This window comes from Daphnia pulicaria, chromosome 6 (assembly GCF_021234035.1).
Source record: "Daphnia pulicaria isolate SC F1-1A chromosome 6, SC_F0-13Bv2, whole genome shotgun sequence".
NCBI classification, from domain to species: Eukaryota; Metazoa; Arthropoda; class Branchiopoda; order Diplostraca; family Daphniidae; genus Daphnia; species Daphnia pulicaria.
Window position 1 is genome coordinate 4,656,989 of NC_060918.1, and position 269,369 is coordinate 4,926,357.

At 40.6% G+C, this 269,369-nt stretch overlaps 35 protein-coding genes and 5 long non-coding RNA genes across 72 annotated transcripts in view; 20 read left to right on the top strand and 20 right to left on the bottom strand.

The window, feature by feature from the left end:
* Nucleotides 1-1,206: 1,206 nt before the first annotated feature.
* On the top strand, nucleotides 1,207-17,158 carry LOC124342369. Of its 8 annotated transcripts, none has more exons than XM_046795340.1 (34): nucleotides 1,207-1,796; nucleotides 3,227-3,301; nucleotides 3,373-3,480; nucleotides 3,555-3,695; nucleotides 3,821-4,003; nucleotides 4,102-4,248; nucleotides 4,619-4,933; nucleotides 6,017-6,090; nucleotides 6,163-6,271; nucleotides 6,342-6,473; nucleotides 6,542-6,615; nucleotides 6,684-6,792; nucleotides 6,859-6,990; nucleotides 7,059-7,241; nucleotides 7,325-7,456; nucleotides 7,542-7,730; nucleotides 7,804-7,944; nucleotides 8,013-8,333; nucleotides 8,425-8,610; nucleotides 9,444-9,494; nucleotides 10,303-10,680; nucleotides 10,907-11,038; nucleotides 11,103-11,285; nucleotides 11,348-11,488; nucleotides 11,587-11,916; nucleotides 11,988-12,173; nucleotides 12,252-12,380; nucleotides 12,448-12,630; nucleotides 14,257-14,397; nucleotides 14,478-14,576; nucleotides 14,684-14,758; nucleotides 14,883-14,990; nucleotides 15,484-15,624; nucleotides 15,698-17,158. In XM_046795340.1, the coding sequence occupies exons 1-34, from the start codon at nucleotides 1,592-1,594 to the stop codon at nucleotides 16,048-16,050; spliced, it is 5,586 nt and encodes a 1,861-aa protein (XP_046651296.1). In that variant the 5' UTR covers nucleotides 1,207-1,591; the 3' UTR covers nucleotides 16,051-17,158. The 8 variants fall into 8 exon arrangements, with proteins under 8 accessions (XP_046651296.1, XP_046651297.1, XP_046651300.1 ...); XM_046795341.1 differs by having other exon boundaries at nucleotides 14,481-14,576; XM_046795344.1 differs by lacking the exons at nucleotides 14,257-14,397; nucleotides 14,478-14,576 and adding an exon at nucleotides 13,079-13,219.
* Nucleotides 17,159-21,350: 4,192 nt separating this feature from the next.
* LOC124341807 (monocarboxylate transporter 10-like) lies at nucleotides 21,351-24,123 on the top strand. Its single transcript, XM_046794757.1, has 6 exons — nucleotides 21,351-21,801; nucleotides 21,933-22,084; nucleotides 22,170-22,610; nucleotides 22,688-23,054; nucleotides 23,133-23,396; nucleotides 23,490-24,123. Exons 1-6 carry the CDS (start codon nucleotides 21,543-21,545, stop codon nucleotides 23,708-23,710), a joined length of 1,704 nt encoding a protein of 567 aa, XP_046650713.1. The 5' UTR covers nucleotides 21,351-21,542; the 3' UTR covers nucleotides 23,711-24,123.
* Nucleotides 24,124-26,703: 2,580 nt separating this feature from the next.
* On the top strand, nucleotides 26,704-28,220 carry LOC124341779 (p21-activated protein kinase-interacting protein 1-like). The gene is made up of 5 exons (XM_046794722.1): nucleotides 26,704-26,853; nucleotides 26,915-27,077; nucleotides 27,167-27,561; nucleotides 27,625-27,819; nucleotides 27,882-28,220. Exons 1-5 carry the CDS (start codon nucleotides 26,737-26,739, stop codon nucleotides 28,200-28,202), a joined length of 1,191 nt encoding a protein of 396 aa, XP_046650678.1. The 5' UTR covers nucleotides 26,704-26,736; the 3' UTR covers nucleotides 28,203-28,220.
* Nucleotides 28,184-30,511, bottom strand: LOC124341777 (cytochrome P450 3A24-like). The gene is made up of 10 exons (XM_046794720.1): nucleotides 30,326-30,511; nucleotides 30,150-30,258; nucleotides 30,038-30,090; nucleotides 29,862-29,958; nucleotides 29,696-29,800; nucleotides 29,450-29,617; nucleotides 29,186-29,377; nucleotides 28,789-29,132; nucleotides 28,581-28,721; nucleotides 28,184-28,500 (listed from the first exon to the last, which is right to left on the bottom strand). The coding sequence occupies exons 1-10, from the start codon at nucleotides 30,394-30,396 to the stop codon at nucleotides 28,260-28,262; spliced, it is 1,521 nt and encodes a 506-aa protein (XP_046650676.1). The 5' UTR covers nucleotides 30,397-30,511; the 3' UTR covers nucleotides 28,184-28,259.
* A 5,455-nt stretch (nucleotides 30,512-35,966) lies between these two features.
* LOC124342303 lies at nucleotides 35,967-36,588 on the top strand. The gene is made up of 2 exons (XR_006918764.1): nucleotides 35,967-36,064; nucleotides 36,143-36,588. It is a non-coding gene; the product is annotated as an uncharacterized LOC124342303 (long non-coding RNA).
* A 15-nt stretch (nucleotides 36,589-36,603) lies between these two features.
* LOC124342299 (GPI inositol-deacylase-like) lies at nucleotides 36,604-40,676 on the bottom strand. The gene is made up of 15 exons (XM_046795264.1): nucleotides 40,349-40,676; nucleotides 40,134-40,287; nucleotides 39,846-40,069; nucleotides 39,516-39,785; nucleotides 39,388-39,436; nucleotides 39,204-39,328; nucleotides 38,876-39,141; nucleotides 38,636-38,786; nucleotides 38,192-38,568; nucleotides 37,907-38,122; nucleotides 37,638-37,835; nucleotides 37,413-37,575; nucleotides 37,166-37,326; nucleotides 36,996-37,091; nucleotides 36,604-36,905 (listed from the first exon to the last, which is right to left on the bottom strand). The coding sequence occupies exons 1-15, from the start codon at nucleotides 40,487-40,489 to the stop codon at nucleotides 36,758-36,760; spliced, it is 2,739 nt and encodes a 912-aa protein (XP_046651220.1). The 5' UTR covers nucleotides 40,490-40,676; the 3' UTR covers nucleotides 36,604-36,757.
* A 440-nt stretch (nucleotides 40,677-41,116) lies between these two features.
* Nucleotides 41,117-46,696, top strand: LOC124342298 (splicing factor 3B subunit 1-like). Its single transcript, XM_046795263.1, has 15 exons — nucleotides 41,117-41,208; nucleotides 41,418-41,792; nucleotides 42,335-42,414; nucleotides 42,482-43,153; nucleotides 43,218-43,511; nucleotides 43,574-43,702; nucleotides 43,767-44,147; nucleotides 44,207-44,503; nucleotides 44,568-44,897; nucleotides 44,967-45,230; nucleotides 45,293-45,529; nucleotides 45,590-45,779; nucleotides 45,847-46,120; nucleotides 46,186-46,402; nucleotides 46,464-46,696. Exons 1-15 carry the CDS (start codon nucleotides 41,172-41,174, stop codon nucleotides 46,620-46,622), a joined length of 3,936 nt encoding a protein of 1,311 aa, XP_046651219.1. The 5' UTR covers nucleotides 41,117-41,171; the 3' UTR covers nucleotides 46,623-46,696.
* Nucleotides 46,687-47,765, bottom strand: LOC124342300 (coenzyme Q-binding protein COQ10 homolog B, mitochondrial-like). The gene is made up of 3 exons (XM_046795265.1): nucleotides 47,543-47,765; nucleotides 47,291-47,479; nucleotides 46,687-47,238 (listed from the first exon to the last, which is right to left on the bottom strand). The coding sequence occupies exons 1-3, from the start codon at nucleotides 47,638-47,640 to the stop codon at nucleotides 46,776-46,778; spliced, it is 750 nt and encodes a 249-aa protein (XP_046651221.1). The 5' UTR covers nucleotides 47,641-47,765; the 3' UTR covers nucleotides 46,687-46,775.
* A 289-nt stretch (nucleotides 47,766-48,054) lies between these two features.
* Nucleotides 48,055-50,280, top strand: LOC124342302 (cytidine deaminase-like). 3 transcript variants are annotated; one of them, XM_046795267.1, is made up of 4 exons: nucleotides 48,055-48,200; nucleotides 49,247-49,291; nucleotides 49,363-49,640; nucleotides 50,064-50,280. In XM_046795267.1, exons 2-4 carry the CDS (start codon nucleotides 49,249-49,251, stop codon nucleotides 50,193-50,195), a joined length of 453 nt encoding a protein of 150 aa, XP_046651223.1. In that variant the 5' UTR covers nucleotides 48,055-48,200; nucleotides 49,247-49,248; the 3' UTR covers nucleotides 50,196-50,280. The 3 variants fall into 3 exon arrangements, with proteins under 3 accessions (XP_046651223.1, XP_046651222.1, XP_046651224.1); XM_046795266.1 differs by having other exon boundaries at nucleotides 48,097-48,224; XM_046795268.1 differs by lacking the exon at nucleotides 48,055-48,200 and adding an exon at nucleotides 48,268-48,291.
* Nucleotides 50,281-51,626: 1,346 nt separating this feature from the next.
* On the bottom strand, nucleotides 51,627-58,343 carry LOC124341686. 3 transcript variants are annotated; one of them, XM_046794618.1, is made up of 20 exons: nucleotides 58,193-58,343; nucleotides 57,719-58,026; nucleotides 57,515-57,583; nucleotides 57,083-57,306; nucleotides 56,914-57,011; nucleotides 56,659-56,837; nucleotides 56,171-56,576; nucleotides 55,984-56,103; nucleotides 55,786-55,911; nucleotides 54,941-55,712; nucleotides 54,705-54,853; nucleotides 54,421-54,641; nucleotides 54,208-54,358; nucleotides 53,925-54,134; nucleotides 53,632-53,843; nucleotides 53,326-53,559; nucleotides 52,968-53,243; nucleotides 52,587-52,901; nucleotides 52,224-52,517; nucleotides 51,627-52,151 (listed from the first exon to the last, which is right to left on the bottom strand). In XM_046794618.1, the coding sequence occupies exons 1-20, from the start codon at nucleotides 58,274-58,276 to the stop codon at nucleotides 52,004-52,006; spliced, it is 4,596 nt and encodes a 1,531-aa protein (XP_046650574.1). In that variant the 5' UTR covers nucleotides 58,277-58,343; the 3' UTR covers nucleotides 51,627-52,003. The 3 variants fall into 3 exon arrangements, with proteins under 3 accessions (XP_046650574.1, XP_046650573.1, XP_046650576.1); XM_046794617.1 differs by having other exon boundaries at nucleotides 52,587-52,904; XM_046794620.1 differs by lacking the exon at nucleotides 57,515-57,583 and having other exon boundaries at nucleotides 52,587-52,904.
* A 4,113-nt stretch (nucleotides 58,344-62,456) lies between these two features.
* Nucleotides 62,457-63,834, bottom strand: LOC124344622. Of its 3 annotated transcripts, none has more exons than XM_046798226.1 (5): nucleotides 63,713-63,834; nucleotides 63,443-63,627; nucleotides 63,172-63,377; nucleotides 63,002-63,112; nucleotides 62,457-62,927 (listed from the first exon to the last, which is right to left on the bottom strand). In XM_046798226.1, exons 2-5 carry the CDS (start codon nucleotides 63,523-63,525, stop codon nucleotides 62,878-62,880), a joined length of 450 nt encoding a protein of 149 aa, XP_046654182.1. In that variant the 5' UTR covers nucleotides 63,526-63,627; nucleotides 63,713-63,834; the 3' UTR covers nucleotides 62,457-62,877. The 3 variants fall into 3 exon arrangements, with proteins under 3 accessions (XP_046654182.1, XP_046654180.1, XP_046654181.1); XM_046798224.1 differs by having other exon boundaries at nucleotides 62,457-62,761; nucleotides 62,992-63,112; XM_046798225.1 differs by lacking the exon at nucleotides 63,713-63,834 and having other exon boundaries at nucleotides 62,457-62,761; nucleotides 62,992-63,112; nucleotides 63,443-63,705.
* A 1,911-nt stretch (nucleotides 63,835-65,745) lies between these two features.
* Nucleotides 65,746-94,599, bottom strand: LOC124341683 (Down syndrome cell adhesion molecule-like protein 1 homolog). 2 transcript variants are annotated; one of them, XM_046794614.1, is made up of 8 exons: nucleotides 94,259-94,599; nucleotides 70,663-70,806; nucleotides 70,481-70,560; nucleotides 70,066-70,122; nucleotides 69,915-69,993; nucleotides 68,427-68,560; nucleotides 66,716-66,983; nucleotides 65,746-66,635 (listed from the first exon to the last, which is right to left on the bottom strand). In XM_046794614.1, exons 1-8 carry the CDS (start codon nucleotides 94,362-94,364, stop codon nucleotides 66,544-66,546), a joined length of 960 nt encoding a protein of 319 aa, XP_046650570.1. In that variant the 5' UTR covers nucleotides 94,365-94,599; the 3' UTR covers nucleotides 65,746-66,543. The 2 variants fall into 2 exon arrangements, with proteins under 2 accessions (XP_046650570.1, XP_046650571.1); XM_046794615.1 differs by having other exon boundaries at nucleotides 65,746-66,638; nucleotides 66,728-66,983; nucleotides 94,259-94,596.
* Nucleotides 75,662-76,994, top strand: LOC124341685 (glycine-rich RNA-binding protein 2, mitochondrial-like). Its single transcript, XM_046794616.1, has 5 exons — nucleotides 75,662-75,780; nucleotides 76,240-76,401; nucleotides 76,504-76,559; nucleotides 76,638-76,667; nucleotides 76,743-76,994. The coding sequence occupies exons 1-5, from the start codon at nucleotides 75,679-75,681 to the stop codon at nucleotides 76,777-76,779; spliced, it is 387 nt and encodes a 128-aa protein (XP_046650572.1). The 5' UTR covers nucleotides 75,662-75,678; the 3' UTR covers nucleotides 76,780-76,994.
* Nucleotides 94,600-100,748: 6,149 nt separating the features above from the next.
* LOC124341911 (flocculation protein FLO11-like) lies at nucleotides 100,749-104,191 on the bottom strand. The gene is made up of 6 exons (XM_046794867.1): nucleotides 104,053-104,191; nucleotides 103,900-103,958; nucleotides 102,846-103,004; nucleotides 102,654-102,735; nucleotides 101,104-102,567; nucleotides 100,749-100,951 (listed from the first exon to the last, which is right to left on the bottom strand). Exons 1-6 carry the CDS (start codon nucleotides 104,075-104,077, stop codon nucleotides 100,845-100,847), a joined length of 1,896 nt encoding a protein of 631 aa, XP_046650823.1. The 5' UTR covers nucleotides 104,078-104,191; the 3' UTR covers nucleotides 100,749-100,844.
* A 4,656-nt stretch (nucleotides 104,192-108,847) lies between these two features.
* LOC124341783 (neurotrimin-like) lies at nucleotides 108,848-162,083 on the bottom strand. Its single transcript, XM_046794725.1, has 13 exons — nucleotides 161,639-162,083; nucleotides 112,857-112,994; nucleotides 111,596-111,793; nucleotides 111,298-111,419; nucleotides 111,089-111,176; nucleotides 110,949-111,011; nucleotides 110,742-110,839; nucleotides 110,475-110,649; nucleotides 110,242-110,369; nucleotides 110,049-110,172; nucleotides 109,857-109,946; nucleotides 109,710-109,754; nucleotides 108,848-109,629 (listed from the first exon to the last, which is right to left on the bottom strand). Exons 1-13 carry the CDS (start codon nucleotides 161,700-161,702, stop codon nucleotides 109,502-109,504), a joined length of 1,461 nt encoding a protein of 486 aa, XP_046650681.1. The 5' UTR covers nucleotides 161,703-162,083; the 3' UTR covers nucleotides 108,848-109,501.
* Nucleotides 162,084-165,747: 3,664 nt separating this feature from the next.
* Nucleotides 165,748-173,218, bottom strand: LOC124341829 (adenylyltransferase and sulfurtransferase MOCS3-like). Of its 2 annotated transcripts, none has more exons than XM_046794778.1 (6): nucleotides 172,948-173,218; nucleotides 171,624-171,750; nucleotides 170,399-170,914; nucleotides 170,040-170,326; nucleotides 168,350-168,620; nucleotides 165,748-166,181 (listed from the first exon to the last, which is right to left on the bottom strand). In XM_046794778.1, the coding sequence occupies exons 1-6, from the start codon at nucleotides 173,053-173,055 to the stop codon at nucleotides 166,054-166,056; spliced, it is 1,437 nt and encodes a 478-aa protein (XP_046650734.1). In that variant the 5' UTR covers nucleotides 173,056-173,218; the 3' UTR covers nucleotides 165,748-166,053. The 2 variants fall into 2 exon arrangements, with proteins under 2 accessions (XP_046650734.1, XP_046650733.1); XM_046794777.1 differs by lacking the exon at nucleotides 165,748-166,181 and adding an exon at nucleotides 167,230-167,499.
* Nucleotides 173,219-178,236: 5,018 nt separating this feature from the next.
* On the top strand, nucleotides 178,237-179,021 carry LOC124343966 (adhesive plaque matrix protein-like). Its single transcript, XM_046797355.1, has 3 exons — nucleotides 178,237-178,312; nucleotides 178,412-178,525; nucleotides 178,602-179,021. Exons 1-3 carry the CDS (start codon nucleotides 178,307-178,309, stop codon nucleotides 178,953-178,955), a joined length of 474 nt encoding a protein of 157 aa, XP_046653311.1. The 5' UTR covers nucleotides 178,237-178,306; the 3' UTR covers nucleotides 178,956-179,021.
* A 78-nt stretch (nucleotides 179,022-179,099) lies between these two features.
* On the bottom strand, nucleotides 179,100-182,064 carry LOC124343965 (F-box only protein 21-like). Its single transcript, XM_046797353.1, has 7 exons — nucleotides 181,210-182,064; nucleotides 180,749-181,121; nucleotides 180,548-180,684; nucleotides 180,115-180,478; nucleotides 179,965-180,054; nucleotides 179,727-179,901; nucleotides 179,100-179,657 (listed from the first exon to the last, which is right to left on the bottom strand). The coding sequence occupies exons 1-7, from the start codon at nucleotides 181,509-181,511 to the stop codon at nucleotides 179,503-179,505; spliced, it is 1,596 nt and encodes a 531-aa protein (XP_046653309.1). The 5' UTR covers nucleotides 181,512-182,064; the 3' UTR covers nucleotides 179,100-179,502.
* Nucleotides 182,065-182,193: 129 nt separating this feature from the next.
* On the bottom strand, nucleotides 182,194-186,251 carry LOC124344420 (protein bicaudal D-like). The gene is made up of 10 exons (XM_046797957.1): nucleotides 185,875-186,251; nucleotides 185,515-185,709; nucleotides 185,282-185,452; nucleotides 184,986-185,223; nucleotides 184,553-184,923; nucleotides 184,277-184,483; nucleotides 184,011-184,224; nucleotides 183,644-183,943; nucleotides 183,407-183,576; nucleotides 182,194-183,334 (listed from the first exon to the last, which is right to left on the bottom strand). Exons 1-10 carry the CDS (start codon nucleotides 186,073-186,075, stop codon nucleotides 182,966-182,968), a joined length of 2,436 nt encoding a protein of 811 aa, XP_046653913.1. The 5' UTR covers nucleotides 186,076-186,251; the 3' UTR covers nucleotides 182,194-182,965.
* A 167-nt stretch (nucleotides 186,252-186,418) lies between these two features.
* Nucleotides 186,419-187,108, top strand: LOC124344421. Its single transcript, XR_006919738.1, has 3 exons — nucleotides 186,419-186,524; nucleotides 186,664-186,797; nucleotides 186,858-187,108. It is a non-coding gene; the product is annotated as an uncharacterized LOC124344421 (long non-coding RNA).
* A 250-nt stretch (nucleotides 187,109-187,358) lies between these two features.
* LOC124344063 (guanine nucleotide-binding protein-like 3 homolog) lies at nucleotides 187,359-189,896 on the top strand. The gene is made up of 9 exons (XM_046797459.1): nucleotides 187,359-187,493; nucleotides 187,590-188,156; nucleotides 188,227-188,475; nucleotides 188,539-188,626; nucleotides 188,690-188,870; nucleotides 188,948-189,090; nucleotides 189,160-189,445; nucleotides 189,510-189,687; nucleotides 189,791-189,896. Exons 1-9 carry the CDS (start codon nucleotides 187,478-187,480, stop codon nucleotides 189,853-189,855), a joined length of 1,773 nt encoding a protein of 590 aa, XP_046653415.1. The 5' UTR covers nucleotides 187,359-187,477; the 3' UTR covers nucleotides 189,856-189,896.
* A 513-nt stretch (nucleotides 189,897-190,409) lies between these two features.
* LOC124344064 (microtubule-associated protein RP/EB family member 1-like) lies at nucleotides 190,410-193,786 on the bottom strand. Of its 2 annotated transcripts, none has more exons than XM_046797461.1 (5): nucleotides 193,680-193,786; nucleotides 193,263-193,429; nucleotides 193,014-193,120; nucleotides 191,507-191,753; nucleotides 190,410-191,132 (listed from the first exon to the last, which is right to left on the bottom strand). In XM_046797461.1, the coding sequence occupies exons 2-5, from the start codon at nucleotides 193,420-193,422 to the stop codon at nucleotides 190,783-190,785; spliced, it is 864 nt and encodes a 287-aa protein (XP_046653417.1). In that variant the 5' UTR covers nucleotides 193,423-193,429; nucleotides 193,680-193,786; the 3' UTR covers nucleotides 190,410-190,782. The 2 variants fall into 2 exon arrangements, with proteins under 2 accessions (XP_046653417.1, XP_046653416.1); XM_046797460.1 differs by lacking the exon at nucleotides 191,507-191,753 and adding an exon at nucleotides 192,287-192,545.
* A 170-nt stretch (nucleotides 193,787-193,956) lies between these two features.
* Nucleotides 193,957-194,918, top strand: LOC124343494 (proteasome subunit beta type-2-like). The gene is made up of 3 exons (XM_046796815.1): nucleotides 193,957-194,160; nucleotides 194,286-194,479; nucleotides 194,555-194,918. The coding sequence occupies exons 1-3, from the start codon at nucleotides 194,070-194,072 to the stop codon at nucleotides 194,873-194,875; spliced, it is 606 nt and encodes a 201-aa protein (XP_046652771.1). The 5' UTR covers nucleotides 193,957-194,069; the 3' UTR covers nucleotides 194,876-194,918.
* Nucleotides 194,919-195,235: 317 nt separating this feature from the next.
* On the top strand, nucleotides 195,236-196,016 carry LOC124343495 (cytochrome c oxidase assembly protein COX20, mitochondrial-like). Of its 2 annotated transcripts, none has more exons than XM_046796817.1 (4): nucleotides 195,236-195,346; nucleotides 195,456-195,529; nucleotides 195,593-195,765; nucleotides 195,831-196,016. In XM_046796817.1, exons 2-4 carry the CDS (start codon nucleotides 195,500-195,502, stop codon nucleotides 195,961-195,963), a joined length of 336 nt encoding a protein of 111 aa, XP_046652773.1. In that variant the 5' UTR covers nucleotides 195,236-195,346; nucleotides 195,456-195,499; the 3' UTR covers nucleotides 195,964-196,016. The 2 variants fall into 2 exon arrangements, with proteins under 2 accessions (XP_046652773.1, XP_046652774.1); XM_046796818.1 differs by having other exon boundaries at nucleotides 195,291-195,393.
* A 162-nt stretch (nucleotides 196,017-196,178) lies between these two features.
* Nucleotides 196,179-200,652, bottom strand: LOC124343493 (serine/threonine-protein phosphatase 4 regulatory subunit 3A-like). The gene is made up of 9 exons (XM_046796814.1): nucleotides 200,164-200,652; nucleotides 199,937-200,091; nucleotides 199,730-199,873; nucleotides 199,291-199,668; nucleotides 199,137-199,214; nucleotides 198,307-199,075; nucleotides 197,944-198,232; nucleotides 197,505-197,883; nucleotides 196,179-197,436 (listed from the first exon to the last, which is right to left on the bottom strand). Exons 1-9 carry the CDS (start codon nucleotides 200,303-200,305, stop codon nucleotides 197,245-197,247), a joined length of 2,526 nt encoding a protein of 841 aa, XP_046652770.1. The 5' UTR covers nucleotides 200,306-200,652; the 3' UTR covers nucleotides 196,179-197,244.
* Nucleotides 200,653-202,128: 1,476 nt separating this feature from the next.
* LOC124341727 lies at nucleotides 202,129-206,121 on the top strand. The gene is made up of 16 exons (XM_046794664.1): nucleotides 202,129-202,738; nucleotides 202,810-202,908; nucleotides 202,979-203,158; nucleotides 203,233-203,439; nucleotides 203,507-203,591; nucleotides 203,663-203,771; nucleotides 203,844-204,033; nucleotides 204,097-204,175; nucleotides 204,241-204,306; nucleotides 204,370-204,488; nucleotides 204,546-204,657; nucleotides 204,720-204,893; nucleotides 204,956-205,112; nucleotides 205,175-205,282; nucleotides 205,365-205,517; nucleotides 205,588-206,121. Exons 1-16 carry the CDS (start codon nucleotides 202,241-202,243, stop codon nucleotides 205,640-205,642), a joined length of 2,391 nt encoding a protein of 796 aa, XP_046650620.1. The 5' UTR covers nucleotides 202,129-202,240; the 3' UTR covers nucleotides 205,643-206,121.
* A 717-nt stretch (nucleotides 206,122-206,838) lies between these two features.
* On the top strand, nucleotides 206,839-209,772 carry LOC124343447 (alpha-(1,6)-fucosyltransferase-like). 2 transcript variants are annotated; one of them, XM_046796757.1, is made up of 7 exons: nucleotides 206,839-207,183; nucleotides 207,360-207,940; nucleotides 208,004-208,169; nucleotides 208,230-208,416; nucleotides 208,481-208,718; nucleotides 208,780-208,956; nucleotides 209,036-209,772. In XM_046796757.1, exons 1-7 carry the CDS (start codon nucleotides 207,178-207,180, stop codon nucleotides 209,508-209,510), a joined length of 1,830 nt encoding a protein of 609 aa, XP_046652713.1. In that variant the 5' UTR covers nucleotides 206,839-207,177; the 3' UTR covers nucleotides 209,511-209,772. The 2 variants fall into 2 exon arrangements, with proteins under 2 accessions (XP_046652713.1, XP_046652715.1); XM_046796759.1 differs by having other exon boundaries at nucleotides 206,840-207,165.
* LOC124343446 (ATP-dependent RNA helicase DDX24-like) lies at nucleotides 209,561-212,066 on the bottom strand. The gene is made up of 5 exons (XM_046796756.1): nucleotides 211,941-212,066; nucleotides 211,690-211,878; nucleotides 211,001-211,620; nucleotides 210,338-210,938; nucleotides 209,561-210,273 (listed from the first exon to the last, which is right to left on the bottom strand). Exons 1-5 carry the CDS (start codon nucleotides 211,947-211,949, stop codon nucleotides 209,839-209,841), a joined length of 1,854 nt encoding a protein of 617 aa, XP_046652712.1. The 5' UTR covers nucleotides 211,950-212,066; the 3' UTR covers nucleotides 209,561-209,838.
* A 178-nt stretch (nucleotides 212,067-212,244) lies between these two features.
* LOC124343449 (mitochondrial import receptor subunit TOM22 homolog) lies at nucleotides 212,245-213,185 on the top strand. Its single transcript, XM_046796761.1, has 4 exons — nucleotides 212,245-212,584; nucleotides 212,645-212,756; nucleotides 212,825-212,952; nucleotides 213,020-213,185. The coding sequence occupies exons 1-4, from the start codon at nucleotides 212,381-212,383 to the stop codon at nucleotides 213,098-213,100; spliced, it is 525 nt and encodes a 174-aa protein (XP_046652717.1). The 5' UTR covers nucleotides 212,245-212,380; the 3' UTR covers nucleotides 213,101-213,185.
* A 231-nt stretch (nucleotides 213,186-213,416) lies between these two features.
* On the bottom strand, nucleotides 213,417-214,583 carry LOC124343448 (phosphoserine phosphatase-like). Its single transcript, XM_046796760.1, has 5 exons — nucleotides 214,319-214,583; nucleotides 214,189-214,246; nucleotides 214,045-214,121; nucleotides 213,677-213,984; nucleotides 213,417-213,616 (listed from the first exon to the last, which is right to left on the bottom strand). Exons 1-5 carry the CDS (start codon nucleotides 214,456-214,458, stop codon nucleotides 213,522-213,524), a joined length of 678 nt encoding a protein of 225 aa, XP_046652716.1. The 5' UTR covers nucleotides 214,459-214,583; the 3' UTR covers nucleotides 213,417-213,521.
* A 637-nt stretch (nucleotides 214,584-215,220) lies between these two features.
* On the top strand, nucleotides 215,221-220,014 carry LOC124343507 (leucine--tRNA ligase, cytoplasmic-like). 2 transcript variants are annotated; one of them, XM_046796833.1, is made up of 17 exons: nucleotides 215,221-215,363; nucleotides 215,431-215,717; nucleotides 215,774-215,897; nucleotides 215,968-216,137; nucleotides 216,194-216,438; nucleotides 216,506-216,731; nucleotides 216,797-216,969; nucleotides 217,045-217,217; nucleotides 217,272-217,410; nucleotides 217,477-217,781; nucleotides 217,858-218,098; nucleotides 218,173-218,373; nucleotides 218,437-218,591; nucleotides 218,672-219,105; nucleotides 219,174-219,386; nucleotides 219,468-219,702; nucleotides 219,771-220,014. In XM_046796833.1, exons 2-17 carry the CDS (start codon nucleotides 215,433-215,435, stop codon nucleotides 219,977-219,979), a joined length of 3,528 nt encoding a protein of 1,175 aa, XP_046652789.1. In that variant the 5' UTR covers nucleotides 215,221-215,363; nucleotides 215,431-215,432; the 3' UTR covers nucleotides 219,980-220,014. The 2 variants fall into 2 exon arrangements, with proteins under 2 accessions (XP_046652789.1, XP_046652790.1); XM_046796834.1 differs by having other exon boundaries at nucleotides 215,243-215,377.
* A 689-nt stretch (nucleotides 220,015-220,703) lies between these two features.
* Nucleotides 220,704-222,827, top strand: LOC124343511. Of its 2 annotated transcripts, XR_006919280.1 has the most exons (5): nucleotides 220,704-221,112; nucleotides 221,204-221,291; nucleotides 222,167-222,261; nucleotides 222,385-222,427; nucleotides 222,489-222,827. It is a non-coding gene; the product is annotated as an uncharacterized LOC124343511 (long non-coding RNA). The 2 variants fall into 2 exon arrangements; XR_006919279.1 differs by lacking the exon at nucleotides 222,385-222,427 and having other exon boundaries at nucleotides 222,454-222,827.
* Nucleotides 222,828-224,200: 1,373 nt separating this feature from the next.
* On the bottom strand, nucleotides 224,201-226,113 carry LOC124343508. 7 transcript variants are annotated; one of them, XR_006919274.1, is made up of 10 exons: nucleotides 225,975-226,113; nucleotides 225,774-225,900; nucleotides 225,542-225,622; nucleotides 225,379-225,463; nucleotides 225,163-225,303; nucleotides 224,980-225,069; nucleotides 224,785-224,874; nucleotides 224,660-224,702; nucleotides 224,462-224,598; nucleotides 224,201-224,391 (listed from the first exon to the last, which is right to left on the bottom strand). It is a non-coding gene; the product is annotated as an uncharacterized LOC124343508 (long non-coding RNA). The 7 variants fall into 7 exon arrangements; XR_006919272.1 differs by having other exon boundaries at nucleotides 225,542-225,694; XR_006919273.1 differs by having other exon boundaries at nucleotides 225,542-225,895.
* Nucleotides 226,114-226,304: 191 nt separating this feature from the next.
* Nucleotides 226,305-229,758, bottom strand: LOC124343510. The gene is made up of 3 exons (XR_006919278.1): nucleotides 229,640-229,758; nucleotides 229,196-229,561; nucleotides 226,305-226,550 (listed from the first exon to the last, which is right to left on the bottom strand). It is a non-coding gene; the product is annotated as an uncharacterized LOC124343510 (long non-coding RNA).
* Nucleotides 229,759-230,504: 746 nt separating this feature from the next.
* Nucleotides 230,505-234,335, bottom strand: LOC124341666 (coatomer subunit gamma-2-like). Its single transcript, XM_046794598.1, has 13 exons — nucleotides 234,153-234,335; nucleotides 233,833-233,966; nucleotides 233,543-233,770; nucleotides 233,318-233,484; nucleotides 233,126-233,255; nucleotides 232,793-233,041; nucleotides 232,551-232,739; nucleotides 231,957-232,484; nucleotides 231,520-231,885; nucleotides 231,273-231,447; nucleotides 231,110-231,204; nucleotides 230,810-231,047; nucleotides 230,505-230,741 (listed from the first exon to the last, which is right to left on the bottom strand). The coding sequence occupies exons 1-13, from the start codon at nucleotides 234,190-234,192 to the stop codon at nucleotides 230,605-230,607; spliced, it is 2,676 nt and encodes an 891-aa protein (XP_046650554.1). The 5' UTR covers nucleotides 234,193-234,335; the 3' UTR covers nucleotides 230,505-230,604.
* Nucleotides 234,336-234,975: 640 nt separating this feature from the next.
* LOC124342003 (procathepsin L-like) lies at nucleotides 234,976-236,980 on the bottom strand. The gene is made up of 7 exons (XM_046794961.1): nucleotides 236,843-236,980; nucleotides 236,370-236,495; nucleotides 236,162-236,311; nucleotides 235,913-236,101; nucleotides 235,663-235,854; nucleotides 235,440-235,605; nucleotides 234,976-235,379 (listed from the first exon to the last, which is right to left on the bottom strand). The coding sequence occupies exons 2-7, from the start codon at nucleotides 236,469-236,471 to the stop codon at nucleotides 235,171-235,173; spliced, it is 1,008 nt and encodes a 335-aa protein (XP_046650917.1). The 5' UTR covers nucleotides 236,472-236,495; nucleotides 236,843-236,980; the 3' UTR covers nucleotides 234,976-235,170.
* Nucleotides 236,981-238,751: 1,771 nt separating this feature from the next.
* On the top strand, nucleotides 238,752-241,255 carry LOC124342005. The gene is made up of 5 exons (XM_046794962.1): nucleotides 238,752-238,986; nucleotides 239,813-239,984; nucleotides 240,227-240,369; nucleotides 240,438-240,633; nucleotides 240,722-241,255. Exons 2-5 carry the CDS (start codon nucleotides 239,821-239,823, stop codon nucleotides 240,924-240,926), a joined length of 708 nt encoding a protein of 235 aa, XP_046650918.1. The 5' UTR covers nucleotides 238,752-238,986; nucleotides 239,813-239,820; the 3' UTR covers nucleotides 240,927-241,255.
* Nucleotides 241,256-242,117: 862 nt separating this feature from the next.
* Nucleotides 242,118-258,916, bottom strand: LOC124342001 (neurobeachin-like protein 1). 3 transcript variants are annotated; one of them, XM_046794957.1, is made up of 44 exons: nucleotides 258,786-258,916; nucleotides 258,373-258,564; nucleotides 257,968-258,298; nucleotides 257,810-257,898; nucleotides 257,578-257,727; nucleotides 257,376-257,511; nucleotides 257,210-257,307; nucleotides 257,059-257,142; nucleotides 256,704-256,966; nucleotides 256,452-256,638; nucleotides 256,277-256,379; nucleotides 256,081-256,213; nucleotides 255,841-256,005; nucleotides 255,686-255,773; nucleotides 255,494-255,594; nucleotides 255,322-255,422; nucleotides 255,114-255,257; nucleotides 254,851-255,035; nucleotides 254,621-254,786; nucleotides 254,411-254,544; nucleotides 253,929-254,345; nucleotides 253,704-253,862; nucleotides 253,480-253,639; nucleotides 253,279-253,421; nucleotides 252,968-253,219; nucleotides 252,854-252,899; nucleotides 252,693-252,769; nucleotides 252,413-252,609; nucleotides 252,234-252,344; nucleotides 251,654-252,174; nucleotides 251,435-251,590; nucleotides 251,191-251,369; nucleotides 246,778-246,927; nucleotides 246,119-246,276; nucleotides 245,911-246,035; nucleotides 245,495-245,642; nucleotides 245,051-245,336; nucleotides 244,828-244,980; nucleotides 244,553-244,754; nucleotides 244,365-244,479; nucleotides 244,062-244,302; nucleotides 243,880-243,989; nucleotides 243,366-243,803; nucleotides 242,118-243,295 (listed from the first exon to the last, which is right to left on the bottom strand). In XM_046794957.1, exons 1-44 carry the CDS (start codon nucleotides 258,786-258,788, stop codon nucleotides 242,503-242,505), a joined length of 8,190 nt encoding a protein of 2,729 aa, XP_046650913.1. In that variant the 5' UTR covers nucleotides 258,789-258,916; the 3' UTR covers nucleotides 242,118-242,502. The 3 variants fall into 3 exon arrangements, with proteins under 3 accessions (XP_046650913.1, XP_046650912.1, XP_046650911.1); XM_046794956.1 differs by having other exon boundaries at nucleotides 252,693-252,899; nucleotides 255,114-255,254; XM_046794955.1 differs by having other exon boundaries at nucleotides 252,693-252,899.
* LOC124342002 (repetitive proline-rich cell wall protein 2-like) lies at nucleotides 248,958-251,181 on the top strand. Of its 3 annotated transcripts, none has more exons than XM_046794959.1 (4): nucleotides 248,958-249,081; nucleotides 249,176-250,047; nucleotides 250,093-250,330; nucleotides 250,437-251,181. In XM_046794959.1, exons 1-4 carry the CDS (start codon nucleotides 249,058-249,060, stop codon nucleotides 250,893-250,895), a joined length of 1,593 nt encoding a protein of 530 aa, XP_046650915.1. In that variant the 5' UTR covers nucleotides 248,958-249,057; the 3' UTR covers nucleotides 250,896-251,181. The 3 variants fall into 3 exon arrangements, with proteins under 3 accessions (XP_046650915.1, XP_046650916.1, XP_046650914.1); XM_046794960.1 differs by having other exon boundaries at nucleotides 249,176-249,538; nucleotides 249,698-250,330; XM_046794958.1 differs by having other exon boundaries at nucleotides 249,176-250,330.
* A 201-nt stretch (nucleotides 258,917-259,117) lies between the features above and the next one.
* The window catches only part of LOC124344602 (DENN domain-containing protein 2B-like), a 10,663-nt gene continuing 411 nt past the window's right edge, over nucleotides 259,118-269,369 (top strand). Inside the window, exons 1-9 of one of the 3 annotated variants that reach the window (XM_046798206.1) lie at nucleotides 259,118-259,260; nucleotides 264,763-266,037; nucleotides 267,414-267,508; nucleotides 267,581-267,791; nucleotides 267,863-268,087; nucleotides 268,186-268,475; nucleotides 268,546-268,723; nucleotides 268,801-269,046; nucleotides 269,125-269,353. In XM_046798206.1, the coding sequence (XP_046654162.1) occupies nucleotides 264,829-266,037; nucleotides 267,414-267,508; nucleotides 267,581-267,791; nucleotides 267,863-268,087; nucleotides 268,186-268,475; nucleotides 268,546-268,723; nucleotides 268,801-269,046; nucleotides 269,125-269,353 (2,683 nt within the window). In that variant the 5' untranslated portion in view covers nucleotides 259,118-259,260; nucleotides 264,763-264,828. Of the gene's footprint in view, nucleotides 259,261-263,665; nucleotides 263,808-264,069; nucleotides 264,264-264,762; nucleotides 266,038-267,413; nucleotides 267,509-267,580; nucleotides 267,792-267,862; nucleotides 268,088-268,185; nucleotides 268,476-268,545; nucleotides 268,724-268,800; nucleotides 269,047-269,124; nucleotides 269,354-269,369 lie in introns of those variants that run through there. The other 2 variants (XM_046798205.1, XM_046798207.1) reach the window with 2 other exon arrangements.

A 269,369-nucleotide genomic window follows, 5' to 3' on the forward strand; every position in this document is an offset into this window, starting at 1 on the left:
TATTCAAATTAATTAAATCAGTATAAATCTATGGTTGTTTTTCCTTTTTCTAATTGCTCGTTGCTGATTTTATCGAATATTTCGTTATGCCAAACAAATATGTGAACAGACAACAACCGGATGTAACTAAGGGACGAAATCGTTACACAGTTAAAAGATCCTAACGGTCATCCAACTAATTAGGCAAACAAGGGGGGTTTCGAAACGCTCAACGAACGGCCGGACACCAAAAACAACAGTTGAAAGTTATTATGGGACCAACTGTCTCATCATCATTTCTTGTTATTTTTCTTTTGTTGCAAAGGGGGCGACTGTCTGCTAGGAAAAGGAGCGTTAAATCAAACAATTTGTCAGTAAATTCGCAGAGCACCGTTTTCTCTCTTATATTTAGGTAGTCCACAGTTGGCTCATAAATCCAGCGTTTATCTGCGATGGTTTTTTTTTCTTTCAAAGCATTTCTGGGGTAAAAGACTGACGGCCGATTGACTCCTCACGCAACGACATGGTTCTCACCGCCGCCGAAGAGAAAAACTAACCGAACAAAACAAACAAATAAAAAAAGATGAACATGTTGACGGTTGTCCCGACCAGTCATTTGACGCTCAGCTCTCTGAGTAAGACTAAGACCCGTTCACTATAAATAGGATTTAGCCTACACCTCTCTGTCTCTCTTGTTATGTTCCTTGTTCTCTTGTTGGAATTTTTTTACCCGTCCGAGTCCAATTTCTGGCGCCCGCCTCTCTCTCTCTCGACTATAATCTGTGTATAGAAGCAGAGAACTACACTACACCTTACCAACCAGCCCCTCTGTTCCAAGACAAGTATTGTCTTTGTAGACTATATTTTCCAGCTACCAAAAGGAGAGAGCGCGCCGCTTTCGTTTCTGTTTGATTATGTTTCTCCCTTTTTTTTAACGAATGGCGACCATATACAACCCGGAAGGTCGGCGGTCCGTTGCATCTCGGCGCCTTTCGGATCCTCCCGTTCGTCGCACGCCGTGTCGAGTGGGTGTTTTTGGGTCTGCTATTTTTTCGTTTCCGCCTTTCCCCGATAAATAAATCTCCGCAGAGCCGCCGTTGGTCCTTGGAATGCACCCGATAGTCTTGCCTCAAGATGGCGCTACCCGCCACACATTGAGAGATTTTTTTTAGAAGAATAAAACACGGTAAGAAATTGCCGTGCAGAACTCGGAGACGTCGAGCGCTCGGATTGCCGCAATCTCGTCAGTCTAGTGAGTCTGGCTAGCGGCCGCAGTTGAACTCACCGACTCTTCTTCTTGCTCTACTTCAGTTTAATTCTTTTTCCCTTTTTTTTCCTCCTTTATTTCCCCTCTGTTTGACTTACCGTGTCCGTCCATATCGGCCGCCAGCAAAGGACTATTATACACATCATCCCTCTTTTCCCACCCCTGTTGACTCTAGCCGGAGTAGAACAGGAAGGAGAAGATTTTAAGATTTCCGATTTTTGAATCTTTTAGTCAAGTGTTGTGCGTCACCGATGTGTGGGTGCAATTAGCTCTGGAAGACAAGTCTCGTCGATCGCACAATCACTCCCCCGGTAAAATAAGCGTCCAGGAAACAAGCGGAACGAAATGAAAGTGACGTGGTGTTGGTTAGTGTGCGTGTGTTTAGTGGCGGCCGCCCATCGAGTCTCATCGGCCGCCGATAAGAAGAAAGCAGCCGTCAAACCGGTCGCTGCCGATGACGACGAGAAAGTCGAGGCCGTCATCGAGGATGTCAATGCCAAACAACTGGAAAGGCTACTGGACGAGAAAGACTATGTGGCCGTCTATTGGTGTAAGTGTCTGTCCATCAAATGATTATATTCCCCCGTCGTCTTTGAAATGTTCCAGAATATTTTCTAATTGCCTCTATGCCTCATCTGCAGCAGCGGTATATAGGCCATGAGGAATCTCCATAATCGCGTCTGCATCTTTATTTTATTTTCTCTCTCTCTCTCTCTCGTCTTTCCTCTGATGAAAAGGGAAAAGAGGATATTCCGGATGTATTTTTAGGTTGCGCGCGGCTCCGTACACTATGTGGCGGACGCTATTCTTACTCTCTCCCGCTCTCTCTCCGCTACCACCTATATACCCCGATAAGTTCGGTTGCCTACTTCCCTCTGACGTACATACGGCGGGGGGGTTTGACCATTTGCTATAGTCTAGTATACATACACACTCCCTGTTTTGAGTGTAAAGTTCTCCAGCAGACTTTATCCAACGCTCAAGAGAGCAGAGCGGCGCATTGGCGGCTTTTGCGCCACCCAGCACTCGAGAAACCCCAAAATGGCCCGACAGATTTCCTTTTTGTCGTCTCGCATGTTCCCAAACGCACATACTACTCTCTTGCGCCACCGAATAACTTTGTGCGGAGACGGCGAAACTATGCGGAAGATTGTTGGCAGTATTATAATTCGTCGGCCACGCACCTGAGCAAAAAAAGGATCCAGGAACGCTGTACATACAGGCGGAACTTGACGTCGGCTGGCCTCCGAATGGGCGGCTTGTTGTTGTTTTGCTCGAGCCCACATGTTGCAGTAAGTTGCGATGTTTATAACAAGTTGACGATGACAAACGGATAAACAGTAGAAAAAGTTCTATACACCGCCCATCCAACGACAGCCTGGCTTGTTAAAAAGAGATTTTTCCGTATCCATCGTCGTCGTTTAACCTCGTTTGCCTTTGGAGGCAAGTGCCCCCCAAGGAGGTTAAATCTCTTTTGGAAAAAAAAAGAGTCCGTGAGGTCACGTTAGACACACACAAAAAAATGGACGAATGTCGATTACGTCACAGTGCCTCCCACGATGAGATTCGGGATTTTGAGGTAGACGCGCCGAAAAAGAAAAGAACCCCCAAACAGGAGGGAAATGCTGAGAGTGTGCCGGGCGCAGCGCAAGGAACTTTTAAAAATATCGCTTCTATTCTCGGAGAAACCGATTCCCAAAAAACCTCCACCGCCCTACGCCCACCCAACTCACTCCCATTTTTTCTTCCCCCCCATCCCACTCGACATCCGTGTACACTCTGTAATCCATTCCGTGCGCATCGCCTCGTTTTGTCGTGTACGTACGAAACGAGGTGAAGATGACGGAAAGAAATTATATAAGAAACAATCGCCTTCGCTTATCCTCAAACCCCAAAAGATTCAAAACTATCTCCGCCAATGTATTCAGATTTACTTTAATTGAGATTGATTGCTGGCTCCGTTTTTTGTGTCACACGCAGATGGACGCAACTGCCGGCAGTGCGACAAGGTCTTGCGCGAATTGGAGAACATTGACGACGAGACGGACCACTTTGGTGAGTTTGCAATCATTTAAATTGTTGATTGATTTTTAACGAATAACACGCACACACACACACACACGCAGGAGTCCATTTTGTCAAAATCAACGACAAGAAGCTCTCTAAGCAGTACAATGTGAAAACATATCCGGCCCTGACTTATTTCCGCAATAAGGAACCCATCGCTTACGAAGGTATGTAGTGAAAATCAATCGAACAGAGACGATATATAAATTGACGTAAACCAACGAATTCTCGTGAACTATAGGCGACCTTTTGGATGAGGAGCAAGTTTTGGAATTCTTGACCAGTCTAGAAGCCATGGATTTGCCCGATCAGATCGAAGAAGTCAACGCCAAAATCCTGGAGAAGATCGTTCACGATACGGACTACGTCGCCGTTCTATTCTGTAAATAACCTATACATAGTTATGTACACTGAGTGCAACTGCGGGCCAAATAACCTCAACTTGTTTTTGTTTGTCTGTTGATTTCATTTGTCACTTTTTGTTTCTCTCAATGTTTTTGCTGCCAGATCGGCCGCAGGACAAAAAGAGCGAAAAAGTCCTCCGCGAATTGGAGAACATTGACGACGAGGCCGACCAGCTGGGCATCGCTTTCGTCAAAATCGCAGACGAGGAACTGGCCGAAGAATACAGCCTGAGCACTATGCCCACTTTGGTCTACTACCGCAACAGCATCCCCGTCATTTACGAAGGTAAAAATCAACTTAAACGGCACACACACAAAAGGCTTGGCCTGCTGTCCAGCTTGGAATATACCGTTTGACTAAATCACGGTACAAATATTTTACAGGCGATCTGATGCGCGAGGAAGACGTGCTGGAATGGCTGGTACAGAACAAGAACACTGCCAGCGAGGACGAGGACATGATCGAGGACGTAACGGCCAAAACCCTCGAAACCCTGACCAGCACAGCTCAACACCTGGCCGTCCTTTTCTGTGAGTTTTCTATTTTCATGCTGTTCTAGCGCTTAGGTCTTTTTCTTTTCCTTTCAAACTCGACACGGTGCATCTAGTTCCACGCACTGTAAACTCTTGCATGTCTCTTCAACACAACCGAAATGCAAACGGATGGCGTTGGTTCGCCCAGCACAGTCGACTCCAGCAGCAACAGCATGAGTCACAAACTTGTTTTGACAGTTGTCCTGCTGCGATATACTCGTCCGTGTGCTGTCACCAGCCTCCTCCTGTTTGCTAGCACTCGCCAATCTACACTTTGATGACACATGTATTCACCGTATCTATCTTGTTGCGATTTTCATATCTGATCTGGCCCTGGACTGCTGACTCACGGACGGCAATTCACCAGACGACCACGACGACAAGGAGTCGCAGCGCATCCTGGCCGAGTTGGAGAACATCGACGACGAGTGCGACCAGAAGGGAATCGCCTTCGTCAAGATCGACGACGACCACGTCGCCAGAGAGTACGGCGTCGACAGCCTGCCGACGCTCGTCTACTTTGAGAACAAAATCCCGAGCCTCTACTTTGGCGATTTGGCCAACGAGGAAGAGGTGCTGGCCTGGCTGTTTGAGCAACTGGCCTCCGACACGATTGAAGACATCACCGATGAGATGCTCGATAAACTCATCAAGAAATCGTCCCATCTGGCCGTCCTTTTCTGTAAGTCTGGCACCATCTTGATAGCAAATGGTTGAAATCCTCCGCGCTGCTGGCTGTCGGTCCCAATTTTCCAGCGGTTTATCCAGCGCCCAATACGTCAGAACGAAAAGTTATTTCAAGGAGCCACAGTAATTGATTAATAGGCTTCGAGACGAGACGGTCTAGGAAGCCTAGCTGTACATTTACAGTCTGCGTTTATCGTTCCGCCAGCAGTTTCCGCCCCGTCTCAAACTGACGATGGTTTTTATCCAAAAGGTTTTAAGAATGACTCGTCGTCTAGCTGGACGTCAGAGACTACGACAGAAATAGCTACTCTTTTTTTTCTCTCTCTTTCTCTTGTTCGCGATTCGACGAGAGAGTTTGCGTTCCCAGAAAATACTTTGCTACTCCTATATGAGCTACCTTTTTTTTTTGCTCATCCGGATTGAACTCGTTTGTTTCTTCTGTGAATTGTTTTGATATGTTTACGGACTGATTCCTAAAATTGATAAAAGAAAACAAAAAAAACTAGGACGCGCCTCTTTTCCTTTGTGTAATTCAGACAGAAATTGATATCGGCTGTAGAAGAATGTCCGACATTTTCTTCTGGTTTTCTTTGCTTTTGTTTTTAAAAAACCAGCTCAGCCGATCTGCGAATACCATTCGCCGGGAGGGCCATATGCCGCCACTACTATTCCATGTATTAATAGATTCAACCGTGCGAATATAAGTCTGTAGGAACTAGATACAGGAACTTAAAGGAAAAAGGTGTCAAAGTGGTTTGTCCAGAGACCGGCATTATGCTAGCGTCGTAGCCGCAAGTTCAACGCGACCAATGTCTTTTTTCTTTTGTCATTTTTCTTGAAATACCTTACGTACTAATTCCATTGAGGCTCGAGGAAACCAAAACTAAGAGCGGAAGTATTCAAAGTTCTAACGAGATTACCGTGACCTGGAATTCCGACATTGGTCTGGACGGGTCTGGAAGTTCATAGAGACCGAAGTTGTTATCGCGGAGATAGCGCGCGTAGCCAGTTTGAAGTTGTCATAACTTCTCCTCGCTGTGGACTCCATTTTATTTGATTTTTTTTTATTATTTTCTAGATGATAAAGAAGATAGCCAATCATCTGCAGTCGTTGCCGAATTGGAGAACATCGATGACGAATGCGACCAAAAGGTGAAACGAACCGGATGTTTTACCATCGAGTCATATAAACGACGTTCCATCATTTGAATCTTATTTTCTCAGGGTATTTCTTTCGTCAAGATCGCCAACCCAGAAGAGGCCAAAGAGTACGGAATCGATGACGTGCCCAGCCTCATTTACTTTGAGAATGGCATTCCGTCTATTTACGAAGGTAGCACTTCGCACTTCTAATACATCTCAACTTTTAATAATGTTTATGGTTGTTATTTTTCCATTAACAGGTGACTTGAAAAATGAAGAACAGGTCCTCGAGTGGCTTGTCCATCAGGTAGAGAGTGACGAGATTGAGGATGTCACCGATGAGATGCTGGACATGTTGATCAAGAGATCCAAGCATCTGGCCGTTCTCTTCTGTAATAGAATAAATAATTTTTTTTTTGTTTTCTCTGTGATTTAATTTTACTTTGATTCGATTACATAGACGACAAAGACGAAAAAGCCAGCGTAGATACTCTGGCCGAATTAGAAAACATTGACGATGAATGTGATCAAAAGGTTTGGATTTTAAAAATGTTATTCATTTATATCCCTGCAGGTTTTTAAATCTTCTCAATTGGGTTTAGGGTATTATTTTCGTCAAGATTGATAATGCAGATGAAGCCAAAGAATATGGCATTGATCACTTGCCTAGTTTGGTTTACTTCGAGAACAGCATCCCGAGTCTATTTATCGGTAAGATCATTTTGGATAATTATCTGATTAGTATTTTTAATCAGTCGTCGATCGAATTTTATCTAGGTGATCTGAAGAACGAAGAAAGTGTGCTGGCCTGGCTAACGCACCAAGTGGAGAGCGACGAAATCGAAGACGTCACCGACGAGATGCTGGACATGCTCATCGAAAAGTCACCGAGTTTGGCTGCTTTCTTTTGTTAGTATTTTCTCCTTAAAACAAAAATAATTCAAAATGCAAATTCTCATGGTTTAATGCTATTACAGACGACAAGACTAAGCCCAATCATTTGGCCGTCCTAAAGGAGTTGGAGAACATTGATGACGAGTGCGATAGCAACGAAATTTCTTTTGTCAAGATCAGCAACCTCGACGAGGCTAAAGAATACGGACTTGATGAATTACCGGCACTTGTCTACTTTGAGAACAGGATTCCCAGCGTCTACGAAGGTAAGGTGTATTTTGGGCTTCATCAATAATGTTAGCAACTTGTAACAGAATTTATTTCTATTAAATTATCTTTCTTAAATCAGGAAATTTGAGCGAGGAGGAGCAAGTATTGACCTGGCTCATTGAACAGAAAAATAGCGACACCATTGAAGAGTTGACCGACGAGCTCTTGGAGACCATTATCAAAACAAACGAATACGTCGTCGTCTATTTTAGTTAGTTTCATTTTGGCATTTTACTTCCCAAATAATTTCAATGCATTTATTTATATTTATTTTATCCATCTGCGTTACTCTACAGGCGGGCCGTGTGAGGATGGACAGAAATGCGATTCAATCCTCGACCAGTTGGAGGAAATTGACGACGAAGCCGACGAGCATGGCATTCATCTCGTCACCACTGAGGAGGTTGAATTGGCCAAGCGTTACGGCATCAAAACTTTCCCGACTCTCGCTTTCTTCCGCAATCAAGATCCTCTGATCTACAAAGGTGAGCTGAAAATTAAACATTTAAAACACAATCCGTCTCATATTTGTACGTGTGTTTATTTTTCACGAAACAGGTGAAATTGGTGATGAAAAGAAAGTATTGGCCTGGTTTACCGACCAAGGCAATTTGGAATTGGCGGACCAAATCGAGGAAGTCAACGAGAAGATGCTCAAAAAACTGATTGGTTCATCAGCTCACGTCGTCGCATTCTTTTGTAATCAGTTGTGTTGCCATTTAGAACGTATATTTAGAAATGACCCAAATTTCCCTATTCATTTCTAGATGAAGAGAAAAACAAAGAAGCAGTGGCCATCCTGAAGGAATTGGAAAATATCGACGATGAATGCGACGCTCTTAACGTCGATTTCGTGAAAATCTCCGACCCTGGCGTGGCGCCGGCATTCAAACTCACAACTTTGCCCGCCTTGGTATACTTCCGGCGCTCGGTGCCCATCCGTTTCGAAGGAGATTTAACGGATGAGGAAGGCGTTCTGAGCTGGGTCACGACCACCAAAGAGCAGGACGTGGATGTTATCGAGGAAGTGGATGTTGCCACCTTGGAGAAAATGCTCCACGATCATGTCAATGTCGTCGTTTACTTTTGTACGTTAGACCCGTTACCTTCGACTCGTTTTAATGCTCGCTTCTATATATAAAAACATACTTATGTATTTATATCTTATACCTCAATTAGATCCCAAGGGCTGCGGTAAATCCTGTGAAGTGGCACTCAACCGTCTTGAGAACATTGACGACGACGCTGAGCGCCATGGAATCCAATTTGTCAAATCAACGGCAGTGAAAACGGCAAGCCGGCTCGGCATCGACCCACTGCCCGCACTGGTCTACTTCGAGGATGGCCAGCCGGTCAGATACAACGGTAAAAAAGCCGGCAATCAACGGCCAACCAAAGTCGTCACCCGCCTCCCTAACGTGGCCATGATCTAGAATGATTTTCAGCTGCAGTCTATATTTATATATCTAATTTACGAAAACCCCCCGGAAATTCAATTCCACGTAGTTTGCCCGGCATCCAAAAACACCCCCTTGCTTTTTCGTTCTTCAATTTCTCTTTATTTACATATTCTCTTTTTTTTATTATTATTATTTTTTAATGAACACAAAAAATTCCCTGCATTTGAAACAAAAACAAAAAATCCTAGCAAGAAAGAACAAACGACCGCAATACGGAATAGTTTTGGACGATTGCGAATTTATGGAAACGGTGCTATAATACTATCCCAAACTTTCATTCACTGAGAGATTGGAGCAACGAAATTTTTTTCCACCGACGAGTAAATGTTTTGAGCGATTAAATGACTAGACACGCTCGCGACAAATACGGAAACAACTTTGACCTTAATTAACAATTGTGCCCATTGCATAATTATTTGTTTTCGTGGTTGGTTTTTTTGAAGGTTATGGGGCTGGGACTGAACCAATGTCTAAAAGTTCTATAATACTTACATTACTATTTAATTTTTATGGTTTTCCGTCGCTTGCGATGTTGAAGCTTTTCTTTTTGGCTAATCTTTTTTTGTCGGTTGTCGCCTTCCATTACAAGAAGCAAGTGATTGTTTTTTACGAAGCTTATTTCACGGGGCCGCCGTCAAATCCCTTTCGTCTTCTTGTAACTTATAGCTCACACACAAAAAAACAATCAAGAGCAAAAACAAAACAAGAAAAACAAACAAATTAAATTCCACCCAACAGGTGATCCGAGTGAGGAGGCCGACGCTCTGGATTGGCTGATTTCCCGTCAAAGTAAGTTGTCCAAATCAATCCAACTTCAATTCCATGTCTTTCGACTTATAAAGCAAACAAAAAAAAAAGAAAAAATTTATGCAAAGAATTATTAGAAAAGGAAATTATGAAATCAGTCGATCTTTGTGAAGTCCTCTTCATCTCTCTTCGCGTCTCCCCGTTTCGTTTCGTTTTTTTTTTCGTGGTTTGAAATTAATTTGCCTTGCTTTCGTCTGGCTTTTCCGTGACATGTTACATGTCATCGTAGTCCGCTGCATCCGCTGTATCTACTTTAAAACGCCAATTTTGCTGCTTGTTTTATCTTTATTGTCTGTGTTATTAGTTTTATTTCTGATGAAACCCAAAGTTACCTAACGCCGATTTCACTGGATCTTAACACAAAACAACGCGACAAGTGGATTATTGGATTTGAGTCTGGAACCTATCGAGCCATAATTTCTTCATCTCTTGGGTTATTTTTTAATTCCGTTCAAGGCATAATCTACTAACTATGTATATATGTATAATTCGATTAACTGTACTATACGCCGCACCCGTTTTCTGACATCGACGCATCCCCCGGGTGTAAAATAAATCAAACGACGGAGACCGCAAGAGAGATGTGTGCTTTCAGAAGAAAATTTGAAAATAAAAAAATCTCAAATGAAAAAACCAAAAAAATGAAGACAAAAATGATCGAGAAAATTAAAAACAGCAAAAAGCAAAATCGACAGAAAAGTCAAAAGACAAAAAAAAAAATTACAAAATCTGGAACATTTGTGCATTCGTTTGGTTGCTTCCATCTGCGTGTGTCTGTATGTGTCCATAGGCCGCAAGCAAACCGGAGGGAGGCGGTGCCAAACGGTGGGAATGGAGGACCCCAATCAGCCGGGAAAACTGCGGAAATTCGAATGCTGCCCGGTGAAATCTTCCAATAAGAAGTCGAAGCAGAATCTAGTCAAAGGGGTGGCTTTCATCGGCGATGAAGACGATTACGACTGCGATGACTACGTGCAAAACGACGATTTCCTCGACGACGATGACCAAAACGACGACGACGACGATGACGACGATGACAATGACGACTTACCACCGCACCCATCCCAACCCGATCCCGACCAGCACGACCACTCCGCTAGTACACCATCGCCACAGCACGCTCAGTCATACGATTACGTTTCTGATGATGAGTTTGTCACTGATGCAGGTATTCACACACAGTACATGTGCATCAGATCAAATTTCCCATCCATCACCATATTCCTATACTTCTTAATTTTATTTATTTAGCCTCTTAATGATTAAGTTTCCATCTAGAGCATACGCATAAAACTGTACATTTGGAGGCGCCGTGTTGTTTAATGTTTAAGTCTGTAGTGTTGAAAATTCAATCATTTTTATTGGGCCGTTTACGGTCAAATGTTCAATGACAGAGGAAGTCTTCGAAGAGGACAACGTGCTCGACTGGATTCTGGAGATGCATCACGGCAACACCATGAAGAACGTTTCGCGCCAATCGCTGATGAGCATGGTTGAAAACTATGACTATTTAGCCGTTGTCTTCTGTAGGAACATGATTACATATTTAAAAAATTTTTAAAGTTTTAACCGGTTTTAATTTTTCATTAGATTCCGTCGGCGAAGAGGAAAGCGAAAGAGTCTTGCGTCGTCTGGAACTCATCGACATGGAAGTTCAAGAATACGGAACTTTGCTCGTCAAGTGTGACGACTATCTCATGTCGAAGAAATATGGCCATCGTTCTACTCCGGGTCTAGTCTTTTTCCGGCACGGAAAGATCCTCCATTTCGAAGGTTTGAATCACGCAAAAATTCAATTGTTCAAAAAATTTAAACCATTAAACCAAAAATCTTAGGAGACCTAATGGACGAAGAAGAAGTTCTTGACTGGTTGACCGATCCGGAAAATATGGAGTCGATGGATCGCATCGAACGTGTCAATCGAAAAATGTTTCACCGAATTCTTCAGCGCTCCGACTTTTTGGCGGCCTTTTTCTGTAATTCAGTGAATTCCGAGTTAATTGGAAACAATCGAAATGTTATCCAAAAATATTTCGAATTTTTCTCCGTTTAAAATTTCTAAAAAATTATTCAGATAGCGACGTGGATTGCAAACAATGCGACAAGGTGCTAGAAGAACTGGAACACATTGACGACGAAGCCGATTCGGCCGGCATCGATTTCGTGAAAATCGACGACAAGGATTTCGCCCGACAAATGGGCGTCTTCGCTTTGCCGGCGGTCGTCTTCTTCCGGCACGGTCATTTGGATCCCGTCATTTACGCCGGCGACCTCAAGAACGAAGAACGCCTTTTGGAGTGGCTTCTCATCCAGAAAGATCCGACCAGCGACATGATCGAGGAATACGAAGACGAAGCTTTGGTGGAAGTCATCCGCAAACAGGAGTTTGTCGCCGTTTACTTTTGTAATAATCCCAACTCATCTTTACCGACTATAACATTACTTAAAAGTTTACATTTGATTGATCATTTCCAGATAGCAAGCAAGAATGTGAGCAATGTGCCGTCATTTTGGACGAACTGGAGAATATCGACGATGACACAGATCGCCATGGTATCAGTTTCATCAAGACTCAAGACCTTAACATCGCCACCAACTTTGGAGTGCACACATTTCCGGCGGTGATTTACTTCGAGAACCAAGTGCCCAGCATTTACGAAGGTAAATACAGGCAGTCAACATTATAAAAACAAACTGGACAAACGAACGAAAAATAATTCATTTGTATTTTTCGCGTAGGAGAATTAACTTCGGAAGATGTTCTTCAATGGCTCATCCAGCAAAAGACGGAAGACCGCATCGAAACAGTGACCAGAAGCATGCTCGAAAGCCTCCTAGTCAACGTCCAGTATCTAGCCGTTTATTTCTGTAAGTTAACAACCTCGACATTCTTGGTACGATGGCGTCATGGTTTCACCTTAACTTACTTTCCCAGACAAGCCCAATTGCAAAGCCTGCGACCAGGTCCTCGTGGAACTGGAAAACATTGATGACGAATGTGATCTATTCGGCATTCAAATGGTGAAAATTCAGGACCCGCAGTTGGCTAAGCGCTACGGTATCAAGACCTTCCCGGCTTTGGTTTACTTCCGCAATGGAAATCCACTCCTCTACGACGGTAACAATGGAACTTTTCGTCTTTTTTTCTCTTGAAAGGATTGTGATTACATTAGGATAAGGGAGGTAAACGTTTTCTCAAATTCAGTCAAGTGAAAGGAAGTGAAAGAAGCCATCGACTCTCTCTTTAGAACACGCAATGCATGACCCAGTAGATTTGAATTAGCAAATTTTGATTTATTCAACAAAAACAACTGAAATTGTCTTGCTGAATGTCAACACCGTACATGTCCCACGAGGAAAAGCTTCAGATGGTGTCGTTATCCAAACAATCGGGCGGCATCGTTCTCTCATGTGATGTGACTGGCACCGTATAATATTGACTCTCACGATTCTGAATTGCTTCCGGATCGGTCCCTCACTGAAACTCACGGATATCTCCCCCTCTATTATTCATCTACCACATATCCCCGACCAACCACTATTTCCCATGTCGTCGATCTGCGTAGGCGAATTGCGACGCGGTAAACTGCTTTATGAGTGGCTGACCGACGAGGATAATCGGGAGCTGGTCGACGCAATCGAGCGAGTCAACGGCCACATGCTAGACCAGCTGATTGAAGGCTCCGACTCTCTAGCTGTCCTATTTTGTAAGTACCAGTTTCCTATCATATCTCCAGTCTTGTTTCTCATATAACAACATCTCACTCCAACAGCGGTTGAACTTGACTCCTTATATAATTGTATTATGGCACTGAACCGCAACAAATGAAACGCGCTCTACTCTTTTTTTTTACCGGCTTCAACTAAATGTAAACAGAAATTACAGTAGTTGACTATATAGCAACATCCCCTAGCGATTTTAGATCTAATAACCACTTAGTTTAATTGAAAATGCTTCCTTAGTATATACACAATTACACAACTAGTAAATATAGTATGCTTCGTTAGGCTACTAGGTAATAGACCTGGCTTTAATTAGACGAGGAAGAAACAAACAGAAAAGTCGTTACAATATCCTTGTGAGGCGCCCCCTGACATAAGGTAAGGCGTTTGATTTTAATCTAGAACTGATTTGTTGCGTCCTAATTTGTCCGTCCTGTGAGCTTTTTTTTTAAACAACTTTTTAATTACGTGTGTAGTGGTAGTTTTCTAGTTTTCGTTTTGCTCCACTTCTCAAAGTCAACTAATCAAGTAATCGTCGGGGTTTATTTTTCTAGCGTTTTTATTTTAATTCATTTTTTAAATGAGTCATCATCTAACAAACACATGAATAATCACAGGTCTTTGGCTTCTTTCTAATCAAGTTCTCACTGTTTTTCCTTTTCATTTCTTTCACTTCGTTATTTTTTTGTTGCGAAACCTGAATTTCATGAATAATTCATGATTTCTTATCATTGAGAAATCAACCCTCCAAAATAAAAATAAAATCTGGCGCGCCAAAATGTCCGTCAGTGTTGAATTGTACATAACCAGCCAATTAAAACATGTCAAGTGTTATGCTCGTTTTATGGTAAACAAAAAAAAAAAAAAAAAAAAACTAATCAAAATCAGCAGACATTTTTTCCGTTCACGTCCGGGCGAGTTAAAATTGACCGGCGTTAAATGAACATATAAAAACTGTGTGCTGTCTTTTGTCTAAAAACAAAAACCTAACAGAATCCGGACTTATGTATGTACACAATAGGAGACTTAAAGAACGAGGATTCGGTGTTGGAGTGGCTGTCGGATGACGAGAATCGAGAACTGGCCGACGAAATCGAGGCCGTCAACAGCCGCATGCTGGAACGGCTCCTCGACGAATCGCCTTTTCTAGCCGTCTTCTTTTGTAAGTATTATGCGTGCCGACTCACTCTAGTCGCTATAACAACTCTCAACAACATGTTTCCGTCTCACTCGTATATTAAGCAGGTCATTCATGTTTCCCTTGTTCCAGTGCCTTAAACAACGCGTGCTTAGTCTTAGGTCTCTTAGCGGCTAGAAGTTCCAAGTATAAGAATGAGGAAGGTCGTTTGTAACCGATTGTTATAAGACTTATTTCATACTCGCTTGAGTAACCGGTTTCTTTTTTCAACACATTATTTTGCACACACAAAAAAAAATATTTTCTATAGACGACAATGATTGTTCTGAATGCAATTCCGTCTTGACCGAATTGGAGAACATTGACGACGAAGCAGATAAATTTGGTAAGTCAAGGAAATCAACCACACTAATCGCATGGTAAATTGATTCGTGAGTACATTGTAGTATTTTGCGGTTTCGGTGCTCATGGTGTATTTTGTTGTTTTTTTTTTTCACGGATTAATGTAGGTATTGACTTCGTCAAGATCAACGACGAGGAGACGGCAAAGAAGTTTGGAATTGTCCACACCCCGGCCTTGGTTTATTTCCGCAAGCGGACACCCATGATCTATGACGGTAGGTCATCACTTTTTCATTTGATCCATTTCAGTTTAGATACTCGTTTCAATTCGACATGTAGTTGAGCGGGGGTGGGTTTTTAACAAAGTGGCGCAATATCTCCTTTACTTGTTTATATCTCTTAAAAACAAGCCACCGTGCAGCGGACATTCAGGAAATTGCCTCCAAACGAAACTGTGTGGGGATCGCCAGCGTTGCATTTTCATGGTCTCTTTGCGTCATTATCTCTCACTCCACTAGCCATCCGAATCACATAATACGAAACGCGAATTACCATTCAATGTCAAATTATTTTTATCTTGTCACCGTCATCCATCCATTCCGGCGGGCCACTTCGGAAAGAATGAAAGGAAGTTTATGCCATTATTTATGAGAGAATGATGTCGATAACAAGTGCACACTAAGTCGAATAACACGTGAAGCAATCAAAATGTCGCGCTCCGTTGTTCCAGTTTTTTTTTCACGAAAAAACCATTTCCTCTTTCCCAAGGTGATCTGCTGGACGAGCAGCGTGTCCTGGGTTGGCTAACTTCACAGGACGTTTTCGAGATTAAGGACGAGATTGAAGAGGTCAACCGTAAGATGCTGGATAAATTGCTGGACGAAAATGAATTCGTCTCCGTCTACTTTTGTATGTCATCTGATAAAAATAGCAATCCGTTGGCTTGATGAACTCTTTAATCAGATTAGTCCGATTTCAACAGATGAGAACAATTGCCCAAAGTGCCAGGAGGTGCTGCAAGAGCTGGAGAACATCGATGCCGAGACGGACAACTTGGACATCACTTTCGTCAAGATTCGCGACACCCGCTACGCCCGCAAGTACGGCGTCACCAAGTTCCCCGCCATGGTCTACTTCCGGCGTCGTTTCCCGTCCATCTACCGAGGCGATCTGATGGCCGAGGAGGAGGTGCTCGAGTGGCTTCAAAAGAACCGCTTCAAGCAACCAGAGCTCAATCTATTCATGTACGCCCTTGGCGGCATCACATCGGGATTTGTCTTCTACACCATTTTCCTTCTCTTCTGCTTCAAAGGACCCCATCAAAAGACTGCCTAAACAAATCACTGCCCCGTAACTCCGCGTGCGTTAAATCCATTTCAATTGCCCTTCTAAAAAAACAGGAACACAAAGTCGATGCGTTGGATTATTTACCCGAAGAGAAAAGAGTCGATACGCATGTCCCATATATCCCTTCGTCTCTCTCTCATACTTGCCCCCTGAAAAAAAGAACGACTGAAATTTGATCCCCGTGAATTCAAAATATCACCGCGAAATTCACGAAGTGAAAAAAGATGGAAACAAATACTTTTTGTTCATATTACTAGATAAATGACAAACTCATTGACGTATTCATGTTTTTTTGGGGGTTCTTTTTTTTCTGGCCGCAATTTTTGTTTTTTTCTTCGTTGATAATCTGCTGCTACTGTGTGTTAGCCTTGTGCTGACGGCAGATCAAGGAGAACTGGGGGAAAACACGACGCAGAGTGTGACTAATAATTTGTGTAAGGGTAATTGTTCTCTTGTCTCCTTTTGACTTGAACTGGCTTCTTCCTGCTTCAAAAGTTTTCAAATCCATTATCGAAAAGGATTTGAGACCAGAAAAGATGCCGAACAAGAATCTAAAAATATTCACGACAAAATAATAATAATAAAAAAAAAGAGATAACAACAGGGCTGTACAGTCACGTTTTACCGCAGTGCCAATAACAAGTTTTTGTCTGCTTCCTCTTCTAATTTGAAAAGAAAAAAAAACGCATTCTACAAACTCTTGTGTTAACTTTTACGATTCTTTGTTCCCCCCTCTCAAACATTTTTGACCTTATACTGCCATCGCGTGATTCTTCGTTTTTACTGGCGTCGCACACTAACATGAAATGGATTGGCCCTGATTATTGATTCTTTTTCTGGTTTCCAAACTCTTTTTCTATACTTCCTCTCTCCTGTCGCACTTCCCTTTTGTGTTTGATGGGGCAAATAGTTTTGTGAGTTTTATCATTGTCCTCTTTAACTTCTATGCGCCCGTCTCTCTCCTAGCCCAATCTTATTATCTTTAAACTATACTTCATCTTCTCTCGATTCATTGCCAGTATAAAGTTGTGCCTTTTTTTGCTGTGAGTCAGGTGAGATCAATTACACACGAAATGTCACACGTCCACTCGACTGACCCAGTTTGTATATCCGGCTTGATTTGATTTCGTTTGAGCTGCCCAAGTGTCTATAGCTAAAATTCTGGCACCGGTTTACCTAGTTGCAGGATATGTCACTCGGAGTTGGGTTCTGATAGTGAAAGTCTCATTGTGCCTGTAATTATCTGTATTTTTGTTTTCAAGCTAATGTCTTTATTAGTTTGAAAGGCGTGGGGATTTTTTAATGGTTATATAAATCGCTAAATCTAGGTTGAGCGCCATGTCGCAATACCACTACTTTCAACAACAAAATGAAAAAAAAAAAATAATCGTGTCAAAAAATGAGTCTTTAATTCAAATGTTAAGGTTATCGAACTTATATAAGCGCACATTTTTATCAAATATGTAAGAGTTGCGCTGATCAGGAACGATGACTTGCAACTTTAAAAGTTCGCAAAAAGTGAAAGTCTATTTTCGGTTGACCTTGTTGCGGTTGCCAACAAGAAAGAAAGCTGCCGACACAACTTGATCGTCAAAATCCTGGGTCACCAAATCGATGTGATGACATAATTAAATAGAATCTCTTTTGCGACGCGATCAGAGGGAAAGTATAGCGATGAAAATGCGAGAACATGTAGTGTTAGTATATACTGCGTTTCACTTCTTGCACGTTGCAACACACTAAATTTTGTTTGTTTTCTTTAGTCCGGGTAAGTTTAAAAGGTTACAATATTTTTCCATTAACTGGTTGTGCCATCAGTGTAACGCCGCTAACGCTAAAAGTGGCTAAAAGGTTGTTGTCAGCGTTTAGTGCCGCTATAGGAAACAAATTTTTGATTTATTCACCTTCTTAAAACCACCATTTGTTTCCTACAACGCACTGCAATAAAGATAAATTCACTTGAGTATTCACTGGAGACATTTTCCGATCAATATCAGTCTGTACCGTTCTTTGTTACTCTATTTGACAGTGACTTGCACATGACGATATGTTACTGCGCAGTCTCTTGTTCATTAGTCCTTTATCACCCTAATGTAAGAAATTGCATCAATCTTGATTAATTGGAGTAAATAACGGGTTCGAAATTGCCAGTTGAATGTTCCATCTGCGTTTTATATCCAGTGTGTATATATAGTGATTGGAAAGCCCCCACTTTCGTTATTTCGTCAATTGAAAAAAAAAGAAAAAAAAACTAGTGGTGCACACAAATGAAGCGATTTTTGCGTCTTATATATTTAGACTTCCTCATCATGCAAATGTGTTGAAGAAAAAATCCGAAAAATCCCCTTTTGACATTTTTTTTTAGCCTTCGTGGATAAAGTAGGGATGACCAAGGTTGCTTGACCACATTTTGCGCAATAAGTGCACGTCAAGAATGGAGAAGCGCGCAACCAAACAATCTGTTGAGTCGGGAAACACCTAATATGGTAACTGTGTCCAAATAACCAAAAGAACAGACCCGAACGTTGTGTTAAGGAAACATGTCAAAACAAACTTGTTATTTCAGTTTTGGTATGTGTGAGCCGTTTTGATAAATTAAAAAGCCCAAATTGCGTTGCCGATTGCAAAATGTATAAGTGAAAATCATCTTTCTTAATATTCAGGATTTATTCATTTTAAAATCAGCTTTTTTAAAAAATTTACCAGAAATCAAAAGATAAAATAGATTGTATATTTGTAGTGTAGGAAAGTTATGGAATAATATCTTGTTATTTTTGAAATGATACATACAGTATTTTAGAATATTTTCGTAGTCTCACTTGAATCGGATGATTTTAAACTTAATGAAAATAAGCAAGCGCACAATTTTGTTTTAATTTCACGGACAGATATATGTGACATTGAGTAGTCCATTTATTACGCAAGTTAGTACATAGGCTTGGTATTTATTATATTGTGTTACCACTTGACGGTATATACACGATTCTTCGAATGTGGAACGCCTTGTACCACTAGTTTTGACTACTCTAACAGCCTCGTTATCTATATCGGCTATTCCAAGGTGATGTTTTTTAGTTTAATCGACCGCCGGCCTTCCAACGTTCGATTACCTTTTAATTTAGGTTATATTCCTGCTGAAAAGGCCGTTTTTTTCCGCTTTTATAGACCCTTTATGCGGCCATTATTATTGTATTGCTGTTTAGTTTAACTTGCAGTCCATTTCCTTTAGTGCTTGTAATACATCAATGTTTTTCGTTTTAATTGTCTCTTCGTTTGGGGAACTGAGAACCAACCACAGCCGCTAAAGCGGAATCGCAGCGTCATCAACCTTGCTCCAAATAAACTTTGGAGAGAACACGTGATATATATCCAGTTCAGTGGTTTTCTACATTCAGCTGATTTTTCAAAGATTTTGAGTTAGATGTTTTGTTTTTTGCAATAGTTCGTCGGTTGCTTTGCTGAAGTGAAAAATATAGCTTTCAAAGAACTTGTCAGTTCCTCCCCCTTCTGTGGCGTCGAAACTTAATAAATGCAAAATTGGTTTATTTCGCCTCCCGGGGATGAATCGGGTTTGTTTTATAAATGCACTTCATTTCTTTTGAGTTCTTTGGTTGAAAAATAAATATGGCAGCATAAAGGTTACTAGGTCTTTTAAATTATTTAGAAAATAGTTGGATTTCTTGAGAATGGTGGTCTAGTACACCTTGAAACTGAGCTGTCGACCCTCGAGTTTCCCACCAAACGTCTTGAATAATGGGCGTATAAAATCAACCTCGGCGGCCGCGCTGCTTGCTGTGCACAGCCTCCACTCTAAACGCATTCGACCCTTGCAGAAGGTCGCTCACGACGATGCTGACGGTGGCTGGCGACACGCAACCGTCACACCCAGTCAGCTCGCGCACGCTGTCTCGATTCCAATCACGAATTCTCGTGTATCTTTTTTGACAAAGGAAGACGAGACGAGATTTGAACAGATCACGTCTTGCATCACATCAGACCGTATCGCGCTGTTTGACTTGTTTTCTGCCGCTGGCTGACTCATTATGTCAAGGATAGCTGTGCTGATAACAAGTAGAGTCACGGTCATCCGTTTTATCGTTGCCAAATTCAACTTTAATGAGCTCCTTAGGGAGATCCCATCATATGTATATATATCCGTCGGGTCACACTACTATACAAGCTTCTTCTATTCGCTAATTGATCCACCACTTTGTTTGCAAATATGTCCTTCTGGCGTCACGACTACCTATTAAGCGGATTCCGTGGGTATGAACTATTAATACGAAAATCCTATTTAACAGCATGCGGTCTTTCTTCTCAGATCCCAGATCAGACAGGTTCGATTTATCATGTAGACTATTTCGTATGGTATTAATATAATGCTGGTGCCAGTTTCAATACTGCATTTATTATATTCCGCCGATTTCTTGAGATATTATAGTCTTCAGCACCATTTTCTCTGTGGAGTCGCCTGATTTCAACAGCTGTCTCTTGCACATTTATTCAAGTCCAGAGCCTCCTATACTGTTGCTCTAAAATTTAATGCGAAGGACTTATTGCTGCTTCAAAACACACCGCTAGAAAATGATACATGATGGTGTAGTAAAGAAGAAACGAGCTTGATTTGAATATTTTATTTATTTTATTTTTTTATTTTATTTTAACCGTGATTTAAATAAATGCGACTGCATGATTACGGACCGTATGAGGTCACATTAATAATGTTTATTTTCTACTTCGGGAACTGACACAAATTTCCATTCATTCTCCATCCTTTGTTGGCATTGCCATACTATCATGAATTCAATCACCTAGCCCCTGGAAGTAGGTTCATTCTAATGGATATTCTATAATGAGACAATTAATAAAATTCTAAAAAATAAGTAAACAAATCCTTTTGAAATTATCGAAGCGAAATTAAATAAGCTTCCGCTCTTATTATTTCACGTCTGGCCGGAACTCTGAAAGGAGAAGGAATAAAAAAGAAATGACCAAGAAACGACTCGAGTGCGTAAAATTCTAACAAACAACACAACAAAACGAAAGGAAAACCTTCGCTCTCCACCTGAGCGCAAACCAGAAGGCTGTTTCAAGGCTGGAACCAATTGGCGAGACTTGGCAGCACATACATGTTGAGCACCATTGGATTTGTTCTGTTTTTAAGGTGTTTTCCGCTGGTTTCTTTCACTTACTACCGTTTCAAAGTCTGTTCTTGTTTCCTACCTTTCCTCACTTGGCTGTTTCCTCATCCTCTGCAAGAGGTGGAGCCTAACTAAGTGATGTGATGCTGCTTGCGTCGGTCCATTTCAGTCAGTTCTTGTTCAAGTCCTCTTGAAGCAACAATAAGATCCTTCTCCTGTTTTCGACTTAGTCTTTCGAACCTACAACCTAGTTTTCATCAATTTTTATCGTTTAGACGATATATAGCGAAGGATATTGAAACAGTGGACAAATTTTAATTCGCGCAATAATTGGCCGAGATGACGGAGCCCGTGAAACAAATCAGCAGTGATGTGGAAGCGTCGGCAGCAAACGACAGGAGCCGACGAAAAGTTAGCAGCGAGTTGGAGCATCCGAGCGCGCCGCCCGATGGTGGACTCCACGCCTGGTTCATCGTGTTCGCCAGTTTCCTGACCAACGGCATCATCTTCGGCATCCACAACTGTTACGGAATCATCTACCTTCGTCTCAGGATGGAATTGGAGCGGACGGGAGTCGCTGACGCAGCCTTGAAAGCATGCAAGTCATTCTTACATAAATCCTTCGTTTAAACTTTCATAGCCACCCTTTGTTTTTTGGACCCTGTCCAAATCTTTGTCAATGACGATTGGGTAACGCGTGAACTTGATTTATATATTTCTCCATTGCAGCACTGGTCGGGTCTCTCTCCATTGGAATGACTTTTTTCGTTTCACCCCTCGCCGGAATCTTGATTGACTCGATAGGATTGAGGCGGACGGCCGTTTTGGGTGGTGCAATCGCTACCGTAGGCATGCTGGCCTCTTCATTTGCTTTAGCTCACGTTAGTGCATTCAAACAAATTGATTTGACTGTTGATAATATCATAAGTTTTACTATGTCATTCAAATCTTTTTACGCATCGACAGGTCGAAGCTTTGTACCTTACTTATGGGGTGCTCTTCGGCGCTGGAACATCTTTGGCTTACAATCCTTCACTAGTGATCCTGGGCCATTATTTCCGCAAACGTTTGGGTTTAGTCAGCGGTTTGGTGACAGCTGGCAGTTCGGTTTTCACGTTCACCTTGCCGTTCTTCCTTGAATTCATCCTGGGTCTTGGACTTGAAGCGACGCTCCGAATCCTCGCCGGAATGATGGGACTTCTGATGGTTTGCGCTGTCACTTTCGTGCCCAGATTGCCGCCGACCATCGAAATCAATGGTGCCGGTACAGCAGAAGGAAGTGCAGGTTGCTCAAGGCTGTGGAAGAAGTATATCAACTTCTCCATATGGAAAAACAAGAAGTACGTCATCTGGGCCATTGCCATCCCTATCGCTATGCTCGGCTATTTCGTCCCATACGTCCATTTGGTAAGTTGAATGATGCAAACTTTCAAAGACGTTTTTAATTAAAATGTATAATTTGGAAAACGACTACAATGAAATAGGTTTCCTACGTCAAAGACGTCCTACCAGAGGCCGATGGGAAAGTTCTGGTCCTTTGCATCGGATTGTCTTCCGGCATCGGCCGGCTGATTTTTGGCAAAGTCGGGGACCATCCTAAAGTCAATCGCGTTATCCTTCAGCAGATAGCCTTTTTATCCATTGGAGTTGTCACCATGCTGTTGACCCTGGCCAATTCATTTACTTGGTTTATTATTCTGTGCCTCTTCCTGGGCTTGTTCGATGGCTGTCTGATCGCACTCGTCGGACCCATAGCCTTTGACTTTTGCGGACCAAAGAACGCTTCCCAGGCTATAGGATTTTTACTGGGACTTCACTCGCTACCCATGACTACTGGTCCGACTGTTGCAGGTAATTTTGTTTTTGTTTTTAATTTCAACCTAGTAAAATAAAATTGTAATCAAACATATTATTTCGTCGGATATATAGGTGCGATGTACGGAGCTCTTAAAAGTTACCGAATTCCGTTTTTACTTGCCGGATGTCCGCTCATCATTTGCGCATTCATTATGCTTTTGATCCATCGAGTTAAAGACCAAGACGTTGAATCGGATGAATCTGACGGATCTGTCGGGAGCGCAAATAATTCAATCAAGCGCAAATCCAGTTCGAAACCCGATGTCAACGGGAATCAGAACATTCAACCAGCGACATCTTACGGCGTTCAAGCCATTTCGCCCAATAACTTGAAAGGTTGATTTTTCTGTTCAATTTTGTTTGAATAACAAATGATGATTAATTCGTGCACACTTTTAAAAACATGTAATGTATTTTTTATTTATTAAGGCGAATGCGTGGTTGCAAATAATACTTCCGGACTCGTTCTGGGCCAGACAGAAGTGGTCATTTCCAACCGGAAGCCTGTTATTGCCAACTTGAACAACTGGTCTCCGGCTGTTGGCAGGTACCACATCGTTCCACCGATGGCTTATGGGACCACGGACCAGTGCCCAAATCCAGTTTCCCTTACTAGTTTCCAGCCAAACACATCTTCCATATTATGGTGAATAATAGTCGAGCAGAATGATGTATAAGAGGTTGGAATCTCAATCGCGCAGAAAATCTCATTCTTTAATAATAAAAATGACAGAATAGCTACGATACATTGGATAAGGAACATGGTCGGCTGGTCAGTCCTACCTCTTCCTTTAAAGTATCTTTGTATTGAAACGAATTAATAATAGTTTATACAGAAAAGCAATGGTATACTAAACACACCAACTGCTATCTTTTTGTCAAGATAAAGTATTTTCTCTTCCTCGCCAATTAGCTAACCGCAAATATTTTGAAATTTTTTTACTTCCTATTTTTGCGTACTAGCTGAAACCTGAATATATTGTTCCATTATTATTTTAATTGGGATCTATGTAAATAGGTCACACAAATGAATGAGGTACCGGAATAAAAGTGAAAACTATGACTTCAAATCTATCATTTACGTTAATAGAATGTTTACAGGTTTATTTTGGAATGCAATCAATAATCGCTATTTCATCTCATTTCAACGAGTTTCCAAGTAGTAATTTACTCTCCCTTCAGCTGCTCGTGCTAAGGACGCACCCAGTTAAGACAACCCCTACGGGTGGCAGTAAAATACTTATTTTTAAAAATGAGGACATTGCTTCCATCATCGTTGTTTCGGCGTAACTCTCTCTGGACCGGTATAAATTACGTAACCATGTGCAAACAATCTCAGATCCTTTCACTGCAAAAGCTAAAAGAATGTGGAACTACAATAAAATGTGCAAATATTTGATCAGCAAGGCTCAATTGATTCCGAATGTCAACACTTCACTATTTAAATACAAAGTCAACGTCTGAATATTCAAGAAAAAACTAACATGTTGTTCTTTTTGTAATACATATTTGCGTGTTTTTGGAGGTATGAAAGTATTTCGAAAATCTATTTGTGCAGAATTTCTCTTATAATGCAAAGTGATGACGAAACAAATGATTTTGTTTAAATTAATAAAAACTAAGGGGATAGCTAAAAGTCACATCCTCCCTCTAGTTTATAGGGCTATACTTTCAGCCTGGATTAAAATCATCGTGATTTAACGACTGAGCGAAGAAAAAAATAGACATGATTAAATTATTTCAAAACACTCATTCACATGAAAGATTCTAAGCTCAATATAAGAAAATATAAATTTTTGACAGCGATATTTATTCAGGAAATTAACGTCATATGCACACTAAATATCTTTCAATAAATTATTATCTTGAGTCGAGTACCTCGTATTAATTATGTACAAAACAACTTTAGTATAGGCATAGATAACATGCACAAGTTTTGTGAATTTAGTCAAAATTAAGGATGCAGAATTATTAAGGAATAAGGAAATGAAGACATATGATTTCTCATCATAAAAAGTCTGATCATTGTTTCCATTAATCTACCCCCAGTACGAGTACGGGTAACTGTGGTGGTGATGGTAAACTGGCGGATAATAATAAGGGTATCCATATCCATAATATGAAGGGTAGCCATATCCATAGCCATAGCCAAAATATGGATTGAAATCTTTAATTAAAAAAAAAATAACAATTATTTAGAATTCCGATAAAAGCAAACATCTTTACAAAGTCGTACAGTATTCGCTAGTTTGCATATCTGTTTCCTCCGTTTTTGCGCTGGCGACGGCCGTGTCGGAGGGTTCGTCACTCACGGGCATGCAAGCTACCAGAGAGACCAGCAATGCAACCACGACCTTCGGGAAAGTTAAAAAAAAAAAATAATTGTAATTTCAAATATGGTTTGCAAATTTATAAAACCAGACTCAAGTGAAACTTACTAAAACTTTCATTTTCGATTATTTGTCTTCAAAAGCCGCTATTCTCAGATTTCAGCCTTCCACTTTTGTCGGTGGTTCAGTAAACACTGTTGCGATCACTAAACTGCAAAACGCCGTTTTATACATGTTACTGTAGCCAACTTTAGTCATCAAATAGACCATATTTGGTATCCAACAGGAAAGGAGCTGGAGAAACCATACTTAAAACCAAGGCCAATTTCCTTTTTCTGCAGAGCTAGACAGCTTTTACAGTTCGACTAACTTTCACTTTCTCCTCGTCATGCTATTCGCAGTGAACTTAACTAACAGTGTATAAGAACAAGGTACTAACGTTCTAGAAAAGATATGCGCGAAAAAGATACGCCCGAAGAAAATTCCGGAAAATTCCAGTCAAATTCCACATTCCAGCCTGCTAATATACTTGTTCTATGCAACCGCTATTGAAGTATGCGTGAAACTTATTCACCGTACAATTTTTGTTTACTAATTATCATCTACCGTACTTATGTTGATGAGGATGTTGTATAGAAGCCGAAGAAATTTACGTATATAGTTGCTTTGAAATATTAAATTAAACGCAGATTCCATAGCACACAAATAAAACAATGCGCAATTTGTAAGCATACAAAAAGCAAAATAATTTGAATCGGTTATAGAGAGGGCAAAGTAGTACGAACGGCATGTATCAACAGTGAATGTTGTTAAATTTGGGTATTAGGAATTTCATAGATTTCATGGAGGTGGTTCATGACTCTGAATTTATTCCATTTCTGGTTACCCTTTACTCAGCAATTAAATATTTTTACATCCAGCTAGATAGACGCCTAATTAGTAATTACTTTTACTTGATTCAAAAACGGAAAAAAATTGATTTTTTGGAAATTCTTTTTAAACTAAATGAATGTGCATCGGCCATCGGCAATGAGCCAATGACGGGTTGGATTATTTGACATTTGAAATTTGTATAAACTGTGTTGTGCAGTAATGTAAACTGTTTTAAAATATTAAAACTATTTTTGTTGTTTTTTAAATTGTTCAGGGTTTAAGAAGTTGGGCTTGAGAACGCTTTGGCCAGAGTTATAATAGTTATAAAAGCTCTGCTTTTGCTGTTCCTCCTGTTCGCTGTTGCCTTTTAGTTCTAGATGACTCTGCTTCTGGGGGCTTCTTGGCCTCTGGCTAGTTGGCTGTCAAATAGGTAAATAGCGTAATTTCGACTGACATGGCAACGTTAGTTTAAAATGGCGGTCTCAATTGAAGACACACGTGTTCCGGACGCTCTACCCAACTTGGAAGTTTTAGTAGGTACATATGAAGAATTTAACTTGGGATTCAGATTAACCAAAAATCCTGAAGGTGTAAGTGACCACTACATGTGTTTTTCCTTATTTTTTTATTTATCATTATACCATCTTGCAGGGATTAAGTTTTGTCCCCAGCTTTACCAATCATAGCCACTGTGGAAGTATTCGCTCAGTTGCTACTTGCAAACAGTTCTTGGCTTCTGGAAGTACCGACGAATCCATCCGTTTATTTAATTTAAAAACTCGCTCCGAATATGGCTTTCTTCAACAGCATAATGGTATGTTTCAATATTGTGTGGTTTTCTGAAATCTGAATAGCGCAGTTTATTAATAATGGTGCATGTCATTCACTTTTAATTTGTAATAGGAACAATCACTTGCTTGGATTTTTTCCAGCAAAGCTTTCTGTTTAGTGGAAGTGATGACGGAAATGTCTGTGTCTGGAACACAAGGACATGGAATTGTGAGAAAACACTTAAAGCCCATGAAGGTGGAGTTACTGCCATCTCAATTCACCCTTCTGGAAAATTAGCGCTCACTGTTGGAAAAGACAGAGCTATGAAAACATGGAATTTGATAAAAGGCAGAACAGCTTATGTGACAAACATAAAGGCTGTTGCTGATTCTGTAAAATGGAGTCCCGAAGGAACGGTATGGGCAGTATCCATCAACAATGTAGTCAACATTTATGAAGTCAAGTCTGCAGGAATCAAGCATACCATAGACTTTAAAACAAGAGTCAACTTTGTCTTGTTTTTAAATGTTAGTATTTTTGTGTATTTACCTCTTGAACATGCATTATATTTTTATGCTATCAATTAACAGGAAGACACTTTGCTGATTGGAGGAGAAGGGCCTAATATTGTAACCCATTCCATTAGTCAACGAAAACTTCTCTCTCAGTTCAAAGCACATGAGAGAAGAGTAAAAGCTGCAGCCATTACTAAGTTAAACACACTGGAAGAACCTCATTTGGTTACAGTGTCAAATGATGGATTTATCAAACTTTGGCAAATTCTTGTAAAAATTATATTCATTTCAATGTACTCTACAACACTAACATAATTCAACCTTTTATCTAGGACATCAATGAGGAACCTGTTTTAGTTACTCAAGTGGACTCAACTTGTCGGATCACATGCTTGTCCTTGTGGACTGAGAAAAACTCCAATCCGTCTATGCAAAAGGATGTTAAACCACTTACCATTCAGTCTCATAATTCCTCCGGAGTGTCTGTTGAATTATCCAGCCCGGACAAGAATGATCCCCTAAAACTTAAGTCGTTGCTGAAACGAAAGATTGGTAATAAGGCAGTAATTGTGAAAACTACATCTGGGCCATTCATAGCTGAGCCCATAAAAATTAGAGATGATAAACGACCTCGTTTGACCTTCACTGAATAAATTACAGCTTAAATTGTATCTATTTTAAATTTCTTTACACGATCAGTTATACATTTTCTATCGTTTAACTAGTTTAATCCACACGCCATTTGAAGGGTTCATTATAGTTGTTCTCACCACCGTCGGCAACGGAACAGGATTTTTTTCGCTTGTCTTAATAGTAAAATGGCGTACGAGATTCGCAATTGTGCACTTCATTTCAAGCATTGCGAAGCGAGCTCCTATACAATTGCGAGGGCCGGCGCCGAAAGGTAGGAAAGCTAATGGATGTCGTTTAGTTTTTTCTTCCGGTGAGTGCCTGTGTAGTAGACATATAAATAAATTTAATACCGCCTCACACCGCTCACATATTTATAATAAATTGAATAACTGTTAAACCTCAGTGGGTCGAAAGTCAAAGGTTCCTCCCACAGCTCTGGATCGCGATGAATACTCCATACAGGAACGTCTATAGCACAATCCACAGGAATAGTAATACCATTGATTGTTGTGGTTTCCTTACACTCTCGCGATACGAACCTACCCAAAGAATAGTTAATTTTTAGTGCACTTACATAATATATACATTATATAATGAGCAGCTTACAGTGGCACTGGCGGAAATAAACGTAGAGATTCCAGAATTACTAGTTCCAAATACTGGAGCTTGGAAACGTCATCATAGCTAAGAGCTGAAAGATCAGATCCAATTTTTTCGATGATTTCGTCGAAGACTTTTTCCTGGATGTCGGGATAAAGACTAAGGCAGTACGTAACGTATGCCAATGCAGTGGAAGTAGTTTCGTAGCCGGCCAGAAGAAAAACGCAGGCATTCCAAGCTATTTCGTCGTCATTCAATAATGCTGACGAAAGTTTTCCTGTTTTGATTTCGGAATGCTTTCCTTCAGAAGCTTCCAAAAGCAAGTGCAGAGCGTCAATCAATGCAGGGGCCTACAAAAAATAGTTTGTAATTTTCGTATCAGTGAGATAAGTTCAGTAATTACCTCTTTTGCTTGACGGCGCCGGTCAACTACAAGTCGAACATGGTTGAGGACAAAGGCGATGAGTTTATTAGACGGTGCGAAACGAAAAAGAATCCGAAAAAAAGAACGAAGTCCTGGGAAGCAGACAAGCATGACCACAATCCGACTGAGATCCAGGCGAAAAAACTTTCTGACGGCTTCAAGAATTTCGTCCTATTTTAAACATAAGCTTGGTTTACTGTGGAAAGTATTTATGGTATTTAACCAAAGCCAAGTTAAGCTTACTTGAACATTTCTTTGGCAATCAAGTTGAAGCGCGAGCGCACAACGACTAATCACATCAAGCGTGAGACCTTGAAATGGTTCATAAATTTCCAGCTCAGTTGAAGGATCTGATCTCTCTTTCAGGATATTGATAAAGAGATCGGTGCATTCGTTTATGGTAGGGAACATCTATATAAAAAAAATTGAAAGGGGAAAGTTTGTTTAATATTGTTGTAAAATAGATGAGGCATTAATTCATAGACTTACTGCTTTTAATTTAAGAAGACTGTATGTTGGTGTTAGGACATGTCTAACTTCTTTCCACCTTTCATCTCTCAAAGAAACTAGTGTTGGCATACCTCGTGGGACATCCTAAATATGGAAATAGGGATAGTTTAAAAAATTGCATAACATTTATAACCTTTATACATACTGGTCTATTGGTGAAAATATTGATATCTTTCATAAGAACTTCTTTCAAAATGTCAAGGTCAGCCAACATAATTCTGGGTTTAAGTCCCATGTAATAGCTATTACAAAGATGTGAAAAAAACATAATTAACATATTTATTCTAATAAATTAATTCAAATTCATATATGTTGTCTTACCCCACAACTTTCCCATATTTCGTCAGCCATTCAGTTTGTTTTTCTTGAATACTCTGTCAGAATTAATTAATTATTAAACTGAAATTTGATTTAACTGAGTATACAAGTATACTTTGGTTTTTGACCATCGCAGCTGGTGGAGATTGCCATATATAAAGTGAGCTTTGTTTGGGCAAACAATCCCATACGATTGTAAATAATTTAGTGCTTTCCATCTTTGGCTATATAAAATAAAAATAAATGGATAAAAACAGATATATTTAAGGATTTCGATCGACTCTTACTTACAAAACCCAAATTGAAATAAGTACCCCACTAGCACATATTATAGAAGAAAACCCGCTAATGTTATTTCCCATAGTTTTTCTTTAAACAACAAGGCAAACGTCAGAGAGAGATGATTAGAATGGAGTTTCAGTCAGTTGGACATGTTCGTTGTAATCTTGTGTTTTTGTTTTGGTCCCAGAAATTTGCACCGCGGAATAGCAAACTCCTCCCCTAGAAAAGGGGGAGGAGCCAATTCGCGTGTGAAAAAGCCGCGGGGGGATAAAATTATACCGTTGAATTTAGTATTTACTAAAGTAAGTATAAGTATAATGACATTAACAATGATATCATTTCCAAACAAAGAAACAATGAACAAGTTAGAACGCCATTTGGATATAATGAAACTTGCGTAAATGGTCACGGCCAAGTTATCGGTTTACATCGTTCAGTAATTCCCGGTCGTGATTACAAGTCAATGGACTTTTTAAGGCAATGTAGCTGATATTCTGGGAGTTTTCACCAGTTAAATTAGACAGAACTAAGGAAAAGGTTTGCCACGGGTTTTCTTGATGAAAAACACGAAAACTATCGCCGGCTTGACCGGCGAAAGTTTACAGAAATTTCTTTTACAAGATCGACGCCCACACTACAATATCCTTAGTCAGTGTTAACAAAATAATTTAAATTATTGTTTAAGAAAATTCCTATTGTGATATACGAATTAGTATTCACCCAAAGCGAAATTCGACTGTAGGTCCCTCATAACTCCATTGATGTCAGAATGGGAGACATTCTTCGACGCCCAAATTTCTCAATATTCCAGTTCATTTATAATTATTAGAATTCATAAAACTTTCAAGCTTTCAAGTGAGTCGATGATTGAAACAAATAACTAACACTGGAAGACTAAGTACCTACAAGCAGCCCAGCTCTGCCCAGCAGCTTCTCACTATTGCACCGGTCCCTTTGATCCAACATTCAAGTTGTGACGCTGCTCGGTATTAATATAGACGGTCCGTTGTCCCTCCTTATCACTCACCATTGCGTCATGGCAACGTCGATACAGGTAGTGTACATACACGTATAATGTACACCTTTTGCAAGTTTCACGTTACCCGACAGCTCTCGGGCGGTAGGTCACACACGAGATTTTCGTCAATCGAAAACAATTCATCCGAGAGAGTTCGGTTAATGCTTAATGGAGATCACCTAAATGTTCTGTTTGAATAAACAATAATGTCATTTCCTAACAATGAACAGGATGGAACGCCATTCGGAGATGACGAAAATTGTGAAAATGTTCACGGGTATTTAATTGGATTTCATCGTACGAAGATTGCCGATCGTGCATCCACGTCAACGGACATTTAGAGGCAATACAGTTCATATTCGGGGAGTTTTCCATTGCAAAATAAGACACAGCTTGACAGTTCAATTGCAATGAGCATTCAATGTGGTACGCAGGTAATATCACTTATAATGGAAATACGGAATATTACCTGCTCCAACTTCATATGAATTTCTCCCTGACGCCTTTACAACATCAGATGCTACCATTGACAAAATTGAAATGCCTTATATCGATAACAATATACAATAGTGGAATCGCAATAACACAAAGTGATTTCACGATGTAACTCGCTCATTTCGCCACTGATTTTGAAATAGGCGAAAAACATCGACGCCCAAGTTCCTCATTAAATCAGTTCATTTATAATTATCTTACAACTTTCAAATGAGTCGATAGTTTTTGAAACAAATAACTGAAAATCAAGAATAAACCATAATAATTCATCTATCACCTAGGTGTACAATTCATTATCTCTCCGCCACTCCTGTGACACTCGATCGCAAAAAACTAAAAAAATTTAAAATCCAAACTCGATTCAAATATTTGATTCGATCGATGGTAAATACCGAAAAGGTGGCTAATCGGAAAGGAAAACGGCCGGAAATAAAAATCGACGATCGTTTTTCTTACGTCATAGATTTCCAAACAAGTGCTGCGAGTGTGTGTTGTGTGCGCAAATTCTCAACATCAATTCAACACACAGTCATCAGCTGTGGGGTGTATATATAAGAAAGTTGTCGACGGAATAAGTTGGAAATGTCAACGCCACTTTGACTTGCCAACTTAACATAATGAAGATCGTTATTTAGATGTGTATATTCTAGTCTGTGGACTGTAAGCAAAACGACTTGAACAAGAGGAAGGGCCATTCATTCTCGAAGGCTAACGAAACAAAACAAGCCATTTTTTATACAGTTTGCGTCCCTGACTTGTATAAATGCGGCCAACTTGGCGGTCACTTTATACAGTCGCCATTACTCTTTTGAAGCAAAAGAGAGAACACTCCTCCACGGTTGATAAATAAAAGCCAAAAGTCCACACACGCAGCACAGCACAGGAGCCGACGAGATTGAGTGTATAGAAAACCTTTTGTGTCTTTTATTTTTCTTGTTCCATACAGTTGTTGGACTATTTTTCTTTCTTATATATATTCTTTTGAAACAGTATTCACGGTTGGCTCGGCCGCTGACTGATGAACGCTCCCGCACCGGAACACAGCAGTCAGCGGGATCGAGCGGGCGGAACTTATTCCTTTTTTATTTACACACCTGGAATATTCAATTTATTTTGGCTTTTTTTTTCTTCTTTATTGACGTTAATGTGTAACTTGTAAGCACTTAGCAAGTTACAAACAATATAAACAGAAGCCGCGGCTTTTTTTTTTTTTATTTTAAATCCCGCCGATTAGAGAGAGAGAGGCAATACCGCAGCAACGCTGCTGAAATTGACGCAAAGTCAATTTCTCTCTCAACAGCAGCAGCAGCAGCAACCCCGAAAATCAAATAAGAAAGACGCTTGCTATTATACAATAACAACACGCTTCTCACCTGATCACGTTATCAAATCTCTTTCGGCCTACAATACATCATCATATAAATAACTTGGTGTTATATACCAAATTGTCTTTAATAATTCTGTCGGTTGTTTATAGTATTCCTAACCATTTTTTACCCAGGGTGTGGTAAGACTCTCTTTTTACTCATCCGTTAGGGGAATTTCTCACAATCACCTCCCTGACAAAACATTTCCAGCCATTGAGAAATGCTATGTATATAAAGAAGCCGCAAATAATATAGAACTGCTCCTGTTGGTTCTTCTTCGTTCACAATCGCCTATTGGTTGATAGAACAATTTTTTTTGCTAAAATGGGCGGGAAAAAAAATAAAAGAAACGGAATTCGCTTAAAAAATGTTTGATAGAAAACACTGGAGGACTACGTATAAGTCTGTCAATTGCGCCGGTCCCTTTGTGTTCCAACATTTAAGTAGTTGGCGCTGCGCTCGGTATTCAAGACATATACCCTCCTTATCACTCGCCATTGCGTCATGGCAACGTCAATATAGGTACAGTGTACACGTATTACACACACCTTTTGCAGTTTCGCGTTACCCGCCACGCCTCGAGCGATACGACACACACGATATTTTGATTCATCCGAGAGAGATTGGTCAATAAAGAGACCCAAATCTAAATGTTGTTCTTGAATAATCAATGATGTCATTTTCAATCAATGAGCAAGATAGTAGACTATTTGGAGATGACGAAACTTATAAAAATATGCATGGTCAATTTAGTGGGTTTTGTCGTTCCAAGGTTGCTGGTCATGAATTCAAGTCAACGGACTTTGAGGCATAATACAGTTCATATTCTGGAAGCTTTCACCAGTAAAATTAGATAATGCTGGGAGGAAGGTCCATCGGATCTATCATCAAGACTTTGGTGACGAACTTACCACCGAGTCAAGGTGACGTAAAGTTATCCTGCGACCAACCTCTCAGCCTCAGATAGAAAAGAAATTTTAAATGCGTTGGTATAAGCGTTCCAATTATCTAAAATGTATTAGTAATTACGCCTAAAGAAATAACGCTGTAGTTCGCTCATTTCTGCACTGAATTTTGAATGGGCGACAAGCACCGACACCCAAACTTCTCATTTATACAGTTCATTTATTATTATCTAAAAACTTTCAAATGGGTCGATAGTTGAAACAAATAACTGAAAATCGAGAATTGAACGTCGTATTGCACTAACACCTGGCAGGTGTACAATTCAGTTTCTCTGCGCCACTCCTGCTGGGCCAATCGATGGCAATCAACTCTAATGGCTGCACCTTTCGACCGTTGAGAATAACAAAGTAAAGAAAATTGAAAATTCATCAAAGATTCGATTGGATCGATGGCATGTACCAGAAAAAGCGGCTAATCGGAAAAGGAAAACGGCCGGGAATGAAATCGACGATCGTTTTTACGTTTTATTCTTTCCCACGTCAAATAAGATTTTCAACAAGTGCGCGCGAGAGTTTCTTGCTGTGTGCATAATCTTTCGTGATTTATTTATGCGCGAGATTAATATCCCCCTTTAAAAAAAAGTTAAAAGGAGCGATCACACAGCAGATGCCAAGAGATGAGGAAAAAGTTGCGCGATGGGCCGCAGAAATGAAATATGACCGCGCGGGATGTGTTTGTTGGTTGTTTGGTCGGTCGGTGTTGCGCGCCGGGTGCTTATTAATTACATGAGGCTTTTTAAGCCGATTTTTTTTCTTTTTTAATAATATTTGTTTGTTTTGATTATTCCTTGCGTGTAATATAATATATAGTTTAGGCTTCCCGCTTGTCTTGCCATATACTTGGTTTGTATATTGTGCGATGTGATTGTGCTTGCGTGCGCTCCTCACAGCACACAGGCCAGCAGCACCGGGGCGGCGGCGTTGGCGTGGTGTGCATTTAACAATAAATGACGTGCCGATTGTTTGCTGAGGGGCTTTTCAATATAAAGAGAGAATCTCTTGTGCCAAAAATCGCGTTGGCCCGTTTCTCTCGCTCTTTTCTTATATAATATTACTGTATTGCTGGGCCCCTGCGTCTTATATAGATTCTATCCAGCAGCAGCATCCAGCACAACACAGTTTGCCACCGCCGCCGTCAAAATGCAGCAGCATGGGATCCATTGATACAGCCAAATGGATTTTCTCGTGAAAAAAGTCTTTCAATAAAAGTATTTTAAAAACAGCAAATTAAATAACAAGTTAAAATTCTTCGTCAAAAAGTCTTATTTCCGGGTTAAATAATGGATCGAAAAGTCCAGCGCTTAGTTGCGTGCAATTTCCGTTTGATTGCGCGCATCAGTGTTGGCTGTGCGCTGGATTAAACTGTGAAAGTTTGGGCCTTGCGCGCATTCAGTATGGCTGCGCGTATAAAATGTGCAATTTCCTGTTTGATTGCGCGTATCATTGTTGGCGGCGCGCAGGTTTAAAATGTACAAGTTTGGGTCTTGCGCGCATTTCAGTATGGGTGCGCGCATATTCCCTTCGACCAGCACGCATTTTAGTGTCTGGGCACGCATTTTCCCCCTGCGATGCGCGCATATTAGTGCGTTTCCGCGCAAAAATTCCAGAATTTGGGACGCGCATTTTAGTTTTTTGCGCGCAAGACAAATTCCGCGCATTTTAGTGTCCGCGCAACGCGCACGCGCATTCTAGTAATACTAATACATACACCACCCTACAACAATAGAAAATATAACTAGATATTGCAACGTTTATAATTTTTTTTTACAAAATTAAAGGCGGTAAGGCTATTATGGACCATTAAACCAAAGTCCGATCCTAGTTCCAATTTTTAAAAGTGCAACGTATCAGTAGGCACGTTGGTTAACGTTTCTTCTAACTGTGAAGCTTGCTGTTGAGTAAGGTATGTAAGATTTTGACAGTTTGTTCTAAGATCCTTTTAGTCCCAAAAGGAGTGCTCATTGTTTTTTAAAAAATACAGTTATTTTACTGTCGTGGGAAACGTCGGGAAAAAGAAATCGAAGATGCTAGGATTTGGATACATGCTGTTGGTGATGCTCATCGTGGCAACTATCAGCATTGCCGAAAACTCTCGCACTCACGAAGGCCTTTTGCCAAGTTCGGCATTTCACCATGCTGTGCCAATTGGACAAGAAGCACTGGATTTGATCCCTGAATTTTGAAACTCAGTCAAAATTCAGTTCAATGTCCACCCACATTCTGTATAATAATTTTTCTGTCCTGAATTCCATTGTCAGTTTTTCTTCTTTTGCTTTTATTTTAATTTGATTGACATTTCAATTAATTTTGAAGACATCATTTTACGACACAAATTTATCTTTAAAAAAGAAATGAAACGTGCTAAAATGAATTTTATATGAGAATTATACCTGCCTCTGATGTTCCAATATAGAATCTTAAATCGTACAATGAAGCCATTAATAATCGTGAACCTTTTGTCGTTTTTATTTTTATCACGATAAGAATTATTTTAAAAAAAGGAAACACTAGTTTTGGCGAATTCTACTAGTTAAGAAAAAGATAATACGGCCAAACGGGTTACCAGAAAAACCAACATACATTTACAACTGGAGAATCAAATTATGTACTTGAATGCAGCATACATGGTGATTGCAGCTGTAACGAAGTACTGGATGCGATAGATCGAGACTAAACTGTAGGATACCAATAAAACGGAGAGAACCGCGAACGCGCTACCCAAGTAGCCATAGGAACCATCAGCACTACGATTTTATATAGAAAAAAAAAATTAAATTTCAACTATCAAACGGATTTTGTTATCTGATAAGACAAAAAAAAAAAAAGAGACGCACCTATCATGGACAGATTTAGATTTTTGTAAAATCATCATTCCGCATATACTCCAGACGAAACTAGGGACCAACCAATAATCATTCGGCAAAGTTAAGCTGTAAAAACACAAAAAGGATAAGAGAGTGGTTACTTAATCATATTAACCAAATTTTTAAATTAAAAGTAATACCTTGGGCTTGTGCTCCACACAACAAGAGTTGGAAGACTGAGGATGGCTGTGGAAAACCATAGTAAGGATATTGTTGTATTAATATGAAAGTCATCATCGACTTCTTGGTTTTCTTCGTCACCCAACATAGATTCCAATTCGTCCTCAAAATAATCGAACAACTTGAAATAGAACGTAAAAACTCTTAGTTAGTGTGAAATGGAAAAACAAATGATAAATTAACTATTATATAATGAATGGTTATAACCTTCCAAATATAAACACCAAGGCCAAGAAACAGCGCTAGGGAACCGCAGGTACTGCATCCGATTGCGATGAGAGCCACTGATATGACTAAAGGTATCCGAGACAGGCCAATCGCTACAACCTCGGCAACAATCAATGATATTCCGAAGGAACTCCTCAGATATCTAGAAGAGAAACACTAAATAAACGCAAACATTTTCCAATTAAGAAGATAGAAACTTATTACCGGATTATTATGGTGTGCAAAACATTTCCTCCAATATATATTCCCAGGCAGAAAATAACGGACAGCATGATGGCTAAACTCCAGGCAATGAATCCAAGAATGAAGTACATGAAAGGAAAGCCAAGCCCATGATTCCGGAGAAGAAATTCATCGGACGGCAGAAAAGGCCAAGCCGGCAGATGTAATGAATCGATAATTCTAGAAGTAATAAAAGTTTCAATAATTAAAAAAATATATACTATGGTCTCATTAAATTCAACAAGTAATACCCAAAGCAAATAGAGAAAGCCTCAGGAATAAGGGCCATTTTGATGACTGGCATTTCGACGAGGCAAGATAAAATGGACGGGACTGCATTATTGGATTGTTTCTCTTTAAGTTGCCTTGAAAAACAATACAAAAAAATTGCAAATAGCATCGGCAAAAGAAAAGGCGAATAAAACCGGGCCAGTTGGGCACACATGCCAATCCAGTCAGTAGAAACTCTATTAAGATAATAATAAAAAATTTCATTTATGAAAATGTAAAGAATCTTTTAAAACCGCAATTCATACTCGATTTCGTAAGTGCATTTTGGATTGGGACTGATAAACTGAAGATGCACTGAATCATATTCGCTATCGACAGGAGTTTTAGGAACATGAAGATGAACAGAAAAGCTCTGATTTGACAGGAAGTATTGGCTTTCATGAGACCATGGCACAATTTTTCGTACAATTGCATTTTTTTCCATAGGACAATCGTTTCCGTTGATCTTAAGGAAGATTGACTGCCATGATCTATTGAGGTCTGGTAAAGTTACGTTGAATGAAACGGCGTTACTCGGAACCACTATCTTTCCAGCTGAAGCAAATGGGATGTAACTTGCGAAAGGGAAGCGGATTTCAACGTTTCTATCAATAGAGCGGTGCACATCAAACAAAATAGATCCCTATGGTAAAAGGCACACATGAAAAGTTATTAAATATTAAATTATAGAAAAGGACTTAACGGAGTACCTTTTGATAACTTTTGGGGATTAAAAATACAATATGAGTGAAACCATTCTCTTTGAGTTTGACCAAGTCCAGGTAGACAAACTTCCGCTTAACAAAATCACCGGCATTCGGTAACAGAACAGTTTGATGTGATAAATCGATACCGCGTTCACTACATATTAGAGGTGTTAAAAAACAACAATACATGAAGAAAAACTAAAATTTAAGATTAAATTCATCATAAAAAATGTTGATAATTACCAGAATCTAGTATTTTTGTGCCAAGTCAAAGCAACACAGCCGAAAACCCAATATTTAATGGGTAGTCCAGATGCTACAGCCGCCAAACGATCTCGATAAGCGTTGTCGACTAAGGGAATCATATAATAGCTATTGCTATATTTTTCCTTTTCTTGTTCAATGCTGGCAGTGAAATGTGGCACAACAACTTCTCTCCATCGTCCTTCTGGATCAAAATCGACTTCTCTTACATTCAGGAAATTTTTAAAGCTTTTCCCTTCATTGCGCTTTTGTAAATTGGAAAAAAATGTTGGAAAATATGAAATTTAAATTTTGATTAATTAATAACCTTCATGAGGTGATAGAGGAGAATTTCTTTTCGTAAATCAACCCGTTCAATCCAGTTCTGCGTTGAAGGTTCAACCATATCGAATAGAGATCGAACTACTGTCGAAACTACCTGTTTACACCACACTAAACACTACATTACTACTTACACAAATAAGCGTAATTAGCATGTCATAATACCGTACCTATACACAGATGATCAACAGCAAGCCAAACTGTCGGCATTTCGGTAGTCTGGCAAATAAAAATCGAAACTATACATTTTGACTGAATCTATTTTAACAAATTTATATTTTAATTGATGCTAATTTACCAGAACGTTGATTGTTGGTGAATTAGCAGCAGTAAGCCCAGACCGAACTTGAATATCTCTGTCCGCTCCACCGATTGATGCTAAAGCGACGTGTTTTGTTCGATTTGTCGATTCGTTCCAAAATGTACTGGTTTCTTGATAAAAACTGTCCATGTCCTCATCTAGCACTATAACAGGACTTTTGTGTGGGGTGGCTAGAGTGATAATGGTGGTCACTAGAGCAGAATCAAAATCCATTTCACTAAAAACTGCTTTAGCAACCATTCCCCCCTGAAATATATAAAGAATAATTATAATAAATTTTGGATATTAAATTTGTCAGTACCCAACCATAGAGTGGCCAATTAAAAGCAGTGACTTTTGTTGGTGATGAGTAGATTTGTAGAGATGGAGAATTCTGTTAATACAACTACTAGTAAACATAGTTTGTTGCTTCAGTATACCCCCATACAGAGCTGAAAACTCTTCATGGAAATCAATTGTAAAAAAGTCAAAGTGAAAATGTTTCTTTGAATCCAGAGATTTGCGATAAGCAAAAGAAGCAAGAGACCGAACTGTAATTGCCACACATTAAATTAATTTTTGCTATAACAAGTTCATGACATAGTGAAACTATACCTTGTTTATAAGACCCTGCATTTCCTGGTATAAAAAGAACTGGAATTCCAGTAAATTCACCCTTTTTATATCTTTCAGCTTGCTCTCCTTCTCCGTACACAAATAAGTTGTAATTAGGGAATTCAGTTGATGTTGGTTCATTTAATTTGATTTTCTATAATAACAGAATTTTTAAAAATGGCAATCTTTAATAAGGACAGAAGTAATACTCTTACAATATATTGCGGATATTCAAACATGAAGGTCATTTCGCATTTGTTGTCTTCCAATTCGAAAACAAAACGATGAATCCCTCGAATGAAGGAGAACGTGAGAAGGGAGCCAACTAACAGTTTGAGCAAATTGTTTTTCTTCATTTTCACGTAAAATTTATGTGTCTCCCTTCACGACAATACACTTTTCACCAGTAAATAGTTTTCACAAGCAATATTATACCAAGATAAATATATTTTTTGTAAACTATGAAATTAGCTTAAAAAATCTATGACAACAAAAAGGAAAATATTGTCATTTGACATTTCAAAATATTTACTAAGAATGTCGTCTGCACATCCGAATTGCATGGTTGCCAATATGCTGTAGAAATCATTGAAAAATATTTTACTCATCGATATTCGATAACAACCATGACTAATAAGGATTAGGAAATCATAATATAGTATGGAAAAAGGCATTTCATGACTCTTACTCGATAGAAATTGCCTTCAACTATTCTTTTTCAAGCGTTTTAAGACTCAACTCAAGAGAGGCTGACCAGGCTGACCGGAGCAGCTCAGAGCAGACCGGAGCCGCACGTCCGCACCGGCCATTTTATAAATACAGATTTATTATTCTATAAAAAATATTTAATACAGAAACTGAAAAAAACTTTCGTCTACAAATAGAAACTATAGACACACACAATTTGGTGGAATTCGACGATGAAATGTATAATTTGCATTTCTACGCATTTGAGATTTGATTTGACAGCAGCAACAAATCTTCATGCATGATCTGGCAACAAAGTGCGTTGTAAAGAAGAGTTGAGAAGCTCTAAAAATGGACGCGAATAATAAGGCACCGAATACGTACGACGGTAATATTGTTTTTCTATTTACATCATATTGGCAATTATTTCAAAGATAAGATAATTTACAGCTTTTTTTGCTACCCAAATTTTTATCATTGGATTACTTGGTTAACTTATTTACCTCCAGTTGCACATGTGTATAAGTGTCTCATAACAACTCTGAACATGCCATAATATTAACTGTGTTTAACATGTGGTTTGATATGTCTTTCCAGAAATTGCAGCTCAAGTTCAGGAAATCCAGTCAAGGAGCAAGGTAGATATATCTGAAAAAGATCGCATCGGATTTGGCGAATCAGGCATTTTTGATTCAGAAATCTACGGTGAAGTTCAAAGTCGATTTGATGGATATGTAACTTCAATTGCCACAACTGATGAAGTTGAAGAAGAAGATTATGATGGAGCAGTTGCCACTGGAGGCAGGCAAACTTTCACAGCACCAGCTGCGATTCTAAATGAAGTGGCAGGAGAAGACTTTGACCCATTTGCTGAACATCGGAGACCAACTATTGCTGACAGAGAAGATGAATACAGAGCAAAGCGTCGGAAGTTGATTATTTCCCCAGAACGTGTTGATCCATTTGCTGAAGGTAAATTTAATATTTTTTATTCATTTTAGTATACTTGCTTGTTGTAATGCAAAGTGGAACACATTATTCAATTAAATCTTATTTTAGAATTAAGAACATCTGTGATTGTGAAGTAAACTCTTTTTGTTTATCTATATTCTCATGTCGTGACCCAATGGCAAATTAAAAGAGTGCCATAGCAACCAGTTAAGTTAAGAGCTCTTGGAGGTGAGTAATCTAAGGCTCTCAAAGGGGAATTGTTACAAGAAACTATTAAGGATACTAGAAGCCAATATTAACCTAGAACAAGCTACTTAATTATAGGTGGATTATTCACTTGTGGGCCAGGAGCTGATCTGCTCAAATTCCCCTTCCGTAATCATCACCACGTATGTATTTGTAACTTCTTGTGGGCGAAGAAACCGTTTAAGAGTTTTCTACTTTCCATCGCTCACAGGGAGTTTGGGTCTCGACTGCCAATTTTTCTTTAAATTTCGATTACAAAATCTTCCTTACTTTGAATAATAACCCATTTTCCTTTTTTATATTGCTATTCTGTGCAGGCGGTAAAACCCCAGACGTTGGATCTCGCACTTACGCTCATATTATTCGTGAACAACAGTTGCGCGCAGAAGAGCAAGAGGTAACGATAATGGATAATTTATGGTGTAGTTGAGATTATACATGTAATCATTTGTATTCATTTCTAGGTCCGCCGGAAGCTTGCCGACAAAGCTAAGGATGGTACCTTAAAAGCTGTATCGGTACCATCAAACGGTGAATCAAATGAAGCGCCACGGAAGCGTGCAGCCCGTTGGGATCAAACAGGTGAAGGTGATACAGGCCCTGCTGCAACTCCGGTTGCAGCACCAGCTGTTCCTACGGTAAAGAAGAAAACCTGGGAAGTGGAAACGCCAGCAGTAGCTCGTTGGGATGAAACTCCTTCTCGCTCCAAAGGCTCTGAAACCCCGGCAGCTGGAGGTGTTACCCCTGGAAGTCGTCTGTGGGATGCTACGCCAGGACATGATGACTCGCGCAAACGGAATCGCTGGGACGAAACACCGAAAACTGAAAGAGCCGGCGAATTTACTCCTGGTTTTGGTTCTGGTTGGGCTGAGACACCACGGACAGATCGTGGAGGAGACACAATCCAGGAGACCCCAACTCCTTCGGCATCGAAACGTCGCAGCCGTTGGGATGAAACACCAGCTAATTCCAGTGCGACACCGTCTGGTGGAATGACTCCGCAAACTCCTTCACTATCAGGAGCTATGACTCCAAGAATGACACCGGGTGGAGCTACTCCAATCGGACAAAAAGCTATGGCCATGGCTACCCCAACTCCAGGACACCTTGTTACCATGACTCCTGAACAACTACAAGTAATCAGTGCATTATCCGTTTTGATGTTCAATATGTAACCCACAATGAAATTTATCGAAATAGGCATACCGATGGGAAAGAGAAATCGACGAAAGAAACCGCCCAATTGGAGATGATGAACTAGACGGGATGTTTCCAGAAGGCTACAAGGTCCTGCCTCCTCCAGCTGGATACATTCCTCTACGTACCCCGGCGCGCAAATTAACTGCAACTCCCACTCCATTAGCTGGGGCCAATTCGGGATTCTACATGCAACAAGAAGATAAAACTGCCTCAAAATACATGGACACACAACCCAAAGGCGGTAACTTGCCCTTTTTGAAGCCAGAAGATGCCCAATATTTCGACAAGCTATTGGTAATTATACTTAACTATTTCTTTTAAGTAAATTAAAAAGTTTTTACTCTATTATTTTGCAGATTGATGTCGATGAAGATTCATTGAGCCCAGAAGAGCTTAAGGAACGAAAAATCATGACTCTTTTACTTAAAATCAAGAACGGTACCCCACCTATGCGTAAATCTGCATTAAGACAAATCACGGATAAGGTAAACTGATATATATTATTTTAAAGTAATTGTATCTTCAAACTGCGTTTATGTTTTTCAATAGGCTAGAGAATTCGGAGCTGGTCCACTTTTCAATCAAATCCTTCCTTTATTGATGTCTCCGACCCTAGAAGACCAAGAGCGTCATTTGCTCGTTAAAGTTATCGATCGCATTCTCTACAAATTGGATGATCTAGTGCGTCCCTACGTCCACAAAATCCTTGTCGTTATTGAACCGCTGCTAATTGACGAAGACTATTATGCTCGTGTTGAAGGTCGAGAAATCATCTCTAATTTAGCTAAAGCAGCTGGTTTAGCAACTATGATTTCTACCATGAGACCTGATATCGATAACATTGATGAATATGTTCGTAACACTACTGCAAGAGCTTTTGCTGTGGTAGCTTCTGCACTGGGAATTCCTTCCCTTCTTCCCTTTCTAAAGGTATATAGTTTGTTTCAGTTTTAAGATGGGCTTGTTCTTATCTATTATTTTTATTTTAGGCCGTTTGCAAGAGTAAAAAGTCATGGCAGGCTCGCCATACTGGCATCAAAATCGTCCAACAAATTGCTATTCTTATGGGATGTGCTATTTTACCTCACTTGCGAAATCTGGTTGAGATCATTGAACATGGATTGGTAGATGAGCAACAGAAAGTGCGCACCATTACTGCCTTGTCCATTGCTGCGCTGGCTGAAGCCGCGACTCCGTACGGTATTGAGAGCTTTGACTCTGTTTTAAAACCGTTGTGGAAGGGTATAAGAACTCATCGTGGTAAAGGATTGGCTGCTTTCCTTAAGGTATGTTAATTGAAAGTAAATTTTTATCCTGTAATACTGTAATATTATTTGTTTTAAAAAATAGGCTATTGGCTATTTGATTCCTCTCATGGATGCCGAATACGCTAATTATTACACTCGCGAAGTGATGTTAATTTTAATTCGCGAGTTTCAGTCACCTGACGAAGAAATGAAAAAGATTGTACTTAAAGTGGTGAAACAGTGTTGCGCAACTGACGGTGTGGAACCTCAGTATATTAAAACTGAAATTTTGCCACATTTCTTCAAAAGTTTCTGGAATCATAGAATGGCATTAGATAGACGTAACTATCGCCAGCTAGTTGACACAACAGTTGAAATCGCTAATCGTGTTGGTGCAGCGGAAATTATTGGCCGAGTGGTTGACGATTTAAAGGTTTTATTCATTTTCATTATTTATAATTCAGTGACAGTCAAATAACATGTTGAATATTTTTCCTAACAGGACGAAAATGAACAATACCGGAAAATGGTTATGGAAACGGTCGAAAAGATCATGGGTAATCTTGGTGCCGCTGATATCGACGCTCGCTTGGAAGAGCAGCTCATCGACGGTATTCTCTACGCATTTCAGGAACAAACGACTGAAGATGTTGTGATGCTAAATGGATTCGGTACAATCGTGAACTCACTTTCCAAACGAGTTAAACCTTATTTGCCACAAATTTGTGGTACTATTTTATGGCGTTTGAACAACAAATCAGCAAAAGTAATGTTATAGAACTTTTATTTGTAAACATTCGTTTTAATATAATGATTTTTATTCCATAGGTTCGGCAACAAGCTGCTGATTTGATTAGCCGTATTGCAGCAGTAATGAAAACTTGTCAGGAAGAAAAGCTCATGGGGCATCTGGGAGTTGTTCTCTATGAATATCTTGGCGAAGAGTACCCTGAAGTTCTTGGGTCTATTTTAGCTGCTCTTAAAGCTATTGTTAACGTAATTGGCATGCACAAGATGACACCGCCAATCAAAGATTTACTTCCCCGATTAACACCTATTTTGAAGGTTCGCTTTTTAACATATCAGTAATTTATTTTTCTTATTGTGGTTTTATTATCATTTTAGAATCGGCATGAAAAAGTACAGGAAAATTGCATCGATTTGGTTGGGCGTATTGCCGATCGTGGGCCAGAGTACGTTTCAGCTCGAGAGTGGATGCGCATTTGTTTTGAGCTTTTAGAACTCTTGAAAGCACACAAGAAAGCCATTCGACGAGCTACAGTCAACACTTTTGGTTATATCGCCAAAGCAATTGGTGAGACCGAAATTGTCATGGTTATTATGTACACAATAATTATTTATTTTTCAACAACAAATTTCAGGCCCACACGATGTATTGGCTACACTGCTTAATAATTTGAAGGTACAGGAGCGCCAAAATCGTGTTTGTACAACCGTTGCCATTGCAATTGTGGCTGAAACTTGTTCGCCCTTCACCGTCCTCCCTGGGCTTATGAACGAATATAGAGTCCCGGAACTTAATGTTCAAAATGGTGTTTTGAAGTCAATGTCGTTCTTGTTCGAGTACATTGGCGAGATGGGGAAGGATTACATTTATTCAGTTACATCGCTCTTAGAAGACGCTTTGATGGATCGGTAAGTTTTCTAGTTATTTTGAATTTATGATTAATTAGTTAATGAAGCACATCTGTTTATTTTAGTGACCTGGTCCATCGTCAAACTGCTTGTGCAGCCATCAAGCACATGGCTTTGGGTGTTTTCGGCTTTGGTTGTGAAGATGCCCTCACACACCTGTTGAACTACGTTTGGCCCAATATTTTTGAAACATCCCCTCATTTGGTTCAAGCTTTTATGGATGCTGTGGAGGGTATGAGAGTAGCCCTGGGTCCTATTAAAGTCTTACAATACGCACTACAGGTAATTTAATTATTTGATTGAATAAGAATTTCAGTTTTAAACCATTTTCTTTTCTATGTAGGGTCTGTTTCATCCGGCCCGGAAAGTTCGCGACGTGTATTGGAAGATTTACAACTCACTATACATCGGCGGTCAAGATTCACTGGTGTGTGGGTACCCTCGAGTGTCCAACGAAGGGAAAAACACTTTTAATCGTTATGAACTCGATTATGTATTGTAATTCACTTTCTGTACTACATTTTTACACAAGTTTCATGTACTGATTTCATTAAAAATAAACTCACTTGAGCCGTCGCAATTCGTGTAATGTCATCAAATTTAGATACAATATTATTTAACATTTCAATTTAGCTAGTGATTATTGATTAAGTCATTAGGCGTGTGTAGATAACATCTGTGGCCTTTGACCATTAATTGACGCTGGTCCGTAACGTCTCCTAGCCTCTGTCAAAAATGCAGTAACCATTTGCCTAACAACCTGATCAAAAAAAACATGTGACAGTTGAGAGTGAAGTACAGACCGAAATTCAAAGGAAATGGAAAAATCCAATGTGCAACTTTTAGGATTTCCCTTTAGTCCAGGACTGAATTTCCAAATAGTAAGAAGATGGTTGAATAGCTTCCCTTCTGAACACACAGACTTCACCATGTTTGGTGGGGTAAGCATGACACTGCTTGTATAGCTTTCTACTAACAAAGGAGGAAAGCCAATTGCTAAATCAGCTCTAAGATGACCAGAAGTTCGTGAGGTAACTACAGAGCTTTTGCAATATGGAACAAAATTTTTGTAATTCTCCACCTCGGCCACAACATTGTACATTTGTTCCATTGAATACCTAGAAAGTTCATTTTTAGTTTCTATTACAGAATTAATTTGTTTTATATTACCCCAACAACCTTCTTTCAGAATAGTCTTTTCTTTTGTTTCCGATTCCTAGTCCAGGCAACTGAAAACCACGACTAGGAATAGCTAGGTCAATTGCTCCATAACTTGAGTTACTTGACGAAACTACTCTAGGACAAGCAGAATGGCTTCCAGTATATTGTAATGCACTACATTGAATTACAGTTAACTTCCTGCATAAAAGAGAGGTTACACAATGTAATCCAAACTGTATGAAGAGATTAAAGATTATTTACCTAGATAAGGTAATGAAATTTCTATGCGCATGAAACATCTTGCAGCTACGACGAGCGGGTCTTGCAATGGCAATGAAAGGCAGCGTGAAACTTGACATTTCTAGTATGAGAAATGATTGAAATCAATCCGAATTTTTTACTCCATCATACCGAATTGATTGAATAACATAAAAACATATGAATAGTTGCAGACGACTTCCCAAGAGTTATCTTAGTGAAAGTGATTTCATCAGGCATTGCCGGTTTTCTCTTTTTTCTTAACTCTTAACTGGCGTCGCTGGCGTTAAAAGCGCCCCCCATTCTGAACCATTTATTTGAACTTTTGAGCGTTTTAAAAATGATATTTATTTGTGGTATCAGAGATGAAGTGAGCTTTTAGGATTGACTGCCGAATATTTTTAGGCAACGAGTTTTTAAAAAGTGGAAGAGGTTATCAAAAGCGTATCCGGACTCTTTAAATAAAAAACAAATATAAAAAAAGGAAGGAGAATGAGGTTATAGCTAATGTCTGCTGCAGGCAATTTTTTTATCTACTATATCTAGCGGATTCAGTGACCGTTAAGCGGGCATTGACGGCACGCATTAATACGGTTACACTTATACATCTTCAGAATCTTTCAGCTATCAAGACGTGGCAGTGGCGCACAGCAGTTGGAAAGTACAAACCTTAAGTTTTTGCTAGGTATAAGTGAATTGCTGAAATTGTGTGTTTTGTCTATGTTATTGTACGAATGTGAAGAACTGTCTTGATAAATTCCGTACACATCTCAATCACAATAATAAATTTTTTAAGTCGTGGAAAGAAAAGGTAAAGAACAAATATCTCACATTGGTTCAAATACCTGTGACTTAGTACAGCTTTCTTATAAAGCTTCCTTTTCGATTAAATAATTAGCTATAACACCCCTTCTTATTTTTTTCTTCATGTGAATTGTGATCCATTATTCTACTAAATTTCTTATTTTTTCGAAGGCCTTAAAAACTGGGGGAAATATTTGTTTTCGAGAGATGTTTACAAGTTTGGAGACCTAATTCATAGAGCAATCGGGTAAATTGGTCCGAGGGAAGAATAGAGAGATGAAAATATGGGTCCCCCTTTTTCAAACGCCAAATTTTCAAGGAAAAAAAAATAGAAAATTGTTCAATTGAAAAGGAAGCTCCATAAGAAAGTTGTAAATAATCATATGCATACTGTATGCTTTATTCATTTTGAGCCCATTTGAGATTTTGGCCTTTTCCACACTTGGCAGCGCAGCGTCCGTTCGTGGTCTATAGACTATAGCCCAATAAAAGATGCTGAGTGCAACTTACAAATTCTATGCTTAAAAAACAAACAAACAAACAAAAAAAAAACAGTAGTATTTTGGTCCTAGAGACATTTCCCTGGAAATGTCTCTGGCTCTTACCTGAGCTATATTAGGGCTGTGCGACACCTTTTTAAACTTTGTTTTATTCGCAAAACGCAGTCTGCGGTCTGCCGTGTCGTGGTATTACAGATGCTGTAAGAGTGGGGCAATCGACCAAGTCGGACCAAGCGAGCCGCAATGCTATAAGAGAATATATAAGAGAAAAATGTAACATTTGAAGTCCAAGAAAAAAAAACTTAACAATACTGATCAATGCATGATAATAATGAAACATAAATTCTATTTGATATAACATCGAATAAACTAAAAAAAAAAATAATTTGAGGAATATTTACAGAAATGGAAGACAAATATCAGGATGCGGTACAATTTGAACATCTAGGTAACAACATAATTATTGATGCAGTCACTATCACTACGACCATTATTTCTAACGATAAGTTCATCTTTCAGACGCTTCAGTAAAACAAATTGTGAACAAAGCAAAGGAAGTACGAGAAAAAGCATATTGCCCGTACAGCAATTTTTCGGTGGGTGCTGCATTGTTGTGTGGCGATGGAGAAATAATTGATGGTTGCAATGTTGAAAATGTTTCATACGGTTTAACAATCTGTGCAGAAAGATCTGCTATATGTAAAGCTGTTTCACAAGGACAGAAGGTTTTCAAGAGCATAGCAATTTGTGCTGAGATGAAAGAACATTTTGTTAGTCCTTGTGGAGCGTGTCGCCAGGTAAAAATCTCTTTATTTAAATTCATCTTAACATGAAGGTTTTTTTTTTTTTTAAATTAGAAAAAAGATACTGGTATAGATCAAATTCAAAGTAGCCAAGTTGGGAAGGAACATATTTTTATTCATAAATCATAACTATTTCTAGCTGTAACAAAAAAGTAGATGAGTTGGTTACTAAAAGTTAAATTTTTCTGAAATAGGACGGATACAATTATTACGTATTATTAAATTTTTTTCTGTAGCCCGAATTCTTCGAGAAATTAGATCTATTTTTCTATTTCTACTTTATCGTACTACATAATTTCTCCTTCCCAACTTAAGAATGCAGTTGTAGAATAGTTTTGATGCTTTTAAAAATCAATGTGCTATTTTTAAGAAAATTTTATGAATGTCCAAAATCAAACTTGCAATTTTCTTTTTCAGGTACTAGCTGAGTTTAACATCAATATGGATGTCTATTTGTGCAAGCCAAATAACGAAATCTTTAAAACATCAATGGATAAACTACTGCCGCTATTTTTCTCGCCGAACTCAGTTTCGTTTTCGTCACAATAAGATCCAAAGAATAACATATAAAGCACAAGTATGAAATATACATGTATTTTTTTCATGCGAAAAATAAAAACGTCGCTGAAAATCACATGGGTAAAGTTCATTGTTGAGATTCACTGTAGTTAGGCCATTTGCAATTGACTACTGTATGTTCTTGATTTTACGGATCCTTTAAATAATATTCAAAGCGATATTTATTTTACAACTATTTTTGGGTTGCTGACAGTAGAGCTCCAAAGACAGAAGAACTCCACCGACAATATAGAACCCCAATATTTTAAATCATTTTTAAAAATTGCTTTGTATGCGACAGTAGAACTCCAGTTACAGTAAAACTCCAAAGACACAAGAACTCATTTTTTTAAATATTTTAAAAAATACCCGACAATAGAACTCCATTGCCCGACAGTATAACTCCACAACGCGACAATAGAACTCCAATAATTTTTTTAATTATTTTCATGTTCGACGATAGAACTCGATATTGAATTTTAAATATTTTGAATTTCCGACAATAGAACTCTTCGAACGCCAGTTCTGTCTTTGGAGTTCTACGGTCGCCATACCCTATTGTTTGCTAGACATTCAAGACGATTATAGTTTAATGATGTTTCAAGGTAGGCCTCTGGGAGGACAAAGTAGACCTGGAAAGTGTAAAGGAAACATGATAAAAAGTAGATTGTATTATTATCGGTTGAATATTGAATATACAACATTTGCAGTGTGATGGAAGGCAACCAACTAACTGTGTCTAAGTCGGATTTTCAAGGGGCAAAGAAACGACTAGATAAACACACAATCACACGTCGCGTCCGTGCGATACGCTTCCGGATGTGACCACTGCGGCGAAGGATGGGCCCATTGGTAACTGATGCAACGCCATCTTCGACGACGGAAGCGGTGGGATGTTTGCCGTCCTCAGCTCCCCTGGGTTATGGAATATGAGATATGAAATATGGAAAGGATTTGGGATCTCCCGCTTGGACGAGCACAGTCTGGAACCTAGAAATTATTTTAAGAACATTGATAATTTCTTATTTCAAATACTGCGCAGTTTTGCAATTTTCCCGGGCTCTTGTTTTTTCAATTGTTATAGATGGCAGCATTCCGTATTTGTTTTCTTCTTCGCTAGATTATGAAGTGCAGAATGTACTTAAGTCTTCATGGCTAGATGGTGTTGGAAGGAATCGAATTCTCCATCTGAGGGATTTCACGACATTCAATGAAGGTTCGAGCACTGGTTCGAGTTTTACGACATTTTTGCTATCAATATTAAATTTCTCTCTTAGCCAGCGTATGAGAATAAGAATTATTAAACCAAAAATTTTTTGTTTTAAGTCTTATCTTCTTAAGTACCGTACACATGGTGCCCCAAACTCAATGTCTTCTCGTTGATTAGTTTGATTTTGTTTGAAGGAAATGGAAAACTTGAAATTGAAAAGGAAAATGTATATTGTTCAAGTGACTAGAATCGCGAGGGGAGTGGGGAAAGAAACAATTGCACGAGCAGATGAAAAAGTCATCGCAATAGATTAGAAAATTAAAAACATCAAGCATCAAGATCAACAAAACGTAGCCGTGTGTTCAACAGGAAAAAGCGTCAGCGCAAATTTGTCTTTTTTTTTTTCTTTTTTTTTAATAACCGCGATAGTTTGGCTTATTGAAAAGGCGATAGATTATCGAGCCACACGCGGAGTTTTTCAAACAATATAAATGAAACATAAGACGTCTTGGGCTGGATCGCTTCCGGGCTCAACAGTTGTAAATGTGTAGAGAATATAAACTCAAAAATTGTGTAAAGAAAAACCATGTCAAACTTGAGTTCCAAGTTGAGATGTAATATCTAAGTGAGTATGTTGACTGTCAATACTGAGACTCAAATCTTCGATCGATGCTAAAACGGCAGCCGGTCGAGATTGCTGCACTGTCTGGACTTCACAATAAGACTGGCCGGTATTCCTAAATAAAAGACAAGATGACTTCAATCATGAAAGAATTGAAAAGGGAATGAAATCAATTTGAAATACCAACCCCAAGGTTTCTGGATTTTTGCGTATCGGAGCATTTTTTGAAAGATCGCAATCTGGTGAATCGACTAAAGAAGCGTCTTCTTCGGCAAAAGGTAAACTATCTTGGCTACCTGATGCCGCCATCTCGCCCCTTTCCATCAAACGTCTACCGATGGACAGCTGGGCTGGACTGAATGCAGGCCCACGATCTAGGGCTAAACCTCTGCTTAATTCAAAAAGACCAAGTGGTCGAGGACTCGTCGGTTGTGGTTGATTTAAGTCTACGGAGGTCCTCAACCTCGGATCAGAATCATATCTGGCAAAGTGGGAAAAAATGGGTTGTCAATACTTTCAATCAAATGAAGGCATTTACAAATTTTCATACCGTATCGGTGAAGGGAGATTCATACGCCAACTACGGAAAGACGCTGGTTGGTAGGTGGGAAACTTCTTACTCTTTTCAGTCACTTCTGGGCGACTCTCTGGTGCAGTATTAGTGGCGGCAAGGTGCTCATCGCTGCTGGGTAAAAGCTCGAAATTCTCAACTGCATATTTATTACGACCCCCAGACGCAGACGACGTCTCTTCTGCTTTCTCTCCCAAAAGAGCCATGCGCAACGTGTCGGCGGCTCGAGCTAAGGTTGAACCTAGACTCTTCGATAGTACCGTATCAGCATCAACATCTCTAGAAGCTGATAAACTTCTAGAAAAGAAAATTGTGATAGAAATGAATTTTTGAAAACTGTTTTCTAAATTCTTGACTTACTGCGCAATATTTTCCTGGTCTAAGCCCATGTCAATATCGACTGAAGCGTGCTCCGAGACGAGTGTACCGACTAGCGAAAGAGTTCCGTCCTGGGCAATAGAAACGAGCGTGTCGTGCTGTGAGGGGCTAGTGCTGGGTGTGTTGGAGAAATCAACTGCCAGTGAAGGTTGTGACAAAGCCAGATCCGATCCCGAACTGCCCAGTAAAGGTTTGTGACTTGCTGGGCTTCTGCTGGCCGCAGCATCCAGCAACATGGGTGGCCGAGATATTGTGTTTCTTTTATGTGGGGAAATTAAACGAACAGAAATTCGTTAAATGAAAATTGTGCCATGAATAATACACATGGATTAAAACTTACTCTTTTCTTCGAGAAAGTGTGACCGATCCTTCCAAGAAACGAATGAGAAGGCGGCACGATTCCGATTCCAAGGGAATGGCACCGACATCTCGATGACGGTTGTAGATGAGTATGCAAATGAGCACCGGATGGGAGACAGGTAGGGGTATTAGCAGCTCCGAATTCCATCCAGCTCGGCTCGGCTCTGAAACGGTGACGGATTTTCCCATCCACGAAGCTACTCCTTCGGAAAGACTGGAAAAATAAAAATTGATTAATTAGTTACTTATCTACCAGAAATAGATTTTAAAGAAATTTCATCATTACCGTCCTGAATGGCCATGCACCTGTGTCGTCCTTTTTTTCTTCCACGGCGGACTGCTGTTGGCCGCGTCGCGACCCACTGGACTAAAATAGGAGAAATCAGGCAATGGTACAACCGCTGGTTGAAACGCCCGTTGCGGCCACTCGAAAGGCTCGCTGTCAAGATCGGATTGAGTGAACATGGCCCCATAACGACCCAGATTAAGATCTTTTGCCTACACGCGACGAAAAGAGGGGAAAAACGAATAATTACGCAATCTCATCACGGTATTACGAAAATACGAAAGTTGTACTACCTGGAGTTGAATGCGAGTTTCTTCATCATTTAGGGGATTAAGGATTGAGGAACTAAATATTTCACTCAGAAAGATGGCCGACAAAGCAAGCCAATCTCCTTCTTCTACGTTGTAACGTTCCCATAGTTCAGACTCATTGACACCGAGGCGCACCAGAATTTCGGTCGGGTAGAAAGTGCGCATCATCATTGCTGATCGCACTAATACCATCTATACATTTTTAAACGATGCGTTAAGACGTTAACTAACGTTAGAAAGATGTGTTTGGCGGAAAGAAAATTACTTTTAAATCGGCAGATGACATTCGAATCTTTTTCAAGGCGTTGGTATTCAATGACATTCGAAGTTGTTCTAAGCGACGTTCCACCTTTTCTTCCAGCGACGCTAATAAAGCTTGCGTTTCGCGCTCCAACTGTGCAGCGACATTCGATGACCTAGTCAAAAGTATTAGGGGTTTGATTACATTTATAATTTGATGTCATATTATATAACTTACTTGAAGTTCGAGGCAGTAGCGTCTGCCTTGTCGACGGGCTTTTCAGTGACCGGAGTAGGACACCAAGCAGTTCCCGAGAACGGGGAGAACACTTGTTGAACGAAGAGACGAAATTCTTCTGCTGGGCGGCGGATTAAGCGCTCTGTTTGTCGGCGATAAGCAATCAGACGGTCCGATTCTAAGCGAGCTTCAAACGCAGCCAAAGCTTGTTCTTTCGAAATCTTCATTTGGAAAGAAAAAACGTCTTTAAGTTCACAATAACAACAGAAACAAATTAGATTTACCTGGTATTGAAACTCGGTATTCAATCCTGGCCCAGCGATGCGCTTGACTAGGAAGCCTTCTGATGCAGGGATGCGACCTCTCGGGCGGATGGCGAGACTGTAAATAATGGCGTCTCGAGAACGAACCGTCATCCAATGAAGCATACCATCTATATGATCAAATATGAAATGCCGGATAAATTTCATCGATAAAAAGGATGTACAAAAGCTAGTAATAATTTGTGAGCCTGACTTACAAACGGCCAAGAGTAGGGATATCAGCGGACAAACAATGAAGGCAGTGACCAAGCAGGCGATAGGTTGAAGGAGTCCATCGAGTAGCAGGTCACGAACGAGGACACGGATCATAGGAAGGAGGGGGCCACGCTTAGGGTCAGGGTTATCCACATCCCAGACTAGGATTATGCAGACCTGGTAGATCAGGGCGAAGACAGGAGCCCAAACAGGAGCGGACAGCGCCAGGCAAATGCCTCCGGCGCTGCATAGGATACAAATAACCGGGAAGATGAGTAGAAACAACAAACTGCATAGGAGACCTTTAAAGCCGTAATTCCAGGCTCTATTGAGCTGTCGGGTTAAGCCTTTGCCCATGAAACCCGTGTCGGGTTTCGTTTCAAATTCGGTTCTTGACTTTGAAATGTGACGCCAGAGTGAAGCCAAACGTGAATTGAGGGTTGGCGTGTAAGCCGAGCGACGAGGACAAAGGGTTCCGTTGACCTGCGACAGTTCAAGATCGGCGTAGAAAGGTTGATTCGCCACAAGAGCTCTTAAACCGATTGGGCTGCACCAAGGAACAAGATAACCGCAAGCGTAGGCGCCGTTGCAGGACCAGACCCAGGCCCGCTGCAAAAAATTTGCCCAGCGCCAGAGTGGCCATTGTGTCGTCGTCGTTCTTCTGCTACTTCTTTCTAAAGTGTAAACTGGTTGCTCTTGGCCGTCGCTGCCACTGCTGCTGCATCTTGGATTGGTTATAGAAGTTGGCGTCCCACTGAGGTGGGTAGGAATTACCTGGAAAGAAAAACAATTTACACGACCAATGAAACATCAGACGATCCTGACGGTAGTGGAATGAATTTCGTACCTCAGCGGTGCCTTGAAAATAACGGCGGATGATCCAAGCTCTGGGATTCCAAATCCAAGTGTCCCAAATGAAAGAGCGAGTGGCCTGTTTGTCTGCCCAGAGCTCTTTACTCAAGATGGGCGCCCGCTAAAAACATTGCAACATAAATAAGGTAAGGTGAAAGAGAAGCAGATACTCTGACGTTTGGCGCTTATATACATCTCTGAGGAAAGCAAGATCCCGGGAAAGGAAATAAACAAACTGATCGAGTGACTTGCGGCGGCACGCCTCAATAGCTTCTTCGTGGCATTTCCATTGGTATTCTTTAGCCAACTTCGTCTGAATAAAGAGTTTAATTCAAGTTATATACACAAACCCAATGACTGTAAATAAGACAACATCTCACCTTAACGCTGCAAAGTTGTTTATCCATCCAGGGTTTGACAAGGGAGAGCATAGGATGACGCAAGCGAATGTCCAGTTCAGCTTGTATCAAGTCTGCAGTGAATCTTTCACGCACTTTAGCAACAGCTCTCTTCATTGTGATAGTCGCTCGTGCTTGATCGACAAGCAATTGGGCAATACCGGGCCCTAGCTGCTCTACATCGGCGTTGTGAAGAACTGAATCCCAAATACGATTCAGGGGCTCATCATTCATTAAATCCTGAAAGTCGTCGTCGGGACCGCTGTGACCGGCTTCATTACGTTTCCGATCAACTTTAATCTCTGGGACGTGATGACGTGACCAGCGTGTTTTAGACTCTTGTTGCAACACCATATTTACCACCGGCTTGACTTTGTCCATGATTTCTCTGCGAAAAACCCAAAATAGAAACCCAAACACATGGAGTTTAAACATAGCCTTCTACACACGTTGTGCAACTAAAAATGTACCTGGAAAAGAGTCGAAGGTCAATCAACATCCCTTTTGGCGTTTGGAAGATGTAAGGGAGAGGCGGGGGCTTTTGTTGTCGGACATCCGACAGTCGCCCGCTACCCCCAGACGTTTGCTGGTGGGCAAGGTAGTGGCGAATGAAACGACACAAGGCAATATATTCTTCCTGGCATTCAACCTAATGAAAGGAAATGTCAGTTGTTATTTTCTTTTCCCTTGAATGATTTTCTAATTTTTGATTTGTTTCTAAGTACCGCGCATAACAATTCTGCCACTAAATAGCGGCTTCGCTCTTCGTGCAGGCGTGATTCGAAGTCTCGTGGCTGCAAACTTGGCATACCGAATATCAAATCTACATGAAATCCAATAAGAAATTCGATATAAATAAGAGAGAACGACTTGAAATTTCAAAGTGCAAGCTACCCAGAAAGCGATGAAATCCCATGCGGAGGCTGCGGATTGATTTGCGAACGCTAAACACATCGCCGGTGAACCTCTCGCTAGCTGTCAAATTTATAACTGCGGCTGACCAGGCCAATGTATTAAGTAGTGAATCCATCGCTACCTCTGAGCCTTTTTGCAATAGCGGATTCACTCGCCAGGTATGTTGCTGTCCGGGGAAATTTACACTGGCCACAGTGAACGACCTACATATACATCAACACACAAAAAAAATATATTTTTAACTAAAACGGGAACATGCACCTAACCGAGAAAAAAAAAGAACGAAATTGACACCCTTCCCACAGTATCCTAAATATTGGAAATAAAAAGAAAAAACAACAGAGATAGTGCAACATTCATGCATTTTCAAGGAAATATCCAGATATGCATGCTGATTCCCAAAACTCCTACCCTGTTTTGCTTATGGAACGCAGTTGATCGGCTGTTAATGTTCTCCAAGTACCATTTTTCTGTGTTATACTAATGAATGTGATAGGGAAAATGAGAAGAATAGAATCATTATGAAACATTCTATAAATTGCACATTAGTTTGTCGCTTGAAATGAAGAGTGTTCAAATAAGTGGAATACTTGAATGGAAATAAATCATACGTACCCATGCTGCCTAACTGATGTCAACTGCTTATTGCTGAGGTGTTTAGCTTCACCATGTGCATCAACAGATACAACATCCAGGTCGTCCCATGAGGGAATGTCAAAAAGGTTTTCCACAACCAGGGGTTTCCGTCTGGTTGATGCTGAACCTTCACTGAATTCTTGAACTGCGATGGGTTGGGGCAGGTTGAGAGGAAAGGTTTTCCAATGAAAGAGGGTACTCTCAGCTATTCGCTGGATTTCCAGAACAAGATCTACAAGATGTGGAGCTAGAAGAGTAGTATCCAGGTGAAATCTTAATGGTTCTTTCTGCAATAATTGAAAATGAAACAGGACAATTGTTGATATTACAGTGATCGCCTGCAAGACAAGGAGTGCAGACATGGAGTGCAGATAACATGACAGAAGGGAGGGACATGAACCATTTCCTTTACATGGGTATCAAACGATCGTTTTAGGCCGAAACTATTCTCACCTGAGGTTGATTGATAGAATTTTCTCCCTCACTTAACTTAAACTCTTCATCCAAAGTGGGATGGACCGTCTTAAAACGGGCCATCTTTCTTAAAAAATTGAGATGTCGCTTGGCAAGAAATACTTGACGACACAAAACATTGAGACTAGCGTCTTCTGCTCATCACCCTTGTAATTCATTGATTGCAAGATAGGTGGCGTAGCATTCTATCAATACAAAAACCCGCGAATAAAATTTCTTTCGAATAATGGAATATCTGCTGCATTTAAGGGAAAGAATAATAATAATGAATGGTTACAAACCAAAATAATAAAATTAGAATTTCTTCTGTACATTAACCACTGCTGCAAACATCTATATTACATTAAGGTCAATTATTTCATAAGATCCATCAATATTATCAGAATTTAGTTTTCTTGTTAGAATCATCAGAGAAAATAAAAATTTAGATAAAACTGATAAAAAACACTAGCTTTAAAAATTATATTCTTCTAGGCGCTGATGGCTTAATGGATAGCGCGTCAGCGTCGGCGTTGTCGAATGCGGTCGCCAGGGTGGCTGACTGGTATGGAATTCAACGGTCGCGGCTATGGGAGAGGTTGGCTGATGTTAGGTTAGAATAGGGTGTTAGGTTAAGTTTAGGTTAGGGCCCCATAAAAAGCATGCAGACTATTCCTAGAGACCCATACGATAACATTTTTTTCAATATTTTCAATTGTTTCTTTTGTTTTGAATAAAAGACGCCAAATGCGGGATAAATTTTTTCCCACAACCACATCATTGGTTCAAATCTTCGCAGATGCAAACCTTTTTCTAGAGCAGATTTCGATTGTTTTTAAATGATTTTCGATTTATTTTCTATTGAGGAGTCGAAAAGTCATTGCTGAAATAGTTTTTAACGTAAACACTCATTTTGACGCGGGGAAAGATATTAGCTTCACTGAAGCTACATCAAGCTACACACAAGCCTTTCCAATTAATTAGTCACGTTCATTATGGATTAAAATTTGAAAGTTTTGAAACAGTTTTGAAACATTGAGACTAGCGTTCTGCTCATCACCCTTGTAATTCATTGATTGCAAGATAGGTGGCGTAGCATTCTATCAATACAAAAACCCGCGAATAAAATTTCTTTCGAATGGAATATCTGCTGCATTTAAGGGAAGAATAATAATAATGAATGGTTACAAACCAAAATAATAAAATTAGAATTTCTTCTGTACATTAACCACTGCTGCAAACATCTATATTACATTAAAGCCAATTATTTCACAAGATGTATCAATATTATCAGAATTTAGTTTTCTTGTTAGAATCATCAGAGAAAATAAAAATTTGGATAAAACTGATAAAAAACATTAGCTTTAAAAATTATATTCTTCTAGGCGCTGATGGCTTAATGGATAGCGCGTCAGCGTCGGCGTTGTCGTATGCGGTCGCCAGGGTGGCTGACTGGTTTGGAATTCAACGGTCGCGGCTATGGGAGAGGTTGCTGATGTTAGGTTAGAATAGGGTGTTAGGTTAAGTTTAGGTTAGGGCCCCATAAAAAGCATGCAGACTATTCCTAGAGACCCATACGATAACATTTTTTTCAATATTTTCAATTGTTTCTTTTGTTTTGAATAAAAGACGCCAAATGCGGGATAAATTTTTTCCCACAACCACATCATTGGTTCAAATCTTCGCAGATGCAAACCTTTTTCTAGAGCAGATTTCGATTGTTTTTAAATGATTTTCGATTTATTTTCTATTGAGGAGTCGAAAAGTCATTGCTGAAATAGTTTTTAACGTAAACACTCATTTTGACGCGGGGAAAGATATTAGCTTCACTGAAGCTACATCAAGCTACACACAAGCCTTTCCAATTAATTAGTCACGTTCATTATGGATTAAAATTTGAAAGTTTTGAAACAGTTTTGAAACATTGAGACTAGCGTTCTGCTCATCACCCTTGTAATTCATTGATTGCAAGATAGGTGGCGTAGCATTCTATCAATACAAAAACCCGCGAATAAAATTTCTTTCGAATGGAATATCTGCTGCATTTAAGGGAAAGAATAATAATAATGAATGGTTACAAACCAAAATAATAAAATTAGAATTTCTTCTGTACATTAACCACTGCTGCAAACATCTATATTACATTAAGGCCAATTATTTCATAAGATCCATCAATATTATCAGAATTTAGTTTTCTTGTTAGAATCATCAGAGAAAATAAAAATTTGGATAAAACTGATAAAAAACATTAGCTTTAAAAATTATATTCTTCTAGGCGCTGATGGCCTAATGGATAGCGCGTCAGCGTCGGCGTTGTCGTATGCGGTCGCCAGGGTGGCTGACTGGTTTGGAATTCAACGGTCGCGGCTATGGGAGAGGTTGGCTGATGTTAGGTTAGAATAGGGTGTTAGGTTAAGTTTAGGTTAGGGCCCCATAAAAAGCATGCAGACTATTCCTAGAGACCCATACGATAACATTTTTTTCAATATTTTCAATTAGTTTCTTTTGTTTTGAATAAAAGACGTCAAATGCGGGATGAAATTTTTTCCCACAACCACATCATTGGTTCAAATCTTCGCAGATGCAAACCTTTTTCTAGAGCAGATTTCGATTGTTTTTAAATGATTTTAGATTTATTTTCTATTGAGGAGTCGAAAAGTCATTGCTGAAATAGTTTTTAACGTAAACACTCATTTTGACGTGAGGAAATTAATTAGCTGCTGAAGCTACATCAAGCTACACACAAACCTTTCCAATTAATTAGTCACGTTCATTATGGATTCAAATTTTAAATTTTTATTTATTCAAGCTAATTTTCTTAATTCGTTAAATAATTTCATTCGATTTTTCAAATTAAAACTTATGAAAAATAGTATAATTGAGATAAAATTTGTAAAAAGACTAGCTTTTACAAGTTAGTTTCATTATGACGTCGATGGCTTAGTTGGTAAGGCCTAAGGCGTCGGTGTTGTCGCGTCGGATCTGGTCGCCAGGGTGGCTGAACCGTTGCATGCAATGGGATGGAAAGGAAAAAATGGGTTTCGGCCAAATTATGTATAGATGACAAGAAGAAAAAGTGCGTAAATTGGTTGAGTTAAGTATATTGAAGTTGGGTGTCTCTCCCGACTTCTGCAAGTATGCCAAATATAAAAGTTGCAAACTTTGGGAACCCCGAGGGACCGGGCAGTATCGGGCTTGCCTAGATCACCCAAAATCTTGTGGCTTTTATAATTAGTGTGTCGTCAAAGGTTGTGCAGTGTTCAAGAAATGATATTACTTGTTAGTTTCTCAAGAAACGTCCGTAGATGTTCCAGCTTGATTCGATACCTACCGAATTATCAAGCCCTTTGACGAAAAATAGCTGTTTAATGAGTGTAGCTTCCATGGTTATAGATATTTCGAAATAAGGTTATAACCTGTGTCCGATGACACGTTGAATCGGCAAGCTAGACTTAAGCTAACACAAGATCACCACGGCAGATCTAGTAGGTTGTAAGGAAAATCGGCCAAATAATATTCCTCATCCGATGACATTTTGTTACTATTTTCAATAATATCCTTTCTTTTGAGAAAAAAGGTCCCATATGCGGGACATTAATCGGGTATAGTCTTATAACCCTACAACCATGTCAGTGGTTCTGATCTTCGTAGATGCGAAACTTTTTTCAACACAGATTTCTATTTTAAAATTGATTACATTAAATTTATTTTCCTGTTTAGAAGTAAAAAAAAACATTGCTGTGATTGTTTCTTGATGATTTTTAAAAATGTAAGCTATCCCTTTCGAGCGCGCTTTTTTTAAATTAAAACTTATTCAGCGCATATTTTTCAGGCTATGCGTAAAATTTCACATGGCCAAAATTTATATTACAATTAATGTTACAAGTAACTAACCCCCCTAATTCTCCAATTGATAAATTTCAATGTTGATTTCGGTTTGTTTGTAAACAGCGTTATTGGGGTCGATATTATTACGACAATTTAAAAGCCATCGACTTGTGTACGATGATAAAACCCGCAGTTTTATTTTATTACCGAAAAGTTACTGAACACTCGTTGAGTGTTTCACGCTCCATTTCCCGTATAGGGGAGAGTTGTACTAGTTGACGCGATTTTTTGTTTTTTGGCCACCATACTTTTAAAAATAATTTTTCGAAACTCCCGATTATCTTAAAAGAAAGAGGGGAGAATGAGCTATATGCCTCGAATTTTTAATTAACAGAAACTCCCCTTTATTAGGTCAAAAAGTAAATTTGAAAACGTCAAAATTAAAAGACGAGATGCCCCGTTGAAGGGGCACTTCGCTCCATGTATGGGGGCATAAAAGCCCATGTTATTCTTATGGACTAACAGTCCAAGGGACGGTACATCAGATAAACGAATAAATAAATAAAGAAAGTTAAGATTCAAAAGTATATTCTTGGTGGAATGATAACAATACATGAGTTATTTAAAAACCACAAATTTAGATGGCCACGACATCAAGATCATTAAAATAACTAAGAACAATTGGCCGTGATGTGGTTCTCTGGAACGGGAGTTTGGCCTTCTTGGACGATGTTATCGTTGGATGCTGGGTTTCTATGAAGATGGGACTGGTGATGAATAAGGCCTAAAAGGACGATCCGTGACGAAAGATGAAGCAAAGTCGACGTCACCATCGAAGATAAATATATAAAATGGGACTAGCCCAGCCACTCTAAACCCAGACGTGATGTATGCTGGTGTTGTTGGTCTAGATAGATTGAATATACAATAAGATCAGAAATAATGAAAAGGGTAGAATTCTAATACAAGCAATAGGTCTACCTCGATGATGAACAAATCGAAATCTTTGTCTGACATATCCAGCCAGACTTATTGGCTGATCCAACAGAACCAAGAGGGGCACCATTGAGGAAATATTCCTGAAAATGAACTCTGAAATAAACAGACAAATTTGTTAGCAAAAGACCATATTTGAGTTGAAAAAATATTACCGTGGAAAGACAAAGAGTGGTGGAATGGACTTCCCTGTGGTAGATACTGCAAGGCAGACGGGGAGGGACAATACATTTTTCTTGGGTAGCGTACTGATAAGCCAATCTTCTCATGTCTGTGACTCTGTGGTAGTGATTCCATGATTAATGTCACTAGCCCTTTTGACGTAATTGCTAAGGTTGCTTTCTTGTTTGCTTTTGAAAACCTAGAGCGAACAAGAAAGAGTTAACATTGCAACACATATACAGTAAAAATTATAAGTGGAATTACCTTATGAGGTTTTTGGTGACCCCAAATGATTGTAGTTGCTTCAGCTTCATCTTTAATTCCAACAGCCAAGAAATTTTTAACATATCTCAGAAGAGATCTTTTTGGGATGGAGGTTGCTTTGGAAACATCACACACTTTTTGATTCTCAGCAACAACTTTCGTGACAGCTTTCAAAATGTAACCATCTGGATACATACAACGTTCAGTTTTTCTAATATAATGCCTAACCATGTTACATTTAACAAAAATTGACAGAATTTTTACACTCACCATTTTGACATTAGACGACATAGAAGTTATACCCGCAAACTGCCCCAACGTTGTCAGGCCAGTTTGCCTCAAGAATAGGTGTCGTTAATCAAATTGATTTTTCAGTAACTCCTCTAAGGAGAAATAATAAACTAAAAAATCAGATTGAAAGAGGAAAGAATTTCCTTCAAAAATATTATTGGTTGAAAGTTTTATTCTATTTCTGAAACCCGTAAATTGAAAAAATCTGTCAAAGCTGATGACACGATTTTAAGGCGCCAAAATTGTTGTTTCATTTATTACTGAACCCTTCGGACTTTTTTAATGATTTTTTTTTTAAACGATGGAGATTTTCGAAATGCATAAGCATGAATTTTTCTGACACTTAAATGTTATTAAAACATATCTCAATATCGATAGTGCCAACATACACACTACCCTAACTGCCCCGTTCTCCCCTACGTGCAGCACACGTATATGTCGAATGTAAGTCCTATGGCACGTTAAAATAATATATTGCCGATTACTATCGGAGTAATAGGTAGGCCAATATTATAACCACGTTATTGAAAAGCAGTTGATAAAAACCATCCATGGCGTGAATGGACGTGAACTGCCGGAACTGACTTGAATGGGTCTTTTACTTTCGATAGATGGCCACAGCCAGCACATACTATATGGCCAGCTTTTATTGGGTGTTTGACTGTTCGAGTCCCGATAAGCTGTTTAGCGGCCTGCAATAAAAAAGAAAAAGGACATCCGAATTCCTTTCCAACTGGCAATTTGGCCACAAAAGCCCACCTATAAATTCACTGATCGCCCAGCAGCAGTTATACACGACGACGTCTACTAGTCATTTCTTTTCAATACAAAAGAAACCTTGAAATACATGCGCATTGATGTATCACGGCACTTTAACAAAATCGTCGGCGTAAAGAATTATTCGAACACGGTCACACTTCACACGGTCACACTTTTCTTGTACTAAGTTATAAACTCACTCACGCTTAAAAGTTCCTTATGACTTTTAATTATGTTAAACTACAGTATACACTAATTTGATTATATTTGCCCCTGTTATTTCGACTAATGAACATTTAAATGAATTTGATATTATAGGCGCATTGATAATTTGATACGTTGGAGTTGAAGGAAGTTACAGCGGTGTATTCCGTTTTTCTTTTCTTTTCATATATATAAAATTTTACATATGGTTTGAGTGACAATGCTTTTTTTTGGGGTGGAAAGGGGAACACAATATGAACTCAGCACATGTTGGATACACCCAAAACGCAATATAACAGAATGTAGGCCCCCATCTGGAAATGCTGCCGCCGTCGTCCGCGTGTTTTTATCGAGGAATCAGATCTCGTCACAATAAGGGCGCGCGACAATTACAGTTCAAATGAAGAATCGCGTCAAACTTGTAGCCCAACGGATATACCGCGCTCTCTCGCACCAAATCTGCTGGATCTTTTCTTCGGCTTGTATTATTATGGCATCAGCAGGCAGTTAAATATGGACGCGCTAGAGTATTCTGCTGGCGCATTTCCTCGCTGTCTGATGGCAATAGCGATTTATAAAGGACGCAACGAGATAGTGGCACATCCGCTAAAGCTGGAAAGATCGGAGCGAGCATCGTTGGTTCGATTTTTTTCCTTTTTTGTTTGCCGAGTTCCAATACAAATCCGTTATAGCATCAAGTTACGGAAGCCTTATCTCAGATGATGGTACACGCGTATAGGAAATGAAAGGCTCAAACCGAAAAGGGGGGGAGTCTCTTGAATTCAAGTATTATAATAACCATAGTTTGGATGAAAGAGAAATATGACGTGTGACTGTGATGACTGGTGTCGTTCTTGCGTCTGTTATCGCCATGATGTAAGACTTGAAGTTAAAATATATATAGTAGTATAGTCGCACCCCAACGCAAAACAAATTCCTCAAAAGACTCGTATAATAAAGAATGAAAAATAACCGAGTTTTCAATCCGCGGTAAATACAAACATTAATTTGAAGATAATCAAAAAGAGAACTTTGATGAACAAAATGACTGTGATAAAATCGTACCTTTAGCTCGTTTTTTTCTTTCATATACAATGTTATTAATTGGATGTAATAATCTAGAAGCTACGTGTCATATAGTCAAACAAAGAGATGTAAAAGCAATAACACAGCAGGCGCGCTTATTCCAACAAAGTGACAATGCAACAGTTCACATTTTTCTTTTTCTTCTTATTATTATTTTAAATAATATGGCTTCTTGTTCAAAAACTCTAGGCCCTGGTTATTTTCTTTTTATACCACCAAAACCGGGCAGCTCTTCAAAAAACAAAAAAACTTAAAAACAATCACTCTTTTTGCAAACGTGAAAAGAAAAATAAGAAAAAGTCACACGCATTTTAAAAAAAAAGGTAAAAAAAAAAACAAAAACAAAACAACACTCCATATCATTTCGTTATAGAGTGAAGTGAATAAGTTGACGAGCGGGTGTGTGTTTTACAGTGGAAACATCTCGTAAAATATATATATATGGATGAAGCCTATATATCATCGCATCGGAATCAAGTGTCAAATATTATACAAATGACATTTGCAACGCAAAATTGCTGGGGTGTGGCTTATTTGCACACGAAACGAACGCGGGCGTTTGGAGGGATGCGACTCGATCGATGACTGGATACATACGTCAAGAAAAAGAAAAACGGGAATCGCAAACGGGAAAGAGAGAAAATGACTCTATAAATTGAAGGAGAAAAGGTGTTGCTCTCTCTCTCATACATGTGAAAATCAACGTTGTCAAAAGGTCTCGGTTTTTCATTATATAATAGTAGCCAAGAAATTCCCAAAATTTAACCAAACGTTTGACACAGAAGAGTTGCGACGAGCAGAATCGCCGGACAGAATAACCTCCAGTTCCAAAATGTCATTTGTTGTGACATTCCTATACAGAAAAAGAACAAATTATAAATATTATATGATGCCAAATGACGTAATATAAAAATATAATTGAGACAAAATTACCAGTACTGAGGCCGCCCGACCGGCTGTCTAGCGTCAACGATCTCTGCCTGGGGTAGTCGCCATTGACGGGTAGGTCGGCGACGCTGATGTTGACATCGGTCCGCCCGTCGATGCGCATCCTTCCGACCGAAGCCGTGCACGTGAGCTTCATCTTGCCTTTGCGATCGAAATGCGCATCCCGAAGTCTGAGGTGCAAACCCACGACGGAAGCCTCCAGGCCGCCATCAGTCAGTGTGGATGGATATTGTATTAGGTCCTCTTTCATTACCTAATTAAATAGACACCCACAATCATATCATCATTTCGCCGAAAAGTACATACTAGTAGTAGTAGTAGCAGTATAGTATAGCTATATGACGGCGGACGCGGGGGTAAAGCCGAAATTTTCATTTAGTTGAGTTGTCTCGGCACATTCGTTCTCGGTTTAATTATTACAGTCAACACAAACAAACGCGGAACATAATAGAAGTTACACGATTTAATGACTTTGAAAGCGTCCATTTCGGTAGAAATAAACGCATCACGTCCTCACATGTACATCATTTCTAGTCTGCCGGCTTTCAAATCATCTTTTAGTTCTCCCAGAAGAAGAAGCAGAAGAAGAAGATAGGATATATAGCTATAGTGAAACGTATAGACGAGTATGACGTGAATGGAATCGAAGACTAGCACGTTCCTAGCTGAATATCTTGCATGAATTCACCATATTGAAAAATTTCCACGTCAAGAGAAAATAACCTGCAGATCCGTGTCTATATATATATAAAAGGAGGGGAAATCAGTACTACACATAGAGGATGTACACATACGATTTCGTTTTTTAAATTGAATTTTCATCCGCGCCGCGCATCCGGGGAGTGATGCCAGTTTTATACGGATATATTTATAGCCGGCTCTTATTCCGATATAGATCGCATGCGGACTCGGTTCTTCAAGAACAAGTCGAATAATATTTCGGCGCGAGATATAATATGAATAGGTTAAATTCCTGATCTGCTTTGAGGGAATAAAACGGCCGCGTTCAAGTGACGCAAACGGAAGTCGGAGAGTTCCCATAAACAGCCCAATACTGTACGACGCCCGCGGACTGGACTGTGCTGGCTGCATAGCTGTAATATGTCAATATTTGTAAAGATCGCTGATTCTTGGAAATGTTTGATGACGAATCAATCAAAGGCGAATCGCCGAGCGTTGCCTAGTAATGCGCAGGTAATAACAAAATACCCGCTGCGTATTCGCTCGACTATTCGCTATTATTATTATTCGGTTCACGGGGTGCATGCTGCTGCGCGGTTGTTGTGTTTCCTGTTTTTTTTTTGTAAGCTTGTGTCACCTTGAGCCACACTGTAACTATACAGTATTATACTACGCAAGAAAGAAAGAAGCTCTTTGATTTGTTCCTCAGTTATTTTGTCCAAAAGATGATTGATTCGGACGTTTTCAAATCAATCGATATTCGCGCGCGGTCAGCATCGTCTGGTAATACTTCTATATACTAGTTATACTGGTTATAGTGGGAAGAAAGAAAGATGTCTTTTCTTGGCTCATAGTCGATAGCATTTCCAACACGGAACTAGCGCTAGTATATCCGTACAGACCGGAAGTCAAGTCATCCGGCTGGCAATAATAACCAAAAGAGCATTTTAAATTGATACTCCAATCTAATATAGATTTAATTTCTATCCAATCAAATGATTTTTATTTATTTTACCGGTTTATCTGAAATTGTCCAGGTGATAGTGGCCGGCGGTCTCGACGGATAAGACGAACAGTTGGCTGTGAATTCTTCGCCGATGCGGTAAACCGTTTGCGGCGAATTAATCACCGGTGAATCTCTCGGTGGAACTGCCATCCAAATAGAAAAGAACACAATCAATATATAACGGGGAAGAAAAAATAACCGATACAACACGGAACGATGTATTATTATAGACCCTCAAATATGGGTAGTTGCGTTTTGAAAATTGACTATCGATTCCCAACAATTACCGGGGTAGGAAATAACCCCGTCTGTTCAAGTTATTTCGATTCCGTTATTATTATACATGCGCGCGTGTTACATGTTGCAACATGTACAGTAATATGTACATGTATACATATCGGGCCGGCATATTTATGCGCAAAAGCAGAGCATTCGAAATCGAAATGTCCGTTCTAATCTGATGCTCAGTCGACTGGGGCGGAACTCGAATCCATGCGTCATATACAGCCGTGATGCGCTGAGTATATACAATTTCAGATAATGTCTGCTGAACGATAGGGCAGCACAGCAGCAGAGAGAGTAGACGAGTTATTCACAGTTGGCGGAGCCCGCCGCTGTTGTGCAAGTGACAGTTAAGAACCCCGCCCGCCCGCGCTCACTCGTCCTCTGCTGCGCTTGTATAACCTATATACCATTCTTTTTACTCTCACTCTCGGTCTCTCCCCTCCAGCCTTTGCCGGCCCCTGCTATGTGCCTGTGCCTGTTATGTACCATCGAACCCACATATTGTGTTAGATTTCAATCAGCTAATGGTGTTCTGATCTGCTGCAGCCCACACTCTCAACTGCTATATCGAACTGAGCTCTTTGACGGTATATACATACTGCATGGGCGGTGTATAGAGACGCCAGCACGGTTCACTGGGCCTTTCACACTTTGCAGTCATCAACACTCGCACCCCGAGAGTTCCCCACCAAAAAAAGAGAAGCCGCGCAGAAGAGATTTCTTCAAGAAAAGACGTCGCCAATGTGTAGGAGGGCGGCGGCGTCGGGCCCAGCACGACAGATGATGTTTTGTATCGTGTTTTCGTTCATCAGTAGCCTTTTGTTTCATATAGTATATAGACCGTGCGGTATATGTAGTCAAAGAAAAACGGAATGCTGAAAAGGTCTACTCTAGACGGTATATACCCAACAGTCGACGCTGCTGATGGTAGAGCTCTTTTGTATACGCCCCGCATTTAAGCCGAGATTCATCATCAGTCTTAATTCAAAAGTCCCGCGGCGCATTCGTTTTTTTTTCCTGATTATATATCAAAATGGCAGCATTCGGTTGGTGCGGTCACTTGATTTGAGTATTCACCATTTTCTTTGAAGCTCTATAATTTGGTTATTTTTCACGAGCTCCGAATACTACGACTCGGCGTCTTATTCATGTATAGGAATATACTAGGCTTAAAGTTAATTCGATCGAATATTTTTTTCTGAACGCCCTTACCTACGATGCTCATTTCAGCGATGTCGTAAACGGTTTGGAAATTTGGTGATTCCGCTGAGACTTCACACTTGTAGCGACCCTGTTGGCATGAATAAATATGACGTGTAAATTATGACAATTCGATGAATGAATTGAAATTGTGGGAAATCACCTCGCTCTTTAGGTTCAGATTATCCAGGACCACTTGGTTTTGATCGGAGGCCGCCAACTAATAAAACAGGATGAAATTAAACATAACATTTAAAAATTAAATACAAGCGGAAGAACGTGTGGACCCAAGTGTTTATAATCAACAAGGAAATAGAATGTTGCGGAATGTAAAAAGAAACTAAACAAACGAGTTTGTTTGACGTGAAAACTGTTGACTTAAAAAACAAGTAAAAGCGGAACGAAAATAAGAAGCTCGAAACGAATGAGAAGACAAGCCATCGATCAATCAGTCATCAGGCGATGTTTTATTTTAGAATTGGAAAGGACTGACGATTGAAAAATACCTTTAACCAAACTACGTATGTTTTATATATCATTCTTTTAAAAAATGTAGCCCTGGGGTTCGGTTTGCTTACGTTAACTTGGACTCCTTCGACGTTAAATGTCTGGGCCGGAGGATTATCTTTTGGCACCACACGGAAGAATTCTTTGCCACCTGAAATGTTATTATGTAACAATACCGATAAGTCAACCCGCTGGAAACCTAATAAGCTGAATAAGTCTGCTGTATATATGTGGCGAGCGGGTCAATTTATACCTTTGTACCATTTGACGGAATAAAGGGTGTCGCCTTCCATTTCGAACCGGCAGCCCAGCACGGCCGAACGGCCCCTTTCCACTTCGGTTGGCACTTGCACTTGCAGTAGCTTTAGACCGTCGACGCCGTCATGCCAGCCACACCCTATCAATATAAACATGGGATTTATAATGAAATGAATGTTAGCGCTGCTGGTGATTTATCACTTGCATTTAGAGAGACGCTAGATAACATGCAACATTATATTTATAGTTAAATCTCCAATAATGCCAAGTCCTTATTATTTCATATATCCTGTAGTATACTGTACAAGTGGGAAATTCAGTTCGCCGTTAAGCTTAACACGAATTAAGGTCTCTGTCTGTTAATAATAAAAATGAGCAGGGATATCGTGAATCAATAAAGCTATCATTTTACTAATTCTCCTTAATTTTTTAATGGGACGTCAGCTCTCAGCTCCGAGGGAAACATTTCGCTGCGTCAAAAGACGAGAGAAAATTTGCGACGAATTCCGCTTTTTATTTTCCCACTCTAATGCATATGCTGGGCGGGAGCTTATGCAGACTGAGCTAGAGTGTAATAATAATTGAGTTCTCAAATCGGGTAATGTGCGCTGTAAATAACAATCAAAGCTCATATGCATCCGTCTATTAAATCTAAGCCCCTTTTAAAAGAAAAAGAGAGGGAAATAGAAGAACCTGACGGACTTGACAGAAAAAGGATCTAGCCTAGCGCAACCAGCATCAATTCGTTCATGAATATTTGTTGCGGAACTGTGGACTATGCTAAATCGGGAGAGGCGGTAAAAAGCGTCGCGATAAAAACTCGATAGAGTGCCTATATATACAGATGTAATATAGCGTCAAGTGGTGTGTACAGCTGTAAACAGATCACTTCTTCTGATGATTCTGAGGGGGTGTAGATTACTTGTTTTCCTTTTTTTATTTTTGCGGAAGCGAGACTTTGAATCGGCAAGATGGCGACATCAAAGAGAGATGCACCATCCACTCAGACATATATATTTTGTATTTAAATCAGCATCTGGTGTTTCTACGCAGCATATGTAGACTAGACACACGGTTGGTGTACGGTATACGGCCGTATTGGTATACGGCCGTACGGCGCTATACTTGTACTACATTTACGCATGTTTAACGTATGTGGTATTGTGGTATTGAGTAAGAATACGTTGCACATTCAACGACTTGTTCTTGAGATCCGTCGGCTATTGTCCCTTCTTGGACTCTGCTGGATGGGCTCCTTCAGCACTTTTTTGTTTCCGACCGCGTGCCATTCGCTTATAATAATCAGAATTTATCCATTCTTAGATATATATAGTATGGGTTCTTTTGATCTTTAGGATAGGCCACAGACAGCTGGGCAAAAAAGGCTCGCCTGACTATTTCATTTCGGTTGACACTTTTATAGTCGCATGTAAATCAATGAATTTCATTCAGCAGCACCAGCTCTATATATGTATTGTATATATATAATAGTAGTATATAGTACTCTCCCCGCCTCCATAGAGCGAGGCTATACAACAGGGAAGCACGTCATAATACAGATTTACTTACATTGGTTTACATGGTTAAAATATTCACATGCTACTTCCATAAATGTCTCCGTGATACATAAAGCTTTTTGTCCCCGCCCGCGCGCTATTACATCAGCTTTGAAAACGCCATAGAGTGTATTATTCCCTCTATAGAAATTGTGTTTTTTATTTCTTCTTCTTTGTAGTTTCGAATTCTAATTATTTTAGAATTGGCTTCAAAGAACACGCGGACGAATTCTCCGGTTTGTGTTAAGACCATATTTTTGGCAGCCCATTATTTATTAAAGATATGTCGTATATCATTAACTATCATTCGATGACGTCTACAGTTTGTAGGGAAATGACGAAACAGACGGTGCCCTCCCCCCAAAAAATGCCACAGCCTATTACTTTATTGTCTCGCCATTATTCCAGCTGAATGTGAAGAAAATTTTTGGAAAAAAAAGTAATGACGTAACATTTATTTATTTGAGTGCCGCGGAGTAGGGATAGTACAGTCTGGCATATAAAACAAATCTCTGCGAGAGCCGCAGAAGTACCATTCTTGTCGAGACTCTAGTCTTATATGCTGCGATCCGGCCATCCATCAAACGACGATGACGTGCACAACGAGCGATTCATCAAGTCAAGTGAGCTGTGAGCTTTGAAAGTAGACTTCTTATAATATCCCAGACGGACTCTACTCACTCGTACACGGATCTGTGTGGCTGATTGGGCTCTATCATAAGGCATGCACGGTACTATATTATAGTATACCTGCCGTCTTTTATGTGGTCGCCCCCAAATCAAAAAGATTCGTTTCTATATATTATATTTCTATTTAATTCATTGTTCAAATTCGACCGAAAAGTGGCTCAATTATTTTTTTGGAGACAATCAAGTGCTCACGTATTATATTAAACCGCCAAACATATATGCCGTTTTCAGATGCTCCGTCTGTAGATAAGAAAAAATGTTTCGCATCCAAGAAGATCACCACACACTGCTGCAATTGACACTGGCGTCGTCGACTTTTGAAACTTATTTCACGTGTGTTAAGAGCGCGTCTATATAGGCAGCAGCAGCACGCGGGAGTGTGCGGATAACAAGGCCCGATTTGATCAAAAAACATTTGATGAAAGCGACGGTATGTCTACGTCCTAGAGTTTGGTATATACAGACAAACAAAAATCTACCCCAAGAAGGGCTGGTTATGTTTTTTCTTTTAAGTTGATAGACGCGGGAATTTCGTTCAACTTTTCAAGTTGTTTCAATGGTAGGAATAAGAAGGAGCAGCAAACGTGCTTCGAAGTCATCGAAATAAACATGAAAGGTGGAACTATAGAAAAGGTAAAGAACAAAAGCCAAAACGACAATACGAGAAGAGTTGGCTATGTACAGCATGGTAAGGGTGAAACTAATAGGGAAAAAGTAGAGTAGTAGTGAACTACGCCGCCAGCAGAGGATCAGTCGAGTGATCAACACGAGTGCCTTATTTTTCATACCATTCGAATAAATCTTTAAAATAAAAAAATAAATAAAAACAGATTTGTTTGCAGGGGGAATCGATGAATGAACTTTGTGTGTGTATGTGTGGGGAAATCGATTGGCTCGTTTATAAAAGCAAAGACAAAACTCGAGAGCCAACGGAGGACTCGGTATACTATATAACTTGCACAGCGATCCGGCGATTAGTTTTCCTCTATAGAAATTTATATACCGAGGATTGGCAAACGGTTTCAACTTCACAGAGTTCCATCCGCGGCTTCAAAACACATCAAGACACGTGCCCTGAATGTTGTCGAGTGGATTTCGGATGGCCAGGATTTTTTTCTTTTTCTTCCTGTGTCCTATTGCTCTTTTGTGATGTGGGTTTGTGATTCATCTCTTTGTATATAAGCAGCCGCGATCGATTGAAAACAATTGGTAGCCAGTTGGTTGGTTTCGTCGATAGTTTATGGTGATGGCCACGGTTAGTGGTTTCATTGATGTGAGACATCACTGTATAGTAGGTACACGCAGCCAACAGATCACCGCTGACAATAAGAGCAATCAAATGTATACACACACAGCAGGACGACTGAGTTAACTTTGATTGCGGGTGACTGCATTTGGAGCCGGAGAACAACATCTGAACCGTCCAAACAATGCCCCTGTTTATATATGTTTAGACGTAGTGTGTATGTGCTTGGAAGCGATAAGTTAAGTAATGACACGATCAATTGCGCTTCGGAGTTAAGATTATTATTTTCCTCCGCCCCGGAGTATTTATCTACACAATTAAACGGCAATAATTGTTATACCGTTTATAGAATAATTAACGCAATTCATCCGAAATAAACTTTTAGTGTAGTGATGTATGATCGCCTAGCTCTCGAGGAAGTGTTGTGACACTTGTTTGCCAATTGTCATTTGCCAATTGCCATTTCAAATGGCAAATGGTTACGCAACGTAGGCAATCTAGCTTGTCAGCTAAAGTGGCGCAATGGGTATCATAGGCAATTCATAGAGAGAGAGTGACGACAATAAGACAGCTGTCTAGACAGTCGGGAAATAGTTCATCACTTAAGAATTCAACGCGCTTGGGCTGGGCGTGATTTAATATGCGGCCTTGGCCGACAACAACTTTGTGACGAAAAACAAAACATCCAAGTTCAAAAGATTTTTTTTTAAATTACATAAACGCGCGGGCTTTTTTTCTCTCTCTCGTCTGGATGACCCTGACATAAAATCGTTAAATCGATTTTGAATGTGCCATACATCAAAACTCTATAATAATGGGTTCATCCCCTTTTGTGAACCAATGACGGCTGGAACGTTTTGACCACCTATTATATAAAGTTATTTATAGGAAAGTGAACGGATACGCCCTGCATATAATTTCAAGTTTTTTGTTTAACCCCCAGTCAAAATACGCAGGAGTTGCAATCATAAAGAATGTGGGTGTATTTTATTCAGAAAGCTCACAACATTCTTTTATTTTGTATAGCCAAAGGCCATTAAAAGTTGTTTTTGTCACAGTGCAGATTTTGTCAATCATCTGTTGTGCCAACCTCCTTTTCACATACAGGAACTTGTTGCCAGCGCTACAGTATAATCAAGGAAAGTAAAAGGAAACAATTTGATTTCCATCTGAATAATGAAACAAACTTCTCCGTTTTTTCCCCTCCGCCGTCAGCTTATCTATCCAGGTGTATCTATCCATCGGAACTCTATCAACTGGATGTCGAAACGCACCTTTTATTTTTCCTTTTTCCTGCTATATCGAGTTTCGATATACACGGAGCGTGCGACACGACAAAGTGGCGAAACATAGGCCCACCCCCGTACACAGTTGAAGGAAAAATATAAGAAAAGTTTATAACAAAAATAAAAAAAAGAAAAAGGGCCAACTCTCCCATATATTTTTGCATAATCAATACGCCTTCCACTTTTTATTTTTTCGTGGAGTATAAAAGGGCGTTTCGATCGGCTGGTTGAACATGAACGCGCCAAGTCTCCGGTTGGAAGCGAAGTGTATAGAGCAGTATAGCAGCATCACAGCGTTGACAAGACACACTCGATTCAAAATGAAACTCGTTCTGGTAGGTGATTTCCGTGTCATCGCTTTCGGTTTAGTTCGATAAGTAAAAACAACCGTCTCTAATGCGCTCTGATTGCACGCCCGTTTCGCCTTCACTACTACGCAGTAGGCAGTAACAACCTTTTAGATCGATTCTTTCTATCTATAGGCTCCATATAGAAGTAGTTTTTTTTTTCCACACTCGTGCAGCTTTTTTATTTTTAATATCTGTATATTATTATTATTACGCAATCCTACTTTGAAATAAGCTATAGTGTGTATACTACGGCACATGTATATTGCATAAATCAGTTGTATTTTCCGCTTGGACGGATCGAGATGGGAATTGAATGAACTTCAGGATATTTAGTTCTCGTCGACTTTTTCAGTTTCATTCTTGTATATTATTTACCCACGAAGCCTTTTATCGGTACACTTATTTTTGTGCGCCAAACTTTGATTTTTTAAATTAATTTTTTAGATGGCTTTGGTTCTGGTGAGTTTGGCATTGCTGTCACCGATTCGTGCTGATGAGAAAATGAACAAGGATTCGGCTGCTGACGATTTCGCTGCCGGAATGGAAGGATTGAACGTTGACGAGACCAAACATCGGCCAATCTACATCCTCCCCAGACCATTTCCGGTTAGCAATTTGTCCTAATAATATTGACTAAAAATGCCTCTTTCAATTTTCAATTCAATTTTAATCATTATCGATTTCTTATTCTTCTTATCTTATATAAAGGTTTACGGCGGCTACGGCGGATACGGGGGTCATGGTGGATACGGTGGATACGGCGGGTAATTAAAATAAGGCTTTTTATATTAAAACGTTTTTCTTGTTAAATGAAAAATGAAATGAAATTTTTTGAACTATAGGGGTTATGGTGGTTACGGCGGCGGTTTCGGGTAATTTTAATTTACTAAGAAAACAATAATCTTTCGTGCTTTGCTAAATTGATGTACGTGTTTTACTTTTTGCAGAGGCTACGGCTATGGTCACAGACCATTTTACGGTTAAAAGGATAACGACTACTTGACAAAAATGGCTCTCTTCTGACTCCCTTTTCCAATTATTTCCAAGTGGCGTCTTCAGCTAAATGTAGTAATTTTTGATATCCGGATAACGTCATTTACCTTGAACACAATTACATAACAAGTGTTTTGATATCTCAACTTGTGAAAAATCCCGGTGCCTTATTCATTTAGCAAATACAAAACTGTTTCGCTTTTTAATTGCTTGCGTGTTTTTTAATACTTTCATTCTTTTTCGGATGATTGACAAAACATCAGCGGCGTAGAATACGTGAGTCTATTTAACGATAGAAACAATTAGCGAATATTTACATTCATTTGCCGTACCAAAAAAAAAATATTTCAACTTTCCAAATCTTTCAATTAACTTGTCAAAAGGTTGAGAACTCCACTACTGCTGAGCACTAAAAAATAACAGTCCAAGCCTATAAATTGCGTATAAATCCAAAAGCTGCTAGGATATACCAAAACTGGTTTGGATTCTTTCACGGGCATGTCACGAACGATAACACACAAGGTCATGACAATGCGCTTTTCGCAGTTCAAGAGGATGAATTGACAGATAATTAGAGAGCAATGACGTGATTAGATTAACAAGTGCAGTAGCAAGTCGTTCACAAATTTGCTTTGTGTCCTTTGTTGGCATTGTTAACTTCTTTTCGCTTCTGCTATTTGTTCTCAATCCATTAACAAGTGCGAAAAAGAGACGAGCAATTTCTTCCTATACAGCCTCAACTATTTTCCACTATTTTCCTTGTGTACAATTTACGTCATGTCAAATTTGCTGCAGGGCGTGGGGCGGACCAAAGTTTCTTCCAGAATAAAGTGGCATATACCGGTATAGTCTATATACGGTCGAAACGACTGTGCACGTATTTCTCTCTTACGGTCCCTGATAATTGGAAATCTTTATCACTTAATTGCATTCATCCCCCCTCCTCTCCCCGTCGTAACTGACATCGAAACTTTTTGGGGGCGTACTGTAAGGTCTGTTGGGTACGGGCGGATAGCGCCCGGAATTCAAAAGTAATTTCTCGCTTCTGGGGGGAAAATTCCATTGGTTTAAAAATAGTCGCCATTGCGCTACAAACACATTCTGTTGGGTTGCACAAAGTTCTGTGCATGATATTATGCCATATGTACGTACTTTCAAGCGAACGCATTCGATGACAAATAATGCACCCAAAAATGCAAGGAGTAATAACAAATTGAAGACGAAATGAGCTCTGAAGAAGAGCAATTCGGCAAATAAAAAGGGGGAAGTAAGAAACCTTTTTATTATGCCAGAAAATGACTTTATTTATTACCGAACAGTCTGCTATTTCTTTTTTGCTGATCGCTGTCTGTTTTCTACAGCCAAAGGTCATCTCTGTCGGAGAGAGGGAGAGGATATGTAGAACAACCAGCCTTCTTTCTCACACGATTTTTCCCTACATATATATAACTAAAAGAAATCCAGTCTCTTGCCTTCTGTTGTCGAAAGAGTCTTAGAAAGAAAAATTCTCCTGTTTGCGTCACTATACAAGCTGAAAGATTGCCAATAACCTAAAACGTCTATAGACATGACGGTAACAAAAAATCAAATATGCATCAGAGAATTAAAAAAAAAATTAATGAAATGTGAGAAATTTGTTTTTCTTTTCCAGAGAAAAAATATATCTGTCGACATTCAGGAGAGCGAGCCGATTCGGGGTATTGTAATTTCAAAGTAGTTTGTAAACATCCCACGTGCGCGCATCTGCTTCCAACACGGACATTTTTATAATATACAATAGTTGAAAATCAACTCACTTTTGTCTATATGTATATAAAGAGTATAAATGCGAAGGAGGTAGCAAGGGGCTTTATATACCTTCTATAGCGCCAAACTTTTCACACAAAGTTGGAATGTTCGTCCTACTTTTTTTGTGTGTGTGTTATGATTTTTGTAAAGGGGCTTTTATAATCACATAATGCAGTCAAAACGGATTTCGGCTCGCGCCTGAACCTCGGTCGCCTCACACGCCGGTGGGCGCTTGAACTTGTGTCTAATAAATATTATCCAATCGTGTGTGGGCCAAATCTTTTGTCAGCAGATCAAAATCCTTCGCCAAATACAAAAAATTCAGGTTTGTCACATGACGAGCGTTAACCTTTAGAGATGGAGAGAAAAAAAAAGGAAAGTGGTGGACTTACTAATGATTTGAACTAGGCCTTACCGGCGTTACATAATTATTGAGTTCACCGTGGTAGACCCACACCTGCCAAATGAAAAAAGCACAGCTGTGACACAGTATATAGCGATGGGAAATCAGCTGTTTCCACTTTCCATCTCACCTCGAGTGTGGGACGAGTTTGGAATGATTAAAACGCTTTTAACATTTGGGAATTAATTCCAGTCCACGAAGGTCACACGAAAGACTTTCACTGATCTAGTCATCCTTTATAAACCGAAATCATCACCGTAGATCAACTCACAACTGTTCGACACATCGACAGCAAAGCTTGAACATATCCAACTACTTTCCTAAAAAATATCAACATGAAATCTTACGTAGTAAGTCACTGCAAATTCATTAAATAATTTTTCTTTTAAAACAAACTGATCGATTTCTGTTTAAACAGATTGCGGGTTGGATCGTGTTGCTCATCGGAGCCCTGTGCTGCCTGGCGGTCGAAGCCAATCCTGCGACAGACTTGGAGAAGCCGGCCGGAATTCTGAGTCCCGATAAGAAAGAGCTAGCCATGGAGGGAACAGCGGACCAGTCGCCAGCCGAAACTAAGCACTGGTGGTGGTACGGAAAGGAGCACGACTGGGACAAGAAAAAGCACGGAGAACATCACGGCGAAAAATGGGAAGGAAAACACAAGAAAGTCTGGTGGTGGAAATGGTAAAAAGAGGAGACGATGAGTTCCAATTATATAATACCGATTATTGTTCAAAGTGTTGTTTATGTGTACGATTCCCTCCCTCTAATTTAGTGTATTCATTCTGATCTTTTGTGGTTTGAGTGTGCGTTGTACTACTGACATTGACAGTTATACTGACCGACTTCCAAGTACTATAACAAACAACGAAACGAGCAAGTAGTTTGTCTCAAGTCTGATCTGTTGTGTACTCTTTTGGCTGCCCCTCTGTTTCCATGGCAACCAAAATGTCAAAGCAAAACAAAACCAAAATACACTCAATTATTGAAAACGAATCGGTATTATTTGAAACTTATATTCCTACTGGGACTTGAATATCGACACGAAAATTCAAAAATGCGATGATGTAAAATCAAAATTTGTGGTCCGTATAACAATTTAGCGCAATTATTAATATATCTGGAACGAACTCGTATATATACTATCTCAAGTCAATGAAATATCTCATCTCATATCATCTGAAATTCTATGAACCTCTCGATTGAATTTGAAATTTTATTACTTGGCAATTCTGAGTTGACGCACACTCAAACTGCTGCGCCTTTATCGTCAGTCACGTGCGATTGCTGATGTGACTGGGCATGCGATTGAGTTCTAAAAAAAGAAATCGCTGCCTAATATGCTGAGCGCATCGATTGTGTTCAGCAAAGTAGCAAACATCAAGTATGCTATTTATAGTTATTACATAAACCGCCATCTATTATATATTATGGATGGAACATTGACATATAAATTCGATTGTTGGCTGTTTCATGACTCTATATAGTTTGTTTGATCCAACAATTTTGACTACACATTTTGAACTATAAGACGCACATTTGTAAACCGACAATGTCCAGTCTGCCATTTGTATACGCAGTTGACTTCCAAAAAGCAAATTCAGCCGCGTTGTATGAATTATGTGAACTTAAACCGCAGTTTATTTGGGTCTCAACTGGAATCCAACATGTTTTATCAGGTGGAAGTTATACTTGACGACAAACTGAATAACATATAACTTGTCTTAAACGGTTATATATTCAATACACGCCGGCTATATATATATATCTAGCTATATACTTTATTGGGAAATAAATATATAGTATATGACATGAACAACTATTTGTTTTTTGTTTGTTTGTTTGTTTTGCGTCATATATTCTATTTTTGGTTCTACTCTTATTCAAGTTCACTCTGCGACTATGTTACGCGGCGAATTTTATTTATTACGAAAAAGTTGTCGTCATTCGACTAATATGAAATTGCTGAACCGGAAAACAAGAGTCATAATTACTATTATATACGTTGCAATCCACCCGCTGATATGGTTAGTATACTATTCAAGTTCGAGCCGCATATGTGGCAATATAAAAGTTGTAGCGATACACAGATAGAGTCGAACAAAATAATTTCCCCCCTTTCGTGATGAAAGGGAGAAAACGACTGCGCTATTCTTTGACATTCAAACATTGCTTTGACGGTCTCGTTCAATAATATTCCTGCGCTATAGTTGCGCGATGGAAATCGGCCGAATGTTTCCAATAAATAACACAGGGCACACATATAAATAGATAAATGTACGATACGCAGTTTGTCTCTGCAGTGGTGAGGTATACCGGAAGTCAAAATAGGCGCTAGCGACAGGCGCGCGGGTGATAAGCCAACAGGCAAAAGGGATTGGATCAAATCAAAACAAATGGGTATCTATTTGATTAAATCATTGGCGGTGGGGGAGAGACGCGGCGAAGCCAGTCGACTATGTGGGAGCTTCTCTGCTGGCAGTTTTATCGGCGCGTTGATTCGATCAAGACGAAATAGAAGAAACATGTAGAGAAAGTGGGGAAAAACGGAGGAGAGCCAAAGCAATTTGTCAACTCTCTTATATATATAGCCAGCAGCAGCAGCAGCACTTTACTGCGGTATTGCGCAACGAGGAGAGATTCATATCCATCCATATAGATATGCTATGGCTATATAGTTTCCTCCATATCCTTTTTTTTCCAGTTGATGGACTACTATCTAAGCGGCGGCATTTGCTTGCCCATCTCTTTCCATTTCGACTCGTTTCTAATGAATTTCCAGGCCATTCTCTTGGAGTGGGAGACACCAATCAGCCGCGCGTAAGTATAAATATACAAAATTAGAATTTAAAAATAAAAATGGGATCATACGAAATAGGAGAAGGAAACGGAGAAAAACGGGATCAAAGTTCAAGGCAAGAGACTGACCACTCCTTTTTTTAAGATCCCCCACGACCTAAAAAATTCTTCTTGGGCGAGTGGCGCCCAAAGTTTTTTTGAAAAAAATGGCGGGATTTTCAAACGTCTTTTGGGGTTAACATTTATTGATGTTTTTGCGCGGTGCGCCTGACAATTAACAAGTCAACTCGTTTGTGTGTTTGTGTTAAAAAGGGCGTCGTCACCCGATTTGCGGGGGGGAATATCATTGATAGATTCGGCGTGATAAAAGGGCCGAGAAAATAGATTGCCTCCAACTCTATGTAGACTATCTAGCTAGACGCCATGGCATGAGACTTTTGGATCGATCGTATAGCCCACACAGCGGAGCTGGAATTAATCAAAAAATAAAAGGAAAAGAAAAGAAAAAAGGCCATGATGTGTAGAATTCCGGCAGCAGCTCTATATGGAAGCACTCTGCCATCCTCCTTCCCCTTTGATCCTCGACCCCGGAGTAACATCATTAAATAATAGAATGTATAAAGCAAACAAGCATATATAGCACAAGCACAAGGACATCAGAAAAACAAAACACAGAACACCCCCCTCCCATTCCATCCCATTCCATCCCGGCTGGATGCTCTTAGAACATGGCACGGTGATTACGGACGGATGAAAAAATAAGAAAGAAGAAAAAAGAAAAAACATCTCCGACACATGTTCTGACGCCTCTCATGATATTGATAGGACCCTCGGGCCATGGCCAAAGGCTTGACATTGTTTTGTAGAGCTAGAAAAAATTGTATACATTCAAGATAAACAAAAACAATCAACAGTAAGGCATCGACAATCGAAACGGAATCTGGGTCGATCGGCTACTGTGAAAAGAAAAGGAGTTTTTCTACATATGTACATTAACACTGCGTCAAATGATGACAGAGTAGACATATGATGATGCTCTATACGCGCTGTCTGTAATTCACAGCATTAATATAAATTGAGTTTTGATTAGAAATGATCGGACAACCAGCGGCGGTGGCAACTATTTCCCCCGTCAATTGATATTACACAAGTTGATGAAAGATTTAATCTTTGATTTACGTGTGTCTATCGCTGCGAATTGACGTTTCCGAGAGGATCAACGACCTGCTGCTGCCAGACGGTTCCCAAAAAGTTTTACGGTTAGACGCCGCCGCTAGGCGCTAGCTGATCCAATAAATATGTATTAAGACGGACTAGGAAGTAAAACGTCAACTTGTCCTAAAAACCGGATGTATCTTTTTTTCCTCCCTTGTTTTCTCGCGGCTGCTCTGGTCATCTCTGCGATGGCCAGCGGGGGGAGTTGAAGAACCCGCTGGGGCGCGATATCAAATGAAAGGATCACCCGCGCCAAATAACCTATTGCCCAGCCGTCATTCACCCGCTCGCGATGAAACTGACATCTATACCAGAAAATAAGCGAGGGTGGCATATATATCTAGTCTGGTCATCTCTATCGGCATCCAGCTACTATATTCGAATTCACTAGTACTATATTTATTAGTTCGCCGTATAACCTCGACTATAGAGGGTACACCCTTTTATATTAACCAGCGACAGCTGTGGCCTTTCGTTCAAGTTCAGTATGTTCTTTTTATTTTTCCTTTACTTTCCGGGGTCTATTGTTTGCTCCAATAGACTATATGACACACCACACCGAGAAAGTATTAGAGTACTTGTACTACCACCACCAGAGTTCAAAGAGAATCCTACACCCGCGCGCACCATTCAAAAATATATAAATAAGAAAGCGGAGAATAGACGTTCCAGTTCCAGTGTTTGTGTATAGACGAAGAGAGGGGGGTTTCCTTTTGGCATCAACAATCAAAGAATAATAACCCCCCCACAACATATAAATAGAACATACTAGGAACTGGCCATCGTTGACAGCAAACGGTCATACACATATATATACTATACGCAAGAGTCTCTGCTTGAAATCAATGGGATATCCCCTTGCGTTGTGTCTGTCTGTCTGGGGCTGGCGCTGGCTGGCTGGCTGACTGCTGTGTACACACTAACTAATTGTTATGAAGTGTAAGTGCAGCTTTTTCCCTTCTTTTTGGCAGCAGCAGCAGAGCTCTGCTATGAGGTTCATTGTATCAAACTCGCGTGTGTGGTGATGGCCATCTCCACAAGTCTACGCTGCTGGGAGGCTCTTATGTTCCCTCCTCTCTCTCTGCCACACATGTCGTCTATGCAATGCACAGTTTTCTTTTCTTTCCTTTTTTCACACAATCTTCTTTTGTGTTGTCTCTCTCTCGCCGTATAAATGTGTGTGTGTGTGTTCTTTCCGTCTCTCTTTTTTTTATTATTAGGAGCCGCGTAGTAGTGTAGTAGTAGGGAGTAGTAGTATAGGAGCAGCTAGGAGCGCTGATGTTTCGAGATGGCACGACCAGACATGGGGAACGTGATGGTCCATTGGCCACCGCTATATTGTCATGACTTACTCGAATAATACACATTATACATAGTTGCATTTTTTCCTTCTTTTCCTTTTTCTCTTTCTTTATATATTCGAGACTGCTGTGGGTCTCCCACAATGGCCGACTGCCAAGCCATTCAGTTTTGAAAATAAACTTTTCTCTTTTTTACTTCCAACCCCCCAAAAAAATTACTTTTTGCAAGAAGAAGGAGAACTTTATATACACACACGGACGTACGTATATTATTTGAATTCAACTTGGCATTTGAAAATGGGCCGGGCGAGCGCAGTTTTTGAGGTTATTGTTGCTGGGGTCGGGGTCTCTTCTATATAGGCCCGGCGGGTCCCGCACAAGAAGAATGATGGACACAATGGAATTCCAGCGGGCGGTTACACGCGGTTGGTGGGGGGAAGCAAAAGTGGTTTCATCAAGCGGGCGGTAAGAGCGCGTGATATACTTGAGGCTATTTCCCGAATCCCGCGCTACAGAGAAGAAGAAGAATAAATAAATAAATAAACAAAAATGGCAGGGGGGACCGAACGCTTAAAAGACGAGCTGTTCCATCAGCCGACTGCTTATTTAGAAAAGCTGATGGTCCTGTGCTGTGTGCTGTGAGCAATATCTTCAAAGTTGCAAAGTGTTTTTCAGGATATGGCGACGGCGGCTCTTCTCACGAAAAAAACGGACGTTTTTTTTTACACCCCTGCCCGTCGGACGACGGCCGTTTGCGCCGAATCCGAGTGTGTCGCTTTTTTCATTAGTCTGTGCTGGCGCGCGCGGGGCCACTTTCCACAAATTTCTTGGATAAGAAATAGAGAGAGCGGAGCGGGCGAGAGACGCGATCGTTGACGTCGTTTCTTGGCCGTCGCAACCGACGACGACTCGCAGTTTTTCCTCCCCGCCAATAAACGTGTTGATACGCTTGCCGCACGGATTTATACATCCCACAATCTACTATTATGTTCACAGCACAGCCCTTTTGATATTGGTTTCAAACGGGGAAACAAAAAAAAAGCTTAAATATACGGCGATATCCTTCGTCGAACCCGATTCCTCGTCAAATATTCAACTCACAAAGTTGGCCCATTTGATACATTTTTCAAATGAATAAATATCTACTCGAGATCTTTAGAGTGGAGTCCCAAACTTAGACGACCCCATCTCGATTTGGTGATACACACACAAGTTGATATAGAAAGCAAGGGATAAATCAAATATAATAGGAGCTATAAATAGAGCGCGCACTTGCATGCGAAATCAACGGTACTATATAGCCCTGGTGAAAACCACACACAGCACAATCATCGAGCTCTTCTTCTTCTTCTTCTCTCAGCGGCGTGCCTATATCTATTTTATTGGCTGAGTGTAAAGTTTGGCGCGCCGGGGATCTCTCTATATAGTAACGTCGCGTGTTGGGCCAGAGTTTCGGGCGTGGAGAGACGATGAGAGAGAGACTATCCCGATGCAGGAGCAACACTGACTGATCGAGTGAAATAACGGGGCAGCAGCAGCAGCAGCCTATAGAGCTCCCCCCCGCCGCCGCCGGTGCAATAATGATGATGATGAGATGCCCCGCGCTCCGTGATGATGAATGATTGTATTAGCCGCCCCTCTTTGCTTGATGATGATCAATACATTAGAAAGGCCGACCAACCCCTTTTTGCGTGGCGTCGTCCTATAAGGCTTGGTGTGGGGTGCTGCTTGTGTGTATTATGTGACAACGTCGTTTCTTATTATTATTTTCTCTCTCATTTTTTTTGTTTGGTTGTTGTTCGAACCCCTTTTGGGTTGTTGTTGTTGGCGGGGGAAGCTTTCAATATGATCACGAATGACTCGGCAGGAGAGAGAGACGCGGTCTCCGCCGTGCTGTGTTCCCTCAAGGGCGTGGTTGGTGTACACGTATAGACGGAAGTAGCTCTATATGTAAAGAGAGCTAGCCAGGGTGGGGCTCCATCAAGCTGTCGATCTGCCCACTGTGTGTGTGTGTGTGTGTGTTGACCAGACGTCAACATATCAAACCACCAAAGAGCAAATTATATTTTTCGTTGGGCCGGCCACAAGATTTATACAGGATCGACCAGCACCGGGGGACTAGACAGCCAGCCAGACTGACCATCGACAACGGCGATTTTCTAATATAATAAATCTAACGTTATTATTAATCAATTATCAGTTGGTCGTCTATCTATAGATAGATATCCCAGACTGGTCTGGTCTGTCAGTGTCCACATAATAGGTTGCCTTTTAAACCCCTATGGGCCTATATTCTATACACAGCACAGCAGGACGGACATCCAATTGAAAGATGCGGCCCCAAAGATTTCATTATCCCATCGTCCATGGGAAAAATAAGATTTGGGGATGTCTCTATTTATACAGTATCGATTTACTTTTGGATCTATCCAACATCAGAGGGATAGGAAAACCGACGACCCGTATATAACTATATATACCCCCCTCCACCTTAGACACACACACAGACTGTGTGTGTGTGTAGAATTGCCTCTTTTTTTCGATATAATATAAGAACCTCTCATCGCCCATTTCTTTTCTCGTTGGCCAGGATTTTTCCCTTTTGAGTATCCCGCGCTTGTATAAATAAAACATCCGTTTTTCCCATGGTCCAGCCCCAGTCCAGCCGGTCGGCCGACCATTTTCGATAAAACAGTCAACCAGTCAAACCATCACATACAACACAAAAGAAAAAAGAAAGAAAGAAAGTACAGAATGAACAAAAAGGAAACCTGATTCACCAAAGAGAGAGGGGGGTGAAACCTTATATTTTTCAAAGCGCCAGACAGCAGCCGGCCCGCTTGCCCAGTTTGATGGTCGGTATATATCGTCCCTCTTATTTTTATTATTCCTCCTTCTTTTCCTTCCCTTTTTCTTCTTTTCGAACGCGGCTCGTCATCGTGGCCAACAAAAATAACAAACGGACACGCGACCTTTTCCTATGTACAACAACCGGCACGCGCCGTGTGTGTGTATAGCGTCGGCGGGCGCGCCGGCCGCCCAACAATTATGTATAGGACTCCCCACTACTTCCACCAGCAATGGTCCCCCCCCCCCCCCCATTTGCAAAGCTCATTAACTTGATATAGGGCTGTCGCCAACGAGATTAATTAGTAGCTATCTACGGCCGCCCGTCTCTATCTACCATGTTTTGATTGACTGATTCGTGTCCCAAAAATATTAATACCTTCGTCCCAGCAGTAAAGCGGATGATTTACTTTTATTATAAATTTTTTTTCCGTTAGAACTATACTACACAAAACTGGCGTGACTTTAATATGAAAAACAAAGCGACATTGATTAGTCTAAAAGCTTTTTCTTATTTTTTCCTTGACGAATTTAATCAGCACGAGCCGGGGAGATTTAAATATTAAATGACGTCATTTCTGGGCTGTGATGATGTGAACTTAAAACATTGGCGCTCGGCGAAATAGTTTTTAATTCAACGGGAGGAGGGAGGTGATATAATATAAGATGTAAACTTAACCTCACCACAAACCGCCAAATGGTCGAGAGAGAGACAACAGGGATACTAAAAAACAAGCGGAGCTCGGCCATTTGAGATGGTAGAAACGTCTGAAAGTATCAACATGGATAGCTAGGAGAACTAACAAGAATAGTGCATCAGCGGAGCCGGGACAAGAGACGACAAATGGGCGTTCGATTGAATGGATTGAACCGGAATAGAAGAGAATAGAACCAAGGAAAAAAGGCCAGTCTAAATAATACTGAAGAAAGAAAAGAAAAGGAAAAGAAACAAAAAGAAAGGACAAATATATAAAAGGAAAACGAGGGTGGTAAGGAGAACGAAGGATTACGACCATATATACACCAGTCTAGTAGTTGTGAGTGTACAGTAGTAGTCGACATGTACACTCTATAGTTTGACGGGGGGGGGGGGGTCTCCTTTTGCTCCTTTCTCTATATGATGACAATGGATCGTGAAGGGAGAAGAAGAAGAGGATGCAATCATTCCGGCCCGTCGTCTATATTCCAAGACTATTTATTCCATCTATACGCGCTACTAAAGTTTTCCTGTTCATGTCCTTTATTTTCTTATAGTACAACAATGTCGGCCATCCATCCACAAATAAAAACATTGGGGGAACTATCTAGAGGACTATATAGCGGGCGGCACAGCTCTCCGGTTAACTGTTTTGGCCGCGGGTGTGCACGACGTCGACGAGACTGATGTGCACGGCAGGAGTCGCCCTAATAATAAATAAAAAAAATAAAGGGGGAAAAGACAACATATACTACAAGAGAGGGGAGAAGAGAGCAAAGTTGGATCACTGCTGTGCAACTGTTACACGCTGATTATGGATGAGTCAATCATCGTGACTGGCTGTGGAGTGTGTCCACACACATAGGAAGAAGATGGAGCGCGGCTGCTGGATCGAGCGCGCTAACTACCAGGCGCCACTCATCAGTCGTTGGTTCGACACTAAAGAGGTTACACAACATTATCGATAGGAAATAAACGATCGTCGCTCACAGCGGGAGAAAAAAAGAAAAGAAAAATAAAAGAGCGGCCGATCGTTTTGTTATTTCCTCCTCTTGCCAAAACTATTTGTTCACGTCATTCGACGTGTCCCGGTTGATGGAGCGTAGACGCATTATTTATATACAGCGCCGTCGTCGCCGAACGTCGTTTAATCGGCACGTTATGATGACACCCCCGTTATATACAAATTTGTCGCTGATGGAGTCCGATCTATTTTTTATTTTATTTTATTTTCCGACATGTGATATTTAGATTTAAAAGCGATCTGCTTATTTTCGTTCACGTTGTTGTTGACTGGCTGAAGATGTTTGAAGAGTGTCGTGCATAATGGATCACAATTAAGAGGACCTTGATCTCTCCTCCATCCGGTTTTTCTTATATTTTTAAAAAGGAGTGCGGGGGTGTTGCGCATAATGCGCAAGCATGCAAATCGGTTGGGGAAATAACAAAAATAAAAATTCAATGTATAAAGGCGTTGATGTGTCGTCGTTATTCAAAAGTAGTAACGAACAACTTTTAATAATCAAGCGCGCCCACACGTAACTCTTGAGCGCTTACTGGTGAGACTCGGCGCCGAGGAGGAGAGATTAGACGCGTAAATTAGTCGACGCCGTCTAATGTATTCAAATGAATAAAACGAGCTCTTTTGTACATATAGTGTTGCCACTCCGGTAGTTACGGCATACGCATTTGCATATACAGAGACCAACAATGATATACGAAACGCCTAGAACTCGTCTAACGCGAGGGGATACTAATTATAGAAATGGTCTAAATGTCAAACGTTTGAATTTTGGCGCCTTATTTCACAACTGGTTCAAAGAATTGCCACTCAGTCAACTGTTGCTGGGCTCTCTCTCTCTCTCTCCACCACGTTAAAGGCATTACACACAGCCCCGATGATGTTCAAAAAAGAATAGCCATTTGACTCCACCCACATTCAAAATGGAAACACAAATTCCTTGTAGTTGACAGTAGATTGTCCCATCCAATCCGCGGGGCCTCGGTCGTCGTTACACATATGAAATTGCTCTTTTGTCGAGGCAGGTTAATCATCAAGCAACGGGCGGGACCAAATATAGATGATAAGACCCAGATATATTTTGGGACCCGACATATATGCCCAACGGCAAGTTTGGCGCTAAATAGCGACCGGCGAGGGGCTGGAAGGGAACGGAAGTTGTGAGCCTTAACGAGGCGCTTCCTCTCTCATCTTCTCGGTACAGCTCATTGTGTGTGTGTCGCCCATTCAGAAGCCTCTCGAGTTTCTACCGACGTGTCAAGTAACGAATATTACACCTCCAGCCAAACACCTCACATCTCTTTATTAGTCCGTCTTCCACGTATAGGCTATTATGTGTAAGCGCACATCACACCTGGGCCTCTAATTTTCTTTTCAAGATGTGACGAGAACGTTAGGCTTTTTCCGGTGGGGCTGTCCACTTGTGTGTCTTATATAAGAAAGAGGCTGAAAAGAACTTTTTTTCAATTTAGTTGCACATATGACAGTTTGAAAGTGTAGACGCAATCGATATACGTATTTTATCTAAGATTGCCGATGAGTTGGTTGATATTATATATATTGTCTGACATGGATGTGTGTTGGGGAAGGGCCGGGCTTTGATCCGCGCACAGCAGTAGCAGCTGGCCGGAAGTGTGTGTGTATAAGCAGCCATCGTTGCGTGCGTTCATTTGTCCAGTGGGGCGAGGCGCAATCAAAGTTCGGTATGCCTTTGTCATGTGACATGTCAGACCTCCACGGCTCCGGCCCCCTCACTCTTGTCATCTTCTTCTTCTTTGGCTTTCACGCACGACGTGCGGGAGAAGAGCTATCCCATCATACATATAGCTACTACTACTACTCCAACATATTCCTCCTACAACCCTTGTGTTTCCTCATTTCCTTCTTTGATTTTTTAGATTTTCTTTTTTTAAAAAGAGGAAAAAGTTGACATTTCTCTCGCGCGTCTCTTTATAAGGACGCCCACTGATTTACACTCGATCATGTATATAGTGGCGTCGCGTGAAAGGCTCGTCCCGACGTCCGGTGTAGGTTGCACGCGGGCAGAAAAAAAAAGGAAAAAGAAATAAAGACCCGCCCTTTTCTGCTGCTCGCGGAATCTGATCAGAGCCAATGTCTCCCATATGTAGTATAGCTTCTTCCACCCTTTACCCTCCTCCTATTCGGCTGTGGGTCTTTTTTTTTGCTCTATTCCGGAATCCGTAAGACATCAACATTATCTTAACACAATATGCAATCACTCTCGGCAGCACAGTCTACTGCCAGCATCAACTTGATGGATTTCGCCTTATGTGTGTCTAGATCAATGGGCTGGTGGGTGGGTGGTGGGGCTGTAGAGACAACTCCCGTTCAAGATTTCCGAGCCAAATTGGAATTTGAAATCGAGTTAAGCTCAAAAAACGACAATGACATCAAGGCCCTTACAGAAGCGGAGGAGGATAGGCCAGACGAAATAGAAAAGAAATAAAAATACAAAATCTCATTTCGCTCTCGCTCGCTAGATAGATAGATATATAACTCCGGCCGTCTTCTGCTATTCCGTCTGTAAACACAGTGCATCAAATATATTGGCTGGAACGCGGAAAATTCCCTGCCCCCCTTTTTGCTGTTGGACTTTTTCGGGGTCTGTTCGTCGAAAAAGAATTCCAAATGAGAAGGTGGCATGAAATGAGCTACAACGTACGTAGTAGTGGTAGTCGAGAGAGGACATGGCTTATATGTATACATCTTTGTCATTCTGGAGCTCCTTGAGGAGCATCTCTATAACTTCGTTTGGACTATAGCAGCGCTGATGCAAAATCATCAGAGAAAATTAGACGCTTTCTCTAGTATCCTCGGCGACTGGACGAGAGGAGAACTTGGAGAGAGAGATGGATGTCATCTTTGTACTTTGGTGGATATAGATATCTGCATGGCGGTCCTTTTAAAAGGGGAGAGAGTCATTCTCTATACATATCCCCTCATGGCTATACATATTAACTCTCCCTCTTCGGGTTTGATCCATTTGCCATTGGCTTTGGTCCGTCGCCGGCTTTTGAATCAAATTCCCCCCTTCCAAAGTCCAGCAGCACAGTTTCCTCTTTATGTGTCTAGATGTGTGTATGTGCTGGACGCTCATTGAATTTGTCTTTGGCTAGATTATAATATATATATATTATAGATACTCTCCGCGGACTAATGCAGGACTCTCTGGCTGAAGCGCGCGTATTTCAAATTCATTTTTTCTCTTTTTGACAAGGTGTGCAGCTCTTACAGTTTTATAGAGGCGTGTATGTACAGGATGAAAAGAGATGATGAGCCCAGCTAACGCAAAGCTCTCTCCTGTACTACATAGAATATTATTAGATGTGTGTATGGGGAAAACTGACTGGACTTGATGGGAAGCCGCGCTGGTTTGAATACCTTCCTCTCTCCACCCTTGTTGAATGGTTTCTATCTCTTTTAGATGCCGGCCTCAATAGGAAACTCAAACATCTACTACTACTACTACGTACTACGTACTACTAGCATCTTTCACGGCTGAAAAGCGGGAATACGGTATCCCGTTGGGGCCCGTCTAATTTGCCCGGCTACACTTTGTTTATGTAGTGAATGGACCTTGACGGATGCTGATGCCTAAATGTGTGTTCCTCTTTTCTTCCATAGGCTCTCCGCGCGTGGCCGTACGTGCGCATAAATATCCAAATAATTTATAGACGTCTCTCTCCCTTTTTACACCTATAGAATCGCGCATAATCGTGTTGGTCGACTCGATAAACTGTTTAACGAACAAGTTCCGAAGAAAAAATGAAAATCAAGTTGATTCGGTGTGGCGCAACTTTTGGAATGATAACAAAGTCGTTTCTTAAAAAAAAGTCTTGATTTTCTTTTGACTGGATGGATGGATGGGATGGGATGGACGCTGGATAGACTATTAAGACTCAAGTCATTGCACTCAACAGGATACCGAAATGAGCGAAGCAACGTCTTTCTGCTGCTGCAGACTTCATTAGGCAAATTCCTTGCCTTTTCGTTTTGAAACTGAATTCTCCGAATAATATTCCCGCGCGTTTTCCCGCTCCACCAAGAAGGCTCTCTCTCAACTATACACACTATAGAGCACACACAAACATCTATAATACATCCACCGCGCCTCTGTGGAAATACCTTGTGCAGCAGCACACGAAAGAACGGACATCAAAAGGGGGGGATAGACTTTCGACTGCATAATAGTATTGAATGAGTTATTGAGGGGTGGGGTTGGGGTGGGGGGACCTTGTGTCTGCTGTGCTGTGCGCAATTTCGCTCCGTAAATATATTTCTTTGATATTTACATCTTAGTTGGGCCCTTTGGCCCTGTGTGTGTCTTCTTGATAATCAAGAATTCCGGCATCGGGAAAAAATGGTTAAGATAAGATCTTCCTCCAGCCCCAGCCCAGCCCAGCCCCAGCCCCAGCCGAAAGCAAAATGGGTTAGATTGCTGATAGCCATCTTGATTGAATCACTTTCCTCTCTGTCAAATTTCGTCCCGTCTCAAGTCTGTCAGCATTAAGAAATATCTCGGGAATGATCTAATCCTGTGTAACACTATATAGCTCCCATAGTATAGACTAGTCGTCTGGTAGTATAGTATAGTAGCTCTCCTATTCTTATCAAAGAGAGCCACCCTGCGCTGCACGCCGGGGGTGAAGTGGAACACACTCGACAACCCGTCCATCACTGTCTTATGCATCCCAGGAATTTGGGGCCTTTTTGACATTTAACGAACATCACAGTGCTCAGCAGTAGTCCCAGGTAGCTATATTATAGACTCTAGTGTGGCGCACTACTCAACATAACTCGAGAAATAAAATAGGCCATCAAACTAACGTTTAGATGTATTTTACTTTTTTGTTTCGCATGTATAAGCGCCGGCGGCCCGCCCATTTGCCATTTTGTTAAGGTTTCACCTAATTTGACAAGGCGAATTTTCCTCCCCTGACATGTCAATGTGGGGTAGAAGAAAAACGAAAAAAAGTCGTAAGGTATATCCGCATTGGCCCGCTTCCGTCTTTATAACATTATCCAAATCTCTATTAGCAGCGCTATGTATACACTATTGAGGCTTCGCGAGATAATCTTCCCGACTTAATTTGGAAATTGACGTAAATCCACTCGGGTGCGCGCTGACGGCGGCTAAACTTTTCAAAACTTTGGAAAAATCAGGTCAAACGGAATTTAAAAACTGGAAGCCTTAGATAAACTATCGATTTAGTTACGTAGTATAGCCTAACTAAATACAAGGATTTTCAGTTTTGATTCGATTTAAATCCCGGCGTGGTATTTTCCACCGCATTTTGGCGACATAATAAGAGTCAAAACATTCTATACATGGGGGGCAGTTTGTGGGTGCAATCAAGTCTAAAGTCTTGCTCACTCACCGATGAAGAGGAAGCAGACGAGAGCGGTTGCTGGCAATGCGGCGGCGTTGAAACTTGTAGATTCACGGCGTCGCTGACTGCTGGACCGACACAAAAAGGGAAACATCGTGACGTGTACGAGAGAGAGTCGAGAGAATGAGAGAGGGAACGCGCTGGAGAATCAAAAGGAATTCGTCTTCGACTTGGCGTGACAGAGTCAAAACAAGCGAGAGAAGAGAGCAGAGAGTCAGAGATGGAGTGTATGCGACTCGTCAGTGCGACACGTGAAACACTACTGAAGGGACCGTGGGCCGCCCAGTTGTGCTGATGCAGTCGCCTATGTCGGCGTTATACAGCACCCTCTTCTCTCTTTCTCTGCTTCTGCTGCTGCTGCTTCTGCCCGGAACATTATCAGAGCCCCCGCGTTGTTTCTACGCTTCGCTTGCTGGTGGCTGCTGCTCCTGCTTTTCTCTACTCCTCTTGCCTCCCTTTTCCACATCCATATTTCAATGATGATAGGGGCGGGGCCCCAGTTCGTTCGTTCTTTCTCTCTCTCGTCCTCATGTTCCGGGATTTTTTCTTGTTTTTCCTATATAGACGCGCGATGGGTGGGGTGAGGGGGGAAGAAAGGCGAAAAAATAAAAGGAACGGCGCTTCGACGACACGAGCTGAGATCAAGTGTGACAAGCTCACACAGGCTCGTCTAGGACATCCTTTTTTTTTATTTTTATTTTGAAAAAGAACTCTCGCTTGTGAATAACACAGGTTTTTGAAAAAGAAAAATAACATCCCCCCATCCATCCCCTCTCCATCTCTTGTGTTAAATCTTTCTGCCTCTTTTCTTTTGCCCATCACCTTCGTCACCGGGAAAATTGCCGTGAATGCGCAAAGCTAAAACAAGAAGAAGAGAGGACGACTTGAGAGGTGGACGTGAACGGTAAAACAAGGGCGGATCAAACAAAATAAACTGTCGCTATTCACGCCGCGGGGACCACCAATGTTTTACCAGCTGCCTTCGCAATCAATCTCTTCTCTCTTTCCCGCCGTTTTTATTGTTATTATTATTATTTTCTAATTTTTTTTTGGAAATTTCAATTTTTATTTTTGGGGGTGGCCATTTGACAAGTCGCCAGCGCACTCGATCCTTTTGAATTTCAAATTTTTGACCCCCGCGCGCTCAATTTGAGAAGAAAATTGAAATCTAAACGTAAGCTGACAGCTGGATTTTTTAGCGCATATCGAGTGAAAGATTAAACAAAAAATCGGCAAATAGTTTAGACCTCACCAACGTAAGGGAAAATGTTCCACTAAGAAAAGGTAGTCCGGTTTGTGTGTTGGACGTGGGGGCGCGTGTTGGCGAATGCCAAAACATGCCATAAAAGTGGAGGCACAAGGCGATCGATGTCTGTCAAAGGGAAACGGCGTCATACGCAAGATTCATCGAAGCTCAAAGTCTCCTGCGGTATATACATACAGCTACTATTTTTTTTTCCTTCTCCTCTCTCATCTTTTCCTTTTCTTTTTATTATTCCGCGTTCCTCCTATTTATGCGCTATCGATTGAAGCGCTTCTTCAACTCTCTCTCTCTCTCTCGGAGCGTTGTGTCCATGCATATGAAGCCTGTACACCCCCCAAAAAGTATATCTACTAAACGACGTTGGGAATATAACCAGGGCAGAGTGTCGGGAATATTTCAGCCAGTTTTCTGGTACCTATACATAGGAAACATGTTACATAGATGTTAGCCAACTCGGATGCTGCTCTTCCTCAGAAATGTGCGCAGCTTGGAAATACATAATCCAAATCTCATTATGGAGAAAAAACTTTGGTTCAAAAACAAAATAAAGATCAATAATTCCTCCACCCTTTTTTTTTATATTTTAAGGACAAGGGAATTTAGTCGGAAAAAAAACTTGTACTATATATCCAACTACTATCGTCATTTTTTCTCGTGTCGCCCAGTACAAAGTCTGCGTGTAGATACACTATCTGATCCCGAGAAAAACTCTTTCAAGTTGATTGGGCTTACACGGAGAGGATAAACTGCCACTTGGCGAATGCTTCATCAAGTGTTAACTGTTTTTCCTTTATTATTTACGGCGCGTGGAGACCTTCTCAAATTATTTATTTTCCGAAAATCGCTTAACCTTCTTCTACTCGTTCCCATTTTAAATTTTTCTTGCCGGTGTGCCCGGCTAATTGGCATGACGTACGGATAAAAAGTCAAACATTTCAAAAGCGCGCTTGTTAGAATCTTCCCGAGAAGTTTTTCACGAGAAATAAAAACTCGGTTTCAAACTTGGCGGGTGCCAGGAAACGCTGGGCGACAGTTTATAACGTCGTATGTAAGCTTGTTTTCCTTTGAGTCACAATATCAACCAAATAAAATATAATTCAGAGCTGCCACGTAGTGTATAATATAGTCCATAGTTGGCAATGGGCCCCAATTTGGACTCGGCTTAATGTTTGTTGCCCCTATACACGTAACACATAACGACAAAAGAAGAATCAACTTTTCCTATAGAAAAGCTTTAACTGCCGCGAATTTATTTCCCCCCTTGAAAAATATAAAAAGAAACGATGGGGAGATGCTGGACTGTCTGCTGGCCCCCTCGACAAAGACGGAAACGGGGAATGCACATTCAGCGGGTTGATGTTGGCCGAGTGCTGGAGGGACGGTCCTCCTCCGTGTGTCGTCTGTCCCACATAAGTCACGAAATAAAAATAAGAAAAAGGATTGACGCACACTACACAGTGCTGTGATTCCAGCCGGAACGTGACGAGCCTGTTTATGAAAATCTCTCACAATAAATAGGTCCCTACCCGGCGTGTAGTTCACAAAAAGAAAAACTGAATTGAAATTCAGGAAAAGAGAAAATAAAATGAAAAAGAGATTATATCAATCAAATTGAATTGACTCTCTTACAAAGTTATAGGGTTCTATTTAATAGGAAAAGGGGCTGACGATGATTGAATGGTACGATTTCATAACGTCGATTAACGCATCTACGCTTTTAATTTCAGCCTTGATCCAGCATCAAGCCAGAAATAAATAAAACGAATAGGAGATGTGCGATTGACTCGAACTGACAACCTGTTCAACAGGTAACGGCGTAACGGAATGGAGCGTAATAGAACTTGAGCGCTGCTCCGATAGTTTGGCCCAACAGCTTCATCTATAATAAAACAAGTTTCGATGTAAACAGTACTTGGCACTTAGACTCTATGGCTCCCAGGCTGCTGCTTGCTGCTGCATGTGCTCTCCGGCCGGCCTCTGCGGGAGGAGAAGAGGAAGGAAAGCCGGCTTAATGGAATAAGCCGTTCGCCGAGCATTTCTGCGTCGCTTCAGTCGCTCTCTCGCATGCCCCGCCGTCCGTGGATAGAGTTGCGTTTTGTTTATTTTGCGCTGGTGCTGGTGCTCTCCGGCGACTATGCCCCAGTAATATGTAGCTGCTGATGGATGTCTATAGGACCTGTTAGACTATGCTCCGCTGAGTACATGTCTGTGTACACAGAATATTAGATGTTATAGACAGACTATATCTCTACTCCCACATATACTATACTATGGCATTCTGGGCCTATATTTATAATGGATGTATCGGACTAGATAGACCAGCAGCATTCGGCTTCTTGCAGCTTTTAGAACCGTCCCCAACTGCAACAAATCAAAATTCATGTGTGAAAAAATAACACTTGCGCATTAGATGATTCCGACTTGTACACCAGTGACAGGCTTTTCCTTTCCGTTTGTACTTTATACGCCCAACATTTTTGACATGATTTTTGGGGTTTTTTTTTCCCGTCGTCCGGGAAAAAACAGTGGAAAGCTATTTCATTTTTTTGTTGTTTCATTTTTGATATCAGATTTTTTGTTAGTGAAGAAAAATTCTTCGTGCCCATAAAGAATACATGTACATAAGGGGATTACTGGATTGTGTATGTAGTGTATATATAGACCTATACAGAGTCCCGTTCTTTTGCCTGCAAGAAGTTGGGCGCACACACCGTCTACACTCATGGGAATAGCCTTAGGTGACGGGAAAGTTGATTCGATTCGCCTAGCATTGACAATTGAATTTTGGGGTCGGGTCACGGGACGACGACGATCCTTACATATATACGCACATGAAAGCGATTTGCCAATAATGGAAGAGTTTTCGGGTGCAAAAGGATATTCTCTCTCTCGATTATTAGATAATGTGCAAGTTGCTTTTTCATCCCCGCGCCATCAAGTAAAAGCAAATTGTTCATCGTTGAAATTCTGTCAATTTCTGATTTTTTTGAAAGGGCCGCCATAGGCCCACGCACAGCAGCGGAACCGAATTATTAAGTGACCGCGCACGTAGTACCAGTACTCGTAACAAATGAATGCACCCGCCGCATTGTATTATATATCCCCTTTGACCGCGCAGACCAACTATAAATACAATCGAATTTTGTAATGGATGTCATCTGGTGGAAGTCTCCGGCAGGTAAAACCAAGAAAAATTGGCTGTTTTTTAATGGAAGAAGGTTAACTCTAAACTCGGTTTTGTGAATTTAATGGGAATTTTGTATGCCGGTAAATAATCATTAGAGGACAGGACTGGCCACAAAAAGAAGACATGTCTAGTCCAGCATGTGTAGCCCATACATGTTGTTGGCATATAAAAAAATAGGGTCGACTTTTATGTCTGCGTATAATTTTGCGGTAGTTCCGAAAATAAAAAGGGGGATTTCCTTGTGGAGACAAATCCTTTATCGTGTGTGCACCTACAATTCATGTTTACAATATACAGGGTCGCAGGGGTGGTAGAGCATAACATTTTCATACTCTGCTCGAGACCATATCAAAGTAAATGTGCAGTTATTGTCTTGTATGATACATTTTTCACAAAACTTTTTTGTTCACTCCTGTATCTCTTTTTAAAAATGTTAAAGTTCTCTTGTTTGTTTTTTATATACCAATTTATAAAAGAATGGGGTAATGTTATTAAATAAAATCGTACAGGTAAACAACATGAAAGTAGCCACCACCAGAAAAAAGCGGAAAACAAGAGAAGTTTATATAGTTGAGTATTTCGATGAAATATTAAATGAGTCCGTCATGTTCCGATACGTCATTTCTCGCCAACAAACAATCAGACAGAGAGCAAGTCACAGGTGATTTCTCCAGGACACGTACAGTTGGAGAAACTTTGACAGCTGCTGCTGTGCTGCATCGAGGCGATTCGAATGATAAATAAAACAAGACACTCGAAAATAGACCTGCCACAGCATTATTTGCGACCAAACGGCCAGGCTTATTGTTTGTTGTTGTGGGTTTCGGGTGCATCAGCGAAGTGATTGAAGTGCTTCAGTGAGCGTAAGCCCCAGCATCGTTTTGCTGTGTGTGTATCACCGCTGTTGTGGAATCGGTGGCTCACGGAAATCGATGGAAAATAGATGAAACCAACCTGACGGCCCGCGCTATACGCTAGTAATAATTCTGGCTGTCCTTTTACACTCCATCAAAATCTGAACGTGAGCAGTAGTGAGCGCTAGGACACGTATGTCACTCGTCGTTTATCAGAGTCAGTGTCACGAGTTCATGTGCTGTGCCGCTGCTGTGCATGGGTGACATCCGGCACCCTTCTCTCCCTTTTGACGGGCCGGAGTCGGGATATAACGATAAATTTTTCTTTCTTCTTCTTCTTTTAAATAATGCATGTCGAATAAGGAAGGATGTATGCTGCCAGAGGTCACCCACGCGTGTGCACTGTGCCATGGGCAGAAGAATGGACCAATTGATTCACTTATTTTCTTTCGGAAAAAATCAAATTGTTTATTCAACAGGTAATTGAGCCCATTTATATTCATCGCGGCGCACACGTGCTTCCACTTCAACCACGTATGTCACATTGGCCCTGTATAAACGTAAAAGACATCAAATAGAATATATGAAAATACTCTGGATCGGAATTATTGGGTCTATTTTAGACCGCCATCGACCGCCATAAACAATGTCGAGATTTTAGATGCGCCATTTCATCTTTTTTATACAGGTGCGCATAAACTTTAATACATGTATAGCGCGCCATCAAATGAACGCATTTTTCTTGCCTTCCAATAACCGCCATCGTCCAGGAAATCTCGGCCAAGTTGAAAATTGCATTTTGAAGCGAAAGAATATTCTGACGAAATTTGTTTTATTGACGGATTGCTGATTTCTTTGTTTCACTAGAGACGACGTTGCGTCTCCTGTTATATAAAAGAATCGCGAAGAATCGTGATCGCACCACTTCCGTTCCCGTTCAGTGATTTTCAGTCTTAGTTGTTCATGTGTATAAATGTTTTTATACAATGTAGCCTTAGTGATGTTCATGCATGCAAATTCTAGTTAATCGACAAGACAAATTTTTACGGTTCAGTTAAAAGCGCAACCAACTAAACCAACTAAACAATAGACATTTCACGCAAATTTCCACTTTTTAGACTTTACCATTTTTTCGAAGATCAAGCAAATGTTGTAAACCAAGAATTCTGAATACAGCAAGCGCGATGTATATATATTTATATATCTATATATGTGGGTTATGTTCACTTGGATATGAGGTTATACACGTTAATAAAAACAAAAATGTGTTTAAAAAGACTTGGGGATTTTGTTTCCGTTCCTCGGGTGAATTTTCCTTCCGTACATGGCCGGGACGATAGGCCTAACGTCTCCAACTATAGCCGGTTTAAGTTTATCTGTAAGATAGCGCAAAATTCAATTGGCATTATTTTGAGTGATGTATGCAAATGATACAAAATGATGTGTAAACTGGAGCTAATCAGCTCGTTGTCTCGCACCCTAAATCTAACGGAAGCCTTTTAAAATATACAGTGGCGCTCGTCATTACCGTAAAGAGTTCGTTTTCCGTCCTTATAAGCGATCAACGATATGACAGAGTCAGTAGTCTTGATGATGGGTTGAGTCGTTGTTGATGCCGACGGCGTTGTTTCTGTGTAGGAGGATGCTGTGGTGGACTTGACGGCAGACGAGGCGGTGGGCGTTAATAATTGGCTGCCATTGCCCGGCGCGCTGGAACTTTCAGCGAATGACGAAACTTGAATGTTAGCAGTTGCATTGCCGTCGCTGATGATTATTCCCGAACTGAAAGAATTGCTGTCGGCGATAACGTTGAAATCTAAACTCTCAACGATCGGCGAGGAGAATACATCCGGAATGGGCGACGTCGCGATCAACTCCGTCAGCTCGTCCTGCAGCCCGTTATTGTCTGATCCTGTGCTCTGCAAAGAGGAAATGTCCGGAATAAAAGTCGTCGTTTCTAATCCAGTCACAAAGTTTGATTGGGTTGAATCGTCAACCAGGTCGGAGCTGCTGCTGCTGACTGCGATGGCTTTGTTTGTCGACGAACTGAACTCGGTCGACTCTTCTGTTGGTGAAACGTCAGGAAGTTCAAGAAAGTGAGCTGCCGGATCAGTGGTGGGACTAGCCAGAGTTGTCGCCCTGTAATCGTCAGCATCTAAATCCTTTTCAGACACGGAATTTAACGTGACAACAACAGCTGAAGTTTGAGCGTCCGCGCTCGCTAGATTAGGTTGGACGGTGGTAGTCAACTCCTCGCTCAATGGCTGCGACTCGTTAGCGGTCAGGACATTCTGGACGGACTCTACTCCAACGTCCACCGTTGATGATTCGGCTGATTTCTCTGTGGTTAAGTTGTTGTAGGAATCCTTGTCGGTTTGTGGAGCGACTAGTTTGTTGTCGTCGTTGATTTTGCTATCGTCGAATTCTTCCGGGGCGTTGGTCGTGACTGGAACAACGGCGAGCTGCTGCTGTTCTTCGACATTCAATTGAAATTTCAAGTTGGACGTGAATTCTTCCTCGTCAAACGGCTGGATTGTGCTGGTCGGATTCGCTTCGGTGGTTTCCACCAAGATTTCCGACTCGGTTACAGGAGCGACGAAAGCGATTTTGTGATTATCGAACAGATTTTCAATCTCGGCTGGGTCGAGTCCGCCCATTCGGTTGACGCTAGGAATTTTCGATCCGTATTTGTCTCCGGCATTCGACGTCGTTGGATGTTGTTGTTGCTCTCTAGCGGCCGTTGCGGTAACCGTTTGTTGATGCTGGTGGTGGGTATTACTGGCGGCGACGTTCTCCGGTCTGGCGGGCAAGATAATATGCTGGGAAGGAGCGTTGTAATTCTCTGTCGATGGATCAGGATTGACAAGTCTTGTGTTTGAATTGGCGTGCGTCCGGGAAGATAATACTTGCTGCGGATGCTGGAATAACATCTCGTTGCGGATATACAGCGAAGGAGCGGCGGAGCAGTCGACATTGTACCACCAATCGCAAACTGGTGCGCGTTAATAATTCGACACTTTAGTCATTTGTCAAAACATATTTGGCATCACGTACAGTTTAATCATAATCCAAACTTACCGAAGTAATTTTGATTGAATAGCGTTCCGTTGGGGCAGAGGAAACTGTCGTGACGTCCGTCGATCTGGCAGACATGGAACACCTGTGTTCCCGGAAAAACCATCACCGGTGACGTTCGATTAATATTAATGGAACAGCACAAACACGACAAATGAAACAGCCACAAAAGGGACGAATGAGGCAAAGGCCAACCTGACAAAGGGCTTCGACATCCGCGTAGTAGCCGGGTTTGTTTGGGCTGCATTTGAACGCTGTAGACGGGACGACTGGGAACATTGGATAATCTTCCCCGGCTACTCCGAGGAGTTTACGGCCGATTCGAGACGGTTGACGGCGAAATTCCCCCAATGTCTTTAGAGTATACAAATGATTAACCATTACTATGAAATTGAGCGACGTCAGTGTCAACGTTTACACAGAACTATTATGTATGCATCGATTGGCTTAACTATATAAATTAAAGTGAAATGCTGTAGCTCTATTTACAGAAACTGCGATAATCTTTAATTGCTGATACATTTGTATACGATTTACACATCAGTGTGCAGCCACCGCTGCTGGTGGTCTTTCCGTTATAGGTTTTACCTATTTGGCCACAAACTTCCTAACGCCTATGCTCGGATGAATTCGACAACTCATTTCGTTACTCGCGCACTGTGCGTACACGGTCGAGTTGTTTTACGATTTTTCAATCAGTCACTCATGGCAGGCTTTCTTTTCTAATGCTCAATAGATTGAAAATCTAGTCCGAGGTCTTTGGTAGATTCTTACTCACTAAACCCTCCCTATTGGGGTTTCGGTTTCTATGTTTCAAAATTGAAGAGATTATGCTCATATTAATTCATTCTGTCAAATGTCGGCAACCATAACCAACAACTCTGTTGTGTAATCAATTTCTTTTAGAGGTATGCAGAGTACACTTTTAAGAAATACTTTTGTCTGTTTAGTACCAAAAATTTAAAAATGGGAAATTTGTTAAAAACTTCCTTCACTTTCTTCTACTTTTGTACATTTTCTTACAAGTTAAAAATTTTGAGATAAGGAAAAATGTAGGTTTGGACATCGTTTAACTAGAATTCAAAATCAGTGAAATATTCAAGCGCATAAAATTACCCTTATTCGTGTGTTTTTTTTTTCAATTTGATTAAACTTGTAGTTAAATTTTGAACTCCCAAATAAAATGTAACAGAACTACTAGTAGACTAGCTTTTGATTATAAAAGATGAGAATTTAATGAAAAGCTTACCTTTGTGTTTTCCATGATGCTGGCGCAGTCAACCACGATGAATGTTAGAACAAATACACCTGTAGAGCGGAGCCATATGTAACATTAATCAGATATAATATTGGCGATAGCGAAGACACAGCAAAGCGATGCATGGATTAACTCGCTGCTTACCCAAATAAAGGCTTGCAAGACTCATCGTGCTTTGTTTAATTTAAGGTTTTCCGCAGTAAGCAAGAGGTATTCAACTTTTAAATATAGTTTCTTAATTTCGTGAGACTTGTTTCCAGATTGGCACTATAAGTAGCGAACACGCATGAGACAGTGTCCGGCTGGTCAGCAAAGAACTGTCTTATATAGACGTCCCTTTCTCTCTTTCTCTCTCTCTTTTTTTTTGTTGCTCTCTTTCTCTTTCTTAGTTACGGTATATCCCCACCAATTTTCGAGAGAGAGAGAGAGAGAGAGAGGTGTGGCCCTGAACGTGATGCATATGCCAGTGTATACGTCAGTATATACACACCGATCGAATGCTGTGAGATCGTCTATAGACAGCAGCCTAAAAAAGTTGTGATCATTTCCACCAACATTCACGCGGGAAGTAGATGATACGCATATACGCTAGATTGCCGTTTCGATGCTGCAGCACGTGAAAAGCCAGGAAATGAATCGACAATTTGAAGTATAGTAGTGTATCGAGGAGCGCTCTCTCTTTCAGGTTAAAACCGTGGCGACACAAACAACAACTTTCGCTATAGATTTGAAAAAGCCTCTTCTTCTTTTTTTTTTTTTCTCTTCAATCAGATTGGCTACTTGCGCTATATACTCTTTCCTAGAAGTTTAGCTGGGAGAACCAGCTGAATCAAATGTCTGCGGAGCCGTGCAACCATCAATTTCCAGCTCTTTGAAGCCGATGAAAGATAATAACGGTTTCCTATTATTTCGGATTTCTTTTGTGAACCGTGTGCTGCTGCTGGCCGATACTCCCAACTTCCCCCTCTCCTTACAACTTATGAGATTCATCCTTTCCCTTCAAAGGATACGCAACCCAAACCATTAAAACTTGTTAATTAATTCCGATGTGCGTCTCTCTTCTATAAGGTTTATTTTGAGCTAGTGCGCAAGAAAGCTAAATAAGAATATTAGACATTGTCTTGCCAAGCGCTTACGAAACGCGGTGATGCCTGAATTGATTCGTCAATGAGTCGTGATAACGAAGCTTAGATTTTTACAGAAGCCGACAACACCCCAGCAGCGAATTCTATGGTGATGATTTATCCGATCGGAATTGCTGCTCTTGCACGTGTTTTTCGTTTTCGTCTTGCCATCCAAGGTTCGTTCACACACTTTATGCTGACCAATGTTCTGCGGTCCCAAGATCAGCTGGTGCTTATTACTTATTTTGACAGAGCCACGGTTAACCGCAATCGCCGTCGTTCTATCCAACAGCAGTGCTCGAACTCTCAAAGAGAGCCAGGCCCTCTCTTGCACACCAAAAACAAGGGCCGCATTATATCGCGCTGCCTTAGTTTTTTTATTGTTTTCTTCTTTCCATAAAGAGAATATTATCAAAAGAGGGATGTTCAACGAAAAAAAATAAAATAAAATAAAATAAATTTTTTGTTTCAGGTGTGGTGCTGCGCCCATCTCAACGTTCGAAATTTATGTTCCTCGCCGTGAAAGTTTCTCACGTGCTGAATGTTTGCTGACGCGCTGCTGCTGCCGGTTGTTCTCGGTAGATAGGATTTTCGGATACGCGCGTCACATTATAGCTCCCCCCCCCCCCCCCGCGTCCGAAAAACATATGCCTCTCTCGGAGATTAAAGAGCTTGTTTACGTCAAATGAAATAGAAAGAACAAAAAAAGCGCAAAACAATGAAAGCCGCCAGACCGGCAAGCCCGCACAGCCGTTGCTAACGCAACGGGCGAAGAGCCCTATTATATATAAAATAAAAACTATTGTGTATCTCGTCCACAAGGTATATGTACATGCCCAAGTGTGTGTTTGCGTGTGTGTGTACACGATAAGCAGGTAGACATATTAAAGGTGCTAGACCAACGTCTCTCACCGTGCCTTGTGAAATTACTCTCCGCATGTTTCAGCGTCAAACCAGGACGGACAAGCATCACGAGAAATTGTTTCGCTTTTCTTTTGAGTGCATTCCAAAATTCTTAGAGAAATTTGTGATGTTTTATATAATAAAACACGGCCTTGGGGGGAAATGAAACGGTCAAATGAAATCACCGAATTTTCCACCGGAGCCCATTAAAAAAAAAAAAAAAGACAAAATCAGTTTTTTGGAAAGGATATTAAAGATAGACACAGACGTCACTTGTCTTTGTTGCAAAGTGGTAGGTATTTATTTAACAAGAATGAGTGCGCCGTATCACGCATCTTCGTGTTATACACCAACATAAAACAGCAGTCAAATAGCTATCAATTAACATAATAATAAAATGTGCGCGTGTGATACTGTGATGCGAAGACATAACAAATTACATTTTTATGTCCATTTAGTTAATTAGTCATTTAGTTAATTAATCAGGTTTATTTCGTCAGATCTGGACAATAACATCAAATTAAATTCAACTAGTCTGAGAATTCGACGGGAACGTTATCCGTCATAGATTCTTTGTCAAAGATTTTTTGGTGACAGGCGAGCCTATACACAGTGTAACACCACAGGATTTCAAGTGAAAAGTTCAAGGACTTGGCCATTGTGGAGATCAGTGGTTGACTGGTTGTTATGCATTATTTGAGGCTATTGTGTCACCATTTAAATGAGGTTAATTATTCGACGGTTCCGGTTTGGGTGTTTGTTAGTGGTCTCTTTATCCAATCTATAAGAGCCCCGGCGTGCTTGGCGAACCTTTTGACGTTGTCCGCATTTCATTTCGATGCAGGTGGTGCGCCTGTTGCGCACGGTGAAAGTCACATGTTTGTTGTTCCAACCCATTCACAGCGTCGGTTTGACAAGAAATATTCGCCACACATCCCGCATTATGTTGCATTTGTATTTTCAGTTTCGACGGCGATTGACTTTCCTTCACACATCCTTGTAGATATTACAGTCCGGGAAAGAGCAGCAATGTGACAGAACTTTCGGTGGTTATTTTGGCGACATTAATAACTTTTGATTTGTGCCAATGATTACAACAGCATTCAGAACATGCGCTAAGTTGAAATTTGGATATCATTTTTTCCAATTACACTGCAACTGGCCATCGAAACATATCGGCTGGAACAGCGAGTCAAGGCTTGTTGACAAGTTTCGCCCCGTTTTCTCTGACGAGAAAGGCTGTTTTTCCTTCTTGTAAGAGAGTCTCATTATTCAAAGATTTACTGACACGATTACGGTGCCACAGTGTAACTAAAACCCGGGTATATACGCAACATGGAACGGGGTCCGCTCGTTTAAAGAGCAGAGTGGATAATAGGTTTACACATTTTACGCGTTGATGAAATGCTGAAATGGCCTCTCTCCGTTGTTTCCGCTGGTTCACGGAGCCTTCCGTGCGGAACTTTTCTAGTCAAAAATAAATAATAATAAAAAAAAAAATAGAAAAAGAACTACGCGGAGAAATGACATCAAAGCCAAGTTGTTGTTTCTTTTCTCGGTAAGCAGAGAGAGATGCCAGAGAGATATTAAGCTCGGAGACCTTGGCTCATGAAAAATATTAATGCGGCATAATAATGATAATAGTCCATTCTCTCCCTTTCTCTTGTTCCTCATTATGTCTTGCTGTGCTGCTGTGTGTGTATACATATCACCGGCAAGTGCTGTATATATATTTAAAAAAAAGAGAAGTGATATTTTTTTTTGTCAAAAATATATCGGCCGGGGCCTCTCTTCTTCACGGCCTGTCCTGTTCACGCTTGAGATTTAATTACCTTTAAAACGTTCCCATTTTTTTTTAATTTTTTGCTGTCGTGTTAGAAGAGCGAAGAACTAGGTCATTTCGATCAGTCAGCCGCCTTGTTGTTTTTTTTCTGTCTAGTCGGGCACGTTCCCTTTCAATCGCTTTTATTTCATATTGTGTTGTCGTTACAAAAGATTATTGCATCATTTGTTTTGTTTCTCTTCGGAGAAACGGCAATCAGTGCTGCTGTTTCTCGGGTATACTCTACCGCCAGCACAATCAACAACAATACAAGGCACATCGATGGAAATGTGCTCGGTTAGTTTGTTCTGTAGACTGCTGATGAACGATTTGTTTTTTTAGAAGCTCTGAATTGAAAATGGAAGGGGGAAATTTTCATTATGTAGTTCACCTTCTCTTTCCTATTCATACATAACCACGGTGCAGTATTGGTCGGTGTTTGCCTGAATAGATCATCAAGTTAGATGACGAAGATAACGTTGGAAATTCAGTCTACACGTATGTGACGACACTGTAATAGTTTCACCGCCGTCCTATTTAGAGCGGGATGACCCAGCAAATAAATTTTGAATCCATTTTCCAAATTTCGTTTCGAAAAGAAGAAAAAATGGCAATAAAGAAAAAGGAGAGTCCTCCCGCCTCAAAAGTCGTTAACTCCGTCGTCTATAATAATCAAAATTGCATGTATGACTATTGTGAATATTACCAGAAACGAAAATAAAATGTTTTTCTTTTTTTTTACAACTTTCTAAACGGTTCGTTCTGCCCCGGTCCTTTTACTCCCTCTGCCCTTTTATTTTGGTCTCTCCCCATTTTCCTTTAGTAAAATACATTATATATACTATAGCCATCTGCTTTTTATGTCCTTAAAGAGAGTTCATTTGATTAACAAATGAAAGTGAAATTTCTGGCATCCGGTCAATATTTTTTTTTCAAATGTTTTAGTGACTGACTATAACGACGCCTTTTGCGGTATGCCGTAATAATATAACTAATAAGCAACATCCGAGCCCTTCTTGTCTAAAATCGCTTGCATGACGAAGCGGGAGCGAAACAATTTTTTTAAAAACAGCAGTTATCTATATAAGAAAAATGGAAAGTCTCTCGGACAGTTTTCGTATATTTTTTCTCGTCGGTGTATATGTGTGTGTGGGCATCGAGGGAAAAAAAAGCAAAGAATTTTTTTTGTTTTTAAAGACTTGACGAAGGGTTATTAGTAAAAAGATGAGGATACGACAGTTTTGAAAGGATGACACTCGCAATGTAACACAAAATGGAAAAAAAAGAATGAAGGAATATGAGACGAATAATATATATAACGTAATGACAGCTAGACAGTCTATGCAAATATATATCGGATACGATCGAGTGTAGTTTGTTTAGTTATATCGAGTAGTACATATTATGGACGCCGAGAAGTATTGATACAACATATAAATATATATATGCTGTATAAAAGGACTGCTGTGTGATACCAAAATCTGATGCCTAACACGCCTCTCCCGTGTCAATCTGATGCTCTTCGTCCGTCTCGTTTATTTGATAATTTTTTTTGTTTGTTATTTCATTTTTTTTATGAGGGGTTCATTTAAATATTTATAGTAAAAGGGATGTTCAACTTGTGAAACACGCACACGTTCACACAACTCACGACGAGATGAAAGGAAAAGATACTTTTTTTTGTTTGTTTAAAAAATATTGGGGGAGGAAAAAAAATAGACACACCGATAAAATTGAATTGAAATTAAACGGATACAAAGGCCTTGGTAGCCAAAACTGCCAAAAGGGCAAAGCTCAAGTATTGGAGTCCATTGATCCGCTTGCTGTAGGCGGGACTGCTACTGCCGCTGCCCATCAAGCCAATGTCGATTCCTGCGTAAGAGATTTTATTGATTATTCATCGAGCTTATTAACGCAGTTCTCCGAAAGGACATTATATATGATATATATACCTCCGACGTCTTTGATTTCCAGGTTCTTGGCGTTCGGCACAGATTCTGCGCAATCAATGTCGAAGAATAAATTAGATTTCGTCTCTTAATTACAAAACGGAGTGGGAAAAATTCAAAAAAACAAAGAAGAGGAAATCGATAGTTTACCAGGTCCAAGTGTGTGAAATTGGAACGCCTCACTAGCCTCGGAAGTGCCATAACGATTTCTTGCCGTCACGGTAGCCTCGTAGATCGATCCTTTTTTAATGATTTCGAAAGAAAATTAATTATGCCGCCAATTCCCTCTCGACAGTTTTGAAACAAAAAGTGGATGTTGTCGTCACAGCCTATATATAGTACCTGTTTCGAGCTGGAGGAACATGTAAGACTGCTTGTGATGAAGGTGACGCCCATTAGAACTTCCCTGGTTCATCGGGATGATCATAGACTTCCAGACGCGGTTCAGGTCGTCCGTTTCGTTGAACTAATTTTTAATTGATTCGTAATTAGAGAAACAAATCAAACGAAAACGAACGGTATAATTGGGACATACAAACAGTTTGCGGAACATGAGCTTGTACTCTTCGATGGGCGCATAACTGTCGATTTTCCATGTCAAATTGTAAGAGTCGGCCGAGTTACCCATCGGCTCACTTTTGAAAATTGCCCGGCTCGGTCGACCTATGGATCACAAACATATCAACAAAAGCTCTCGTTAATACCTCAAATCGATATTTCTGATCTATACATCAAGGAAAACTATATAGGGAATAAGTTGTATAATACCTGAAAGTTCAATATTCTGAGAGGACCGTCCAAGAAGATTATCGGCGGTGCACGAATAGAGTCCGAAATCGGCTTCCTCGACATTGCGCAAAATGAGAGTGTGTTTGTTGTTGGAAGATTCGAGGATGCGCGTGTCAGACGGAACAATCACTCGCTCCTCTCGGTACCACAAAACCTACAGCATATTTCGAAATTACAAGTTAATAATAATAATGCTATATTAAAAAACGTTTCAATTATTTATTTTATTAGATGTATTGATATTACGTTGGCTCCCGGTTCGGCGTGAACGATGCAAGTGAGATAGGCCTCCTGGTGAACTCCGGTGTGAATCCAGCTTCGTTCAATTTCAATCTCTGGCGGATCTGTCGACGACGTCAATAAGCGTCGGAAATAATAATAATAATAAAAAAGAGAAAAACTTAATCATTTCTCCAGTTCGTTAAACGAATAGTTTCGACGCTCAATACTCACATAAAACTTTCACGTCGATGGTTGCCGTGGCAGGTTCACTCACTCCGTTATCAGCCGAGCACTCTGTCGCGCGCAAAATAAAAATAAGAAAATTCAAATTCGAGAGCAGATCAACATTTGAATGCGTATTTATTACGTACCATAAAGACCGACGTCCTGGCGACCGACTGCCTGGAAACTGAGCACTGATCCTTGAAATTTGTCATCACCGTTTTGGAAGTAATATCCCTTTACGTCGTCATTTAATTGGAAAAAAAAAATTAATAATACATTTTTTTCTTTTTTTCTGTACAGTTCTAATCTACACGTGTCACAGAAACATGTTGCAGATAGTGTAGAATCAACTTACGGGTTTGCTCCATCTGATGGAAGGAGGCGGGTTACCTTCGCCAATGCATCTCAGAGTAACCGGATCTCCCTTGCGAGCTTGGATGCGGCCCTCTTCTGGAAATCGACGGACTTTCGCCGGTTCTACATAATACGCAACGGCAAATTCAAAATGATGTTAGTCGGACTTTGTCTAATATGTATACACGAACGGCGTTGTGTGTATAATTTAGAGTTCTGTTTCAATTTGCCGCTCTTTGCGGATGAGAAAGGAAAAATGTACCGCGCGCGCCCGTCATTTGAACGTGAAAACAACTCACCAAGGACATTGAGAACTATATTGACGTGAGAAGGGACGTCGGTGTTGATCTCGCAGGTGTAATTGCCCGAATCTTTGCTGGTTACTTTGCCGATGTCCAACGATGTTCCCACCACGGTGAGGCGACTGTCGCGGATCACCTTGGTGCTGCCGGCCGAAATGAGCGTCGCCTCTTTCTTCCACACAACCATAAAAGTGCCTGTAAACAAGGACAAATGTTCAGAATGTTTATTACGCAAACAAGTGGAACAAAAAAGGACAACATCTTGTCCAAGTGGCACAACTTGTCGAATGGCTCACAAAAAACTTGTAACAAATTTTCCAGGTATTGCGTAAATACAGTATAACTAAATCAATAGAACAGAGTACAGATAATCCCGCTGTTTTTCCGGAAGAGAATTGAACGTGTTTCTCGCTAGATGGTACCTCACGTACTTCGTAGAAATTTGCAAACAAAAAATGCGTGGTTTTCTACAGTAGAATATGCGTTTCGGCAATCAGCAACTGCACAGAAATGAAACTCTCGTCTCGTAATTATTGACGCTCAGGATGGAAGTAATGCCAACTGGAACTTTTCATCTAATTAGATGAATAAGCCTTATATGCTCTACTCGCTTGATATATGTATTACGACCGAAAATAGTCAGAGAAAATGAGTAGTAGCGAAAGCCAATTAAAGAATCGGAGGATGAAAAGAAAACGAAAAGTGACTACTTTTTTCATCTCCCTAGTTATCGTGTTAGATAACGATTCTTGTAATATGTTAGTTATAGGCTACGAGTCGATGCATTCATCACGCGCTTTGAACGGCAATACGTTACAGAATCCGTGGGGTTTCAAGATGAACTTACGTACGAAATAACCAAGTAACTGACAAAGTTGGGCCGCTCCCTTGATTCCTAACGTCGGTTTGTCAATTACATAAATGTGATGTTCACATATCGTTCAAACGTCATATTACGTCATATATTCTAGCGCTAGCTGCCGGACTAGTTGATCTCATTTGATGAAGATCTCTCATGTATAAACGCAATTTCGGGTCGTAGAATTCACGTTGAGTTTATTGCATCACCATGCTGGTCAAAATATTAAGCGAGCGCTCCACTTTTATCTCACTCTGACGCTAAACTTCATCATCAATCAAGAAATAAACGATCACGTTGGTAGAAATTGTGGTTTTTCTTTACGGTATATGAATCGGGTCACCGGTAAATCTTCAAACTTTAACGGCAGTATTGAGCTGGCCTTTGTAATCGACTTACCGAGGTTTTGAACTTCACAGGGTAAACGTGCAGTTTCTCCGATTTTGATGTTGACGGTCTGACTAGGGCTGCTGAACTGGGGGATGATGGTGTAAGCTCCAGATGTCTGCGACTCCACGGCCGGGTTTCCGCGAACATCTGAATAAAAAAACAGGTGAAACCATGTAAATATTGAAACGCAAACACGACTGGATGCCGAACATCGCGGGGAATCAATAGTCGGATATTATCAACTAACAACTATACAGACATGGCATTCTTGGCATATTATACGAGTATCGGTGGGAACCAATAAAGTTATTTCTTTATTGGAAACACGCGCTTTCTTTCATCTTTGTTGTCTTTGGTCAACAAATATGGGAGTCAAGCTATTGGAATACAATACACCTGTGCCAAGGACGCGGTGATGATATATATCCAATCTTTTCCATTGAAAAAACACACACACACAAAATGAATTTCAGATGGGAAATACAAGAGACGCTTGGAATGACTGCTGCTGGCTTCGCATTCGGCATTCCTCGTCTATACACATACATACACGTGTACCATATTTCAACGCGATTCAAATAACAAAGAGGAATTAAAATTTCCTTTCGAGAGCACAGCCAACGGGGTTTCCTTATTCTTTGATTTGATGCGACTTCATTTTATCAAGAAGCTAAGGAATAAAATAAAAGGAAGATGAAACCGAAGATCGAGCTTATTACCAGGTGTTTCTTACACAACATTGCAAATATGCGTGTAACATCTGTTTAACAGTTATTCAATGCCGTTTGTGTGCATCAAATGTTTGGCAAAGTTCACCACCAAGAATTTCCCGGTACATGTAACACATGTAAAAATGTAACAAACGTAATACTATTTACTCATTTCTCTGCTGGCGCGAGTCGCGATTCTTTTGAATTTTTTGAAAAGAGACTTTCGAGAATTACATCTTGCTCCGAGTGAGCGATAGAACGTCAGCGTGGGTTTGTGCAACCGGCGTGAACGTCTATAGCTACACACATATCCAACTATCTAAGAAATAAAAATATATAGGTAAATCCGTCGGGATTGTCGACAAGAGACTGCTGCTGCTTCTACTGCTGTCTAGCTGTCGCCGGCTAAAACTTAACTTATATACTAGCGCGCTGTGGTGATGTCATTAGTCTGAAGTAATTAGACTGTGCCGAGCCAATGGAGATTGGCTACTTTTATTTGTGCGCTGTTTGTGACTGCGGGCGGAAGCGCGTGCAGTTCGTATGCGCTAGAGGGGAAAGACCAATTCCGTCCCGACGGCCCTCCGACTACTCCTAGCTGCTGCTGCCCTCCTTGGCAATCCCGCAGGGAGGCGTCGTCGACGTCGGTCCAGCTGTTACCAGCAATTGCCATTTGCCGTGTCCCTTTAGCTTTTCCCCCCATGACTTTCCGCTAGTTTTCCCTTGTAGAGCGAAAGGTTATACACCCAGACGAAACAACACACACACAAAAGTCAATCAGAGTTGGCTTTTTTTCATATTATAGTATGTGTGTGTGTTGTTGTTGCTGTGCTCCGGTCCGTCGCCGGGCGCTAACATCGCTCTTCTCGGAAATTCTCTCATGCATTTAAGACGTCCGGCATCCGCCTCTCTCTTTGTCGTCGACTCTCCTTTTGCACATCACGCAGCAGCGTTACACTCTATAGCAGCGGCAGCAGCAGCGTGTGTGTATATAGAGTGTTCCGGATGACGGCGTCTAGCCCAACAGTTGTTATCCGTCGTCGTCGATCAAGATAACAACCGACATGTTGATGGCGCACAGCTAGCGCAGATCGCTTTTGTTCGTTATACACACATCAGTTGCTGATTGCATTCTTCAACTTGTATCAACATGTTAGACACACTAGAGCTCTCTCTTGACGGTCTGTATATGCGCAGAGTCTCATTTAGGGGGGGGGGGGGGGGGGCAATGCGCCGTTCGGGAGTTTGATATGTAAATTTCACCAACCCAAACGTCAAGTTGGAGAGGACCAGAAAGTTGGGTCATCGTCTAAACGGAATAACGGCGCCGGTATTGTGAATTGCGATGCGCGCATAAAGTTTTCGTGATATTAAAAAGTTGGCCGTTTGAGTATTGATTCGATTTCAAAAGTCGTGGCTCCTAAATGGAGTCGATACTGGCGCTGTTAACGCCCTTTGAAAAAGCGCGGGCCGCAGCTGCTTTTCAAACTAGACGCGGGATGGGCAAATAATATTAATAAGTGAAAGTGTAGCATCATCGACCGTTAGCGCTCTCTCCGATCATCATTTAGTATCGACATCAAACATGGCGTGTCCCGTGTCCATCACCCATCAGCCAGTGGGCCAGCCCAGCCAGCCACTCTGTAATATCCAACGAATCATTTATTCACGGAGAATAATCTAAAAGCAGAGAGCGGAACCGGTCAAGTTTGGCAAACGGATATGTATGTGTAGGACAAAGAGACATGACGTGAATGGTACTTGTCTCGTCGAATGCAAAACTCTTGTGATAAACGAGAGAGAAAAACCAGACGAGCGAATAATGTCATATGTAGTACATGATGGAACGCTGATCTGAGAAGTAGAGCACCACACACGCGCTCGATACGGTATATAGTACTCTCTCTACTTCACCGATCTGTTTCTTTTTTTTGTTTCTATCCCCTCTTTGTTGTAATCATCTGTATAATACGGCCATCATGTGTGCGCGTCCTCCAACTTATATAATACATAGCTATAACGTCTGCATTTTTGACGATGCATTACGGAACACCCATTTGATGCTTTGGATTCTTTTTTTATTGGAATCGAGATCTTCTCTTTCTCTCTCCACTTTTTCATTTTCTGACTGCGGTTTTGTGTATGATGTGCGCGTCCGAGAGTCCACAATCGGAACCATCCGCGGGTGTGCGTCACGATCTGAAATCATGGCTTATCGCGTGATCCAGCGCATGCTGCTGGATGGATGGAGGGACAAAAAAGAGCGACGTCAGCCATAGACAGAAAAAACCCTAGAGAGAGCGGACACGATCGCCATCAACAACCAGGTGGAATACAATTTAAGAATCAGGAAAAAAAGAAAAAGAAAAAACAAGTGTACTCTCTCAAATCATCCCGCCCCTTTTTTCTCTATGGTCGGTCACTTGAAAACAGAGAACTGCACGAATATGATGTTCATGGAGGAGGCAACACAAAAAATTATCAAGAGTCTGCTGTGTGCTGTATAGTCTATAGAAATAAGGGAAACGTGCGCTCGGTTCAAGTGTTCCCATTTCGGAGATTTCGTCTATAGACGAACGGTCGGGGGGTGGGCGCATGTCAAAGAGGAATGTCAGCTAATAGTTTGTCTGATGTGCTCACAGAGCTTTCATATTCAATGCCAGCACGGCCTCGGCTATGCTCTATAGCCTCAACTATATATACGAGCATAATAGGAAATTTATTGTTAAGACCTGATTCGTGACATTTCCTGGTCTTTTACTCCCTTGCACAAGTACTCGGTTTTTTAACTTTTTTATTTTGATTTGTTATCGATGTGTTGTACGTACATACTGCTTAAGACTCATTTTAACGAAATATATCATTTGAGAGTCTCCTACAAAACTGTCAGTCTTGTGATTGGGGCGAAAACGATTCGTATATAGAAAGTAGCGTTGCCAAATCGGAGAATATAATGGTATAAATGTTCACGATTCTCTTTCATCTTCAGAAGCTTTTATAATAAAAGAATGATTTTGGAGGGGGCGGGCGAGGGGGATTTGTGTGGGATGCCGCCCCCATTTGGCCAATATCATTTCGACTGCTAAATCAGCTACGTATATAAATATAACCCGCGACCGTCTCTGCTCCCAATCCAACACGGAACGATGAGCAATCTTTTATTTTCCTTTCTTTTATGTAGTTCTTCCGTCTTTGGAAAAACATTCGCCGCTCGGCTTATTATTGATCGTCAGCGACTTTTTTTTTTAAATTCAAAAATTTTCTTTTTTAATGTAACGAAAAAAAGAAAGAATAATCAAAAACTGAAGAGCTGCCGGATGATATGCTGTTTTCAAATCTACACACAGAAATCATACCGAAAAGCATCGGCGTCTTGTGACGCGCGGTTCCTTTAACTCGCAATCTGCCGGAGCAGAATATAAATAAAAGAAGAGATGTCATCGCTTTGGTGACCCCGCAACTTCGAAATATTTCCCTAATTTTCTCATCTAGAATTCCTGTGAAAACTAGGCTGCTGGATATGCGGTTATCAAAGAAAAATAGAAAATGGATCCGTCGGCGGAATTACGGACGCTGAAGGGCTCCAAGGTGACAAGATCCTTTGTTTTTCTCTCTCTCTCTCCCTTTAGTTTCTGTGTGTCTCTTAAAAATGTTAAGTTGACGACAACCGGATGTTTCTCTTTGGCTCGCTCTAGTTGTGTCGTCGCTGTAAGCTAGTTTGGCTCCGATTCCACGAATATCCGAAATAAAAGGGAATAACGTCAGTCGCTTGAAACAAAAGCCAAACAAAAAAAGATAAAAATATAATCGGCAATTCCGGGAAAAAAGTGTATAGGAAATCTTTTACACCGTCGGAGAATCGGCTTAACGCGCCATGGGAAAACTGGATTCTATGTGTACGCGAGTTAAAATTTCATTGTGGATGAGAAAAGACAATCGTGTATTCCCTGTATCGCTGTCACTCTACACCTCGAGAGCTTTTTAGACTTTTTATTATTGGATGAGAAATACAAAGAAGAAGAAGTACACGTTGATAGACTTGAGTGATTGTTTTGTCAATTCTCTTTGTCGGTGTTGTGTCGACTTTTAATATCGTACAGTATGTATGTATATGTGGGTCTGCCGGATAGGAGAGAAATATTAAAAATGAATGGCCAAAGAGTACTGGTTGAATGACGTGTTGATAGACTCTTGTGAGCCGCCCCTCGTCTTTTATCAAACTGTTGATTGTTGCTTCAGTCTATAAATATCTAATGCAAGAGGTAGGCTGAGAAAAGAGGGGGATGACTGATGTAACAGAGGGCCGACGCCTTGTGAATCAACAACCAGCCCAGAAAACACATAGCAACTTGATGGGTCGAATAAGAGATCAAACTTTTCCATTTTCAGGATCTACTACTTACTATAGGCGTCTCTGTTCTCCTAGACATATGGTCTTGTATTCTTTTGTTAGATTCACCCATCGCGTTGCCGCTACTCGTGCATATGACGTGGACGGCATACAAAACCTTCTCTCTCTCTCTAGACGCGCACATAATACACTCTTCAACCTCTCCACTCTCTTCCTGTCTCTGCATGTTTCCTCCCAGTTTTTATTCTTTTTTGATGGGGGGCTGTTGGTTTTTCTCTCAACCTGTCACCCGCTGTCACCTGTCATCACTTTGTACGTCCGTATCAAAACAAGATTCGTTTTCCCCCCATTTTATTTATTTTTATTTTTTTCATTTCTTTTTCTCTCCTTTTTCCTTTACGTCTTGGTGAATGTACCCCGGTCGCGGGCAATCAATACACGACGCCAGCACATGCAGATATATATATCTCCCGAAACTCGGCGCGCGCTCTGTTCAAATCTTCTTTTTGGCGGTTCTCTCGACCGTGTGATGAGTTCGTTATATACCGTCGATCTACTCACGAGCTGCTTTGAAATAACTAAAAAAAGAAAAGAAAACACACACGTAAGAGACGCGGCGCTGCAACTCGATGGCATTGACGACGCTGGTTGCAGATGTTATCTACGCAAACACCTGAACAACTCTTTGCTGTAGATTTGCATATTTCAGAGGGCTCGTATATCGCTCGACATATAAATCGAGTATTTATAGAATTTGAATTAACGACTACTATATGTTACCCAGGGGGCATATGGCCTATACACTTGAAAGCTCAAGTTTGACAAGTCCTTTAAAGTTTCCCACTTTATTTTAATATGCTCTTATTTCTCTTTTTTTCTTCTTCTTCCTGTGGGGTCAGTGATGCGACCAGCACCGACCAGCACTTGACTGTAGTTTGACAGCCAACTGGCGGCTCGGTCGCTTCATTTGACACGGCCCATATAGTCTCTTTATATAGAGATAGAAAGGGCATTGCCATCAACTAATAGTGGCTCTATATATCCTTCTATACTCTATCGTCTATCGTGTGTGGATAAGTTGTAAAGCACGTGCGCCGTGATGTTGGCAAAGTTTCACCGCCAGGCGCAATTCAATCAGTTATACTCGGCACGGCAGGCGACGGCACCTGGCCGAAAACTCTCCTCTTGCCCGGCATTTTTATTATCAAACTCTCACAACTGTCTGTGTGATGAGTTCAGTTCACAATGATGAAGGCCACCAGCACTCGTTAGACACGGCGCACAGCGGTGCGTGATGATGACGAGGTTGAATGTCAGACTTTTTACTGGACAGTTAGGCAGCACAGCAGCAACACCCCTTTCACTCGATAATAGACGTTGAATAATGTCCCGTCATATACGCGGTCTACTATATACTTATCGACTAGCGGTAAATGTCATCGGGGGAGGATCCATCCAGCCTTCATTCCGGCCGGATTCCGCTTCATTTCCTGTGATGTTGTTGTATAGTTGGCCCTGTTTGGCAACATGGATTTAATATATCAAACACAACAGTATAGAGAGTACTCACTTGCCGCAAATCTATTGAGCCTTCGCTAACGCCCGCCCGCCCCCTTCATTAGACGATTCAAAATTCAATAAGCCGCGCGCCAGGATTTTTTCGGGGGTAGACGCCCAACAACATCCTCAATATCAAAGAGAGCGATGACGTCTATTACGCAGGAGTTGATGGGCCACCGCCGCACAACAGGGTCTTAGATAGACGACAAATATGGCGAAAAGTGTAGGAAGGAAAAGAAGAAAAATGTGGCCGCATAAATTTTCTGCTGGCGGCGTATATTTTGTCACTGCGCTGCCTAAACTCACATCACATAAACAATCACGAGCGGGGAAAAAAGGAGACGGAAGCCACCCAGAATATCTAAGAGGATGAGGAGAGAAGGCTCTACTGTTATACAAAACATTTAAAGCAGCTGCTGGCTGGCTGGCTGCTGGGCGGTTGCAACAACATGCGATAAATAGCAGAACTTGACGAAGATGAGGGCGAGACTGTTGCTCCTCGCCGTACATCACTTGCTGCTGCTCTCTCTCTTAACATTTGTGTTGTATATAGACACACAGACACACAAGCGAAGAAGGGCGGTGATTGTTTGAGTTCACCAATGCGACGGGAAGACCATCATCACAAGGACGCGGGCCGTTTAAATGCAATACAGTTCTTGTTGCTCGACTGAGCGTGACAACAGCGACAGAAGCAGCTTTCGAATTGAAATTTTTCTTTAAATCTCTTTTTAGAATTAAAAAAAACGGAGCTTATATATAGTCCTAGCTGCATTGCATAATATACTGCGTACAAGACGCGCACCCAGTCTTTTGGCGTCTGCTGGCCTCTGGGGAGGAAGAAAAAAAGGGAAAAGCTGGCCGGTTTTTTGTTTCTGTGAAAAGTTATGCATCTAATAACTAGAGCAGCAACAGTTTCCCCGAGTTTCCCAGAGTTTGTTTGAGTGTGTACACAAGAAAAACTTGAGAAGTTGCGAGGGGGGTAGAAAATATAAGAGCAGCAGCAGAGGAGATGCATCTCAGAGATCAGTGGCGGCCTAAGGGCTGCTCCTGCTGCTGGATGTTATCTCTCCTATAGACACGCGGAAATAGTATGAGAGACAGCATGCAGAGCAGCAGCCAAGAAACTTGGCCGGCTTTTGTTTATTTTCCGGCGCATCGGATTTTTTGTATTATGCACGGCCCTCCGTGTGTGTGCTTTTCAACAAAAAAGAAAAAAAGCCGCAAACGGAAATGACACACGCGGGTTGACGTTCTAAAAGCTCAACTCAAATCCACTTTCCCGCGCACGCAGCCATTTTTTCAAATCGACTTAGTATAGTACTATAGTATAGCTATAGTCAGAGAAAACAAGGAACAGAATAAAAATGACATAATAGATTCTGTTCTATGATGTATCTTGTCAAACAGAACTTGGCAGGTTTAGAGTTTCCACAAATGAAACACGACAGACCAATGTAAATGTGTACCGACAACACAGTCGGAATTATAAATAGAAATGGGGAATATTTGGAGTTTATATTTCCACGTACTATAAAACAGGTTAACGAAGCTGATTAAAAGCTCCTTATTAACAGGATGAAACGGTGTTGGCTGACAAACAAAGAGCGCTGACAGAGCGTTCGTTCATTGGCTCTCTTCTGTTATTCTCTCTCGTCATCGCGCTTCATCCGAGAGTTTTGTTTGTATCATTTCCATCGTCTCGGAAACGCCGGAAGGGCGGAAGAAAACACAAGTCGACACGCTCTTTTTTAGATATTATACATCCCGTGACTTTTTTAAAACAATTTGCGTTCATCACTTTGTTGACACATTTTCCTCCGTCGAGTTTTGATCTTGTGACGAGTTTCAGACTTTAATCCACGACTCTTGAAAATGATTAAAGACTTTGCAGCTTATAAAGGAATTTTTTTTTTCTATACAGGGGATTATTATTATGTCGAGAACATTTCATTTTGTAAGGGGGGGGGGGAGACTTATAATATGACTGATACTCAGGTTGCTCGGTGACGTCATTTTTTTTTTACCCTTTCTTCTTTTTTTTTTGACAGTCTATCCTTCCTGGCTGCTGCCTATATTTCTTACATTGTAACAATCTACAATGCCGCAGTGTTATTGTTCGCAGCATCATATAATTGTACATATATCTATGCGGTGTTTGCATGTTTGCTCTATGGCAACCAAGGTATTCGCGCTGATTTATTGTCGATTGTCGCCGTATCAAATCTCTGTTGTGACAGTTTGCCATCTGCTAACTAGAAACTACGCAACGTCCCTACGAAAATGTTGGGACGTAAATTTCTGAGCTATTTCGGCACGATTCATCAAAGAGTCTTAACTTTCGTGCCAAGTTGAATAGATAAAACTCCGAAATTGGAATATTGTATAGAGTCCGTGTACAGTATATGCGACGACTATGACCGGGGCTACTACTCTACATTTCTAAATGTGCTATAGCTACTCCATGGAGAGTTGTATAGAATTTCAAATGTCCATGGAAACGCGCGCATTCTCTGTATCTAGTAGATCCCCCTTCCTCCCGAAACTGTCGCGTTGCCTATACAAAACTTAACTTTTCAAATGCTGGCCGGGGTATATATAGGAGAAAAGGGGGGAATAAACGGGTCGTCGATATCTATCGATTTCTAAACATTTTTTTTACTTTTTTCAACCCATAAAGTGCCTTTCATATTTGATGCTGCACCTGCTCGTTATATCGACACGACAATCCCGTTCGAATTGTTGTACACAGTTAACACACAAGTTGGCTTTCTCCGCTCCGCGCCGCTTCTGATACTGAAACTATATATGAGGCCCATCATCAAATGGTAGCCTATATCAAGAGTCAAAGCCATCAGCACCTAATAATAAATAATGAGGCCATATATACCTACTTTTCTTTTCCGTTCCGAATAGAGTGCTGCTGCTTTTAACGAAACCCTATACAGTTGAGACTCACTAATTTTTCTTTTTTTATTTCCAAGAATGATAATATCTATACAATAAGCTAACGCGTATATATGGACCGGTATCCATGCTGGGTCTATCTAGCGCCTACACCAAGCCGGTGCTGCGCATTCAGCAGGTGTTGGGGCATTCTATATGTGTGTACATGCCCCGCCGTGATGTGTAGACCCATGCCGTTATTATAGGTTTGTTTTTTTAGAGTCTACTAAAACATTTATAACAACCAGCAGCAGTCTACCTGTCGACTTCCTGTTGCTGGTTAATGCCACATCAGAGCACTGGGGACATACGCGGCACGCGACAGACTTGATATACTGTGGGAACCATTTTAATTTGAGCCTTTAAAACTATAAACAAGGCAATCAGAGAATTTTAATTTACCAATCAAATAATTCGACTATTTTCTCCGGGGGGGCAGATTTATTCACTTTTAACTTTCTGGTCTGACAAATGTCAAAGAGAAATCATTCAAATTGTCCACGTGATGTGAGTTAAATTTTGAAGTATTTCATCGACTTGTTTGATCGTCGCTTTAAATGTCAACAGCTATAAATCGATATTTAAATCTATAACAGACCTCGCGGCGAACTTGACAATCAAAGATCTTTAACCTTCGCGATGGATCAAGGAGAATATTCGGGCAACGTGTATGCACAGTGTTGCTGTGTCTATAGAGTGTATACCTATCGACGACTGAACGAGAGCTATCTAATCGAACAATGGACGCTGGCGCATTATTCAAGTCGGGAGCGTTCAAGAGCGTTTGATATAAATGAATCACACGAGCTCTCATCCGCTTGCTCCGCTTTGCACGATGGTGAAACTGATGGTGAGACAATGTTGCTTGATAGACAGCACACACACGTTTGGATCGTTGTGCCGCTGCTGTGTTGCTGCTGACTCGGCTCGTCTTATGGGCCCGATCGATATCCTCCTCTGGTCTCGACCCGTGCGCATTCAACCTCGACGTATCTCTTATCTATCTCCAGCAACTGCCATCATGTACTTACATACAGGCTCTTTTGTGTACATCTCACGTATCTATCTATATCCGTCTAAGAAAGTTATTGATATTAATACGCGCCCACCGTGTCTGTCTATCTGTAGCTTGCCATTTGCGTTGGCGTAATGCGAAATGAAAAGACACCAACGAGAGTTGAAATATAGTCGCCAAGTCGCAAAAAAGGACGTGCTGAATGCAGTTGCCGACAAGAATCTCTCAACCTGTTTGATGCAGATGCGGCTGCTACATATATATATACATATGGCGGTGTGTGTGCATGCATTTCCATCGCATAATAATATTCAGAGCGAGAAGGAGAGATCGCAGGGGAATAGATATGGAAAGCTGCTGCTGCGAGACTGTACGACTTCATGGATTATTCCTAAGTCGTGTTTCTCGCCTGTATAATACGTAGGCTATATAGAGTATATTTGCAGCAGCAGTTAAAAGGGCAACGACACTGCAGTACATATATGTATCCTACAATGGGAGAGAGGGCTTGATAGTCATTTAATTCGATTAGACCCGGCCCACTATCCTCGATGAATTATAAAATAATAAAAAAAACTAAAAGCGAAAATTCGGTCGGAAAACTCCCTGAATACCAACGATTTTCACGGCCCCTGGAGGCATTTAAAAAAGTGGCATATACTCTAGAAAGAAAAGAGGGTGGAAAAAAGAACTTTGAGTTTTGAAAGCGGAGGGTGCTGAATCGTTTCGGCCGCTGGATTTCAATTATTCAAACCGGCCATCTGCCGGGGTGTAAAAATCTAGTTCTACCCTTATATATAATGTATACAAGCCCAAGTGCGATGCTTGGTGGTAGCATACATCAAGCGCTTCTGTGTGTTCACTCTACCATTGGATAGAGTCTAGTTAAATCAAATTTTTGTTTGGGGATCCCCTCCACTTTCCATTCAATCCAACAGGCGCGGAGGAGGACTGCGTCTATGAAGAGCAACTGCATAAGTGTATAGGACGCTGGATCATGCTGGGTGATGTATCAGTGTCGGATATGGCTTTCTACCGAGTGCGTAGTGCCGGTTGTCGAGAGAGAGAGAGAGAGAAAGAGGGGGGAAAAAAGACAACAGACTAGCTTATATAAAAAGCGTATGGGTTTTGACCGCAAAGCATATAGTACTATATCTATCTTGACGCGTCGACTGCGGACTCTTATTCTATGCGGTCGACTCAGCTAATCAAACACCAGGGGACCTCCGGGACTCTCTGCTGCCTAGATACAGACTCTCTTCTGCTGCCAACAAGACTTTCTCTTTTTCTATATTATCTATCTGCTGCTGCTGTATATATAGGGCTGTATAGGCTGTTGATACTGTGATGGATAGCGCCAAAGAGTGACGCTTCCGTCACTTGTACTGCTCTTATTTATACCCAGCCCAATCTTATTCCTTATTTTATTTTATTTTCTGCTCTTTTCTATTTAATACACATTCTACTTTACGCGGATCTATATATTGATACAGATATGGCCGTCGATAACCGTCCTGCGTCATACATGACCTTTTAAATGTCTAACGGGAAATTTGCAATTAATCGAAATGGGCCGGGGTAGAAAGAAAAAAAAAAGTCGACATGATTGTGTGAACTAGAGGCAGCCCATCAGTATAACAATGCTTGGAATAAAACGAAAACAATTTTTCTTTTATTGTTGTCAATTCGCGCGATTGATTGGAAAAAAAAAGTCGATGGATGACGGATGCAACAACAATGGGAGGCAACAGCAAACAATAAAAAGAAAAGTCTCTACCAAGTGTTGGTTCAGTCGATCGTAAAGCTTTGCGCCGTCTAGACTCTTATTATTCTTTCTAGAATCGACGTGCGCAGCAGCTTTAACAATTCCAAAATGATGGTAGAGATCCAATTCGATCTGCGGGCAACATTTTTCCTTGTCGCCCTTTTTTATTCTTTATTCCTATTATAGCTCTCGCTCACTTCAAACACGCGACTTGTTGTCTGGCCTTCCGAATTTCCCGGAACGCGAAAATGTATACGTAACACAACAAGAAGGTGGAGAAGAAAAATAAATGTTATTGGCGCGCTTTATTTATCTGTATATGTACTCTTTTTGAATTCCGTCATGTGTCAATATTACATTTCTGTTCGTGACAACAGCAGCAACTATTATTGATGGTGTTGTAAATTGAATTGAATTTCTTATAGGATTTTTCACCTTTATTCTTTTTTCTTCTCTTTCGCCAATCCGGCCGGAGGGGAAAATAACAATCGATATTTCATATATAGTATCACTGTTTCTTGACTTTATATACGCGTGCTATAGAGACGAAGGCTATTATTAGCAACAGACCAACACAGTTTCAGAGGCTGTCGTCTCCTGTATTATTGTGTATTATTGTGTAGGAGGCAAAAAGCCGAACTTGCTCATTAGAAAACCCAGTGACATTTTGACTGGGAACTTGTGGACTTTTGCTCTCTGACGTCCCTCGTCGAATCCATTCATCAATAAACAATAAATCAACAGTCTCGCCGTCGTCTGTATATAGCTACTGTATATAGTGTGTATACTGCATAGGCTGTGAGTCCCCTGATAATGGAAGTTGGGAGAGACGACTGAATTTGTAACGTCTCTTCATGTACTTACACGACGAATCGCTTTGTCGTCGTCGTCGAGAGAATTTTCACGAATGCACATAAAGAATAAGCGTACCGTTGAGAGAAGTTCAACTAGGCTAAAGTCTGGTGGCAACAAAAAGGCAAAGAAAAAACAAAACAAAACTCCGTCCAATGTCGAACAGACGACGCCGTCATCGGCCATTCCCGCGGTGCAAAACATTCGTGTATGCATCTTTAATAATGCTTTGGCTGACGTCTCTGATGATAGCGAATGAACTCGGCCGAACGAAATGAAATTAGAAACTGCAACAATGGGGGGGGGGGGAAATAAGTCTAGGAAATAGAAAATAGGAATTTTCTTAGACAAATTTCGAATAGAAATTTGGGGGTCGTTTCTTCCTCTATTTATATGTGATCTCCCATCACATTATCATCCTCTTCAATCCGGAATGTATAATCATGGCCGGCATAATTTCTTGTTTCCTATGTAGCAGTGTAGCTATATGGAAATGAAGTTGCGCGTCGTGTGGTTATTAAACAGCGACGCTTCTCTCTCTCTCTATCTGTCATTTCCAGAATGCGCTAGTTAGTTATGAGTTTTGGCGGGATATTTGAATACTAAAAAACAAAAAAGAGAAAAAAGAAAAAAGAAAAAAAAGGAAGTTCCGCGTCTACAATAGCGGACTAATTGCTACTGGAGAAAAGGTCACGCAGGAGATCGTGATCAATTATGACAAAAAATAACAAGCGAAATCCTGTGTGTGCCACTGCGCTGTGGGGGTTGGCTTTTCTTCTACATATATACATACATAATCCATCCATCTTCTATATATATGTATATACGAGCTGTTGGCTGATGCAGTGTATAACTCTAGTTATATACATGTACAGCAGTTGACACTCCCCCCACACACAAGACCCGGGCGATTGACCCTCCTTCCATTTTTCCCTTTGATTCACCGAGTCCCCCATAACCCATGGAGACCGAATTTTTATTCCCATTTTTTATTCAGGGAGACGAGAGGAATATATATAACAAACTGCATCAAAAATATACGTGTAGGCGCGGTAAGGGGGTAACGAAAAAAAGGAGGGAATTGTATAATAATATAAGGACCTTGTGATGTCGAGGATAGTAATCACGTTGGCGCAGCTCTGATGTAGCAACTGCTGCTACTCTTGTGTGAGCGATAAAACATCTGTGGTGTATATCGTGGTGGTGGTGGTTGTATACATTATAAATTCGCTGCTGCTGTGTATAGGTCTGATTCGTCTCTGGGGAAAAGAATATACGGCAGGGAGGCTGATGTTGCTGTCGGATCCAATAGCATATCATTAAGATTAGCGTCGGATCAGCTGTTGCGTACGCGATGATTTATGCGATGATATAGTCTCATGATTATCCAATCAATCCCGTTCTATTTTAGGCAGGGATTCGCCAATTATATTCCCGACCCGAATAAGGTTTTTTGGGTTGAGTAATAATTGAGATGTAGTGCTAATGATTTACAGTCACCATTTCAAATCTCAACTGGAGGAGGTTCAATTGTTTAGAGAGAGTGAAGTCATGAAGTGTTATGCTCAAGTATAGATGATGACTATTTGAAACCCATTTAGGAAAAAGGCTGGCGCGCTTATAATTCATTATTCACAAAGAACAAACAACACACAGCAGGTTGAAAATTCATTTCATTTTTCTCTTGTTTCTTTTCTGTTTTCTATCCGTTGTTTTATTCAGTATAAATAGGATTTGGAGGTTCTGAGGAGAGCACCAGTGCTGTATGTACGCAGTACCATAGAACGTTCGGCTGCTGCTGCTGCTGCTGCCATCGTCCAATTGAATAAATGATGGAGTTTGCTGCGAGCCAAACTTTTGTTTGTGAGCCACTACTATCATCAGACTGGCGCTGAGTTAAATCCTTATAAGCTCTTGGCCGTCGTCGCATTTTGACCGGTTTTCAAGAGCGCCAGTGCACGGAGCACATCATCGTGACCCTTTATTACGGTCCAACTTTCTTCGGGCTCTTTTCACTGCTGAGACTGAGAGAGAGACGACGCCGGGATTTACACAGAAGACACTCGCCCATCAACTACAACTATATACGAGAACGAGATGAGGACGTCTCTAATTGATGATTCCTACGGTATATATAAATGCACAGCAGCGGGATGAGCATCAGTTATATATATAAAAGGAGCGGCGAATATATAAGATGTCCACCGCTGCTGGCCAGTGCAAATGACGACGAATCCATTCGGGCAAACCTTATTCCCATTAGCCACTGCTATGAAATATAACGAATAATTCAGTCCAGCTATAGCATATCCACCTGGTTTATTACGTACGAATATACCGCGCGCTCTCTCAAAGTTTCAACTTATAGATTTACCAACTTATATTATTTGCTTATACATGTACGCGATCATGAATTTCTTCTTTGCTGGCTAATCTCCATTAGTTATTTGTAGAGCTTTATAACGTTAGTTTTAATTCCTTTATTGGCGCAGAACTGGAATTATATATGACTGTCTGGATGGACTCATTTGAGTGCCACCTGAGAGCACGGGGGGACTTTGAGAGTCCGCGATTGAGTCAAACTGTTGAGCCCCCAAAGGGCAACGTGTGGGCAGCCGACCGTCAAAAAACGGTGGTGATAATGGCGAGTTATATTATTCCGTCATCATTCAAAAAAGAAGGACAAAAGATGGGGAAATGAGACTAGCGGAAACAAGGAAACCACAGCACGCAGAGCTCAGCAGCACAGCATAACACCCTTATACTGTTCACAGCCAGCAGCAGTTGCTGGGCGTTCCCCCGCTGCATTATATATATTTATATGTATATCGAGCTTTGCTGTGTGTGTGTGTTGTGTATGTTTTGAAAATGGGATTGACAAGGTGTTCATTTCCCTTTTCCTTATTCTCCAAAAGTAAAAAAAGGGAGGAAGAAGCTTTCACCCCCCGTCAATTTTCAAGCCTATATAGAAGCACATTATAGCCATTATAATAATACCCGTCCAGTGTCACACATATAGGTACTGTACCCCCACAAACAGAAAATAGATTGATGTCTCAACTGTCAGATTTTCTTCCATACACTACTTTTCCTTGTATAGGTCTGTATAGTATTGTTGTGACTATGGTTGATGTGATTATTATTAGGTTGATGGTCACAGGGCAAAACATTCATAGATAGACAGAAGTTGAAACTATCTATACGTATGTACTCTAGGCTATTATATTATAGGCCTACACTATATAACTGGTCGCGTTCTGGACTGACCATTGTCTAATATTTGAATAGAAATGGATAAATAGCCGAAAGTGGGGGGGGGGGGGGGGGGGGCACAGCCGGCCACAGCAACTGTTTTGGTTTGGGTAACCCCAACCACCGTCTTCCACAACGCCCAGCATTTCGTGTAGTCTATGAATAACTATATCAGAGAGAGAGAGAATATACAGTATAATCGGTGGGGGGACGAGAGTTAATGGGCAAATGCCGGAATGGAGAGGTGTGTGGCGCGGTGCTGACTGCTGTAGTTGCTCTCACAGACTGCTGTTGTTGTTGTTGCTGTGTGCTTTGCGGTCAATTGTTGTCGATCACGGGAGCGGAAACTCTGCGCTTTAGATGCGGAGGCGGCGGATTATAAGCGGAAGAGCCGCTCTATGCTCCTGCCCTCCTGCCTCTATTGCGCTCGCGATGGATCATCATCGATCCTCCTCCTCTTTTCCCCCCGCTCTGCTTTATATTCTTTTAGATTTGTTTCGGTAGATGTGTGTGTATTCTGCCCACGCTCATCTTCCCCGCACCCGTTCTATTGACCCAACAACAGGGGGGTGCAGTTTCGGCAACAACACAGTTGTGGAAGAACAACAACAACAACCAGGAACTCTTTTCATCTAGTCGAACGCGTTTTTTGGACAGTTCATCAAATAGCGATGGCCCGCGATTGGATCATCATCGCACGGCTGGAGATCAGCAAATAGATTTCAAGAGTAGTCCTATAGCTATAGCTATAGCAAAATGGTCGCGTTCGCCCAAAACTCGTTTTCATCTTCTACCCCCGAACTCCGCCGGAATTTTCGTCCATCGCTTTTCTTCCCCTTTTTTCCCCAGCGGAACGGAAATGGAAATCTACATGGCGACGGCCAGCCGAGGCGATATATCTCGGAATATATATTTGAAAATGAAGTTGTTCCCGCCAAGCCCTTGACAGGCACGTAATAGGCTCTGCTGCTGCTGCGCTCCGGCTTTTTTTTTATTGTCGCTCGTGAAAATACATCTATATAGATTCAACCCGCGCGCTATACTATATAAGAGCTGCCGATGGTGAAAAGACACAGCAGAGCATATAGAGCAAACGGCGGGACCCGGCAATCAAACTATATAGACCAAAGAGCCCATCATTTTCTCTTTGGTGGCGGCCATTAGTAGAGAAGCCGAGTTTTATACATCTAAGGGCGCGAGGCAGCTATATAGCGCCATTCAAATTATGGAGAACTCTTATAATATACACCCAAATAAAAATAAAAAAAGGGCTGCAAGAAAACAAGAAAAAGAAGTTAAAAATTATAGACGTTTCCAAAGATGTATATTTTAAAAAATGGCCAAGTCAAACGGCGAGAGAACTTGACGCCACTCCCTTTTGTTGGTACACTGTGGGCGTCGCTTATTTATTTTTCTCATTTTGGCACATTCACGCAGGGAAATGTAGAACGTCATACCGACTGATCGCCTATATCCATTGATATACACAGGCGAAAATATATAGAATATGCGACTGCCGCCGCTGCTGTCGGTGACAGTGAGATCGATATCGAAAATTCTTTTCAATCGTCGCTATATACACACTGATGCTGGGCGGGCTCATTTGAATCGCTTGCCACCAACATCAACACTCCCGCCGACGACTTGAAGGATCAAGAAAAAGAATATCAACAGAAAAATGGAATCGACTTCGACGCCTTTTTCCTTCCGGTTATGGTATAATAAGCCACACACACAGCCACGGTCTTATATAATACACGCCGTGTTGCGGCCTTCTTATTATTATATTTCCCAGAATTTTTCACTCGGTGGAAAAAGCAGCTGAGTGCAGATATGTGTATATAAGGAAATGGGTCCTGATTATTTGCTGCCAGGGATTTGATCCTACCCATAGAATGTGCGGAGCATCCTACACTATATCATAGACTATGTGGACTGTGATGCTGGGAGGAGGATATCTCCATTGAAATTCATCCGTCTCTCTCTCTCTATTACCGCATCTATAATGCGGAGATGTATTATTATTATGTTGTATTACTATTCTATACATGGTGATTGTATATCTTGCCCAGCAGACGGCCATTGGTGTATAGAGTACGCGACCGCCGAGTCTCTATATCGACTAGAGAGAGAGATAGAAAAAAGAGCTTTGCTGTTGTGTGAAAGTGAATGCGCGTTGCCGGCAGCTAGTTGATTTGAATGTCACTCAGCAGGTCGCGGAATCGATTGGCTGTGCTGTGTGCTGGAGAGACTATATCGACTATATATATACGTACATCGTACAGCCGTGCCCACCCGCCTCTGCTGTGCGTGCAGTGCACAGCGAGGCCAGCAACAGCCCAACAACCGATGCCATAACCTTAGAGACGCAAGTCTTGACGTCAAAAGAAAAGAAAAGAAAATAAAATAAAAAGGGGCCGGACAGCTATCAGATGTGCTCTCGGCCAACAAGTCGTGCACGCCTATATATACGTAATAGAACTTGTTTCTTATACATATCTTATATAAACGTACTATATGTCTAACTCTGTTGTATTCTATCCTTCATGTCTATTCGATACGCACCCGTTGAAGCAGAAAACGTTTATCAACCTTGACGTCTGAAATAAAAAGGCGGCGGTGGTGAATATCTATCGATGAAGAAGAAGAAAGTCTACGTGATCCGATTCCTTGTGAATCGATACGGCAATTCACCGAGAACTGGACAGCACGTGATGTCAGCCGCCACCAAAATTCAACGAATCCGGTTGATATCAAAAAATATTATTACAAAAGAAGTTTGTCTTCATCAAAAAGCGTGTAGTCATGGCAACGAATAGTATATACACACAACCGCAATTTGTAGACTTTTTTACACGCGTGTGTCTTACATAACAGCAGAGAGAGAGATTTGTGTGTGTAACGCTGTCGTCGACACACAGGGCAGCACCAGAGTCATCAGATCGTGTCCGAGTTAAGGTCTGCTGATAATAACAAACTCTTCTTTTACGATTATTAGTCCCCCCACTTTTTTCCGTGGTCGTTAATGACATGTACAAAGCAGAATAAAACGAGTAGTCATTATACGAGCAGCAGGAAAAGGTTTTTCTTTTTTTAAAAAAATAAAAAACTATTTTTTAAATAAAAGAAAGAAAAGAAAAATCAAGCAGAAAGGAGAGAGGACACAGTGTACGTACGTATAGCGCCGGAATCGTTTCCGGCTTCCGTTATTCCTGCTGCGCTATAGCTCCCGCCGTCGGCCATATATTCCAAGTATATAGTATAGTCTCTCCTATATAGCTGTGTGTATATCCATTATTACGTCTGATGTGCTGGGCGCCATCCTTGGTATATATTTTTACGGCCCCCATTTTTATGGCGTCTTCTTCTTTTTTTAAAAAATGTCGAACAACCATTTTGGTTCTTTTATTTTTTATTTTTTGGGTCTTGGAAAACATTTTCTGATATGAGCTGGACGCCCTTCGATATTCTCTTGGCGCAATTACGCCTTTGGTCGAACGGGACGACGGGCGATCTCTCTCTAGTCTCTAGTCCAGCAGCAAATGATAAGAACTAGCGCGGCTATCAATTTCATTGGGCCCTGCGTTTCCCTTTTTATTTGATTACACCAAGAAAAATCCACACGCCGCGGCAATTTCATTCCAGGAAAAGAAAATTAAAGCAACCGCCTATGGCTGGCAGAGCTATTAACAATAATATAGCTTTGGTATATTTCATGTGTTAGACTGTAGATTGGCTATTGTTTTATATCTTAGACGCGCGGACAAGACTAGTAGATATATAATAAACGTCTATATACTACAAGATGATAACGAAAGAGAAACGCTACTCATGACTTTCGGTTGGTTTGGGGGGATTTAGAGAGAGAAAAGTCGGATAATAAAAATGATCTCGATCCGATTCCATCATCAGGCGAGCCCAGCCAGCCAGCCAGTCAGCCAGCCAAAGGAGCAGTTCAAGAAAGACGACGACTTTGTTATGAGTTATAATGAGACAAGTTTCGGCTCTGTCTCTCTAGCTCTACAGCTGCAAATGTCTACTTTATTATGTACATAGTATAAAGAAAAGACTGTCGACGAAAAAGGAATGAAATGTAACGTCGTCCCGGCTGGATAGAAAAGCCACACACGTCATATTTAGCGCGGATTTTCATCTCTTATATAAGACTCTCCCTGCGTCTAGCTCTGAGACGACTTTGCTGCTATGGTGTCTGCGCTCCCGCGTTCACAGTATAGCGGCTGGGGGGGCCAAAAATAAAAATAAAATCACAAACGTTATATAGAAATATAGATGTATATCGCCTAAAAAGAGCAGCAGCAGGGGGAATTATGTATGCGCATATAAAGATCAACTGGGAATAAAAATAAAATAGATATATAAATAGGCCAGCAGCCGAAAAACAGAGTGGGAGGGCCTTGCCATAAATCACAGGATGAGCAGATCGTAAAAGAATATAATGATTCAACAAACGCGGCCTCTTCCCGTTGAACAAGTTTCCCCTCCAAAGAAAGAAGGGAAAAAGAAACATTTGTAAGACATCCGTTGCTGGCGGAATATCGTCTGCTGGATATGGGCCCCGTAAATCCCGCGGCATTTTCAAAAAGACTATAATGGGACGGGATGTGACACTTTATACTACACCATACATTCAAGCGCTCAGCACTGGCTGGGCTGGCTGCTACTGGCTTCTTAGATTTCATTTTTGTCTTGGCTCTCCCTAAAAAAATATTCTAAGCTGAGAAAAAAGATCTTTACATCATATAAGGATAATGGCGGGCTTTTTAAAAAAAAGGCGGAAACAAGATGCAGAATAAAAAATCATTTTTGAGCCGGACTTTTGATGATGCTGCCGGCCAAGAGTTTATATATTATTAGATGATTCGATGTAAGCCGGAAAAAGGATGAGTCACGCTTGCTGATGGCCGTGTGAAAGATATCATGCTAAACACAAGTAATGATAACAAGGCTCCATTGTTCCACGGTGTATAAATAATCGACAGAGAGAAGAACATCAATAAAAGCTGGGTGACAGCCGTCGTCCGAGTTGAGCGCTGGCCATTGAAATAAATGATTGTTTGATGTGATGATTTCCACAAATAGTTTGACGATCCTCTCTGACCCTCATCATCAAAAGCAAACGACCGCTATTTACCTTTTTCCAACCCGCATGTGGTATGATACATCCATGCAACCCTGTGTGACGTATTCTATGCATCTAATCCTTTTACCTCTATAAAATACAGTTGAATAGAGACGGCCATATATCGCCCACAATAGAATGTAGTTGGTATATAGGCGACTGGTCACTGTTTAAATAGACCTCGTTATATTATAGCTGCCGTTGAATAGGTGACCCGTGACAGAGCGACCGGCAGTTCCGGAAATCATGGGCGTGTTGCCAGCTCCTCCCAGTTATATAGCCTCCCCCCAACCCCCACCCACCAAACGGCTATTTATCCCGCACCTCTCTCCATCTCTCTCCCTTTATACGTCGCTTCCTTCGATAATAATAACAGTTGCGCTCTATTATGTATCTAATATACAGCAGCTATACAGCTCACAATCAAATCTATATAGACGAACCGTTTTATATATCAAAGTTTCTTATATATTTATTTTTTTCGGAACTAACAGAACTGAGGGGTGGGATCCCTTTTATTGTGTTTGTATTTCCCCCCTTTTTTTTCATCACAATATCATTTTCACCCGAATCATTCTCTTTTATTTTTTAAATGTTTATTTTATTATTGGCTATGTACTGTACTGTATGTCTAAGTCTAATGTCTAGACGCCGGTTGTGAATGCGTGTTGCTTGGCAGTTCTCCAAAGTAACCAAAATGGAAACCCGTTAGGTACTATATACATTACATATACACATCTGTGACTTTTTGTTATATTTTTCTATACTATACACGGTACACCGGCCAGTCTTTAATATATGTTTAGTTTGTGTGGGTACAAGACATTATATAATGCCGGGGCTTGTTATAGTTTCGAATGTATTTTTTCTGATTGAATAGGACCGTTGCACGCGTCTATTGTTTAGTTACCTGCCGAAAAAATATATGTAAGGTGAAACTGCTGACCATTTTGTGTAATAACTATTACACAAGGGGATAGATGTTGTCGTTGTGTTGTATTATATTATACAAGCGCATCATCGGGATGTTGTACATGTCCAACCCTTTTTTATTTGATTTTTTCTTCTTCTTTTTCTTTTCACCGAGCTTTTCACTTTGGGCCCATCCATTAGATGAACGCGGCCGTTCACGACCGGCCCCGCCTCTTAATCGTCGTTCGACTGTGGCAAAAAGCTTCCACGACTTTGATTTATACGCGCACAATGCCAGCAGCATTCGGCTGCTGTATAGCCTATAGCTCTGGAACACGTGTCCATGTACATGTAAGAATCGGCCCAGCTAAATCAATGTAATGCGATTTGGTTTTGGTGTCGGCGCGGCTGTTCAAAGTCGTTAGAGTATCAAACAGCTCCCGCGCCGTATAATACGGCACTAAATGTGTCATCATTTCTTTCTTTTCCCGCGGTCGAGCTTGACACACACACACACACACAGTCACGGGCTGTATATATAGCCTATAGTACAGGGGAAATGTGTAACACGATAGGCCTCATATATAAAAGCGAAGCGCGTGATTGCGTCCGGTCAGCCTGGGATATGTGTAGGCTATATACAACTAAACGAGCGTGTTTTATATACACCCCATCCACACTTGTCTATAGGAAATGGCGCGTAAAACTGAACGAATTCAAACGGCCGTTATATTTTTCCCCATTTAATTGCCTCTAGTATTTTTTTAAATGTCGGGTTGATGTTCATTCAAACCTTCTCTCTTTGAAATAAATCAATGCGCTGTATAGGCTGATGTGTTGTCCGTCTGGTTGATGCGTGTCACGCATCCGTCAGGTTCCACTGTGCATGTAAATCTTTTAGATATATACGCAGGCCGGCCCACACACACAGCACATATGTCGCCCTAATGTGTGTTTAGCTTCGATGTCTATCCAATCCATCTTTAAAAAATAAATGTGTAGCACAGGCAACATCAGGAGCAGGAGCAAAAGAGGAGCGTCAGAATCTAATATAAGACACGTCTAACCGGATAGGCTATTATATAATAAATGCATGGCCGGTGAATATATAATATAGATCCGCCGCTTCTTCCGTCTATGCCCAGCACAACACGGTTTTATATCTAACCGGAAAATGATGCGATGGGTGTGTGTGTGTGTGTATAAACAGGAGGATATGGGGGTTGGCTAAACAGGGGCGGATGAATCGAGAATCCTATCATGACCGTCATGATGATGATGATGATGATGATAATCATTATGAAAATTCAACAGGACAAAAAAAAATAAAAATAAAAATAAAAAAAGATTTTTCGCCCTTTTTTTTTATTTTTAAAATAGGGGCCAGAAGAAAAGGGAGGGGGGATATGAATGATGATGATGACGACGAGGTGGGCTAGGAAATCCCGCTTCCGGTGTCATCCATCAAAACCGTGTTACTACTGTCTGCTGCTTTAGCTGCTGCTCTCTTTGCCCAAGTGGGAGGAGTATGGAACATTTGATTTTTTTTTTAAAAGAACCGGGTGGGGACGGGGGAAAAAATAAAAATGGAGTGGTGAGTGGGTGGGCAAAAAGGAAAAGGGAAAAAAAGGCTAAAGGGGGGCGACAGCGTCGAGGAATTACGTTTGTGTGAATATGAGACGACGTGCAGCAGTAGAGCAGAGCTCTAGACGAGGTCGAGACAAAATCATCATAAAACGATAAAAACGCATGGCAGCTAGAACTGGCCAGCAGCAGGCTATAAACTCTCTACGCATGCATGTGTATATAGAACTGCGAGAGTATAAAAATACACACATGTCCATGTTGCTGTGTAGGCGACGGAAATTGACAAATGTATAGCGTCGTAAAAAATGGGAAATTATGAACCCAAATAAAATGAGTGAAAAAATAAAGAAAAAAGCCAAGAGAGAAGAGACTGATGGTAATCCGACGCCCAACACTCACCATGCGGCACCCAGATTTCCATTTTCAAACTTTTTTCTTTCCTTAAAAAAAAATTAAAGTCAACTATATACTGGTGGAGGGTTAGCAGCAGCTAACGGTTTTTATGGTTATGCTGTATACGCAAAGAAGAAAAAGTGATTGGGTATCACTCGTCGTCGTTTCCTCCCCATATGAAATTCTATTACAAAGCGCGTCCGGTTTTAAATTTTCGTTTGTTCAAGAAATTATATCAACAACCGCGCCAGGCGAAACTCTTTTTTTTTTAAACTTTTTTTTGAACAAAATTAAAACTTCATTTACTTTCCTTCATCGTTCATCATCATTATATCAGCTATCCGTCTTCCGGCCATCATCATCATAATTCCTCTCTCTTTTATTCCGCGCGCTCATTTTATATCGAACCAACAAGTTAGAAAAGAGACGACCCACAGAGCTTTTTGTTATTCGTTTATAATATCAGTCAAGAGAATAAAATGGAAACGGTACCTCCTATATAGCACATACGTATATAGAGACGCCGATAATTCCGCTGAAAAAGTTGGTGAATACATGTCAAACTTTGAATGATTTTGAAAACTAGTTTTTGGGGGGCGCCAACAAGTTTCCGCGTTGGCCGGGCTACTGCTGCTATACCCAACATCCGCGTCGCCTTGTTTGCCTGTGTGTATTCTCATTATGAGAGAGTCTCAGTAGAGCATCGTCGGGACATGTGTCTAGAGTTTTCGTATTTCCCGCTAACTTGACAACCGAAAAAGAAAAAAGAAATAAAAAAAGACTATCGATAGGGATGTATATAATAGAAAGCGTTTATTTATATGTCTAGATATAGTGACTCAAGTGTATATTATTGACGTCAAACGGAGATAGACGGTGCGCCAAAGTTTTGATGTGCGACGGCTTTGTTAGAAAAAATAGAATAAAAAAACGGGGCAAAATACAAAGAAAAAGTTGGTATTTTTACGTCATCGGCCGCTTGCTGGTTCTTTTATTCATACAGGGTTTTTCTTTTTTTCTTTTATATTATTTTTCTTTTTATTCTTTTTCTTTTTGTGGAAGCTTGTTATTTTGATGCGATTCGCTTGTTGGCGCTCTCGGCCGTCGCTCTCTTTTCATGTCGAGAAAAGCAATAACCATTTTGATGTGCGTACGGAGGAGGAGGAGAGTCTAGAGTCTGAGGGCGTGTTGGATTACATAAAAAGGAAACGGTGGCGGCGATGACGCTTCCAGCGATAATCATCATAATAATAATAAGGAGCATAATAATATAACAAGTGGCCGGACGTTGTGAAATGCAAAGTGGCTGCTGGGCTGCTCGACATTGGCGCGAAATGATTATTTTCAAAACGGGCCACACGGCGCTCGTAAAAATTCTTTTTTTCGCCCGTCAACTTGTAGAAAAGACGCCGGAAAGGAATGTACAAGGACAACAAACATGAAAATACTGGGTGTATATACCCCATCACCTTTCAGAAAATATATTATTCCCGTCTAGAAATTCTATTTTATTATTTTTTTTTTAAAAGAATATATGCCAAATAATAGTACATATACTGGTTGCGCTGGTCTAAACGGAAACCAGCTGGAACGGCCCTCTTTCTTTTCTTCTCGTCGCCCGTGTTTACACATATCTACTGTATTACATTGGCTGATCCTGTTGTGTGTACAGTTCTCTTTCTCTCTCTACTCCATGGGAGCGACGTAATAATACCATAGAGTAGGTAGAGTATACTCGACTGCTTAGAGATGTGTCGAGCCCTCTCTAGACACACAACGCAGCCAGCACTGAATCCAACAGCCAAAACAGCAGCCAAAAGAGCTGCTGTGCTGGGTCTTACATGCATCTTTCAACAGCATTAGGGAGCGGAAGCCATAACCAGACGACTAAACATGAAGCGAACCGCAGAACCTCCTCCTTCTTCTTCTGCTTCTTCTTATTTCTTCCTTTACAAACTTATAGGGGGGCACTGCCCTTTTTTTCGCCAGAGTTTCTTTTTGGCTTAGAGAGAGTGAAACTTTGGCCAGCAGCTCAACAAAAATCCTTTTAAATCTAATATTTCTTCTCCCTTATTATTCTTCGACTATATAGTTGTACTACGTATAGGGTGGGTGGGTGGTGGTGCTGTCTGGTGGTTATTGTGTGGAAGAAGAAGAAGAAGGAGAGGGGGGAGGTTGGATGGTCAAATGTGTCACGCCATAAACTCATCCGCACCGTCATTCTCTTATTTTCTAACCCTCGACATGTAGACACACCAGCAGCACTCTGGCCGTCTCCCAATCCACACTCCCCATCCAGCAGCAGCAGCACACACATATCCTTTTTTTTGTATTGTTTTTTGGCTGGCTGCTATATGCTGGAGGACCTCTCCGACTGCCATTAACCGTATTGTGTTGCTGAGTGACATCCTCTATGCTGCTGGCTGGTGGCAGAAAATAAAAAAAGGAGAGAAAAGAATTGCACTTGTATATTAGATATATCTATCGGACGCGCGTTTTTTTTTTGCTCATGCGCTGCTGGCCTTATATAATGTCTGGCATTCATTTTAAATAACGGGGTGATCTCAATTTTCGTCGACATTCGTTTCTGATTGCGCAGCGCATTAAATTCCCTTTTGTTTTTCTTTCTTTTTCGGCGGACCATTTGCAATCAGCTTTGCGCTGTGTGGATGACGTGCGGCACGCATTGCAGGTATATAGAGAAAACCAAGAGCTAGGAACAAAAACAAAACGCCATTTTATATTATATATATTATATATCTCTCTAAAGTTATATTCGTAGAGCTTTTTTGATTGGCCCAGCCAAGAAAAGATTCATAATGAAAGCGCACGCCGGCGGCGGTGGCCAAACTTTTCTTTTAGATTCATAATAATATCTTTTTTTCTTTTTTCGGGGGTGGAATCAAGAGGATAAAGGAAAAGACACGCACTGCTCATCGCTAAATGTCATTGCGCACATATGGGGGGGGGGGCAGTGTGTATGCGGCTCATCCTCCAACAATTGAATTTACATCCACTGCATCATCCAGCGGCAGCAGCAGCGCACCACCAAAATGACGAGTTAGATGTATATACAATAGGGAAAAAGGCCAGGAGCTATATAGCCCTCTCGGTCTTGTGTATATGTATAAGAGGAGAGACAAGACGGACAACTCAAAGGCCGAGCTTGGATGTGATGAACGAGCCGTGTCACTCTCCGGCCAGGGCCGAATGCATCATCCAGCTCTATACCAAACAACTGACAGTCTAATGCGCGGGGCCCAGGACACAGCCAACAGCAGTCAACTGCTGTGGCCACCCATAACAGAAAAGTCGAGCAGTTCTCTATATAACCTCTGACTTGTGCTGCTGTGCCCACGGCTGGGCGTCTATTTAATTTTTGTTTGGTTACATAACCGCACACGGAAAATAGAATGTAAAAATCGAAAAATGAAAAATGAAAGAGTCGCTTCGTTACGCTCTCTTGTTTCTCCGTCTATTTCGTGTAAAGTTCCATCAACTTTTGGGTTGTTTTATTTTTCAAATGCGCTTATTCTCTCTCGGATATGTAAATTATTTACGTATATAATAGAAGCCATTGTTGTTGTTGTTGTTGCAGTAGTCGCTCGGAGCGTGTCATCCGTCTCTCTTCTCCGGCGGCTTTTGTTTCATTTTCCCCGACAACTGAATTTCCTCATCCATTCTTCTTCTTCTTCTTCTTCTTCTTCCTATTCTCTTTTTATTTAACAAAAAAATCGTTATGTATTATCCACACCCGGCGTGAATCTATTTGCATATCATATCTTGAAACGGAAATTATTTCAATGATTTCCGCACGTGGGTAGTGGGTATATAGTGTAACGTTTGTTATAAGTGCGCGTGGAATATATAAGGACGGCACGTGTGTGCGCGTAGATAGACTTTTGCGGATGTCTATCTATAGATATCGGGACGGATCAAGTGTCTATAAACTTTTTCCTTATATTCTTTTGTTTGTTTTTTCTCCCCCAGTCGTATTGGCATGCGTCACGACTTTTGAGCCGCAACGCGGATGTGTGTGGAGGCGTCAATCCTTCCAGCAGCGGCGGCGGCTAAAAAACAAAATGAAACCGCAGAGCGCACACAGCACACAGAGATATCCGGCGCGACCGCCATATAGCCAATGCAATCACGAAAAGGAGAGACGAATATTATAGATATAGACGACCGCATATATAGCTGCGAGCGCTCTTTCTATTCAAGCCGATTGCACTTAATCCGCCCAGCCTCAGCAGCAGCGCCGGGCTCGCCCTGTTGTTCTATGAAAATTGATCAAATTTTCGTGTGACGAGCGCTGCTGCCCTTTTAATTCCTTGGGCTGTGCAGTGTGCGTCGCAAATGAGTCTGTACATGTCGCGAGTCACGAAATCTAAACAAAAAAAATAAAAACTTGATCTGCTGGTTTGGGGATCAACCATCTCTTTTGGATGTTATAGTCTCCTGCATTTAATTACACAGCAGCACAGGAGCAGTCGGTGACCAGTGGTTGTGGTAGGCTCTCTCTCTAACCCCCCGATGTACGTCTAAGAGTCGATAGGAGCTTGTAGGCATGTTCGTCGAATCGTAGATTGATGAGATTCGACTGTTATTCCCCCTCATTTCTCCATCACCAGAATATAATATCGAGCCCGAATGAGGACTATATTTCTATCTAATATTATAAGAATCGAATATAAGAAGACCCGGGGATTTGCCACTGCCACACAACAAGAGCTAGACGAGGTATAGAGGGGGGATTGTAATCTAGTGTTATATAATACAATCTACATTTAAAGATGCGTTGCGGGATGAAAGTGACAGACTGTGTGGCAGGGCAGAGACATCAAGGGAGTGGGGGGAATGTGCACCACCACCACAGTCACTCAGCGAGCTCCTGGTTGTTGTGGTGACGTCTCGTGCCCCCCTCTCCTTAATTCTCCCATTAAGAGCCTCATCTTGTCAGATGAGTCCTGATCAAGATTGACGCACCACCACCCATTTCTCTTTTATAGACATTCTCTCTCGACTCTCCACTCTTGCACAGGCTGCCCTGGGCGCTAGCTTCGATGGACCTTTCGATCTCTTATAGAAATGCATCAAGTAGATGACGACGTCGTCCGTGTACATATAAAAATAATCGTAATCATAAAAAGAAAGGCTGATCAAATAAATATAGAAAGCGCAACATAAACCCAGCCGCAAATAATAGAATTTATAAGAACTTGTTTTATTTTTATTTGTATTTCTTTAAAGGAAAGCAATGAAAAGATATGATGCTGCCGAGCGCCCGCCCTTCCGTTCATTTGTCGACGGCAATGTCACGCTTTTATTCTGCCAAAAAGTCTTCTTTTTGATATATATGTATGTACGCCGAGCGTCCATTCAACCTACTCCAGCATATCCACTCGGGGCGGCGGGCGCTCATCCGGCAACAAATATTGCGCAGTTGTATATATATATCTTCTGGTGTGCATGCTCTCTGCGTGTGTGTATGTATAGAGCATAACAACAAAAACAATCCAACAAGACATCTCATATCCAACAGAAGACAATGAGCAAAAGGGCCGAATCAAAAGAAAAAGAAAAAGCCAAAAAAGGACGACGCTCGCCAATGTTCCTCATTTTGCCCTTTGCCGCCCAATGACATTTTGCACGACACACTTGTGCTCTCGACAATTCTTTTTTTTTTGCTGCACTCTAAGTAAGCTAAGGAGAGACTCCGTGCCGCCTCATTTCCTCGCCATCTTTTTACTTTTTTGACTTTCGTATTCTTTTTTAGAGCGACGAGAGACTTGCCTATTTATATAGTCACTCTACAAGCGTGTAAATAAATCTTGAAAATAGATTATGGAGACGACGACACACACAAAAGGAGAAGAAGAAGATGCCGTGGTCTTCTAGGAAGGAAGGAAATATATACTACCCTTGCCCTTTTGCCTGTTTTATTTCTTTTTACGTAGATTTATACAGAAGGTCGTATGAAAATATATATATCAATATAACATTTCGCTACTGTCTATTTATCCGACGCCCAAGGCAGTAGGCACATATTATACGCTTCGAAAATAGCATCTGCACTTGTACATCAACGTATTATACCGTCTCGAATTAAACCAACAGCTATACACTTTTATGCGAGATATAAATGCAACCGCAGTATATAGTATATTATTGTATATACGCGTATATAGTGTCGCTCCGGAATCGATCCAGCACACACACACACTCTTCCCCATATATATAGAGCTCTCTACTATACTGCACAAGTTTTTCTCTCTCTTTCTCTTTTGTATTATTATTATTTGATTTTTTTTTTGTGGCCTGGCGGCGGTTCTAGTTGCTTCTGCCCACGTACACGTTCATGCCGGCGTCATGCGATCTTCACATAGGCCGTACATGTACATGTATATATAGGAAGGCCTATATAAAGTCTTGTATAATACATATTGTCCAGCGCGCAGCTCTGAACTTGTGTGAGCACTGTGATGTTTTCTATCTTCTTTTTTCCCCTCTCTTTTCTCATTCAATCCTCTTACAATTCGCGGTAAGATGTATAAGGAAAATATGTAATATCCAGTCGGTCTGCTCAGAATATTAAATGTACAGGCCCAGTGTATAACATGTACGCGTCTAGATGGAATTTAGATTTATATTTAAGACACAAGTTGTTTTCTAGATTCGAAACGTTAATGCGCTGTGTAACATAATGGCTAGTCCTGATGGACATGTCACTCTTGATGGGATGCAACAGTGCAGGGTTCTTTTTTAATTCCATCAACTTTGATCCCGATGTTAATGTTGTGTTAAAGTGTCTTGTGCCGATGGCTCTTATATATAAGCACTGGCTGGCTCATGCTTGATTATACAAAGTAGCTGCTACTCTGCTGGCCAATACATTTAGCGCTGTGCCATATATCTGGTTTCATCCGAATTTATTACATAGTCACCCCCCTCTCTCTCTCTGATGGCGGACACAGCACAGCACACGGACTTGTGTATTCGCTCTGGCACAGCCAGTCGTCGGCTGCAATCCCCTTTTTTATACTTTGACAAGTCTCAAAACGCCGAATAAGCACCTAATGGAAGACTAGACTGGGTGAATGGAGGGGGGACTGGCCAGCATCCGGCTTTTGCACAACCGACCAGAGAAAACATATAGCTGCTGCTGTATGCTGTCCATGCCCGCCCATACTGATGTAGCAACTTGGTTGGCGTTATATAAATACATATAGATATAGTATATATAAAAAGGAGAATCAAGTGAAGCAAGGAAGTAAATAGAAAAAGAATATCAAAGAAGCCCGCCAGGAATCACGACTCTATATGTGCTGGGCTTTTTTCTTTTATCAAAAAGAAAAAGAGGAGGAGATCGATGAACGGACGGGGTGCACAGTCTCAGTAATACCGTTCGTTTGACGACGATAAATACGACGTCGTCTATCTCTTCTTCCTCTTCTTCCTCCCACCCCCTTCACCCTATGTATACCGCCCAGCCCGACCCCTCCTTCTTCTTGTCAAAACGGCCAGCAGCCAAACCGACACAAAAGCGGACGAAGAAGCCCGTCAGCTCGCTCGTCTCTGCGATTTTCGTCCGTTTTCTGCTGCTGTTGCTGCTGTTGGCCGTCATCATTTCCCGTTTCCGGATATTTCTTCCTTTTTCCTATATGTACGCGCTGCTCCCCCCTTCGTCCGCTTTTCATCCGCTGCGCCTTCGGGGGCAAAGCGCAAAACGGCCAACACAAGTAGATAGAGAGAGACATGGCCAAACGTTTTTCTTGTCTAGTTGTTGTTAGAGAAACGGACCCGAACTCTCCCCCTGTACTTTATAATGGGAAATGCCCAGTAGATATAGACTATTACACAGCACCCAAAAAAATATGTCCAGCACATATTGTGCTGTAACCCCTGGGTCTTGTCTACAGGTTATACTTGTTTTTATTTATTTATTTGCCTCCCTTTTTTTCTTATATTCTATCAACTACTAGATAAAGGACTGGCTAGCACATCATTTATGAACGTTATGACGTCAACCGTTTTGCGCTGGCCATGTCGCGAGCGAGAGACCACACACACAAGTTCGTCATCAACATCAGCAGTAGTGCATCCTGCAATTGGTCACGCAGAAGAAGCGCAATTCATAGATTTAAAATTCCCATACACACCGAATTTTGATTTGAAAAAAATAAAAAAGATAATAAGTCATTCCCGTTGGCCAATTTTATCAGTTGTGTTTTGCTCTACATGTCCGGTGTCTGTTTTCCAACGGATTTACATAAAAATTTAAAAATTAGAGATTTTCTGATTTCGTCGGTTAATTTATGCGTCGTTGCTCGAACCAATATGCACGTCCTCTCCCCGCATTCACTTTCAAAAACACAAAACCTGCTTCATTATCAGATAATATAAAAAATTACTGTATTTTGTATAATGAGCAATATGCATGCAATTTAGGACAATGGATCAATGTAAAAATCTATGCGATTCGGTAGTACTATATGTTCTATAACTGTGGTTCTCTCTATGTAAATTTACTAGAGGGTGTATGGATGCACGTTCTTTTATATTCTAGATTGATATCTAGTAAGAATTGAAGAAAGATACCGGCTAGTTAAGCTTGAGGTTTTCTTTATCCTTTTATCCACCCATGAATGATCATTCATGCGATCTTCGTGTTTAAATGGACATATCGAAGTTGAACCAGCCGTTATTAAACTAATGAAGAAATAAACCTAATCTTGTATAAACTAGATCTAATACCAAGGGTGACGAGATCTGTATTCTAGAACTGTTAGGAATTATCTAATATATGCGATTATCCAAAGTTCAATAAGTTGTTATTACGCGTCACATCTGAATACTTATTGTTCATTTGACATCATAACATTACATTGTAGCAGATAGAGGCAAAAAAACGATTTAATCAATTTTTTGTTTTATTTTGTCAAAATTTTAATTTCTCTTTCCCAAAAACTTTTCACATCCTCTTATATCTTGTTTCGTCTATGATTGTTGGAGCTATTCTTAGAAGTCTGCTGGAATGCCCGCAGGCTATACACCACAACAACAACAACAAATAAGCGCGCGCACATCAGCCGATTCAAATTGCCTTCCTGTTTCTTGGCTTTTTTATTTTTAAATAATTATTTGCATATTATGTAAGATACGCGCAGCAGCGCACAAAAGAGGAAATTTCCGTTGGCTGCTGCCGAGAAAGGGGAAAACCATTTGAGGCACGACCGACTGGGAAAAAATCATCAGCCCATGGAAATATGGAAATCTATCCTCATTTCCCATCGTCTAGCTCTCTCGTCCGATTGTTTAAAATATAAATTATAGAAGCAGGGGAAAACTGAGTACAGACATTCGTGTCGGATGAGCCCGGCACGCGTCCGTCCGCTTATTTCTCTCTCTCTCCTTATATAGATTTAGTTTGTATTCATTTCTCTTTGAGTTGTGCATTTTCACATTTTATTTCTCGTTTGTTTCGTGTGTCGTCTCTTTGTTTCGCTTCGTGCACCATCAGTCACTGTGTGTGAACGTTTTTTCTTTCTTTTCTTTCTTCTCCAAGTCTTTTTTGTGTGTCTTATTCTGATATTATATTATTGCGGCAGGAGCTGGGCAGGAGGCCCCCAGAAGAAGAGACGGGCCTCATGCAATAGCCATATAGATGTATTTAATATAAAGAAATATGGAGAAGAAGAAGAAGAGATAGAAATCAAGTTACACTAGCAGTGGCGCCAGCCTATACGCACAGGAATACATATCCAGCAGTATAGACTTGTGTATTATATTCGGTGCTGGGATAATATCAAAAAGAATCTAAGGGAATTGGGCGAAAGTCGATACGGCAGCTGTTGTATGGCGCCCGTCGACGTCTACACCCAGTCAGCTACTGTGTGTTAGACAACATATACAATGAAATATGCCATACGTAAGTAGGCATGATGCAGCAGAGACGGCCAGGAAAAAAAAAAGAAAAAAACTGCTTAACATCAAACCGCGACTGTATGGAATAGAAGAGACGACACACAGCATCACGCAACGCGGTGAATACATTTCAATATTTCAACGTTTCTATTTCTCTTGCTATAATAGCTCCCGTCTATTCTATTCGGCACCTTTTTTGAACGCTCCCGCGCCCGGTTTCGGCTTCGATCTTTCGATGTGGCAGCAGCCTGACGTTTGATGATATCTACACAGACGCGGATATATATAATACACAATATATCCAGCAACAGAGGCAATCTAAAATGCATATGTACATCTATCTACATGTATGGCTGCTGCTGCTTCTTCGATTCTCTCCTGTGTGGCCCATGAATATAGGAGAGCAGCTCCACGGCATATACATTGATATTATTCAGTAGGCCTTTTATTTTGACCATGTTATATATTGTATAGATACCGGGAAGCAACCCCAGCTGCAGCACAGTGTACACAAACATATATATCGAGTCGCTGCGGGTGGGATCCCGTGAGTTTCACCTTAATATCAATCTATACCCATCGATATACGTAGAGATATATATAAATGCTTATAACCCCCTTTTCCTTGTAGCTACTCTATAAGAGCATATAGATGGATGGTTTGATTGTCTGTCGCTGCTTGTGTACACACACGCAGTAGACAGCAGACAGCAGAGAGATATTTGTGTGTTTGTCTGTCTGTCTGTCTGCTGAGCTGCTCTGCTTGATCGAGATGAAGGAGAATAAGGTTTTGGGGCGATGTATGCTGCGGTCCCTGGTGTCTCTATATACTAACCGGCTCCGCTTGATTGCCAGCCACACAAACCCTGCCACCGTTTTGTGTGTATGTGCAGCAGAGTTTCAATGTACAACAGCCGAAACTCGTCGTATAAAGAATATCGGCCCAGCATTATCGCAATAAGAAAAAGAGACAAACCGGATGGACGCAGAGAGTTTTATACTCTCACAGAAGCTGATGCACAAAAGCTAATGCTCTTTCTTTTGCATTAATAAATAATAAATAAATAAAACGAAGGGCGAAAAAAAGAAGAAGAAGAAGAAGAAGAGGGAAATTTGATCGATGATCCGCCAATGTATAAGAAATAAAAGAAGAGGCGGCAAATTTGTATTCATTTTTTCTCGACCCGGAAAAACTATCTGTCCTCTCTGTTGTCCCTTTGGTCGGATGGGGGACATCATCCCAGCGGCCCCACGTCCGGATGAAATAAAGAAAAGAGCTAGGGGGGAAGAAGAGAACTCGGAGAAATGAGTTATGTCATTTCTACCAAAACTAGACACCAACACAGCCTATATAACTATGTGTGTGTACACACAGCAGCAGCATCTTTTGGCTGCTTGTGCTTTTCTATGCAACCCCTAGAGCGGAATAATCGTATAAATAATGGACATTTAAGGAGAGGGCTCGCAAGGCCTCTTCTCTCTACTTTTATTTCTTCTTCTTTCACTTGGGTATTTTTATTGTCGCCCTAGCTGTTTAGCTGCTATCAAAGCAAACTTCCCTCTGCTACTCCACCCTCTGTCACCCGCTCTCCATCCATTTCTCTAGTGGCTGTACACACACACACTCTGCCGCCGGTGATAGATCTCTCCAAAAACCACACACATACCCAAATAATATAAAAGAGAGAAAAGTTTAACAGGGGTGGTTTTTATATATTCCTTTTGATCGGCGAGCTCTATTATAATATAGCCGACGGTCTTCCTATTACCACCCCATGTGACGATGTGAATTAGGCCTTACAGCCATCATTGGCCAGCAGTTACTACACCCAAAGTGCCGAATTATAGAAACCGCAATACCGAATGAAATCCAATTCAACGCTAATTATTATCATTTTTTTTCTTGCCAAGTTTGAATTGAAGAAAAAATAGCGGGAAATTTGAAACGGTTATAGAGACCCATTCATTGACAAAACGCTCTCATCTGCGCCTCGTAAAAAATAGAAAAAAGTAGATGACAGAAACTTGACCTATACGATCCGGATTATGGTCCAAGTATATATATATCTAGGGTTCCCTCTCTATGCATTTTTATTATAGCAGTCTGCTGTATTATATAATATAATCGAGGGTTGGAGGGGGGCCGCTACACAAGGAACCGGCGAATAAAACGACTGAAATATGGAAAGGAAAATCAGTACGGCACATCGTAAAAATTCTACTAGACGTGGGATACACATCTCGAACTCGATCTGTGCGCGTGAAACTCAACGGCCAACAGCTGGCCTATATACGATAAGAGACCCCACCTTGCGCGTCATTTCCCTGGCACGCCTGTGCCCTAGCGATGATTATTATACAACATTCTTTTTCAAATGGTAATTCCACCCAAACACCCCGCGCCAGAAAAATGGGAACAATATTTATTCAACGAAAAATAACAAAAATGAGAAAATAAAAGAGCAACCCCCCTATTTACACAATCGAAAAACGTAAAGTTGCCCAAAATCATTTTTACGACTGTTATTGTTATGTACGCATCTATATACTTATTATAGAGATGAATTGTTTGCACAAGACTCTACAAAAAAGAATGGCGTCCAAATCTAAATAGAGAAAGGCTTTTCGAACATGTTTGGATAAACATCATCAATAAGTTTAGATTCAAAGTTGATGGATGGATCATATAATAGAGCAAAGCAAATGTCGTTATATTGGGCATTAATAAATAAATTTCGCCCTGCTGATGCCCGGCGCAGCCCTTCAACACATCAAACAAACTCGCTCGTCAAAATGAACAACAACAAGTCCCCCCTAATCAACTAATAAATTTGGAGTAGAGCTCCTATATATACATATTTCCTACTATATAAAGTGGGTGGCTGGCTGGCCCCACCCCGCCGACTCTTAATGCATAATTGCATTTGGTCTGCTGCTGCTGCTGTATGCTCCATCTTCGGGATTAGTCTGAGTTTATGGGCGAACGAGACGAGAGACGAGAAGAGAGAGAGACGTGCTGCATATTGGGTGGGGCAGCCACGTCGGCCAATATAATTCTGCACACAACTGTGTAGACAGCGGTTCTCTGCGTTATAGACGTCAACACTCTAATACGCGCACCAGCATATAGGAACTATACTATATAGGAGAGCAATCGATCGTAATTCTATCAAACAACATGTCATTTATATTATAGAAGCTATAAGGAGCCCAGCAGCAGTAAAAAAGGGAAAAGAGGTTACAAGAAAAACAACAACCGGCGTCTGTACTTCTCAACCAAGAAAAGAAATGAGAGGCGAGGCCCAGTTTTTCATTTGCCGGAAATCTTTCCGACTCGATCCGGCCCATGGATCCCAATGGACGGATATCTAATAGCCACGAGAAACAAATCGTCGAGGCGTTGTACGTTACATCAAGTCCAGCAGCCCAGCTTCCTCTTTTTTATTTTTTATTTTTTATTTTTCTCTTGCGAGCGTCGTCGTCGTCGGTCGCCATCCATCAGCCTTCGGTTGTGCGGGCGAAAAAAAGAGAGTAGTATCGTATCTATAGTATAGACATCGACTGTGTGCTCGCCGCTGTGCATCAAATAGGAAATGGCAAATAATCAAAAGAAATGTCTAGGGCCATCAGGGCCATACATATCCATCAGGAGACACGAGAAGAAAGAAAGAAAATATATAAGGAAACAGAGTCCGAGCGTTGTAACATTCGATCCTGCTGTGTGTACGACATGTATCCAGCCAGCCATCCAGCAAAGGAAAACACATCGTATAACTATATACCATCAGCAGAAGGACAAGGGTGTATTTTTTCTTTTTTTTTCGGATTGTTGTTGTTGTTGTAATGAAACATATACATTTGTCGCTAACACGGAATAACATCCCGTCATCAGAAATACCGCAAAACCCGCACACGATTTATTACGTAATAAATAATTTATAGTCAAATATTGTGTTTGTGCTGTGTTGTGTTATGTTGTGTTGTGTGTATATACTATATAGCTGTATCGTGTAAAAAAAGGACCGGGCGTCCATTACAATACCCAGACACACAATGCCCTGAGGAGAAATCCCGGTCGTTTCTATATAGTGTACAGCCGCTCGCGCTCCAGCACACACACAACAGCACAGACGCGATTGTATATAATAGCAAAAGGCTTATCTGGCGATGGCCACTCGATTGGTCAAATAAATATGATGAGCGCTCGAGAGCAACAAAAAAGGGGCAACTAACTATGGTAGTAGCCGGAAGCCCGTGCTGCGACAGCAGCCCCCCCAACTATACTATTTCCTATACTATATAATTGACCACAAAGCACAGATGTCTCTAGACACTAAATTTATGTTTTATAGCCACGAAAAAAAGTGGAAAAAAGTCGATTTTGGTTATTTCCAATCGAAATCAATAAACTGGCGCGCGCGGTGGCAATCGGTTACACATCAATAGCTCGTTAAACTGCCGCGCCCTCCAGCAATGCCAGCAATGTTATTTATAGCTATTTTTTTCTGTTGCTGCTGTGCTTCTGCTGTGTGCGATTGCGGTGAGATAAGATAACGCGCACGGTCTTTTGTATCTCCCGACACTCTCTGCTGCCCTGCCGTGAAGAGAGAAGAATTACGTATAGAGGAAAAGAGAGACTGCTGTTACTAGTCGAATCGAGTTAAAAGGGGGAAGAAAGAAAAAAACGCTCGTAACTTGTGCGTGTGTGGTTCATTAAGAGACGATAGAAATGCGCCGAGTGCTGGAGAAATGACCCGATCACGGCCTTATAATACAGAGCATCTGCGCACAATTTCTTCTTATATAAATGGCGAGCACCGGCTGACTGCCTGTACCCCCGGTGGATGTCAATTTGTTTGTCCTATTGAAAAAGTCTCTCGCCCCCCGACAGGAGCGTTTATTTCTTCCTGCCCCCTCCCTTTTATCTCTTTGGAGTTGCTGTTGTGTAACTGCTGGGCCAGCAAAGTCTAGAGAGTGAATATATCTGCCGTTCCGCGCTTCTGTATATAACGTCGGTGAAACAATGGGGAGTTGACGGAGGTCGCCCAGTCTCATGATCCATATCGATAAAAAAGGGGCGGATGAGAGAACACACAAAAGCGGAATGAAGAAGAAGAAGATAAAGGGCTGGGCCAACTTGGATGCGACAGTCAGCAGCAGCAGCAATGAGAGTCGAGAGCCCATTCAAAAAAATAGAAAAGGCTATGCAGCACAAGAGTCACAAGTCTATTTATTCGTGTATATCATATCGCAGTCTCGCTCTCCTTTCTCTCTGTGTTGTATCGCCGTGCTCTTTTAGATTTGGCATATACAGTCGCCGGCCGGGGTGACTCTGTTCTTATATAACGAAGGGGAGAAAAACACATAAATTACGTCCGATACGAATGGCTGGGCGGATATCTAAGGCGATTGCCCAAAAGTTTTGGGTCCCTGATTTTTCTTCGATCGACTTTTCTCTCTACGCGCGTCTTATTACAGCACAGCGACCTAATACCGTGTGATGTCGACTTTGCTGACCGAATAATATCTTTCCCGGTTCTTCCCCCCCTCTCTCTCTTTCCAGCATTGAAGGAAAGTTACGAGTTTGAAGGCGGGCACAGGGTTGAAGTCGTTTGTCGTGGAGGGCCAATGACTCTGAGGGGAGAAAAAAATGGGGTCTTATATACAAGTACAGGAGCAGTACAGGACGACGGGCTTTTTTTTTCTTCTTCCTATATTTTGAGTAAAAAAAAGAAACGTTTTCCTGGCGATAGACATTTGACAATAGAAAAAGCCATCGAGTGTGTGCAGCACTAGATCTATAAAATAAGGGAAACCCCGGGCCTATATATCTATAAAAGGTTATAGGCTCTCTCCCCCTATATAACCTCGAGGAGGGACTGGGGTGAGCAAAACAGAAAAAAAAGGCCTTCAATAGGCCTTCAATGAAGTGCTGCTGCTGCACTCTGTGCGATGCACATACGGCCAACAAGCGAATGAAATCTATATAAAGGTGCAACAGAGAAAAGATCTCTCTGGCTAGTCTACAGCACGATTTATGTATTTGTGTTTATTCTTTAGATATATCGCCCAAGTATATATACTATACACAATGTGCATGTGTGTATACGTTGCACAGCAGAGAGAGAGGGGGGAAACAACTGACAGAAGGGAATAGGAAAAGCGACATTGTCTCCATCAAGGAATAAAGAGGAAGGAAGGAAGGAAGGAATAGGCCATCCACTATAGAATAAGGGAAACAACACGCGACCCGCCCGAGACATTAACAATAACCAACATCACATACAATTTAGACGACTCGCGACTTATTACATTAGAAAAAAAATAACAATTCAAAGACGCAAGGCATAAAATAACGTTCTTAATTCTCGTATAGGGGGGCCAACAACAATTACGTCAGATAATATAAGGGGCTGCGCTAAAACTTGAAATCAGAATTGGTATACACGCAGCTGCTTTTTCTCGTTGATCTATTTCAATTTTGCTTTGAATAGTATATTATCGTCCCTTCTAAAAAGTAATGTTCAAACTATATTTAAACATACAAACTTAAGATGCCAGCAACCCAAAGTCCCGAAGGATTTCAGTCTTTTCACGGCTTGACAGCGATCTGCTGCTGTCGCTTTGCCGACCGTCCAGCAGCACGTGCTGCACTCCAGTCACTCGTATATATCTCTGAACTTGAGAGTTAAAAAAGCTAAACGTTTGTTTAAAGTTTCTCCGTCCCATTTTAAATAGTACTACGCACCCGCGCAGTCAATTGGTTTGCGCGGGCGGACGTCTGCTATGCTGTCCTGTGTCCGGACACTTATCTCTCTTACTACTCCCTGCGCTTGTGTGTCTCTGTATATATTTGAAAGCTGTTGTTGTTGTTCTTCTGTTGTTGTATACCAGAAAAAAATAACTTGGGAGCATTAAGAAGGGTGCGCTGCTGGTGGCCTCGAGAGTTGCACATCGCCTAGTCGTTTCGGGCACACGCAACTCGAGTGCTGCTGGGGCTCTCCCCGGAGCAGAGCAGCTAGCAGTAGTAGCTAGCAGCATTGTTGTCTACTGTCGTTAGAGTCGACTGCGATGTATTTCAATGGGCCCTGCTGCACATATATACCCGAGTGGCTTTGCTGGAAATGTCGTGAGTTGCGGCCGCCCGTTTCTCTCTACTCGTCTCGTCTGTGCTGCCGTTACGCCGCTAATGCTAATGCCCTCAGCAGAGCACCCACACGTAGTGTATAGAGACGTGTACACTTGTGTATAGTGCTGGGAGGGGGGGCCTCTTGAACTTTCATTCTGTTTCACTTCGAGACGATATATAGAATCCTTTCTCCCTGCTGTAGAAGGAGGAGGAACATTGAAGAGCAGAGGCTCTTGGGGTGCTGGTGGTGGCTGATTGATACGTTTAGATTATAGAGCCCGCTCGCGCACTATATGGCGTACAGGGACGACTACATTACAGTCAGTAAAAAGGCATGCAGCCACGTCTTGTAGATAGATACACGCGCCAGTGCAGTATCTATATCGCTATCTATGTATCTGTATCCCCCTTTGGCGAACCTAAATATAGAATACTCTCTCTACATCTCTTCTTTCTATATATTCTAGTGTGTATACTGTATAGATATAGGCTATACGTACCGAGCGCACTGTGTTTAATAAAAAGAAAGTGTGTTGCCTTATATATTTTTTCGCTTTTCTTATATTTCCAATTCTTTTTTCTTTTTCTGGGGGGCTTGTCAAGTGAGTTCCATCCAATCTACATAAGAGCTCTACCAGCCACCAAAAAAGAACAGCTCACAGCAGTGGATGGTGTGTGCAACATCACAGAACCTATATTCACTCGTGACTTTTTCTTTTTTTTTTTGTTCTTTGAGATATTTTATTATCGGAGGAGAGAGAAAAGAAAAGAAAATGGATAAAATCGGAACTTTTTTTGTCACTCGGCCCGGCGTCTCTTCTTTTTCTCCGGCGAAATAAAAAGGATTGCGCCGATTAACAATTCTTATACAACAATGACGGGATTACATTCGTACATTAGACAAAAGCTGAACATGGCTTATAGATTATATATTTTTCTTTTTAAAATGCGCATGTATAAAAAGGGTGTGGTGCAGCGAAGCAAATGTAATTAATTAATTTTTTTATTAAAATAGATTTGATTTCTTTGATTGTCGTGTATTATTTGGCCCATTTATTAGATCCGAAGGCGACAACAGTGTACTATACATATTAGATGGCGGCCATAGGCCGCCGCATATAATCGGCTGTAGATAAGATTGGACGTCGATTCGTTTATATCCTTAATAGGCTTACAAATCGGATCAAAATTGCGGATGGAATTAATCGAAATAAAAATACTCCCGCACGACATTACACCCCATTTAAATCAAGCCATATTAGTGGCGGGAGTTTGAAAATTGGACAATTCACGCGGAGTCGGAATAAAAAAGCCCTCCGGCGCGCAATGAAATCAAATTCTAGTTTCGTCAGACTCGCGGCGAGTGCAGCATCATCAAGTCGAATGTGTTTGCCCTTTAAGGAGAAGTGTGAAGATGTGGGCCAAAGTGCTGCGGGTTCCAATTGAGGGAGCGACCGTATGCGCGCGTGTTACGAGCGAAGTGTTACGAGTGTACGGCTGGCACAAGTGAAATGAATCAAGAGCGCCCGTTGAGGATCGGGAGCGAGTAGACGCTCTTTTGTTTTCCGCAAGGAGACACAGACGAGAGCAGCAACTGGGCAGATATAAGGCCCTACAGTTGTGTAGTGGCCGCGGGACTCGGTTGGACGAACAACTGAGATGCTCCCAGTATATATACGACCCATATACTAAATGAGACGAGATCTCTCTAGATAGCATCAAACGGGTGAATGCAGCTGCCCAGTCATTATCGACTCCCACACACAGCTAAAGAGCACAGCCGGGAATCCCGATGCATTAAGCCGATCAGAGGGCCGGACTGTTTTGCTCTCTAATGTGCCTCGCCCTTTTTCTTGTTAAACATTCACCACCATACAGGAGCGTAGTGGGCTTGAATATTAAGTATCGCTATAGGTCCGGCCGTGTGCGGGGGTGAAGAAAAACAACGGCGGACACTCTCATCTGATCTGCTGCTGCTGGCCTATATGCTGCTGTGTGTGCTGATGTTATATATATGGATGGATAGGCAAACAAATTGATGTGAAATCAAATCAAGCTGCTGCTCCTGGACTCTCTCTCTTTCTCCTGGAGCAGCAGCAGCACATACGATGTTGATCATCATCATTGTTGATGATCAAGATGAAGAACGTGACGCCGGCTCGGACGATAAATAAAGAAGGGTGGCCGGAGTATTAACGCAACTTGACAAGAGGAAAAGGAAAAAAAAGGGCCGCGGCCATTTCGCCCTCCCTCCCTCCCCCAGCCTCTCCTTGCATGCAATTCCGAACCCCCTCCGAAATATAAACGACGGGTTAAGAATTCGTAATGAATCGGAATACTGCTGCTGGAGAAGCTGCACAGCCGGTGTGAGAGTGTGTGCGGCGCTACTGCTGATGATGATTGGTGGTGGTGGATAGTCTGCCGCCAGGCCCTGTGCTGTACAATGCTGGATCCGAATATATAACCCGAAGCGGGTGGCGTGGCGCCGGATGCTCTCCTCTTCGATGTATAGTATATCCGGAAAGAGTATCCAGCCGGAATTTAGAAGCATCAAACACACACACACACACAGAGCGCAGCCGAGGCTATAGGCTATTATAGGCTCTATATGTATATATATGGGCGCGTTGCTCTATTACTTTCAAATGAGAACATCTGTATAAGTCCTCCTCCGGGGAGGCCCAGCATCAGAGGGACGTGATGCGGCAATGTACTCGGCTGCTGCTGTGGGTATATAGTGTGCAATTGAACGCGGAGCCGGCCACATATAACAGCAACGAGTTTCTCGTTACAAAATATCCAAAAAGACTTGCCCAACTCTATAAATATACTAGTCAACATCTAAGTAATAGTGTGATGCGTTCTATAATATCGCAGGATGCAGAAATATATGGTGGGCGATTCCTATTAGGACGGAATCAAATAGGCGACGACGTCTATTTAATGCCGGGCGACACCGTCGCTCTCACTGCAGTTTCGCTGCTGCTGTGGTCCCATCGGGAGGAAAAAGGGAAAAGAAATTTCTCGTTTCCGACTCTATCCCGTCGTCGAGATGAGATAGAACGTCTAGAAAAGGTAATTAGAGATCTGGTGCCAATTATCAAGTGTCTTAACGATCCAAAGGGAAAAAGGGGAGCAGAGCAGAGCAGAGCAGAGCAAAAAGATAAGGCGAAAAGGATATTGGATCTGCCCATTTTCATGGGCATTGCAATAGGATGGCCAAGGAGAAGCAGTTGAAGCGAATGACAAAAGAGCCGGGCAAACGGCAATGGGTGCACATAGAGAGAATCGCTTTTAGTTTTTCGGTGGGGAGGAGGCGGAGGCCGCATAGGCTATATAGCGCTATATAGCTCATTGATGGATGACTGGGCAATCTCTAGTGGCCTCTCCCGACGAGCGCCTGGGCCACAAGCAGAAGCTCATGGAGGAGGGACGGGCAAAACGGCCCTTTTTTTTTTCTTCTTTTAAAAACCAAAACGAAGGGGAGAAACCCGAAACCCGTTCTATCCACTAAAACTCACTTGCAGCACTAGCTACTATTTCTTTTTTCGTCTCGTTCTCTCGACTCTTTTCCGCTGATTCTGATGATTATTTCTTTGGTCTGTTTTTCACAGCGGGCGGAGTCGCTGGAGGACGGCCTGACTTGATGTCTGTCCGTTTTTCTTTCCGTCTCATCTTGTGGATGTGTGTGAGTTCCATAAGAAGAGACGGATTTTGAAAAGGACGTCCGTCCCTTTTTGACCCGGGATGTTGTTGTTGTTGTTGTGTTGTGTTGTGTCACCGGGCTGCTTTCGTGAAGAAAGCGGCCGGCCCGTCGCACACCGTGAACTTGACGAAGACGCATCGTCCGCCTTCCGCCGTCTTATACATCCGCAGCCCCTCCGCAGCAGCGGCACACTCTTATCACTCTGCTTACACGTTCCTAAAAACATTACGACTTTCCATTTTGACACAATGCAACGGCCCGATTTGTTTGTCTCTCTCGACTTTTGAAAAAACAAAAAACAAAAAAGTTTAGGCCGTCGGTCCTGTCGTCAACGTCACGACTCGACGCCTCCGCCGCCGAGTCTATAGGAAATACCTTGAACGAAGCGCGGCGGAGAAAAACAAACTTGTACCGCACGCGCGCGCGTGAGCCGAAGATATTTGACGTCGTCAATTCATCCAACCGGCAACATGCACGTGGTAGGTGACAACAACAGCGACAGCCATAGGGCAACAACACTGCGGAGATGTAGAAATGTCTTTGTCGGTGTTCACATCCAACACCAGCAGCAGCAGCAGCAGTACAACCCACACACACAGGCTGGAATAAATATAACACACTCGACTGAATAATGCCGTGTTAGATAGATTTCTTTTTTATAACGAAAAGAAGAAAAAGATGATGGACATCCCGCGCTGTCGTGCCAGACATTCCATTTTCCCCCGTTGAATTGAGAAAAGGAAAATCGGAAGTACATTATTTTAAATTTACATTTTTCTTTTATACCCCGTTTACGCCAAATATTCCTAGGAATTTGGCGAAAGAAGAAGAAAAGGGGGGGGGACATGTGTCGCAGTTGTCAGTCGTTTTGATTCGATCAAAAATAAGGTCGGCTGCCTTATTTCTGACCTCCCATTTTTCGCTCTGTAGTCAATTCAATAGCGTCGCTCATGAAAAGGGGGGAGAACCATAATAGCGTCAACCTCCGCCCTCCTTCACTCAGCCACCCAACCGGCAAGGCATCAGATTGGCGACAGTTATTGACATGAAAAGGTGGAAAAAACGGCCAAAAACATTTCTTTTTTTCTCCCACTCCGGAAAAGGGGGAAAGTCAAAAGTCAAATCAAATAGAACGTGCGGAACCGAGAAGTTTGACGGCCGGTTGACAACCGTTGCAACAACTTGGCTATTGTTGTATATTACATCTCTCCGAAATTCCGCGACGATGTCGAATAATAAGCCCATACATAAACGAAACCCGGTGGTACATATATACTTTCACGTCTATAGAATCTAATAATAAAAGAAAAGAAAGGGTGTCGAAAAAGTTGTAGTGCTGGACGCCAAAGTGGAGTGATGAAGTGAGAACTATAGTCGAAAAGCGACTCGACGTGTATACTGTAATGGAGTATCAGTGTAGGCCATCCGAGTGAATATAAAAAAGCTGCTGGAGAGAGTGAAACACACAAGTGACAACTGGTCTCCTAACGGGAGATGCGGGAGCTGATGAGCACTTTGAATATCTAAACGATCGCCGACAACTATTTGCTGTCTGGTTTTCACTCGAGTGCTGGGCTACTGAGCACTGTACGTATAGTCTCTCTCTAACAATCGATCAGCGCTTTCCACCGAATAAATAGTAGCTGCATGTGCAAATAGGATATACTGTATATAAAAAATCGATGATGGATTTTGTTGACTCTCGGCTGCTATTTTTTCTTTCTTGGCTGCGCGTTTCGGGTTGACTCGTCGCCGTTCTAATTCCCCCCGCAACTTGTGTCTTCGAGTTACACCATCATTTGTTTCAACTTTCCTGCGGCTTCACACAACTGTCTGCACAGAGCTATAGCAGCTCTGTAACAGCAGAGTTCAACGTGACACACATGCACACACAAAGCGGCCTATGTAGCTAATGATGCCGATGTCATAACCCCACCACCACCACAACCGCACAGCTGAACCAACAGGAAATTACGTGACTAATATGTCTACTCTTCTGTGTCGAGTTATTTTATATATTTGTTGGATGTGGCGATCAAATAACTGGAAATCAGATGGCCAGCAGCTAGCAGCCTAAGATGTATAAGTTGGTTGTTGACTTGGGATATTCCTTGTGCTGTGTATACCAAATAGCCTTACACATCTATTATGATTTGTTTGTTGTTTGGGCTGTCGCTGCCGATGGGCTTCTGCGTTCTCGACACGTGCGAGATGCAGAAGTGGAGGGTGCGGAGGCCCTTCTTCTTCCATCTGAATCTTTCTTTCCCTTTTTGATTCTTTTTGCTTCTTCTTCTCTCGCCTCATCCCCGCCGACTGTACTGGGGCTAATCCAATCAGTGACACGTCGCCAACAACGTCGGTAACAAGCAAGAGAAGGGGGGGGAAGTGGGGGAACAACTAAAAAGAGAGAATGAGGGAGAAATAAAAAAGAACTTTCGTTGCAGCATCAGCAGTGATCACACAAGTCGATCAGATGAACGCCGCATTCGGCCGTCTATATAGCTCTTGTATTTATTTTCTTTCACTTTCAAGCAGCACACTCACCTATCATTCCTCTTCTCTCTTTTCTCGCATCAAATTGCTTTCAAGTCCATCCAACACTCTGGTATACTTTTTCGGAGGTTCCCCAGTTGAGTTGTTGTACAACCGATTCAAATAATTAAAAAAAAAAAAGATGCGCAATGTACTATATACGCTGGAACGTTTCCCGCGGCTGATGTCCCATCAGCATCGTTGATAATTCAATTTGCTCCCAAAGAAAAAAAATAAACTTGTTTGTCTTTTTAGCTGTTTTGCTGTTGGAAAAGAATTCCAACAACTAAACATTTGGAAACCCAAAAAAAGGGACAAAAACAGAATATTGATATCAAAAGTGGTTGCCAGCACGCGAAGAAAGGACCACCCAAAAGGGCGACGACTCACGACACTCGTTCTGTGATATTCTTCGGTCAAGTTATCGATTTCAAGCGACTCACTCGGACGAACTGTTGCCCGTCCGACTGATGTGAAAACTGGGCAAAGACGAGAAAAAAGTTGCGCACACGGCAGCAACAAAAGAAAACGTCCAACAACTAAAAGGGAAAAAGTACAAACGAAGAAAAAGAAGAAGATAAATACGGAGAAAACACACAGACACACAACTATATCACAATTGTGTGTGTGCGAACGAAACCGACTGTGTCAGCCGCGCTGGCTCTGGACCTGTCAACCCCCCTGTGGATATTGCGCGCACTCATCTCGCAGAGGCCTCGCGTCTCTTCCATCCGCTTCTTTTTTTCGTTCTCCGAGCCTTCCGTTCCAATACATTTTCTCTTGATTCCTTTTATTTCGTTTTCTCTCCTCACCACCGCCGCGCTGACACTTTTCTTTTTGTTAAATACCAACGACCAGACGCAACGTTTTTCGATTAAAACACCCGACGGGATTTTCGAGAGGGAAAAAAGGCTTTTCCATCTTTTCCTTTTCTCATATATTGGATGGATTCCATCATGCGCTGGATTGAATCAATGGCGACTAAATTCGTTTTTATTTTTCCGGGGGGGGTCTTACCTTGAAGCTGGAGGATGAGCAGGACGCAAACAAGTGCGGACGCACACGGTCGGATGGAAGTCATCTCGCTGATTGAATCAATGCAACAATAAAAGTCAAGTATAAAACAAAAACCACGGTGCTGGCAGCTCCTTTCTATTAGACGCAATGGCCGGTTAATCAACAAGTTTGATCGAGCGTGTCGGGAATCGAATGCACTGACCGATTGAGTTAGACACGTAATAATAACCGCGTGAAAAGAAAACAACAAACTCGGAAAATTGCACTGTAGAAATGAGCGATGTATAATAGTATAGCAGTGGCACACCACGATGACCCAAACACACTTGTATGAAATAGCTGTGTCTTTATACTCGGCTGTCAGTATATTGTAGGAGAGCTCGAAAATGCGCGTGTGGACTGCAAGACGGTCGGCGATGGACTGAACCGTATGGGACTAGCGCAGTCGGCGGTATAAGCGAAGCACAGCAGCAACCCTCCGATTTGGTGGGTGTTTCTCCCTCTTGTTATTTGACTGAACTGCGCTGCTCGTCGTTGCACCTCCTGCGCCCGGCCCTTTACAGCAGAGTATCTGCTGGACTTGTACAAAGTGGCGAATTTTTTTTTCTTCGACATATCGTGTAGCCTTTTAGACACGATTTTCTTCTTTGATCTGTTTTATTATATATGTGTTTTATTTTATCCCGGTAGGTTTCCACGGGCAGATCAAATGGAGCTAGATTCTTTTTTCTAGGTATATTATAGGCCTCTATGTGGGATTGCCTTCGACTCTGACGCGCACATTTCCTACAGGGACGGTATAGGTGGTGGTGGTACTGCGTCTTTCACCCACATCAACCGCTCCGGTTACCATCTAACGAAACATATAGAGCTCTCAACAGCTCCGCTTCGTCGAAGCAGCCGCAAAAGGGGATGGAAGGGAAGAAAAAAAAAATATATATATATACTACTCTAGACGAAAAAAAAAAGTTTTGGGGACAAGTCTAGCGTTGGCAAAAGAGAGAAAAAGAGATATTATAAGACGAAATAAAAAAAGCAAAAATATATTTAGGAGCTTGAGGGTCACATGGGCTTCCAAAAGAGCCTCTTCTCAAAAGTCCAGCCATCTTTTTTTTTCGTTTCTTTCTTGGCCATCGAAGACGACGACGATATACAGCGGACGACCCATAGGTTTCAACTTACCGAATAATTGAGACGTCCTATTTTTTCTCCTCCAGTAGACAGCAGCAGCAGCGGAGGGGGCGTGGGGGGTGAAGCCCAGGAGACTCTCTATATAGGATATGGCAAGTAACATTTAAGCATTGTGTATAATAAAAGAATGTTGGGACGGATCCAGCCGCGGCCAGTAAGACGGTCTAGTGGCATGTCCTCGTATTACCTCACTTGATTACAATGAGAGAAGTTTGTCAACGGTTCGGCCCCTCTCTCCCTGTTGCGCTCCATTTGGCGTCCCTTTTTTATTCCCAGCTAAACAAGACGACGGCAAATGTGTTTTGTGTCAAGCATTTTCTACTGGAACCTTAATAAGGTCTTAAAAGACTTGATCCCCGCAACCCTGAATAATAGATTTCTAGTATATAGAGAGTATATAGTTTCACGCGTTGGCTAATATTCCCGACAACAAGGAGAAGCCGAAAACATTCGACGGAAATTCATGATGATGGATGGTCTTTCCATTATGAATCGCTTCTGTTTTTCATCGTTGAAAAAAATAAAAAAACCTATACGAAATTTATTAGCTTTATATCGCCTTATTCAACCTTCAAACTTTGGCGCAAAAGTTATACAAGGCAAGAAAAATAATCGCCGCGCTTTGAGCTCGGAATTTTTTCAAGCTCCATTTCTTATTTTATGTAACACCCGCGAGTGGCCCCCACACAACTCAATGGTGGGAAAACTAAATTTAAAAAATTCGTGGGATGAAAGTTTTTGTCAAATGTCAACGGTGAATAAAGAATTAAACATGTGCGGATTTACACTTTTCACTTAAAACGGGTTGAATTCTTCAAAAGTAGATTCATGTTTCATCGACTCTAACTTGAGATCGACCTTAGATTCCCACTCTGTTTAAATCGTTTCGTTTTGTTACGCGCGTCTTTTTACTTCAATGATTTTATAACGATGCCGACACTATTTTTATTTAAATAGGAAAACTTTGGCGCGTTGGCGGTTCGTTCACAGAAAAGCAGATGGATAGGTTTGTTATATAGTAGTAATAGGAGTGCAAACAATTTACTTACCCTTTAGCGCCTCTCTTGCGCGTAGTTTTAATTTAATGTGTGCACTCGGATGACTTTTCTTATTCACACAGCGCGCAGTTGCTGATTTTCTCCATTGTTTGACTTTAGCTGAACTGAAATGACTTTCTCCTTCGGAAAAACCTTTTATATATGTAGCTTGCAACCTTTCGATCCACAAGAGACTCAACGACTTACGTATTGTTATTTGTTTCCGGAAACGAAAGAAATATCAAATGAATTAACTCGCCTTGAGGTTTATTATCCTATACGTATATATTTGAAACTGTTTTGGCCGTAAAAGCTGCTGCACAAGCACACAGTTCATTCATCACAAATGTAATAGTTCCCAAATTTGTGAGAGTCCGCTGCCGATGTTAGATATATTATTCTGGAAGTGCGGAAACAATTCAATCCTACGGGGAAATAGTGCAGTCCGGAAACGGCCAAAGGAGAGCCGTGAAATTGCCGCGGTAAAGCGCGTGAAGACAGTCGGAAAGAAGAAAAACACAAACCCAAAGTGCAGATGAAAACCCGAAGCGTTTGGACGACCGGGGGGTAAACTATATCTACGGTATGTATATACGTGTCGTTGTGTCGACAGCAAACAAACAAACAAGCAAAGCCAGGCAGAGAGCTAGAGGGGGTCGTCTCTCTCTCTCGGCTCTTTAATTGGATTGGCAACAACAAACCTCGGCGAAGAGAGAGCTAGAGGAATAAACTTTTGTGAAAACTGCGACCGTCTACGACTCTCAGCCAAGTCACACTGGGAATCTGCAACGAGTTTCGGAGTCTGTGCGCCAGGCACAGTATAAGAGAAGAGGTGCGAACATCAATAGAAAACCCCCCAAAAAGAACAAAATAAAATAAAACTTTTTCCCTTCAAACAAGACCACAGGCCAGCCAACGAAAATGTAACATATAAGGAAACAAAAACGTGATGAAATAACTCGCACGCTCTTACACGCAACACTTTTTTCAACATTTTTGTTCTTTTTTTAAATCGAAGCAAAATGTTTTATTAAAAAAAGGAACGCATAAGCTAGATGATCTACATAGAGGTACGAAAAAGAGGCGTAAGCTCTATACCGTGTGTGTCCGCACTTGGGGGCCCCGGTGTGTGTCTCTGTGCACACTCGACTTGCACACACACAACGTCAGGTGAAATATATGTGTATACGACGGAGGGTGGCACAAACACGGAACTCACGCGACCCGACAATCGTTACGACTTTTCACGGATCGTTCATTTCTTTCTTTTCCTGATGGCTGGCAGCCAACCCCTGGTTAAGTCTAACTAGACTAAACAAAAAAAGGCGCTGGCCTATAACATCCCATTGTTCAAAGGGGTGGGAAAAGGAGCTAGCGATATAGTAGTGGGCGGAAATGGGGTTATGTAAAATACTGGACATCGGGAGAGGGGGAGCGGGCGGAAAAGAAAAGAGAGTCGGACGCGCTTTGGTTCGTTTGATCGCTTTCTTCATTTCTCTTTCGTTTTGACTCATTCATTTTCTTTTTGTTTGTGTGCTCACGTGTGGCGTGGGTTTGTGCCGAGTTCGTTAGACCCGCCGCGTTTGCGGGCGTCTCGCACTCCTTTCCGTGTCCGGTGTAATTTGCGTTTCGGCAGACTCGCTTTATTTTTCTTTTCTGGAGGGAAGGAAGGAAGGAGGAAACGACAGTCCATTTTGAATAATAATAAGAAGACGGACAGGAGTACAGACGGGAAAAACCAGGGAAAACAACGAGATGAACGAGAGACCCCGTAGGGTTGTGAATAACCCCGAAAGAAAAATGGCTCGGGATAGTTATACATATGTCGTGCTGACGTTCAATTGAACGAGAAAATTCATATTTTTCTCTATACTCACGTGATAGACGAAGGAGGAGAAGGCCAGCGCACATGGCCATACGTCAGTTGCTGCCTCGTTATGTCTACACTAAATTGACTGCATTCGGTGCCCATTTGGACTTAACTCTACAATGAAAACTCATCGGGGATGTAACGTGCGTTTCTAGTACTTTCGTCCGTCTCTTCCAAACTTGCTACTCTCTCCGACCATTCACTATGGATGATGGTATATATACCTTATACATAAAATATCAGTGGTGTGCCCTTCGCGTCTAGTTCACGCCAATCACGACCGAACATCCCGGGCGGATTTTAAAAAATAAAGTGTTTCATCGACTATTTGTATTTTTTAAAAGGGAAGATAGACAAAGGCGAATCAATGTCGTCCCGCGTAGTACGAACACAGTTGCTTTTCGTTTCCCTACACGGCGATGTGACGGAACTTTCCGAGCGTTTCCTATAAATAAAAGAATAGATTTTTCAAGTGGTTTTCTCGAGTGTATTGGGACGGAAAAGCAGTGGGGGGGAAAACGAACTCTATTCTTCAGGCTGCAGCCCGTCTCTCTTTGGCAGCTCTTGTTGTTATACTTGAGATGGCTGGGCGCCGTATATATATGGGGTCTCTGTATCTATAGGTATTTGTATATCGCATAGCCGCACGCTCCTCACCACGTTTTTGTGAACAAATGACTTGGGAAAATGAGTAGGAGGAACAAGTCCTTGACAATGGGCTCCTCAAGAATATAAGGATGAAGAAAAAGGAGAAGATGATGGACTATAGGGCCAAGATGCAGCCCCAGGAAAGAAGAGCAAAGTTGATGGAGGGGAGGCTGGTCTGGAATATAATATAAAACAAAATAAAAATAAAAGATGATGCGCGGCCTGGCCAGCAGCTCTTTTTTATTATATGACTTTTGGGGTATGCAATCGTTGCGGTGTCAATGGTGTAGCATTAAGAATTCAACAGAGAGCATGCAGCCAGAGTCGGCGGGCCGGTCGTTTGGAGAGAATTTCACAGCCGCACGATCTGCCCATCAATTGGAAATGGATCGTGAAAGCGTAGTCAAGCTCACCAGAGCAATGAAAAACAGACTCAACGGGATTCGAAACAAAAAAAATAAAGAAAGAAAAAAGAACTTTGACTCGGATCCAACCTTTTTTTTCTTCTCTACCGATTTACTTTAGATATTGCGTCCAATCCAACCCCAAAAAACAGTTTCCAAGAACTGACAGTCTATCAAGATTAGTTTGAAAAAGTTCTAGAAAAAGTTGTACTAGTCGTATCTGATTAAATTCACTCCTTAGTTATGTTTACGCGGTCTCAAAGAACCCCATTTAATAATAGTCTTTTTATTTTTTTCATTTTGCTCACTTTTCCCCCTAGAAGACCTTCATTTCCTTTTCTTATTTCTTCCTCGACCTACTTTATTATTAATACCAAGTACAACGCAATTGCGAATATTTGGGCTGCTGTATTCAGTATTCTATATATTATACCTTTTTTGAGATGACTTTCCGGGTTGTTGATTCCCGTTTTTCCCATGAAATTGTGAGCGCGGAAGGCGATATATAAAAGTTGGTATGGGCTCGAGCGATGATTGTATTTGACAAGAGCTACGACTAGTAGGTGGGGAACAATGGATCGACTTGTTGGGCCCAGGCTTGCAATCCGCCGACGATGTCTCTGATGAGGACTGGCCAATCGGCTGGCAGGAGGGTCCGCATCCTCTCGACGGCCAGCTGTGAGTTATTGCCACGACGGCAAACGACGTACACTGCCAAGGAGCGACAAGGAAACCAAAACAAAACACATCAGACGGGCCACAATGACAACAACAACAACCCCCACAGCCCACCCATGAAAATAAAGAAAAAAAGGAACCCCAAGATAAGAAGAAAATGACAAAAGAGCGGGGATATACACACCACTAGGGTGGCGTTGTCATTATGCAAGTCGGGAGTCAAAGACATCTGTTGTGGAGGAGCTCGGCAGATTGCGAGCTGGCCCAGCCCAGTTCATTTCTCCCTTCACTATTTAAGTACTATCTAGCGTTTAAGACAAAAAAGTATCAATCCTCCAACAACCCCCCTTTGCTTTTAAGTAGACCCACGATATACTTAACTAAAAAAGAGTCATAAATAAAAGTGGATTAAGTCTGGATCCAGTTTACTCCCGACACCGCTCCAAAGGTGTTTGCAATAAATACGCAGTGGAAGACTGATAGATGGTCATACATCAGACTTTGAAAAAAAAAGTAAAATCCACTGGACCGTGCCCATTATTCCAGTCGACCGATTTGGGCCATAGACTCGGTCGGGGGAAGGAAAAGAAAAGAAAAAACGAGTGAAACACTAACACGAGACCCTGGATCAACTGGGCAAGTTAGGCACGGAAAAAAGAGTCACAGAGGGATCAGTGTCCGACGATGAATCATTTGTGTGAGAGAGAGAAGACCACAAAAGTGAAAAAACGAAAATGGACAGGAGCAGCAAAGATCCAGGCTTGACTATGACGAACTATTTCACAGTCTAACAGGATTATTTCGATCTCAAGGTGTTGTTTGTGTTACATGTGTGCGTCGTTTTACGGTTGATGTACGCTACGTTTTTTTTATGATAACTAACCTGGCAAAAGGGATTGCCCCGTCTCCTTCCGGGGCAAGTGCTGGCTGACCAGCTCCTTAAGCTCGTCGGCACGTTGTTCCAGGCTCTCAAATGGCACATTGACGCTGTCTGGCAGACGGCAGATGGTCGTCTCCAGGTGAGGACGGACGTCAATCAGCAAATACGGTCGAGTGATGGTCGTCGTCGTCTGCGATGACAGCGACTGAACGGCGTCTCGGAATTCTGTTGCAGTCACGCGATCCTCCATCTTTAACACTTGCAATCCTTCTTCCTGCTCAGTCAAAAAAATAAATACATAAGGTAATAGCTTGAACACTGTGACACACAACGTGCAATAACAAGATCAAAAAGTCAATAGCTAAGGGTGAAAAAAACAAAATCGATTGAACAGTGATTTGGAACAGGTTAACCGGCTCTATATACATTTCACACTCTAGGTGCTTGTGTCGATGGTAGAGCCGGGGTCTATATACATATTTTTTAAAAATAAAGAGTTGACTGCTTCGTATTGATCCTCCTTTTTTTGTTTTCTTCCCCGCCTCCCTTCCACTCATCCCTAGGCCGAGAAAAACAAATCCTGTTGACTTGACGATGCCAAAAAGTTGTGACTTGACGAGTAAAGTCACGCGAAAAACGCAAAAGGGGGTGGATGGGTGGTACGCACTATACGCTATACTATAAGGCAAAGCCCAGAAAGCCGCACAAAAGTCGTGAACTTTTTCTGTTTTTTCGTGCGCCAAAGCCCTAGGAAAACAAACGTAGACGAGACCGCTACAAACAAGGGCGGGGCAAACACAGCCGGAACACTCCGGCAGGCAGCTTCTCCGCCCTCCCACCCAAGTCCTTTGTAGATGAATGGCTAAATTGAAGGCGAGTAGATGTACATACGCAATGGAACCGTTGAAAGATGAGATGCAACTACACTACATAATAGATGTTATGGATAAAGGTAAGTAGCAGCTCGAGCAATCGTCATCCCCGTCGAGCACAATTAGCGTGCACCCAGTCGACGGGAAGAAGGAAGAAAAAAGGGGCAGAGCCAAAAACAACTGCCATCAGTTGATGTGTGCACGGTGGGGTGGGTAAAAAGCAGCACGCGCTGGGAATAGAAAAGAAGGGAGTTTAATTAGTAAGAGTGCTGAAGCGCGTCGGTGTAACATAGGGACGCCAGAATAAGAAGAAAAAAGAAGAACTCGGCATTTTATCTAGTGAGCAACAACTGGCAACATCAGTTGCAGCTCCAAGAGTGAAATCGGAACTGAAAAAAGAAAAAAACCGGAGAAAAGAAGATGTACGAAGGCAACGGAAGAAGTGTACGCGTAGGAAGTCACTTTGACTGTATCAGGGAATCATATTGTAAATGAAACGGGGAAGACGGTGGAATTACGCTAGCAGACATGGCGCGCAAAGTGTATAAGCAGTGATGAAAATGATCCCCCGCTCTCTCTCTCTCGCTTTTCATCTGGCATCCAGCACACAAGAAGAAAGTATAGGCGGCTCTTTCAAGTGGATGAGGCCAGACTTAAAGAGCGAGAGAGACGTCCCAGGCTAGTTCCGGCCGATTCAATTCGACTGAATGTTTTTACGTAAAAAATTTTAAAAAAATGTTGTCGACTGAAGAAAATGAAACCAGAAAACAAAACAAAATAAAGAAAACGAGTAGTAATGATGTTCTTTTTTAAATGCAAACCTTGTCGTGTGGGCCTCGACCGCAGAAAAGAGCGTAATCGACATCGTCGACGCGGCTAATGGTCCTCGACTCGGGGCTGGCGCAGACGGCGCAGTCCGACTGCTTGGGGCGAAGCGAAACGGTACGAAACATTCCGCTCTCTCCGTCAAAGACAAAGAGTCGGCGACTGAAGGACGGGCCAGTGCTGGCCACTCGGCAATCGCTGGACATTCCGCCCGACTTGCTTGTCTCGGCCAAAAGAAGCTTGATGGTCTCCATCGCCTGAAGGGTACCAATCAAACCTGGAACTAAACGGAAAAGGAACAAATCGAATCAAATGGCCCGTTCGTTGGTTGGACGGAGGGTGGCAATCGTAGTACCTGCTCCGATGACTCCGCCGTCGGAGCAATTGGTGACAAACTTGGGATTGGGTGGCGTCGGGTACAAGCAGCGGTAACAAGGTCCGTCGCGATAATTGTAGACCGTCAATTGACCTTCCCAGCGGAGGGCACTGCCCGAGATCAAAGGCCGGCCGGAGAGAACGCAGGCGTCGTTGATCAAATAGCGCGTCGCCGGATTGTCGGAGCAATCCAGCACGACGTCGTAGCCAGAAACGATTTCCATCGCGTTGCTGCCATCCAGCTGGACGTCGTGAGTGGTCACCCGGACGAGAGAATTCAGAGAGCGGATGGCTTGGGCCAGCGACGCGGCCTTGGAGGTGCCAACGCCCGCCTCGCGGTGCATAATCTGCCGGTGGAGATTGCTCAGCTCAACGACGTCGTAGTCGACCACGCCCAAATGCCCAACTCCGGCAGCCGCTAAATAAATGGCAGCCGGGCAGCCCAGTCCTCCGGCTCCTAGAATCAGCACCGAACTCTTGCGCAATTGCGTCTGCCCTGTGGAAATGATTCAACATTGTGAAAGTGAGCAACTTTGCCAAATTCTTTAGCTTTTTAATTAGGCATTTCGTATAAAGTTGGGGAAACAACAGGGACCCTCCCTTTGAGCTCTGCAACGGGAATAAGAGTTGCACGCCATAACACCATCATTAACAACAAAAAAGAAGAAGAGGAACAGTGCAAAGCGGGGATATAAAGTAATCATTTTTTAAATGCAAGTTCTACAACCGGTGGATGTAGAGTGTGTCTGCGAGCAAGAATATGTGGAGCAATTAAAAAAAAAAGTTTTGCCCCTGTAGTAGAAAAGTACATCCAGGCGGAAGCGTCCCCAGCGGTGGTACAGGCGGAATATACTCGTTCCGACTGGTACCAGGGGTTTTTTGCATAACCAATCGCTTGCGCCTGTCCGACACCGAACCGAAGGAATTTCATCGGAGCACTTATTGGATGATTTATTCACTCATTAAATAACTACGGAGGCCCAAACAATAAAATTGTTTCGATCGAAACTACGGAATTCTTTGATGATTTACAATTGGCGTCATGCATGGCCGATTGGAAAGTATCGCAATTAACTTTTTCCCCCAACTCTTTTCCGTTGTTCTCATGTCGAACTTTTTTTTTTGGTTTAAATCATTAAAACAGAAAAGGGATGGGGAAACTAAAAGGAAGAGAAGTTCAACATTGATAGCAGCTTCGTATGTACCTTCAGCACCAACTTGAGGCAGAATTAATTGCCTGCTGTAGCGCGATACTTCTTCTTTCGTCAATGAGTCGGGGCGAGCGGGCGGCTTCTCCGTTCTTGATGAACAATCACCTCCTTTGTCAATCTCCTAGTTTGATTGATTTCGGCATTCCACGACAGCGAGATGGAACCAGTTCAAAGGGACGACATGTATAAAAGAAGAGGAAAAAGTTAGTTTTTTAGTTAAGTTTTTTCATTTTTAAACTTGAGCGTTGACAAGTTTAACTCTCTTGCATCCTGAAATTCGACTATTTAGGCAACCTGGAGCTGGAAAAGTTTGCATGACTGTGTTTAGAACTGGTTGTGATGTAGGTTGGAGGCGAAAGAATAGACGATGGAAAGAGAGAGAACTAGACTGAAGCGTGGCGTAATTTTATTCCGCCGAGTTGGGGCAAATCTATACATGCGAAGTATACAAACTGCGCATTTACTTCCGTCCCAATTCCAAATCTCGCCGCCACTCGATAGAAGCCTGTTTGAAACGATTGGCGCTGAGGGAGAGATGTCAACAGTACTGCAAGACGAGCGATAAATAATAAAGTAAAAATCACTGAGCATTGTGAACAACCACTTTCATTCTTTCTTTCGCCGTTTGTGTAGAGCATCAGCCCCCACGCATTTCCCCGACCTAGCACCCGAAACCTTGATTTGCTATTCGGAAATCGATTTCGAAGAATCCTTCTTCGTTTCATGAATACAAATGAGTCAGAATGTGTATACAGAATGGGTTGTTGAGGCATTTTCGCACGTTTCGGTTCACGGCTTGTCTTCTGAGGGTCGGAATGCCAATCATGAATTTCACGATGAGGCGACGGCATCTAACGAGAGGTTGGAGAAGCCAGCCCAAAACAGAGTTTGTTATTTTGAAGAACAGAAAAATTCAATGGCTAATTTTTCTTTTTTATCCACCCACCCACACACTCGGGGAAAGTAATCTAAATATTGACATGTTAGGCCTACTTGTGTTAATTAGTTAGTAAATCAGTATGTCAAAAACATTCTACCCCATAATTTTCTAACGCTCAAACAAAAGCAAAATAATAGTGATTGATTATCATCAGTAATCCACGCTGCATAATTCTCTTAAACAATGGAGATTGTAGTGTGAGTGCCAACTTAAGTACAATATACACCGTAATGAATTAATAGAACCCCAAGTTCAATCCTAGAAATTTCATTTGGATATTTTGGTTTTGCTGTACAAAGAAAGTTGTTGTCACAGGGTAAAAAAATTTTAATGGTCTGAAAAACTGAAATGGCAGTCTTAAGTGTGGCGTATACTCACATGTAGACCGGTTCCAATGAGTTGCTTTAGCCGAACAATTTCATCTTCTTTGTCTTTAAGCAATGAGCGTAAATGCGCTATTTCTCCCTGCTCTTCACTGTTGGCCATTTCAAGAGAAAGAAAATTAATGTCAATAGAAAGAAATGGTAGTGTCTAATAGCTTTTGTTCCTTTCCAAAGAAAAAAACTATTCGGAGGCTATTCAAATGAGATGGAACCGACTGAAGACAGAAAACAAAACGTGTTGTGACAGTAAAAGCTATTGGACGTATTTGCGGTGGTTCTAGTACTAAAATATCTCCACGAAATTTCTCCCGTTTTTTTCTTTCTTTTTTTTTTCTGAAATATTTTCCGGTAGGGTTTTGATTATTGAATATCAATCTTGATTTAAACAAAGTTTATGAAACAAATTTCTTCGTGCAATTTGTGTGTGGTTATAAATTATATTGCTCCACTATAATTTATGGTTTTCTCGGTTTACTACTTTACTATTTTCGGGTTATGAATTCTCCATTCTCTTCAAAAGTTCAAATAAAATTTGCATGTTTCAGTGTCAACGGCTTCTTCTTTTAAAACTCAGATCTTTATTGCTACATAAGAGATGACGTTTGGAAGATGGAAAATAAAAGTACTGGTGGCTGTTATAGACTTATAGTGTTGGAAATGGCAGAAGTCAAGTAAGTATTTAGACACCCTAGAGGATAAGTTGAATAATTGATTTTAGTAGGCGCTCATTACTCATGCTGACGAATGATCGGCTGTTAATTAGTTTTCTATATCCTTTTCCTCCTGTTTTGCCCTGACTCGATCGTTTCCCTCGAGCTCCCAACTCAACGAGCTAGCTGTAAGCTTTTATATTAATTTCCCCCTCATCACCTCACGCTTTAGACGATGTCTAAGAGGATTAGTCCTTCCTCTCTCTCTCAGCCTGCGTGATTGCTCACTTTTTCCGTCCGCACCTTTTGCTCTCGAATCTGAAATGGAAAAGAGATCTTCAACTGGTGTTGAGGGATATAACAGCAGGATTGGGGCGAAATAATAAAAATCGATATAAAATGCTTTTCTATTTTTATTCAAGCAATTATGACTCATTTGTTTTATTTCTACAAATATGCTCTCGCTTAAAGAGTTCCGATTTCATGTAAAGTACATCACGAAATGTGGTCCACGATTAACGTAAAAATAATGACATCAATTCGCAAAATTGTCGATAACGAACGAGTCGACGAGAAAGACGATGGACCTTATCGACTAACAAAACTGAGCTGAGTCGGGCAAGATGAAAAGAGAAGTGCAGTCTGATATAGATTTGTGAAAAGAGAGCACTACTCTGTGACTCTCTAGCACGGGAGAAAGGATCAAAGAAGAGGAAGAAGACATTCTTTTTTGTTTTCTCTTTCTTTCTTTTTGTCTTTCTATTTCCTAAAAATAAAAAGTTCCTTTCCAACAACATCGCTCGTCCTATCCGATCATCATTCGCTGATGTCCTTCTTTTCCCATGTCCCGTACGACGCTCGTTATGTATCCACTTGTCGGGGTTGGCGGCGGTCACCATCAAAAGATATCACATTGAGTCGTTGACGTCCGGAACGCACACAACACGCGGGATCCATCCAGGAGCTGATTCATCCCCTCCGTCCTTTGGTCAATGCTGGAGAAAAGCCTCGACTATACACGCGCGTACATTTCATATATAGTCAGCCAAAGTTCGGATAACTCGTTCGGTCCAAGTATCCCGTCAAAACAGACGACTGCACATCGATCACAGGGTTTATCATAGCGTTAGCGAGAGACCAGAATATACGTATATTAAGGAGACGGGGGAAACCATACGATCTGCGTGTGTTTTGAAGCTTGAATAACGATGCCGGAGCCGCTGATGTTTCGCCGCATTTCAATTACGCACCGTCATTCCCTATACCTTTAAACTTCGCTCTCTCCCATCCGAGCTCTATCTCTTTATCTGTGCGCTTTGCCCTCAAGGTGATTTAACCTAGCGCAACAACCTGGTAGTATTACGTGTAGATGCGGCAAATACCCACTCATCAATTGATACTCTAATAATTTGGTAGCTAGACTGGCGCTTGATAGCCGACAAAGTTCATTAATGAGTTATTTAGTGTAGTCTATATCTATAGCTAGTGGATAAAATAACCGAAAATAACACTGATCAGTGAAATATCTTTTGAATGTTTTAGTGAAAGCGTATGTACGGCTATTGAATAGATGCTTTTCTTTACACAATAATATTTTTTTGATCATAATTTTTTACATCACATTGTCCTTTTTTATACGGTATAAGACTTATAAAGAAAACTATACGGCTGACACAACCGATTGCGCTATCAGTTTTACTTAACTGTTGTTGGGTGTGCCTATAATATGGCATCTGATTCATCCGCTTATTGTAAATATTGTTGCCGGCCTTCCTACGCATCGGCGATGATGATATTATCTGAAACGACTTTTCACCGACTCTGCTGATCTAATGGTAGCGTGTATTTTTCCAAAAATCCACCGTTATAAGCTGGGCATAGAAGAACAAGAAAGAGAAGAAAAAAAGTAAGGGAAAAACGCTAATGACCGGGTGGCGTGAGTCGGACGTGATCCGTGCCGTGGCCTCTCGTCTGTGTAGAGCTCATTTGCCTGCATCACCTCATTTAGACATCTACTCTATATACACAGAAACTATGCTATCTACCCCGCAAGGTATTATATACTACGTAGTACGTACTGTCCGTTTTCTATGGCATGTCTCTCACGTATAGAAATTGAGGGCGATTTCCTATCCATTTATATCTGATGGTAAAGCTCTGGTAGGGAAAGCTAATTCCAACAGCCCGTTCGTCCGCCCTATAGAAAGCCACCCCTTTCATTTCGAGATGGCATCGTTGATATATCTAAGCTAGTTTATGCTGTATATACCGCCGGCGCATTTATAAACATGAAAGGGACAGCATTCATGTGTCTTTATGTATACAGTTCCGACTTCCGAGTTCCATCGGTGATCTATTTCCCCTTTTCTTCTCCACCTCCCTATCTAGTATTCGGTTCTCTTCCTTACTTGCTGGAAATGTTGACCGTCTCACCCCTCCGCTTTGAATACATCTTTCCGTTTAAAGCGTCGTTCGATAACAGCAATCTGCTACTTATAAAACATGCGTGATTTTAAATTTCCACGAACACTAATATTCTTGGAAAAGGATTATTTCATATAGAGGATAATTCATCATTTACATTAAGATGCTCCGAGCTTGGCAGGATATGCATTCCATTCTATGTGTATCACCTGAAATTCTCAACTTTGGGAAATAAATTTTATTTTCAGAATACAACAAGTCGTAAACGGGAGAAACGAGTGGGGCAGTGCGTGCACCGCACCAGTATATCTTGTGACATTTATTCTTCACCTTGCTATATACCATGTTGCTTGTCTTGGCGGATCGCACTTCAGACCTTGTAAGTTGTATCTTCTCCATGTGACTTTTTTCACCTTTTCACTTCGTTAAGGGCTTTATAATGATGGTGAATTTGGTAGTCCAACGAAAGGTCAATTACATGCAGTTTAAATATAATACTCTTTTTTTCATTTTTATTATATAATACTTATATTACAGCAAAGCCGGTGAACAATCCAGTTACGTTAATGTCGATTGGACTCAATTCTACAAACTCTTCCCCCCTCATTTAAAGAACCTGATATAAATATAGGGTTTAATATTAATGTTTGCCCTCGCTCACACGTGCATGTATATAGTTATGCAGATTTTCCTGTAATATTGCGGTTCTTCTCTGGCTTTATTACGGCTTTAACTACCGCGCAACCGGCTTTTAGTACATAAGAATAGGACGGTGGATGCGTTAACACTGGGGCCCAGTCAGAGTGACAGTGACAGGCTCTTCATCAACGTCTCGTCTAAATGCTGCCGCGTGCGATGCTGGTTGTCAGCCGTTCCCCATATATGAATATGAGTCATACACCATTACACTATCGTCACGCAGATGAGGGGTGGAATGACGAGCGGAAGGATCGAGTCAACTCATAGATATTGTCCAGTCTACGCGCAGGTCGCAGGGTTACTGTAGGTTAGACCGTATGATTTTATCCACTATATTAAAGAATATCATTGAATGCTGCATGTTATGCTTGTTTCGTTGTTTTTTAAAAAGACGGTTCGCGTGGCAATGGCGGGGGTGGGCGGGGTTTCATAATTCGTGAAAATTATTTCTATACTGTATGTCAACGACTGATTTCGACGGCTTGTATATAACTATATATGCAAGCCAGCAGTTGAGTATTTCAGAACCATGCAGCACAGGAAAAGTATCCAGTAAAACACGGTATTTCAGTTCCCAGAAGTGTCTCTACTCTCTAGAAAAAATCATGAATTTTTTCAGTGCAATTTACGCTCTTAATATTCTTGTAAAGCGATCAATTAGGATTATTTTAAGTAAAATTAAAAAGTGGATTATAAGTTATAAGTAACCCCTTAACGTTTAATTCTAAAAGTGTTCTTATGGTTTTTCCCACTTTCTATTACCAGTTTTGCAAATTCCAATTCCGTCACGCGCCATCTCGTAGTCGACCGTGACATTAGATTACACACACACATACCCCGTACGAAAATTTAAATAGAAAAACCCAAAACCTGAATTACAGAGTATTTTAAATTAATTACATTATCTCTCTATAATTGTTATTATTACAGGCCAACAACAGGTTGCAAACGTTTCAAACGATGGTTACCAATTTCCCCATTTAAAAAAAAACTAATAGCCTCGATAATTAAAGAAAATGTTAAAAAACGACAGTTGTTTTTCAAGGCATCGCCTTGATGTGTCAGTTCATCTGGGAAAGAATAGATTAAAAATGTTACTTAGGCCTCATCGTCTCTGCACTCTGCAAAATGGGTCGACGAAAATAAGCACAACTACACGTATTATCGATCCTCGTATCGCAACAAACTTTTTTCTGATCCGCTACTTCACTCATCTTGATCGGGATCAAGGTTAGGGACGGAAACATGTCGTGATTGAACGAAAGTATAGGAAGAACCGTTTTTCAGAATGAAAACGGATAGCCCATTTGCAGTAATCCAGTGAAGATTGAAAATGAGGTCAGAATTCACCACAAGGGCGAAAGAGCCAAAACGGAGACCCCACCCAGTTTTACGAGAGCGAAATTTCTATCCCCATCTGTGCAAGCACAATCTTATTCGTGCGAAAATGTTCGTCGTGCATCGCCTGAAAATAGAATGGCGAGTTTCAGAGGAAGGTCCCAGTCCCCACGCCAGGTATAAAAACAGAAGCCAAAAGTCTCAAAGTTATCAGTTGTACAACAACCAGAAACTCGAATCAACATGCAGGTATATAAGCTGGTCCATTTCCAACGACAATATTACAATCGCGTCTCAAGTTTTTTTTTTAATTATCATCTTTATTAAATCTGAAAAATGTATTGAAAGGTATTAATCGTCCTCGCCGCTGCCTTGATTGCCACCGTGGCCTCAAATGCTTACTACCCCAAACCGGCCTACCCAGCCCCGGCTTACCCATCTTACAGCAAGTCTTACGATTATGTAAGGATTTTATTTTTTTATTCCATTAACTACAAATTAAATTTTGATCTTTTTTAAATGAAATTGATTTCGGCAGGCCGCAATGCCCTACAACTTCGCCTGGGCCGTAAAGGACGACTACACCTACAACGACTACGCCCACCAGGAGACGGCCGATGACAAGGGCTACGTGTCCGGCTCTTACCGCACCCTCCTGCCCGACGGCCGGACCCAGACGGTCACTTACAAGGCCGACGACTACAGCGGATACATCGCCGACGTCAAATACGACGGAGAGGCCAAATACCCCACCGACTACAAGCCATCGGCATACAAGCCCGCTACTGCCTACCCCAGCAGCCCAGCTTATCCCTCTTCTTACCCCGCTTACCCCGCATACAAACCCGCCTACAAGCCCGCCTACCCTGCTCCGGCTTACCCCAAATATTAAGCGGATGCATTTCTTGTATAATTTAAAATTTGTAAATCGAACGAAATAAAAAATATTTTATTCCACCAGTCGAAGTTGTCTTTAGTTTCTTAAGATACTGATTCCCTTCTTTTCTTTCCAAACAACTCATAACTCATTGAGTGCTGTCGGCCAGTTGGTAACATGGGAAATTGGCAAACATGGAGGGAGTTCCCCATTTTTGTTTCTTTTTTGACGATTCAACGCCCAACTTGACCACGAAATCGGCGAAAAAGAAATGCGAATCCACATAAATGTTGTCTCGGTTTTCGGATTATTGCAAAACTAAGAAGTTAAAAACACAAGGACAACGGAAAAATGAATCCAGCTCAAATTTCACTTTCAGCTTTTTTATCTTTAATCAAAATTCATTGTCTGGATTGAACATTAATTTACACAAGCAAAATTTACACATGAATATTACACCTTAGAAAAATATAAAAAGCAGGAAGAAAATACAAGTAGAATGTTCAATGACAAATTTTGTAAGTAGGCTACACGACGATACCATTACATCAAATTGAGAAAGTTACCCAACCAAGGAAGAAGCGTATGCATCATCGTCTGGGAAGAGGGCCTTCAATTCCGCATTGGGGATGTAACGGCGGCCATTGAAACGTTCAAAATGCAATCCAATCAAGGGGTGGTTGACGACCATGCCTTGTGGATGCAGCTCCAAATCATCTAAAAACAAATCAAAAGAAATTTTAGCATCACATTTTTTAAAATACGACAACATATTGATATACGTACATTCAGGAAGCAAATCAGAGTCCCCTCCTTCCAACAAAACGTGGTGAAAACAACTGTCCAATCGCGAGTCGATGACACCCACTACTTTTCCACCAGTGAACATACTTGTGTAGATTACCACAAGACCAACTGCAAATTTTGTTGAAGGGGACCGACGGTTGACATCTTGATTTTTCTGAAAAGAGCAATATGTGTTAAAAGAAAAGCCTTACAAGGAATAAATGACAATGCTTCTTACGACAAAATTTCCGGCCTTAATTTGACCACGAAGGCAATCATCCAAAAAGGAACTCCTATGAGGGTTTGACCGCACAAAAGCTTCGATTGACTGCATGAAAAAAAAAATTAGTTACTTTTGAATGAATTAATGGTCCGCTTTCATTAATACCTGAAGAAAGTGAATGGCTTCTTCAACGTTAATGCCGCAGAGAGGGTGACAAGTTCGGACGGTTTTGGCATACTTCAATGCCGTGCCAGCAGATGGAAAAATTGCGCAGGCCAACCGACGGAAATGAATCAAGTTTCGAGAGCGCAGGACGTAGAGGAATCGCATGGCGTAATCACTTCCAAGTTTTCGATCAATCTTTCTGTCGTGTTCTCTGTCTTGTTTTTGGCTGCATTCAATCAATTTGTTGCATATCCACCGAAACACTTGCTGGACAGGAACGACCACGTATACATTTGCTGGGTTGCCCGGAGAGTTGAGATCACCACCAGCTAAAGTTAGGCAAATGAACTCATCTTCGTTCTCACTGAAATAGTACCAATTCACAAAATGGATTAAAATAATCTGACATTCAAGTGGTATTCTCAATTATTACCTCCATCTCAGATGAAGAAGGCGACCATCATCGGTATTTGAGAAGACAAATTCAATGGCGGCAATCCCAAGTCTTTTCGCGACCTCTTTATAGATAATTGCGAGCATCAGCAAATTACCCGTCCTCCTTTCAAGTACCTGAGCAAAATACATCAAATAAATATAGAGCTGTATTTATTAAACTAAAAATTGTATTATTTACCTTGTCAATGTAAAAGTTGTGCAAAGAACTGTCATTTTCCAAAATTTGCTTTTGGAACCCCATTTTAACAAACATCACTTGACGAATGCAAGCCAGAATCTCCTTTTCCTTGTGGTTGACATCAGATTTGTCAATAATGAGTTCAGCATTCACTTGGTTGATGATGTGTTCCAGATTTTTCTCAACTTTTGACTTCAAATTAGTGAGATCTTCTTCTTCCATCATCTGGCCATATTGTGAGATGAGAATGGCTCCCTCTAAGAATGGCTGAAAATCTGATGACATCCACTCCGACAACTTTTTTTCTAGACTTCTAGCTCTTACATGCTGCAGCATCTTTCTTGCATAGAATTTGATCGTCAAGTTTTCATTCCTAGTTTAAAAAATAAGAACATAACAGCATATTAATTTAAGAAATTAAGAACTTGCAAGTGTTTTAGATACTTGTGCTTCTCACTTACAACTCCTTGTGAAAAATTTTTTCTCGAAGAATGTCATCAACCATCTCTGGGATTGGGCCAATGACTAGCTTGTCCATAATTTCCAAGGGAACTTCACCAACGGGATAGCAAACTGAAGACATTCGTTGAAGAGTATCACTAACCTTCAGTTTCAGTTTCCAGAAGTTGTTGCTCTTTCTAATAACTTCTAAGAATCTACGACAAGTCAATGTTACACTGTACAAATCACTTAAACTGATGATGGAATCGAAAATGAGGCACAAAACTTCGGTTGGCAATGAGAGTAAGCCAGGACGATCCATTTTTAATTTACTAGCAAGAATGTGCTAACAGGAAAGACTTAGAAAAAAACGAATAGCCTCCTTTTTCAAACGTATACAAACAAACAATGTCACGCTGCAATCGGCTGCAATGCAAGCAATGTTGCCAGGTCAAATTTGATTTCCACGGATGACGTAATTTTTACCACGATATACGATATTCTCTCCAGGCAGTTTCATTGTGATCTGATCTGTTGTTTCAGCTGGAAAACGATATTATAAATATAGATATAATAAATATCTGCGAATATAACAGCAACTACAGCTGCATCATTCATTTCAAAATTCAGACCGGCATTTTGTTGTTTTGTTCCTCTCCTCCTGTTATATCAAACTCTCGTGCCGGTTAATTTAATTGAATCTTCTGGAGTACCGTTTCTTTTTTGATTTTCTTGATTTGCCTCGCCTTGATGACCACAGCCGTGTTGGCCGTATCTCACACTGCAGACTAAATTTTGACCATGCCCATGCGTGTGAAGTTCAACCGTTTTAGTAAATCCGTGACGTAAGAAAAAACCATAGAATAAGATAACAAACTATACAAAATTTGTCAAATAAGATTAGTTTTGTAACCCTTATCTATAGATATTTCATCCGCTATTGTAGCAAATTAATCATTCTTCATCTTTTCAGAATGAATTACCATAATAAATTCAACAAAAGATCAGTTTGGAACGATTTTATTGAATCATTTCACAATTTTGCACATGGCGGCACATGCAAAAATCCTCAATGAACCCCATGTAAAAACTTGTAAATAATTTATATTTTTAAAATGTTACCAAGGACAAAGGATCCTCCCATTATTTTTAATGGATCAAATGTTAGATATTTAGTTGTCAGCAGCAAAACGTTTCTGTGAAGGACAAGTACGTTTACCATGGTCATACACGGGGCACGCGAAGACCTTGAAACGCAACTAATAATTTGTTTCAAAATAAAGGGTAGTTAAAACTAAGAAAAAACCACAATTACACAATGGATTCATTTAAGAACGGCAGTAATAGGACGTTTTCCCAAATTCATTAAGATAGGGTTTCAGAAATTAGCGCAGCTACCGGTTTCATCCAAAAACTCGAGAACGTAATTACCCAACAAAAACATCTGATCGTACCAGTCAAGCATGTGATTGTAACCTGCCGAGCTGTAAAACGGACGTTTGATCAACAAAATTATAACATGCACTGAGCAATCTTCCGTTTACGTTCAGCCCTTTCTGCTCTTCTCGTAAACGAATGTTTCGCATGACAAAAAAAATTGTGATAATACAAAAAACTGCACCGATATTGCTTATGATCAGATCCAAGAGCTGACATGTTGGAAACCCGTCCTCCATTAATCAGCTGTCGTTAAGACATTAGATTCACTTACCAAAAAATACTTCATAACCTCGGTTTAGGTTACTGAATCGATTAAACAATAATAAAAATTCGGTTCTAATAATCGCGGTTGCTATTGGAGTCCCGGAATGCCGAGGGGACACGATTAGGAGGGTATCGATGACCAGATCCAGCTCCCTGTCCCTGGCTTTGTGCAGGATTTCGTGCTCCGCCAGCTGGAATAGTGGAACGTGTGCTTTGTGGCTGTCTTCGTAAATTTGAACGCTCACGATCCATTTCAAGATCTTCCAGGCGCTCTGTCAGCGAAAGTTTCTGCTGGATAGCCATTCGTAGCAACGAATTCAACGTCCGCTTCTCGTCTTCAGCAGCACTCAACTGCCGACCAAGCTCGTCATTCTCAGAGACGTATTCTTCGCAGCGGGCAGCAAACAAAGCTCGCTGACTAGAAAATGTAGCTGCCTCTTCCTATTAAAACGGGGAGAAAATACGAGTAAAATATGAAGTGATCACTTGGGAAAATGCAATTTCAAGTTTTACCTTCAGAGTTCTTAGTTCAAGACGAAGTTTGTTCATCGTTTCAGAGACTATCGACTTTTCTGTCTCGTATTTTGACTTAAGATTTGCCAGTGCAACTTCGGCTGTTTGTTTGTTAGCCTTGACGACAGTGCGTAGAGTGGCAATTTGCTCTCTCTTGGTTGAGAGCAAAGCTGAAGCAAAAACAAAGTTTCCCGTTACACTTGATAATCCTAATAATACTTTTTGACAATAATATACCTTTGAGCTTAACAATTTGTTCTTGGAGTTCAGCGACATCTGACTCGAAGTTGTCTCGATCCTTGTCTGATACCAAGTCGTTGGGTGTGTCTTTGGTGTGGCTTTGTTTGACCAGCATTTCAGCAGCTCGGCGCAACAGACGAACTTGCTCTTGAAGCATGTGCAAGAGTCGAGTAGGATTTTGAAGAGAAGTGACTGTAACACTGGATTCTGGTGAGATGTTCTCCTTATTGTATTCGGAACCGATAGAGGTTGGTCCAGCGACATCCGAAGCTAAGCTACTAGGTCCACTGCCAGCATCTATTGTAGTTGTTGAATCTTAAGTCAATATTCAAAAGCAAATTCATTTTAACTAAATTCTACTTACCAGTTGAGCTCCGGATAATTCCTGCATGGGACCCTGATCCTGTCTGAATGCCTACGGCAGCACACAGATGTAGCGTAAGGGCAGTGATGTCATCTACAAGAGGAGATAGTTCAGACTGAAGTGCTACCAATGTAGCTCGACTATCACCAGCCGACTCGGAGGAGGCCGCAATTTCAGAGTGAAGAACTGACACTTTTTGCTCTGTATCTAACAACTACACGAAAAGGTGAGTAAATGTCTAATTAAAAAGGTATTAAAAAAATTACCCTCTTCTTCAACGCGATGAAATCTTGTTCCATATCAGTTGGTAGTTGACCGGTAGATGCTCCTCGGAGAGCCCATAATTCTTGTTGAGCTTGCTGAAGTTCCCTAACAGCCAACGCGGTACGATGCTTGAATTTATCAACCAATTGCTGAAGATACGTAGACTTGCCAGGAGCAGAAGACGGCTCTGATGGTGTCCGATCAATTTCCTACGAAAAACAAAAAATAATCATTTGAAACCTTAAAAAAAAATCAGAAAAAATAGAAAATAGCTTTACCGAAGCATTAGTAGGAGTTTCCACAGTTTCGTGAAGGTGAAGTAGGCTAGCCAAATACGCATCCAGTTTGGCCAGTTGAACATGTCTGGATGCTGCTTCGTGTCGGGCAACATCGGACGAATCTTGGGCATCTCGTAGACGTTGAAACAACATCCCTTTTTCCGCTTCGACTTGTTCTAGCTGTCTTTCTAGTTTCTTGACTTCGTTCAAGTGAATTTCACTAAACAAATCTCCACCACCCTTGTTATTCCCATCGCCCCCTTCTGTCCCGTCATTGGTTACACCACCAGTTTTCAGGAATGAGGCTTCAAGTTTTTGCAACAGTGGACCATCATCTTCACCTTCACTTGCCCCATGTTCTTCAGATAGTCCTTTGATACAAAAAAGAAAATGACAGAAGCATAATTTTAATAAAAATTGGTTTCACAATTACCTTTAATGCTGAATGCTAAATTGCTCAAATTGAACATGGATTCACTAGTCATTCTTGCATCAAGATCTTTCTTGATAGCATATTTGGCTTCTCTTTCAGCTTGTAGGGCATCTAATGCTTCTTCCATCTGTTTTTCAGCTAATTTTCGCAAATGCGCCAACTCTGCATTTTGTTGATTGAGCAGCTCGAGTTCTTCTTGCAATCGACGTAGTTCATGTTTGTCTCCCTCTAGTTCAACCTAGCCAAAAATATTTGGTTAAATGGAATACTGGAAGGAAAATCATTTTCAACATTACCTGAGAAGACCTCAACACAGACACTTGCTTTTGAAGACTGATGTTTTCTTCCTCCAACTCTGAGTAATCACTAAGAAGGCGGGTCTCTCTGTATTTGAGTTCTTTCAATTCAGCTTTTAAAGTTTTCCTTTCAAAAATGTAGACTTCCCTCTCTTTCCCAGTATCATTTAACTAATTCAAAAGTGAATAAAATATAATTACACAAGTGAGACTTGCATATTACTTTACTTTACTTGTTGAGTGAGTTGGTCTCGTTCAGCTGTCACCCTTTCCAATTCAAGGCGCAAATGCTTTGTGTCAGCTTCAAGATCAAGGATTTGAGAGTTGAGAGATGTTTCTCTTGCAGCTGATTCATATAAAAGAGATTCTTCGGTTTCTATGCCACTCTTGGTTGTAACCTTGTGACTATTCTGGAAGCGAGCAAGTGCCTGTATACATAATGTTACATCAAATTATTAAGACATATCAAGAAAAAATATCTGATGCCTAAAACATAAGAACTCAATATGTAGAGTAACTAAACAGATATACAGGGTGATAGCACAAGGTATGTGATGGTGCAATCCATTTAAATAAAAAGCATAGAAGGTTACCTCACGGGTTAATGCCAACTCATGTCGAGCGTTCTCAAAGAGACTTTCAAGTTCTTCACATCTGTGTTGAAGATTTTCTTTCTCTTCCAGTAAAACAATCCCATATTGAGCGGACTGGATTTTTTCACTGTTCGTCTGGTCCAGCTCTCTCGTCAACCGTTCGATTTCCAAGTTTAAAATTTCTACGTTACCCACTTCCATTTTATGGTATCAATTAAAACGAGTGCTTAACCAGTGCTTAATAAGGAGGAAAATTGTAACAGTTAAAAACGATGGGTGCAGCGAAAATAAACGAGAGGTTTCACGAGGATTGGTGAAGGACGGTAGCCATGAGTGAAACTGTCAAGACCAGACCCTGCAAAAAATGAACTGAAGAGCTGACCACATATGCCCTCAAAAGAAAGGCATGGTAACCAGGAAAAACTTTAACAAAAATAATAATCTATTAAAAATATGAATCTCTCGTTATTTTAACTTGAAAAAAAAAATTGTTTTAAAAATAGACTTATTTTATGATTTTTAGTGTCAGCGTGTCAGTCGTGAAATGTTTTGAGAAATCGCAACAAAGTAGCGAGGAGGTGTGGCAACAAAGAGTAAATAGTTCGTCTGTTCTGATTGCGAATATTTTGATACTTTTTCAAATTTACAAGGTATTGGTGTATTGTTCTTCTCATTAGAGCTTTTAGCTAATTAAATATTTGTTTCATTAATAAAAAAACTCTGGTGATTAGTTTTATAATCCACTATAGTTGTATCAGTCAATATTTATTGTGTTTTGGTAAATTGCAGATGATCGTCCTGAGAACCTGATTGCCGGTCGTTTTGTAATCTTAAAAAACAAATACGAGTAGGAATGTCATCAGATGAAGAAGCGCGAGTCTGGTTAAGAGAACACTTTCTGCGAACACTAACCAAACTCAATGGTAATCAAAGCTTTATACAACATAACCCAATTGTATTTTAACTGTTATTTATTCTATTAGGAGTGGAAGCTGTTTTCACTATGCATGAAAATATTACAGTTACTGGTCAATATGAATGCTCCAGTGCTGATTTAAAATATTTTCATGTCTCTGGCCTAAAAACTCCTTTGGGGAACTGTAAACAATCTCTTTTGAGATCTAGTGATGTAATCAGCATTGATTTCAAAACACCTCCCAGTCTATTCCCTTTACCAGTTTCAACTACTGTTTCCAAAGATTGTTTACAGAGTCAATAAATTTGTTTGGTTCAACAGTTGTCTTGTCATTCTTTAGAAATTGGAAGTGCTTTCTTCTCTAGTCTTGCAGGTTCTTGGCTTGCTTCTTATTTTAAAATTCAAGCCTATTAAGAACTGACAATTGACAAATAAGAAAAAATATCTGCTTAACGTGCGAATTGTATTACATAATCAAAAACAAAAAACCCTTAATATTTAGTCAGAATTTTTTAAAATTTTAAATAATGAAGGAAGAAAAATTATGGTCAGAAAAGGCTTCAGCATCGGTAGTTCACAACGGTATGTCAAAAATTGATTTTCGTCTGCTCATTAGTCCACTAGCTTTTCTGTTAGTGTTACTTGGCCACGTGCGCTGTTGAACATTCGTCACCAAGCAGTTTTAAAATGAAGAAACAATTACGTATGTTATTTATCATTCACTTTATGTGTTCGAGAGTTTTTTTCTTTTGTATAATTCTAAGAATATCAAACATATTTTCCTTTTTAAATTCTCTAGGCGCTAAAAGTCACCGATTGCCTCTCAGGAGGAAGTATACTATCCTTAAAAAGATCAAGGAACACAAGAGAAAGGTTAATCGTGATTTGAGAAGAAATCCAGAAAAGAAACGCAAGCCTCGTACAGATCGTGGGGTGCCAAATTCATGTCCTTTTAAGGAGGAAATTCTTTTGGATATGGAGAAACTAAAACAAATTAAAGAAAGAGAGCAAGAAGCAAAACGAGCTGAAGTCCTTGCAAGACGGAAAGAATTTAGGGAGGCCAAACTTAATGGGAACAGATCCATAGGAAATATTGACACTATGGCCAAGGACGCTGAAAAGCGAGATGCATTGTTTCAGAAGAAAAATTTTGAATGCATTGAAGTTCAAAAGCAAGCAGAAACTTTGCATGATAATTCTGCAAAGGCCTTCTACAAAGAGTTCCGTAAAGTTATTGAGGCAGCAGATGTTATTCTTGAAGTCTTGGATGCTAGAGATCCCATTGGAACTAGATGTAAAACAGTTGAACAAGCTGTATTGGATGCAGGAGCAAACAAAAGACTTGTTCTCCTTCTAAATAAAGCTGGTAAATCAAAATTCTCATTGTGTGTTGCTTGCATTCCTATTATTAATTTCTGTTTAACATGTGTTTTCAGATTTGGTTCCAAAAGAAAATTTGACACAGTGGTTGAAATACCTCAGGAATGAGCTTCCTGCAATTGCCTTCAAAGCCAGCACTCAAATGCAATCAACGAAACTTGGACGTGTTCGCAGTAAATTTCTCAAAAGCAGTCAACCTGAAATCCAAACTTCCAATTGTTTGGGAGCTGACACTTTAATGACTCTTTTGGGAAACTACGCTCGTAATAAAGGAATCAAAACCGCCATACGAGTTGGTGTAGTCGGTAAATTTCTCATTAATTTTAAAGTTTAAATATAAAGCTTATTTGTATCGTTTTATCGATAAGGTTTGCCGAATGTTGGTAAAAGCAGCATCATCAACAGCTTAAAACGCAGCAAATCTTGCAATGTCGGTGCCGTACCTGGAGTCACCAAGTAAGATATTTCTGAAATTTTTAATCTTCTCGAAACAAAATCTTTACCCTTTCAATAACGCAGGATGATGCAGGAAGTGGCCCTTGATTCGAAAATCATGCTGTTAGATAGCCCTGGCATTGTCATGGCCACAGGAGATGCATCAGATACAACAATCGCTCTCCGAAACGCTCTTCGTATTGATAATCTGGAGGATGCGATTGCTCCGGTCGAAGTGATTTTGAAACGTACCGGAAAAGAATATGTACATAATTTATTTTTCAAATTTATTTATTTGTAGTTAATACCCAAATTTTAATGCTATAACAATTAATTTAACAGATGATGCTTCAGTATGGTCTGAGCAATTTTGAAACGACGCAAGAGTTTCTTTGCATTCTCGCCAAGCGCACTGGTCAACTAAGAAAGGGAGCCGTTCCAGATGTCTTGGGTGCTGCGAAGAAAATTCTTCATGAATGGAATACGTAAGAAATTTAATTGTTCTTCAAATTATTAGCTCGTTAATGCGAATCGTGTTGTTCAATTATTTATAGAGGAAAGATCAAGTATTTCACATGCCCTCCGGAAACGTTTTCCCCGACTACCCATCTCGCTGCTTCTATTGTTGCTGACATGGCTAAAGAGTTCTCTTTGGATGACGCCGATTTCAATCAAAAGGAGACGAATGACATTGAACAATTACCATCTGTTAGACCATCGACTACTGTAGCTGTTGAAACCATGGGTATCTTTGAGGGAAAATCAGATTCCCAGGAAGTAGAATCAACCATGGAATGCGATGACGATGACAAAGAATCAGAATCCGGAAAAGATGTTGCGGTATGTATTAAATTTATTCCATAGCAATAACAATTCATAGCAATATTATTAAAATTTATTTTAGCCGACAAAGGTTAAGATAAGCAGTCTGAAATCAGCCACTGGAAACAAGGATCGCGTTAAGAAAAGTGTAGTGTTTCAGAAGAAAAGCAATCCAGAGCTTCTTTTGCCCGGAAACCAACGTTCAAATAAGGCTAAAAGATTGCAGATGAAGAAGGCGAAAAAGGATCATGCACGGCGAGGTAAATCAAATCAATTCGATGGCGTTTACTAACGCTGATCGACAACGATTCTTGAAAGTTTTTTTGCGTCTCGTTTTCTTAAATACCTTTTATCTTGTTACAGAAAAAGTCGGTGAGAAACTGTCTTCAGATATGGAAGCGGCGTTTAGCGGTCTTGGAGCCATGTAATCGTTTCGCATTTTGTATCAATAAAACTGACATTATGACGAGCTCAAGTTCATTTCAGTTCTTTTCAAGTTAACGTAAGCCTTCTTGGCTGTGGCATATATTTGTGGGACTTTCGTTATAGCTGAACTGTTTCGATCTCAATTTAAAATTTTTTCTTTTAACACAACAAAACAGTAAACGTTAAGTTAAGATTTTTTTATGCAAAACGGATTGTATTTTACTGAAATGTAACGTAATGTCAGATCTACATCCCACACATTTGGTCAAAGAAAAAACAATTTCCTATAGGCGTCTTGAGAAAATCGCTCGGAAACTTTTCCTGATGTTAAACGAGTAAAACAGCAATGACAGTCACGACGTTTGTTCCGTTATTTGAGGCTTTTAAAAGAGATTATTAAGCCAACAGAAAGTCGACAAGCAAGCGGGTTCACGAGAAAAAGCGGTTAACTCTTTAGTTACATGTTACAGCGAAACGTTTTCCCGTTATTTAGACTGAATGCGTAAATCCAAGCTTTACAAAAAGTTCAACAATGACTTATTTAACAAGAGTGAGCTATTTGTGAATAATTTGTATTTCCGGTAATGGAACAAGTAAAGAAACTGTTTTATTCCCTATACTGACCACACTCCTCCACAGAATGGCAGCTTTTTCCCGATCCATGCAGTACGTTAATAGCCATGAGCCTGCTACACAAATGTTCAAAATGCATACGCGAGCAGGTTTTTTTTATTGTGAATCTCATGAAGAGGGCAAATAGAGGAGAAAACGCAACGAAACGATTCAAACATCACAAAAATGTAATAATCGCCTTTAGATAAAAGAATGGGATTTTACTTGTAAGTTGCGAAAAAAGTGCAAAGGAAAGTAATTGAAAGGTGGCGAAGAGGGAGGGAAGGAATAGCAAATCGGAACAAATCCAGTTTGAATTAATACTCTTCTTCCGGGGGAGGAACGCCTTCGACTTCTTCGGGAGCTGCGAAACCATCTTCGGTAGCGTAAAGCTTCGCCAAAATTTTCTGAATGATGGGATTATCTTCTTGAGTGATGTCTTGACACAATAGCTCAATGTCGCGAAGTTTTCCGAAATAGAAATCACGTTCTTTTTCCATGCCCTCCAGCGTTAATTTCATTTCCATAATCGAAGAATTCAACTCTTCGATCTTGGCTTCATGGATCTTTCCAGCCGAATTCATTCCAACAGTTGCACCTCCTCGAGCTGCACTTGTCATGTTGGAGGCTGGAGTGGAATTATTCCTAGGAGGAGCAGGCCGGGCAGCTTTAGAAATAAAATTTAAGAAAAAACAAGAATAAATAAATGGAATATGAATTTCGGACACTTTCCCTGGATCAACCAGAATCCTCCATTATCCAAGGAACAGGACCGTCAAAACATACCAAAAAATTACACTTGGACATAAATTTCATGTGATAGTTTAAGAGGATTCATGGTGATCAAAAGACAAGTGAGCCCAAACATTTAAAAATTTGAAGGCAAAAGGGGAAAAAGGTCAAGAAGACGCTATTAGAAAGCAAGAATGAGCAGCACAACACATCAAGCAACAAGAAACAGAAATAAATAGTCAAAATGCTGAAAGAACGACGACGAAGCAGTTTGAAGAAAAGCGGGAAGCAAGATGAGGTTAATGGTACCCTGTGGTTTGGCCAGCGCTTGAGGAGGGGCCCGAGGAGCGGTGGCAGGGGTAATGGGCGGATGCGAAGAACGCGGAACGTTTGCTCCGGTTCCCCAACCCAATTGCTCGCCTCCGCGGACCTCTAGGGCGTTGTACCCTTCCATGTCCTGCCCTTGGTAATTGGCGTCAAAGAATTTCTTAAACCACTGGACGAACTCGAAATTATCTTGAAATCGACCTTTCACCAACTTGTCGATCGGGATGATCTGATAGGACACGCAAAATAAATAAGAGAATGGTAGAGGAGAGAAATATGGCGTAATGTAAAGCCGGCCACTAATAAGCGGTACGACTAATGGACAAAAACATACCGAGGAACCAAAAAATTTAAACGTAAAATAAAAAAACGTGTGTTACTCATTTAGGAGTATTTTATCAATTCGTGAGCTGTAGGTGTTTAAATGAATGAAATTAATGTGTATCCGCCATAAACTAGAGCAAACTACGGTTCCTCAACTGAAAATAATTAAATTAAGGGGAAACCGATACACAAGACTTTGATCGCCAACAATTTACGGGGACTTCAAGCTTGACACAACCACTAAATTCAGTGCGAAGAAATACAGCATAAATAACAAGACAATATAGATTGAAAGTGGCTTGAGAGGTAAGGTGGTGCGTAAGAGAACCGAACACTAAATACCAAACACCATTCTACATGTACAAAATAAGTAGTGAGAAGACTATAACAGTTCCAACGGGATCTTTCGATATGCAAAACCATTGTGTTGTGTTGTACCAGTTCTGTGAGGGGCAGGCTTGTTGTAAGCCTGTCGCGAGTAAGACCCCGTCGACGGCGAGTGCCGACCCGATCCTCCCAAATGAGACTGGGATCCACCTTGCGTTGCTGGCCCAAGACCCAAAACTTCGCCACCGCGAGCTTCGAGTGCATCATATGGTGAACCATCATAGTTGGCGTCAAAGAACTTCTTGAACCATTGGAGAAATTCAAAGTTGTCCTGGAAGCGACCCTTGATCAATTTGTCCACAGGGATGATCTGTGAGCGACAGATAGGGATGTTTTTTGTTTTGTTTTGTTTTATCGTTCAGGAAAACCAACTAACTAACTACTGGTAACAGAAGCACGGGCTGAGAGCAAATTACGAGAAAGAAAACACGGAATCATTTTTCCATGTAAAACCAAAAATTCGTAAATTCAGGTAAAGCCTTTAATTTTCTACTTTGTGAAAAACTTGGAAAGGATCCAAGTATGATTTTTTTTCCTAAATTAATTTTAATAAATTAACTAAAATAATAAAATCATAGGGGAAGTAACTATTCAGGATTAAATAATACTATTTTCTAATAAAGGGACACTAATTGAAGAATCATATGGAATAATTAAACCATAGATGATCGTAAATTTATGTGGCATATGTTTGCAGAGTGAAATGTGTAAGCTTTTACAGGGTCACTAGCTTAACAGGACCCCAAATGGTTTGTCATAATTAAATAAATGATAATACCTTATCGACATTCATTTTTTTAAAAGATCCTTGAAGGAGTTTGAAGTTCTGGATGTATTCGTGCTCAAGGTTTGTTTTATACTTGACTTTTTTCACCATCATTGATCCTGAAAAAAAAAATCAATGAAATGGTGAATCACCAATGATAAACAAATGAATCAAACATCAAGAACAATGTCAGAAGGTGTGGCAGACTTATTTGTTTTTAATGATACCAGAAACCACTACAAATGAAAGAGGAATTGTTACCTGGAAAAAGCATATCCATAAACTGGCAATAGGCAGCTCCTGTGCACATTTCCTCAATCTTCGTTAAGCTTGACATGAGGCAATCATTGACCCACGCCAACATGTCATGTCTACTAAGGTTTTCTGTTGTTACGCTAGTTGAATACACATTTACAGCCATGTTTGTTCTGAAAAAAAGAAAAACAGAACAAAAGATTAAATGATGGGTTTTCTCTGCCAGTGAAAAGCCATAAAAGGTAGTTATGCTTGAGCCCAGCCCCACAGGCAGGGCAAGAATCCTAATCCGATAAAATTTCCCCCTAAGGCAATGGATAATTTTTCCGTTATCATATCTTATTAAAGAATACTATCGCGGCAACACAATTAAACTTTTAACACAAAATATTCTAATAAACCATTTGACATTGTTTCACATACCTGGATTTGAAAGGCTTGAAATAATTAACTTAACTCGAGAGATGTCCCGAATCTCCAAACGCCGAGAACCGGTGACTCTAACTGTCTTATTACACGAAAATTCTCGTTACAAATGTGCCATATTTCCAATGGTTCGTAAACAATTTTTTTTTAATAAAACAAATTTAAGGGTTTTCTATATGACGCGTTTTTATTATTATTTAAATTCTAAGAATATTAAGATACAATTTTAAAAATATTAATTTTAACGACTATTATTTTGATAGCAACGTCGGTTAGAGTGGAAAACTGACATTGCACTTTCCGAAAAATTTCGGCATTTACGCTCTGTTCAGACAGTTTGTTTCAGAAGTTTTCCATTCATTTCAGTCTTTTAAAGTCATATTAATTATGGAGTGTGTTTTGGGTATTGCTTGCAATGATTTTGTCATTTTGGCATCAGATATGACTAATGCTCACAGCATTCTTGTCAATAAACAAGGTATGTTTCTTCACATGAAGCGATAGTTAACATTCATTAACCTTATGTAAAACCATTATAAAATTATTTTAAAGGGCTGAAGTGTACGCCGAGTTAATGTAAATTAATATTTGTTTTTTCTTCAGATGAGGACAAAATGTTCAAGCTGTCCGATAGACTGCTGATGGCAGTAACTGGAGAATCTGGTGATACTACTCAGTTTGCTGAATACATTGAAAAAAACATCCAGCTTTACAAAATGAGAAACGGTTATGAGTTGTCACCTCCTGCAGCAGCTAACTTTACACGTCGTAACTTGGCTGATTCTCTTCGTAGCAGGGTACACATCTGCCTATTAGTTTTAGTTGCAGTTTTTCTCTGAAACGTCATGTATTAACTGTTTTATTGTTTTTAGTCACCCTATATGGTCAACTTCCTTCTAGCTGGATACAGTGAGAGGACTGGCCCAGAGCTTTACTGGATGGATTATCTGGCATCTATGATCAAAACTCCCTTTGCTACTCATGGATATGGAGGCATGTTCAGCATCGGCATTATGGATCGCTATTACCGTCCAGATCTGACAGAACAGGAAGCATATGATATCATGAAGAAGTGTGTCGCGGAAATCCAAAAGCGTCTTATTATCAACCTTCCTAATTTTCAAGTTAAAGTATTGGACAAAAATGGAATTCATGCTTTGGATGTCATAAGATCCCAGAACTTATCTGCCTAGGCGATTAATATGGGTTAACAATAAACGTCTTGCACTTGTTTAATACATACTCCGAGAAAAAGTTTTATGTAAGCGTCAATGATCGAGGTTATCTATTTTTACAATTTTTACATCCAGTTTCTTTAAATTCGAGCAATTCCAGTCTTACAGAAAATAAAAATAATTTATTTTTAAATAAATTGTTTGGAAAAATCTTTGGAAAGATGAAAGATTAGAATAAAAGAGAAATGTGCATTTGAAAAGGTTTTCTAAGGAAAGTAATGCGAGCATAGAGCGAAAGAGATTACCGTAAAGTAATGAAATCTATTGGAACATTAAATAAACGCCTTGAATCTGTATATTCAAGGGATGGTTATTTATAATATTAGTATTTATACGGTTACATAAGGAAAGTTCGCCGGTCGCAGACGAAAATTCATAGGCTATAGCGTACAGAGTTAGTATTGTTTGTTCTCTGTTCTGTGACTTGAGGTAGGAAATAACTGTTATGATCTATTGATAACGGAATTTAAAATCCGGTTAGAATAATTGTTTTATTTTTGGAACACCTATTATATTTCATGTTAATTTTTCACTTTAGGTATGTGATTTACACCCTACGTATATATCTAATAACACAGCAATATGTCTAACGATGACGATAGCAAAGTCAAAGTAAGTTGATCTAAGATCCTAATTATTAAGCCATTTTGATGATCTCTTTTGTATTTTATTCAGGCATCGATTTTAGGGAGGGATTTGGGTTCAATACCCTGTTTCCGAAGCTCATTTTTAAATGGAATTGGTGGCGGAATTGCTACTGGACTGACATATTTTTTGTTTACCAGTAAGGTAAAGCAAGCCTGCAATACAGCTGTTCTTTCATTTGCTGGGATCACTTTATCATACTGGTAAAGATTTAAATGTGTGTGATAATGTAATATAATTCACATTGGTTTAATATTTCAATATGTAGGGTTTACTGCAGATATTCCTGGTCACAGAACAAATTCAACGTGACCATGCTCAAAACAGCCATGAAAGAACAAGTTGCCAGAGAAGGAACTGACACTGATCTTCAACTCAGCAGACCACAAGATAAAAGTTGATTCTGTATCATTATTAGTATTTGATTTGATATGTAATAAATTGGAGAAATTTCTATTAAGGTGTTTGGAATAATTCCTTCATTCTTATAAGGCCCAAATTATCCGGTTCTAGATGACTATAATTGACATTTACGGTCTATCTTTGATAGGTCGCACTTAAAAGGCAATTAAAATGTTGTTCAATTGACGTAATAAAAAGAGAATAACACAAACTGTCAGACCGTGAAGTTTCTTTATAAAAACCGCGCGATACGATTACATCTTACAATCGCGATTACAGTACAGTTTTTTCAGGAGGAAGGACCGCACACAATCCTGCCTTTTTAGGGAAACGCACGAAAATAATGAAAATTGTAAGGGTTGGTGGGAGAAGAGGAAGGACAACAATCAAGGGACATTGTGAAGAAGTTTCGCTTGGGGAAAGGATAGGAGACAAGAAGAGAACACGAGTAAACTGTTGAAACAATTAGGAGAGTCCGCATGATCCGTCAATCCAGCAGTGTCACATGAACAAATCCAGTCTAACTTATTTAAAAGAAGGAAGAAGAAGAGCAGCGCAGCAGTTTCCCTAAAAAGGTTGTGCGGCTATAACTGTATGGCTTAACATACAATATACAGCAATTGGTATTTTGGGATAGTGGAAGGTGGGAGTGTATGTATGAGAAAAGATGGATAATATATGGGGAGAGTAGGTAGGCTTAATTTGAAAAGAAGGAGCTGTCGTCAGGTGCCGGGCGTCGTCGAGCAAAGCTAATGGGGAAAAGGATCCAAGCGGGGAGAGATGAGAGGACGCCGGACGTCAAGATTCAACCATCTAATCTATCAAATAACAATAAAGGAAAAAATGTACAGAGCAGCAAGCTTTTCGGCAGCAGAACATCACTGAGCAACACCACAAGTGACCGCACATTCGCTCTTACATCATTTGATTCTCGTCTACTACATTCCATGCGATGCGCACACGTTCATATTGGTCCGAAAACACATTGATACATCTCTTTGTCGATGTTGCTACTATGCTACACTGTTTTCTCTCTTCACAAAACGAAAGAATGAAAAAGAGAGCCCGAGGATGTACTCTTTCGCCACTTCTTTTGCTGCTCTTCTTCCCCCTTCTACCCCCCCAAAATGCACTGAAACTACCGCCTCGTTAACGCACTCCCAATGGGAACACCCGCAAATCATAAACTTTTAGGGGCTAGCTGGACAAAGAGAGGGGGAATGAAAGAGAGAAGAAAGTGGAGCTAATAAAGTATTAAAATTAAGAGATGGACGAGTAGCTCAGGTCAGTTTGGCGCGTTTGTTCGGTGATTCCGCGTCGTCATCTTCGCCAGCGTCAACAGGGGAAATAACAGGGACAGCAGAATCAATGTCCTTTTTAGGCTCCACTTCTTCTGCTACTTCCCCAGGGATTGGATCTGCTGCTGTTGCTTCCTCTTCTTCTTCAGAGTCACCATCGTAATCAACCAACGCCTTGAAATAAATTTTACAAAATGAAAATTATAGATGAGTGTACACAAGCAATAAACGAGTCGCATTACCTTCTTCATAGTAGAGGGCGACTGGACATCTGTTGATGGAGGAACAGGAGATGTCGTAGGAGACAACGTTGAAGGCGAAGAGCTGCCGCCATTAGAAGATGCACCGATTATGGGACTGTTTGAGCCACCGCTGTGATTCGCTTTCGGGGATATCACGTTAGCCTTTGAAAAGGCGATTGGCGATGTTGGAGATGTTGTAGGGGCGACTGTTTGCACCTGCTGGGTATTGGAGGGTATTGATGCCGTATGGGAAGGTGTCACGGCGTCGCTCCCATTGTCTTCGGCGTCGTCATCTTCTGAATTGAACCAAATTTCTTCTTCCTCTTCCAGCTGACGGGGATCACGTCGGTATCTTGTGGTTCGCAGTATTGAAGGGACACTGGAGTACAACAAATCGATTAGCATTTCAAGATTCATCGTTTGTGTGCGTCTACTTTACCTGTCTAGTGCTGATGTCGATCGTTCTCTCTCGCCTATTCTATCTTGCTGTTGATCATATCGTAGCCTAAGACATTTGAAGGTCTGGACGTACTCGACCTTATCCAGTGCCTTGCCAAAGGTGTCGACAACGTAAACGCACAAAGATTTGATGTCTTCCGACCTAATAAACTCAAAGAGTTCAAGAATGGCTGAATCAAGCAAATTGTATCGGCCATTGTTGCGCAAGAAGGCATCCACGACCGGCGAAAGCAAGTTGCTTTTCACGATGTAGCGATTGTAGAATTCATCTGCAAAAGATTATTCATAAAAATTCAGTTAGTTTTAAATGGTTCAAAGATACAAGTCCACACATTAACCTTACCTTTAAGTGAAATGATCTTCCGTAAGAAACGAAGGGCACTGAGGACAAGAAAAGTGTGCCTAGACCTCATAAGGACCAAGATACGCCGAAGGAGATCGCGATTGAGGATATAGTTCTTTATGTGATACGTGTGGTGTTCGACACAAAAAGACAAGAGTTCAAGGATGAGCCCCAGCAGTTGAACGGTGGGGTAGTCTTCTTTCGTCGGGCGATCATTGGTTGTATTAGACAATAGTGGATTTACTAGCACGTGCATGCTGTGCTTGTAGAAGAAGTTAAGAAAATCGGCTTTTTCTGACTTGTTGATGGATGCAAGCATGTTTTCTGGGTCGATAAGCAATCGTAAAATGCCACTGAGTTGAACAGCGCCGCCTAGTTCCGGATCAGAGTCGCACATCATCTGCTCAATGATGATGTTGAGAAGCAAGTTTTCATCTTCAGCGCTGTTGACCTGCTGCAGCATGTAGTCCCGAACCATCGATGGTGAAAATTCGACAATGTACGACAAAATATCGATCGAGGCCGATTTGGTAGCCAAATCGTCAACTCCAAGTGTGATTTCTAACGCTGGAAGAATGCCTAGACTGGCCAGTGTTTTGAAAAACGTTTCACGACTCTGTGGCTGTAGAGTTTGTGAAAAAGTGCAGAACTCTTTAAGGAAAAGAACCAAATCCCGTCGTTTGCTGATTTCCATAGTTTCGTCCGTCAAGTGAGTGAACAACTCATTTAAAAATTTCTCATCATCCTGTATGAGACTGACAATTTCAACCTACGATACAAGAATGGTATAATCAAAGAAATCGAATGATACCAGAAAATATAATAATTACCTTGTTAAAAAATATGAAACTAGAAAGCGTCGATAGCATATTCTCTTCAAATACCGAAGGCGTCGGCAAGACAACATCCTAGATACAAATTTAAAAATGATAGTTAGCACAAGAACCACGTTTCAAATCTTTCGTGATATAAGGGGCAACCCACCTGGATGTACTGTACTCTGTACGTTTGGTGAATCTTAGCCAATAGCTCTGGGTTAGTAATTGGGATAACTTCTTTGAATTTCGCCATTTGTCTCAGATAATCACGGTGTTTCTTCCGGATTTTAGCATTTGGATCGTATTCAAGACAGCCGACGACATCGAAAATTGTGTCTTCCGCAAACATAACTTCAAACAGGGCATTCTTGTTGAGAAGAAAGATATTCTTGAAAACCTCAAACAGGTGATGTAAACCCTCAAGATTTTCTAGATCTTCACAAATGTGGAAAAGGTTCAACAACTTTCGAATGTAACCCTCAATTTCAAGAGCAGTAGACAATTTTTCTCTTCTTACAGCTGACGAAAGACAGCTTGCAATCAACTACAAGATTCAAACAATTAGCACATCCTGCTTCATTAAACACATAGAAAGCAATAAATACCTCATTTATGGTTTCTAGCTTGTTGAGTTCACAAGGTGGCAACTCCACAGGCGGAGCTGTGTCAGACATGTCTTCAAATCTCTCATCTTCAGACTCTTCAACGAAATCTTGTGTAATGTCAACTGAAGGATCTTTGCCTTGTACCTGAATTACAAGTATGCATTAATTTAATTAAATATTTAAATTTTAATATCATGCAATGCTTACTTGACAGATTTTCTCCCAAATTTCATCACAACCAGCTTTTTCTTGGAAGCTAAGTGCCAAATCGAAATTGTCACCTTCAGACCAGACTATTAACGTTTCTTGCTGTTTCTGATATGCCGTATCAGGCTGAATTTTAGATTCGAGAAGTAGTGAACCTAAAAATTGCATAAAAATTTGTTGTTACATTCAATGAAGTTGAAGCACGTTTACAGATAAGCTATATTTACCATCAACTTCAGCTCTGACTAGGAGTGATACTCCTTTCAGCCTGTCAACATATGAAGATGTGACATGTCCAGTACCTCTGTCATCCCACTGTCTTTCCGCATTAAGAGCGTACAACTTCACTCGTCGTCGAGTATCAGTCATATTGTCTACTTTTGTATTTCGTTAAGCGAATCTTCAAACACAACAGCTCTTGTCTGTCGGTTGTCAATGCTTATCAAAAAAGCACGCCCCGACGCCACACTTGTAGTTGATCAAAGCAGCAAATAAGTACGAAATATTCTCGATTTTTGTCACTGGACTAAACGATTCATGTAATCCACTCAACTTGGAAACTATCGCGCCGATTTACAAAAGTCAAGGAAAGCGGGACGCTAGCGTCAAGTCAACAACATCAAAACCGCCATATTTGTCCAAACCTAAGTTGGGGACTTTCGGTCCAAAGTCACGGGCTAGCTTTTGAGTGCTTTAGCTGCTGCTCGAGCTTGCTCTGACTAGACGGCTACCGAAAGAGGGCCACCTCAGTACCTAAACAGATTCATGGATCATGGCCGAAATTTTTTTAAAAATACAATTTAAAATATCTCAGTTATCTTGTAAAATAAAATTAAGTCGTTGTTATTTTATGTTAAATGGATAGTTTTGTTTTAAAGGAGACGTGAATTCAATCGTAGTGAAAAGAAAATTATTTTTTTTTCAACTTCCATTGTGTTCGATTCTGTTTGTGGCGCATTTTGTTGTGTGCGCGCCAAATTCGAATTTTTCGAAGCGGTTGTATACGTACGGAGTTGTAGTTTTTTCGGTGGGTTGGGCTAGTCACATCTCACATTACCTCTCATTTAAAAAAAAAATCCCATTTTACCAAAAATTTATATTAGAAAAAATCTTTTGGCCAATCATTATTTTGGCTCTTTCACATTTGTCAGTGTGCCAAGCATATACATACCTTAATTCACCGCATAGGATCCACATTGTGTTATTTCGATTCATCACATTGATACACGTCAACTTGCAATTTCTAGACCCAATTACATTTAACTTAAATATTAAGTTGTTATGGCAACCAATAACGGAACGAATTTTGGCAAGAATTAATTCAGTATTTATTTATTTTTGTCATTATATTGCATCCATCAAAATGGATAAAAATAGTCTCTATTGTACTGAAAGTTAGCAGAACTTGAAGTAGAGCAAAGAATTATTTTCTAAAGTATTTTTCACGGCGAGTCCGATCTCTAATTTTCTTTTTACTTTTATCATGCTTTTATTACTTTATAGATGAATAATCAGAAAGAAATGGAGAGTGTACTTTATTAGACAGCAAGTATAAGTTATTCAAAATTTTGAAGGTTAACTGTTCCTTTTTAAATTTAAGCTAAAATCGAGGAAAGTTTTAGAACTCTAACATAAGCAACCTGGGAGACGTTTGGGACTGTTTCCAGTGTTTCCCTATGTTCCATATAACATTCTGAGTTGAATGTCGCGGGTAGAATAGGGTTCACGCGGTTGCCTTTCCTCTGTTTAATATTATTAAGTAAAGAAATAAACGATGCAACATTTTTTAAAAACTTGAGATTATCGTTCGTTTTCTCATAATTATGCATTTCATTAAAACGTATAGCTATTTTTCCTAGATTATCTTAGTGTGCTATTTAGAACAGTTCCGAAATGTTATATACATACCGACACCAAAATTTCGATATCGCTTTCCTTCTAATTCTTTTTATTTCCTATAAGATTTCCTAGTAGATATTTCAGTATAGTGTACAACATTGGTACTCACACAATATATACATTGGAAGGATGTGTAGGTTTCTGTACTTATTTCTCGAGTACAGTTGATTATCGCACATGTGTATAGGATAGGTGCAGGGGATCTATTATTAGCCCGTGATGAACCAGCAAGGCTACCAAGTATTTTTAGCTTTTCGTCTCTGGCCAGCAGAAAAGATTTCCATGTACGAGTGATCGTAGCTGCACCTCAGTCGCGATTCTTCTTACAAGTTCATTGAACGTTTCTCGATCTGCAGTGTTGGTTTTTATCAGCCAGTTTCAAAGTCCATGACAATGGGCTGAGATATGGCCGATCGCTTGGATGATCTGATTTGTACTTTCCATCCGGGGGCTAGCGCAATGGAAACACTTGCAATTCTCTTACTCGGCTGGATTATATTTGGTACCATTTTGACAATTGTTGGAAAGTTCGTGTATTCCAGACTACTGTTGGACCCACCAAAGGAGACCCATGCATTGAATTCTACAGTTCCCCCCACATCGGCTGCAGCAGTTGCATCGCCAACAGTCGAAAAGCCCAACATAAGCAACACTGAACGTTTCATAAATACTCTCAAATCGCATCCCCCTCCTGCCCTGCCAAAACTTACGAGATCCAAGAGTGTCTCAAAGTCGGATGACCAACACCCAGATGTGCCTTCAGTAACAGGTTCTAATTCAGATTGTGTCAAGTGGGTCACTAACTGCCTGAGCTATGTCTACGCAAAGACTCAAATTTTAACCGACTTGAACACTACATGGAAAGAATCGCTCAACAATCAAACCAAACAATCGGAAATTGAAGTAAATTAAATAGTCTATATTACACTTATGATTTAAAAGACTGTGTACTAAGGCTATTGTTTATTTCTTAGACTGGAGTATCTGTTGAAATTCAGCAGATTTTATTTCATGATGACCTTCCCCCGCGACTGAACAACGTATTTTGCGAACTAACCCCAAATGAAAGGGCTGTAAGTTTAATGCAGCAATTCAGACTTACAATTCATTTTCAGTTGATTCATTTATTCTGATGTTTTACAGACTATCACCGGAGATTTTGAATCGCGTTTTAATATTCTTGTTCGTGCTAAGCGTGAACAACGCGATCATCAAACTATATCCGACTATCGTCTTCAAGTTGAACGACTCCGGGGTCGTCTGAACGCTTCAACCGATTTCCGTGATGGCGCAGTTGCAATTAAATTTGACGGCTGGCCAGACGTAATTTTTTAAAATTTATAATTGTTGTGTATAATACTGTCCATTTGTTCATTGGTGTTTCTGTTTAATTTCAGGTAAGACTATCGATAATAAAAGATGAGACAGCAGGAAATATTAGCGGCGATGAACAGCTCGTTCAAGACATCATCATTGAGATGGTGACAGCCGCATTGCGAGCCGCCACTAATCAATTGCATTGGTCTCGTTATCCCGACTCTCCGCGATTTGTTCCAAGTGTCAATCCAGCCGAACCCATTCTTCCGGTGCACTACGATAGCATGGTACATGATTCCCTAATTCATTTTTAATAATAAGCTACCATTATTTTACTGTCGTTCATTTTTACAGCTAGAAACCAGATTAAGGCGTTCCTCAAAGGACAAGAAATTGCTGGTAAAAATAGTCAAAGCCAACAACCTTGGCTCTCAGAAAGGTAAACCAACTTATTTTTAATTCACGATTCTTCGCCAAAACAATAAGACCAAAATTCTATTGAATGAAAAGGTTGCCACCAGTTGTACAGCATCATCGAAATGGACGATCCTCCCCAACGTCATCAAACGACAATAAAGCAAGGAACTGAAAACCCGTTCTGGGATGAAAATTTCTTATTGTAAATAGAAATTTAAAATTATAATAATTACAAAAAGTTCGATTGCGCAACTATACACTCTTTATTTTTCAGCGATCTAGGACCCAATACAGAAGAAATCATGTTTGAGCTTTACGATCGCGATAAAAATCGCAACACTTTCTTGGGACTTGGAATTGTGGGCATGGAAGAATTGCTGATGAATCCTAGTCAACGTCAAATCATCCCGCTCCAATCCCGACCTTACGAAAACGATTCTGTTTCTGGAACACTAACAGTCGAGGTAATTACATTTTAAATTCACCAATATGCGTCTGGTTTTTCTAACAATGGGTTTCAAATCAAGTTTCTTTTTATTGATGGAGTGGATGTACCCAACAGTCTGCCTTCCGGTGTAGCAACTTCAGCTACCAAAATGACTTCATGTAATTCCTCTATTAATTTCAATTTTATCAAACACCATTTGTTAAAATTTAACAATTTTGTTCAGCTATGGATGCCGAAAGCCGCCTAGTGCGAAGAGATTCATACAATCGTGCAACTCAACGACATTCAGGTAAATTTCTAATTATTTTTAAAGTGACTATCCGCATTTAAGCCACGCTTATGTTCCTTAAAGATATCAATAATTTCAATGAGCTCAACGACAAACCGTCAACAGCGGCATCAGCTTCTAGGCATTTTGAAGCGCGACGACCAAGTCCTCGTCGAGGCTTGAACACCCTTCCCGGATCAAGAGTATTAATTAAATTATATTCCATTTTTCTAATTCAAACATGTTTATACATTTTTAAGGAAACTGGTTTTACCGATGGCGCCGAATCTTTCAAAGATAATTATTATTCTGAAAACCAGTACACTCCGCTGATGGGTAGTATGGCGTCATCACTTAGTTCAAAAGAAGAAGGTAGTAATGGCTTTTATTCAAGATGTTTTTAGTTAAACGTTGTCTTATTACTATTTTTGCAGATCGTAATAGAGGACGTTCTCGTAGACGGTCTTTCTTCCGTAATCTGAAAGAACGTCTCAGTCGATCCAAGAACCGATCGAGATCCGTAGATCCTGGAACACCAGGACGAGATGATTCTCTTAACCGAGATGATCCACTTGTTCGATCCGTTTCGGCTGATCGCGGTAGATCTGGTGTGTTAATTTTCTTTTTTAATTCAGAGAATTTTAATTGAATTAATGAAATCGTTTTGAAGGGCAATCATTACTTGCTGTCCCCGGTCTGGGTGGTGAAATTGACTCGACAAGATCGAGTCTGAGTGAAGTATCGGCCATCAGTAATGCATCGACAAAAACTTATCTTGACGAAGCATCAACTCTCGTTCTAGAGTCAACTGAAAATGGAATTAAAAAGTATTTCCTTACCCAAATTACAGATGAAATTGTTTTCCTTGATTTCATTTTTTTTTTAACAGACATTACTTGATCCCCATGGCGCTGGCTGAGAAGCGCAAGTGGAAAAAGAAAGGCACAAAATTGCACATCTTTAGCGATCACGTCTTTGTTGCCAAACACCTTACTGGGTATAATAGACCATATAAAATATTGCAAATTATTTAGAATTCATCAATTTATTTTTTCTTTCATTTTCGTGATTTTGCACAGCGGATCTTTGTGCCAGGTGTGCGGAACCCCTCTGGCAAGGCGTCCTGGCAAGCAAGGCTACGAGTGTCGTGACTGCATGTTGCGTTGCCATAAACCTTGTCACGTCAAAGTGGAATCATTGTGCCCCAATTCTACTGTCCATTTTATGGAATTGTAAGTTTCGTAGAATTTATTTCATTTCTCGTGAAATGATAAAAACACAAACCAATAAATATGAATTTAGGGAATACGTTGAAGACACATCGGCCGTTGTTGACCGAAAACTACGGCGCAATTGAACGTTACACGGTCTGTTAACTTAAACGCAAAAAAATTGTGGAAAATTGTATTATCTTTTACTTTGGACAGAAAATTTTTACCGTTTATACATACTAGATGTATGAGGTGCCCTTTAGAAAGCTTTTGGCTATGTTTTTATTACCTGAATGTTTGCTATCATTTTTAAGCTCATTACTAACGCAAAGTAAGACACTTTTATCTCCCTTAACGTTACAACCGTGTTTGATCAAAACCTCAATTTAAGCCCCTTATTATTAACACACATTCAAGTAAACTAATAAACCGCGATATCTGTTCCTGTAAACTTTGCGGCGGGCTATCGTAATTTTGAAAAATTCTCATCAGTGGGTCGTCGGCTTACCACATGGAATTTGTTGTATTAGATACCGTGTCGATACCACTTGGTTGACTGTATCCATGCAATTGTGTAGCGCGACAGGGAGAAAAGAAGTCAATACATTCATAAGTGGAAAACTTATGGGGCAACCACTTCAGTAAATATTTTTGTTTTGTTCGAGATTTGATATAATAATAATAATCATTCTTTCAAATTCTTATTTTTTCTAATAATTTATTTCCCCCCCCCGGCAACCAAGAGATTTATCTCCAGCACACTTGCACGAGTGAAGAGATTCTGCAACTCTCCAGCTGTTTGGGCGTGTTGTGACATCCGCGCTACTCGCTTAAAAAAAAATACACATCCGGAATGGGTGAATTGTCCTTAGTGTGGTCGCCGTTAATACTTACCTGCCCCAAGCGGTGGAAAAAAAATACTAACCTTTTATTTTAGTTTATTTCTCATTTTTATTTTTTAACCTTTTTATTTGGCTGCAAATGAACTAATCTAAATAAAATCAAGATAATTTTAATCGTTTTGTGTTTATTTATTTTTTAATCTTTTTTGAAGGAGGTACAGAAAATGTCCGTTAAACTTAGTGAATGCACAACGCATGCATAACAAACAATACAAAGTCAATGGACGTTCCGTTATTAGGAATCCAAATTTTAGATAACTGATGGTTGCTTTGGTTACTTTCTGATATTGATAATTGTCGTAAGATAAACGAAATATTATTGAATTGAATTGAAGATAATGTTTTTCTAACTATAGGTGGCAGGTCATGGTAAACAGCCCTTTGCTTTTCATTGGCCAATTGAAAAGGGAAGAACAGAAAAGTGGGAGGGACTATCGGCACTAGCTGTTGACGTCTCCCGCGGTTTATTTCCTGATGGGAGCTGACTAGTATTCAGAGTTTTTTGTGCGTTCGTTCACTCCGTTGCTTAATCCGATATTTTTGTTGAATTCACGACACGGATATTGCAACGACTGTAGCTGTAGACCCGTCACGTTTTTCTGTATGTTGGATAGGCCGTAGTTTTCGTCAAAATTGATTGGACCGTTCTCTGAGTTGTTGTTCGGCTATTGGTCTCGTCTTCCGCAATGACCTGAGTACTTCTAGCCCATAGTTCACTTGACAAATTCGTGGTTGATGATTTATGGATCACTTTTTGAAACGTGAAGGTAAATTAAAACATGCAAGTATGTAGTTATTTAACAACTTTTCAAATTTGTTCATGTAAAAAATATGTATGTACTTTATTATCTTTAAAGGCTCTTTAGCAGACTGCAGTTTAGTTATATCTGTCACAATAATTTGAATATGTTTTGTTTCCATTACAAGTGATTTCAATCATGTCTTTTTTTATTATCTTTAGGGCGAAAAAGTCCAATTCAATTGTCCTGAATTGAAGACAAATTGGACTACGAAAACCAATTCAACAATGACTATGAATTTACGAAGCTCCAACAAGATTCTGGCTCAGGCAGCCATAATTCTTTTCTTCTTTTGGGTTGTCGCTTTGATTCTATTGACAAGACCATTGTTAAATAGTCCACAGAGTGATGTTAGCAGTGATGTGCTTCAGCGACTTTCAAAAGCAGTTTCAGAACTTGAAAGTCTTAAAGTGAGAAATCAGGAACTCCAGTGGATACTGACAAACTTCAGTCATGAAGCTCAGTCAGGAAAAATAAAAGAAGGTGTTGTTGAGCGACTTAGATCAACATTAGAGGACAACATCAGACTACCCATTAACTTTAACGGTCTTGAAAAGAAATCATCTGGACCTAGTAAGGAATATGAAGTGAGAAGACGAGCTATTTACCGAGGTGTTCAAGAGAATTGGTATTTCGTGCAACAAGAGTTAGAAAAGCTGAAGAAATCAGGGCGTGATCAAAGTGCCCCTGAAATATCAAATTTGATTCAAGAAATTTTGAACTCAGGAAAAGAGCATGAAATGTAATTTTTTTTAAATTATTCTAGGTTAATTTCTAACTAATTAATTTTATTCCTTTCTGTCAGTATTCTTTTGAATGACATACAAGAGCTTAGCAACATGGAAAACCATGATGCCTGGAGAAGTACAGAATCACGTGCCTTGTCGGACTTGGTCCAAAGACGCTTACATTATCTTCAAAATCCAGCTGACTGTTCCAAGGCTAGGAAATTAATATGTAATCTTAACAAGGTCTGTTGATTTTTAGAATAACATTATTAAAAGTAATTTAACATAGAAATTTTCTTTCAGAGTTGTGGATATGGTTGCCAGATACATCATGCTGCCTATTGTTTCATTATGGCCTATGCCACCAAGAGAACTTTGATATTGAACTCGAAAAAATGGCGATACCATCGTGGTGGATGGGAGAAAGTATTTTTGCCACTTAGTGATACTTGCACTGATCCGTCTGGTTTGGATAGGAGTAATTGGCCTGGTGAAAAAAATTATTTCTAATTAATGAAAGAAACACTTGACATTAAAAGTTTGTACAATTTAAGGAACAAATGAAACCCAGGTCATCGAATTACCCATAGTGGATATGTTGTCTCCTCGGCCTCCGTTCTTGCCATTAGCAATTCCTCGGGACTTGTCGGAGAGGATGATCAGACTACATGGTGATCCTCAGGTGTGGTGGATTGGTCAGTTTATGAAGTACCTCCTGCGATATCAGCCCGAGACTCAGAAGATGTTAGATCAAGCAAAAGAAAAAATGAAATTTGAGAGTCCTGTTGTTGGGTAAGCTGCTTGATCAATAACTTCAGTCAAGATTAAAAAAAAAAAAAAAACTGTATTGCAGTGTCCACGTGCGGCGGACTGATAAAGTTGGAACAGAGGCTGCATTTCATTCGATTGACGAGTACATGTTATACGTAGCAGATTTTTTTGATAAACTAGAAATTAAAGAAAAAATCAAAGTAAGACGGGTCTACCTGGCTTCCGATGATCCTTCTGTTCTTCCAGAAGCAAAGAAAAAGTAAGCTCCGTTTTTGTAATGCCCTTTTTTAAGTTTATTTTCTTAAATGATCTTTTGTCTGGTTTATTTTCCCCGACAGATATCCGGAGTATGAATTTCTTGGTGATGTGTCGATAGCCAAAGGAGCGGCTGTAGCAACGCGTTACACAGATTCGTCCTTGCGAGGCATCTTGGTCGATATTCACATGCTTGCACACAGCGATCATCTCGTTTGCACTTTCTCGTCTCAAGTGTGTCGGTTGGCGTACGAGATCATGCAAACACTTCACCCTGATGCATCGAGCAAATTCAAGTCTTTGGATGATATTTACTACTACGGTGGACAAGGTCCTCATCAACAAATAGCTATGTACTCGCACAAAGCCCATAGGCCTGGCGAGATTTCTATTGAAGTAGGTGATGTTTTAGGGATAGCCGGTAATCACTGGGACGGCTACTCCAAGGGTACAAATGAGCGGACCAAGCAATCTGGACTCTACCCTTCCTTCAAAGCCGTGGACAAGTACAATATAATTGATTTCCCCCCATACAGTGAGGTGGCCGTCGCTGCATGAGTGACGACTGCTTAGGTAAATAACATTTTGCGTTGAGTTTTGTAAACCAGATTGAAACGTGCTGAAGTCACAGTCACATCAAGGTAACTTGAGTTTGGTTTCAAGCGCTTTCCATACACTGTTTTGAGTGCCGTACTGGTTACCTACCGGTTGGCCACTACACACAGCTTTTAAGGACTTTGGGATTATGACTTGACACATTGCACAGTGCATTTTTCTTTGTACAGGGTGCTCTTCTGCTAAATATATATTCACAAGATTTTCTTATTGTTTTTTATTTTGTCAATTTTGAACATTGGAAAGCATTGGTACACGACTGTCATTAGTATTACTTGACTGAACGTTTAAATGGTCGTGCAATAAGTTTCGTGAGCTCTTTGCGTTTATTCTTCAACTCTGTTAAAAGCTGAGAATGGCTCTGAGCAGCACTACCACTGTCGGAATCCTGATCACTTTCACTAATTACTAAATCTGCTTCTTCTGCCATTTGCTTCATCCAGCTCTTGTCTGACCTCTCTCGTTTGGTTCGATGTTCCAATGATTCTATTGCCTTGGCTAAATTTACTCGTTGTTTGATGGCGGCAAAAATGCGCATGTCAACGTCGTAGTCGGGTAGATCATTCTTGTCTTTCTTCAAGGTGGAGCAAAGTTTACGATATGTTGTCGCTTCTTCAGGTTCAATCAGGATTAAACTTAATCCTTCACGAGAAGCTCGAGCTGTACGACCGCTACGATGGACATAATTTTCAGATGTTCGAGGGACCTAGTGGACCAAAAAATGATTTTTAAATACATTAGCCTTTGCAGATATCGAAATAAAAATTTACCTGGAAGTGGACTACATGTTGAACATGTGGGATATCAAGTCCTCTGGCAGCTACATCAGTGGCTATCAGCAACGCGTTATCTAGACTTGAAAAACGCTCAAGATGTTTGAGTCTTTGTTTCTGATGCATTTGCGCGTGCAATGGAAGAGGGTTAGTTTCCAGCAAAGTGAATACAGATGTGAGGCGGCGCACGTTGTTGATTGAATTGCAAAACACCAAAGTACGACCCGGATTGTGTCGCAAGAAATAATAGAGATAATAATCCTTGTCTTCAACGGTGGCCGAGTACAACTTCATTTCCGAAAGCGATGCGGGTTTCAGCGATCTTACTTGAGTTGTTAAATCAACTACTTTTGCTTTAGGTCTGACGCCAACCAAACTAAGCAACTTGTCAAGTTTCATAGCTTCTTTCTTCTTCTTCGATTTGAGATTACCCAATCGGTTAGGTAAGTCATGTGCCAGAGTAAGTGTAGCGGAGAAAACGAAATTTTGTCTCCATCGCTTTTTTTCTTCGTCTTTATTAATGTGTTCAAGCAGAGTACGAACTTCAGCAAAATGACCTTTCTCCAAAAGCCTATCGGTCTCGTCCAGTGCAAGGTATCTAAAACCGACAACATCAAATAATTATTAAATGAAGAGTAAATAAAATGTTTATTAACTAACCGAATATCTTTAATTTGAGAAAGATGCGAATTTCCGCCTTCAATCATTTCCCAGAGTCGACCAGGAGTTCCGATTACAATGTCTGGCCCTTTGCTTAAAATTCTTTCTTGTTTAGGCGCTGCCATTCCACCAATCACGAGACAAATGGATATGTCTGTGTACTTTGCAACGGCCTTTAAATGTTTTTCAATTTGAACTGCCAGTTCTCGAGTGGGAGTAATTATCAATGCTCGTAATTTTTTCTGTCCTTTAATTATTTTGGTTTTTTGATTCCCTAACTCAACTACATCAAATACTCTCACTCTCCCAATTCCACCTCCAAAATCCTCCATCTGTCCTCCAGAGTCGTCAGAATCTTCTTCAGCAACAGCTGCTTTTTTTTCAACTCGCTGCTTTTTGTTGCTTGTATGGCCATCATCATTATTTTCATCTGAATCATCTGCATCATCAGAATCTTCAGATTCTTCTTCATTCTGTTTCAGCTTTTTCAGTTCAAATTCTTTATCTTTAAGGATGCCATTCAGTATGGGAATCCCAAAAGCAAGGGTTTTTCCTGACCCTGTTTCTGCAGCTCCAACAATGTCTTTTCTTCCCTTCATTGCTGTTGGTAAGCAAGCAAGCTAGAGAATGAGACCAATCAAGAAATTGCATGTGTAGATCATACAAACAAAATCTTTTCTCTAGCATACCTGGATTGCTGTTGGGGTTTGGAATCCAAGCTCCCAGACAGCTCTGACTATTGGATCTGGAAGATACATTGCTTTCCAAATAATCATATCCGGTGTGATTTCAAATGGTTCATCCTTGGTTTCTTCTATGTTTTCTTCCGTGTTTTCATTTTTGTTTTCATCATTGTTTTGATTGCTCTTAGATTCTTCCTATATAATTGAGAAACATGCTTACACAAAAATGCAGTGAAAAATTAAATAACAAGTTTTACCTTCATCATGATGGAATAAAAAGCACAAGTGCTGAACTGACAACAATAATTTGACTTAAAAAACACGTGTCAGCTTGACGAACCCACAACCAACATGAATTGTGCAGACGATTTTAGCTTCGTGGCGTTGCCATATACAAATCTGTATACTATCTTAAAAGTAAATATGTTAATTTTAGAAACTCACGTACCTACAATAAATCAAAACAATATATTTTTATTGTAGATAGTTGTCATAAAAATTATTTTCTCATTAATAGGCTACAGCCGGTTGCACGGTGCCTCAGGCTTCTCTGTCATTAATACTTAGCAGACGATAATGTCGTCTCTTCCGTGATACACTGATAGAGTTGGTCAGCGGTGTAATCTGGAAACATTTCCATTGCCAAAATCAAGTAGTGTAATAAAAAAACGTGTAAGAATTTGTTGAATTTGTAAGAATGGCTACTATAGAAGAAATTGACGATCTCAGTGTCGAGATTATTAATAGTATCAACGATGAAGAAGAAGAACCCAAAGAAAACGCGTCTAGTCCGGCACGTGCCCCTGAACGACCAAACTCTGAATCGGCTGATGCCTCTGTCGTTGCCTTGTCGTCATCAAAAGCATTAGACGAAGCAGACTCAGACGACGAAGATGATGATGTAAATAAGAACAGTTTTGTAATGTAAAAATCATCATTCACTGTTATGTTTTTATTTCAGGATTTTGATGAAACAGTACTCGAAAGATTGGTTGGTCTGACAGAAATGTTTCCAACATGTTTACAGGTTGCAACTGCTAAACTCTTTTATGGTACATTTTCATCTGCTAAAGGTGACATGCTTCATTTGTTTACCATGTTTGCTCATTACTACAGCCTTTTAACAATTTTTCTTATTAAGGTTTTTATTCCTTTGCTCGTTCTGCTTCATGGGTTATATTCAGCACATCTGCAATCCTCTTTGCTCCAATTATATTTGAAGTTGAAAGAGCACAAATGGAAGAAATGCAGAAACAACAGCAACGACAGGTAAATTTGTGTTAAACAAAACTTATACTCTTATCTAATTGATATTGATATTACTGAAATTCAAAAGATATTGTTGGGCCCTGGTGCTGCCATGTCAGGAGGCAGTCCTCATCCTGGAATGGCACCAGTTCCATCACCTATCCGTTAAGATCTCGTCAGATTCTTCGTTCGCCGTAGTCTTTTTTTATGTAACTGGCTTGATAAATTACAACTAATGACATTTAAAAAATTTATTTGTCTCAAGAGCCACAAAAGTTTTTCTAGTTCTCCCTTCCACACACATAATACTAGCCTATTTTTTAAATTTTTTTGTAGGCCTAACAGTCAGTTAATAGTTGTAAAAAGAAGTTTGTCTAGTTTAGTATTTCTAATGGCCATTTACTTAAAACATATTTTTTTTTGTTTTACATTGATGGCCCCCGAAAAAGAACGAACGACTCGAAGATGAATAAATAGCGGTAACGGAAATTTGTAAACGATGTATATTGCCAGGTTATCCAGTGCAATCAGTAGCTGCATTAGATCAATAACAAATAGTTCAAAGAAGACGACAATTTTCGTAGATAATGTTAATCTGTAAGAACATTTATCAAATCTTGAAAATCTGTAACAAACCATGCAGCATTAGCTTTAACAACCTCTCGCGCGACATTGCCTCCATATCCTATTACCAAAATAAGGACTTGTAGGTATAGAATAACAAAACATTCTTTTTAGATTATACCAATGAATGCATCAGCAGGTGGGCATGCTTCCAAGTCCGTTATCCCATCACCTATCATCACAATAATTGAATGGCCAAATTTTTCCCTAATTGTTTGAATCACTTTGCTTTTTCCTCCTGATCTGGAAGTTGGTTGATCTTCATCAAATCCAGCATAGGTTCCATCATGATAAAATTTAAGCTTATTAGCATAAATGTTTTCTTTGGGAATTCCAAGGTGATCTGCAACTGGTTGTATCAAAGATTCAAATCCACCAGATATTAAATATGGTTTTTTGTTTAGAACATGAAGGGTCTTTATTAAAGTTCTAAAAATAAAATTACTGATCAAATAAAATTCATGGAAATTAAGTAAAAACTGCTTTTACTCTAAATGAGGGGTTATCTTGAGATGTTGTTCTTTGGCAATTTGCACTACTTGATCATAGTGAGGTTGAATCAGGTTCTAATAAGACAATATAATCATTTAAAGTATTATGTAATAAAATTTTAATTAACATGAATTAATATACAAGTCTTAGTTTAAGGGCTTCTCTAAAATCCACGTTTCCGGACATAGCTTTGCTTGTCCTATCATAAAATATGTATAGAAAATAGCTACAAACTCAAAATTGAAAAGATAAGCAATTTAGTTGTGTTTACATTTCCTTCACTTGTTGTCCTTTTCCACAACAGAGTGCTAAGTCATCAATTCCTTCTCCAATACACACAGTAGAATCAACATCAAAGCAAACTGCATCAGCTTGTTTAAGCAATGTAATAACGGCTTGTTTTGTGCTCATTTCCACCTATAAAATAGATCTAAAACCGTTGAAAATTTAAGCGCAATGAATGATCGCGTTTCTGAGGCTTCGAAAGAATACAAAAACCTCCCCCTTTATTCTCTTCCACTAATACTTTTAAAGTAAGTGGTTACTAAACAGTGGGACGCGGGAAACGGAACCCAGAAAAAATTTTCAAGCACTTAAGTGATAGGCCTAAAGAAAAAACTTTTTTTTTTATTAGGAAGCCGGTGTTTTAAAAAGGAACCCAGAAAGTGACTAAAAAAATTGTGAACAGCTCACCTTTGTGCAAAATCGCAAGGCGATTCGATTCTAATGCTGCAAAGATAGGAATTAATTTAATTATTGTTTGTGAGGTACCTATCCGGGAAAGAATTGGAAATATGAAAGTTTCGTTCTCTTCGAAATGCGCGATTTGAAATAAAAATAAAAAGCTTGCCATTCAATTTATACAGATAAAGCTTTTCGTGCAAAGATCATTTGGAACCATTTTCAAACCAATTGAGATGCTATCAGACGTTGCTGGTTGCGCGTTTGCGCTACTTTAGGCTTTCGCCCCTTTTCCGTCTTTATTATAATTAAATCGCTGAACGTTGAGGAAGGGATTTTAATTTGCGATTTCGAATTTCTTTTTTCGCCGAATCCCCATTCATGTATGTTATAAATATGTAATTAATTAAAGAAAAAATAACATGCATGTAATGTGCACATAAATAAAACGAGATTCCTGGCCTTTTTATATAGCCGCTAGAGCGTGTTGCACACGTGTAATCGGTCAATCAGATAATCGTGAATTGCTGAGGCAAGGCAAGACTTGCGTTTCCCAATTGAATATTCTGTCGTCTGCTTGCCGGACGTAAAAGTCATCGCTTGATAACTTCTTGGATTTTCTTCTTTTTCAATCAGTAAAATACCTCAGGTTATTTCTGATTTTCAGTGTCTATAATATTGTATTTATTTGATTTATATTAGATATGACTGAGAGAAAGGGGCGATTCAAGGTTGATTTTCTTCTGGATCTTGAGAGAGTGATTCAAGAAAAATGGGAAAATGACAAGATATTTGAAGAAGATGCACCTGAAGATGAAACTGCTGAAAAATTCTTTGTTAACTTTCCATATCCTTACATGAACGGGCTGTTGCATTTAGGACATACTTTTACACTAATGAAGTGTGATCTAGCTGTGGGCTATCAGCGATTGAAGGGGAAAAAATGTTTGTATCCATTTGGATTTCATTGCACAGGAATGCCAATTAAGGTAAACTTAAAATCTATTGAAATCACAAATCAAGTTGTTTAATGAAATTTTTTCAGGCATGTGCAGATAAACTGAAACGAGAGATGGAACAGTTTGGATTCCCACCAAAGTTTCCGAAACATGTGGAAGAAGTAGTAGAGGAAGTTCAGGATAATTCAATTCCTAAGGATAAATCCAAGGGTATCTTCCTTATTATAAATGTGTGTAAATTAGTAGTTAATAATGACTCAATTATTTATTTTTGTCATAGGCAAAAAAAGCAAGGCTGTTGCTAAATCAGGCACAGCCAAATACCAATGGCAAATTATGCAAAGTCTTGGCTTAAATGATGAGGAAATCAAGCCCTTCGCTAATGCAGAATACTGGCTTAAATTTTTCCCTCCGTTAGCTAAAAGAGATTTGATGAAGTTAGGCTTGCACGTGAGTTCCTTCAATTCCAGTGTTTAAATTGTTGATTAAATCGGTATTTTTCTTAGGTTGATTGGCGACGGTCGTTTATTACGACAGACGTAAATCCTTTTTACGATAGCTTTGTTCGTTGGCAGTTTTTGCGTTTAAAAGATCGTGGTCACATCCAGTTTGGTGAAAGGTACACCATTTTTTCACCCAAGGACGACCAACCGTGTATGGATCACGACCGGGCATCGGGAGAAGGTGTTGGTCCTATGGAGTACACACTTATCAAAATGAAAGTGTTGGATCCATTACCCAGTGTCTTGCAGTAAGTTGCTAACAATGATTGCCTTCCTTCTATTTTATATGTATCTAATTGGTATTTTCATTTTCAGGCCTTTTAATAAGAAATCCATTTATTTGGTAGCTGCTACTCTTCGACCGGAAACAATGTATGGTCAAACCAATTGCTGGTTGCGACCTGACATGGATTATATTGTCTTTGAAACAAAATCCAATGAGATTTTTGTTTGCACCTACCGAGCAGCTTTGAACATGTCGTTCCAGAAAATGACAGCTGACGTGGGAAAAGTTGTGGTTTTAGCCACAATCAAGGGCGAAGTAAGTCTAACGTTATATTGTTGTTTTCACCATTACATTTGTTATATCTTACCCCTTTTATATAGCAAATACTGGGTGCGGCACTACAGTCTCCCTTGGCTAGTTTCTCTCCGATTTACACTTTGCCTATGTTGACAATCAAAGAAGATAAAGGAACTGGTATTGTAACCAGTGTTCCTTCTGATTCTCCAGATGATTATGCGGCTCTGCGGGACTTAAAAAACAAAGCTCCCTTAAGGTATTTACAAGTATCCTGTACGTCTTTCTTCCACGTTTTTCTAAACATTTTTCGGATTTTTAAAATTATTTGCAGAGAAAAATACGGAATCAAGGATGAAATGGTTTTACCATTTGAGCCTGTTCCAATTGTAGAAGTTCCTGAACTGGGGAATCTGAGTGCAGTTTATGCATGCGATCGCTTCAAAATCCAGAGTCAAAATGACAGAGATAAACTCCAAGAGGCTAAAGAACTTGTTTATTTGAAAGGTATAATAATTTTCATTAACGAAAGTTAGAAATAGATCTAATTTTGAGTTTTAGGGTTCTACGATGGCGTTCTCCTTGTTGGACCTCATCAGGGCAAGAAAGTGCAAGATGTCAAAAAAGTGATTCAGAAGGAAATGATTGAAGCAGCGCAAGCAGTTGTTTACATGGAACCAGAGAAAACGATCATTTCAAGGTGTGTAATGTTCTTTCACATATTTATTCTGTCGTGTTATATTAATGCAAAATATTGGACATATAGATCAGGTGACGAGTGCGTGGTTGCTCTCTGTGACCAATGGTATCTCGATTACGGAAAGGGAGTTTGGAGGGAACGCACTACAGAAGCTTTGGCGAAAACTGAAACCTATCACGACGAAGTTCGTAAAAACTTTACTGCCACCCTAGATTGGCTTAAAGAGCATGCGTGCTCGCGAACTTATGGTCTTGGCTCGAAGTTGCCTTGGGATGAAAAATGGCTGATAGAATCGCTTTCAGATTCCACCATTTATATGGCGTACTATACGGTCGCGCATTTGTTGCAAGGAAATACTTTTGATGGAAGAGGTACATTATCAAATATCTATAAACATCCCACCTTTGTTAAAACATTTTTTTATTTCGTAATGATGTTACATTTCAGGAGAAAACGCCTTGGGGATCAAAGCCGATCAAATGACACCTGAGGTCTGGGATTTCATTTTCTTCAAAGAAGCATCCCCACCCAAGACTACGATTCCTCAAGAGAAATTGAGTACTTTGAAGAAAGAATTCAATTTTTGGTATCCTGTAGACTTGCGCGTATCAGGCAAGGACTTGGTTCCCAACCATTTGACCTATTTTCTATACAACCATGTTGCCATCTGGCCAAACGAACCCAACAGGTAATCAACAATATGCTGGAAAAAATAAGTAAACCAATATAAATGTTTGTTGTTTTACAAATTTTATATTCCAGGTGGCCTCAAGCCATTCGAGCCAATGGTCACTTGCTGCTCAATTCTGAAAAAATGTCAAAATCAACAGGCAACTTCTTGACTCTTTCTGACGCTATTGATAAGTTTAGCGCTGACGGTATGAGGTTAGCCTTGGCTGATTCGGGTGATTCTGTGGAAGACGCAAACTTCGTTGAAGCAATGGCAGACGCTGGTATTTTGAGGTAGCGTTATATTATATTGCAATTAGAATTAACGTACGAGTTGACCCTTTTTTATTTGTACAGGTTGTATACCTTGATTGATTGGGTTAAAGAATGCCTTGCAACAGTGGATCAACTTAGAGATTCGGATTACACGTTTAACGATCAAGTTTTTGATAATGAAATGAATCTCAAAATCGTTGAGACAAATCAGAATTACGATCGCATGCTCTTTAAAGGTACTTAGTTGTTAGTTGTTAGTAAATGGAGCCGAAGTTATAATTCTAAAAAATCTAAATTTTCTTTTTAATTTATTCAGAGGCTCTCCGAACTGGGTTCTTTGAATACCAAGCCATCCGTGACACCTATAGAGAAATAAGCATGGGCAACGTTCATAAAAAACTAATTTTGAAGTATATCGAAACTCAAGCTGTTATTCTCTCCCCGATTTGTCCGCACGTCGCGGAACATATTTGGGAACTGCTTGGTCATAAAGAAAGCATATTGAAATCTCGGTGGCCGACAGTTCCTGAATACGACAGCGTTCTCATCAGCGCGGGCGCTTATTTAGACCAGGCTGCTCACGAATTCCGCTTGCGACTGAAAGCATACTTGGCATCACTTACGTCGAAAGGCGCTAAAAAAGCCGTCAATTTACCAACTGGAAAACCCACCCACGGAACTATCTGGATAGCCAAAAGCTACCCTACTTGGCAATCAATTATTCTGACTCTGCTTCAAGAAAGATTTAACGTAAAAAAAAGCTGGAATTATAACTTGCGTGTGTGTTTCTCATTTCACTATTTTCGTTTTGATTTCAGAAAGACGGAGTTATGCCTGACAACAAATGGCTGTCAACTGAACTAAGCTCGAAACCAGAATTGAAAAAATCTCTAAAGAAAGTAATGCCTTTTGTTCAAGTGGCGAAAGAAAAAGTTGCCAAGCACGGCATTCGTGCCCTCAATCTAACCATGGATTTCGACGAAGTAGAAGTAATTACGAAGAACATAGAGTATCTCACCGCAACGTTAGACGTAAGTTAACATAGGAAACGAAATATGTGTGCATATGATTGTATATTTTATTCATTTGAATGCGGGACTGGGTATGAGCAGTTAGAGGGTTTGAACGTCCTTTATTCTGATGATTCAACGGCTGATGAGAAGATTAAAGAAGACTGCGTTCCTGGCACCCCTCATATTACTTTCCGTCACCAACCTGGAGTTTCCATCAACTTCGTCAATCCTCAACCTCTTTCTGGTTTGTTTGAAGTAAAACTGACAGTAATGCAGGGTGATACTCCGGCAAAATTAGTCAGTCGTTTGGTTAAACATCATAAACAAATTAAAGGTATTTTGGCAGTAACAAATAGAAATAAAAATAATCAATACAATTTTACAACTTACTCTGTATTTTAGATCCCAAACGCGTTAGCCTTTGGCGCTTCCAAGACCCTATTCTTGGCCCTAGAAAAATTCCTACGAGTGACGATTTAGAAAGAGGAAAGGTTCAGCTGACTGAAGCAAGTACATTCTTCGTGAACGTTGAAAATAACACGGTTGCGGTCGAGGAAAATGGGGTACAAATTGACATTGGGTCAAGTTTGACGTATATTGTTGCATTGTAAATTTCAAGGATTTAAAAATACAACAATTGGGCTCACTTGCGTGCCGTATACGTTTCATCGGGTTGCTCATTGCTGACAGTAGAACTCCAAAGAGAGAAGAACTCCACCGACAATATAACCCCGATATTTTAAATAATGAAATAATGAAATAATAATATTAATTAATTTCTTTGTATTAATTTAAATAAAGGTTTTTTGGTATACGGGTACGGGAGGAACTTTGCACATACGGATGCGGAAGGGTTAGTTCGAAATTTCAGCAATAGGTGACTGTTTACTTTTTCGCCAGTAGATGGTGGGTCGGTCAAATTTAACCAATTCATCACCATTAGATGGCGCTGATCATTTTTTGAACTGCGCGCGTAGAAACTGGTATCTAGGCGTCTAGGCCATGAAGGCATGAAGTGATGTCATGTCGGATTGCTGAGTGGTTGACGAAAATTTACCCCCAGAGCCTAGTGTACATATAATAAGCAAATAAGCAAATTTGTTTGAACTAGTTCAAATTGCTGATGCAAAATCCAATTGGACCTTCTCAAAAAAAAATGGCGACCACGTTGCGACTTGCGAGTGTGTGTCTTAGAGCATAGCCTACTCTATATAGGAAGCCGAAAGGAAGGATATCTCTCGCGTGTTGGAAAAGTGAAGCCTACTTTGCTCACCTTTCCTCCGATTTCGCATCTTCCAAGTGGACCCAGGGGGGCCATCTGGTGAGCAAAATAATGACACGCCCTCCGAAATTTCGAATGTTATGGTTTGGGGGGATTACCCTGTAATTTATGAACGCACCATTAATATGTTGCCGTGAGGGATTTCATGACAATGTTACATGGAACGGTGGACATTATTGTTTAGTGAATGGCCCTTCGTAGCCATTTAACAATCATATCGATAGAAACGTAAACAAATCCGTGTTTTCAAATATCGCCACTAGACGATAAATTGGCTCCCGTGGGTCCACTTAGGGCGGAGCCAAATAAGAGGAAGGGAACCCAAATTGGCTTCCAAAAAAAGGCCAAACCTTTCGGCTTCCTATATAGAGTAGGCTATGCTTAGAGTGTCAGTTGTCGCGTAAACAGACGATACGCTAACTAACATCAACAACTTGTGCCGTAATACCAATGAATGCATAGGTAAACTCGAGTGATTTCGTCTGTAACTTGTCGGTGATGTTCTATTCCGTGTATATGTTGAATAACCTTAATGTTTTTCATCAACTTACAGGAGGAAACGTGAAAGTCGTGCAGCCTACCGTCAACTATTTTGTTCAAACTCATTGTATTCTACTGAATGTGCCATAGAAATGATACAGGTAACAACCAACACTAGCTTTATTACGATTGCCACCACTTTCGGCACTAGGGTTAGATTTAAACACATTCGGCACTGTAAATAACGTTTTCGGCACTGTCAAAAGTACATTCGGCACTGGAAAATACATATTCGGCACTGTAATAAAGACTCAAAATTTACGTATTGATTGTATTGATAGAACAAGAAGTACCACATTTTTATTTAGCCAAATAAGCTTAGCTTAGCTTTTACAAAAGAAATTTACAAATTTATTTTAATCTTCTAGTTCACAGCAACGATCATCGTCAGGGTGGGGTTTGATTTTTTTAAAATTAAAATCAGAGTACAATTTTGCACAAGACAGTAAAAGAGATTCAGAAGAAATTACGTTTTTCCTGTGATCTTCCCATAATTTAAAAAGTTTTTCATTGAGGGCCGTGTACGTCTTGCGCTCTCTCCTAAGTTTATGGCCTTGAAGGAGCATTTCTTTATACATCTCTGAAATTTCAAACTTGCGCCAAACTTGCGCTCTTGGACGAGATCAATAAGAAAGGTTGAACATCTTCAAAGAAGAAATAAAAATATAGTATGATGTAATATAAATACTATAATATAAATAGGTATGATGTAAAGTCAGCTGGACATCAGCTTTGACAGTGCCGAAACGTCTTTTATCTCGAGAACAATGTAACAGAGGAATGGCAGCATATGCAACGGTGCCGAATCATCCAATCTTAGTGCCGAATGCGTAATAGTCATCTTCACATATCAGTGCCGAATGTGTCTAACTCAGTGCCGAATTTGTCTTTTTTCATTTAAGCAAATTATTGGTGCCGAAACGTCTGGACACCTTTATTACATGCTGAAACATAGATTCTTCTCATGTTTTATTAGGATTTACCTTAATTATTGGCTGTTTCTTTTGGATTTGCTAGATCACCAACCCCAGCATTGACCAATCTCTCATTCCATCCTCTAGAGAACCTTAGGTAACTGATTGGTGGGCAGTCTTATATATATTTTAAAAGGATTGATCTGCACTTATGTCTATCTAATGTTTAAGAGACAATTTCGAGTGTGTACTGATGATAAATGTTTAATTATTCTTTTAGATCATTGACATCAAGAACATTGATGGCACCAATTATAAATAAGGTGACTTATTTTTTTGTAATTTACAGGTTTCAAATTACAGGTTTCTAAATTGAAATGACAGACTTTATGAGAACTTGTATGTCATTTCAAGAAAAAGGACAGGATTATGCAGTCAATATGATTCATTAACTCCTGAGCAGAGCCTGAGCATCTGTACATTTTGCCAAGATGTCGTCTCTTTTTCCTGTACCGTCTATACGTTTTGTAAGAAACACTTCAGAACAAATCAGGTAAATATGTGCAACTTTTTAACTGTTAGACTTAGTTAGTTGGTGACTATGTCTTAACTTGCCTCTGTTGTAGAACTTAAGTTGTTTTCCTTGGAAAAGCTTGCTAGCTGTAGGTTCCTTTGCAAAATTTATTCCGAAGGATTGTATAGTTAACTTTAACTTCTGTATTTTTGTTTCAAAAATAGCTATCAGTATCAGATATTGTTTTCAGAATAATTGGTTTAACTAAAACCACATAGAGTGTCATTAATTTGTCTTTTCATTGACAGCATTTCCATTGATGTTGAACATTAATTCATTTCATTTCGGTTATAGGTTTATCGTGTATGTTCGCGTAGTTGCTGTCCGCTGTGGTACGTTGTTGCGCGCAGCCTATGCCTTAGAAAGATCTTTCTGCATCAAATTCAATTGGCCGTTCCTTGGTGCTGGTGTCGTGTTACCGAAGTTGCATCATTTTTATGTTAAATTGTCATCGTGACTATGCAGTTTACCGTTTATAAGTTAAGAAGCAACAAAAACAAATATGGGATGCTTATGTCAAACAAATAATAAATATGTTTTCGGGGATGGGAAAGGATTAAGGAAAGTGGAGATGTTGGAGTGGGGATATTTCGAGTTTGGATAAAAAACAGTTAATTTTTAACCCTACAAACATATCCCTACCAATTAATCTCCAAACCCACCAAACCTATACCTTCCAATTCTTCAGACCCCAGCACAATCATACACCTACCAACCCTCAAATTTATACCCTAAACCACATAAACCAATGTTAAACACTAGATCTGTAATAAATAAAAAAAATTTCATTAAATTAGCTTTTTATTTTTCTGTCATGTACAAAAATTAATAATTCAATAAACAGAGGATCCGGTTCAATGCATTTTTCTTCTGTACGAGTTTAAACGCAACCCGTCACCACCGCTGCGGCAATGAGACAAAATGCGATGTTTTAGTTTTGCGGAAATCTGCGTCAGTCAAGTTATAAATTTTTCAAACTCAAAACTTCTGTCGAATTTTGCATCTAGTCTACTGGTGCAAATGCCAAACAGCGATCCTTGTGTTTGGTAGTTAAGAAGATGTTGTTTAAAAAACAAACAATGGTGAGTTTTTTTGGCTACTCAGAACACCCCATTGTTTGTTTTTTTTTTGTTTTAAACAACCATTTTCTTAACTACCAAACACCCAATCGCGATTTGCACTAAGACTAGACGCAAAATGCTACGCGAGTTGTTGAATTAGAAAAATTTGTGTCTTGAATGATGTAGATTTCCGCAAAAAATAAACCATGGCTTTTTGTTTCATTGGGTAGTGGGTTGCTTTGTTTTAACTCGCACATGCAATTGTAGGTTTTGTCTACGGCCCCCAGAGATAGTATCTGGACCGAGAAGAAGAGAGAAGTACGAGGCCAGTTTTACTGGGGAGATGTAGTCATACTAGGCTTCCGGGTTAGACTCATGACCCTCCAAAAGTTTTCATTGGATCATGCGCCTTCCAAGTCCCCGTTCGACCAGAGCCCTCCCCTCCTCCTGGTTTCACAGCGGGTGAGTGACCACCGGCGGGCGTTGGTTAGTGGTTAGTTAGGGAAACGGGGCCACAGAAACGAAGGGAGCCCAGATATGCATATGGACTTGTAATTTTGCTAACTACACAATTCATCAGTCTTGAATGACTGCATGCTCTCGTCGGTGTTCAGCAATGGATGAAGTCCACGATAAGTAGCGAAGGATTACCCTGTAAGCAGAAAGAACATTTATTTTGGATGACAATAATTTCAAAAAATTGAAGCAACAGAAAACAATACCTCAAATCAAGAGGGCCCGTTTAAGGAAGTAAAAATGGAGATTCAATGGTGGCAGCCAACGGTTAGCAAACAATGAATCGTATTGACTGCATAATCCTGTCCTTTTTCTTGAAATGACATACAAGTTCTCATAAAGTCTGTCATTTCAATTTAGAAACCTGTAATTTGGAACCTGTAAATTACAAAAAAATAAGTCACCTTATTTATAATTGGTGCCATCAATGTTCTTGATATCCATGATCTAAAAGAATAATTAAACATTTATCAGTACACACTCGAAATTGTCTCTTAAACATTAGATAGACATAAGTGCAGATCAATACTTTTAAAATATATTAGACTGCCCACCAATCAGTTATCCAAGGTTCTCTAGAGGATGGAATTAGAGATTGGTCCATGCTGGGGTTGGTGATCTAGCAAGTCCAAAGAAACAGCCAATAATTAAGGTAAAATTATCCTAATAAAACATGAGAAGAATCTATGTTTCAGCATGTAATAAAGCTAGTGTTGTTAGTTACCTGTATCATTTCTATGGCACATTCAGTAGAATACAATGAGTTTGAACAAAATAGTTGACGGTAGGCTGCACGACTTTCACGTTTCCTCCTCTATAAGTTGATGAAAAACAATAAGGTTATCCAACATGTACACGGAATAGAACACATCACCGACAAGCTACAGACGAAATCACTCGAATTTACCCATGAATTCCTTGGTAATTTTCGAAGAAAAGATAGCTTAAGTTTTGACAGCAAACCGCCATAAGCGATAAGCCCATAACTGACACAATCAACACGCCATCTGTTTGACACGTTTCAAAACTCAGTTTTTGAAGGACTGGTCTTAAAATACAAATAAAAACTTAATGTAGCATTTAAGATAGAATAAACATGAGATAAGCCAGATAGATTACGTACCGTTGGACGAGGAACAATCTTGTATACGCCGTTGTACTTGAGTGTTGATTACCGCTGTAATAGACCGATATGAGAGATGGCGAACCTGGAATGGAAAAATTTTGGCATTTTAATAAAAATAGGGAATAAATTTAAGCCATAAATAGTTCCAATGGAATTTTACCCGGTAAAATATCTGTTGTCCCTTCCGGCAAGAATATAGCGTCCGAATTTCGGTTAATTGTGGTGATGTTGGAGTCCGATGCTTTGCAAGCGTTCAAACAAATAATGGCAAATTAGTGACACTAAACGGGCGAATTAAGTTCGTAATCCGTGTCTGACCATTTCGGCAGCTGTATTAAACTGGAGATCACTTTTAAAGATAGGGCAGCTGTTGCTGCTTCTTCTTCACTTACGTATATTGGTTCAAAGGGCATCAGATTGACGATTACTTGAATATGGGCGGCGAACCCAAGCATTTGGCATCATCCATCTTTTATTTCTTTTTTGTGTAGTCTCTCAAGTATTGATTCCCCACCTGGTCTATGATTTGAAATCAAACTTAAGTTATCATGAAATTTTGAATGTGATGGCTGGTTATCTTCTTCTTGGTTTACCTCAATTACTGACATCAACGCCTTGAGCCCTTGATGATTATAGTCATGATTGAACGCCTGGATATTATCGAGTCGTCTTTCCTGATTTTTACTCAGCTTACCAACGTGGTTGTTGGTATTACTTGCGCCGAAGTAGTTTTCAACTTTTTAAAAGACTTCTCGAAGTGCTGCTTGTCATCGTGCTGGTTGTAGAAAGGGTGCCCGACGTGGAACCAACACTGATTGTGAGACAAACAAATAAAAACAAATATTTGACCAAGTCTGATGAATAAAGTAAGCCATAACAACATGAAAAATTTGAATCTTGATCTAATAAATATTTCAATCAATTTTATCTCAAATTTTATACTATTTTCTTTAAGTCTTAATCGTCTTAATTTAAAAAATAAAAATTATTTAACGAAATTTAAAAATGTGCTAAATAAATTAAACTTAAAATCCAAACGTGATTGATCAATTGGAAGGGCTTGCGTGTAGCTTGAATCTTGATGTAGCTTCTATTCAGCAGCTATCTTTTGTCGCGTCAAAATGAGTTTCTAGGTCAGCAAACAATCAAAACTATGTTTATTTCAACTCCTAAACAGAAAAGAAATCAAATTTTAATAGAAAAACACGGCAAAATAGAAATCTGCGTTGGAAAAAATATTTTGCATGTGCAAAGTTTTGAACCACTGACATGATTGTAAGGTGACGACGCATCTCGCATCTTTTATTCAAAACAAAAGAAATTATTGAAAATATTAACAAAACGTTATCGGATGGGTCTGTTGAGGAATAGTCTGCATGCAACGGTTCAGGCTTTGATGAGGACCTATAACCCCTAACCTATACCTTAACCTAACACCCTATCCTAAACTAACAGCAGCAGCCGACCTCTCCCAAAGCCGTGACCGTGAGTTCCGAACCAGTATCTGCCACCCTGGCGACCAGATCCGACAACGTAGGCGCCGACGCCTTAACCATTAGGCTATCGGCGCCCAAAGTTATCTTATTTTTGAAGCTAGTATTTTTTAAAACTTTATCTCACTATTTCTTAAACCTCACTATTCTTAAACTTTAACTCTAATCATACTATTTTACTTAAGCCTTCATTTAAAAAATCGAAATTATTCAACGAATTTTAAAAATGCGCTAAATAAATTAAACTTGAAATTACGACGAACTTGATTAATTAATTGGAATTGTGCTTTTGCGCGATTAGGGCTATTGGGTAGCTTCAGCAACTATCTTCTCTCGCACCATAATGAGTTTCTACGTTACGAAACAATTACAACAACGTTTTTTCGAATCTTAAACAGGAAAGAAATCTAAAATAAATTGCAAAATAGAAATCTGAGTTAAACATTTTTTTTTTTCATATTTTAAGTTTTGAACCGCTGACTTTGATTGTTATATGACGACGTATCCCGCATTTGTCGTCTTTTATTCAAAACAAAAGGAAACATTGAAAATTTTAACAAAACGTTGTCGGATTTGGTCTAAGTATGGAACAATCTGCATACAACGGATCGGGTTTCTTATGCCGAAGGTTGCCAAGTAGCAGCTCCAACCCACTTTTAACTTTCAACCCCCCCTGAAGCCTTCGCACCGTGAGTTCCAACCAGTAACAGCCACCCTGGCGACCAAATCAAAGAACGCCGACGCCGATGCCTTATCCACTAACCCATCGGCGTCTATACTATTACTAATTTTTGTAAGCTAGTATTTCTTTCTTTCAATTTTATCTCAATTATACAACTTTCCCCCAAGCCTTAATTTGAAAATCAAAATTATTTTACGCATTTTAATAATGCGCTGATTAAGTTAAAAACTTAAAATCCATAATGAGCGTGATTGATTAATTAATTGGAAGGGCTTGTGTCGTGTGTACTGTGTAGCTTGGTGTAGCTTTCAGTAGCTATCTTTTCTCGCGTCAAAATGAGTTTCTACTTTCTGAAACAATTACAACATAATGTTTTTCATACCCTAAGCGGAAAAGTAATCGATTTGAACAGCAAAATGGAAATCTGTGTTGGAAAAAAGTTTTGCATGTGCAAAGTTTTGAACCACTGACATGATTCTAAGGTGACGACGCATCCCATATTTGCCGTCTTTATTCAAAACGAAAGGAAATATTGAAAATTCTAACAAAACGTTATCGAATTGGGTCTGAGGAACAATCTGCATGCAACGGATCGAGTTTCTTATGCCGAAGGTTGCCAAGTAGCAGTTCAACCCCGCTTTTAACCGCCAACCCCCCCTGAAGCCGTCACCGTGAGTTCCAACCAGTATCAGCCACCCTGGCGACCAGATCCTGATAAACGCCGACGCCGATGCCTTATCCACTAACCCATCGGCGTCTGTAAGTACCTAATTTTTTAAGCTAGTGCTTTTTATCAATTTGATCTCATTTACACTAAAACACAATTCCTTTCAACTTAGTTCTTTTACACATTTTATAATTGAATATTCCTTGACTACCTAAATCAGATACCTAATATGAAAATACAATTTAAGAAAGTTTATCTGTTAGTTTTCGATATCGCAGAATAACATATAACCGAGCCACTCTGAACCTTTTTTTTTGTGGGAGGGGTCATCAATTCCAACATGAAACACCCTTCCCCCATTCCATTTTCTGGGAAACTGCTGATTGCATTCAAAGCTATAAGCACCGTGAATCACAGGATGGATCAAGTTACTTAAATTTGGGTCTTAATTGAGGGAAAACGGAGGAGGGACCAGAAAAAGACAACAAACGTGAATTATTTTTGAACTTAATCCAACACTCTATCAAAACTACTTCTCAACAACTAAATGCTTGGTGAGGCCTGGTTAGCTTTAAAAATACCCGATTTAGAAGCAAATACTACAATTCCTTTCTTCGCGACGCATAGCCGCGAAAAAAAAAAATGTCCACATATTTCTTCTTGTTCCATTTACATTTCGTAGTAGCTCTTCTGCTAATCGAAAGTCAAAATCGGAAACCAGAGATGGAGAGCCATTTCGAGTGGTGAGAACAGGATGACTTAAAGGACTTAAATACTTAAAGATACCAGTCAGGTTTTGATGCATTTATCCGTTAAATGCGAACACAATGAGAAACGGGTGTAAAAACAGAGCTCTTACAGCATCACGAGCGACGTTCAAATAGGCTTCATGCAAGGATTGCTTGGAATCGGCGTAGTTGATAGTAAAACAATGTACTAATGTTATTATGATTCGATTGGATTGGGACTTACGTGGAACATGGTGGAGACGGCGGCGATACGGATCTCGGTGGTCTCAGTGGCATTGAGGATCAGGCGGAGAACAGCAGAAAGGAATTTGTTGCGGTTAACTGCAGCGATGGGCTGCAGAGAGAAGATGACGTGGGGGCAGACGGCGTGAGGAACGGAGCCGCTCCGACGTGAGGAATAAGACGCCCAATGGCAGGGATAAAGTTGGTGTTGGGCGGAGTGCTCAAGGCAACGATCATCTCGGGGTGGGTCTTTGCCAGTCCGTCGTTCCAATTGCCAAAACCGGATGGACTCCTGGATGGACGTCTTCCGGTCAATAGTTGTTGTTGTTCTCATTAAATAGTTGTCAGTATTACAACAAAATTGCCTCTTAAACATTTGATAGGTGTAAGCTCAGATCAATACTTTAAATACCTATTAGACTGCAATAAAGACAAGTGAACTTACACATGAAACCACTGATCAGTGATGATTAGTTACCCAAGGTACTCTAGAAGATGAGAGCTTGGTACATGCCAGGGTTGGTGATCGAGCAAGTCCAATACAAACAGCAGATAATTGTGATGAATCCTAATAAAAAATGAGAAGAATATATGTTTCAGCAATATAAAGCTAGGGTTGATTGTTGCCTGTATAATTTCGATGGCATATTCAGCAGAATACAGTGATTTTGAACAAAATTGTTGATGGTAGGCTGTAGGCCCTACGACTTTCACGTTTCCTCCTGTAAGTTGATGAAAAACATTAAGGTTAAACCATTCAATATATACACGGGATAGAACATCACCGACAAGTTACAGACGAAATCACTCGAGTTTACCTATGTATTCATTGGTATTACGGCACAAATTGTTGATGTTAGTTAGCGTATCGTATGTTACGCGACAACTGACAATCTGACACAGACAGACACACACTCGCAAGTCGCAACGTGTTCGCCATTCTTTTAAGAGGTCCAAATCAGACAACAATTTTCGATGACTGCCACGAGATGGCCGGCACAGATCGCAATTGCGGGTTTTTTTTCAAAAATAAGGCGGATAGGTACTGTCGGTGTCGGGCACTGGAGTTCCATTGTAGGGTAATTTTAATAATATTTAAAAAAGGTGTTCTTATGTTTTTGAAGTTCTACTGTCGCATACAAAGAAATGTTTAAAAATTATTTAAAATATTGGGGTTCTATTGTCGGTGGAGTCCTTCTGTATTTGGAGTTCTACGGTCGCCGTACCGTTTCATCGAGTCAACATCGAGTCAGTCGACTCGCAATAGAAATGATGAAACAAAATCTTTTTTTTTTTCGTGTAAGTGTAAGTTCGTTTTATGCTAAATTGTATTTTATTGACCAATTTATTCCGTACATAATAGTGGAACAAACGGATAACGTATAAATGCCCAAAAAGGGGAAATATTAATTAACCAACAGCGGAAGCGACCAACTCAGAAACTTCTGCGTCGCCAGAACGAACAGACAACTGCATGGTAACCCCTCCTTCAGGTGAAAGGGCCAATTTGGATCTCACCAATACTTCGTATCCACCCCGAAAAACTCCTGCGACAGCGACATTAAATAAAATTATATAATATTTGTGTCAAACTAAAAATGCAATTATTGTCTACCTGAAAGTAGGAGGGAATGGGCACTTTTCCCTTCTGGTACTTTGTCCGACCATTCACAAGGCTGCAAGCCAAGGAAAGATATGATGTTACGAACTGCTTCATCCAGGGTACGAATAGCAGGTAACGAAAAGGTTTCTTGCAACTCGTTCATAGAACCCATCTCCTCCCATGCAGTGCCAAATGAGGCTTTAGCCGATCGTTGAATATGGTCGGATACTCCTATCTCAACATCTTCAAGCTAAAGAAGTCAGAGGATCAGTGGAGGAGCCGACATAATTTTTATGAGATTCAATTGCTTACCACATAGTCATCCTCATAGCCGTCATCTGAATCAGGTAGACCCGTAGTCGGGTCACAATCCTTGACGGTAAATTTTAGCGTGGCACTACAAGTTCCTGCAGGCATATTTAATAATTGAATGTTTTGCATTCATATTTCTTTCAGTCTATGAAATGACAAATACCTGTACTGGAGAGCACTGATTCTGGAAGAGATAAAGCAACGTAGCAAGTTCCCAAGACACTGTACTCCAATTTTTGACACGGAATGGATAAGAGAATATCAAATCCTTCCGGTGCCTCAACAGCGACATTCACGTTTTCCAGCAGCTGATCACTCAGAGTGTTTGTGCAGTCAAACTATTCAGGATAAAGAAGATTTTGTAAGCTACTTATTCAAACTAAAAAGTATCGTTGTAACTGAAAATCTACCTGCAAAACCATATGTTGAGCATAAGTATGCTTCACGCAGCGCACCACATACTCGGTTTCAGACTCAGTCAATTCAGCAGGAGCAGAGCTCTTAAACAATGGACCGAAAGAAGCAAATTGGGGAATGGCGCTAAGCTTCTCAATGTAAACATCTTGACGAGTGGCAGTTGCTGGAAGACGGGTAGCCGTCGGAGCCGTGACACTAGCCGGAGCCGCACGCGAACCTGCGCCATCCATTTGTCCAGTAGGAGCTACAAGTCGTTCTTCGACAACCGGTGCAAGCGGGACCGATTTGAGGTCAAATGGTGCATCAGTTGGTTGATGAACATAGTTCAACAAAGCTTTTTCAAGTGTTACAAGAGAGGCCTAAAAACAAATAATAATGATTAAACTTTCAATTTTCACAAAGAAAAAATAAATCAATCAATAGATAATACCTGAAGTCCTTCCAAAATATACTGGCTGTTAAGAGCCGCTTGTTTACGGGAAAGGACAGAATAGAAGTAAGTAGCTCGATCGCGCACTTCATCATCGGTGTCCATTTGGCTTCGTTGAAGTAGTACTAAAATGTTAGGCAACAGATCTTCGCAAGTCGCACCAAAATGTGACAGAGCTGACACAGCAGCTGCTCGAACAGCAGCATTTTCCAGGATGACGCGATTGTAGATGAATCGAATATATTTCGAAGGCTGTTTAGTGCGTGGACCTTCTCGACCAAGTAAGTGTAGAATGCGTACGGCTAGACTTGTGTGCTCGCAATCTTCGATGAATTCGCACAAATGGGTCAATCCAGCCTCCTTGGCATCCGGATTGTCTTCTACGATAGCAATGATAGTGTCAGCAATTGAAGCTTTGTACTCAAGTCCACCCTCATCACGAAGCATTCCTGACAGGAAGCTCATCAGTGTACTGTGCTTGCGCGGATATTTCAATCCCAGCGATCGAATAGCTTCAACGACCACCACCTATTCAAATTTTTTAAATTATAGAATAGGAGATATGAAACATTTTAAAAATAAATCGAGACAAACCTTAAATTCATCTGAGATTTCTGAGACAAAAGAGGCAATCTGCTTCATGAGCCGATCAACCGAGGCTTCTCCTCCAGTCTTCAACAAAGTTGTGATGGCGAGAGTGGCAATTGAACGATTTGAATCCGTAATAAGATTCTCCAAATCCAAATTGCAAGCAGTCACAGCAGCAGGGTGCGTCATTGCCACCTACAAAATATTATTAGAATGGCTTTTTCAGGCACAAATAAATCTATACCTACGTTTGATAGGGTCCGAACGGCAGCAAAGCGTAAGGCAGGCTTAGGTGAGGAGCAGAAAAGCTGCAACACGGCGATAGCAGGAGCCAATTCGCGAGGTCCAGTTCGACGAAGGTTTACAATCGCGTGAGCGGCCTCGTAGATCACCATTTCAGACTTGTGGCGAAGACACGATTCAAGGTAATCCATTAGCGATGTCACCTCTCCACCAGCACTTTCTTCTTCTTCAATAAGTTTACAAACCATACGGATCTGTCATCAAGACCACAAGATATTGCATTATACTCTTGGAATAATAAATACATAAAATACACAAAGAGACAAAACAATAGTTACCAAATGGCAAGCTGCATAAGGTGACTTGAGCGGCATTTTTGTAAGCTTAGCCACTAGTTTCGTAACACCTAAGCGATCGGTCTTACGGATTTGATAGAGTAGACCCAATCCATGGTACTGAACCATAACACTGAAAAAGCATAAAGAATTATTAAGTAATTTAAAAAATCTGGAATAATAGCAAAATATTACTTGTCAGAATTCAGTGCTTCTTGTGCTTCATTCACCCAGCGCTTAACGACATCAGGTGCTGTTTTGAACAGGTGCAGACTGCTCACTAGCGCTGCACTGCTCACAGCAGGAGATTTATCAACAATTGCTTGTTTCATGTATCGTTCAATGGCTTGCAATGATGTGTTCTAGACAGAAATTATTCAATTTATTATATAACAGTGAGATTTCTTCTTCGTGACTTACATCAGTAATGGCTGTTAAAGCACGAATCGCTGGTGCACGATAAGTATCTTCTTTTCCTGTCATATCTTTGGTCAAACTAGAAGTGACAATAATAACATCTGCAGCAATAGTTGCCAGCTCCTTGATGCCAAGATACACCATCCGACGCAAAACAACATCTTTGCATTGGAAAAGCTTGGTCATGGCAAAGAAGGCCTCAGTAGCTTCAGTTGTTCCAAGGACTTCACCCTATAAATATCGATTATTTTTTAAAAAAGCTTCATCCACACAATAAAGATTGATATTCTTACCTGATTAATAAGATAAAGGATCTTGGTCAAAACATGAGTACATCTTCGTGCCTTTACTGGTGTTTCATTAAAGATTCTAGCTTCTTGAAGAACAGCAGTTTTCTCTACATTGTGAAATGGATTGCCTCCACTCGCTGTAAAAATAAGACTAGTTAGACTAGACTAGACTAAAATAAGAGAAGTTAAATTATGTCAAATAATTTATAAAAAATTTAACCACAACCACACACATTTTCACCATACTGAACATACTGATCAATCATGTTCTTGAAAGTTTAAAATTAACCATTCAGTGAACAAAATAAAATAAAACAACATACCGTCTTCTTCATCTTTTTTATCACGTTTCATTCCCATCATTTTAAATAGCAAATTTTATGTTAAAATAGACCGGTCTTCAACGTCAACTTCCACGTCACTATTGGATTGCTTTTCTGTCAAAACCCACAGATGTTTTTGAGCGGAACTTGGAGCGGCTCGTCTGTAACATTTTCACTTCTCACCACTCCTTAATTTGCACTACGCCCCTCTAGTGGTGGTGGGTGGCAATGGCTAAAAATATGAAATGAAGAAAAAAAGACTACGAAATACAACAAATTAGATTAATTGAACCTAGAATACATAAATGTTTTAAATCCTCAATTTGGAATAGGGTTATTTATAAATGTTGCCTAATCCAATCTGTTTTAAAAGGTTGACTACTTCCAAATCCAACCAATTTATATGAAACTGAAAGTCCGAATTAAAACAAGGAATGAGATGTGTCAGTGAAGCTGAAGCTGCAGGTCCAAATTTGGTCCAGATTCATCGGCTATTCTACTTTGTTTTGTTATTTGCTTTGCATTTTATAAGTACCCTCATAGATTTCAACGTAACAAGTTCAAGTGCCATCAGACCTGCTGAGAGATCGTCTTGTCTCGAGTTTAAAGCACGTGGTTCTTTACACCGATAAAGAGAGAAAAGCAAATTTATATTTCAAGTTTTGTTTTCAATTTAATTGAAATTATTTTACGTAATAAAAGGGTGTTTCCGCGTAACAAAATATCGACAGGGGTTACGCCCCTTACTTACTTGGGATTAATTTAGACATATTTCAGCCATAAAACGCCCTACTGAAGAACGAATTACAGCAACCACCGCACATTTTTTGGTCAGGGGGTGTATTTACTCACAGATTCAAGGTTTTCTTCAGAAAATAATCAACATCTTCCATTTTAAGAATGCCGAAAGAAGGTTAAAAAATTTGGTTTAAAAACGAATTCGAGGGGAACAGAATGGGAAAGGTTACATGACAAGATGAAAAACATATGTTGAGCATCTTTTTCTAAATATGAAAGCTTAAACAATAGGATAGCTTGCAGCGGTGGCAACTCCACAGTGATTCTTGCGGTTACGGGCAATTTTGATGTAGCCCTTATCGCCCCACTTTTCGCTCCACGAGTTCTTGACTAGCCAATAGTCCTTACCGGCTTTGTCTTTTCCGTAGCCGACTACCAAAACTCCATGATCCAAATCATCGCTAGAGCACTCAGGTTCGAAATAGATACCTAGAAAGGGAAATTGACAGTTACACAACCACTGTAAATTCAACATTGTGTAATAAGTACCTGCAGAGTAGAACTGGAAAGATTCGTGCGAAGCATCGATAGCGATCGACACCGGTCCGATGGTTGCGAGAGCAGCCATGAGCTTAGCCTCATTGCCAGAAGGAATGTCAACAAATCCACTGTCAACGGCACCACGGTTTTTCGGGTTGTATCGGCAGGTATCGTCCTGAATTCACGAACTGATATCAACACAAGCTTCTAATTTAAAATGTAGAAAACATACCTCAGCTTCATAAGGGTATGAGTCTTCAGTATCGATTCCCTTGTTATCCTTGATGTACTGGAAAGCTTGATCCATTAGTCCACCGTTGCAACCTTCATTTCCATATTTACCACTGCAGTCAATTAGGTTCTGTTCACTCAGAGACACGAGCTTTCCTGACTTGCGGAAGTTTTGACCCTCAAGAGCACCAGTCTTTAAAAGTAAAAATATTTAATAAAAGAGAAAGATAAAGTGCTTTAGTTATTTCTACCGATGAGAATGCCCAGCAGGATCCACATTGACCTTGATCCTTAACTTCAGTTATAGCTCCTTGAGTACGCCAGTCGACCGAATCTGGGATGACTACATTAGCTGCTTCCATAAAAAATGCACCCTCACCAGACTTGGTAAAATTTTTGCCCTTAAATCCATTCATAACTGCAACAAACTCGTGGTGAAGCTACAACAAAAAGAGTAACATTGATTATTTGGACTGGACAAGTAACTCATCCATTAATACCAAGTCCCCATAGTGGTTCATTTCCATACTGTAGGTTACTTCTCCTTTCTGGAATCTGGCATTATGACGAGCAATTTTGTGGCGGTTTTCCATGTACACCTTCTGGCGGAATTTCTCCTCAAATTCTGTGTATGACTTAGAATGGACATCCTGTGACAAGAAGTCTAGTTAACAAATATACCAAATAAATTAAAATTACAAAATCCACCTTGTATAGATTCCATTCATCAGCAAAAAGCTTATTTACAGATACAGCAGTAGCCATTCCAATGGAAACCACCAATAGGACAGAAAGAACAAGATGCCTCATTTTTAATGGATCACTATCACAGACCTGAAAAAAAATTAAATTGGTTAGTGACCACCACAGAACAAAGAACAGCAATATCAAATAAATCTGAATATCAAAGTGACATCTTGCCTATACACAATCTAACAATTTACCCAACTTAAAAGTATAGATTAGCAAGTGCCTACGTCTTTGAGTGACGCTACTTAATTGGACCAAGATTAAACGCACTTTCTAGAGAATCAACAACAAAGAACTATTTCGTAATACGATCGTAATGCTTGTTTACATTTTTTAATGCTTTCACAATTGTCAACGTCAGAAGGAAATGAATGATAATACAACTCAGCAATATTTTTCAATTCATGTACAACAGAAAAAATGATACTAACCAGATTATTTTTCCTTCAAACCAGTTCGCGATGAAAACTACGACGTAGATGACCAGACGTAACGACGTAAATGAAACAATTTGATTTGTTGCTCCTCCTTTATAAACTAAACAGGGAGGCAGAGAGCGAGGTTGCCGACTATGTTCAAGTAAAATAAACAAAAGAAATTCAGAATGTTTTCGTTTTACGATTTTTTCAAGGAGTTATGTAAAAATAACATTCCGAAAGTAGATATAAATTATTTTAATTGAGTAGATCTACCAGAAATCGAGGATTGTTCGACTTGAGTTATAAAAATCAACACTATATTTCATGCAACTATGTAAACGGGGGTAGAGTTGACGTAACAAGAATAAAACTGAGTCATGCAGTAAACACAAATTATAATCTAAAAAAGTTTTCATGTTTGTCTTGTTATTCTTATGATAATAAAACATCTGCGGAAATCTAGGTTAACCCAAAGATTTTACATTTCTAATAGCGCGCACTGAATACATACATTGCGTAATTAAATTTTCCCATCATTTTGATTCACCAGAACACAGTAATAAACTTAAACAGATAAAAGAGAAAACGAGAGGAATTAAAACTGCCCCAGCTAGTCATTATTATCTAGGGATGAAATGATTTGCCAAACCTTCCCAGTCAACAACTCCATCCAGCTCGGATTGATTAATTTTTATTTAGCGTCATCTATCCAGGGGATTGATCAATACCAAGATAAACACAAGGTCAGCCGAGGTCGAATACCGATGTCTGAAAGAAATCGATATGTTCGTATGTAGGCTACTCACACTGGGGTCAATGTTTTCATCTCCAAGCGCCAACGGCAAGCGCATTGTGCCATAGCGCTACAGTTGTTCGTGCATCAATCAATTCACTTGTTTTTACCACAAAACTACAAGGCCGTATATGATAGACGAATTATTTGAGCATTCACAACGCCATTTTTTCGTGTGCGGAAACGAATCGAGTTGAGGTCAATGATTCATTTTGAAAAACCATACGGATGCGTACGGCAAGCAATGAAAGAATTCCCAACGATCTCGACTGTGACGTCAAGGCGAATGGCGCAAGCTCCTTGTTATATTTTAACCTAACGAACATAACATGTTGTCAAGCCAATGCTAGTGCAGCAGAGGATACACGTTATTAGATGATGGATAACTAGTTCTCGAATTTCTTGATTGAGCAAGGCTATGCTAATTTGTAGCCCAGTTTTGCATTTATTTGATAAAATAGCAGCTAACAATGTTCATAACATAGCCTTTTTTTTCCAAAGTACTGTCTATACAACTAATCACACAAATTGAACAGTGAGCAATATTTGTGTTTGCCATTAAGATAATTGTGACCTATAATGAATCCTTTAATTAAACACCCACAAGGAGACATATACATCCGGTGCGGATCCGAAGAAACGTTGACCTCGTTAAAAAACACGATTCCACTGAATTTTTTCCAAAATGCCCAGTCGAGACGACTGGTTATTATCATGTATAAACAGAGACTCGCTAAAGTTATTCACGATCTTGAAAGCTTATCCTCCAATTTAGTCGAACCTTAAAACCAGTAGTAAATACATTTTTTTTTTCTTCAAACAGTTGAGCGATTTGGCCGATCATGGGGTATACAATAATATCAGCAGGCAGGTAATCGACCCCAAGGGCAAAATGGAAATCGACGTTGAATGCTTTGAACAAAAGGAAAAGCGACTTCAGAAGCGGTGTGAATCCGTCTCAAAAAAATTCCCAAGTATCCGCATTCAGCCCCCCCAGTCCCCACTGACTAAGAAAACCCGTCTTTGTACGAATACAAGACAAAAAGAGAGAAGGAATACCAGAAGTAGAAGAGAAAAAAGGGAAGAACCAAACAACCTGGGAAGTTAAAAGCTGCCAGCAGGGACTTACCTGAAGTTCAGTTCTTGACGGTGTAGCGTCGACTAAACATCTAAAACATTCTTTTCTTGAAAAACGTTGAAAAAACCCCAGTCATTTAGATCAATTATTCGATATGCTTCTCTTGTCGTGGTAAACGCGTCGACCTTAATCAATTGGAAATTGATGGTCGTCAAAAGTCTAAAAGTGATTACCTGCCGATTCTAGCCCAGTTTCCAACATTATAATCAACAAATACTTTTAAAGGTAAAATTCTATTTCTCATGTTGGTTAAAATCTTTCTCCCCAATTATACTACTTGGGGATGATTTTCAAATAATGACGCAAGAGAGGGCAACATCCGAGAGATTTGGGTTTCCTGGTTTGATTGTTTAGGGCCTAGTAAAAACAACGTAAGATCTTACCAAAAGAAAAGAACTCGTGTCAACAGTGACATTGACCTCTTGGTTCTTGACCCTCGTCTGTGTTCACAGGCGGAATAGGGGGAAAATAAAGTTGGACCAGGAAGGAGGAAAAGGCGTCCACAACTCTATACAGCAGCTTCGTTGACTCCCAATTCAATGACGATCGTATTATTCACGACTGATGAATATTTTAACGGGATCACATCCTTTCTGCACGGGTTCCATTTAGGTGATTCTGTCATCATGAGCAATTCGTAACAATACCATTGACATACATATGTGCCGAGTCAAACACTGATACCGTTAGACTCCATGTCGAAACTCGTCATAAGCTGCGGAAGTTGCTTGAGCAATTGATTTATCACAAAAGAATAACCAGTTTGAAGAATAATGTATAGACAGACATAAAATGACCCTCGGTTAGTTAGTTTTACTGCTGCTGCGTGCCGCAGTCTCCGAGTGCCGTTACCTGACCAAGTTTCATGAACCATCACCCCTCTCTCTGCATCAGTTTAACCTTGGAAGATGTTGCTGCCCGTTATTGCTAGAAGCTCTCGCATCCAAGTATAGGAAAATCGCCCACTATTCTTTATACACTGCCCCACATACATAGATTGAATGGTCAGTGAATGCGCTCAAAGAAACTAATCTGTAATGACCTTATTTAGTTTCAGATATGGCAATTTCTCTCTACTTGACGTTCTTCAGTTTAATTTGTCTCCTGAGTCTGGCCAACAGTGAGCTAAGCTCGTGTCAAGGTTCCGGCTTAAAATATCTCAACGGTGACGCTCTGTCGGGAATGACCTCATGTATGGGACCAGAAAACATACCCTATCCTACGTAAGTATACACTGCGAAATTTGACATTCAGTGATCAATCTCTGCCCGAATGGATTTATCCGGATCCGTCATGAAATCCCATGTCCTTGACTGTCGTGTTCATGACTGGAATTTTGGTGAATCATCATTCACCACCAGAAAATTGATGTGATTGCGACATCATCAATTATGTTGGCCATGAAATATGGCTAATGACACTGTAACAAAATATCAAAATTTACTCAATCGTAAATTTACTTCAGGGCTGCCATCGCACGTATGTTTAAATCGGATCGACAAGGCCGGGCATCACGTCTTGTTGATCCAGCGGAAACGCAACGGACGTTGCTCAAATTTCACGAGGCTGCCAACTACGGAGACTCGAGCCAGGTGCTACATCGCCAAGGTAACGAACTGGAAGAAATGGCCAATTCTCTCCAACTGTATACAACAATATAAAACTCAAATTTACAGAAAGGAACGTGTTTGATCTGCCACAATCGCAGTTCCGGGCCAGCACTGGATGTTCGGCACCGGGCGGTCGTCTCTGTAAAACGCGGTACAACACAACAGCCCCGTTATACGGTGTTTCATTGACTTCCGGCCAGCCAGTCACCATCGTCCAAAAATTTCCAGATCTTCTGCAGCAAGTCATTTTTGAGGTTTGCGAGTGAGTACAACACCTTTTGTGTTTATTAAAGGCGATGCGGGTAGAGCTTCTTTTTATTAATGTGTGGTCATTTCTTGTCTGTACACAGTTCGGCCGAGTGTGACGTCGTGCACGGTGAGTGCGTTCAAACTTACGTCCCCTATTTGTTCCTGGTTATCCCGCTAGGTCCGGTGACGCTAACCGGACAAGATTACGTCCTGGTGGAAAACGGCTGCGTCTGTCGTCCAAAGTACGCTCGCCCTGTTGGCCAGCAGGAATCCTCACTGTCTGAAGTCCTCCCCGGTTTGAATTGATAATGTAGTACGTAGCCTATCTCGTCTTCATGGATGAAACAATAACATCCCTGAAAAAGAACAGAATAAATCCATCCGTGATGGAATTTTTCTTTTAAAAAAAAATTTATAACGACAGCGTTGCGCAGTGTTGGAGACAACGAACTCCGCCGCGCCGAAATTTCAATTTTTACTATTTATCATTCCCCGCACGTCTCAAACAAAAAGAACGACAAAAACAATCCAGTTCAAGCGTGTTCTCCATTCCTCTATCTACTAGAAACACAACCGTAATGCTAAAAAAAAGTTGTACATAATAATGAAAACTAAAATAAAAAATCTTTGTTGTTTCTGTGTGTTCTGAATACAAAAGAAAAATTTTGAAACCGGAAGTCGCAGGTTTTCTTTGTTGGCAACTTCTATCTCCTTATTGTATACAATATTTTTGCCAAGCTGTACAATTCAGTAATTTAGAATGATATGTGAATGAAGGAATTTTTTGTGTTGAACCACAAACCCCATGTAAATTATTTCTACCACAAAAAGCTGTTCATTTTTGCAGGTAAAAACATTGTAATAAAGTAACATTATAGCCAAAAGAATATTCGAAAAGTGGTTACTTTGATAGCTACTTTCGTGAAATAAAAAATGATTTTAGTCAGAACTAAGAAGGAAGTAATCCATTTTCTGAGACTTGAAGCGACTTCTTCTTTACTACTTTAAATAATAATGAAGCAAGCATCAATAAAAATTTCAGCTCTAAGGCCATTCCGATCATCAACACGAGCTGGTGTTCTTGACTTTTAGAAAATAGGGAGATAGTGAAAAAAATATTTTACAGCTACTTTGGTACTACAAACGAAAATGAAAGGAAACAAGGAAAAATAAGTTTAAAAAAGAAAAGAGATAAAATGATTCTACCTTTTTCCTCCATTTCGATTCGATGCTCTTTTTTTCCGGAAGTGTAAAAATGTATTTTTATTTTTATTTTACCACCAAAGACGACCGCTGACCAGTCCATGAGGAGCTGCTTCAATGCATTCTAGAAAAAAAAGTAAAAACAATTGTAAAAAATTACGTACATTTCATTGATGACGAAAACAATTTCGTTTTGATTCAGTTGCTACAGTGTCTGCGCGGATAAACAGTTAAATGTGCATTCCCGTTACACTGTGTCTTCGGCCGAATAACCTTCTGTATAGTTCGATGAGGTTGAATTATAAAATAGAATGTATTAAATCACTTACAATCGGTGTCTGCCTTAATCATAAATTAAAACAGATATTAAATGATATTAAAAAATTCATTACGGTTGTTGTACAGCCCTTCGAAGAGTCACGACAAGCATCGCGCAAATGACGGGAAAATACGATGGATTAGTGAACATAAAACATTGACAATTTCACAGACATGATATAAACAGACAAGAAAAAAAAATTGCAGTCTCTACATTTTCCGCAATCATAAAATTTTCGGAAGTTTCCACAGGACATGTTTAACTTAAAAAAAATGTTTCGTTCGTTTGACATGATTCATATCACTAGGCTCATGACTTTTATAACCGACTCGAAACACTCATCCGTGTCACGAGTCGAGTCTATTGCGGAATATTGGGTGCGACAACTACTACTTTGCCATCTCGAAGAGCTACTAAAAGTTGGGTATTGCGAGGAGCCATTACCAAATCTTCGATACAGCTTTGCATTGGAATGTCAAAGACGGGGACTAAGCTGATGATGCGTCTGATCGTCACATTGCCGTTAGAGTCCCCGCAAACTACGTAACCGTCACTTGCCGATGCTAAAGCGGTAAACGCGAACGGACTGTACGAGAGGCCAATTCTTTCACCGTTGATGGAGTAGGATTGGATGGAAAAATTGTCTTTCTCTTCGGCGGCGAAGACGACATCGCCTCGATCAGACAACCAGAGTTGGGTGATGACAATGCGATCAAAATCGGCTCGTCCGGCGGCATGCAGTGTCCGGATGTATTGCCCTTCTTTGATGGTATGCACGTTCACCGTCCCGTCCAGCGATCCGCTGACAGCCATGTCTAGCGACGTAGAGAGGCCAACGCACGTGACAGTTTTGTCGTGTCCGTAGAGGACCTGGACGGATTTGAGCACCGTGGACGACAGATCCCAAACGATGCAAGTGGTGTCACGCGATCCAGTCATCAATTGAGAACCGCTCTCGTCCAGTGCTAAACATGTTACGATGTCAATGTGTTGGGTGACTGAACTGAGCAGCCTCAGTCGTGGAAGAGCGTACACCTTCACACTGTTGTCCAGTTGGCCACCGACGTAAACTTTGCAGTCAGACGAAACGCTAATCAATCGACTATTGAGCTTGACACTGGGATGAAAAGATTCGTTGATTCGTCTCCGGTTTCTGGAAAATATGTTGCAAAGCAAAAATGTTAGAATCCTCGAATTTCAGCAATGAATGAACGGAATGTCACCTAGGATTGCTGAGCGTTGGATCGCGTTCCAAGGAGAACCCGTAGGGCAGCATTTTGTCATGAGAAGCCCACGCATGGAGGCCAATGCAACCCGATCGACTGACACTGACCAAGACGTCTGGTATGGAAGCTGTTTGAGAGCCATAGCCACGACTACGAGTAGAATCGATATCCGAATTAGGAATGCCCAAATAGACGATGGAATCTCGCGTTTCGACAGTCAAATCGGCAATGTGAACGCATGACAGCCCGTCAAAGAACAGTTCTATAGAAGGCGGATATTTGGATTTGGCTAGAGCTTCGCTTTGACTGAGACGCATCGGATGAGGCTCTTTAAAAAGCTGACAGGGCGTCTGACCAAAGTGATTGATCATCCCTTCCACTGCTTGCCGTTCCACTGGATCCGATATCGCATCAAGATCCACTGCACCCTCGTAGCTGTAAATGAAAGAAAGAAACAAAATAAATTTAAATAACGGTCGATCAACAGTAAAGCAAAGGTAGAAGTCGTCACCTGCAATAGTAGAACACGTTGAGAGCTTCTACCGCAGCGGGTCCTCTTTGTTTGTAACCAAATATGAGATCAATCCATTCGTGCAGGTGTGCTGATACATGATCAGATTCCTGGAAAAGCCAGAAAAAAAATTATTAAGACACTATCAAATTAAATATTCGTGACTTTGCTGGAAAACGGACCAGTGCTTTGCGGTGTTGATCGATGAAATCGTGAGGTGATTTCGCCCAAGGGGGGAGTTCAACGTGGTCAACCGGCTGCTTAGTGGCCTGCAGAATACCGAGATCTAATCGGTTCATATTGATCAGGAATTCAGGCTGGCAAAAGAATTCCGGAATCAGTTCTTTGACGTCATTGGGGTTATCCATGAGCAACCGCCAAGTTGAATTAAGAGAGTGGAACTGTCGATCGGCTACATCAAATCTGTGGAAATATGGAAATAATAAAATAGCTAAATAATCTTGGTCGTAACACATATATCGTACCTTCCGCTTTGGAGTTCGATGTGCAGCGAAGCAAACGGCTCCATTCGAACTAAATAGTGGAGCACACCTGCCGCATTCGAATAGTGTGTGCCGTAATGAAATTTGGCAATAATACCTGTAATGAGAAAATGGAAAATTTCCCTTTGAGAATTATGTTTAGAAAAATGAGTAAAAATGAATAGCAGTACCTGAAGGATCTTCAAAATGATCGTATTTGGCACGAACTTCTTTGGCATTTTTGGGATTGACGACACCGACGGGTCGTGATAGGTCCCTAAAGGTTGTTGGATTAGTTAAGTCCAGAGTTTCGGAGTGGTAATCTGCCAAGATCCATGGGAAAACTGGGTATTGCGACAGATCATTGTACGTCCGACCGGCGATAGTATTCAACTGCCCAATTTTTATAAATATTTTAAACGTACATTCAAAATAAAATGTTAGTGGACGTGACACAAATTTTTACCTGCATCAAATAATCAAAGTTTGAGATTTCTCTTTGAACCCAGCGCTGGGTTAGTCCAGATGAACGGAGCACATCAGCTGGCGATCTACTACTGTAGTAAAGCAGATTGGGCGGGCGCAAACTCAGAATCCGACTGTAGATTCGATTACGCGTCTAAAAAAAACGAAAAAGATATTAATTTAAGGTGAATTTGAATGACTTATAACTTCCAAGTTATAATTACTTTGGTATTAAAATTAACAAAGTAGGTCGTGTGGTCTATGAGGAAAAATTCAAGCGCGCTACGTCGGAGATTGTAACGGCGCAAATGGACTTCCTGTAATTGGCTGAGTGCGAATTTGAAATCAGCTCGCTCTCTATCAGCCGATTCGCAACCGAGGCCAGCATCCCAGAAACAGATCCAGCCGCGTGATATCTCTAAGCGGCCTTTAACGATTGACATCAGTGTAACCAGTTCGCATTCTTCACTTGTCGTCACTTTCTCTTTCCCTTCACTGAGCTCTTCTTTCCTGTGAAAGAAACATTAAGCTCAATTTTATTTCTGAACACTAAATCTTCTTCCGAGACATTTTAGACAGAATTCTACTTTCACCAAACAACATTTGGGTGAAAGCAAGATCAATAAAATGCCTCGATTGACTACACTATTTAATAAAATAAATGTTACTCTAGGGAAGCAGCTAAAGCAAAATCTTCCTCCGTTAAACTGTCTTCCGGCTCCTGAGCATTGAATGCTCGTTTCAGCGCTTGATTAGCCACCTTGCTGGGCAAAAGGCAATTGAGTGAATCTGGGCTTTGAATGTCCACTTGAATGCCTGAAAGGTGAACAAAAAACAAATTAATCACATTCCTATTCACAATAATTCGTGATCAATTTGTAAATTGTATGTGCATTAATAATTCATGCACATTAATACCGACTAACTAAGAAAATGCCATTCACCAAGATTTTTGTTAATATTTTGATTAGTATACCTGACTTTTGACGTCCTTTTTTGAAAGCTTTAAATAATTAATTTCGTTATCACATTAACATTTTACAATTGAGTAGATTTTTTGTTTAAATTAATGCAATTAACTAACCTGCATTATCTCTCAGTCGACTAGCTTGGATGTGAGGATCAAAATGTGGATTTGGTACAAGTTTGAGGCGCATCCTAGAACGATTTTCGCAAAGCGACAACTTCCACCTTTTCTCCGAGTCGACTCTAAGGAAGTAAAAACATTATTGTACATTTATTAGGCACTTAATTGGTAGAATGAAAATTAGGAAATGAAAAATATTTATTACCGCTGAGCCCAAGAGCCACGAGGTCCAATAAGGAATTGTTTCAACTGACGCCATTTCTTGCGAATGACCAATGCGTGACCACGTTGATGACTCAAAAAGGCATTGAATCGGACATGCTCTTCGGACTGTTTACTCCGGAAGGCATCCAGGATTTGCATCTAGTTTAAGAAAAAAAAAAATCAATTGAATTTCGATGCCCATATAAATCGTCGTCCCAATTTTATAATATAATATCGCTTTTCATGGGGTGCTAGAAATCAAAACCGCAAGTTTAGCCACTGAATGTGATCGAAGCAGCCGCCAAAAGAAAAATTGTGTTGAATACGGACGTGAAAATGAGACTTCAATCAGCTTTTTGAGGATAATAATATAGGGCACAATCAATAGACTAGATTTCATTTTTCGTCAGATGGTCAGGAAATGTAACCGTAAGGTTTAAAAAAAAAATAAAGGATACAATTTCAAAGAGAAAGAGAGCTGGCCACACACAATGTACTTATTGCGGTCTAGGAAGACAGCTGCCAGTCAACGGCAAAATGAGAGAAAACTTTCGGAATATTTTTGTTATTGGCCGAAAAAATATGGTGAAAATGAATAAAATCTAAAAACAACGGAAAAGATCTAAGACTGCACATGAAATCGTTTAAATGAGGTCGCACCTGAAATTTGATTTTGGATTCGTTGACTTCTCGACATCTTCGATGTACAGCTAACATCGCCAACTCGTCACTCTCGGCCCAGCTTCTGTTCATGATCTCGGGTAGTGCTTGGAGATGAAGAGCGCGAAACTGATCGCTCCTCGGACGAATCTGTTATTTAAAAATCATAAAATTAATTGAAAGAAAATTGGTTGATTGTTTCCTCTTAAACAAGATTGAATTCAATGGATCACTTGTTGTTATTTACTTATTAGTTTGGTAAAAACAACCCACTGTTAAAAGCGCTAAAAAGAGAAAATTTAAAAAATCAATAAAACTGCGTTAAAAATAATCTTAGGCGAAATTTCCTGGTTGTCTGTCCCACAGTGTATAATAACGCAGCAGAAGAATAAGAGCATGAGTTGTTCACTTTACGACTTTTCTCCTACAGTATACACATAGAAATGAACTGGTAAAATATGTGTGACCATATGCGAAGTCACGCTTAAAACTCCAGATTTTCTTCCCTTACGGGCGATAGCTGTTTGGCAGGGGTTGCAGTTAGTGCACACATTACAGATGACTTGCTTTCCCCGAAAAGTCGTTAACGTTTCGTCAACACTTAACTGAAAGGCCAAAGAAATCTGTGAGCCATGACCGGCGATAGGGGAAATACAACCCTTTCAGAAATGGTAACGCTTTCTCTTAATTCTTCAACAAAATAGATCCAATATGTTTCTATCTTGATCTTCTTTTAATCTTAATTCGAGCCATGAATTCACATCTCGACTGACCGACTTGGTAGCAACGAACAGCAATCATTCAGCTCCACAGAATGACATCTACTATCTACTCGAGTCGTATTTTTTGTTGACAGGGAAACCATCCACTCCGCAAAGTCTGTCGATCATTTCTCCTACCCCGAATTGGATGCGGGGACATGAGCAACTACCGCATGCTCCACATCCATATGAGAAAATGAGGAAACAAAAAAACAAAAACAAAAATAAGCTCATCAAGACTTCTTCCGACAGTCCTATACATTGTGTGTTCATTCTATGACCAAGATAGGCAACTACTGGTGTAGCCTGGCAGATAGAAGAAAATGCATTGTTGCGTTCTAATTTCAAGAAAACAAAATATGAAGATATGTTCCTAAACAAAACCAGGAAACCAAAGAATTTTGGTTGATATTTTCCTCAATAATCACTTGCAGTTGAATAGTCTATTAAATCTCAGGTGCACAGAGTGCATTCGTTATTAACTATACTACGCTAACGTGTATCCCTTTCAACCTAGCTATTATAGGAGCTAAATCTAATTTTAAGCGAAGAGAAACTTTTTTTCTTGGCTATTATCGATGTTTTTCTTTGCTCGGCTGAAAATTGAGAAAACGCAAAACGCCGGAGCTCAGCAAATCATTCGTAAACAGCAGTTAAATACCGTCTCGATGAAATGTTTTTTTACAGAAAGGCAGAATGGCTTCACTGAGTTTAGGAACCATATGATAAAACTAGGTCGTCACCTGCTTGACTACAGGAACAGGGAAAAAAAAAACTTCCATCAAATACATCATTTTAAACGCACGGCGATGACAGCACTCCTATTTTTAACAGAGAATGTAACCCAAATTTCTGGAAAAATGTTTAAGACAATATGCTATGGGTTTTTCATATTCTGACAATTTGCTGCAAGTCAAGAGTTTATCGCGACGTTTTTATGTGACGAACAAGTCGTCCAAGACAAGTGAAGAAAATAATTTTTCAATTCTACTCGAATTACATTAGCCATAAATCAAAAGTGTTTGGTCGATTTTGAAAAAAAAAAATTGTAGAGAACGATTAGTGACATCCAGCTTTCTAAAGTTGACAACTAAGCCTTGCAGGCGTACAGAAAAGCAATTGAGGCATATCGTTCTTGCCAATCGAGTCGCACGAATTTGTTTTTTCTTCGTCAGGAAGAACAGGGATATACTCCGGAATGCGGTTCCTTTTCGTCAATACCGTATTCAAGATAGAAAATGAAAAAAAGAAGGAGGCTTCAATCTGCCGCTGAATGGCAGAATATTATTGAAACGGGAGAGCGGTCAGTAGCGCAACCCATGAGCAATTGTACGCGGGAAACCAGAGTCACGTGACTCTGGGTGATGGGCTGTCTTAATGCGGAGGTGGAGCTTGACTCAACTGGATATAAGCCGGTATCGGTGCACTTGGAAATCATATCAGTAAAGTTCTCCAGTTTGACTACAACACATCTTCTTTGGCACTGAGTTACCAAGTAAAACCAGCAAATCCGGCCAACATGACACGTTCCGGAATTCAAAAGGTAATTTTGACTAAAGTAAACTATAATTTTAATTTTCTTTAAAAAAAAAAAACGGATTAAATAAAAAAAAACGGATACGGTTCAATTTTTTCAGCTTCTTATCCCAACGCTGCTGGCCCTTCTAGCTCTAACAGTCGCTGGATTGGATGACAATTTAGCGCAAGAAAGCAAAACGAGAGGATTGCAAGTCGAGCACCGAATGGATGATTCAAAAATGGAAGAGACTCGGCAGCAAGAGACTCGTGACGGCCACGGACACCACGGACACCACGGACACCACGGACAACATGGACAGCAATATCATGGACAGCAGCAACATCCTGATCATGGATTTCGTCCATCTAAGTGGCAAGACAAATTCAAGCGCCCAAAATCGCAGTACGCTCCGTCTAAGCCACAATACGCCCCACCCAAGTCTCATCCGAAACCACCCAAGGCTCAATATGGACCACCAAAGGTTCATCATCAAAAGCCAAAAGCCCAGTACGGTCCACCAAAGGCTCATGGCAAACCAAAGGCTCACGGTCCACCTAAGGCAACCTATGAAGCTCCAGCTTACAACGCTCCGGCCTACGATCCTCCAGCGTACAGCGCTCCAGCATACCAACCTCCTAAGGCCCAACACAAACCACCCAAGTCTGAATATGGCGCACCCAAGGCCCACCACAAAAAACCCAAGGCAACATACGGACCACCTAAGGGAACCTATGAGACCCCAGCATATAGTCCTCCTGCCTACAGCCCTCCAGCATATGAGACCCCAGCATACAGCCCTCCAGCATACAGCCCTCCAGCATACAGCCCTCCAGCCTACAGTCCTCCTGCCTATGAGGCCCCAGCATACAGTCCTCCAGCATACAGTCCTCCAGCATACAGTCCTCCAGCATACAGTCCTCCTGCCTATGAAACCCCAGCATACAGCCCTCCAGCCTACAGTCCTCCAGCCTATGAGACCCCAGCATACAGTTCTCCTGCCTACAGTCCTCCAGCCTATGAGACCCCAGCATACAGTCCTCCAGCCTACAGCCCTCCTTCCAAAAATCCTCCATCATACAGTCCTCCTTCCTATAAACCCCCAACCTATAGCCCTCCATCCTACAGCCCTCCAGCTCCAGCTTACAGTCCTTCTACTCCGGCTTACACCACACCATCTTATCCCGCCCCTGAATACAGTCAGCCAGCACCATCAGGATTGCCTGAACCCAGTTATGCCTCCAATTACGAGCCCAACTTCCCACCAGCATCACAGGTATAAATACGGCTCAATTTAACCATTCGTCCATTAACAACATAATCTCCGATTAAAGTTAATCTGGCAACACGATAATAATTCTTTACCAAATTTGTTCTCTCAGGGTTCCAACTACGAGAGACCACCGGCAGATTACAGCCAGTCCTACAACGCACCAGCTTACGAGCCTTCCAATTATTTCCCAACCGAAACGCCACATTCGCCTCCTAGCTACACTGAAGCACAAACCTACCCTCCTCAGAGCTATGATATCCCTGCTCATACAGAAGCCCCTTTCTCTCCTCCACATATTGCAAGCTTTGACTCTCCAGCTTTTGCTCCTCCTCAGGCTTTCACCGAGCAACCAAACTTTACCGAGGCATCCGCCTTCACCGAAGTAGTACCCACATTTTCTCCACCAACCGAGTCTCCCTTTGAGTCTCCCTTTGCTACAGAGGATGAGCCCGCACCGAATCAGCCCGAGCGTAACAGGTATCCAAACGGGCCTAGTAACCAGGGATTCTTTAACAATAACGATTTTCCCAATTTCGACGATTTCTTCAAGCAAATGCTAAGAGGATGAACAAAATGCTCAAATCATTTGCAAACATGAATATTTGCTTGTTTTCATTTGAAAAATTTAATTTAAAAAACCATTTAATCAATGTTAACTCCTGCTACCCCTTCCCTTCCCTCCTTTCAGTTATCTTATTCCTCTCATTGATGATGTACATATGTTCAATCAGTCGATGTTTCTGTTACAGTCTGATGGAGGTTAATCATATAGAAATATATGATATATAAGGTATCGCTTCTTATGTGAAACCTTACAAATTTAAGCAATACACCTAAATAATAAAAAAAAATCGTTTAAATACCTTTTCGTCAATCCAAGTTTTCCACGCTTCTTCTTGGCTGACTTGTTGAAACTGATCAAAAAGCTTTGCGGGAAATGCTGAACATATCGGCTCGAATTCCAATTCTGGTCCAACTTTTTCTAGAGCAGCTTTCATGATTGGTATTAGACAAGCGTAGCAATCGGAGCTATCTTCCTTTCCTTAAAAAATAATGAAAATATTTACTTGACAATTTAAAACATTTGTATTTTTATGTAAGTTTTACCTTGAACAGCCAGTAGACTGGAATTGATATTAAAGATGAGATAAGCAACTTCGTTTATTTCCGGATTGCTTTTGAACTGAATAAGAGCATGAAGTCGGGCAGCGGCAATGGCGCATAATTCCGAGTTGGAACTTGATGCGAATCGAAGAAGCAACCCTGCATGATTAGATTTAGTTAGAAGGACTTTAAATTAGAGTTTAAATTTAAAGGCTTCGATACCTAGAGCGACGTGATACATTTCAGTCGATTTTCTTGATGCAAAATCTTCTTCTTGGAAAATATTCATGACGTCAAAAACGGCAAGGGTAAGTTCTAGAAGTTTCAGCGACATCTTCTTAACCTCATCTTCATGAGGATCTAGTACAACCAAGTCATAGACCCAACGAGCGGCGTATTGGCAATTAACCAAGACGTTGCTCCGGGAAGCCGCATTAACCGCTAGTTGTTTCAATTCGTTGCCAGCGGCTTGCAGGATCATTTCAATTAAACGCCGTTTTATCTCCAAATGGGAACGATATAATTCGTTGTTGAGACCAAGAAGATTGATGCAACTTAGAATCTGGCTTCTTTCGCGCCAATCATCTTTCGAACAACCCGGAATTCCTCGCCAAAGTAACACAAGATAAATGCTAAGAACTGTCGAGCAGAGATCCTCTTCCGGATCCAACGTAGGGTCTAGCACTAAACCAGACCACTGACCAGAAACTTCCGAGATAAGACTGTATGTTTCAACGTCCAAACTGCAAGAATTCAATTATTTAATTTTAAAGTTGTTATTCGGGTGTACTTTATGAATTACCTCTCGCTAGGACCAAAGTCATTATAATTCTTCGAGGTTACTTGTCCGGATGTTCGTGAAGATATGCTCACCGAGGATTCCCTTTTATTATTTCTTGGGCAATCATCATCACTGAAAACCGCAATCATAATTTAGAAATCTAATAAAATAAAGTGGATTAATTAAAGACTATTGATTACCTGTGATCGATGTTTAATGCATCAACAGCCACTTCAAGAGGGGCAACTAAAAATCTATAAGGATGTTTCAATCGAGGAGAAGAATTTGTTGAAGCTCCTGTGTCTGTAGCATCGGTAGTATCAGCGGTTCCTTGAGCCGATTGACTGCGGCGTTTCAGTCGCTGAATGGTATTCTCACCTAATTCTTCCAAACTCCCCTAAAAGACAACAATTTGCATGTGCAGTTATGCACTCAGTATATCATACCGTTAACGTGGTTAGAATTTTAGATAAAACTTACTTGTACTTGAAGCGTCTTCTGACGAAATAAACTGTAAGCGCTGTTAACGGCACTATGGATATTGGTTTGCAAGTTGCCTGCAACATTGTGCAAATTGTCCGTAAGTACTTCGGCAGCATTTTGTAAATTGCCGGTTGCAATGGCAATATTATTTAAATTACCAGTCACGGCACCTGCCACCAAATTGCTAACACTTTCGGCAACATCCTGTGTCATAGAACATAATAATATAGTCTAGCATTACCAAATAAATACGGATCTGATGGGGAAAATACTTTGATGTCCTGTTCCAGTGTAGCACCCAAACCAAGGTTCAGCCCAGTTGAATCTCTCATTGAAGGAGTAGTTGGCCACATTTTAGATGGAGACATGGGTGTGGTAGCTGTTGGAGTAGATATTACGCGATAGGTGGTTGCTTCCACATCTAGGTCGATCAAATCCGGTACCATTGGCTTTATTCCCGTGTTGGCTGAAGAAGCGATCGGTTTCCGAATCAACAAGCGAGCAATACACTCTTGCCAGCTAGTCTAAAGAAATTAAAAGACATTAATCAGCTATCTTGGAAGAATAATTATTAGTTATTTACTTGTTTGACAAAAGTGGAAGGAGCATTTGGTCTCGAAAGCATAAATCCCAAAAGCCTTTTACTGAATTCCAATTTGATTTCCAGATTTTCTTCAGCAAGAGAAAAGGCAAGTGCCATTGCTCCAGTGTAACTATTTGGATGATCTGTTTAGAAATATAAAGATAAGGAAGGTATTTGAAGGATCATATTGTTTGAAAAAACCTCTTGAAAGAATGATGTCGGTCAGTAAATGCGTCATTTCTAAGCTGGACGGCTGTCCTTGCATAAGCATGAGTAGCCCTTGGAATCCTACGTCGTGTAAATAAAGTCGCACTTTACTCTTTTCATAGGCTCGATCCGTTTTAAGAATGTTAATCAGCAACTACATATAGACGGATAATTATAAAAAAGCTCACACAAAAATCTTTAGACCTAAATATAATTACCTTTAATACTTTCTCCCGCAGTTCGATAGAAAATATTTTTTCCAGTAACAGAGCGTAAAGTATTTCAGCACAACGTGGCTCCAGCATTAACAAATAAAATTGATCTTTTGGGCTCTTATTTTCAATGTAAGTTAAAAGAACATCCAATATCTCCGTGATCTTTTCAGCAAATAGAAACACGCGATTAGTCACGATACATTTTATATCGCCAAAAGTATAACTTACCATTTCATTGTCACGAACAGACCAGAGAAATCCCGTGATGGCAGAAATGTCGCCGGCGGTAATCTCCTTATTTATGTACATTTTTAAAATGCCTAGTAGAGCTAGGCGCATTGTTTTTCTGTCATCGATGCTCAAATCGGATTGGTCGTCATTTTGATAATGCTGTTTGATTACATCCAGCAAGTACTGGGGGCCGTATTTTTTCCGGAATGAATGTCGGTCTTCGTGAATCAAATTCGACAAGTACTGCACATGGCCGATACGAACGTGGAACTGTGATCTACCCCATATCCTCATATCGAATAGGATATGCTGGTAGAGACTTTGTAGGAATGCGGGGTCTTGAGCATCTCTTGCGAATTCGACTAGGAGTTGGACAGCCATTAGAACTTGCACATCGATCAATGAAGGCTGAACCTGAATTTCAATCACACAATACTGGATTGAATGAATTAATTATAGGAAAAGCATCCATTTTTCACCTTTTGCATAAGGCTTCCAATAATCGCTATGTTAGATCCTCTGACCAATTGATCAGTATTGGTTGAGTGATGATGCAGAACATTCCTTAGTAATGACAGGAACCCAGAAACTGGATTCTGTTCAAGTTTCCAATCTAAAAAACGTAAAATGACATTTTAAAATATGATCTATTTTGCAAGCGCATGGAAATCAGGAAACAATTTTCTAACCTGCATACGACGAGGAAGGCAGAACTTCCCATCCATCAACTTCGGGTTTGTCAGAATCGGGACTCAGCAAAGGACCAGTAAGAGGTGGATTTACGAGGTCACTTTGTACGACGGTATCTAAAATGGGAAAAAGAGCTTGAACGCCGCCGATACAGCTCAAAACCTCCTAAAAAGAAAATGATTTTAGTCTGGAAATTTAATGTATATTTTAATTTCTCAAGTTGGAATACCTTAACATCCCATGCGGTACAGACGGGTGCTTTAGTGCTTCCGGCAAATTGGTGAGTGGATGAGAGATCCATACAATACGAATTGTAATGAGCTCTGGCGGAGAGACAAATCGCTACTTTTGAATAGAATTCTAAAACATCGAGGTTAGCGTCTTCACTGTTCCATATTGACATACTATTCGCTCCTGATAAAACCAGAAAAAATCAATGTCACTATGTGTTCAAAGTATTTAAGAGAGAAAACCAATAGAAAAATCATTCACCGGCTTCGTGAAAAGTTCGAACGTTCTGTGGGTTTAAAGAGTCTTGCAATAGGGCAAAAAGTCCAATTTGACCGTGCAAACAAGTAGGCTTTCCCCAGATCGAATCTTGGCTTCCTTGGGGAATTATGCGGACTTCAGGATCTACTTTTTCCGAACAAAGAATCGTCTTTGAAGGGTGATCTTACAACAATACAATTAAAGTATATACCATTATGCTGTTCGCTGGCAGGCGTTTTTAGTGAAGAGAGCGCTATGGGCAGAGAGAAATAATTGGGAATGTGAGACGACAATCCTGGCGAGCGGGCGTCACTAATGATTTAAGATTACAACACATTAAACAATTTGTTACGCAGATTATTTCATTGTGAATCGGATCATACCTCTTTTTCCTTGGAAGACTAAAAGCACTGCTGCTTTCCTGTTTATTTGAATTGCCTTGGTCTGAGATGGCGGGAGCACCGATGGTAAAAGAAGAAAATGTCTGAAAAACAAGAATTTTTTTCCCTCTATAATTTAATGATTCTTAAAATCCATTATGCCTCAAGACCGACTGGACTGCCACAGATTATTACCTCACCAACTGGAGGGATTCGGACGTTCACCGTCAACCGCAAAGCGCCATCCACATAAACCGAAAGGTGACTTTGACCGAAAAGGCGTCTGAAAATAGAAACGATGCGGTTTTCTCTTTAACGATTAAAATATCGCCATTAAAAAAATTTCCCACCTGGATGGAATAAATGAAATGCAGACGCTGTGCCACTGATGATCGTTTAAAATCACACTGTGAACCATGGCTGTGGTATATTCCTTTTTCCAAGTGACGCTTACTACCAAAGTACCGTCAGACAGGAAAAAAGCTTCGAAACTGTGGCCCTTGTTCGAAGACAAGCTGCAACGAATAAAATAATACCGTTAAAATACATCCCGAACAAATGTATAATTTAATCTTATGAATAAACTGTACTTGAAAAATTGTCGCCTGTAATTACTGCCAGGGGAACTCGGATTTTCGAAAGCATCCAAGCGCAGCCACGAGCATACAGAAAGTGCATACCCAGGATTTTGCCATTGCGCAATATCAGAAATTGAGATTCCTTCTACAAACAAATGATATAATTTCAAAAAAGAATTCACTTAAAAGTTTTTTTTCTCAAAATTACCCGTTTCATATTGGATGTCAAAGTAGTAATGGCATTCCTGACACGCAGCGTCTTTTTTGGCCATAGACGACAAGCAGTGGAGCACGTACGAAGAATACGGAAACTGGAAATCACATTATTTTTTTTTTTTTATAACGTTAAATGATCCATGGCCAAAACCTATTTCGTAAAGTACCTCTTCGTCGTTGGTGTCCCTCATGAGTCGTAATATTAGCTTCAGTTCAGCTGCCGTGATTGAATGGGAGCCGAGACTTTGGATCAACCGCAACATTTGCTTGATACTTCGGATGTTTAATTTAGCGTGAAACTCCAGAACAGAAATCACATGACGAAGCAGACCACGCTGACAGCACATCGCTTTGCTATAATTACGAAAATCACAAGTTGTTATGTTGTTATTGCTGTCGCTATGCGGGAAAATGGTAACCTTTGAAGAGAAGAAGAGCAAATCTGATTGATTGCCGAGGCAGTTTCAAATTGCAGCTCATGGTCGTTGATTTCAGGAAGCCAATCTACTAAGTGTGCAATAGGCTCCACGTTGCGAACCATCGACTCGCGTTCTTCTCCGCCATCGTGATCACGACCATTTGCCATGGCAATCAGGCTATCCATCATCAGTCGCGTAGGCTCTCCTAGAGATTTTATCGCCTCGAACAATTTTTGATAACCACCACTACTCAACAACAGCTCCTATAATAAAAAGTAGTAATAAATGACGTCAAAATAATGAAAGGTACAGTTATCCACTTTAATAATGAGTTCCAACGTTTGTAATGACTCACCTGGGCTTGTTTGTTATCTTGTAAAACAGCCGTTAGGGCTCTGATAATAGAAACCACCAATACTCGTTTGTCCTCGGGACTCAACTATAATTTGTTAAAGCAAGTTCAAATCAATTAGAGAAAATTATGGGTAAGAAGCAACAAATCTTACTTTGGCATCAAAAAGAAGCATGATTAAAAAGTCGACCACTCTCGTTCGCACTAAAAGAATTTGAAGCGATTCTCGGCGCCGGTGTCGCACAAATTGAACTAGAATAACAAAGCGTTGTAGGATTAGAATTACAAATTTATGGCACGCAGGAAACAATCGAGCCAACCTATTGATTGCACGGCGAGACAAAGAATCGGTGTTCGGTTCGTTGATATTTGAATCAATAACTCGGCTTCTTGATTGGCTAATAATCCTACAGTGTTTTGATATATTTCCATCACCTCACCAAGCTCAATTTGACACTGTAAGAACAAACAGACGTTGTTATTAATTTAAACCACAATGTCAAATAGTCTCAATTCTTATACCTGATCAGGTCGCGTGTTCATCAACGTATGCACTACAGCAGTTTCACAGTGTAAGACGGCACTGGCTAATTGAAGGTTGTCATTGGAATTAAGAAAGGCTTTTTGTAAAAGCTGCACTGTGGCAGGAGCTATAGCTTTGGCTGCATTATGCTGATAAAATATGGTTTGTTTTAAATGTTATTATTCACACAGTAATAAACCTATTAAAAGTGGATTAAACTGTCATAATCACCTCTCCTCCTTTTATGATGCCTCCAAATAGATGCAATAAACTCAGAGCAATCACTGGAATGGAGGTGGCATTCAAATGTTGAAAGCAATCTAATAGAGAGTAATTACTCATGCTTAAGCGATATTCATTAGATGTAATTAACATGTAAAAATTAATACCATAGATAAAAGGGATTACTTCTGCTTGCAGCAGGGCAGGATGATACTTAATTTTTGATGTGTCAACTGTTTCATTGACTATAGACTTCCGGTAGCTAAAATAAGGATCATAAAGGGCTTCCAGGAACAAGCAAACTAAAACAACGGAAGCCACTTCATCCTTTTCTAGTTGTCTGCTCATCATGCATGTTAAAATATTTGATGAAACAGATATGCATGATGGAATCAGTTGACAGGATGCAATAAATGGAATGTTGTCCAAGTTTCTGCTCACTATGAAGAGAGCCTTTACGATTTTAGTGAAAGCATCTACATTTTGCCCACTGACATCCTTTAGAAACACATGTTGGTTATAATAATACGATTATTTAGATAAACTAATTAATTATAAATGAAATGCCATACATTTTCAATCTGTGTCTTAAGCTGAAATAGGTGACGGTCCAAGGACGGGAGAAATTCATCTGGTAACAAGGACAGGTGTGGTCCTTCCTCAGACATGCATGCAAATTCTTTTCCAGCATCCCAGCTGATTTCCAATTGGGTTTCCCAAAGCCGAATAAATTCTCCAACAAAATCTCCAAACTTTAAATCAGCCTATAAAGCATTACAAATCAATAATCAACAACAGCTTGTTGCTCACAAAATCACAATCACACATGTATAGAGATAATGCACACTATAAGTAGATTGACTGTCAATCAAAAATCATGAAAAAGTATGTTGCGTGCACCACTCGGTAATACGACGCGAATCAATTGTAAATAATGTTTACAAAAACTACATTCGTAACAATGTTTAAGAAAAATGAAACTTACCATAAGGCCTTGTGTTGTACGTCAGTGTGCAGAAAAATCAAAATTAACGTTATCACCGCGTTTTTGACATCCGTGACATTGAAACTTGTTCAAGTTTCTGCCTATTTCAGACGATCAGCAGGATAAAATAAAAAAACAAATCCCCGTTCACAGCTGATCGATACTTGTCAGTCCATCTATCGGTCAAATAAAGCAACAGTTTTGATTTTTTCCTTGGCTGTTTTTCTTTTCGGTTCATTTTTCTCTGACCCAACCCACAATATACCAATCATCATTTGGCCTTTTCTGTTGTAGTATACGAGTGGGAGGTAACGGGAACCAGTTTCTTCGACTATCGAGTGGGTTTTTGTCTAGCCGTTCAGTTGATTCCGGTTACACGCATCGAACAGTTTATGTGTTTCTCTCGCGCCCAAGATATTTGATTTTATATGAAGCAATACAGCCTACTGTTATAGCATATCGACAATAAATCAAGGTAAGAATCACGTTATCAACAATAGCAAACTGTTATTTGATCCAACTTGTTATCAGCAAACGGCAAACCCACTGAACTCTAAACGAAAGTGGCAGTGCGAAATTGTATAATATGGGAACAGGATCGTTGAACCTTAGAGTGAAACGTGTGTTTTTCCTTTTCGTTATAATGTATTGTGTGATTTCTGACAATGTTTTCGTTCTCTTTTTGTTGCTTCACCATCTGCTCCGGTTTAGTCCAGGTGAGTAACGAAAACAAAACGAAACAAAAATGTATAAACTTATCCACGTTTCGGTGAAAGTCACCGTCGGCCATTCATTGCTCACTTGACCTTCTTTCCGCTTTAAAATATTTTTTTTTCTCTCTCACTCCCGGACATTGTTATTATAAGGTTTCGTGACAACCGAAACTGATAAAAAGACATGACCGAGTAGTACCCCCACCACCGTACGTATACACACCTTACAGCATTATATAATTTGGTTTATCTCTGCCAATGTGACGATCGGCAATGGAGCCTAAGAACATGTGTGCCCTTCAGCGGTCTAACTGCTTATTATAATTCGGCATCATCTCCCCTTAGTTTGAATATAACAGCAGTAAGAGCAGCAGCAGCAGCAGCCGGCGTGAGTTGCTTATTTAGCCCAGAGCCAAACTAGAAATTGTTTCCAAAAGAAGAAGAAACAACAACACCGCGCCGACTCTAGTCGCCAACACTCTGTGGGATTTTTTCCCCCTTTTTCTTTTACTTCTTTTTCTCTTTTTTTTATTTAAAATAAAAAAGTTCCTCTTCACAAACGCGACCGCCAAGAATAATTCGGTTCGAGATAACAGGATTTCCTATCCAGCAGTCCCGGAGCAGTTGGAGAGTCTCGTGTGCTGTGGGTCTCGTGACGTCGTGAGAGTCCGATCTCTCTCTCGTCGTGATTTACCGAAGCCAGGCCGATGTTAGGCTCGTGTTTCTTCTTATTTTGTCTATCCCATCTGCCTTTTTTATTTTTTCATTGTCTTTGATGCATTTTCACGATGGGTGAATGGTCTGACATCCGACACCGCAGCCCAGCTCGTCGGGGTAACTCAATCGGAAATTCTAAATTTATAATTCCATCAAAGATGTAAAAAAAAAAAAACCGGATCCAGAATTGTTGCTTTTGTTTTTTCCTTGTTTGTAAACGAGAAATAATTGGATTAACGACGACCGCGATAGATTATTTTATATTCCCCGGCTTTTAATTTTGTCGTTTCCCTTTGCGGAAAAAATACGAACGACTCGGTGATCATCAACATCGGACGCCAAATGTTTGTTGTTTCTTATTTTTTCCCTTCGTATTGTATATTAGTTAACCGCATGGACTGCTGGTGTATATATCTATTCCGCCCGGAGGTCGACGTAATGCGACGAAGGTCGTTGGTTGGCCGGGCGCATATTGACGCAAGGCATTTGCGGTTTAATTTTTGTTTTATTATTATAACCGGTTCTTTTTTTTCTCAATCGAAGAGAAAAACAACCCAACGAAGGTCTTTGTTTTCTTGACCAAAAACGCTCGCTTTGTATGTACAACATGCGAACTTACCTGTGCAATCATCCTACATTATCAAATAAGTGCCATTAGAAACCAGCCAGAGACACACACAGAAAACAAACGGTTATTCTGTGCTGCTGCTGCCGCTTACGTGACCACACGACTTATAATTCTTATTTTTCTCCAGATGGGAATAAATACAACCCTACGTACGTATATTATATTATTCGATTGCCTCCATGTTTTATAGAGCGATTCCTATTTAAAACGGCTGGGAAAAATAATATTATCTACCTGAAATAAAAGATAAATGATGGCCGAGGCCTGCGGATGACCCGGTTCTTTACGCTCCGTTGGGCGGCTTTTTAATTCACATTACTGGAAAATAAAAAGAGACTGGGCCTTAGTCGAGATGCGCCTTGCTATTAACGGACTTACAATTTTTTGTTATTCTGTTCCGCTTTCGTGTTGTTGTTGTTTAAATTTTTGGTGTCATCAGTAAGGGAAAATGTGGCGCAACACAAAAGTTTTCAAAGAAAAAAAAAAGTGTAGACGATTAATTCGGTCAAATTTCACTGTCTTGTTAGTTTTATTTTTTCCTTTTTATTGTTGAATAAAAGGGCAAATTGTGTCGCGCGATAGCCGCATTTTCACGGTCACGCTTCCGCCCCCCCCCATAGTTGACAAAACAGCTGAATAAGCAAATCTTTTTTTCTTCTTCCTCGTGACACTAAACTCTTGTGTGTGTTACAACACCAAAAGGAAAAAGAAGAAGAAGAAAACAATTACGGTTGCTATTATATTCCCGCGCCGTGGTGGTACGGTTCAGATGTTTAGCCGGTCGTCGTTATTTCCCCCCCAGTCATTATATTATATACCAGGCCCTCTTATTTGTCATTCCTTTTTATCGAGGTCTTCCCCTTTTTCCTTATGTACCTATAGTACCCAAAAAGCTTTTTTCTTCTTCTTCTTAAAAGACTTTATGGCCTTAACTTTTTCTACTTGAACGGCACGGATTTCTCCTTGACATCGTTGATGGATTAGTCAATGGATAAAAAGTTTGGTGCTGGGTAAGTTGAATCCATCAAACGCTCTTTTATTTCTTTTTACATGCCCCTATAAAATGTGGGCAACCGCAAATCTTTTTTCTTATATCTCATTAGTCATTTTATACTTATCCTAGAAAGCATGGACGGGTTAATCGCCTATACTGTTGCATCATGGGACTCCTCTCTAATAATAATTAGACTTGCTGCTGCTTGGCTGCCGGGCAATAGATATTATAACTGGGAGAGCTCTAATAATCTTGAATGCAGCAGCAAGAGGGGGAACCCTGCAGGGTGAGCCTCCGTTTCGGTGGATTTCACCTAATTCTATTAAATAAGAAAAGAAAGAAAAAAAAAACTAGATTCCATCATCATTATTTATAAGAAAAGTAGAGAGAGAGAGAGTCTGGCCAACTAGAGAGTGAACACTGAACAAAAAATAAAAATAGTTGATAGAAAATGAAAGAAAACTTGCCGGAATTTGAATATATACTAGACATATTTTTTGTGTTGTGTTGCCGAGTTCGAGTCGCGGTGTAGAACCGGAAGAGCGAGGGGGAAGGTTCTCTCCGGTTCGTCACGGTCTTCCGAGTTTCGTCTGGCTACCGTACATTGTACATAACATATCCTTGTGTGTGTATATAAATGTTGCGGCATCATTCCATCAATGTCTATAAGGAATATTTTTTCCTTTTTTTTTACATCTCATTTAAAAATTTGGAATTCATTCCAAAGCTTATACCTTTGAAAAATACACCGGCGATGAAAATCTAAAAATATATTTACCTGGTTGGGCCTAAAAATTTTACTAAAAAAGTTACTTTCTTAACATTTAAAAAGCCACAAGAAAAAACGAGGAGGGGTTCTTACTTTGGCGTAGGTTGCAACCTCTGATCCCACCTCTGGCTACTTTATATTACCTGTCGCATTTCCTGCGCGGCCTGTCATACGATACATAGACTCGACAGCAGCTGGAAATACTCAACAATATGACCATGTACGGTGAAAAACCCTTCAAAACTATTGAACGCCGAGCGCACACACACACAACTAAGTATAGAATAATCCTCCTCCTCCTTCCAGCGCTGGATCGTGTTGCATTTGTAAAGAAAAATTTAAGTCTTGGACCATTTACAACACTTTACTTTTACGAATAGAATAGGTGTATACGTCAGGGCGGCATCCAATTACTACCTTGTTGTTTCGCTTGTTTATCTTTCGATTTCTCCCGCCGTCTACAGTGTCAATTCGACATCACATTTTTCCAGACACAGTTTGGACAAATCTTGTCGTAATGTAGATCGCTTTGGAAAGTTAAATATTGACTGTATAGACTGGTGATCAAGCGTGTTCATGATTTTGTCGTTACAAAATGAGAGATTCCCTGGCTCCATTGTTCCGCTTTTGTTTTTTCTTCGTGAAAAAAGAATTAGAAAGTTTCCAAAGATGAAGTGAAAAGTCGTGGAGAGATTGCTGCTGCACGAAGCACACAGCCGTACTCGCAATTAAAGACCTCCCAAACGAAAAAAAACATACATGTGTGTAAATAAAATAACCTGAGAAGGGGTCGGTCATAAAAATTTGGTGTTTTGGAGACAAAAAAGGAAATTAAGTCATTTTTTTATTTTTATATTTTTAGAAAGGGAAAGCCGAAGCCCCCCCTGACGCCTTCGTTAACCTATTGTTGTTTTTATTTTATTTTTTTCTTCTTCGCTTGTTTGATCGTTGCCGAGTTCAAATTACGCAAGTTCCAGAAGAAGAAGGGAGTTGGTCGGGTTGCAGCGCCACTCGCGGTGGAAAATGGCAACTGTGCGACCAGTTCGCCTTGGGTGGAAAATGACAGTTGCTAGTGAGGAGGGAAGGGAGAGTCAGTTGCGTTGGAACTACCGTCAGAGTTGGAGGTGTATATTTTTGTTTGTTTTGTGTGTTTCCTTGTACGTGCAAAAAGTCAAGGAGTTTCGTCAAGATAATAAAAACCGTAAGTTTTCATTTCCTCGCCCACGGTGAACTGGAACCGGTATCTCCAGGGATTTTCGCTTTTATTCCTTTGCCCAAATATGGACGACTGTTGAATCAAAACACCCCAAACAATTTTTTGAAGGCCGGCCACACTAGGAAAACGAACGAAATATATGTAATCTTGTGTAGTAGTACAGTACGTCGTCTGCTGTCATTTCCTTTCACTCGATTATTATTAAATCTCGTTGCGAAAAAGAAACAAAATTGGAAAATCTGTGAATGTGGAAACTGACGTTCTGTCTCTGTTGTCACTTTAGACGAGAAACTCATTACCAGATTTCCATTCTTGTTTACCTGCCCTTTGCCACTTGTACAGTTTTATTATCCCCAGTGTGTTTGTTCAAGTAGGTCACACCGCCCGCTCATTTTTCTTTTCCTCCGTCGAAAACCACAAGGGAGAGAGACTCTTTGAAAGGTGAAAAATTCATTTTGGGACGAAAAACACAAAAATCGTTACGACAGTGAAAAATCTCTGGATAATTACCGCGCCTACTTAACTACTATCTTCTTCGTTGTTGTTGTGAAAGCGTCAAAGAAACACGTTTGATTTATATTACGAAAATATTCTTCACGAAAAATTTTGTTTCTTTCTCCCGAAATCCCTTGCAAGATTTCGTTTGATTCCATACAAATAAGAAGAAGGCGTTAATAGAAATCCTCCTTGGCACCTTCGACGGTCGACCACCAAAAAACCCTCCCCTGCAGGCTATTCGATTGCTGGCTGAGAGTCTTTTGCGGTCTGGGAAAACGACTTTCCCATCTTATATATTTTTCCTTCTTCTTTCTTTCTTTTGCTTTGGTTTTTTTTATGATCTTGTGAAGTGAGTTGCCATCATCAGCAAACCAGTGTCAACCCTTTTTCTAATGAGTTTGAGATTTTTATTTTATTTTTGGGTTCTTTTTTTTAACGACAGGATTGACCAGAGAAGCCAAGATGGACTAACGTGTGGAAGAGAAAACGGGAGAGAAAAAAAAGGAAAATGGATAACGTGTGCGAACCTCGACGCGTTACTGTGCAATCGATTCGGGAAAGATTTGAAATCCAGCAGCGACAAACTCCGCCCATGACTCGTGCAGCTGAGCAGCACCCGGCGGAACCGTCGTCGGAAGTCGACTCGAACCATAGCGGATCGAGTAACGCCAGTGAAAGTGACCACAGTTCAACTGGCGGTGGTGGTAGCGGTGGTGGCGGATTCCAGCAGCACAATCGCACCAGCATCAAACGAAGCCCGGCATTCCGAACTGGCCAGAAGGAATCCATCCCGGAGAACATTCTATTAAAGAAACCGGCCCTGGTACGGACAGGCCTGAAAGACCCCAACGTCATCATCATCAAGAACAACAAGAAACCGAGTCTCAGACGGAAGCCCGGAGTCGATCGAACCTCCAAACCCAATCTCAGTCCAGAGCCACAAAACTTCGAAGCCGATCCGTTGATAGAAGAGGCCCTTAAAGCCCCACTTCCGACCGGACCAGCCCCTAAAAAGCCTCCGCGAACATTTGTGCACGACGCCTTCATCCAGCAACAGCAGCAAGAAACTCCCAAGGAAGTGGGCGATTCCGATTCGTGCAGCCCCACACGTCCCGTCCGGCGGAACAAAGCCTTACAACAACAACAACAGCAAGCGAATCCGGCGAAACCTTCACGACCGACGAGCATCGCCCTGGGATCGCCTTTCACGATGAGCCGCTCCAAAACGGAACCGTTTCTGTTGGGTCGGAAAAAGTCGACGGAATCGGAAGAGCTGCCAGCCGTCGAAGACCTGAGGCGATCGCCGCTGGACGACGTGGAATTCGACTTCCATGAAAGCCGATGGTTGAACCCTGTGCAATGGAACAGTTTCTCACCCAGTCCGGGCGTGACCAAATCCATTCCTTTAAAGAAACAACAACAACAACCCACGTCCAGTACGAGAGTTTCGACCTCGATGCTGACCATAGCCGATCCGGCTCTATTGCAAACAGGACGGAACGGATCGCGTCATCATGCCGGTAAGAGCCTGCTGCTGGCCGGTCGCCATCCATTACACGAGCCAACCAGGAGGATGAGCTGCGATGGAGGGAGGCGCCGTCCCAGTGAGTTGACCTGGCAGCAGTCGCCGACAACAGGACTGCAGCAGAGATTCAACAGTCGTAAAGAACCACCCGTCTACGACCAACCCACGCTCGAAGGTGGCCTCCATTACATGGTAAGGCATAACATTCTTGACCTTTCTTGTTCTTTATTTCTTTTTCTTTTTTCGCCGAGATATATTCCGCCCCTACCAGTTTCTATTGTTCCGGCTCTCTTGCCAATCGATTCAAACAACAGCAAACATGCAACAATCAAATTCGTGTGATTATATGGAAAAAAGAAAAGAAAACATGATATTGTTGCAACAACAACAACACGAGCCTGGAACGAATACCGCCGCCATTGCGAAAAAAGAAAATTCCAGGGCCGATCCATCACACATGGGGGGCAGTCGCGTACTAATCTTCATTGTTTCAATCACTGGGAAAAAAAGTGAAGGAATAATAAGACTACACGTCCTTGACTATATCCCAAACGAATTAACGCGGATCGGCCGAGAATTCTTCAAACAAGTTTTGGGGCTATTGCGGGTGGTCTCTGGCAAGTGGGGGGAAAGAAGCCGTAACACATTGGCCTAATAGGCATGGCGTTGATAGGTGTACGAGCCTTGGGGAGAAAATGAGAGGGTGAAAATCTAGTAAGTCGCTTAACAACCCAAGCCATCCACAGCTGACTCCGTGTTTTTATTTCGTTTCTTTCTTGAGATCTTTTTTTTTGTTCTCACGATGGCTATCTGCTCTGGTCGGTGGTGGCAGTACGGCAATCGACGATGGTTTTCCAATATCTACCAAGCGCCGTCGTCGTCGTAAAACTAGTTCCCAATGTGAATTTTTAATATTTATTCCCAAACTGACCGTGAGAAGGCGACGTTTTTCTTTTTTCTCCCTTGTGATTATTTGCCTATTTTTCTTTCTTTTTTCCTCGAGTCGGTTTTTTCGGTACTTTGGGTTAACACAAGGAAAAAAAATTGTACGTGTAGAGTATAGCTGGTACCGAATGTTTTTTCCATCTCTCGAGACTTCCGTTTCCGCTAGGGGCGTTCATCCATCTCGTTCGTGCGCGTCAAAAGGACAGAGATCAAACGAAAACAGATGAGAGGGGAAAAACGGTGAAAAGGTGGTGACCGAGGGTTGAAAAAAAGGCAAATCCTATTTGTGACTCACGTCACGTCAGTGACAGAAATAGCGAAGCTATCTCTCAGCGGGCAGCAAAAGGAAAAAGACAAAAATTCCGTTCATCCAGGCCGAGGGATTCTCTCTTGTGTGACATGTGTGTGCGCTGCTGCTGCTCAACCACCGTTAACCCGAAAGGAATATTAACAGCTGCAACCGTCGATTTTAGCCCGTTACGTTCTTGACCGACACTAAAAGTCGCTATATTTCTTTCGTGAATATTACCGAATATTCTTCATGTTCGCCAGTAGATAGACTATAATACCTCTAATCGACTATGAAAATAATCGTTTTTCAATTGTTTTTCTTCTTTGAACAGTGTTCCCCCATTATGGAAGTCAACGATATTCACAGTTGGCACCACGATTCGAGAGTCACCGACGACAGCGAATGCGAGTCGGAAAACGATTTGAGGTATAGTAAAGTGGTCAGCTTTTATTATTATTCTACTGGTTTTTAAAATTTTTGATTTTGGCTCGGAAACAGCAAGAGTCAGCTGGTGGAGGATAGGAAAATTTACGTGCGCCGGGTTTCCAGCAACGTAGCCGATTTGAGGAAAGCTTCGAGACCGTTGACCATCAAAGTCAATGTCGAACCCGGAGCCGGTCTCTTTGAAACTTTCCTGGAAGTGGCCCTGTTTTACGACCGCCATCAGCATCTTCACACCCCGTACATCAAGTCCAGCTATCCCAACTCGGTAACGTGCGCCACTGCCTTCTACAAACGACATCTATTTTTGACATCGATCCATCTTCTCTCGTTCTTTAGCTGGCCGTCCCTTCTGGAATGGAACATTTCTGCTTCCCGGATTCGACACATTGGCCGCCGCCGCTGCAGACGGCCGGCGAACCGTACACGATCGTTCTGACCGATTCCAAAGGCGATCGAATGTACGGCTACTGCCGCCGGGTGGTTCCCGAAGGAGCTCAGACCTGCATTCCCATCACCTATTGTTTGCTGAGCCGCCATCGAGCGGCCGGATTTTACAACAAGGTAAATGAGACTCTGCGAACTAAATCAGTCGATTTTTATTATTAGCTCGACCAATTTTATAAATATTTTTTAATCGCCGTTTTCGGAAAATTCGACAGCTGTTGAACGTCATGGTGTCGCGTCACGGGGCGTCCGTCTCCCAGCGTCTAGCCTTGCTCGATTGTTTGCACAAACAACCATTTCCCAATCCGGGACGTTTTGTTGAATTTCCCGCCGAAACTCCCGGCAACGGGAACAAGGTCAATAAAGTCCAGCGATTACTCGACGGACGTCTAGAGGATATCGATCTGAGGGTCCTCTTTGAACGACTCAACGAAACGGTCGTCCTACACGTTCTGGGCACAGTGCTCCTCGAACGCAAACTCATTTTTGTTAGTCAGAATCTCAGGTAAAAATTTATACGAAATAATTGGGTGTATAAGTTGTCATTTTTAATATTTGGAATTTCGATTTGTTAGTGCTTTATCGCTTTGCATCGACGCTGTTCAATCCATGCTGTATCCATTTGTGTGGCAACACACGATCGTTCCCGTCCTCCCTCAGTCTATGACGGAAATTGCATCGGCTCCCACACCTTTCATCTTGGGACTCTTGTCCAAAAACGTCGAAGATTGGAAATCGATCTACCCTGATCAGGTATACGAAAGAAAAATTTTAATGATGTTCAAACTTCGCGGGTTTTTTTCAGAATTAACGTTTGATTGATTGTTTAGGGTATGCTGGTTGATTTGGATAGCGGCAAAGTTCTCCACAGCGTCGGCGATGAATCGACGATCCTGCCTCGACGTAGTGTCCGCAAACTCATGTCCGACTGGGAGGTGACGGTCAACATTACGCAACAAGCCGAAACGGCCCGCAATGCTTTGTACAGCGAGAGCTTTTTGCGGATGTTTGTCGACCTGTGCGGTCACTACGAGCAAAACATCCACTGCAGCGACTCTGGCCACAAATACTTTGAGGTAATTCAATTATAGCCTACTTGTCTGGTCGACCGTCAAATTTGAATGAAAAATAACTTTATTCTGGCCATTTTTCAGCGAGCAGTATTTACTCGGAACCATTCTAATTCGAGTGTCCGCGATTTTCTTGAATGGTTCACTGAGACGGCCATGTTCAATTTATTTATTGAATCTCGCCTGAGGCACGACGCCGTCCAAACCTTGTTCGAGCACAAAATCCTAGAACATTCAATGCAAATTGTTCGGCCCAACACTCAACTGATTTTGCCCAATTCCAAGATTCTGGGTCGAAAGATCAAAACTATAGGTATCTAATTTTCTAC

Bases quoted from the DNA above. Each gene is read 5' to 3' on its own strand.
- LOC124342369 (XM_046795340.1), top strand. From the start codon at position 1,592: ATGAAAGTGACGTGGTGTTGGTTAGTGTGCGTGTGTTTAGTGGCGGCC. The intron at 8,611-9,443 runs GTAAAAAAGCCG...TCCACCCAACAG, and splicing joins CCAGCCGGTCAGATACAACG to GTGATCCGAGTGAGGAGGCC. The intron at 14,398-14,477 runs GTAAGTATTATG...TCGTATATTAAG, and splicing joins TTTTCTAGCCGTCTTCTTTT to CAGGTCATTCATGTTTCCCT.
- LOC124341807 (XM_046794757.1), top strand. From the start codon at position 21,543: ATGACGGAGCCCGTGAAACAAATCAGCAGTGATGTGGAAGCGTCGGCA. The intron at 21,802-21,932 runs GCAAGTCATTCT...TCTCCATTGCAG, and splicing joins TGACGCAGCCTTGAAAGCAT to CACTGGTCGGGTCTCTCTCC. The intron at 23,055-23,132 runs GTAATTTTGTTT...TCGGATATATAG, and splicing joins TACTGGTCCGACTGTTGCAG to GTGCGATGTACGGAGCTCTT.
- LOC124341779 (XM_046794722.1), top strand. From the start codon at position 26,737: ATGGCGGTCTCAATTGAAGACACACGTGTTCCGGACGCTCTACCCAAC. The intron at 26,854-26,914 runs GTAAGTGACCAC...ACCATCTTGCAG, and splicing joins TAACCAAAAATCCTGAAGGT to GGATTAAGTTTTGTCCCCAG. The intron at 27,562-27,624 runs GTTAGTATTTTT...ATCAATTAACAG, and splicing joins ACTTTGTCTTGTTTTTAAAT to GAAGACACTTTGCTGATTGG.
- LOC124341777 (XM_046794720.1), bottom strand. From the start codon at position 30,396: ATGGGAAATAACATTAGCGGGTTTTCTTCTATAATATGTGCTAGTGGG. The intron at 29,959-30,037 runs GTAAGACAACAT...TCTTTGTAATAG, and splicing joins AAATATGGGAAAGTTGTGGG to CTATTACATGGGACTTAAAC. The intron at 28,501-28,580 runs GTTTAACAGTTA...TCTACTACACAG, and splicing joins TTGACTTTCGACCCACTGAG to GCACTCACCGGAAGAAAAAA.
- LOC124342299 (XM_046795264.1), bottom strand. From the start codon at position 40,489: ATGAAGAAAAACAATTTGCTCAAACTGTTAGTTGGCTCCCTTCTCACG. The intron at 40,288-40,348 runs GTAAGAGTATTA...CTGTTATTATAG, and splicing joins TTGAATATCCGCAATATATT to AAAATCAAATTAAATGAACC. The intron at 39,329-39,387 runs GTACGGTATTAT...TGTAGTGTTTAG, and splicing joins TGTTGATCATCTGTGTATAG to TGTGGTGTAAACAGGTAGTT.
- LOC124342298 (XM_046795263.1), top strand. From the start codon at position 41,172: ATGGACGCGAATAATAAGGCACCGAATACGTACGACG. The intron at 41,209-41,417 runs GTAATATTGTTT...ATGTCTTTCCAG, and splicing joins GGCACCGAATACGTACGACG to AAATTGCAGCTCAAGTTCAG. The intron at 43,512-43,573 runs GTAATTATACTT...ATTATTTTGCAG, and splicing joins AATATTTCGACAAGCTATTG to ATTGATGTCGATGAAGATTC.
- LOC124342300 (XM_046795265.1), bottom strand. From the start codon at position 47,640: ATGTCAAGTTTCACGCTGCCTTTCATTGCCATTGCAAGACCCGCTCGT. The intron at 47,480-47,542 runs GTAAATAATCTT...TCTTTTATGCAG, and splicing joins AATTTCATTACCTTATCTAG to GAAGTTAACTGTAATTCAAT. The intron at 47,239-47,290 runs GTAATATAAAAC...TGAACTTTCTAG, and splicing joins TCTGAAAGAAGGTTGTTGGG to GTATTCAATGGAACAAATGT.
- LOC124342302 (XM_046795267.1), top strand. From the start codon at position 49,249: ATGGAAGACAAATATCAGGATGCGGTACAATTTGAACATCTAG. The intron at 49,292-49,362 runs GTAACAACATAA...TTCATCTTTCAG, and splicing joins GGTACAATTTGAACATCTAG to ACGCTTCAGTAAAACAAATT. The intron at 49,641-50,063 runs GTAAAAATCTCT...TTTCTTTTTCAG, and splicing joins CTTGTGGAGCGTGTCGCCAG to GTACTAGCTGAGTTTAACAT.
- LOC124341686 (XM_046794617.1), bottom strand. From the start codon at position 58,276: ATGGCCCGTTTTAAGACGGTCCATCCCACTTTGGATGAAGAGTTTAAG. The intron at 56,104-56,170 runs GTGAGATGTTGT...CTCTTTATTCAG, and splicing joins AACAACTTTGCAGCGTTAAG to ACGAAGTTGGCTAAAGAATA. The intron at 54,135-54,207 runs GTAATTTTCTTT...AAAAATGTATAG, and splicing joins TGTCATCTGCCGATTTAAAA to ATGGTATTAGTGCGATCAGC.
- LOC124344622 (XM_046798224.1), bottom strand. From the start codon at position 63,525: ATGTTAAAAATTTCTTGGCTGTTGGAATTAAAGATGAAGCTGAAGCAA. The intron at 63,113-63,171 runs GTAATATTTTTT...TGTTTATTTCAG, and splicing joins CCACTCTTTGTCTTTCCACG to AGTTCATTTTCAGGAATATT. The intron at 62,762-62,991 runs TGCTTGTATTAG...AAACCCAGCATC, and splicing joins CATCATCGAGGTAGACCTAT to CAACGATAACATCGTCCAAG.
- LOC124341685 (XM_046794616.1), top strand. From the start codon at position 75,679: ATGAACGCGCCAAGTCTCCGGTTGGAAGCGAAGTGTATAGAGCAGTAT. The intron at 75,781-76,239 runs GTAGGTGATTTC...TTAATTTTTTAG, and splicing joins TCAAAATGAAACTCGTTCTG to ATGGCTTTGGTTCTGGTGAG. The intron at 76,402-76,503 runs GTTAGCAATTTG...TCTTATATAAAG, and splicing joins TCCTCCCCAGACCATTTCCG to GTTTACGGCGGCTACGGCGG.
- LOC124341683 (XM_046794614.1), bottom strand. From the start codon at position 94,364: ATGTTTCCCTTTTTGTGTCGGTCCAGCAGTCAGCGACGCCGTGAATCT. The intron at 70,807-94,258 runs GTGAGTGAGCAA...TTATATTGATAG, and splicing joins CGTCTGCTTCCTCTTCATCG to GGTGTGGCTGGCATGACGGC. The intron at 68,561-69,914 runs GTAAGGGCGTTC...TTTGGATGGCAG, and splicing joins CGCTGAAATGAGCATCGTAG to TTCCACCGAGAGATTCACCG.
- LOC124341911 (XM_046794867.1), bottom strand. From the start codon at position 104,077: ATGAGTCTTGCAAGCCTTTATTTGG. The intron at 103,959-104,052 runs GTAAGCAGCGAG...TCCGCTCTACAG, and splicing joins TCTTGCAAGCCTTTATTTGG to GTGTATTTGTTCTAACATTC. The intron at 103,005-103,899 runs GTAAGCTTTTCA...TATACTCTAAAG, and splicing joins GCATCATGGAAAACACAAAG to ACATTGGGGGAATTTCGCCG.
- LOC124341783 (XM_046794725.1), bottom strand. From the start codon at position 161,702: ATGACTTCCATCCGACCGTGTGCGTCCGCACTTGTTTGCGTCCTGCTC. The intron at 111,420-111,595 runs GTGAGTTGTTTT...CGTATTATGTAG, and splicing joins TATAGTTCTCAATGTCCTTG to AACCGGCGAAAGTCCGTCGA. The intron at 109,630-109,709 runs GTATATATATCA...TCTCTTACGCAG, and splicing joins GGAAATCAAAGACGTCGGAG to GAATCGACATTGGCTTGATG.
- LOC124341829 (XM_046794777.1), bottom strand. From the start codon at position 173,055: ATGGCCAACAGTGAAGAGCAGGGAGAAATAGCGCATTTACGCTCATTG. The intron at 171,751-172,947 runs GTGAGTATACGC...CAATCAAACTAG, and splicing joins TCATTGGAACCGGTCTACAT to GAGATTGACAAAGGAGGTGA. The intron at 170,327-170,398 runs GTACTACGATTG...TTTTCCGTTTAG, and splicing joins CGGCGGAGTCATCGGAGCAG to TTCCAGGTTTGATTGGTACC.
- LOC124343966 (XM_046797355.1), top strand. The intron at 178,526-178,601 runs GTAAGGATTTTA...TGATTTCGGCAG, and splicing joins ACAGCAAGTCTTACGATTAT to GCCGCAATGCCCTACAACTT.
- LOC124343965 (XM_046797353.1), bottom strand. From the start codon at position 181,511: ATGGATCGTCCTGGCTTACTCTCATTGCCAACCGAAGTTTTGTGCCTC. The intron at 180,685-180,748 runs GTAAATAATACA...TATTTTGCTCAG, and splicing joins ACAACTTTTACATTGACAAG to GTACTTGAAAGGAGGACGGG. The intron at 179,902-179,964 runs GTAAGAAGCATT...TGCTCTTTTCAG, and splicing joins TTAAGGCCGGAAATTTTGTC to AAAAATCAAGATGTCAACCG.
- LOC124344420 (XM_046797957.1), bottom strand. From the start codon at position 186,075: ATGGAAGTGGGTAACGTAGAAATTTTAAACTTGGAAATCGAACGGTTG. The intron at 185,453-185,514 runs GTAAAGTAAAGT...CTTTTGAATTAG, and splicing joins GAGACCAACTCACTCAACAA to TTAAATGATACTGGGAAAGA. The intron at 184,225-184,276 runs GTAATTTTTTTA...CTTTTCGTGTAG, and splicing joins TCATCGCGTTGAAGAAGAGG to TTGTTAGATACAGAGCAAAA.
- LOC124344063 (XM_046797459.1), top strand. The intron at 188,476-188,538 runs GTAAATTTCTCA...TTTATCGATAAG, and splicing joins CATACGAGTTGGTGTAGTCG to GTTTGCCGAATGTTGGTAAA. The intron at 188,871-188,947 runs GTACATAATTTA...TTAATTTAACAG, and splicing joins AACGTACCGGAAAAGAATAT to ATGATGCTTCAGTATGGTCT.
- LOC124344064 (XM_046797460.1), bottom strand. From the start codon at position 193,422: ATGGCTGTAAATGTGTATTCAACTAGCGTAACAACAGAAAACCTTAGT. The intron at 193,121-193,262 runs GTAACAATTCCT...TTTTTTTTTCAG, and splicing joins TATGGATATGCTTTTTCCAG to GATCAATGATGGTGAAAAAA. The intron at 192,546-193,013 runs GTATTATCATTT...TGTCGCTCACAG, and splicing joins AAAAAATGAATGTCGATAAG to ATCATCCCTGTGGACAAATT.
- LOC124343494 (XM_046796815.1), top strand. From the start codon at position 194,070: ATGGAGTGTGTTTTGGGTATTGCTTGCAATGATTTTGTCATTTTGGCA. The intron at 194,161-194,285 runs GTATGTTTCTTC...TTTTTTCTTCAG, and splicing joins CATTCTTGTCAATAAACAAG to ATGAGGACAAAATGTTCAAG. The intron at 194,480-194,554 runs GTACACATCTGC...TATTGTTTTTAG, and splicing joins CTGATTCTCTTCGTAGCAGG to TCACCCTATATGGTCAACTT.
- LOC124343495 (XM_046796817.1), top strand. From the start codon at position 195,500: ATGTCTAACGATGACGATAGCAAAGTCAAA. The intron at 195,530-195,592 runs GTAAGTTGATCT...TATTTTATTCAG, and splicing joins ATGACGATAGCAAAGTCAAA to GCATCGATTTTAGGGAGGGA. The intron at 195,766-195,830 runs GTAAAGATTTAA...TTCAATATGTAG, and splicing joins GGGATCACTTTATCATACTG to GGTTTACTGCAGATATTCCT.
- LOC124343493 (XM_046796814.1), bottom strand. From the start codon at position 200,305: ATGACTGATACTCGACGACGAGTGAAGTTGTACGCTCTTAATGCGGAA. The intron at 199,215-199,290 runs GTGGGTTGCCCC...ATTTGTATCTAG, and splicing joins ACAGAGTACAGTACATCCAG to GATGTTGTCTTGCCGACGCC. The intron at 198,233-198,306 runs GTAAGGTTAATG...AATCTTTTGCAG, and splicing joins GAAGATCATTTCACTTAAAG to ATGAATTCTACAATCGCTAC.
- LOC124341727 (XM_046794664.1), top strand. From the start codon at position 202,241: ATGGCCGATCGCTTGGATGATCTGATTTGTACTTTCCATCCGGGGGCT. The intron at 203,159-203,232 runs GTAATTTTTTAA...GTTTAATTTCAG, and splicing joins AATTTGACGGCTGGCCAGAC to GTAAGACTATCGATAATAAA. The intron at 204,176-204,240 runs GTAATTCCTCTA...AATTTTGTTCAG, and splicing joins AGCTACCAAAATGACTTCAT to CTATGGATGCCGAAAGCCGC.
- LOC124343447 (XM_046796757.1), top strand. The intron at 208,170-208,229 runs GTCTGTTGATTT...ATTTTCTTTCAG, and splicing joins TAATATGTAATCTTAACAAG to AGTTGTGGATATGGTTGCCA. The intron at 208,417-208,480 runs GTGAAAAAAATT...GTACAATTTAAG, and splicing joins GGATAGGAGTAATTGGCCTG to GAACAAATGAAACCCAGGTC.
- LOC124343446 (XM_046796756.1), bottom strand. The intron at 211,621-211,689 runs GTATGCTAGAGA...CTCATTCTCTAG, and splicing joins AAACCCCAACAGCAATCCAG to CTTGCTTGCTTACCAACAGC. The intron at 210,939-211,000 runs GTTAGTTAATAA...TGTCGGTTTTAG, and splicing joins TCTCAAATTAAAGATATTCG to ATACCTTGCACTGGACGAGA.
- LOC124343449 (XM_046796761.1), top strand. From the start codon at position 212,381: ATGGCTACTATAGAAGAAATTGACGATCTCAGTGTCGAGATTATTAAT. The intron at 212,757-212,824 runs GTGACATGCTTC...TTTCTTATTAAG, and splicing joins TACATTTTCATCTGCTAAAG to GTTTTTATTCCTTTGCTCGT. The intron at 212,953-213,019 runs GTAAATTTGTGT...GAAATTCAAAAG, and splicing joins AGAAACAACAGCAACGACAG to ATATTGTTGGGCCCTGGTGC.
- LOC124343448 (XM_046796760.1), bottom strand. From the start codon at position 214,458: ATGAGCACAAAACAAGCCGTTATTACATTGCTTAAACAAGCTGATGCA. The intron at 214,122-214,188 runs GTATATTAATTC...TTGTCTTATTAG, and splicing joins AAGCCCTTAAACTAAGACTT to AACCTGATTCAACCTCACTA. The intron at 213,617-213,676 runs GTATAATCTAAA...TTTTGGTAATAG, and splicing joins ACCTGCTGATGCATTCATTG to GATATGGAGGCAATGTCGCG.
- LOC124343507 (XM_046796833.1), top strand. From the start codon at position 215,433: ATGACTGAGAGAAAGGGGCGATTCAAGGTTGATTTTCTTCTGGATCTT. The intron at 215,718-215,773 runs GTAAACTTAAAA...AAATTTTTTCAG, and splicing joins GCACAGGAATGCCAATTAAG to GCATGTGCAGATAAACTGAA. The intron at 219,703-219,770 runs GTATTTTGGCAG...TCTGTATTTTAG, and splicing joins ACATCATAAACAAATTAAAG to ATCCCAAACGCGTTAGCCTT.
- LOC124341666 (XM_046794598.1), bottom strand. From the start codon at position 234,192: ATGATGGGAATGAAACGTGATAAAAAAGATGAAGAAGACG. The intron at 233,256-233,317 runs GTAATATTTTGC...ATGCTTTTTCAG, and splicing joins GAAGCACTGAATTCTGACAA to TGTTATGGTTCAGTACCATG. The intron at 232,740-232,792 runs GTAGGTATAGAT...AATATTTTGTAG, and splicing joins CCGTTCGGACCCTATCAAAC to GTGGCAATGACGCACCCTGC.
- LOC124342003 (XM_046794961.1), bottom strand. From the start codon at position 236,471: ATGAGGCATCTTGTTCTTTCTGTCCTATTGGTGGTTTCCATTGGAATG. The intron at 236,312-236,369 runs GTGGATTTTGTA...TTCTTGTCACAG, and splicing joins ATGAATGGAATCTATACAAG to GATGTCCATTCTAAGTCATA. The intron at 235,606-235,662 runs GTATGTTTTCTA...TCGTGAATTCAG, and splicing joins CATACCCTTATGAAGCTGAG to GACGATACCTGCCGATACAA.
- LOC124342005 (XM_046794962.1), top strand. From the start codon at position 239,821: ATGGCAATTTCTCTCTACTTGACGTTCTTCAGTTTAATTTGTCTCCTG. The intron at 239,985-240,226 runs GTAAGTATACAC...AATTTACTTCAG, and splicing joins GAAAACATACCCTATCCTAC to GGCTGCCATCGCACGTATGT. The intron at 240,634-240,721 runs GTGAGTACAACA...GTCTGTACACAG, and splicing joins GTCATTTTTGAGGTTTGCGA to TTCGGCCGAGTGTGACGTCG.
- LOC124342002 (XM_046794958.1), top strand. From the start codon at position 249,058: ATGACACGTTCCGGAATTCAAAAG. The intron at 249,082-249,175 runs GTAATTTTGACT...CAATTTTTTCAG, and splicing joins CACGTTCCGGAATTCAAAAG to CTTCTTATCCCAACGCTGCT. The intron at 250,331-250,436 runs GTATAAATACGG...TTGTTCTCTCAG, and splicing joins ACTTCCCACCAGCATCACAG to GGTTCCAACTACGAGAGACC.
- LOC124342001 (XM_046794955.1), bottom strand. The intron at 257,512-257,577 runs GTATAAGAATTG...TTGTTCTTACAG, and splicing joins TGAACACGCGACCTGATCAG to TGTCAAATTGAGCTTGGTGA. The intron at 256,639-256,703 runs GTTACCATTTTC...TCGTAATTATAG, and splicing joins TGCTCTTCTTCTCTTCAAAG to CAAAGCGATGTGCTGTCAGC.